The sequence below is a fragment of the Microtus pennsylvanicus genome, assembly GCF_037038515.1.
Source record: "Microtus pennsylvanicus isolate mMicPen1 chromosome Y unlocalized genomic scaffold, mMicPen1.hap1 SUPER_Y_unloc_5, whole genome shotgun sequence".
NCBI classification, from domain to species: Eukaryota; Metazoa; Chordata; class Mammalia; order Rodentia; family Cricetidae; genus Microtus; species Microtus pennsylvanicus.
The window spans coordinates 395,735-684,092 of record NW_027460883.1 but is presented as its reverse complement, the minus strand read 5'-3'; positions in this window follow the sequence as shown (position 1 = coordinate 684,092).

The window sequence follows — 288,358 nt, the reverse complement described above, 5'->3', positions numbered from 1 at the left end:
AAACAGTGGGCACCAAGTACAAGGATGTCCTGAAATATTAAGTCTTGTCCTTTCAAGGCCCCAAAGCCTCCAGCTAGGTTCAGGGTCACGACAATCTCCAAAACCCACCGAGCATGAAGTATTCAGAACCAGAAGCCTGTGTGTGCCATATCACATAAATTCATCGTGAGTACACCAATCTGTTTTTTTTAATTCTAAATTATTTTCTCCCATCAGAACGATCTATATTACCAATTAACCAAATTTGCTGCATCTTTGGTGTCCTAGAATTGCTTTAAATTGTTGCTGGGACAGTCTTACAAACCTTCCTGTGCTGTTACGAGACCTTAAGGAGACAGCACTTATTTCAGAAATCAAAGGCAGTTGGGTTCAATCCTATGGTTAGCTGTTAGCTAGACACTGGAAGGATGGATTTGACTAAGAAAGGGAGACAGCATACGTGGAGGCAGGTAACCTTTCCTTTGCAAAATGACCCATTTTGAGGCCTTACTTCAGGCTCTTCTCTTCTCCTAATCTTGGTTTCTTTATTAGTTTAGGAGAAGAATTAAAACTCCATTTACAGTATCTGTGAACCCGAATGAGTTAAGTATGTGTGACCAACTGGATGTCTGCCTGTCTGTCAACAGGGCCAGAGTTCAGGGGCATCTGATGCATAGCACAGGAATGTCAGCCATCAATCTCTGGTCCACCTAACTCTACAGCATTAGAGTTGTCATGGTTGCTCATCTGATCTTCCTCATATGATCTCCATCCACAGAGATGTCAGAAAAATCCTCCCCTGAGAGTGCAAGTTCTTTACAAATGAAAGATTATACAACAGAAGACACATGGGAGATTTATATGGGCAAGCTGTTGAAAGGATAAAGTGACAGAAGAAGTTTATTGATTAATTAAAGAAAGAATCCGCTTCAGCTGATAGGTTAGGACATAGGTATGTGTAGTAAACAAAATAGAATGCCGGGAGGAAGAGGTAGTGAGCACAGAGAAGCCATGCTCCCCTCTCCCCGGCAGATGCCATAGCTCTGCTCTCTGAGGCAGATGTCGATGCAGCCAGCCACCATGTCAGACATGCTGAATTTTTCCTGGTATCTGCAACTCGTTAACTACACTGATTATTAGAAATGGGTTAAAATGCTGAATCTAATGGGCCAGCAGTGTTTAAAAGAATAAAGTTTTTGTGTATTTATTTCAGGCATAACCTTCATGCGGCCGTGGTGCTGGAGACACAGCTTCGCTGCTCAAATAACTACAGAATGGCTTGCAGCCTTGTGGACAACTGAATCCACTGAAAGCCTGAGAAAGCTTGGGAGAGAGTAAAGCATGTTTCCTTGGTAGTAGCAATTTCTCGATCTGCTTTGCTTTCTAGAAGAAAGCAAGGGCTCTCATCTAAAAGAGGCTTGCTGACTCAGCTTCAGCTGCAAAACCCTGCAGCCCTTAAGAGTTCCTGCCACAAAACATTTAAATGGTGTTGATAAATGCCAACTGAATGCTTGTATGTTTTCAGCAGTAGCAGGAAAAAAAACTGTGTTGTTTTAAAATGCCGGCTTTCTGGGCCATCCTGCCTGGGCAAACTCTGACTGTTTGAGGAAGGAGGGCCAGCTACAGAAAGAGGGCTTGAGTGTTGTCTGTTGCAGCCTCTTTGATGGCAAGGACCTTGAAACACTGTAGACTTGTGGCACTGAATGCGGCTCTGTTCGGTACCTCAGCCACAAGGTTGGAATGGCAGAAAGCTAAGGAATGGGCTACATCTGGCCAGCAAAGCCACAGCTTTAGTCCTACTGAGATTGCTTGGTAAATGAAAGACTCATGTGGTCAGAGAAACAGAGAGAGAAATAGAGTAAAGAGAGATTCAAAGACAAAGAAAATTTTTAAAATTTACAGTGTGTTAAAAATATGTGCAGGCTAAAATTTGAAGTTCTTAAAGTTAAAAAAAGGAAGAGAGTTGTTGGGTGTGGTAGTACACACCTGTAAACCCAACACATGAGAGGCAGAGGGAGATTGACCTCTGAACCTTCACGGTGAGGTAGCACACGCCTTTAATCCCAGTGCCTTGAAGGCAGAGACAAACAGATCTTTGTGAGTTCAATGTGTAGTCCATACACCTTTAATACCAATGCCTGAAAGGCAGAGAGAGGCAGATCTCTGAGACTACAAGGACAGACAGGTATACAGAGTTATTCCAGGTCAAAGATACAGAGAACCTGTCTCAAAAGGCAAAAAAATAAAAAAGAAAAATAAACAAAATAGAGGTTAAATTGAAGTGCACAAAGACGGAAAATTCACAGCGAATTTTGATATTGTATGCTATTATGCTCTTTTTGAATCATTTGAATTTTGAGGCAGTAGCAATAGCTGCTAAAAGATGTTTCTTTATAAAAGCTGCTGAAATAATCCAACATAGATATTTTGAAAATGCCTTGACTTTGAAATTTGGATCTAAGGACATGATGCTTTGGAAAGGAGTTTCTATTTTGTTTTCACAAAGGGTGATAGTCTGTGGATGCCTCTATCCTAATATGGTAGGATGGACCACGCCCTACTTAAAGGTTGCTGGGAACACCTTTAAAAAATTGCTTCGCTCAACTGCCAACTGAGATAAATCAATAATGATGCCACCATTCAGCAGGAAGCATTTTGGAGAGAAAAAACTGCACCCACGTTCCCAAATATGGCTTATAAACATTCTTTTACATTTAAAGTGGGATGTGATATAGATATGAATATTTGCATTAGTATAGATTTTGCTTTACTGATAGAGAGTTTAGGTCAATTTTGTTATATGTATATGCATTTTTGATCTTAATTAAGGTATTGTGATTGTGTAGTCCATTTAAAAATATAATGTATATAGGTTATTAATGGATAATCATTAATAATAGTCAAGTTTGTAGTCATGTTAGTTAGATTTTCTAGCTACATAGATATATATATTTCTGTCAGATAGGCATTATTCATATCTCTCTAGACTACAAATCAGGCTATTTAATGTTTTAATACCTTAGGGTTTTTCATGACAGTGAGACACTCTACTCTTGGCAGCACATATCTACTTCAGGAAGAAGATGGGCATCAAAGAGGATCCTTCTGGAGTTTGATAGCCATTTGGGGAAGAAACTGCTCTTGCCTGGATTGTTGCATAAACTGTACACAGAAAACACTCACAGAGAGGACTACTGAACTTGCCTAAAGGCGAGATGATCTTTTCGTGTTCCTGATTCAGGAAAGGGTCAGCAAAACATTCTTCAAGACAAGCAGATAGTGACTGCCTTTGAAATTTCCTGCTTCATGGAAATGTCTGCTGGAAACTATGGGCCTGTAGGCTGAGGATGGAAACACCAACGGTACAGAGGAACTTTGGGTGACTGTCCAGGCAGCGAGATGTCTCTGTCATTTCTAGAGTTTGAAAATGGCTTACTTTTTGTTTGCTTAGGTAACACTGTATTATTCTGGAGTCTCTGATGGAGTTGATAGTTATAGTTTTCCAATGTTATGATAAAAGATAAAATAGATATAAATATTGTAACTGTAATTCTTGCTTGATAACTGTTTTGTTATATGTAATTTTGCTATGTTAAAGTTAAAGATTTCGTTCTTGTTTAAACAGAAATAGGAGTAATGATGGAGTATAGGTCATTGGTTAATTAAATAAAGAAACTGTTTGGCCTGAAAGGTTAGAGCATAGGTGGGTGGAATAAACATAAGAGAATGCTGGGAGGAATAGGAATTGAGCTTAGAGATGCCATGCACCTCTCCCATGGGCAGAAATGGTACCTTGAGGCAGATGGCGATACAGCCAGCCACCAGGTCAGACATGCTAAATCTTTCCTTCTAAGCGCACCTCGTGCTGCAACATACATTATTAGACATGGGTTAAGAGGCTGAAAATAATGGGGCAGGCAGTGTTGAAATGAATAGTTTTGTGTTGTTATTTCGGAGCATAACCTTACAAGGCGGCCCCATGGGGATGCAGCCCTGCTGCTCAAATTTCTACAATCAAGGGGGAAATGGAAGAAGGGAAGAAAGAAGAGATAGAGACAGGGATGAATGGATGAATTCAATCATTCATTGGAAAAATGAGTGAACCAATGAATGAGGAGACCTAGTAGGAAAAAATGTGCTGCATTCCCTCAGAGAGTCAGGTCAAATTAAGGATTGACAAGGTTTTCCACTAAGGAGGAGGCTTATTCCATTTTACCTTCTTTGTGCTCCAGCCCACCCACAAGAGTGATGATGAGGACAGGGAGAAGAAGAGGAGAGGGTGTACCAGAATTCCCTGGTACAATTTCTCACCCAAATTGTAGCCAAATCACCTGACCTGGGACAGCTGATCTACATGCTGGACCCTAACTCCCAGTTTGACAACTCTAACATTTTAACCAAGTTTGTGAAGATGAAGGAACCAAAAATAGCCCAGTTACAGGATGGCAGGTTCCTTACAGGATGGGAGTCAGACATCAGTACCATACTGGTATTTGGCGATTTGATGAGTGTGTGGGGTCTTTGCCAGACTCCACCTAGCATCATGGATTCCCTACTTTACTGATATTATGGAGTTCGGTGCATTCATCATATGTGTGCATGTCACACACTAGTGGGCATCATATGTACATGTTTATCCTGTGTGTGGGTGAGTGTGTTCATGAGTTTTATAGCCCAAGTACTACAGAACATGATCAATGAATGGGAACACTGTTTTCCAGATATGGCAGGGCAATTATTTAAATGAACTGACAAGGGTTGGATGGCATGGATAAGACCTATGAGAGTTCAAGGCATACCGAATCCAGGCATGACAAAGTAGGTGGCAGACAGAATTCTGTCAAAACTAAGTAGGTAGCTGGATGTCCAACTTACTGGAGAAGAGCAACTTAGCGGAGACACTTTTCACTAAGCAACATGCTCTAGTGGAGATCAAACATCCTTTGACTTACAGCCAGTACGAATTAAACCATTCATCAAATGAAACCTAATTTTCTCTGATTTTGAGTATACATTTGTGTCCCTTCCTGATTAATCTACTCTTTATCCTCTTAAGTCCATATACCTCACGCTGATAGCGGTCACATCTTTCCATTTGACATGGTTTTCCCTCAAGCTTCATACCGCCCCGAGATCATACAACTTTTTGTCCCCTCTCCACTGCTTCCTTGACAGCCATCTTGTCCTTTACCACACCACGCATCCCCAGTCCTTTACTCTCCAAGGGGAAAAGACCATAAATCCTGCTTTGTTTTAAGGCATGTATTTCTGTGATGCCCCATCCACCAAACACAAACCATCATTGACCAAATAACACAACATGTTAACAAATTTTTATTCTTTGAGAAAGAATAATCCATTGGAAAAGATACCAGGATTCATAGAAGACCTGAGGTATCTCTGAAAAAACACATTCCCAAGGAGAGAATTAAGTCTGCCCCTCAAAATTTGAGAATTTCACTTTAACAGATCTTTACCAAATCATAGACATAGATGTGGAAGTCATTATCAAACTTGATGAAATACACAGAAGGTTTGTTGGGAACTTGGCAAATAATTTTACCTATCTCTTGGGTTCCATCTTTTTTGTTGTACTGCACTGTTTTGCCCTCCAAGGAATCCCTGCCTAATTCCAAAGTCACCTCTACTGGAGGACATTCAGGCGTGATGTGGAGGTTGCCTTCAATGGAATCATCATGATGGTGGTAAAGGTACAGGACCGGATCATTCTCGTTGACAATGTAGAAACAGGTCGTTATGGCCTGCACCTCATCTGGGACCACGCCACTCCACTCTTCCTTAGAGCCTGGCATGATGTGGAGGTTGCCTTCCAGGTAGTCATCCAGGAGGTGGTAAATGTACAAGACCGGATCTTTCTTGTAGGTAATATAAAACCAGGTCTTCATGATTGGCACCTCTTCTAGGACCATCCCGTTCCAGTCATTCTTAGAGCCATTTGTGCCCATGAATGTATGTTTCACTGCTCTGCCAACTATGGTGTTTGAGAGATGAGTGTCTGTCACCTGAGGAAATGGCACATTATTAGGCAGGATCTTCAGGTTTAAAATCCTTTCATCACTATGAAGCTCCAAGCCATAGACACAATCAATCCCATCATATTTCAACAAATAGAGAGAGGGATATGTTGGCAGTTGATCTAGAATGATGGCTTTCCAATGGGTGACTGGTTCATTGGCTTCCTTCCAGCCATGAGAAATTCTGCGGCCAACAATATTCTCCAGGGCCTGAAAAGGCTCACTAAGTTTTTGCTTCTGGAGCGATGGCCGATTCTTCTTCTGGAGATGTGGCATGCCACTCCTACTAAAAGGCATCTTCATCATGGTGGGAGACTTTCTGAGATAGGCCACAGCACTCCTGTTCCACTGTCTCTTGGCTCTGTTTCTGTGCTTGGGCTTCATAGCTGCCAATCTCTGCATAGGAAGAACTCTTCAGTTTAAATCAGACACAAAGTGGTTTCCTCCACCATAAGTGCCTGCAAGGATAAGAAGGTGAGGATGTGAGGTCAAGGCTCTTTTTAGGAATAACTTTGGAGCAGGTGAAAAAGGCAGGGCTGAATAGATTTGGATACCTAAATGGAATATGTTCTTAAGAAATTAATAGGAAAAGTATCAAACTCTTGTCTACAGCACAGTATATGTGTATCAGAGACATATTCCTGCTGCAAAATGCAATTGACCTCTACTGAGAAACCTACTTCCTGACTTACTATATCAATGAGAGAGGAAGCTATGCCTATACCTAAAGTGAGAAAGAAATATCTGAACAGATGGCAAAGAATTCAAAGAACAGCCACTCCTCTCCTTACCACTCAAGCTACTGGTTAGTTGGCTTATCTATAACCACCGGCTCAGGTCATGGCACTCCAGTCCACTGGCTCTCTCTATTGTGTCTCCTGATCCAGATCCAGGTGGATTACATAAAGATATTCTGTATCTTCATTAGAGAAGTGAATACTGTGAGTCAAACTGCCAAAAGAAAGAAACATTAATCTGTGCAACAGCACCTATTATAAATAATTATCTTTAAAACACATATGGACAAAGAGGATCTTTGCCATTTAAGTGGACTGAGGAATTGGACATTTTTAGCAAAGATAGAGTGGGGAGAATACTGACATTAACCGTCCCCCGCTATCAAATATAGGAGCTGTTAACAACATAAATTTTGGACCCAGAGCAGATTTGAAAGAAACCTTTCTTTGACTACAGAGGTCCTAGTTGCTTCCTAAACATATTTACCAAAAGAAAATATCTTGGCTCTCTAGATTCCAACTTCTGGAAATTCGTTTGAACTGTTGTGGAGCCCAAGACCTGAAATGACCTCCTCAGCCACCGTGAAGATAGTAAGCCCACCTTCACAGAAGACTAATGCTTCATGTGGAACAGAGTTGCCACCCCCAACCAAAGCTTTGTGACATCATCAAGGCCCTACTTATGTCATAAAACTCCTCCTAGCCAGGTTTCTTCCCTACTAACCCCCAGAAATATCCAGCATACAGGTCCTAAAATGCTGCTCATACAGCCCCATGAAGACCCAAAATAAAATCCCCAATCTTCTTCCCAATTACTTGAGTCATATTTTCGAAGTACTCAACCTTTTTATGTGTTTTGTTTTTTCTGTAAAATAATTTTTGGTCTGAGTCAACAACTCACATGAATGTTTTTTTTTTCCTAACTCCAATGTTCTCATTGGTTATTTTCTATTGATTTTTCCATTACTTCATAATAATAATTATCAAACTTTCCACTTCTCTTCCTCCTCCCACATTCTTCTTGCTCCGCAAATAAACCTCTCCACTCAAACACCAGTCCAAATAGAGGGCAGGGTACTTTGAGCTGTGGGAAGTCCAAGCCCACCCTTCATCCATCCATATTTAGCAAGGTATGCATCCACAAATAATATGATCACAAAAAGCCAGTGTATGATATGCAGACAATTGCAAGTGCCATTATCTTTGGCTTCTCCATCTGCCCCAATTGTCAGCCACATTCAGAGCTTCCAGTTTGATCCCATGTTCTTTCATTCCCAGGTCACTGGATTAGTTGAAATCCCCTTAGTTCAGGCACAGTGTCTCATAGTGTGGACCAAGCCCTTATATTCCTGACATCCTTGCTCTTTTTCTCCATCCATCTGCTCTTCCACTGGAGCTTGGAAGCTCCATCTAGTTTTCTGATTTTGATCTCCATCATTTGCCAAACAAAAGTTCCATGGTGGTTTTCAAGATAGTCAGTCATCAGTCTGACTATGGGACAAGGCACACATAGTTCCTAGGGATATGTCACAGTGCGGTCAACTTCTCCTCCCGGCTTAAGTACCTAGAGAGGGTCACCCTATGGCCTTCTGAGAACCACTCGAGAGATATCGATCTTGACATCCCCAGAATGGCCCCATAAATTGAGATATCATCAGTGTATGTGCATTAACTTGTGTGTGCTTGTGTGTGTGTATTTAAATCACAATAACAAATGGATTGTAACATTGAAGTTTCTTCTCATCTTAGAAGAATATTTGCTACAGAAACACTCTCACAGTAATAGTGAGAGTGTAAACTATCTAAGAAAGGAGAAATAACTGGAGGAATCCCCCAGGAGTTAGGCTCAGTGTCCCAGGAATTACGCCCAAGGAAAGTCAATGAACTCAGTGATGGAAGATAAAACCCAGCCTAAATAAAACTCTAAATCATTTAGGTGGAACATGAGATACTCTTTCAACAGTTACAAGAGGTCTAAAATGCCTGGACTGGAACATAAGGGGAACACAATGACGTGGAGCTGAGAGTGCATGCCAAAACTGATTGGATCTGGCAAAAATTAGGTAAGCATACCAAGGAAACCACCAGTGGGACAAAACCCTAAGAAATCTGTATGACAACATATCATGTTGAACATAATGAGATTTATAGACAAAGGAAAGATCTTAATTATGTCACTGTCACACAGGTGATGATGAACCAGTTCCATCGGTGTTTAAGATAACCTGTCAATTCTGTCTAGCCAGTTACAAGGAAATTTGCATAATTGCACAGATTAACTATCAGCATCATTTACTGCACAATCAAAGGCAAAGCAAAGAAATCATAGACATGTTGTTGAATGCTGATGATGTTATTGGGAGTTTTGATGGGTTTTTTTCTCAAAGGGAAATCATCGGTGACTCTCATGCATGAAGCAGATCCTTTCTCTGTGATGTTTCCTGAATAGCCACTGAGATACCAGCCCATTGAGTTGTGGTCTCTCTCTCTTTTGAAAAGCAACTTCTACCTTCAGCTTGATCTCTTGCTTGAGCTTCCCTTCCGGCTACTAGGCTCCTTTTCTGATCCTGCAGAGGGCAGCTTCCCTTCCGGGTACTAGGCTCCTTTTCTGATCCTGCAGAGGGCTTTTGTCAGGGATTGTGATCTCTAAGTTTTTCCCCTTTCAAGAACTAATCATTCTATTAATCACAAATCTAAACTGCTGTGGGAGTTTGTTTGTGACTTATGCCTTCACATGTGATACAAGCGACCTGTGTGTATAGGGTCTTCTCTCTGTTCATGTGGGGAAGGCATGGCAGCAGGAGTAGATGGCTGCTCATTCTCTGTAAGGAAATCAGTAAACAGTGGGCACCAAGTACAAGGATGTCCTGAAATATTAAGTCTTGTCCTTTCAAGGCCCCAAAGCCTCCAGCTAGGTTCAGGGTCACGACAATCTCCAAAACCCACCGAGCATGAAGTATTCAGAACCAGAAGCCTGTGTGTGCCATATCACATAAATTCATCGTGAGTACACCAATCTGTTTTTTTTAATTCTAAATTATTTTCTCCCATCAGAACGATCTATATTACCAATTAACCAAATTTGCTGCATCTTTGGTGTCCTAGAATTGCTTTAAATTGTTGCTGGGACAGTCTTACAAACCTTCCTGTGCTGTTACGAGACCTTAAGGAGACAGCACTTATTTCAGAAATCAAAGGCAGTTGGGTTCAATCCTATGGTTAGCTGTTAGCTAGACACTGGAAGGATGGATTTGACTAAGAAAGGGAGACAGCATACGTGGAGGCAGGTAACCTTTCCTTTGCAAAATGACCCATTTTGAGGCCTTACTTCAGGCTCTTCTCTTCTCCTAATCTTGGTTTCTTTATTAGTTTAGGAGAAGAATTAAAACTCCATTTACAGTATCTGTGAACCCGAATGAGTTAAGTATGTGTGACCAACTTGATGTCTGCCTGTCTGTCAACAGGGCCAGAGTTCAGGGGCATCTGATGCATAGCACAGGAATGTCAGCCATCAATCTCTGGTCCACCTAACTCTACAGCATTAGAGTTGTCATGGTTGCTCATCTGATCTTCCTCATATGATCTCCATCCACAGAGATGTCAGAAAAATCCTCCCCTGAGAGTGCAAGTTCTTTACAAATGAAAGATTATACAACAGAAGACACATGGGAGATTTATATGGGCAAGCTGTTGAAAGGATAAAGTGACAGAAGAAGTTTATTGATTAATTAAAGAAAGAATCCACTTCAGCTGATAGGTTAGTACATAGGTATGTGTAGTAAACAAAATAGAATGCCGGGAGGAAGAGGTAGTGAGCACAGAGAAGCCATGCTCCCCTCTCCCCGGCAGATGCCATAGCTCTGCTCTCTGAGGCAGATGTCGATGCAGCCAGCCACCATGTCAGACATGCTGAATTTTTCCTGGTATCTGCAACTCGTTAACTACACTGATTATTAGAAATGGGTTAAAATGCTGAATCTAATGGGCCAGCAGTGTTTAAAAGAATAAAGTTTTTGTGTATTTATTTCAGGCATAACCTTCATGCGGCCGTGGTGCTGGAGACACAGCTTCGCTGCTCAAATAACTACAGAATGGCTTGCAGCCTTGTGGACAACTGAATCCACTGAAAGCCTGAGAAAGCTTGGGAGAGAGTAAAGCATGTTTCCTTGGTAGTAGCAATTTCTCGATCTGCTTTGCTTTCTAGAAGAAAGCAAGGGCTCTCATCTAAAAGAGGCTTGCTGACTCAGCTTCAGCTGCAAAACCCTGCAGCCCTTAAGAGTTCCTGCCACAAAACATTTAAATGGTGTTGATAAATGCCAACTGAATGCTTGTATGTTTTCAGCAGTAGCAGGAAAAAAAACTGTGTTGTTTTAAAATGCCGGCTTTCTGGGCCATCCTGCCTGGGCAAACTCTGACTGTTTGAGGAAGGAGGGCCAGCTACAGAAAGAGGGCTTGAGTGTTGTCTGTTGCAGCCTCTTTGATGGCAAGGACCTTGAAACACTGTAGACTTGTGGCACTGAATGCGGCTCTGTTCGGTACCTCAGCCACAAGGTTGGAATGGCAGAAAGCTAAGGAATGGGCTACATCTGGCCAGCAAAGCCACGGCTTTAGTCCTACTGAGATTGCTTGGTAAATGAAAGACTCATGTGGTCAGAGAAACAGAGAGAGAAATAGAGTAAAGAGAGATTCAAAGACAAAGAAAATTTTTAAATGATTTACAGTGTGTTAAAAATATGTGCAGGCTAAAATTTGAAGTTCTTAAAGTTAAAAAAAGGAAGAGAGTTGTTGGGTGTGGTAGTACACACCTGTAAACCCAACACATGAGAGGCAGAGGGAGATTGACCTCTGAACCTTCACGGTGAGGTAGCACACGCCTTTAATCCCAGTGCCTTGAAGGCAGAGACAAACAGATCTTTGTGAGTTCAATGTGTAGTCCATACACCTTTAATACCAATGCCTGAAAGGCAGAGAGAGGCAGATCTCTGAGACTACAAGGACAGACAGGTATACAGAGTTATTCCAGGTCAAAGATACAGAGAACCTGTCTCAAAAGGCAAAAAAATAAAAAAGAAAAATAAACAAAATAGAGGTTAAATTGAAGTGCACAAAGACGGAAAATTCACAGCGAATTTTGATATTGTATGCTATTATGCTCTTTTTGAATCATTTGAATTTTGAGGCAGTAGCAATAGCTGCTAAAAGATGTTTCTTTATAAAAGCTGCTGAAATAATCCAACATAGATATTTTGAAAATGCCTTGACTTTGAAATTTGGATCTAAGGACATGATGCTTTGGAAAGGAGTTTCTATTTTGTTTTCACAAAGGGTGATAGTCTGTGGATGCCTCTATCCTAATATGGTAGGATGGACCACGCCCTACTTAAAGGTTGCTGGGAACACCTTTAAAAAATTGCTTCGCTCAACTGCCAACTGAGATAAATCAATAATGATGCCACCATTCAGCAGGAAGCATTTTGGAGAGAAAAAACTGCACCCACGTTCCCAAATATGGCTTATAAACATTCTTTTACATTTAAAGTGGGATGTGATATAGATATGAATATTTGCATTAGTATAGATTTTGCTTTACTGATAGAGAGTTTAGGTCAATTTTGTTATATGTATATGCATTTTTGATCTTAATTAAGGTATTGTGATTGTGTAGTCCATTTAAAAATATAATGTATATAGGTTATTAATGGATAATCATTAATAATAGTCAAGTTTGTAGTCATGTTAGTTAGATTTTCTAGCTACATAGATATATATATTTCTGTCAGATAGGCATTATTCATATCTCTCTAGACTACAAATCAGGCTATTTAATGTTTTAATACCTTAGGGTTTTTCATGACAGTGAGACACTCTACTCTTGGCAGCACATATCTACTTCAGGAAGAAGATGGGCATCAAAGAGGATCCTTCTGGAGTTTGATAGCCATTTGGGGAAGAAACTGCTCTTGCCTGGATTGTTGCATAAACTGTACACAGAAAACACTCACAGAGAGGACTACTGAACTTGCCTAAAGGCGAGATGATCTTTTCGTGTTCCTGATTCAGGAAAGGGTCAGCAAAACATTCTTCAAGACAAGCAGATAGTGACTGCCTTTGAAATTTCCTGCTTCATGGAAATGTCTGCTGGAAACTATGGGCCTGTAGGCTGAGGATGGAAACACCAACGGTACAGAGGAACTTTGGGTGACTGTCCAGGCAGCGAGATGTCTCTGTCATTTCTAGAGTTTGAAAATGGCTTACTTTTTGTTTGCTTAGGTAACACTGTATTATTCTGGAGTCTCTGATGGAGTTGATAGTTATAGTTTTCCAATGTTATGATAAAAGATAAAATAGATATAAATATTGTAACTGTAATTCTTGCTTGATAACTGTTTTGTTATATGTAATTTTGCTATGTTAAAGTTAAAGATTTCGTTCTTGTTTAAACAGAAATAGGAGTAATGATGGAGTATAGGTCATTGGTTAATTAAATAAAGAAACTGTTTGGCCTGAAAGGTTAGAGCATAGGTGGGTGGAATAAACATAAGAGAATGCTGGGAGGAATAGGAATTGAGCTTAGAGATGCCATGCACCTCTCCCATGGGCAGAAATGGTACCTTGAGGCAGATGGCGATACAGCCAGCCACCAGGTCAGACATGCTAAATCTTTCCTTCTAAGCGCACCTCGTGCTGCAACATACATTATTAGACATGGGTTAAGAGGCTGAAAATAATGGGGCAGGCAGTGTTGAAATGAATAGTTTTGTGTTGTTATTTCGGAGCATAACCTTACAAGGCGGCCCCATGGGGATGCAGCCCTGCTGCTCAAATTTCTACAATCAAGGGGGAAATGGAAGAAGGGAAGAAAGAAGAGATAGAGACAGGGATGAATGGATGAATTCAATCATTCATTGGAAAAATGAGTGAACCAATGAATGAGGAGACCTAGTAGGAAAAAATGTGCTGCATTCCCTCAGAGAGTCAGGTCAAATTAAGGATTGACAAGGTTTTCCACTAAGGAGGAGGCTTATTCCATTTTACCTTCTTTGTGCTCCAGCCCACCCACAAGAGTGATGATGAGGACAGGGAGAAGAAGAGGAGAGGGTGTACCAGAATTCCCTGGTACAATTTCTCACCCAAATTGTAGCCAAATCACCTGACCTGGGACAGCTGATCTACATGCTGGACCCTAACTCCCAGTTTGACAACTCTAACATTTTAACCAAGTTTGTGAAGATGAAGGAACCAAAAATAGCCCAGTTACAGGATGGCAGGTTCCTTACAGGATGGGAGTCAGACATCAGTACCATACTGGTATTTGGCGATTTGATGAGTGTGTGGGGTCTTTGCCAGACTCCACCTAGCATCATGGATTCCCTACTTTACTGATATTATGGAGTTCGGTGCATTCATCATATGTGTGCATGTCACACACTAGTGGGCATCATATGTACATGTTTATCCTGTGTGTGGGTGAGTGTGTTCATGAGTTTTATAGCCCAAGTACTACAGAACATGATCAATGAATGGGAACACTGTTTTCCAGATATGGCAGGGCAATTATTTAAATGAACTGACAAGGGTTGGATGGCATGGATAAGACCTATGAGAGTTCAAGGCATACCGAATCCAGGCATGACAAAGTAGGTGGCAGACAGAATTCTGTCAAAACTAAGTAGGTAGCTTGATGTCCAACTTACTGGAGAAGAGCAACTTAGCGGAGACACTTTTCACTAAGCAACATGCTCTAGTGGAGATCAAACATCCTTTGACTTACAGCCAGTACGAATTAAACCATTCATCAAATGAAACCTAATTTTCTCTGATTTTGAGTATACATTTGTGTCCCCTCCTGATTAATCTACTCTTTATCCTCTTAAGTCCATATACCTCACGCTGATAGCGGTCACATCTTTCCATTTGACATGGTTTTCCCTCAAGCTTCATACCGCCCCGAGATCATACAACTTTTTGTCCCCTCTCCACTGCTTCCTTGACAGCCATCTTGTCCTTTACCACACCACGCATCCCCAGTCCTTTACTCTCCAAGGGGAAAAGACCATAAATCCTGCTTTGTTTTAAGGCATGTATTTCTGTGATGCCCCATCCACCAAACACAAACCATCATTGACCAAATAACACAACATGTTAACAAATTTTTATTCTTTGAGAAAGAATAATCCATTGGAAAAGATACCAGGATTCATAGAAGACCTGAGGTATCTCTGAAAAAACACATTCCCAAGGAGAGAATTAAGTCTGCCCCTCAAAATTTGAGAATTTCACTTTAACAGATCTTTACCAAATCATAGACATAGATGTGGAAGTCATTATCAAACTTGATGAAATACACAGAAGGTTTGTTGGGAACTTGGCAAATAATTTTACCTATCTCTTGGGTTCCATCTTTTTTGTTGTACTGCACTCTTTTGCCCTCCAAGGAATCCCTGCCTAATTCCAAAGTCACCTCTACTGGAGGACATTCAGGCGTGATGTGGAGGTTGCCTTCAATGGAATCATCATGATGGTGGTAAAGGTACAGGACCGGATCATTCTCGTTGACAATGTAGAAACAGGTCGTTATGTCCTGCACCTCATCTGGGACCACGCCACTCCACTCTTCCTTAGAGCCTGGCATGATGTGGAGGTTGCCTTCCAGGTAGTCATCCAGGAGGTTGTAAATGTACAAGACCGGATCTTTCTTGTAGGTAATATAAAACCAGGTCTTCATGATTGGCACCTCTTCTAGGACCATCCCGTTCCAGTCATTCTTAGAGCCATTTGTGCCCATGAATGTATGTTTCACTGCTCTGCCAACTATGGTGTTTGAGAGATGAGTGTCTGTCACCTGAGGAAATGGCACATTATTAGGCAGGATCTTCAGGTTTAAAATCCTTTCATCACTATGAAGCTCCAAGCCATAGACACAATCAATCCCATCATATTTCAACAAATAGAGAGAGGGATATGTTGGCAGTTGATCTAGAATGATGGCTTTCCAATGGGTGACTGGTTCATTGGCTTCCTTCCAGCCATGAGAAATTCTGCGGCCAACAATATTCTCCAGGGCCTGAAAAGGCTCACTAAGTTTTTGCTTCTGGAGCGATGGCCCATTCTTCTTCTGGAGATGTGGCATGCCACTCCTACTAAAAGGCATCTTCATCATGGTGGGAGACTTTCTGAGATAGGCCACAGCACTCCTGTTCCACTGTCTCTTGGCTCTGTTTCTGTGCTTGGGCTTCATAGCTGCCAATCTCTGCATAGGAAGAACTCTTCAGTTTAAATCAGACACAAAGTGGTTTCCTCCACCATAAGTGCCTGCAAGGATAAGAAGGTGAGGATGTGAGGTCAAGGCTCTTTTTAGGAATAACTTTGGAGCAGGTGAAAAAGGCAGGGCTGAATAGATTTGGATACCTAAATGGAATATGTTCTTAAGAAATTAATAGGAAAAGTATCAAACTCTTGTCTACAGCACAGTATATGTGTATCAGAGACATATTCCTGCTGCAAAATGCAATTGACCTCTACTGAGAAACCTACTTCCTGACTTACTATATCAATGAGAGAGGAAGCTATGCCTATACCTAAAGTGAGAAAGAAATATCTGAACAGATGGCAAAGAATTCAAAGAACAGCCACTCCTCTCCTTACCACTCAAGCTACTGGTTAGTTGGCTTATCTATAACCACCGGCTCAGGTCATGGCACTCCAGTCCACTGGCTCTCTCTATTGTGTCTCCTGATCCAGATCCAGGTGGATTACATAAAGATATTCTGTATCTTCATTAGAGAAGTGAATACTGTGAGTCAAACTGCCAAAAGAAAGAAACATTAATCTGTGCAACAGCACCTATTATAAATAATTATCTTTAAAACACATATGGACAAAGAGGATCTTTGCCATTTAAGTGGACTGAGGAATTGGACATTTTTAGCAAAGATAGAGTGGGGAGAATACTGACATTAACCGTCCCCCGCTATCAAATATAGGAGCTGTTAACAACATAAATTTTGGACCCAGAGCAGATTTGAAAGAAACCTTTCTTTGACTACAGAGGTCCTAGTTGCTACCTAAACATATTTACCAAAAGAAAATATCTTGGCTCTCTAGATTCCAACTTCTGGAAATTCGTTTGAACTGTTGTGGAGCCCAAGACCTGAAATGACCTCCTCAGCCACCGTGAAGATAGTAAGCCCACCTTCACAGAAGACTAATGCTTCATGTGGAACAGAGTTGCCACCCCCAACCAAAGCTTTGTGACATCATCAAGGCCCTACTTATGTCATAAAATTCCTCCTAGCCAGGTTTCTTCCCTACTAACCCCCAGAAATATCCAGCATACAGGTCCTAAAATGCTGCTCATACAGCCCCATGAAGACCCAAAATAAAATCCCCAATCTTCTTCCCAATTACTTGAGTCATATTTTCGAAGTACTCAACCTTTTTATGTGTTTTGTTTTTTCTGTAAAATAATTTTTGGTCTGAGTCAACAACTCACATGAATGTTTTTTTTTTCCTAACTCCAATGTTCTCATTGGTTATTTTCTATTGATTTTTCCATTACTTCATAATAATAATTATCAAACTTTCCACTTCTCTTCCTCCTCCCACATTCTTCTTGCTCCGCAAATAAACCTCTCCACTCAAACACCAGTCCAAATAGAGGGCAGGGTACTTTGAGCTGTGGGAAGTCCAAGCCCACCCTTCATCCATCCAGATTTAGCAAGGTATGCATCCACAAAAAATATGATCACAAAAAGCCAGTGTATGATATGCAGACAATTGCAAGTGCCATTATCTTTGGCTTCTCCGTCTGCCCCAATTGTCAGCCACATTCAGAGCTTCCAGTTTGATCCCATGTTCTTTCATTCCCAGGTCACTGGATTAGTTGAAATCCCCTTAGTTCAGGCACAGTGTCTCATAGTGTGGACCAAGCCCTTATATTCCTGACATCCTTGCTCTTTTTCTCCATCCATCTGCTCTTCCACTGGAGCTTGGAAGCTCCATCTAGTTTTCTGATTTTGATCTCCATCATTTGCCAAACAAAAGTTCCATGGTGGTTTTCAAGATAGTCAGTCATCAGTCTGACTATGGGACAAGGTACACATAGTTCCTAGGGATATGTCACAGTGCGGTCAACTTCTCCTCCCGGCTTAAGTACCTAGAGAGGGTCACCCTATGGCCTTCTGAGAACCACTCGAGAGATATCGATCTTGACATCCCCAGAATGGCCCCATAAATTGAGATATCATCAGTGTATGTGCATTAACTTGTGTGTGCTTGTGTGTGTGTATTTAAATCACAATAACAAATGGATTGTAACATTGAAGTTTCTTCTCATCTTAGAAGAATATTTGCTACAGAAACACTCTCACAGTAATAGTGAGAGTGTAAACTATCTAAGAAAGGAGAAATAACTGGAGGAATCCCCCAGGAGTTAGGCTCAGTGTCCCAGGAATTACGCCCAAGGAAAGTCAATGAACTCAGTGATGGAAGATAAAACCCAGCCTAAATAAAACTCTAAATCATTTAGGTGGAACATGAGATACTCTTACAACAGTTACAAGAGGTCTAAAATGCCTGGACTGGAACATAAGGGGAACACAATGACGTGGAGCTGAGAGTGCATGCCAAAACTGATTGGATCTGGCAAAAATTAGGTAAGCATACCAAGGAAACCACCAGTGGGACAAAACCCTAAGAAATCTGTATGACAACATATCATGTTGAACATAATGAGATTTATAGACAAAGGAAAGATCTTAATTATGTCACTGTCACACAGGTGATGATGAACCAGTTCCATCGGTGTTTAAGATAACCTGTCAATTCTGTCTAGCCAGTTACAAGGAAATTTGCATAATTGCACAGATTAACTATCAGCATCATTTACTGCACAATCAAAGGCAAAGCAAAGAAATCATAGACATGTTGTTGAATGCTGATGATGTTATTGGGAGTTTTGATGGGTTTTTTTCTCAAAGGGAAATCATCGGTGACTCTCATGCATGAAGCAGATCCTTTCTCTGTGATGTTTCCTGAATAGCCACTGAGATACCAGCCCATTGAGTTGTGGTCTCTCTCTCTTTTGAAAAGCAACTTCTACCTTCAGCTTGATCTCTTGCTTGAGCTTCCCTTCCGGCTACTAGGCTCCTTTTCTGATCCTGCAGAGGGCAGCTTCCCTTCCGGGTACTAGGCTCCTTTTCTGATCCTGCAGAGGGCTTTTGTCAGGGATTGTGATCTCTAAGTTTTTCCCCTTTCAAGAACTAATCATTCTATTAATCACAATTCTAAACTGCTGTGGGAGTTTGTTTGTGACTTATGCCTTCACATGTGATACAAGCGACCTGTGTGTATAGGGTCTTCTCTCTGTTCATGTGGGGAAGGCATGGCAGCAGGAGTAGATGGCTGCTCATTCTCTGTAAGGAAATCAGTAAACAGTGGGCACCAAGTACAAGGATGTCCTGAAATATTAAGTCTTGTCCTTTCAAGGCCCCAAAGCCTCCAGCTAGGTTCAGGGTCACGACAATCTCCAAAACCCACCGAGCATGAAGTATTCAGAACCAGAAGCCTGTGTGTGCCATATCACATAAATTCATCGTTAGTACACCAATCTGTTTTTTTTAATTCTAAATTATTTTGTCCCATCAGAATGATCTATATTACCAATTAACCAAATTTGCTGCATCTTTGGTGTCCTAGAATTGCTTTAAATTGTTGCTGGGACAGTCTTACAAACCTTCCTGTGCTGTTATGAGACCTTAAGGGGACAGCACTTATTTCAGAAATCAAAGGCAGTTGGGTTCAATCCTATGGTTAGCTGTTAGCTAGACACTGGAAGGATGGATTTGACTAAGAAAGGGAGACAGCATACATGGAGGCAGGTAACCTTTCCTTTGCAAAATGACCCATTTTGAGGCCTTACTTCAGGCTCTTCTCTTCTCCTAATCTTGGTTTTTTTATTAGTTTAGGATAAGAATTAAAACTCCATTTACAGTATCTGTGAACATGAATGAGTTAAGTATGTGTGACCAACTTGATGTCTGCCTGTCTGTCAACAGGGCCAGAGTTCAGGGGCATCTGATGCATAGCACAGGAATGTCAGCCATCAATCTCTGGTCCACCTAACTCTACAGCATTAGAGTTGTCATGGTTGCTCATCTGATCTTCCTCATATGATCTCCATCCACAGAGATGTCAGAAAAATCCTCCCCTGAGAGTGCAAGTTCTTTACAAATGAAAGATTATACAACAGAAGACACATGGGAGATTTATATGGGCAAGCTGTTAAAAGGATAAAGTGACAGAAGAAGTTTATTGATTAATTAAAGAAAGATTCCGCTTCAGATGATAGGTTAGAACATAGGTAGGTGGAGTAAACAAAATAGAATGCCGGGAGGAAGAGGTAGTGAGCTCAGAGAAACCATGCTCCCCTCTCCCCGGCAGATGCCATAGCTCTGCTCTCTGAGGAATATGTTGATGCAGCCAGCCACCATGTCAGACATGCTGAATTTTTCCTGGTAAGTGCACCTCGTTATACTACACTGATTATTAGAAATGGGTTAAATGCTGAATCTAATGGGCCAGCAGTGTTTAAAAGAATACAGTTTGTGTATTTATTTCAGGCATAACCTTCATGCGGCCATGGTGCTGGGGACACAGCCTCGCTGCTCAAATAACTACAGAATGGCTTGTAGCCTTGAGGACAACTGAATCCACTGAAAGCCTGAGAAAGCTTGGGAAAGAGTAAAGCATGTTTTCTTGGTAGCAGCGATTTCTCGGTCTGCTCTGCTTGCTAGAAGAAAGCAAGGGCTCTCATCTAAAAGAGGCTTGCTGACTCAGCTTCAGCTGCAAAACCTTGCAGCCTTTAAGAGGTCCTGCCACAAAACATTTAAATGGTGTTGATAAAAGCCAACTGAATGCTTGTATGTTTTCAGCAGTAGCAGGAAAAAAAACTGTGTTGTTTTAAAATGCCGGCTTTCTGGGCCATCCTGCCTGGGCAAACTCTGACTGTTTGAGGAAGGAGGGCCAGCTACAGAAAGAGGGCTTGAGTGTTGTCTGTTGCAGCCTCTTTGATGGCAAGGACCTTGAAACACTGTAGACTTGTGGCACTGAATGCGGCTCTGTTCGGTACCTCAGCCACAAGGTTGGAATGGCAGAAAGCTAAGGAATGGGCTACATCTGGCCAGAAAAGCCACGGCTTTAGTCCTACTGAGATTGCTTGGTAAATGAAAGACTCATGTGGTCAGAAAAACAGAGAGAGAAATAGAGTAAAGAGAGATTCAAAGACAAAGGAAATTTTTAAATGATTTACAGTGTGTTAAAAATATGTGCAGGCTAAAATTTGAAGTTCTTAAAGTTAAAAAAAGGAAGAGAGTTGTTGGGTGTGGTAGTACACACCTGTAAACCCAACACATGGGAGGCAGAGGGAGATTGACCTGTGTACCTTCACGGTGAGGTAGCACACACCTTTAATCCCAGTGCCTTGAAGGCAGAGACAAACAGATCTTTGTGAGTTCAATGTGTAGTAGCATACACCTTTAATCCCAATGCTTGAAAGGCAGAGAGAGGCAGATTTCTGAGACTTCAAGGACAGACAGGTATACAGAGTTATTCCAGGTCAAAGATACAGAGAAACTGTCTCAAAAGGCAAAAAATAAAAAGGAAAAATAAACAAATTAGAGGTTAAATTGAAGCGCACAAAGATGGAAAATTCACAGCGAATTTTGATATTGTATGCTATTATGCTCTTTTTGAATCATTTGAATTTTGAGGCAGTAGCAATAGCTGCTAAAAGATGTTTCTTTATAAAAGCTACTGAAATAATTTAACATAGATATTTTGAAAATGCCGTGACTTTGAAATTTGGATCTAAGGACATGATGCTTTGGAAAGGAGTTTCTATTTTGTTTTCACGGAGGGTGATAGTCTGTGGATGCCTCTATCCTAATATGGTAGGATGGACCACGCCATAATTAAAGGTTGCTGTGAACACCTTTAAAAAATTGCTTCGCTCAACTGCCAACTGAGATAAATCAATAATGATGCCACCATTCAGCAGGAAGCATTTTGGAGAGAAAAAACTGCACACACGTGCCGAAATATGGCTTATAAACGTTCTTTTACATTTAAAGACGGATGTGATATAGATATGAATATTTGCATTAGTATAGATTTTGCTTTACTGATAGAGATTTTAGGTCAATTTTGTTATATGTATATGCATTTTTGATCTAATTAAGGTACTGTGATTGTGTAGTTCATTTAAAAATATAATGTATATAGGTTATTAATGGATAATCATTAATAATAGTCAAGTTTGTAGTCATGTTAGTTAGATTTTCTAGCTACATAGATATATATATTTCAGTCAGATAGGCATTATTCATATCTCTCTAGACTACAAAAAAGGCTATTTAATGTTTTATTACCTTAGGGTTTTTCATGACAGTGAGACACTCTACTCTTGGCAGCACATATCTACTTCAGGAAGAAGATGGGCATCAAAGAGGATCCTTATGGAGTTTGATAGCCATTTGGGGAAGAAACTGCTCTTGCCTGGACTGATGCATAAACTGTACACAGAAAACACTCAGAGAGAGGACTACTGAACTTGCCTAAAGGTGAGATGATCTTTTCGTGTTCCTGATTCAGGAAAGGGTCAGCAAAACATTCTTCCAGACAAGCAGATAGTGACTGCCTTTGAAATTTCCTGCTTCATGGAAATGTCTGCTGGAAACTATGGGCCTGTAGGCTGAGGATGGAAACACCAACGGTACAGAGGAACTTTGGGTGACTGTCCAGGCAGCGAGATGTCTCTGTCATTTCTAGAGTTTGAAAATGGCTTACTTTTTGTTTGCTTAGGTAATACTGTATTATTCTGGAGTCTCTGATGGAGTTGAAGGATAGATAGATAGTTATAGTTTTCCATTGTTATGATAAAAGATAAAATAGATATAAATATTGTAACTGTAATTCTTGCTTGATAACTGTTTTGTTATATGTAATTTTGCTATGTTAAAGTTAAAGATTCCGTTCTTGTTTAAACAGAAATAGGAGTAATGATGGAGTATAGGTCATTGGTTAATTAAATAAAGAAACTGTTTGGCCTGAAAGGTTAGAACATAGGTGGGTGGAACAAACATAAGAGAATGCTGGGAGGAATAGGAATTGAGCTTAGGGATGCCATGCACCTCTCCCATGGGCAGAAATTGTAGCTCTGCACTCTGAGGCAGATGGCAATACAGCCAGCCACCAGGTCAGACATGCTAAATCTTTCCTTCTAAGCGCACCTCGTGCTGCAACATACATTATTAGACATGGGTTAAGAGGGTGAAAATAATGGGGCAGGCAGTGTTGAAATGAATAGTTTTGTGTTGTTATTTCGGAGCATAACCTTACAAGGCGGCCCCATGGGGATGCAGCCCTGCTTCTCAAATTTCTACAATCAAGGGGGACATGGAAGAAGGGAAGAAAGAAGAGAGAGAGACAGGGAAGAATGGATGAATTCAATCATTCATTGGAAAAATGAGTGAACCAATGAATGAGGAGACCTAGTAGGAAAAAATGTGCTGCATTCCCTCAGATAGTCAGGTCAAATTAAGGATTGACAAGGTTTTCCACTAAGGAGGAGGCTTATTCCATTTTACCTTCTTTGTGCTCCAGGCCCACCCACAAGAGTGATGATGAGGACAGGGAGAAGAAGAGGAGAGGGTGTACCAGAATTCCCTGGTACAATTTCTCACCCAAATTGTAGCCAAATCACCTGACCTGGGACAGCTGATCTACATGCTGGACCCTAACTCCCAGTCTGACAACTCTAACATTTTAACCAAGTTTGTGAAAATGAAGAAACCAAAAATAGCCCAGTTACAGGATGGCAGGTTCCTTACAGGATGGGAGTCAGACATCAGTACCATACTGGTATTTGGCGGTTTGATGGGTGTGTGGGGTCTTTTCCAGACTCCACCTAGCATCATGGATTCCCTACTTTACTGATATTATGGAGTTCGGTGCATTCATCATATGTGTGCATGTCACACACTAGTGGGCATCATATGTACATGTTTATCCTGTGTGTGGGTGAGTGTGTTCATGAGTTTTATAGCCCAAGTACTACAGAACATGATCAATGAAAGGGAACACTGTTTTCCAGATATGGCAGGGCAATTATTTAAATGAACTGACAAGGGTTGGATGGCATGGATAAGACCTATGAGAGTTCAAGGCATACCGAATCCAGGCATGACAAAGTAGGTGGCAGACAGAATTCTGGCAAAACTAAGTAGGTAGCTTGATGTAACTTGCTGGAGAAGAGCAACTGAGCTGAGACACTTTTCACTAAGCAACATGCTCTTGTGGAGATCAAACATCCTTTGACTTACAGCCAGTATGAATTAAACCATTCATCAAATGAAACCTAATTTTCTCTGATTTTGAGTATACATTTGTGTCCCCTCCTGGTTAATCTACTCTTTATCCTCTTAAGTCCCAATACCTCACGCTGATATCGGTGACATCTTTCCATTTGACATGGTTTTCCCTCAAGCTTCATACCGCCCCGAGATCATACAACTTTTTGTCCCCTCTCCACTGCTTCCTTGACAGCCATCTTGTCCTTTACCACACCACGCATCCCCAGTCCTTTACTCTCCAAGGGGAAAAGACCATAAATCCTGCTTTGTTTTGAGGCATGTATTTCTGTGATGCCCCATCCACCAAACACAATCCATCATTGACCAAATAACACAACATGTTAACAAATTTTTATTCTTTGAGAAAGAATAATCCATTGGAAAAGATACCAGGATTCATAGAAGACCTGAGGTATCTCTGAAAAAACATATTCCCACAGAGAGAATTAAGTCTGCCCCTCAAAATTTGAGAATTTCACTTTAACAGATCTTCACCAAATCATAGCCATAGATATGGAAGTCATTATCAAACTTGATGAAATACACAGAAGGTTTGTTGGGAACTTGGCAAATAATTTTACCTATCTCTTGGGTTCCATCTTTTTTGTTGTACTGCACTCTTTTGCCCTCCAAGGAATCCCTGTCTAATTCCACAGTCACCTCTACTGGAGGACATTCAGGCGTGATGTGGAGGTTGCCTTCAATGGAATCATCATGATGGTGGTAAAGGTACAGGACCGGATCATTCTCGTTGACAATGTAGAAACAGGTCGGTATGGTCTGCACCTCATCTGGGACCACGCCACTCCACTCTTCCTTAGAGCCTGGCATGATGTGGAGGTTGCCTTCCAGGTAGTCATCCAGGAGGTGGTAAATGTACAAGACGGGATCTTTCTTGTAGGTAATATAAAACCAGGTCTTCATGATTGGCACCTCTTCTAGGACCATCCCGTTCCAGTCATTCTTAGAGCCATTTGTGCCCATGAATGTATGTTTCACTGCTCTGCCAACTATGGTGTTTGAGAGATGAGTGTCTGTCACCTGAGGAAATGGCACATTATTAGGCAGGATCTTCAGGTTTAAAATCCTTTCATCACTATGAAGCTCCAAGCCATAGACACAATCAATCCCATCATATTTCAACAAATAGAGAGAGGGATATGTTGGCAGTTGATCTAGAATGATGGCTTTCCAATGGGTGACTGGTTCATTGGCTTTCTTCCAGCCATGAGAAATTCTGCGGCCAACAATATTCTCCAGGGCCTCAAAAGGCTTACTAAGTTTTTGCTTCTGGAGCGATGGCCCATTCTTCTTCTGGAGATGTGGCATGCAACTCATACTAAGAGGCATCTTCATCATGGCGGGAGACTTTCTGAGATAGGCCACAGCACTCCTGTTCCTCTGTCTCTTGGCTCTGTTTCTGTGCTTGGGCTTCATAGCTGCCAATCTCTGCATAGGAAGAACTCTTCAGTTTAAATCAGACACAAAGTGGTTTCCTCCACCATAAGTGCCTGCAAGGATAAGAAGGTGAGCATGTGAGGTCAAGGCTCTTTTTAGGAATAACTTTGGAGCAGGTGAAAAAGGCAGGGCTGAATAGATTTGGATACCTAAATGGAATATGTTCTTAAGAAATTAATAGGAAAATTATCAAACTCTTGTCTACAGCTCAGTATATGTGTATCAGAGACATATTCCTGCTACAAAATGCAATTGACCTCTACTGAGAAACCTACTTCCTGACTTACTATATCAATGAGAGAAGAAGCTATGCCTATACCTAAAGTGAGAAAGAAATATCTGAACAGATGGCAAAGAATTCAAAGAACAGCCACTCCTCTCCTTACCACTCAAGCTACTGGTTAGTTGGCTGATCTATAACCACCTGCCCAAAGTCATGGCACTCCAGTCCACTGGCTCTCTCTATTGTGTCTGCTGATCTAGATCCAGGTTGATTACATAATGATATTCTGTATCTTCATTAGAGAAGTGAATACTGTGAGTCAAACTGCCAAAAGAAAGAAACCTTAATCTGTGCAACAGCACCTATTAGAAATAATTATCTTTTAAAACACATATGGACAAAGAGGATCTTTGCCATTAAGTGGACTGAGGAATTGGACATTTTTAGCAAAGATAGAGTGGGGAGAATACCTGACATTAACCGTCCCCAGCTATCAAATATAGGAGCTGTTAACGACATAAATTTTGGACCCAGAGCAGATTTGAAAAAAACCTTTCTTTGACTACAGAGGTCCTAGTTGCTTCCTAAACATATTTATCAAAAGAAAATATCTTGGCTCTCTAGATTCCAACTTCTGGAAATTCGGTTGAACAGTTGTGGAGCCCAAGAGCTGAACTGACCTCCTCAGCCAGCGTGAAGATAGTAAGCCCACCTTCACAGAAGACTAGTGCTTCATGTGGAACAGAGTTGCCACCCCCAACCAAAGCTTGTGACATCATCAAGGCTCTACTTATGTCATAAAACTCCTCCTAGCCAGGTTTCTTCCCTACTAACCCCCAGATATGCAGCATACAGGTCCTAAAATGCTGCTCATACAGCCCCAGGAAGACCCAAAATAAAAACCCCAATCTTCTTCCCAATTACTTGAGTCATATTTTCCAAGTAACTCAACCCCTTTATGTGTTTTTTTTTCTGTAAAATAATTTTTGGTCTGAATCAACAACTCACATGATTTTTTTTCCTAGCTCCAATGTCCTCATTGGTTATTTTCTATTGATTTTTCCATTACTTCATAATAATAATTATCAAACTTTCCACTTCTCTTCCTCCTCCCACATTCTTCTTGCTCCGCAAATAAACCTCTCCACTCAAACACCAGTCCAAATAGAGGGCAGGGTACTTTGAGCTGTGGGAAGTCCAAGCCCACCCTTCATCCATCCAGATTTAGCAAGGTATGCATCCACAAAATATATGATCACAAAAGGCCAGTGTATGATATGCAGACAATTGCAAGTGCCATTATCTTTGGCTTCTCCGTCTGCCCCAATTGTCAGCCACATTCACAGCTTCCAGTTTGATCCCATGTTCTTTCATTCCCAGGTCACTGGATTAGTTGAAATCCCCTTAGTTCAGGCACAGTGTCTCATAGTGTGGACCAAGCCCTTATATTCCTGACATCCTTGCTCTTTTTCTCCATCCATCTGCTCTTCCACTGGAGCTTGGAAGCTCCATCTAGTTTTCTGATTTTGACCCTGACTTGATCTCCATCATTTGCCAAACAAAAGTTCCATGGTGGTTTTCAAGATAGTCAATCATCAGTCTGACTATGGGACAAGGCACACATAGTTCCTAGGGACATGTCACAGTGCGGTCAATCTCTCCTCCCTGCTTAAGTACCTAGAGAGGGTCACCCTATGGCCTTCTGAGAACCACTCGAGAGATATCGATCTTGACATCCCCAGAATGGCCCCATAAATTGAGATATCATCAGTGTATGTGCATTAACTTGTGTGTGTTTGTGTGTGTGTATTTAAATCACAATAACAAATGGATTGTAATATTGATGTTTCTTCTCATCTTGAGAAGAATATTTGCTACAGAAACACTCTCACAGTAATAGTGAGAGTGTAAACTATCTAAGAAAGGAGAAATAACTGGAGGAATCCCCCAGGAGTTAGGCTCAGTGTCCCAGGAATTACGCCCAAGGAAAGTCAATGAACTCAGTGATGGAAGATAAAACCCAGCCTAAATAAAACCCTAAATCATTTAGGTGGAACATGAGATACTCTTACAACAGTTACAAGAGGTCTAAAATGCCTGGACAGGAACATAAGGGGAACACAATGACGTGGAGCTGAGAGTGCATGCCAAAACTGATTGGATCTGGCAAAAATTATGTAAGCATACCAAGGAAACCACCAGTGGGACAAAACCCTAAGAAATCTGTATGACAACATATCATGTTGAACATAATGAGATTTATAGACAAAGGAAAGATCTTAATTATGTCACTGTCACACAGGGGATGATGAACCAGTTCCATCGTAGAGTGACTCCCTGCTGTGTTTAAGATAACCTGTCAATTCTGTCTAGTCAGTTACAAGGAAATTTGCATTAATTACACAGATTAACTATCAGCATCATTTACTGCACAATCAAAGGCAAGGCAAAGAAATCATAGACATATTGTTGAATGCTGATGATGTTATTGGGAGATTTGATGGGCTTTTTCTTAAAGGGAAATCATCGGTGACTATCATGCATGAAGCAGATCCTTTCTCTGTGATGTTTCCTGAATAGCCACTGAGATACCAGCCCATTGAGTTGTGGTCTCTCTCTCTTTTAAAAAGCAACTTCTACCTTCAGCTTGATCTCTTGCTTGAGCTTCCCTTCCGGCTACTAGGCTCCTTTTCTGATCCTGCAGAGGGCTTTTGTAAGGTGATGTGGGAGTGTCATATATCAATCTGTTGATTTCATTGGCTAAGCAATAAAGGAACTGCCTCGGCCCATTTCATTGGTTAGAAGATAGGTGGGAGGAGTAGACAGAACAGAATGCCAGGAGGAAGAGGAAGTGAGGTCAGACTCCGCAGCTCTGCTCTCCGGAGCAGACGCAGGAGAGACGCCATGCTACCTGCTCCAGGGAAGACGCACGCTATGAAGCTCCAACCCAGGATGGACTTAGGCTAGAATCTTCCCGGTATGCGCACCTAGGGGCGCTACACAGATGATTAGAAATGGGCCAGAGCAGTGTTTAAAAGAATACAGTGTCCGTGTAATTATTTGGGGCATAAGCTAGCCGAGCCAGGCGGCTGGGCATTTGGGGACGCAACCCTGCCGCCGTCCATATTACTACAAATGGCGCCCAACGTGGGGCTCGAACCCATGACCCTGGGATTAAGAGTCCCATGCTCTACGGACTGAGCTAGCCGGGCCAGGCGGCTGGGGATTTGGGGACGCAACCCTGCCGCCGTCCATATTACTACAAATGACGCCCAGACGTGTGGCTAACTGAGTCCACAGAAAGCCTGAGAAAGCTTAGAAAAGAATAGAGTAAAGCATGTTTCTTACGGCAATTTCTTGGGTCTGCTCTACTTGCTAGAGGCAAGCAAGCGCCTCATCTAAGAGAGGCTTCCTGACTCAGCTTCAGCTGCAAAGCCTGCAGCTCATTAAGAGGTCCTGCCACGAAACACTTAAACAGTGTTGACAAAAAGCTGAACGCATGTTTTTCGGTTTTCAACCGTAGCAGGAAAAAAGCTGCGCTGTTTAAAAATGCCGGCTTTCTGGGCCATCCTGCCAGGGCAAACTCTGACTGTTTGAGGCAGGAGGGCCAGCTACCGAGAGAGGATTTGAGTGTTGTCTGTTGTAGCTTGCTGGCTGGCAGGGAACTTGAACCGCCATAGAGGTGTGGCTATAAACATGGCTGCAGCCTGTATATCCGCCATGAGGCTGGAAAGCTAAGGAATGGACTGGATCTAGCTGGCAAAGCCATGCCTTTAGTCCTACTGAGATTGCTTGGCAAATTAAAGACTCACGTGGTCAGAAAAAGAGAGATATACAGTTAAAGAGAGATTCAAAGACAGAGAAAATTTCTGAATGGTTTAAAGTGTGTTAAAATATATGCAAGCTGAAAGTTGAAGTTCTTAAAGCAAAAAACAAAAAAAAAGGAAGAGAGTTGTTGTGTGTACACACCTTTAATCCCAACACTTGGGAGGCAGAGGGAGATAGACCTCTGTGACTTCAAGGTGTGGTAGCACACGCCTTTAATCCCAGTGCCTAGAAGGCAGAGACAAACAGATCTCTGTGAGTTCAAGGTGTAGTAGCAAACACCTTTAATCCCAATGCCTGGGAGGCAGAGACAGGCGGATCTCTGAGAGTTCAAAGACAGCCTGGTCTACAGATGTGCGCTCAAAAAGCAAAAAGTTAACGTAGGAATGTCACAGCTTAGATTCTTAAGCGCCTAGTGATTTAAAGGCGCAAATCAAAAGTGCTCCTGGATAGTAAAAAATTGCAGATTCACAATAGGACAGATTCAGACCACTAAACGAGTCACACTGTTGGATGAATGTACGTAGGCTTGGGAGAGAGAAGAAAAAGAATATAGAGAATAAAGTTAATGGTTTTAAAAAAAAAAAAGGTAAAGTCTTTAAAGAGACAGAATAAAGTAAAGTGATAGAGTAAAAATAAGCCGCGTAAAGATGAAGAATTCACAGAGAGTCTGGATTCTTTGTATTATTATGTTTTCTTTAAAATTTTTGACTGTGTAGGAGCTAAGTACAGAGAGACATTTCATTATATGGGCTGCCCAGTGGAACCAGAACGGATATCATGAGGGTATGATATCAGAATTTGGGTCTAAGGATATGATGCTTTGGAGAGAGTCTTCTTTTGTTTTCACAGAGGACCAGACCCTTTGGATTTCTTCTATCCCGATTTGGTATGATAGACCACGACCTCCTGAAATGTTCCTGTGAACGCCCTCAAAAAATTACGTCACTCAACTGCCAACTGAGATAAACCTGGCACACAGGTTACACCCTAAATGATCTGATTAACAGTGCCCCCATTCAGCAGGAAGCAGTTTGGAGAGAAAAAACTGCGCCCATGTTCCCAAATATAGTTTATAAATGTTCTTTTACATTTAAAGGGGGATATGATATAGACATGAATAATTTGCATTAGTATAGATTTTGCTTTATTGATAGAGATTTACGGTTAATTTTGTTATATGTATGAATGTTTCTGATGTAATTTTTACTTGATAACTGTTTTTTTATATGTAATTTTGCTATGTTAAGGTTAAAGCCTTCGTTTTTTTTGTTTAAACAGAAAAAGTGGAAGTGATGTGGGAGTGTCATATATCAATCTGTTGATTTCATTGGCTAAGCAATAAAGGAACTGCCTCGGCCCATTTCATTGGTTAGAAGATAGGTGGGAGGAGTAGACAGAACAGAATGCCAGGAGGAAGAGGAAGTGAGGTCAGACTCCGCAGCTCTGCTCTCCGGAGCAGACACAGGAGAGACGCCATGCTACCTGCTCCAGGGAAGACGCACGCTATGAAGCTCCAACCCAGGATGGACATAGGCTAGAATCTTCCCGGTAAGCGCACCTAGGGGCGCTATACAGATGATTAGAAATGGGACAGAGCAGTGTTTAAAAGAATACAGTGTCCGTGTAATTATTTGGGGCATAAGCTAGCCGAGCCAGGCGGCTGGGGATTTGGGGACGCAACCCTGCCACCGTCCATATTACTACAGTAAGGGATTGTGATCTCTAAGTTTTTCCCCTTTCAAGAACTAATCATTCTATTAATCACAATTCTAAACTGCTGTGGGAGTTTGTTTGTGACTTATGCCTTCACATGTGATACAAGCGACCTGTGTGTATAGGGTCTTCTCTCTGTTCATGTGGGGAAGGCATGGCAGCAGGAGTAGATGGCTGCTCATTCTCTGTAAGGAAATCAGTAAACAGTGGGGACCAAGTACAAGGATGTCCTGAAATATTAAGTCTTGTCCTTTCAAGGCCCCAAAGCCTCCAGCTAGGTTCAGGGTCACGACAATCTCCAAAACCCACCGAGCATGAAGTATTCAGAACCAGAAGCCTGTGTGTGCCATATCACATAAATTCATCGTGAGTACACCAATCTGTTTTTTTTTTTTAATACTAAATTATTTTGTCCCATCGGAACGATCTATATTACCAATTAACCAAATTTGCTGCATCTTTGGTGTCCTAGAATTGCTTTAAATTGTTGCTGGGACAGTCTTACAAACCTTCCTGTGCTGTTATGAGACCTTAAGGGGACAGCACTTATTTCAGAAATCAAAGGCTGTTGGGTTCAATTCTATGGTTAGCTGTTAGCTAGACACTGGAAGGATGGATTTGACTAAGAAAGGGAGACAGCATACATGGAGGCAGGTAACCTTTCCTTTGCAAAATGACCCATTTTGAGGCCTTACTTCAGGCTCTTCTCTTCTCTTAATCTTGGTTGTTTTATTAGTTTAGGATAAGAATTAAAACTCCATTCACAGTATCTGTGAACCCGAATGAGTTAAGTATGTGTGACCAACTTGATGTCTGCCTGTCTGTCAACAGGGCCAGAGTTCAGGGGCATCTGATGCATAGCACAGGAATGTCAGCCATCAATCTCTGGTCCACCTAACTCTACAGCATTAGAGTTGTCATGGTTGCTCATCTGATCTTCCTCATATGATCTCCATCCACAGAGATGTCAGAAAAATCCTCCCCTGAGAGTGCAAGTTCTTTACAAATGAAAGATTATACAACAGAAGACACATGGGAGATTTATATGGGCAAGCTGTTGAAAGGATAAAGTGACAGAAGAAGTTTATTGATTAATTAAAGAAAGAATCCGCTTTAGCTGATAGGTTAGAACATAGGTAGGTGGAGTAAACAAAATAGAATGCCGGGAGGAAGAGGTAGTGAGCTCAGAGAAGCCATGCTGCCCTCTCCCCGGCAGATGCCATAGCTCTGCTCTCTGAGGCAGATGTCGATGCAGCCAGCCACCATGTCAGACATGCTGAATTTTTCATGGTAAGCGCACCTCATAATACTACACTGATTATTAGAATTGGGTTAAAATGCTGAAACTAATAGGCCAGCAGTGTTTAAAAGAATACAGTTTTTGTGTATTTATTTCAGGCATAACCTTCATGCGGCCGTGGTGCTGGGGACACAGCCTCGCTGCTCAAATAACTACAGAGTGGCTTGCAGCCTTCTGGACAATTGAATCCACTGAAAGCCTGAGAAAGCTTGGGAAAGAGTAAAGCATGTTTTCTTGGTAGCAGCGATTTCTCGGTCTGCTCTGCTTGCTAGAAGAAAGCAAGGGCTCTCATCTAAAAGAGGCTTGCTGACTCAGCTTCAGCTGCAAAACCCTGCAGCCCTTAAGAGGTCCTGCCACAAAACATTTAAATGGTGTTGATAAAAGCCAACTGAATGCTTGTATGTTTTCAGCAGTAGCAGGGAAAAAAACTGTGTTGTTTTAAAATGCCAGATTTTTGGGCCATCCTGCCTGGGCAAACTCTGACTGTTTGATGAAGGAGGGCCAGCTACAGAAAGAGGGCTTGAGTGTTGTCTGTTGCAGCCTCTTTGATGGCAAGGAACCTGAAACACTGTAGACTTGTGGCAATGAATGCAGCTCTGTTCGGTACCTCAGCCACAAGGTTGGAATGGCAGAAAGCTAAGGAATGGGCTACATCTGGCCAGCAAAGCCACGGCTTTAGTCCTACTGAGATTGCTTGGTAAATGAAAGACTCATGTGGTCAGAAAAACAGAGAGAGAAATAGAGTAAAGAGAGATTCAAAGACAAAGAAAATTTTTAAATGATTTACAGTGTGTTAAAAATATGTGCAGGCTAAAATTTGAAGTTCTTAAAGTTAAAAAAAAGGAAGAGAGTTGTTGGGTGTGGTAGTACACACCTGTAAACCCAACACATGGGAGGCAGAGGGAGATTAACCTCTACCTTCCGGGTGAGGTAGCACATGCCTTTAATCCCAATGCCTTGAAGGCAGAGACAAACAGATCTTTGTGAGTTCAATGTGTAGTAGCATACACCTTTAATCCCAATGCCTGAAAGGCAGAGAGAGGCAGATCTCTGAGACTTCAAGGACAGACAGGTATACAGAGTTATTCCAGGTCAAAGATACAGAGAACCTGTCTCAAAAGGCAAAAAATAAAAAGGAAAAATAAACAAAATAGAGGTTAAATTGAAGCGCACAAACATGGAAAATTCACAGCGAATTTTGATATTGTATGCTATTATGCTCTTTTTGAATCATTTGAATTTTGAGGCAGTAGCAATAGCTGCTAAAAGATGTTTCTTTATAAAAGCTGCTGAAATAATCCAACATAGATATTTTGAAAATGCCTTGACTTTGAAATTTGGATCTAAGGACATGATGCTTGGGAAAGGAGTTTCTATTTTGTTTTCACAGAGGGTGATAGTCTGTGGATGCCTCTATCCTAATATGGTAGGATGGACCACGCCCTACTTAAAGGTTGCTGTGAACACCTTTAAAAAATTGCTTCGCTCAACTGCCAACTGAGATAAATCAATAATGATGCCACCATTCAGCAGGAAGCATTTTGGAGAGAAAAAACTGCACCCACGTTCCCAAATATGGCTTATAAACGTTCTTTTACATTTAAAGTGGGATGTGATATAGATATGAATATTTGCATTAGTATAGATTTTGCTTTTCTGATAGAGATTTTAGGTCAATTTTGTTACATGTATATGCATTTTTGATCTTCATTAAGGTATTGTGATTGTGTAGTTCATTTAAAAATATAATGTATATAGGTTATTAATGGATAATCATTAATAATAGTCAAGTTTGTAGTCATGTTAGTTAGATTTTCTAGCTACATAGATATATATATTTCTGTAAGATAGGCATTATTCATATCTCTCTAGACTACAAAATAGGCTATTTAATGTTTTAGTACCTTAGGGTTTTTCATGACAGTGAGACACTCTACTCTTGGCAGCACATATCTACTTCAGGAAGAAGATGGGCATCAAAGAGGATCCTTATGGAGTTTGATAGCCATTTGGGGAAGAAACTGCTCTTGCCTGGATTGTTGCATAAACTGTACACAGAAAACACTCAGAGAGAGGACTACTGAACTTGCCTAAAGGTGAGATGATCTTTTCGTGTTCCTGATTCAGGAAAGGGTCAGCAAAACATTCTTCAAGACAAGCAGATAGTGACTACCTTTGAAATTTCCTGCTTCATGGAAATGTCTGCTGGAAACTATGGGCCGGTGGCTGAGGGTGGAAACACCAACGGTACAGAGGAACTTTGGGTGACTGTCCAGGCAGCGAGATGTCTCTGTCATTTCTAGAGTTTGAAAATGGCTTACTTTTTGTTTACTTAGGTAATACTGTATTATTCTGGAGTCTCTGATGGAGTTGAAGAAGAGATAGATAGTTATAGTTTTCCATTGTTATGATAAAAGATAAAATAGATATAAATATTGTAACTATAATTCTTGCTTGATAACTGTTTTGTTATATGTAATTTGGCTATGTTAAATTAAGGATTCCATTCTTGTTTAAACAGAAATAGGAGTAATGATGGAGTATAGGTCATTGGTTAATTAAATAAAGAAACTGTTTGGCCTGAATGGTTAGAACATAGGTGGGTGGAATAAACATAAGAGAATGCAGGAAGGAATAGGAATTGACCTTAGAGATGCCATGCACCTCTGCCATGGGCAGAAATGGTAGCTCTGCACTCTGAGGCAGATGGCGATACAGCCAGCCACCAGGTCAGACATGCTAAATCTTTCCTTCTAAGTGCACCTCGTGCTGCAACATACATTATTAGACATGGGTTAAGAGGGTGAAAATAATGGGGCAGGCAGTGTTGAAATGAATAGTTTTGTGTTGTTATTTCGGAGCATAACCTTACAAGGCGGCCCCATGGGGATGCAGCCCTGCTGCTCAAATTTCTACAATCAAGGGGGAAATGGAAGAAGGGAAGAAAGAAGAGAGAGAGACAAGGAAGAATGGATGAATTCAATCATTCATTGGAAAAATGAGTGAACCAATGAATGAGGAGACCTAGTAGGAAAAAATGTGCTGCATTCCCTCAGAGAGTCAGGTCAAATTAAGGATTGACAAGGTTTCCACTAAGGAGGATGCTTATTCCATTTTACCTTCTTTGTGCTCCATGCCCACCCACAAGAGTGATGATGAGGACAGGGAGAAGAAGAGGAGAGGGTGTACCAGAATTCCCTGGTACAATTTCTCACCCAAATTGTAGCCAAATCACCTGACCTGGGACAGCTGATCTACATGCTGGACCCTAACTCCCAGTTTGACAACTCTAACATTTTAACCAAGTTTGTGAAGATGAAGGAACCAAATTAGCCCAGTTACAGGATGGCAGGTTCCTTACAGGATGGGAGTCATACATCAGTACCATACTGGTATTTGGCGGTTTGATGGGTGTGTGGGGTCTTTGCCAGACTCCACCTAGCATCATGGATTCCCTACTTTACTGATATTATGGAGTTTGGTGCATTCATCATATGTGTGCATGTCACACACTAGTGGGCATCATATGTACATGTTTATCCTGTGTGTGGTTGAGTGTGTTCATGAGTTTTATAGCCCAAGTGAAGGGGTTAAATCAGCTCCCTTTAGAGGGTGGGGTTTGCCTCAGGCGAATCCCTGCCAATAAAGGGTGCGCGGAGAGGCGGCTCGCCCCTTTTTTGTTCCTCGCTACCTGTGCTATGCTGGAACTTTGGTTCAGTAAGTTTAACAATAAACTGGTAAATATTCTTTGATATCTGCATTGCCTTTATTTTGTGCGGGAACATCTGGCGCCTGCCCCGTGGGGTTTGCCGAAAACCGGCCCCGAATCAGAGTCTCTTGCACCCCTGGTCGCTGTGGCAGTCTCTCTGGGCTCGCGCGGAAGAAGTTGAGATTCTGAGCAGTCTCTCTGGGCGCGCGCTGAAACAGCTGAGATTCTGAGCGACTCGATTTTCCCTGCTGCTTGTTAGAGTATCAAGCAGTGAGTTTGATATCGACAGAGCCTTTTTAACAGCGCCTAAGCCTCTGTTCCGAGCCGCCCCGGCCAGATTTCCCGTGCCCGCCCGCCGGCTCGCGCGCTGCCTGTGTCTGCTGCTCCCCCTCCCACCGCCGCCAGCGCTCAGGTCACGTGACAGCAGCCTGAGAGCCCCTGCAAAAAATACTTATCAGCCTGGTGTCTGTTTCAATTTTGTTTTTGAGTCGTTTTATTTCAGATTTAGGACACGTGGATTCAACTGGACTCTTTCGCCACCACTGGCAGGAACCACTTATTACAGGTAAGAGAACTTTTTCTTTTCTAAATAATGTCTGAGAACGTGACCTCAGCCTATTTCAATAGTTCTTTTGAGTGCACCATTTGGGAGATCTTACAAGAGCTGTCTACCACACCACATATATGGATATTCCTGGGATTCTTAATTTTCCTTAGCACTATTTGGTTTGATAATAGGAAAATGATCAAATCTCTTAAGGCAGAGGTTGAACGTTTGAAAACTATTGAGAGCGACAACAACCTTCTCAAGAATCATTTTGAAGTTCTCCAGGAAGAAAACAAATCTTTGTTTAACATGACTTGGTTAACTGAGCAAAATCTAGAAAAAGTACAGGTTGATGTTAAGGAGAAATTCATTACTATGGAAGAAGGAACAGCTGAATTAGATCGTAAGTTTCAGCAGTCCCTTTCTGATGTTAAGGAGAAATTCATTACTATGGAAGAAGGAACAGCTGAATTAGATCGTAAGTTTCAGCAGTCCCTTTCTGATGTTAAGGAGAAATTCATTACTATGGAAGAAGGAACAGCTGAATTAGATCATAAGTTTCAGCAGTCCCTTTCTGTAGGAACTGAAACGTTAACTGAGAGAATCAAAACTGCTGAATGTGACAATCGAATTTTGTCTAAAGCTTATGACAGATTGGCGGAAAGATTGTCAATACAAGAAGGCACGGTTTATGCCATAAAAATTATGTCCAAAGATGACAAGTTATCTCTACTGGACAAATTTCATACTCTAGAATCCTCAATGAAGGCTTTAGAACATAATTCTGGGCAGGAGATTCAGACATTACAAAAAGCAATGGTGAATAGAATTGAAAAGATTGAGGAATTTCTAAATTCTGATGAAGAAGAGCAAAGGGTAGAAAGGCAAATTTTAACTACATCTGTGGATAAATCCCTCCGGGAAAATTTTCACAAAGCTCTACCTACAGCTCTACATGCCTTTCCTGTAATAACAACAGAAAAGGTGGTTGGTTCCAGAAACCCTAGGGTCATCAAGGAAGATACATGGGAGCCTGTCCGTATGAATGATCTCAAAGAAATTAAACAGGCCATCATGTCTTTTGGGATGCACTCCCCTTTTGTTAAAGAGATGCTAAAATCTTGGGCCACAACAAGCAAAGCAACCCCCTTGGACTGGCTCCAGCTGAGCTCCGCGGTCCTTGAGAGTGGACCGCAATTAAAATGGAAATGCTTATTCAGGCAAGAGGCTAGACTTTTAGAACAGCAGGAAAAGGCGAAGGGAATTGACGTTTCCCTAGATAAAATTCTAGGTGAAGGGCTCTTTTCAGACCCTCAGGAACAAGCTAATTTGGATGAAAACATACTCTCCATGTGTACTACAGCAGCCTTAAGGGCTTGGGACAGAGTACAAGACCCAGGACAGAGAATGGAATCATTTGTCACAGTTAAACAGGGTCAGAGAGAACCCTTTAGTGACTTTTTACAAAGATTAACTAAGGCTGTACAAATGGGGATACCTGACCCAGAAGCAAGACGTATAATAATTGAGTCTTTGGCTTACGAAAATGCTAATGTGGAATGCAAAAGGATCTTGAGGCCTTTAATGTTCAGATCAGCGTCCTTGGAAGAATGGGTCTTGCATACACTAGATGTTGACACATTTGACTATGGCACTGAAGCATGGGTAGAAGAAGCAATTTCCAATGGTAAAAGGAGACACCAGAATACCAAATGTTTTAATTGTGGCAAAATGGGTCATATGAAAAGGAATTGTAAACAACGGGTTTTCAGAAATAATAATAATGTGTCTTTTAGAAATAACAGGAATAGAAGGAATCAGCCTTCAGGTTTATGTAGAAGATGTGGGAAGGGCAGACACTGGACGAATGAATGCAGGTCTACAAGAGATAGACAAGGCAACCTGATACAGATGGGAAACGTGAGAGGGGGGGCCTCTCAGGCCCCCATGGCAAACATGGTTCAGACATTCCCAGTTTCTGCAGAGAACATGCCTCGTCAGGACAATTAGAAAGACACATGCCTGCTGTTACAAGCAATAGTAATCAGAAAGATGAGTTACGTGTGTTTTGGCAAACTTCTATAAATGATCAAAGACCTAAGCTGAGAGTGTGTGTAAATGGCATTTTTATTACTGGCCTACTGGACACAGGTGCTGATGTAAGTATCATTACCCCAGAATCTTGGCATCCATATTGGCCTCTTCAGAATGTAAATGTTCAGCTCCTGGGAATTGGAACCCTATGTCGAGTAAGGCAGAGCACGAGATGGGTTGAATGTATAGGGCCTGAGGGACAAATAGGAAAATTAAGGCCTTATGTAGCCAATATTGCAATGAATTTATGGGGTCGTGACCTATTACAACAATGGAATACTCAAATTAACATTCCTGCTACTTCTAGAGCCCATATTTCTGAAAGGAATATTAAAAGTTATTACAAAAGGACAAAACCGGCCATTAGGGCTGTGCAGGAACAAGCAATTGATGTCCCTTCAGAAATACCAACAGCCTTGCCTCTAAAATGGTTGACTGAGAAACCAATATGGACAAAGCAATGGCCTTTAGCTGAGGAAAAGCTACAGGCTTTAGAACAGCTGGTACAAGAGCAACTAGATGCTGGACATATAGAAGAATCTACCAGCCCTTGGAATTCTCCTGTATTTGTGGTTAAGAAAAAATCAGGTAAATGGAGAATGGTGACAGATCTCAGGGCCATCAACAAGGTTATTCAACCTATGGGCCCTCTGCAATCTGGAATTCCGTTGCCCTCTTTATTACCAAAAGGATGGCCTCTCATAGTTATTGATTTAAAGGATTGTTTTTTCACTATACCTTTGCAAAAAGAAGATAGAGAAAAATTTGCCTTCACAGTGCCTACTTATAACAATTCTCAACCTTCGAGGAGGTACCACTGGACCGTCCTCCCCCAGGGTATGTTAAATAGCCCCTCCCTGTGCCAATATTTTGTGAACCAACCATTGCAAATAATACGCAAGAAATTTCCCAAATCTATTGTATACCATTACATGGACGACATATTGTTATCTGATTCAAACATAGATACCTTGAACAGACTGTTTGAAGAAATACAGATACTGTTACCTAAATGGGGATTGCAAATTTCTCCTGAAAAGATTCAGAAGGGAGATTCTGTTAATTATTTAGGTTATAGAATAGGTTTGCAAAAAATTAAGACACAGAAGGCACAAATTTGGAGAGATCGCTTACGGACTCTCAATGACTTTCAAAGACTGTTAGGAGACATTTCCTGTTTACGACCAACTATTGGGATAACACCTGATCTAATAATTCATTTGAACAAGACCTTGGATGGTGATAAAGATTTAAACAGTCCCAGAGAATTAACAGCTGAAGCAGAAAAGGAACTGACAAAATAAAGGCAATGCAGATATCAAAGAATATTTACCAGTTTATTGTTAAACTTACTGAACCAAAGTTCCAGCGTAGCACAGGTAGCGAGGAACAAAAAAGGGGCGAGCCGCCTCTCCGCGCACCCTTTATTGGCAGGGATTCGCCTGAGGCAAACCCCGCCCTCTAAAGGGAGCTGATTTAACCCCTTCATCTCCCCCTTTTGTCTAAATAAGACACAACTAAACCAAATATAACTATAACAATAATAACAAATGATAAATATAACAAACAATATTGAGAGCAAAAGTTTTGCTAAAGAGTAACTACAATTAAATAATCTTCAACTCCATCAAAGATCTGAGAAGGGAGTAAATATTACTTAACAAAAAAGAGATATCCAAAATGTGCAACAAATGACAGAGACAACTGACTGCCTGGGCAATCACCCAAAATCTCGTTTGCAATGTTGAGTCAACCAACTTTGGCTAAGGCCTAACATAACTGACATACCATTCTCAAATGCAAGGAACTTTCTTAGGATTATCCTACCCTGTCTTGGCAAGATAAGACAATCCTGTTTATATCTTATTCAGTAGTTGAGGTATGGGTTTTTCTTAACCCAAAGGCCAGTTCTGCCAGGAAGACAAGCTCCCAGTGGAGTGTCTTTGGTGCTCAACGTTCTCTCGGGAGTAGAGTGGTGTTGCCAGGAGTAAATTGTGTCTCGATGGCACAGAATTCTAGGTTAGATTAAAGGCCATTTTCTACAGCTCTTCAAAGAGGCTGAAGATTATACTATCTATACTGAAAATAATCTCTATGTATCTAAAAGACCTGATTAACCTAAAAATAATATGACAAACATGTAATTCTCAATACCTATCTAATTTGAAAACTAAGGGAATAAACAATTGTGCAATGTATGAAGACAATGATCTTCACCTGTAAACAATGTCATTACTTATCAAATGTAAACAATGTTATTACATAAATAGTACCAGAGGTAGAAATGTACATTGTGATATGATAGATGTATCCATACAATATAAGCATACTCTTATACCAAAATAGAGGTAGGAACACTCACATTTAATATTCAATATATCAATATACAAGAAACAGTACCAACATAATTTTCTAAAAACAGTAAGTCACAAATACCAATCATCCCATCAACCCAGTTAATCCCCTTTTTTTTTTATCCCTAATTACATACAATATCTCCCCATCCCCTCACTCCTAAACCAACCACTAAAAGATGTCCCTAACCCTGTGGGCAAACTCTGTTGGGAGAGGGGACGTCGTCCTCTTAGATTGCTTCTAGCTGACATGGGGGCGACGTTCTTCTTAGGGGCCCCTGTGAAAGCAAACGATGGTAAAATTCCCAAATTAACCTTTGACTTAAGAAAATTATAACTAGTCTCTGTGTGTTTTGAGAAGGTCCGGCCAGAGCGTTGTCAAAAATGTGCATCATATGAAATTGTCTCTTGCAGTTGGTACCAAAAAACAGGTCTAAAATTAGTGCTTAAAAAAAAAATTCATGACGTCATAAAAACCAGATTGAGTTGATGTTGTGGGGCCCCATCTTCATCCTGGAAACTTCAAAAATTACTGTAGGAAAATATGTTGCTTGTTATGGGAAATTTAAACATTAACAACAAGGACTTATACTGACATATAAAGAAAGACACAGATGTGAGGGAAGGCAAAGAAAGTTTATCAAGTATAAAATTATTCTTATTCTGTCCCATTTCATGGCTCCTGACCTGAGACAGAAACTTTGAAATACCTCTTATCAACAGGCTTGGAATTGAAGAAGGACTGAGCCATAGTCCAACTCCAAAACCAGCTCTCCACATTTATAAAGAAGTGTTCAATAAAACATATAAATATATATATATATATATATATATATATATATATATATATATATATATATATATATATATGAAATCAATACTTACGATATGTATAGAATTTTATTGTTGATGTTTAATGGGTCGTAACTATTTTCCATCCATCAGTAATTAAATATTCAGGGTCCCTCAAATTCTTTGGAGATGAATATTTTCCTGTGGAGATAAGAAAAGAACCCTGCCCCCATCCTATTAGTAATCCTTACCATCTGTACGTCGGTCATCCTTGTGAATGAATTGTTATTTATCTTTTCCAAGTGACTTCCCTTCCTCAAACCGAACCTTTATTAATTTTGACGGTATCCATAATTTTTCCTCACCTGTGGAGATAAGAGCAAAACCCCTTCCCCAACGCAGCACATCTCCTGGCTTCCATTGTGAGGTCAGTACATCCTTGAAATAAACTGGTTGATTTAGTTCAGCAGACTTTTCCATTATCCAATGTCTTTCTGCAGCCGTCGTTCCCTTCTCGTTAGCGTTGAGAAAATTCAAGGTTAACAAAGCATTATGTAACCTATTTCTAGGGGTGTTTTCCACTCCTTTCTGTTTGTTCAACATATCCTTTATAGTTCGATTTGATCTTTCTATGACTGCTTGACCTGTAGGATTGTATGGTATACCTGTAACATGCTTGATATTGTAATGATCAAAAAACCGTTTCATCTTCCTAGAGACATAAGCACGACCATTATCTGTCTTTATTTGTGTAGGTATACCCATGATAGCCATGACTTCTAATAAATGAGTGATTACTGAATCAGCTTTTTCTGAACTTAAAGCAGTTGCCCACTGAAAGCATGAAAAAGTGTCGATGGTGTGATGAACATACTTCAATTTGCCAAATTCTGCAAAGTGGAACACATCCATCTGCCAGATTTCATTTCTATGAGTGCCCTTTGGATTAACTCCTGCTGGCAGTGGCGTTTGGTTATAGAAAGAGCAGGTAGGGCATTTATTCACAATCTCCTTAGCTTGTTGCCATGTAATAGAAAACTCTTTCTTCAAAACTTTGCTATTAACATAATGTTTTTTATGAAATTCAGAGGCTTGAAGCACACTACCAATCAATAATTGATCAATTTCTGCATTACCTTGTGCTAGAGGACCTGGCAGACCCGTATGGGATCGGATGTGTGTTATGTACATAGGGCAAAGCCGGTTCCTTACAGGATGGGAGTCAGACATCAGTACCATACTGGTATTTGGCGGTTTGATGGGTGTGTGGTCTTTGCCAGACTCCACCTAGCATCATGGATTCCCTACTTTACTGATATTTTGGAGTTTGGTGCATTCATCATATGTGTGCATGTCACACACTTGTGGGTATCATATGTACATGTTTATCCTCTGTGCGGGTGAGTGTGTTCATGAGTTTTATAGCCCAAGTACTACAGAACATGATCAATGAAAGGGAACACTGTTTTCCAGATATGGCAGGGCAATTATTTAAATGAACTGACAAGGGTTGGAAGGCATGGATAAGACCCATGAGAGTTCAAGGAATACCGAATCCAGGCATGACAAAGTAGGTGGCAGACAGAATTCTGGCAAAACTAAGTAGGTAGCTTGATGTCCAACTTATTGGAGAAGAGCAACTGAGCGGAGACACTTTTCACTAAGCAACATGCTCTAGTGGAGATCAAACATCCTTTGACTTACAGCCAGTACGAATTAAACAATTCATCAAATGAAACCTAATTTTCCCTGATTTTGAGTATACATTTGTGTCCCTTCCAGATTAATCTACTCTTTATCCTCTTAAGTCCCAATACCTCACGCTGATATCGGTCACATCTTTCCATTTGACATGGTTTTCCCTCAAGCTTCGTACCGCCCCGAGATCATACAACTTTTTGTCCCCTCTCCACTGCTTCCTTGACAGCCATCTTGTCCTTTACCACACCACGCATCCCCAGTCCTGTACTCTCCAAGGGGAAAAGACCATAAATCCTGCTTTGTTTTGAGGCATGTATTTCTGTGATGCCCCATCCACCAAACACAATCCATCATTGACCAAATAACACAACATGTTAAAAAAATTTTATTCTTTGAGAAAGAATAATCCATTGGAAAAGATACCAGGATTCATAGAAGACCTGAGTTATCTCTGAAAAAACACATTCCCAAGGAGAGAATTAAGTCTTCCCCTCAAAATTTGAGAATTTCACTTTAACATATCTTCACCAATCATAGATATAGATATGTAAGTCATTATCAAACTTGATGAAATACACAGAAGGTTTGTTGGGAACTTGGCAAATAATTTTACATATCTCTTGGGTTCCATCTTTTTTGTTGTACTGCACTCTTTTGCCCTCCAAGGTATCCCTGCCTAATTCGAAAGTCACCTCTACTGGAGGACATTCAGGCGTGATGTGGAGGTTGCCTTCAATGGAATCATCATGATGGTGGTAAAGGTACAGGACCGGATCATTCTCGTTGACAATGTAGAAACAGGTCGTTATGGTCTGCACCTCACCTGGGACCACGCCACTCCACTCTTCCTTAGAGCCTGGCATGATGTGGAGGTTGCCTTCCAGGTAGTCATCCAGGAGGTGGTAAATGTACAAGACCGGATCTTTCTTGTAGGTAATATAAAACCAGGTCTTCATGATTGGCACCTCTTCTAGGACCATCCCGTTCCTGTCATTCTTAGAGCCATTTGTGCCCAAGAATGTATGTTTCACTGCTCTGCCAACTATGGTGTTTGAGAGATGAGTGTCTGTCACCTGAGGAAATGGCACATTATTAGGCAGGATCTTCAGGTTTAAAATCCTTTCATCACTATGAAGCTCCAAGCCATAGACACAATCAATCCCATCATATTTCAACAAATAGAGAGAGGGATATGTTGGCAGTTGATCTAGAATGATGGCTTTCCAATGGGTGACTGGTTCATTGGCTTCCTTCCAGCCATGAGAAATTCTGCGGCCAACAATATTCTCCAGGGCCTCAAAAGGCTTACTAAGTTTTTGCTTCTGGAGCGATGGCCCATTCTTCTTCTGGAGATGTGGCATGCAACTCATACTAAGAGGCATCTTCATCTTGCGGGAGACTTTCTGAGATAGGCCACAGCACTCCTGTTCCTCTGTCTCTTGGCTCTGTTTCTGTGCTTGGGCTTCATAGCTGCCAATCTCTGCATAGGAAGAACTCTTCAGTTTAAATCAGACACAAAGTGGTTTCCTCCACCATAAGTGCCTGCAAGGATAAGAAGGTGAGCATGTGAGGTCAAGGCTCTTTTTAGGAATAACTTTGGAGCAGGTGAAAAAGGCAGGGCTGAATAGATTTGGATACCTAAATGGAATATGTTCTTAAGAAATTAATAGGAAAATTATCAAACTCTTGTCTATAGCTCAGTATATGTGTATCAGAGACATATTCCTGCTGCAAAATGCAATTGACCTCTACTGAGAAACCTACTTCCTGACTTACTATATCAATGAGAGAGGAAGCTATGCCTATACCTAAAGTGAGAAAGAAATATCTGAACAGATGGCAAAGAATTCAAAGAACAGCCACTTCTCTCCTTACCACTCAAGCTACTGGTTAGTTGGCTTATCTATAACCTCCTGCCAAAGGTCATGGCACTCCAGTCCACTGGCTCTCTCTATTGTGTCTCCTGATCTAGATCCAGGTTGATTACATGATGATATTCTGTACCTTCATTAGAGAAGTGAGAACTGTGAGTCAAACTGCCAAAAGAAAGAAACATTAATCTGTGCATCACTACATATTAGAAATAATTATCTTTTAAAGCACATATGGACAAAGAGGATCTTTGCCATTTAAGTGGACTGAGGAATTGGACATTTTTAGCAAAGATAGAGTGGGGAGAATACCTGACATTAACCGTCCCCCAGCTATCAAATATAGGAGCTGTTAACGACATAAATTTTGGACCCAGAGCAGATTTGAAAGAAACCTTTCTTTGACTACAGAGGTCCTAGTTGCTTCCTAAACATATTTACCAAAAGAAAATATCTTGGCTCTCTAGATTCCAACTTCTGGAAATTCGGTTGAACAGTTGTGGAGCCCAAGAGCTGAACTGACCTCCTCAGCCACCGTGAAGATAGTAAGCCCACCTTCACAGAAGACCAGTGCTTCATGTGGAACAGAGTTGCCACCCCCAACCAAAGCTTTGTGACATCATCAAGGCTCTACTTATGTCATAAAACTCCTCCTAGCCAGGTTTCTTCCCTACTAACCCCCAGAAATATCCAGCATACAGGTCCTAAAATGCTGCTCATACAGCCCCATGAAAACCCAAAATAAAAACCTCAATCTTCTTCCCAATTTCTTGAGTCATATTTTCCAAGTAACTCAACCCATTTATGTGTTTTTTTTTTTCTGTAAAATAGTTTTTGGTCTGAATCAACAACTCACATGAATGTTTTTTTTTCCCTAGCTCCAATGTCCTCATTGGTTATTTTCTATTGATTTTTCCATTACTTCATAATAATAATTATCAAACTTTCCACTTCTCTTCCTCCTCCCACATTCTTCTTGATCCACAAATAAACCTCTCCACTCAAACACCAGTCCAAATAGAGGGCAGGGTACTTTGAGCTGTGGGAAGTCCAAGCCCACCCTTCATCCATCCAGATTTAGCAAGGTATGCATCCACAAAAAATATGATCACAAAAAGCCAGTGTATGATATGCAGACAATTGCAAGTGCCATTTCTTTGGCTTCTCCGTCTGCCCCAATTGTCAGCCACATTCAGAGCTTCCAGTTTGATCCCATGTTCTTTCATTCCCAGGTCACTGGATTAGTTGAAATCCCCTTAGTTCAGGCACAGTGTCTCATAGTGTGGACCAAGCCCTTATATTCCTGACATCCTTGCTCTTTTTCTCCATCTATCTGCTCTTCCACTGGAGCTTGGAAGCTCCATCTAGTTTTCTGATTTTGACCCTGACTTGATTTCCATCATTTGCCAAACAAAAGTTCCATGGTGGTTTTCAAGATAGTCAGTCATCAGTCTGACTATGGGACAAGGCACACATAGTTCCTAGGGACATGTCATAGTGCGGTCAACTTCTCCTCCCTGCTTAAATACCTACAGAGGGTCACCCTATAGCCTTCTAAGAACCACTCGAGAGATATCGATCTTGACATCCCCAGAATGGCCCCATAAATTGAGATATCATCAGTGTATGTGCATTAACTTGTGTGTGTTTGTGTATGTGTATTTAAAACACAATAACAAATGGATTGTAATATTGAAGTTACTTCTCATCTTGAGAAGAATATTTGCTACAGAAACACTCTCACAGTAATAGTGAGAGTGTAAACTATCTAAGAAAGGAGAAATAACTGGAGGGATCCCCCAGGAGTTAGGCTCAGTGTCCCAGGAATTACGCCCAAGGAAAGTCAATGAACTCAGTGATGGAAGATAAAACCCAGCCTAAATAAAACCCTAAATCATTTAGGTGGAACATGAGATACTCTTACAACAGTTACAAGATGTCTAAAATGCCTGGACTGGAAAATAAGGGGAACACAATGACGTGGAGCTGAGAGTGCATGGCAAAACTGATTGGATCTGGCAAAAATTATGTAAGCATACCAAGGAAACCACCAGTGGGACAAAACCCTAAGAAATCTGTATGACAACATATCATGTTGAACATAATGAGATTTATAGACAAAGGAAAGATCTCAATTATGTCACTGTCACACAGGTGATGATGAACCAGTTCCATCGTAGAGTGACTCCCTGCTGTGTTTAAGATAACCTGTCAATTCTGTCTAGTCAGTTACAAGGAAATTTGCATTAATTGCACAGATTAACTATCAGCATCATTTACTGCACAATCAAAGGCAAGGCAAAGAAATCATAGACATGTTGTTGAATGCTGATGATGTTATTGGGAGTTTTGATGGGTTTTTTTCTTAAAGGGAAATCATCGGTGACTCTCATGCATGAAGCAGATCCTTTCTCTGTGATGTTTCCTGAATAGCCACTGAGATACCAGCCCATTGAGTTGTGGTCTCTCTCTCTTTTACAAAGCAACTTCTACCTTCAGCTTGATCTCTTGCTTGAGCTTCCCTTCCGGCTACTAGGCTCCTTTTCTGATCCTGCGGATGGCTTTTGTCAGGGATTGTGATCTCTAAGTTTTTCCCCTTTCAAGAACTAATCATTCTATTAATCACAATTCTAAACTTCTGTGGGAGTTTGTTTGTGACTTATGCCTTCACATGTGATACAAGCGACCTGTGTGTATAGGGTCTTCTCTCTGTTCATGTGGGGAAGGCATGGCAGCAGGAGTAGATGGCTGCTCATTCTCTGTAAGGAAATCAGTAAACAGTGGGGACCAAGTACAAGGATGTCCTGAAATATTAAGTCTTGTCCTTTCAAGGCCCCAAAGCCTCCAGCTAGGTTCAGGGTCACGACAATCTCCAAAACCCACCGAGCATGAAGTATTCAGAACCAGAAGCCTGTGTGTGCCATATCACATAAATTCATCGTGAGTACACCAATCTGTTTTTTTTTTAATTCTAAATTATTTTGTCCCATCAGAACGATCTATATTACCAATTAACCAAATTTGCTGCATCTTTGGTGTCCTAGAATTGCTTTAAATTGTTGCTGGGACAGTCTTACAAACCTTCCTGTGCTGTTATGAGACCTTAAGGGGACAGCATTTATTTCAGAAATCAAAGGCAGTTGGGTTCAATCCTATGGTTAGCTGTGAGCTAGACACTGGAAGGATGGATTTGACTAAGAAAGGGAGACAGCATACATGGAGGCAGGTAACCTTTCCTTTGCAAAATGACCCATTTTGAGGCCTTACTTCAGGCTCTTCTCTTCTCCTAATCTTGGTTTCTTTATTAATTTAGGAGAAGAATTAAAACTCCATTTACAGTATCTGTGAACCCGTATGAGTTAAGTATGTATGACCAATTTGATGTATGCCTGTCTGTCAACAGGGCCAGAGTTCAGGGGCATCTGATGCATAGCACAGGAATGTCAGCCATCAATCTCTGGTCCACCTAACTCTACAGCATTAGAGTTGTCATGGTTGCTCATCTGATCTTCCTCATATGATCTCCATCCACAGAGATGTCAGAAAAATCCTCCCCTGAGAGTGCAAGTTCTTTACAAATGAAAGATTATACAACAGAAGACACATGGGAGATTTATATTGGCAAGCTGTTGAAAGGATAAAGTGACAGAAGAAGTTTTTTGATTAATTAAAGAAAGAATCCGCTTCAGCTGATAGGTTAGAACATAGGTAGGTGGAGTAAACAAAATAGAATGCCGGGAGGAAGAGGTAGTGAGCTCAGAGAAGCCATGCTCCCCTCTCCCCGGCAGATGCCATAGCTCTGCTCTCTGAGGCAGATGTCGATGCAGCCAGCCACCATGTCAGACATGCTGAATTTTTCCTGGTAAGTGCACCTCGTTATACTACACTGATTATTAGAAATGGGTTAAAATGCTGAATCTAATGGGCCAGCAGTGTTTAAAAGAATACAGTTTTTGTGTATTTATTTCAGGCATAACTTTCATGCGGCCGTGGTGCTGGGGACACAGCCTCGCTGCTCAAATAACTACAGAATGGCTTGCAGCCTTGTGGACAACTGAATCCACTGAAAGCCTGAGAAAGCTTGGGAAAGAGTAAAGCATGTTTTCTTGGTAGCAGCGATTTCTCGGTCTGCTCTGCTTGCTAGAAGAAAGCAAGGGCTCTCATCTAAAAGAGGCTTGCTGACTCAGCTTCAGCTGCAAAACCCTGCAGCCCTTAAGAGGTCCTGCCACAAAACATTTAAATGGTGTTGATAAAAGCCAACTGAATGCTTGTATGTTTTCAGCAGTAGCAGGAAAAAAAACTGTGTTGTTTTAAAATGCCGGCTTTCTGGGCCATCCTGCCTGGGCAAACTCTGACTGTTTGAGGAAGGAGGGCCAGCTACAGAAAGAGGGCTTGAGTGTTGTCTGTTGCAGCCTCTTTGATGGCAAGGACCTTGAAACACTGTAGACTTGTGGCACTGAATGCGGCTCTGTTCGGTACCTCAGCCACAAGGTTGGAATGGCAGAAAGCTAAGGAATGGGCTACATCTGGCCAGCAAAGCCACGGCTTTAGTCCTACTGAGATTGCTTGGTAAATGAAAGACTCATGTGGTCAGAAAAACAGAGAGAGAAATAGAGTAAAGAGAGATTCAAAGACAAAGAAAATTTTTAAATGATTTACAGTGTGTTAAAAATATGTGCAGGCTAAAATTTGAAGTTCTTAAAGTTAAAAAAAGGAAGAGAGTTGTTGGGTGTGGTCGTACACACCTGTAAACCCAACACATGGGAGGCAGAGGGAGATTGACCTCTGTACCTTCAAGGTGAGGTAGCACACGCCTTTAATCCCAGTGCCTTGAAGGCAGAGACAAACAGATCTTTGTGAGTTCAAAGTGTAGTAGCATACACCTTTAATCCCAAGGCCTGAAAGGCAGAGAGAGGCAGATCTCTGAGACTACAAGGACAGACAGGTATACAGAGTTATTCCAGGTCAAAGATACAGAGAACCTGTCTCAAAAGGCAAAAAATAAAAAGGAAAAATAAACAAAATAGAGGTTAAATTGAAGCGCACAAAGATGGAAAATTCACAGCGAATTTTGATATTGTATGCTATTATGCTCTTTTTGAATCATTTGAATTTTGAGGCAGTAGCAATAGCTGCTAAAAGGTGTTTCTTTATAAAAGCTGCTGAAATAATCCAACATAGATATTTTGAAAATGCCTTGACTTTGAAATTTGGATCTAAGGACATGTTGCTTTGGAAAGGAGTTTCTATTTTGTTTTCACAGAGGGTGATAGTCTGTGGATGCCTCTATCCTAATATGGTAGGATGGACCACGCCCTACTTAAAGGTTGCTGTGAACACCTTTAAAAAATTGCTTCACTCAACTGCCAACTGAGATAAATCAATAATGATGCCACCATTCAGCAGGAAGCATTTTAGAGAGAAAAAACTGCACCCACGTTCCCAAATATGGCTTATGAACGTTCTTTTACATTTAAAGTGGGATGTGATATAGATATGAATATTTGCATTAGTATAGATTTTGCTTTACTGATAGAGATTTTAGGTCAATTGTGTTATATGTATATGCATTTTTGATCTTAATTAAGGTATTGTGATTGTGTAGTTCATTTAAAAATATAATGTATATAGGTTATTAATGGATAATCATTAATAATAGTCAAGTTTGTAGTCATGTTAGTTAGATTTTCTAGCTACATATATATATATATACATATATATATGTATATATATATATATTTCAGTTAGATAGCCATTATTCATATCTCTCTAGACTACAAAATATGCTATTTAATGTTTTAGTACCTTAGGGTTTTTCATGACAGTGAGACACTCTACTCTTGGCAGCACATATCTACTTCAGGAAGAAGATGGGCATCAAAGAGGATCCTTATGGAGTTTGATAGCCATTTAGGGAAGAAACTGCTCTTGCCTGGATTGTTGCATAAACTGTACACAGAAAACTCTCAGAGAGAGGACTACTGAACTTGCCTAAAGATTAGATGATCTTTTCGTGTTCCTGAATCAGGAAAAGGTCAGCAAAACATTCTTCCAGACAAGCAGATAGTGACTGCCTTTGAAATTTCCTGCTTCATGGAAATGTCTGCTGGAAACTATAGGCCTGTAGGCTGAGGATGGAAACACCAACGGTACAGAGGAACTTTGGGTGACTGTCCAGGCAGCGAGATGTCTCTGTCATTTCTAGAGTTTGAAAATGGCTTACTTTTTGTTTGCTTAGGTAATACTGTATTATTCTGGAGTCTCTGATGGAGTTGAAGAATAGAGAGATAGTTATAGTTTTCCATTGTTATGATAAAAGATAAAATAGATATAAATATTGTAACTGTAATTCTTGCTTGATAACTGTTTTGTTATATGTAATTTTGCTATGTGAAAGTTAAAGATTCCGTTCTTTTTAAACAGAAATAGGAGTAATGATGGAGTATAGGTCATTGGTTAATTAAATAAAGAAACTGTTTGGCCTGAAAGGTTAGAACATAGGTGGGTGGAATAAACATAAGAGAATGCTGGGAGGAATAGGAATTGAGCTTAGAGATGCCATGCACCTCTGCCATGGGCAGAAATGGTAGCTCTGCACTCTGAGGCAGATGGCGATACAGCCAGCCACCAGGTCAGACATGCGAAATCTTTCCTTCTAAGCGCAAGTCGTGCTGCAACATACATTATTAGACATGGGTTAAGAGGCTGAAAATAATGGGGCAGGCAGTGTTGAAATGAATAGTTTTGTGTTGTTATTTTGGAGCATAACCTTACAAGGCGGCCCCATGGGGATGCAGCCCTGCTGCTCAAATTTCTACAATCAAGGGGGAAATGGAAGAGGGGAAGAAAGAAGAGAGAGAGACAAGGAAGAATGGATGAATTCAATCATTCATTGGAAAAATGAGTGAACCAATGAATGAGGAGACCTAGTAGGAAAAAATGTGCTGCATTCCCTCAGAGAGTCAGGTCAAATTAAGGATTGACAAGGTTTTCCACTAAGGAGGAGGCTTATTCCATTTTACCTTCTTTGTGCTCCAGGCCCACCCACAAGAGTGATGATGAGGACAGGGAGAAGAAGAGGAGAGGGTGTACCAGAATTCCCTGGTACAATTTCTCACCCAAATTGTAGCCAAATCACCTGACCTGGGACAGCTGATCTACATGCTGGACCCTAACTCCCAGTTTGACAACTCTAACATTTTAACCAAGTTTGTGAAGATGAAGGAACCAAAAACAGCCCAGTTACAGGATGGCAGGTTCCTTACAGGATGGGAGTCAGACATCAGTACCATACTGGTATTTGGCGGTTTGATGGGTGTGTGGGGTCTTTGCCAGACTCCACCTAGCATCATGGATATCCTACTTTACTGATATTATGGAGTTCGGTGCATTCATCATATGTGTGCATGTCACACACTAGTGGGCATCATATGTACATGTTTATCCTGTGTGTGGGTGAGTGTGTTCATGAGTTTTATAGCCCAAGTACTACAGAACATGATCAATGAAAGGGAACACTGTTTTCCAGATATGGCAGGGCAATTATTTAAATGAACTGACAAGGGTTGGATGGCATGGATAAGACCTATGAGAGTTCAAGGCATACCGAATCCAGGCATGACAAAGTAGGTGGCAGAAAGAATTCTGGCAAAACTAAGTAGGTAGCTTGATGTCCAACTTACTGGAGAAGAGCAACTGAGCGGAGACACTTTTCACTAAGCAACATGCTCTAGTGGAGATCAAACATCCTTTGACTTACAGCCAGTACGAATTAAACCATTCATCAAATGAAACCTATTTTCTCTGATTTTGAGTATACATTTGTGTCCCTTCCTGATTAATCTACTCTTTATCCTCTTAAGTCCCAATACCTCACGCTGATAGCGGTCACATCTTTCCATTTGACATGGTTTTCCCTCAAGCTTCATACCGCCCCGAGATCATACAACTTTTTGTCCCCTCTCCACTGCTTCCTTGACAGCCATCTTGTCTTTTACCACACCACGCATCCCCAGTCCTTTACTCTCCAAGGGGAAAAGACCATAAATCCTGCTTTGTTTTGAGGCATGTATTTCTGTAATGCCCCATCCACCAAACACAATCCATCATTGACCAAATAACACAACATGTTAACAAATTTTTATTCTTTGAGAAAGAATAATCCATTGGAAAAGATACCAGGATTCATAGATGACCTGAGGTATCTCTGAAAACACACATTCCCAAAGAGAGAATTAAGTCTGCCCCTCAAAATTTGAGAATTTCACTTTAACAGATCTTCACCAAATCATAGACATAGATATGGAAGTCATTATCAAACTTGATGAAATACACAGAAGGTTTGTTGGGAACTTGGCAAATAATTTTACCTATCTCTTGGTTTCCATCTTTTTTGTTGTACTGCACTCTTTTGCCCTCCAAGGAATCCCTGCCTAATTCCAAAGTCACCTCTCCTGGAGGACATTCAGGCGTGATGTGGAGGTTGCCTTCAATGGAATCATCATGATGGTGGTAAAGGTACAGGACCGGATCATTCTCGTTGACAATGTAGAAACAGGTCGTTATGGTCTGCACCTCATCTGGGACCACGCCACTCCACTCTTCCTTAGAGCCTGGCATGATGTGGAGGTTGCCTTCCAGGTAGTCATCCAGGAGGTGGTAAATGTACAAGACCGGATCTTTCTTGTAGGTAATATAAAACCAGGTCTTCATGATTGGCAGCTCTTCTAGGACCATCCCGTTCCAGTCATTCTTAGAGCCATTTGTGCCCATGAATGTATGTTTCACTGCTCTGCCAACTATGGTGTTTGAGAGATGAGTGTCTGTCACCTGAGGAAATGGCACATTATTAGGCAGGATCTTCAGGTTTAAAATCCTTTCATCACTATGAAGCTCCAAGCCATAGACACAATCAATCCCATCATATTTCAACAAATAGAGAGAGGGATATGTTGGCAGTTGATCTAGAATGATGGCTTTCCAATGGGTGACTGGTTCATTGGCTTCCTTCCAGCCATGAGAAATTCTGCGGCCAACAATATTCTCCAGGGCCTCAAAAGGCTTACTAAGTTTTTGCTTCTGGAGCGACGGCCCATTCTTCTTCTGGAGAGGTGGCATGCAACTCATACTAAGAGGCATCTTCATCATGGCGGGAGACTTTCTGAGATAGGCCACAGCACTCCTGTTCCTCTGTCTCTTGGCTCTGTTTCTGTGCTTGGGCTTCATAGCTGCCAATCTCTGCATAGGAAGAACTCTTCAGTTTAAATCAGACACAAAGTGGTTTCCTCCACCATAAGTGCCTGCAAGGATAAGAAGGTGAGGATGTGAGGTCAAGGCTCTTTTTAGGAATAACTTTGGAGCAGGTGAAAAAGGCAGGGCTGAATAGATTTGGATACCTAAATGGAATATGTTCTTAAGAAATTAATAGGAAAATTATCAAACTCTTGTCTACAGCTCAGTATATGTGTATCAGAGACATATTCCTGCTGCAAAATGCAATTGACCTCTACTGAGAAACCTACTTCCTGACTTACTATATCAATGAGAGAGGAAGCTATGCCTATACCTAAAGTGAGAAAGAAATATCTGAACAGATGGCAAAGAATTCAAAGAACAGCCACTCCTCTCCTTACCACTCAAGCTACTGGTTAGTTGGCTGATCTATAACCACCTGCCCAAGGTCATGGCACTCCAGTCCACTGGCTCTCTCTATTGTGTCTCCTGATCCAGATCCAGGTTGATTACATAAAGATATTCTGTATCTTCATTAGAGAAGTGAGTACTGTGAGTCAAACTGCCAAAAGAAAGAAACACTAATCTGTGCAACAGCACCTATTAGAAATAATTATCTTTTAAAACACATATGGACAAAGAGGATCTTTGCCATTTAAGTGGACTGAGGAATTGGACATTTTTAGAAAAGATAGAGTGGGGAGAATACCCGACATTAACCGTCCCCCAGCTATCAAATATAGGAGCTGTTAACGACATAAATTTTGGACCCAGAGCAGATTTGAAAGAAACCTTTCTTTCACTACAGTGGTCCTAGTTGCTTCCTAAACATATTTACCAAAAGAAAATATCTTGGCTCTCTAGATTCCAACTTCTGGAAATTCGGTTGAACAGTTGTGGAGCCCAAGAGCTGAACTGACCTCCTCAGCCACCGTGAAGATAGTAAGCCCACCTTCACAGAACTCTAGTGCTTCATGTGGAACAGAGTTGCCACCCCCAACCAAAGCTTTGTGACATCATCAAGGCTCTACTTATGTCATAAAACTCCTCCTAGCCAGGTTTCTTCCCTACTAACCCCCAGAAATATCCAGCATACAGGTCCTAAAATGCTGCTCATACAGCCCCATGAAGACCCAAAATAAAAACCCCAATCTTCTTCCCAATTACTTGAGTCATATTTTCCAAGTAACTCAACGCCTTTATGTTTTTTTTTTTTCTGTAAAATAATTTTTGGTCTGAGTCAACAACTCACATGAATGTTTTTTTTTCCTAGCTCCAATGTCCTCATTGGTTATTTTCTATTGATTTTTCCATTACTTCATAATAATAATTATCAAACTTTCCACATCTCTTCCTCCTCCCACATTCTTCTTGCTCTGCAAATAAACCTCTCCACTCAAACACCAGTCCAAATAGAGGGCAGGGTACTTTGAGCTGTGGGAAGTCCAAGCCCCCCTTTATCCATCTAGATTTAGCAAGGTATGCATCCACAAATAATATGATCACAAAAAGCCAGTGTATGATATGCAGACAATTGCAAGTGCCATTATCTTTGGCTTCTCCGTCTGCCCCAATTGTCAGCCACATTCAGAGCTTCCAGTTTGATCCCATGTTCTTTCATTCCCAGGTCACTGGATTAGTTGAAATCCCCTTAGTTCAGGCACAGTGTCTCATAGTGTGGACCAAGCCCATATATTCCTGACATCCTTGCTCTTTTTCTCCATCCATCTGCTCTTCCACTGGAGCTTGGAAGCTCCATCTAGGTTTCTGATTTTGACCCTGACTTGATCTCCATCATTTGCCAAACAAAAGTTCCATGGTGGTTTTCAAGATAGTCAGTCATCAGTCTGACTATGGGACAAGGCACACATAGTTCCTAGGGACATGTCACAGAGCGGTCAACTTCTCCTCCCTGCTTAAGTACCTAGAGAGGGTCACCCTATGGCCTTCTGAGAACCACTCGAGAGATATCGATCTTGACATCCCCAGAATGGCCCCATTAATTGAGATAACATTAGTGTATGTGCATTAACTTGTGTGTGTTTGTGTGTGTGTATTTAAATCACAATAACAAATGGATTGTAATATTGAAATTTCTTCTCATCTTGAGAAGAATATTTGCTACAGAAACACTCTCACAGTAATAGTGAGAGTGTAAACTATCTAAGAAAGGAGAAATAACTGGAGGAATCCCCCAGGATTTAGGCTCAGTGTCCCAGGAGTTACGCCCAAGGAAAGTCAATGAACTCAGTGATGGATGATAAAACCCAGCCTAAATAAAACCCTAAATCATTTAGGTGGAACATGAGATACTCTTACATCAGTTACAGGAGGTCTAAAATGCCTGGACTGGAACATAAGGGGAACACAATGACGTGGAGCTGAGAGTGCATGGCAAAACTGATTGGATCTGGCAAAAATTATGTAAGCATACCAAGGAAACCACCAGTGGGACAAAACCCTAAGAAATCTGTATGACAACATATCATGTTGAACATAATGAGATTTATAGACAAAGGAAAGATCTTAATTATGTCACTGTCACACAGGTGATGATGAACCAGTTCCATCGTAGAGTGACTCCCTGCTGTGTTTAAGATAACCTGTCAATTCTGTCTAGTCAGTTACAAGGAAATTTGCATTAATTGCACAGATTAACTATCAGCATCATTTACTGCACAATCAAAGGCAAGGCAAAGAAATCATAGACATGTTGTTGAATGCTGATGATGTTATTGGGAGTTTTGATGGTTTTTTTCTTAAAGGGAAATCATCGGTGACTCTCATGCATGAAGCAGATCCTTTCTCTGTGATGTTTCCTGAATAGCCACTGAGATACCAGCCCATTGAGTTGTGGTCTCTCTCTCTTTTAAAAAGCAACTTCTACCTTCAGCTTGATCTCTTGCTTGAGCTTCCCTTCCGGCTACTAGGCTCCTTTTCTGATCCTGCAGAGGGCTTTTGTAAGGGATTGTGATCTCTAAGTTTTTCCCCTTTCAAGAACTAATCATTCTATTAATCACAATTCTAAACTGCTGTGGGAGTTTGTTTGTGACTTATGCCTTCACATGTGATACAAGCGACCTGTGTGTATAGGGTCTTCTCTCTGTTCATGTGGGGAAGGCATGGCAGCAGGAGTAGATGGCTGCTCATTCTCTGTAAGGAAATCAGTAAACAGTGGGAACCAAGTACAAGGATGTCCTGAAATATTAAGTCTTGTCCTTTCAAGGCCCCAAAGCCTCCAGCTAGTTTCAGGGTCACGACAATCTCCAAATCCCACCGAGCATGAAGTATTCAGAACCAGAAGCCTGTGTGTGCCATATCACATATTCATTGTGAGTACACCAATCTGTTTTTTTTTTAATGCTACATCATTTTTTCCCATCAGAATGATCTATATTACCAATAAACCAAATTTGCTGCATCTTTGGTGTCCTAGAATTGCTTTAAATTGTTGCTGGGACAGTCTTACAAACCTTCCTGTGCTGTTATGAGACCTTAAGGAGACAACACTTATTTCAGAAATCAAAGGCAGTTGGGTTCAATCCTATGGTTAGCTGTTAGCTAGACACTGGAAGGATGGATTTGACTAAGAAAGGGAGACAGCATACATGGAGGCAGGTAACCTTTCCTTTGCAAAATGACCCATTTTGAGGCCTTACTTCAGGCTCTTCTCTTCTCCTAATCTTGGTTTCTTTATTAGTTTAGGAGAAGAATTAAAACTCCATTTACAGTATCTGTGAACCTGAATGAGTTAAGTATGTGTGACCAACTTGATGTCTGCCTGTCTGTCAACAGGGCCAGAGTTCAGGGGCATCTGATGCATAGCACAGGGATGTCAGCCATCAATCTCTGGTCCACCTAACTCTACAGCATTAGAGTTGTCATGGTTGCTCATCTGATCTTCCTCATATGATCTCCATCCACAGAGATGTCAGAAAAATCCTCCCCTGAGAGTGCAAGTTCTTTACAAATGAAAGATTATACAACAGAAGACACATGGGAGATTTATATGGGCAAGCTGTTGAAAGGATAAAGTGACAGAAGAAGTTTATTGATTAATTAAAGAAAGAATCCTATTCAGCTGATAGGTTAGAACATAGGTAGGTGGAGTAAACAAAATAGAATGCCGGGAGGAAGAGGTAGTGAGCTCAGAGAAGCCATGCTCCCCTCTCCCCGGCAGATGCCATAGCTCTGCTCTCTGAGGCAGATGTCGATGCAGCCAGCCACCATGTCAGACATGCTGAATTTTTCCTGGTAAGTGCACCTCGTTATACTACACTGATTATTAGAAATGGGTTAAAATGCTGAATCTAATGGGCCAGCAGTGTATAAAAGAATACAGTTTTTTCGTATTTATTTCAGGCATAACTTTCATGCGGCCGTGGTGCTGGGGACACAGCCTCGCTGCTCAAATAACTACAGAATGGCTTGCAGCCTTGTGGACAACTGAATCCACTGAAAGCCTGAGAAAGCCTGGGAAAGAGTAAAGCATGTTTTCTTGGTAGCAGCGATTTCTCGATCTGCTCTGCTTGCTAGAAGAAAGCAAGGGCTCTCATCTAAAAGAGGCTTGCTGACTCAGCTTCAGCTGCAAAACCCTGCAGCCCTTAAGAGGTCCTGCCACAAAACATTTAAATGGTGTTGATAAAAGCCAACTGAATGCTTGTATGTTTTCAGCAGTAGCAGGAAAAAAAACTGTGTTGTTTTAAAATGCCGGCTTTCTGGGCCATCCTGCCTGGGCAAACTCTGACTGTTTGAGGAAGGAGGGCCAGCTACAGAAAGAGGGCTTGAGTGTTGTCTGTTGCAGCCTCTTTGATGGCAAGGACCTTGAAACACTGTAGACTTGTGGCACTGAATGCGGCTCTGTTCAGTACCTCAGCCACAAGGTTGGAATGGCAGAAAGCTAAGGAATGGGCTACATCTGGCCAGCAAAGCCACGGCTTTAGTCCTACTGAGATTGCTTGGTAAATGAAAGACTCATGTGGTCAGAAAAACAGAGAGAGAAATAGAGTAAAGAGAGATTCAAAGACAAAGAAAATTTTTAAATGATTTACAGTGTGTTAAAAATATGTGCAGGCTAAAATTTGAAGTTCTTAAAGTTAAAAAAAGGAAGAGAGTTGTTGGGTGTGGTCGTACACACCTGTAAACCCAACACATGGGAGGCAGAGGGAGATTGACCTCTGTACCTTCAAGGTGAGGTAGCACACGCCTTTAATCCCAGTGCCTTGAAGGCAGAGACAAACAGATCTTTGTGAGTTCAAAGTGTAGTAGCATACACCTTTAATCCCAATGCCTGAAAGGCAGAGAGAGGCAGATCTCTGAGACTACAAGGACAGACAGGTATACAGAGTTATTCCAGGTCAAAGATACAGAGAACCTGTCTCAAAAGGCAAAAAATAAAAAGGAAAAATAAACAAAGTAGAGGTTAAATTGAAGCGCACAAAGATGGAAAATTCACAGCGAATTTTGATATTATATGCTATTATGCGCTTTTTGAATCATTTGAATTTTGAGGCAGTAGCAATAGCTGCTAAAAGATGTTTCTTTATAAAAGCTGCTGAAATAATCCAACATAGATATTTTGAAAATGCCTTGACTTTGAAATTTGGATCTAAGGACATGATGCTTTGGAAAGGTGTTTCTATTTTGTTTTCACAGAGGGTGATAGTCTGTGGATGCCTCTATCCTAATATGGTAGGATGGACCACGCCCTACTTAAAGGTTGCTGTGAACACCTTTAAAAAGTTGCTTCACTCAACTGCCAACTGAGATAAATCAATAATGATGCCACCATTCAGCAGGAATCATTTTGGAGAGAAAAAACTGCACCCACGTTCCCAAATATGGCTTATGAACGTTCTTTTACATTTAAAGTGGGATGTGATATAGATATGAATATTTGCATTAGTATAGATTTTGCTTTACTGATAGAAATTTTAGGTCAATTTTGTTACATGTATATGCATTTTTGATCTTAATTAAGGTATTGTGATTGTGTAGTTCATTTAAAAATATAATGTATATAGGTTATTAATGGATAATCATTAAAAATAGTCAAGTTTGTAGTCATGTTAGTTAGATTTTCTAGCTACATAGATATATATATATTTCAGTCAGATAGGCATTATTCATAACTCTCTAGACTACAAAATAAGCTATTTAATGTTTTATTACCTTAGGGTTTTTCATGACAGTGAGACACTCTACTCTTGGCAGCACATATCTACTTCAGGAAGAAGATGGGCATCACAGAGGATCCTTATGGAGTTTGATAGCCATTTGGGGAAGAAACTGCTCTTGCCTGGATTGATGCATAAACTGTACACAGAAAACACTCAGAGAGAGGACTACTGAACTTGCCTAAACGTGAGATGATCTTTTCGTGTTCCTGATTCAGGAAAGGGTCAGCAAAACATTCTTCAAGACAAGCAGATAGTGACTGCCTTTGAAATTTCCTGCTTCATGGAAATGTCTGCTGGAAACTATGGGCCTGTAGGCTGAGGATGGAAACACCAACGGTACAGAGGAACTTTGGGTGACTGTCCAGGCAGCGAGATGTCCCTCTCATTTCTAGAGTTTGAAAATGGCTTACTTTTTGTTTGCTTAGGTAATACTGTATTATTCTGGAGTCTCTGATGGAATTGAAGAAGAGATAGATAGTTATAGTTTTCCATTGTTATGATAAAAAATAAAATAGATATAAATATTGTAACTGTAATTCTTGCTTGATAACTGTTTTGTTATATGTAATTTTGCTATGTTAAAGTTAAAGATTCCGTTCTTGTTTAAACAGAAAAAGGAGTAATGTTGGAGTATCGGTCATTGGTTAATTAAATAAAGAAACTGTTTGGCCTGAAAGGTTAGAACATAGGTGGGTGGAATAAACATAAGAGAATGCTGGGAGGAATAGGAATTGAGCTTAGAGATGCCATGCACCTCTCCCATGGGCAGAAATGGTAGCTCTGCACTCTGAGGCAGATGGCGATACAGCCAGCCACCAGGTCAGACATGCTAAATCTTTCCTTCTAAGCGCACCTCGTGCTGCAACATACATTATTAGACATGGGTTAAGAGGCTGAAAAGAATGGGGCAGGCAGTGTTTAAATGAATAGTTTTGTGTTGTTATTTCGGAGCATAACCTTACAAGGCGGCCCCATGGGGATGCAGCCCTGCTGCTCAAATTTCTACAATCAAGGGGGAAATGGAAGAAGGGAAGAAAGAAGAGAGAGAGACAAGGAAGAATGGATGAATTTAATCATTCCTTGGAAAAATGAGTGAACCAATGAATGAGGAGACCTAGTAGGAGAAAATGTGCTGCATTCCCTCAGAGAGTCAGGTCAAATTAAGGATTGACAAGGTTTTCCACTAAGGAGGAGGCTTATTCCATTTTACCTTCTTTGTGCTCCAGGCCCACCCACAAGAGTGATGATGAGGACAGGGAGAAGAAGAGGAGTGGGTGTACCAGAATTCCCTGGTACAATTTCTCACCCAAATTGTAGCCAAATCACCTGACCTGGGACAGCTGATCTACATGATGGACCCTAACTCCCAGTTTGACAACTCTAACATTTTAACCAAGTTTGTGAAGATGAAGGAACCAAAAATAGCCCAGTTACAGGATAGCAGGTTCCTTACAGGATGGGAGTCAGACATCAGTACCGTACTGGTGTTTGTCGGTTTGATGGGTGTGTGGGGTCTTTGCCAGACTCCACCTAGCATCATGGATTCCCTACTTTACTGATATTATGGAGTTCGGTGCATTCATCATATGTGTGCATGTCACACACTAGTGGGCATCATATGTACATGTTTATCCTGTGTGTGGGTGAGTGTGTTCATAAGTTTTATAGCCCAAGTGAAGGGGTTAAATCAGCTCCCTTTAGAGGGCGGGGTTTGCCTCAGGCGAATCCCTGCCCATAAAAGGTGCGCGGAGAGGCGGCTCGCCCCTTTTTTGTTCCTCGCTACCTGTGCTACGCTGGAACTTTGGTTCAGTAAGTTTAACAATAAACTGGTAAATATTCTTTGATATCTGCATTGCCTTTATTTTGTGCGGGAACATCTGGCGCCTGCCCCGTGGGGTTTGCCGAGAACCGGCCCCGAATCGGAGTCTCTTGCACCCCTGGTCGCTGTGGCGGTCTCTCTGGGCGCGCGCGGAAGAAGTTGAGATTCTGAGCAGTCTCTCTGGGCGCGCGCTGAAACAGCTGAGATTCTGAGCGACTCGATTTTCCCTGCTGCTTGTTAGAGTATCAAGCAGTGAGTTTGATATCGACAGAGCCTTTTTAACAGCGCCTAAGCCTCTGTTCCGAGCCGCCCCGGCCAGATTTCCCGTGCCCGCCCGCCGGCGCGCGCGCTGCCTGTGTCTGCTGCTCCCCCTCCCACCGCCGCCAGCGCTCAGGTCACGTGACAGCAGCCTGAGAGCCCCTGCAAAAAATACTTATCAGCCTGGTGTCTGTTTCAATTTTGTTTTTGAGTCGTTTTATTTCAGATTTAGGACACGTGGATTCAACTGGACTCTTTCGCCACCACTGGCAGGAACCACTTATAACAGGTAAGAGAACTTTTTCTTTTCTAAATAATGTCTGAGAACGTGACCGCAGCCTATTTCAATAGTTCTTTTGAGTGCACCATTTGGGAGATCTTACAAGAGGTGTCTACCACACCACATATATGGATATTCCTGGGATTCTTAATTTTCCTTAGCACTATTTGGTTTGATAATAGGAAAATGATCAAATCTCTTAAGGCAGAGGTTGAACGTTTGAAAACTATTGAGAGCGACAACAATCTTCTCAAGAATCATTTTGAAGTTCTCCAGGAAGAAAACAAATCTTTGTTTAACATGACTTGGTTAACTGAGCAAAATCTAGAAAAAGTACAGGTTGATGTTAAGGAGAAATTCATTACCATGGAAGAAGGAACAGCTGAATTAGATCATAAGTTTCAGCAGTCCCTTTCTGATGTTAAGGAGAAATTCATTACTATGGAAGAAGGAACAGCTGAATTAGATCGTAAGTTTCAGCAGTCCCTTTCTGATGTTAAGGAGAAATTCATTACTATGGAAGAAGGAACAGCTGAATTAGATCGTAAGTTTCAGCAGTCCCTTTCTGTAGGAACTGAAACGTTAACTGAGAGAATCAAAACTGCTGAATGTGACAATCGAATTTTGTCTAAAGCTTATGACAGATTGGCGGAAAGATTGTCAATACAAGAAGGCACGGTTTATGCCATAAAAATTATGTCCAAAGATGACAAGTTATCTCTACTGGACAAATTTCATACTCTAGAATCCTCAATGAAGGCTTTAGAACATAATTCTGGGCAGGAGATTCAGACATTACAAAAAGCAATGGTGAATAGAATTGAAAAGATTGAGGAATTTCTAAATTCTGATGAAGAAGAGCAAAGGGTAGAAAGGCAAATTTTAACTACATCTGTGGATAAATCCCTCCGGGAAAATTTTCACAAAGCTCTACCTACAGCTCTACATGCCTTTCCTGTAATAACAACAGAAAAGGTGGTTGGTTCCAGAAACCCTAGGGTCATCAAGGAAGATACATGGGAGCCTGTCCGTATGAATGATCTCAAAGAAATTAAACAGGCCATCATGTCTTTTGGGATGCACTCCCCTTTTGTTAAAGAGATGCTAAAATCTTGGGCCACAACAAGCAAAGCAACCCCCTTGGACTGGCTCCAGCTGAGCTCCGCGGTCCTTGAGAGTGGACCGCAATTAAAATGGAAATGCTTATTCAGGCAAGAGGCTAGACTTTTAGAACAGCAGGAAAAGGCGAAGGGAATTGACGTTTCCCTAGATAAAATTCTAGGTGAAGGGCTCTTTTCAGACCCTCAGGAACAAGCTAATTTGGATGAAAACATACTCTCCATGTGTACTACAGCAGCCTTAAGGGCTTGGGACAGAGTACAAGACCCAGGACAGAGAATGGAATCATTTGTCACAGTTAAACAGGATCAGAGAGAACCCTTTAGTGACTTTTTACAAGGATTAACGAAGGCTGTACAAATGGGGATACCTGACCCAGAAGCAAGACGTATAATAATTGAGTCTTTGGCTTACGAAAATGCTAATGTGGAATGCAAAAGGATCTTGAGGCCTTTAATGTTCAGATCAGCGTCCTTGGAAGAATGGGTCTTGCATACACTAGATGTTGACACATTTGACTATGGCACTGAAGCATGGGTAGAAGAAGCAATTTCCAATGGTAAAAGGAGACACCAGAATACCAAATGTTTTAATTGTGGCAAAATGGTCATATGAAAAGGAATTGTAAACAACGGGTTTTCAGAAATAATATTAATGCGTCTTCTAGAAATAACAGGAATAGAAGGAATCAGCCTTCAGGTTTATGTAGAAGATGTGGGAAGGGCAGACACTGGACGAATGAATGCAGGTCTACAAGAGATAGACAAGGCAACCTGATACAGATGGGAAATGTGAGAGGGGGGGCCTCTCAGGCCTCCATGGCAAACATGGTTCAGACATTCCCAGTTTCTGCAGAGAACATGCCTCGTCAGGACAATTAGAAAGCCACATGCCTACTGTTACAAGCAATAGTAATCAGGAAGATGAGTTACGTGTGTTTTGGCAAACTTCTATAAATGATCAAAGACCTAAGCTGAGAGTGTGTGTAAATGGCATTTTTATTACTGGCCTACTGGACACAGGTGCTGATGTAAGTATCATTACCCCAGAATCTTGGCATCCATATTGGCCTCTTCAGAATGTAAATGTTCAGCTCCTGGGAATTGGAACCCTATGTCGAGTAAGGCAGAGCACGAGATGGGTTGAATGTATAGGGCCTGAGGGACAAATAGGAAAATTAAGGCCTTATGTAGCCAATATTGCAATGAATTTATGGGGTCGTGACCTATTACAACAATGGAATACTCAAATTAACATTCCTGCTACTTCTAGAGCCCATATTTCTGAAAGGAATATTAAAAGTTATTACAAAAGGACAAAACCGGCCATTAGGGCTGTGCAGGAACAAGCAATTGATGTCCCTTCAGAAATACCAACAGCCTTGCCTCTAAAATGGTTGACTGAGAAACCAATATGGACAAAGCAATGGCCTTTAGCTGAGGAAAAGCTACAGGCTTTAGAACAGCTGGTACAAGAGCAACTAGATGCTGGACATATAGAAGAATCTACCAGCCCTTGGAATTCTCCTGTATTTGTGGTTAAGAAAAAATCAGGTAAATGGAGAATGGTGACAGATCTCAGGGCCATCAACAAGGTTATTCAACCTATGGGCCCTCTGCAATCTGGAATTCCGTTGCCCTCTTTATTACCAAAAGGATGGCCTCTCATAGTTATTGATTTAAAGGATTGTTTTTTCACTATACCTTTGCAAAAAGAAGATAGAGAAAAATTTGCCTTCACAGTGCCTACTTATAACAATTCTCAACCTTCGAGGAGGTACCACTGGACCGTCCTCCCCCAGGGTATGTTAAATAGCCCCTCCCTGTGCCAATATTTTGTGAACCAACCATTGCAAATAATACGCAAGAAATTTCCCAAATCTATTGTATACCATTACATGGACGACATATTGTTATCTGATTCAAACATAGATACCTTGAACAGACTGTTTGAAGAAATACAGATACTGTTACCTAAATGGGGATTGCAAATTTCTCCTGAAAAGATTCAGAAGGGAGATTCTGTTAATTATTTAGGTTATAGAATAGGTTTGCAAAAAATTAAGACACAGAAGGCACAAATTTGGAGAGATCGCTTACGGACTCTTAATGACTTTCAAAGACTGTTAGGAGACATTTCCAGTTTACGACCAACTATTGGGATAACACCTGATCTAATAATTCATTTGAACAAGACCTTGGATGGTGATAAAGATTTAAACAGTCCCAGAGAATTAACAGCTGAAGCAGAAAAGGAACTGACAAAATAAAGGCAATGCAGATATCAAAGAATATTTACCAGTTTATTGTTAAACTTACTGAACCAAAGTTCCAGCGTAGCACAGGTAGCGAGGAACAAAAAAGGGGCGAGCCGCCTCTCCGCGCACCCTTTATTGGCAGGGATTCGCCTGAGGCAAACCCCGCCCTCTAAAGGGAGCTGATTTAACCCCTTCATCTCCCCCTTTTGTCTAAATAAGACACAACTAAACCAAATATAACTATAACAATAATAACAAATGATAAATATAACAAACAATATTGAGAGCAAAAGTTTTGCTAAAGAGTAACTACAATTAAATAATCTTCAACTCCATCAAAGATCTGAGAAGGGAGTAAATATTACTTAACAAAAAAGAGATATCCAAAATGTGCAACAAATGACAGAGACAACTGACTGCCTGGGCAATCACCCAAAATCTCGTTTGCAATGTTGAGTCAACCAACTTTGGCTAAGGCCTAACATAACTGACATACCATTCTCAAATGCAAGGAACTTTCTTAGGATTATCCTACCCTGTCTTGGCAAGATAAGACAATCCTGTTTATATCTTAGTCAGTAGTTGAGGTATGGGTTTTTCTTAACCCAAAGGCCAGTTCTGCCAGGAAGACAAGCTCCCAGTGGAGTGTCTTTGGTGCTCAACGTTCTCTCGGGAGTAGAGTGGTGTTGCCAGGAGTAAATTGTGTCTCGATGGCACAGAATTCTAGGTTAGATTAAAGGCCATTTTCCACAGCTCTTCAAAGAGGCTGAAGATTATACTATCTATACTGAAAATAATCTCTATGTATCTAAAAGACCTGATTAACCTAAAAAATAATATGACAAACATGTAATTCTCAATACCTATCTAATTTGAAAACTAAGGGAATAAACAATTGTGCAATGTATGAAGACAATGATCTTCACCTGTAAACAATGTCATTACTTATCAAATGTAAACAATGTTATTACATAAATAGTACCAGAGGTAGAAATGTACATTGTGATATGATAGATGTATCCATACAATATAAGCATACTCTTATACCAAAATAGAGGTAGGAACACTCACATTCAATATTCAATATATCAATATACAAGAAACAGTACCAACATAATTTTCTAAAAACAGTAAGTCACAAATACCAATCATCCCATCAACCCAGTTAATCCCCCCCCTTTTTTTTATCCCTAATTACATACAATATCTCCCCATCCCCTCACTCCTAAACCAACCACTAAAAGATGTCCCTAACCCTGTGGGCAATCTCTGTTGGGAGAGGGGACGTCGTCCTCTTAGATTGCTTCTAGTTGTCATGGGGGCGACGTTCTTCTTAGGGGCCCCTGTGAAAGCAAACGATGGTAAAATTCCCAAATTAACCTTTGACTTAAGAAAATTATAACTAGTCTCTGTGTGTTTCGAGAAGGTCCGGCCAGAGCGTTGTCAAAAATGTGCATCATATGAAATTGTCTCTTGCAGTTGGTACCAAAAAACAGGTCTAAAATTAGTGCTTAAAAAAAAAAATTCATGACGTCATAAAAACCAGATTGAGTTGATGTTGTGGGGCCCCATCTTCATCCTGGAAACTTCAAAAATTACTGTAGGAAAATATGTTGCTTGTTATGGGAAATTTAAACATTAACAACAAGGACTTATACTGACATATAAAGAAAGACACAGATGTGAGGGAAGGCAAAGAAAGTTTATCAAGTATAAAATTATTCTTATTCTGTCCCATTTCATGGCTCCTGACCTGAGACAGAAACTTTGAAATACCTCTTATCAACAGGCTTGGAATTGAAGAAGGACTGAGCCATAGTCCAACTCCAAAACCAGCTCTACACATTTATAAAGAAGTGTTCAATAAAACATATAAATATATATATATATATATGAAATCAATACTTACGATATGTATAGAATTTTATTGTTGATGTTTAATGGGTCGTAACTATTTTCCATCCATCAGTAATTAAATATTCAGGGTCCCTCAAATTCTTTGGAGATGAATATTTTCCTGTGGAGATAAGAAAAGAACCCTGCCCCCATCCTATTAGTAATCCTTACCACCTGTACGTCGGTCATCCTTGTGAATGAATTGTTATTTATCTTTTCCAAGTGACTTCCCTTCCTCAAACCGAACCTTTATTAATTTTGACGCTATCCATAATTTTTCCTCACCTGTGGAGATAAGAGCAAAACCCCTTCCCCAACGCAGCACATCTCCTGGCTTCCATTGTGAGGTCAGTACATCCTTGAAATAAACTGGTTGATTTAGTTCAGCAGACTTTTCCATTATCCAATGTCTTTCTGCAGCCGTCGTTCCCTTCTCGTTAGCGTTGAGAAAATTCAAGGTTAACAAAGCATTATGTAACCTATTTCTAGGGGTGTTTTCCACTCCTTTCTGTTTGTTCAACATATCCTTTATAGTTCGATTTGATCTTTCTATGACTGCTTGACCTGTAGGATTGTATGGTATACCTGTAACATGCTTGATATTGTAATGATCAAAAAACCGTTTCATCTTCCTAGAGACATAAGCACGACCATTATCTGTCTTTATTTGTGTAGGTATACCCATGATAGCCATGACTTCTAATAAATGAGTGATTACTGAATCAGCTTTTTCTGAACTTAAAGCAGTTGCCCACTGAAAGCATGAAAAAGTGTCGATGGTGTGATGAACATACTTCAATTTGCCAAATTCTGCAAAGTGGAACACATCCATCTGCCAGATTTCATTTCTATGAGTGCCCTTTGGATTAACTCCTGCTGGCAGTGGCGTTTGGTTATAGAAAGAGCAGGTAGGGCATTTATTCACAATCTCCTTAGCTTGTTGCCATGTAATAGAAAACTCTTTCTTCAAAACTTTGCTATTAACATGATGTTTTTTATGAAATTCAGAGGCTTGAAGCACACTACCAATCAATAATTGATCAATTTCTGCATTACCTTGTGCTAGAGGACCTGGCAGACCCGTATGGGATCGGATGTGTGTTATGTACATAGGGCAAAGCCGGTTCCTTACAGGATGGGAGTCAGACATCAGTACCATACTGGTATTTGGCGGTTTGATGGGTGTGTGGGGTCTTTGCCAGACTCCTCCTAGCATCATGGATTCCCTACTTTACTGATATTATGGAGTTGGGTGCATTCATCATATGTGTGCATGTCACACACTAGTGGGCATCATATGTACATGTTTATCCTGTGTGTGGGTGAGTGTGTTCATGAGTTTTATAGTCCAAGTACTACAGAACATGATCAATGAAAGGGAACACTGTTTTCCAGATATGGCAGGGCAATTATTTAAATGAACTGACAAGGGTTGGATGGCATGGATAAGACCTATGAGAGTTCAAGGCATACTGAATCCAGGCATGACAAAGTAGGTGGCAGACAGAATTCTGGCAAAACTAAGTAGGTAGCTTGATGTCAAACTTACTGGAGAAGAGCAACTGAGCGGAGACACTTTTCACTAAGCAACATGCTCTAGTGGAGATCAAACATCGTTTGACTTACAGCCAGTACAAATTAACCCTTTCATCAAATTAAACCTAATTTTCTCTGATTTTGAGTATACATTTGTGTCCCTTCCTGATTAATCTACTCTTTATCCTCTTAAGTCCATATACCTCACGCTGATATCGGTCACATCTTTCCATTTGACATGGTTTTCCCTCAAGCTTCATACCGCCCCGAGATCATACAACTTTTTGTCCCCTCTCCACTGCTTCCTTGACAGCCATCTTGTCCTTTACCACAACACGCATCCCCAGTCCTTTACTCTCCAAGGGGAAAAGACCATAAATCCTGCTTTGTTTTGAGGCATGTATTTCTGTGATGCCCCATCCACCAAACACAATCCATCATTGACCAAATAACACAACATGTTAACAAATTTTTATTCTTTGAGAAAGAATAATCCATTGGAAAAGATACCAGGATTCATAGAAGACCTGAGGTATCTCTGAAAAAACACATTCCCAAAGAGAGCATTAAGTCTGCCCCTCAAAATTTGAGAATTTCACTTTAACAGATCTTCACCAAATCATAGACATAGATATGGAAGTCATTATCAAACTTGATGAAATACACAGAAGGTTTGTTGGGAACTTGGCAAATAATTTTACCTATCTCTTGGGTTAAATCTTTTTTGTTGTACTGCACTCTTTTGCCCTCCAAGGAATCCCTGCCTAATTCCAAAGTCACCTCTACTGGAGGACATTCAGGCGTGATGTGGAGGTTGTCTTCAATGGAATCATCATGATGGTGGTAAAGGTACAGGACCGGATCATTCTCGTTGACAATGTAGAAACAGGTCGTTATGGTCTGCACCTCATCTGGGACCATGCCACTCCACTCTTCCTTAGAGCCTGGCATGATGTGGAGGTTGCCTTCCAGGTAGTCATCCAGGAGGTGGTAAATGTACAAGACCGGATCTTTCTTGTAGGTAATATAAAACCAGGTCTTCATGATTGGCACCTCTTCTAGGACCATCCCGTTCCAGTCATTCTTAGAGCCATTTGTGCCCATGAATGTATGTTTCACTGCTCTGCCAACTATGGTGTTTGAGAGATGAGTGTCTGTCACCTGAGGAAATGGCACATTGTTAGGCAGGATCTTCAGGTTTAAAATCCTTTCATCACTATGAAGCTCCAAGCCATAGACACAATCAATCCCATCATATTTCAACAAATAGAGAGAGGGATATGTTGGCAGTTGATCTAGAATGATGGCTTTCCAATGGGTGACTGGTTCATTGGCTTCCTTCCAGCCATGAGAAATTCTGCGGCCAACAATATTCTCCAGGGCCTCAAAAGGCTTACTAAGTTTTTGCTTCTGGAGCGATGGCCCATTCTTCTTCTGGAGATGTGGCATGCAACTCATACTAAGAGGCATCTTCATCATGGCGGGAGACTTTCTGAGATAGGCCACAGCACTCCTGTTCCACTGTCTCTTGGCTCTGTTTCTGTGCTTGGGCTTCATAGCTGCCAATCTCTGCATAGGAAGAACTCTTCAGTTTAAATCAGACACAAAGTGGTTTCCTCCACCATAAGTGCCTGCAAGGATAAGAAGGTGAGGATGTGAGGTCAAGGCTCTTTTTAGGAATAACTTTGGAGCAGGTGAAAAAGGCAGGGCTGAATAGATTTGGATACCTAAATGGAATATGTTCTTAAGAAATTAATAGGAAAATTATCAAACTCTTGTCTACAGCTCAGTATATGTGTATCAGAGACATATTCCTGCTGCAAAATGCAATTGACCTCTACTGAGAAACCTACTTCCTGACTTACTATATCAATGAGAGAGGAAGCTATGCCTATACCTAAAGTGAGAAAGAAATATCTGAACAGATGGCAAAGAATTCAAAGAACAGCCACTCCTCTCCTTACCACTCAAGCCACTGGTTAGTTGGCTAATCTATAACCACCTGCCCAAGGTCATGGCACTCCAGTCCACTGGCTCTCTCTATTGTGTCTCCTGATCCAGATCCAGGTTGATTACATAAAGATATTCTGTATCTTCATTAGAGAAGTGAGTACTGTGAGTCAAACTGCCAAAAGAATGAAACATTAATCTGTGCAACAGCACCTATTAGAAATAATTTATCTTTAAAAACACATATGGACAAAGAGGATCTTTGCCATTTAAGTGGACGGAGGAAATGGACATATTTAGCAAAGATAGAGTGGAGAGAATACCTGACATTAACCGTCCCCCAGCTATCAAATATAGGAGCTGTTAACGACATAAATTTTGGACCCAGAGCAGATTTGAAAGAAACCTTTCTTTGACTACAGAGGTCCTAGTTGCTTCATAAACATATTTACCAAAAGAAAATATCTTGGCTCTCTAGATTCCAACTTCTGGAAATTTGGTTGAACAGTTGTGGAGCCCAAGAGCTGAACTGACCTCCTCAGTAAGATAGTAAGCCCACCTTCACAGAAGACTAGTGCTTCATGTGGAACAGAGTTGCCACCCCCAACCAAAGCTTTGTGACATCATCAAGGCTCTACTTATGTCATAAAACTCCTCCTAGCCAGGTTTCTTCCCTACTAACCCCCAGAAATATCCAGCATACAGGTCCTAAAATGCTGCTCATACAGCCCCATGAAGACCCAAAATAAAAACCCCAATCTTCTTCCCAATTACTTGAGTCATATTTTCCAAGTAACTCAACCGCTTTATGTGTTTTTTTTTTTTCTGTAAAATAATTTTTGGTCTGAATCAACAACTCACATGAATGCTTTTTTTTTCCTAGCTCCAATGTCCTCATTGGTTATTTTCTATTGATTTTTCCATTACTTCATAATAATAATTATCAAACTTTCCACTTCTCTTCCTCCTCCCACATTCTTCTTGCTCCGCAAATAAACCTCTCCACTCAAACACCAGTCCAAATAGAGGGCAGGGTACTTTGAGCTGTGGGAAGTCCAAGCCCACCCTTCATCCATCCAGATTTAGCAAGGTATGCATCCACAAAAAAATATGATCACAAAAAGCCAGTGTGTGATATGCAGACAATTGCAAGTGCCATTATCTTTGGCTTCTCCGTCTGCCCCAATTGTCAGCCACATTCAGAGCTTCCAGTTTGATCCCATGTTCTTTCATTCCCAGGTCACTGGATTAGTTGAAATCCCCTTAGTTCAGGCACAGTGTCTCATAGTGTGGACCAAGCCCTTATATTCCTGACATCCTTGCGCTTTTTCTCCATCGATCTGCTCTTCCACTGGAGCTTGGAAGCTCCATCTAGTTTTCTGATTTTGACCCTGACTTGATCTCCATCATTTGCCAAACAAAAGTTCCATGGTGGTTTTCAAGATAGTCAGTCATCAGTCTGACTATGGGACAAGGCACACATAGTTCCTAGGGACATGTCACAGTGCGGTCAATTTCTCCTCCCTGCTTAAGTACCTAGAGAGGGTCACCCTATGGCCTTCTGAGAACCACTCGAGAGATATCGATCTTGGCATCCCCAGAATGGCCTCATAAATTGAGATATCATCAGTGTATGTGCATTAACTTGTGTGTGTTTGTGTGTGTGTATTTAAATCACAATAACAAATGGATTGTAATATTGAAGTTTCTTCTCATCTTGAGAAGAATATTTGCTACAGAAACACTCTCAAAGTAATAGTGAGAGTGTAAACTATCTAAGAAAGGAGAAATAACTGGAGGAATCCCCCAGGAGTTAGGCTCAGTGTCCCAGGAATTACGCCCAAGGAAAGTCAATGAACTCAGTGATGGAAGATAAAACCCAGCCTAAATAAAACCCTAAATCATTTAGGTGGAACATGAGATACTCTTACAACAGTTACAAGAGGTCTAAAATGCCTGGACTGGAACATAAGGGGAACACAATGACGTGGAGCTGAGAGTGCATGGCAAAACTGATTGTATCTGGCAAAAATTATGTAAGCATACCAAGGAAACCACCAGTGGGACAAAACCCTAAGAAATCTGTATGACAACATATCATGTTGAACATAATGAGATTTATAGACAAAGGAAAGATCTTAATTATGTCACTGTCACACAGGTGATGATGAACCAGTCCCATCGTAGAGTGACTCCCTGCTGTGTTTAAGATAACCTGTCAATTCTGTCTAGTCAGTTACAAGGAAATTTGCATTAATTGCACAGATTAACTATCAACATCATTTACTGCACAATCAAAGGCAAGGCAAAGAAATCATTGACATGTTGTTGAATGCTGATGATGTTATTGGGAGTTTTGATGGGTTTTTTTCTTAAAGGGAAATCATCGGTGACTCTCATGCATGAAGCAGATCCTTTCTCTGTGATGTTTCCTGAATAGCCACTGAGATATCAGCCCATTGAGTTGTGGTCTCTCTCTCTTTTAAAAAGCATCTTATAACTTCAGCTTGATCTCTTGCTTGAGCTTCCCTTCTGGCTACTAGGCTCCTTTTCTGATCCTGCAGAGGGCAGCTTCCCTTCCGGCTACTAGGCTCCTTTTCAGATCCTGCAGAGGGCTTTTGTCAGGGATTGTGATCTCTAAGTTTTTCCCCTTTCAAGAACTAATCATTCTATTAATCACAATTCTAAACTGCTGTGGGAGTTTGTTTGTGACTTATGCCTTCACATGTGATACAAGCGACCTGTGTGTATAGGGTCTTCTCTCTGTTCATGTGGGGAAGGCATGGCAGCAGGAGTAGATGGCTGCTCATTCTCTTAAGGAAATCAGTAAACAGTGGGCACCAAGTACAAGGATGTCCGGAAATATTAAGTCTTGTCCTTTCAAGGCCCCAAAGCCTCCAGCTTGTTTCAGGGTCACGACAATCTCCAAAACCCACCGAGCATGAAGTATTCAGAACCAGAAGCCTGTGTGTGCCATATCACATAAATTCATCGTGAGTACACCAATCTGTTTTTTTTTAATTCTAAATTATTTTGTCCCATCAGAACGATCTATATTACCAATTAACCAAATTTGCTGCATCTTTGGTGTCCTAGAATTGCTTTAAATTGTTGCTGGGACAGTCTTACAAACCTTCCTGTGCTGTTATGAGACCTTAAGGGGACAGCACTTATTTCAGAAATCAAAGGCAGTTGGGTTCAATCCTATGGTTAGCTGTTAGCTAGACACTGGAAGGATGGATTTGACTAAGAAAGGGAGACAGCATACATGGAGGCAGGTAACCTTTCCTTTGCAAAATGACCCATTTTGAGGCCTTACTTCAGGCTCTTCTCTTCTCCTAATCTTGGTTTTTTTATTAGTTTAGGAGAAGAATTAAAACTCCATTTACAGTATCTGTGAACCTGAATGAGTTAAGTATGTGTGACCAACTTGATGTCTGCCTGTCTGTCAACAGGGCCAGAGTTCAGGGGCATCTGATGCATAGCACAGGAATGTCAGCCATCAATCTCTGGTCCACCTAACTCTACAGCATTAGAGTTGTCATGGTTGCTCATCTGATCTTCCTCATATGATCTCCATCCACAGAGATGTCAGAAAAATCCTCCCCTGAGAGTGCAAGTTCTTTACAAATGAAAGATTATACAACAGAAGACACATGGGAGATTTATATGGGCAAGCTGTTGAAAGGATAAAGTGACAGAAGAAGTTTATTGATTAATTAAAGAAAGAATCCGCTTCAGCTGATAGGTTAGAACATAGGTAGGTGGAGTAAACAAAATAGAATGCCAGGAGGAAGAGGTAGTGAGCTCAGAGAAGCCATGCTCCCCTCTCCCCGGCAGATGCCATAGCTCTGCTCTCTGAGGCAGATGTCGATGCAGCCAGCCACCATGTCAGACATGCTGAATTTTTCCTGGTAAGTGCAACTCATTATACTACACTGATTATTAGAAATGGGTTAAAATGCTGAATCTAATGGGCCAGCAGTGTTTAAAAGAATAAAGTTTTGGTGTATTTATTTCAGGCATAACCTTCATGCGGTCGTGGTGCTGGGGACACAGCCTCGCTGCTCAAATAACTACAGAATGGCTTGCAGCCTTGTGGACAACTGAATCCACTGAAAGCCTGAGATATCTTGGGAAAGAGTAAAGCATGTTTTCTTGGTAGCAGCGATTTCTCAGTCTGCTCTGCTTGATAGAAGTAAGCAAGGGCTCTCATCTAAAAGAGGCTTGCTGACTCAGCTTCAGCTGCCAAACCCTGCAGCCCTTTAGAGGTCCTGCCACAAAACATTTAAATGGTGTTGATAAAAGCCAACTGAATGCTTGTATGTTTTCAGCAGTAGCAGGAAAAAAAACTGTGTTGTTTTAAAATGCCGGCTTTCTGGGCCATCCTGCCTGGGCAAACTCTGACTGTTTGAGGAAGGAGGGCCAGCTACAGAAAGAGGGCTTGAGTGTGGTCTGTTGCAGCCTCTTTGATGGCAAGGACCTTGAAACACTGTAGACTTGTGGCACTGAATTCGGCTCTGTTCGGTACCTCAGCCACAAGGTTGGAATGGCAGAAAGCTAAGGAATGGGCTACATCTGGCCAGCAAAGCCACGGCTTTAGTCCTACTGAGATTGCTTGGTAAATGAAAGACTCATGTGGTCAGAAAAACAGAGAGAGAAATAGAGTAAAGAGAGATTCAAAAACCAAGAAAAATTTTAAATGATTTACAGTGTGTTAAAAATATGTGCAGGCTAAAATTTGAAGTTCTTAAAGTTAAAAAAAGGAAGAGAGTTGTTGGGTGTGGTAGTACACACCTGTAAACCCAACACATGGGAGGCAGAGGGAGGTTGACCTCTGTACCTTCAAGGTGAGGTAGCACACGCCTTTAATCCCAGTGCCTTGAAGGCAGAGACAAACAGATCTTTGTGAATTCAATGTGTAGTAGCATACACCTTTAATCCCAATGCCTGAAAGGCAGAGAGAGGCAGATCTCTGAGACTTCAAGGACAGACAGGTATACAGAGTTATTCCAGGTCAAAGATACAGAGAACCTGTCTCAAAAGGCAAAAAATAAAAAGGAAAAATAAACAAAATAGAGGTTAAATTGAAGCGCACAAAGATGGAAAATTCACAGCGAATTTTGATATTGTATGCTATTATGCTCTTTTTGAATCATTTGAATTTTGAGGCAGTAGCAATTGCTGCTAAAAGATGTTTCCTTATAAAAGCTGCTGAAATAATGCAACATAGATATTTTGAAAATGCCTTGTCATTGAAATTTGGATCTAAGGACATGATGCTTTGGAAAGGAGTTTCTATTTTTTTTTCACAGAGGGTGATAGTCTGTGGATGCCTCTATCCTAATATGGTAGGATGGACTACGCCCTACTTAAAGGTTGCTGTGAACACCTTTAAAAAATTGCTTCACTCAACTGCCAACTGAGATAAATCAATAATGATGCCACCATTCAAGAGGAAGCATTTTGGGGAGAAAAAACTGCACCCACGTTCCCAAATATGGCTTATAAACGTTCTTTTACATATAAAGTGGGATGTGATATAGATATGAATATTTGCATTAGTATAGATTTTGCTTTACTGATATTCATAACTCTCTAGACTACAAAATAGGCTATTTAATGTTTTAGTACCTTAGGGTTTTTCATGACAGTGAGACACTCTACTCTTGGCAGCACATGTCTACTTCAGGAAGAAGATGGGCATCAAAGAGGATCCTTATGGAGTTTGATAGCCATTTGGGGAAGAAACTGCTCTTGCCTGGATTGTTGCATAAACTATACACAGAAAACACTCAGAGAGAGGACTACTGAACTTGCCTAAAGGCGAGATGATCTTTTCGTGTTCCTGATTCAGGAAAGGGTCAGCAAAACATTCTTCAAGACAAGCAGATAGTGACTGCCTTTGAAATTTCCTGCTTCATGGAAATGTCTGCTGGAAACTATGGGCCTGTAGCCTGAGGATGGAAACACCAACGGTACAGAGGAACTTTGGGTGACTGTCCAGGCAGCGAGATGTCTCTGTCATTTCTAGAGTTTGAAAATGGCTTACTTTTTGTTTGCTTAGGTAATACTGTATTATTCTGGAGTCTCTGATGGAGTTGAAGCAGAGAGAGATAGTTATAGTTTTCCATTGTTATGATAAAAGATAAAATAGATATAAATATTGTAACTGTAATTCTTGCTTGATAACTGTTTTGTTATTTGTAATTTTGCTATGTTAAAGTTAAAGATTCCGTTCTTGTTTAAACAGAAATAGGAGTAATGATGGAGTATAGGTCATTGGTTAATTAAATAAAGAAACTGTTTGGCCTGAAAGGTTAGAACATAGGTGGGTGGAATAAACATAAGAGAATGCTGGGAGGAATAGGAATTGAGCTTAGAGATGCCATGCACCTCTCCCATGGGCAGAAATGGTAGCTCTGCACTCTGAGGCAGATGGCGATACAGCCAGCCACCAGGTCAGACATGCTAAATCTTTCCTTCTAAGCGCACCTCGTGCAACATTCATTATTAGACATGGGTTAAGAGGCTGAAAATAAAGGGGCAGGCAGTGTTGAAATGAATAGTTTTGTGTTGTTATTTCGGAGCATAACCTTACAAGGCGACCCCATGGGGATGCAGCCCTGCTGCTCAAATTTCTACAATCAAGGGGGAAATGGAAGAAGGGAAGAAAGAAGAGAGAGAGACAAGGAAGAATGGATGAATTCAATCATTCCTTGGAAAAATGAGTGAACCAATGAATGAGGAGACCTAGTAGGAAAAAATGTGCTGCATTCCCTCAGAGAGTCAGGTCAAATTAAGGATTGACAAGGTTTTCCACTAAGGAGGAGGCTTATTCCATTTTACCTTCTTTGTGCTCCAGGCCCACCCACAAGAGTGATGATGAGGACAGGGAGAAGAAGAGGAGAGGGTGTACCAGAATTCCCTGGTACAATTTCTCACCCAAATTGTAGCCAAATCACCTGACCTGGGACAGCTGATCTACATGCTGGACCCTAACTCCCAGTTTGACAACTCTAACATTTTAACCAAGTTTGTGAAGATGAAGGAACCAAAAATAGCCCAGTTACAGGATGGCAGGTTCCTTACAGGATGGGAGTCAGACATCAGTACCATACTGGTATTTGGCGGTTTGATGGGTGTGTGGGGTCTTTGCCAGACTCCACCTAGCATCATGGATTCCCTACTTTACTGATATTATGGAGTTCGGTGCATTCATCATACGTGTGCATGTCACACACTAGTGGGAATCATATGTACATGTTTATCCTGTGTGTGGGTGAGTGTGTTCATGAGTTTTATAGCCCAAGTACTACAGAACATGATCAATGAAAGGGAACACTGTTTTCCAGATATGGCAGGGCAATTATTTAAATGAACTGACAAGGGTTGGAAGGCATGGATAAGACCTATGAGAGTTCAAGGCATACCGAATCCAAGCATGACAAAGTAGGTGGCAGACAGAATTCTGGCAAAACTAAGTAGGTAGCTTGATGTCCAACTTATTGGAGAAGAGCAACTGAGCGGAGACACTTTTCACTAAGCAACATGCTCTAGTGGAGATCAAACATCCTTTGACTTACAGCCAGTACGAATTAAACCATTCATCAAATAAAAGCTAATTTTCTCTGATTTTGAGTATACATTTGTGTCCCTTCCTGATTAATCTACTCTTTATCCTCTTAAGTCCCAATACCTCACGCTGATATCGGTCACATCTTTCCATTTGACATGGTTTTCCCTCAAGCTTCGTACCACCCCGAGATCATACAACTTTTTGTCCCCTCTCCACTGCTTCCTTGACAGCCATCTTGTCCTTTACCACACCACGCATCCCCAGTCGTTTACTCTCCAAGGGGAAAAGACCATAAATCCTGCTTTGTTTTGAGGCATGTATTTCTGTGATGCCCCATCCACCAAAAACAATCCATCATTGACCAAATAACACAACATGTTAACAAATTTTTATTCTTTGAGAAAGAATAATCCATTGGAAAAGATACCAGGATTCATAGAAGACCTGAGGTATCTCTGAAAAAACACATTCCCAAAGAGAGAATTAAGTAGGCCCCTCAAAATTTGAGAATTTCACTTTAACAGATCTTCACCAAATCATAGATATAGATATGGAAGTCATTATCAAACTTGATGAAATACACAGAAGGTTTGTTGGGAACTTGGCAAATAATTTTACCTATCTCTTGGGTTCCATCTTTTTTGTTGTACTGCACTCTTTTGCCCTCCAAGGAATCCCTGCCTAATTCCAAAGTCACCTCTACTGGAGGACATTCAGGCGTGATGTGGAGGTTGCCTTCAATGGAATCATCATGATGGTGGTAAAAGTACAGGACCGGATCATTCTCGTTGACAATGTAGAAACAGGTCGTTATGGTCTGCACCTCATCTGGGACCACGCCACTCCACTCTACCTTAGAGCCTGGCATGATGTGGAGGTTGCCTTCCAGGTAGTCATCCAGGAGGTGGTAAATGTACAAGACCGGATCTTTCTTGTAGGTAATATAAAACCAGGTCTTCATGATTGGCACCTCTTCTAGGACCATCCCGTTCCAGTCATTCTTAGAGCCATTTGTGCCCATGAATGTATGTTTCACTGCTCTGCCAACTATGGTGTTTGAGAGATGAGTGTCTGTCACCTGAGGAAATGGCACATTATTAGGCAGGATCTTCAGGTTTAAAATCCTTTCATCACTATGAAGCTCCAAGCCATAGACACAATCAATCCCATCATATTTCAACAAATAGAGAGAGGGATATGTTGGCAGTTGATCTAGAATGATGGCTTTCCAATGGGTGACTGGTTCATTGGCTTCCTTCCAGCCATGAGAAATTCTGCGGCCAACAATATTCTCCAGGGCCTCAAAAGGCTTACTAAGTTTTTGCTTCTGGAGCGATGGCCCATTCTTCTTCTGGAGAGGTGGCATGCAACTCATACTAAGAGGCATATTCATCATGGCGGGAGACTTTCTGAGATAGGCCACAGCACTCCTGTTCCACTGTCTCTTGGCTCTGTTTCTGTGCTTGGGCTTCATAGCTGCCAATCTCTGCATAGGAAGAACTCTTCAGTTTAAATCAGACACAAAGTGGTTTCCTCCACCATAAGTGCCTGCAAGGATAAGAAGGTGAGCATGTGAGGTCAAGGCTCTTTTTAGGAATAACTTTGGAGCAGGTGAAAAAGGCAGGGCTGAATAGATTTGGGTACCTAAATGTAATATGTTCTTAAGAAATTAATAGGAAAATTATCAAACTCATGTCTACTGCTCAGTATATGTGTATCAGAGACATATTCCTGCTGCAAAATGCAATTGACCTCTACTGAGAAACCTACTTCCTGACTTACTATATCAATGAGAGAGGAAGCTATGCCTATACCTAAAGTGAGAAAGAAATGATGTGGGAGTGTCATAACAATCTGTTGATTTCATTGGCTAAGCAATAAAGAAACTGCTAGGCCCATTGGATAGGCCCATCTTAGGTGGGTGGAGTAAACAGAACAGAACACTGGGAGGAAGAGGAAGTGAGGTCAGACTCCGCAGCTCTCCTCTCCAGAGCAGACGCAAGAGAGACGCCATGCTACCTGCTCCAGGGAAGACACACGCTATGAAGCTCCGACCCAGGATGTACCAAGGCTAGAATCCTCCCGGTAAGCGCACCTAGGGGCGCTATACAGATGATTAGAAATGGGCTAAATTAATATGTGAGAATTAGCCAGTAAGGGCTAGAGCTAAGGGCCAAAGCAATGTTTAAATGAATACAGTGTCTGTGTAATTATTTCGGGGCATAAGCTAGCCGAGCCAGGCGGCTGGGGTGTTGGGGATGCAGCCCCGCCGCTGCTCCTTATTACTACAAATGACGCCCAGTCGTGTGGCTAACTGAACCCACTGAAAGCCTGAGAAAGCTTGGGAAAGTGTGAAGCATGTTTTCTTGATTATGGCAATTTCTCGGGTCTACTCTGCTTGCCAGAGGCAAGCAAGCGCCTCATCTAAGAGAGGCTTCCTGACTCAGCTTTAGCTGCAAAGCCTGCAGCTCATTAAGAGGTCCTGCCACGAAACACTTAAACGGTGTTGACGAAAAGCTGAACACATGCTTTTCGGTTTTCAGCCGTAGCAGGAAAAAAGCTGTGCCGTTTAAAAATGCCGGCTTTCTGGTCCATCCTGCCAGGGCAAACTCTGACTGTTTGAGGCAGGAGGGCCAGCTACCGAGAGAGGACTTGAGTGTTATCTGTTGTAGCTCGCTGGCTGGCAGGGACCTTGAAATGCTTATAAACATGGCAACAGCCAGTACCTCAGCCATGAGGCTGGAAAGCTAAGGAATGGGCTACATCTAGCCGGCAAACCCACGCCTTTAGTCCTACCGAGATTGCTTGGTAAATTAAGGACTCATGTGATCAGAAAAAGAGAGATATACAGTAAAGAGAGATTCAAAGACAAAGAAAAATTTTAAATGATTTACAGTGTTAAAATATATGCAGACTAAAAGTTAAAATTCTTAAAGTAAACCTCTGTGACTTCAAGGTGTGATAGCACACTCCTTTAATCCCAGTGCCTAAAAGGCAGAGACAAACAGATCTCTGTGAGTTCAAGGTGTAGTAGTGTACGCCTTTAATCCCAATGCCTGGGAGGCAGAGACAGGCGGATCTCCGAGAGTTCAAAGACAGCCTGGTCTACAGATATACGCTCAAAAAGCAAAGAGTTAACTTAAGACTGTCACAGCTTAGCTTCTTAAGCGCCTAGAGATTTAAAGGCGCAAATCAAAAGTGCTCCTGGATGGTAAAAAATTGCAGATTCACAATAGGACAGATTCAGACCACTAAATGAGTCACACTGTTGGATGAATGTACGTAGGCTTGGGAAAGAGAAGAAAAAGAATATAGAGAATAAAGTTAATGGTTTTAAAAAAAAGGTAAAGTCTTTAGAGTACAGATAGTTAAGAGATTAAAAGAAATAAAGAAATATAAGCCGCGTAAAGATGAAAAATTCACAGAGAGTCTGGATTCTTTGTATTATTGTGTTTTCTTTAAAATTTTTGAATGTGAAGGAGCTAAGTACAGAGAGACATTTCATTATATGGGCTGCCAATTGGAACCAGTACGGATATCATGAGGGTATGATTTCAGAATTTGGATCTAAGGATATGATACTTTGGAAAAGAGATTCTTCTTTTGTTTTCACAGAGGATGAGACTCTATGGATTTATTCTATTCCGATTTGGTATGATGGACCACGTCCTCCTGAAGGGTTGCTGTGAACATCTTCAGAAAATTGCTTTGCTCAACTGCCAACTGAGATGAAACTAGCACACAGGTTATACCATGAAAGACCTAATTAACGACGCCCCCATTCAGCAGGAAGCAGTTTGGAGAGAAAAAATTGCGCCCATGTTCCCAAATATGGTTTATAAATGTTCTTTTACATTTAAAGGGGGATATGATATAGACATGAATAATTTGCATTAGTATAGATTTTGCTTTATTGATAGAGATTTACGGTCAATTTTGTTATATGTATAAATGTTTCTGATGTAACTTTTACTTGATAACTGTTTTGTTATATGTAATTTTGCTATGTTAAAGTTAAAGCCTTACTTTTTTTGTTTAAACAGAAAAAGGGGAAGTGATGTGGGAGTGTCATAACAATCTGTTGATTTCATTGGCTAAGCAATAAAGAAACTGCTAGGCCCATTGGATAGGCCCACCCTTAGGTGGGTGGAGTAAACAGAACAGAACACTGGGAGGAAGAGGAAGTGAGGTCAGACTCCGCAGCTCTCCTCTCCAGACAGACGCAAGAGAGACGCAATGCTACCTGCTCCAGGGAAGACGCACGCTATGAAGCTCGGACCCAGGATGGACTTAGGCTAGAATCTTCCCGGTAAGCGCACCTAGGGGCGCTACACAGATGATAAGAAATGGGCTAAATTAATATGTGAGAATTAGCCAGTAAGGGCTAGAGCTAAGGGCCAAAGCAATGTTTAAATGAATACAGTGTCTGTGTAATTATTTCGGGGCATAAGCTAGCCGAGCCAGGCGGCTGGGGTGTTGGGGATGCAGCCCCGCCGCTGCTCCTTATTACTACAAAGAAATATCTGAACAGATGGCAAAGAATTCAAAGAACAGCCACTCCTTTCCTTACCACTCAAGCTACTGGTTAGTTGGCTGATCTATAACCACCTGCCCAAGGTCATGGCACTCCAGACCACTGGCTCTCTCTATTGTGTCTCCTGATCTAGATCCAGGTTGATTACATAATGATATTCTGTATCTTCATTAGAGAAGTGAGAACTGTGAGTCAAACTGCCAAAAGAAAGAAACATTAATCTGTGCATCAGTATATATTAGAAATAATTATTTTTTAAAGCACATATGGACAAAGAGGATCTTTGCCATTTAAGTGGACTGAGGAATTGGACATTTTTAGCAAAGATAGAGTGGGGAGATTACCTGACATTAACCGTCCCCCAGCTATCAAATATAGGAGCTGTTAACGACATAAATTTTGGACCCAGAGCAGATTTGAAAGAAACCTTTCTTTGACTACAGAGGTCCTAGTTGCTTCCTAAACATATTTACCAAAAGAAAATATCTTGGCTCTCTAGATTCCAACTTCTGGAAATTCGGTTGAACAGTTGTGAGCCCAAGAGCTGAACTGACCTCCTCAGCCACCGTGAAGATAGTAAGCCCACCTTCACAGAAGACTAGTGCTTCATGTGGAACAGAGTTGCCACCCCCAACCAAAGCTTTGTGACATCATCAAGGCTCTACTTATGTCATAAAACTCCTCCTAGCCAGGTTTCTTCCCTACTAACCCCCAGAAATATCCAGCATACAGGTCCTAAAATGCTGCTCATACAGCCCCATGAAGACCCAAAATAAAAACCCCAATCTTCTTCCCAATTACTTGAGTCATATTTTCCAAGTAACTCAACCCCTTTATGTGTTTTTTTTTTTTTCTGTAAAATAATTTTTGGTCTGAGTCAACAACTCACATGAATGTTTTTTTTCCCTAGCTCCAATGTCCTCATTGTTTATTTTCTATTGATTTTTCTATTACTTCATAATAATAATTATCAAACTTTCCACTTCTCTTCCTCCTCCCACATTCTTCTTGCACCTCAAATAACCTCTCCACTCAAACACCAGTCCAAATAGAGGGCAGGGTACTTTGAGCTGTGGGAAGTCCAAGCCCACCCTTCATCCATCCAGATTTAGCAACGTATGCATCCACAAAAAATATGATCACAAAAAGCCAGTGTATGATATGCAGACAATTGCAAGTGCCATTATCTTTGGCTTCTCCGTCTGCCCCAATTGTCAGCCACATTCAGAGCTTCCAGTTTGATCCCATGTTCTTTCATTCCCTGGTCACTGGATTAGTTGAAATCCCCTTAGTTCAGGCACAGTGTCTCATAGTGTGGACCAAGCCCTTATATTCCTGACATCCTTGCTCTTTTTCTCCATCCATCTGCTCTTCCACTGGAGCTTGGAAGCTCCATCTAGGTTTCTGATTTTGACCCTGACTTGATCTCCATCATTTGCCAAACAAAAGTTCCATGGTGGTTTTCAAGATAGTCAGTCATCAGTCTGACTATGGGACAAGGCACACATAGTTCCTAGGGACATGTCACAGTGCGGTCAACTTCTCCTCCCTGCTTAAGTATTTAGAGAGGGTCACCCTATGGCCTTCTGAGAACCACTCGAGAGATATCGATCTTGACATCCCCAGAATGGCCCCATAAATTGAGATATCATCAGTGTATGTGCATTAACTTGTGTGTGTTTGTGTGTGTGTATTTAAAGCACAATAACAAATGGATTGTAACATTGAAGTTTCTTCTCATCTTGAGAAGAATATTTGCTACAGAAACACTCTCACAGTAATAGTGAGAGTGTAAACTGACTCAGCAAGAAGAAAAAACTGGAGGAATCCCCCAGGAGTTAGGCTCAGTGTCCCAGGAATTACGCCCAAGGAAAGTCAATGAACTCAGTGATGGAAGATAAAACCCAGCCTAAATAAAACCCTAAATCATTTAGGTGGAACATGAGATCCTCTTACAACAGTTACAAGAGGTCTAAAATGCCTGGACTGGAACATAAGGGGAACACAGTGACGTGGAACTGAGAGTGCATGGCAAAACTGATTGGATCTGGCAAAAATTATGTAAGCATACCAAGGAAACCACCAGTGGGACAAAACCCTAAGAAATCTGTATGACAACATATCATGTTGAACATAATGAGATTTATAGACAAAGGAAAGATCTTAATTATGTCCTTGTCACACAGGTGATGATGAACCAGTTCCATCGTAGAGTGACTCCCTGCTGTGTTTAAGATAACCTGTCTATTCTGTCTAGTCGGTTACAAGGAAATTTGCATTAATTGCACAGATTAACTATCAGCATCATTTACTGCACAATCAAAGGCAAGGCAAAGAAATCATAGACATGTTGTTGAATGCTGATGACGTGATTGGGAGTTTTGATGGGTTTTTTTCTTAAAGGGAAATCATCGGTGACTCTCATGCATGAAGCAGATCCTTTCTCTGTGATGTTTCCTGAATAGCCACTGAGATACCAGCCCATTGAGTTGTGGTCTCTCTCTCTTTTACAAAGCAACTTTTACCTTCAGCTTGATCTCTTGCTTGAGCTTCCCTTCCGGCTACTAGGCTCCTTTTCTGATCCTGCAGAGGGCTTTTGTAAGGGATTGTGATATCTAAGTTTTTCCCCTTTCAAGAACTAATCATTCTATTAATCACAATTCTAAACTGCTGTGGGAGTTTGTTTGTGACTTATGCCTTCACATGTGATACAAGCGACCTGTGTGTATAGGGTCTTCTCTCTGTTCATGTGGGGAAGGCATGGCAGCAGGAGTAGATGGCTGCTCATTCTCTGTAAGGAAATCAGTAAACAGTGGGGACCAAGTACAAGGATGTCCTGAAATATTAAGTCTTGTCCTTTCAAGGCCCCAAAGCCTCCAGCTAGGTTCAGGGTCACGACAATCTCCAAAACCCACCGAGCATGAAGTATTCAGAACCAGAAGCCTGTGTGTGCCATATCACATATTCATCGTGAGTACACCAATCTGTTTTTTTTTAATGCTACATCATTTTTTCCCATCAGAACGATCTATATTACCAATAAACCAAATTTGCTGCATCTTTGGTGTCCTAGAATTGCTTTAAATTGTTGCTGGGACAGTCTTACAAACCTTCCTGTGCTGTTATGAGACCTTAAGGGGACAGCACTTATTTCAGAAATCAAAGGCAGTTGGGTTCAATCCTATGGTTAGCTGTTAGCTAGACACTGGAAGGATGGATTTGACTAAGAAAGGGAGACAGCATACATGGAGGCAGGTAACCTTTCCTTTGCAAAATGACCCATTTTGAGGCCTTACTTCAGGCTCTTCTCTTCTCCTAATCTTGGTTTTTTTATTAGTTAGGAGAAGAATTAAAACTCCATTTACAGTATCTGTGAACCTGAATGAGTTAAGTATGTGTGACCAACTTAATGTCTGCCTGTCTGTCAACAGGGCCAGAGTTAAGGGGCATCTGATGCATAGCACAGGAATGTCAGCCATCAATCTCTGGTCCACCTAACTCTACAGCATTAGAGTTGTCATGGTTGCTCATCTGACCTTCCTCATATGATCTCCATCCACAGAGATGTCAGAAAAATCCTCCCCTGAGAGTGCAAGTTCTCTACAAATGAAAGATTATACAACAGAAGACACATGGGAGATTTATATGGGCAAGCTGTTGAAAGGATAAAGTGACAGAAGAAGTATATTGATTAATTAAAGAAAGAATCCGCTTCAGCTGATAGGTTAGAACATAGGTAGGTGGAGTAAACAAAATAGAATGCCGGGAGGAAGAGGTAGTGAGCTCAGAGAAGCCATGCTCCCCTCTCCCCGGCAGATGCCATAGCTCTGCACCCTGAGGCAGATGTCAATGCAGCCAGCCACCAGGTCAGACATGCTGAATTTTTCCTGGTAAGTGCACCTCATAATACTACACTGATTATTAGAAATGGGTTAAAATGCTGAATCTAATGGGCCAGCAGTGTTTAAAAGAATACAGTTTTTGTGTATTTATTTCAGGCATAACCTTCATGCGGCCGTGGTGCTGGGGACACAGCCTCGCTGCTCAAATAACTACAGAATGGCTTGCAGCCTTGTGGACAACTGAATCCACTGAAAGCCTGAGAAAGCTTGGGAAAGAGTACAGCATGTTTTCTTGGTAGCAGCGATTTCTCGGTCTGCCTGGCTTGCTAGAAGAAAGCAAGGGCTCTCATCTAAAAGAGGCTTGCTGACTCAGCTTCAGCTGCAAAACCCTGCAGCACTTAAGAGGTCCTGCCACAAAACATTTAAATGGTGTTGATAAAAGCCAACTGAATGCTTGTATGCTTTCAGCAGTAGCAGGAAAAAAAAACTGTGTTGTTTTAAAATGCCGGGTTTCTGGGCCATCCTTCCTGGGCAAACTCTGACTGTTTGAGGAAGGAGGGCCAGCTACAGAAAGAGGGCTTGAGTGTTGTCTGTTGCAGCCTCTTTGATGGCAAGGACTTTGAAACACTGTAGACTTGTGGCACTGAATGCGGCTCTGTTCGGTACCTCAGCCACAAGGTTGGAATGGCAGAAAGCTAAGGAATGGGCTACATCTGGCCAGCAAAGCCACGGCTTTAGTCCTACTGAGATTGCTTGGTAAATGAAAGACTCATGTGGTCAGAAAAACAGAGAGAGAAATAGAGTAAAGTGAGATTCAAAGACAAGGAAAATTTTTAAATGATTTACAGTGTGTTAAAAATATGTGCAGGCTAAAATTTGAAGTTCTTAAAGTTAAAAAAAGGAAGAGAGTTGTTGGGTGTGGTAGTACACACCTGTAAACCCAACACATGGGAGGCAGAGGGAGATTGACCTCTGTACTTTCAAGGTGAGGTAGCACACGCCTTTAATCCCAGTGCCTTGAAGGCAGAGACAAACAGATCTTTGTGAGTTCATTGTGTAGTCGCATACACCTTTAATCCCAATGCCTGAAAGGCAGAGAGAGGCAGATCTCTGAGACTTCAAGGACAGACAGGTATACAGAGTTATTCCAGGTCAAAGATACAGAGAACCTGTCTCAAAAGGCAAAAAATAAAAAGGAAAAATAAACAAAATAGAGGTTAAATTGAAGCGCACAAAGATGGAAAATTCACAGCGAATTTTGATATTGTATGCTATTATGCTCTTTTTGAATCATTTGAATTTTGAGGCAGTAGCAATAGCTGCTAAAAGATGTTTCTTTATAAAAGCTGCTGAAATAATCCAACATAGATATTTTGAAAATGCCTTGACTTTGAAATTTGGATCTAAGGACATGATGCTTTGGAAAGGAGTTTCTATTTTGTTTTCACAGAGGGTGATAGTCTGTGGATGCCTCTATCCTAATATGGTAGGATGGACCACGCCCTACTTAAAGGTTGCTGTGAACACCTTTAAAAAATTGCTTCGCTCAACTGCCAACTGAGATAAATCAATAATGATGCCACCATTCAGCAGGAAGCATTTTGGAGAGAAAAAACTGCACCCACGTTCCCAAATATGGCTTATAAACGTTCTTTTACATTTAAAGTGGGATGTGATATAGATATGAATATTTGCATTAGTATAGATTTTGCTTTACTGATAGAGATTTTAGGTCAATTGTGTTATATGTATATGCATTTTTGATCTTAATTAAGGTATTGTGATTGTGTAGTTCATTTAAAAATATAATGTATATAGGTTATTAATGGATAATCATTAATAATAGTCAAGTTTGTAGTCATGTTAGTTAGATTTTCTAGCTACATAGATATATATATTTCAGTTAGATAGGCATTATTCATAACTCTCTAGACTACAAAATAGGCTATTTAATGTTTTAGTACCTTAGGGTTTTTCATGACAGTGAGACACTCTACTCTTGGCAGCACATATCTACTTCAGGAAGAAGATGGACATCAAAGAGGATCCTTATGGAGTTTGATAGCCATTTGGGGAAGAAACTGCTCTTGCCTGGATTGTTGCATAAACTGTACACAGAAAACACTCAGAGAGAGGACTACTGAACTTGCCTAAAGGTGAGATGATCTTTTCGTGTTCCTGATTCAGGAAAGGGTCAGCAAAACATTCTTCAAGACAAGCAGATAGTGACTGCCTTTGAAATTTCCTGCTCCATGGAAATGTCTGCTGGAAACTATGGGCCTTTTGACATGGTTTTCCATCAAGATTCATACCGCCCAGAGATCATACAACTTTTTGTCCCCTCTCCACTGCTTCCTTGACAGCCATCTTGTCCTTTACCACACCACGCATCCCCAGTCCTTTACTCTCCAAGGGGAAAAGACCATAAATCCTGCTTTGTTTTGAGGCATGTATTTCTGTGATGCCCCATCCACCAAACACAATCCATCATTGACCAAATAACACAACATGTTAACAAATTTTTATTCTTTGAGAAAGAATAATCCATTGGAAAAGATACCAGGATTCATAGAAGACCTGAGGTATCTCTGAAAAAACACATTCCCAAGGAGAGAATTAAGTCTGCCCCTCAAAATTTGAGAATTTCACTTTAACAGATCTTCACCAAATCATAGACATAGATATGGAAGTCATTATCAAACTTGATGAAATACACAGAAGGTTTGTTGGGAACTTGGCAAATAATTTTACCTATCTCTTGGGTTCAATCTTTTTTGTTGTACTGCACTCTTTTGCCCTCCAAGGAATCCCTGCCTAATTCCAAAGTCACCTCTCCTGGAGGACATTCAGGCGTGATGTGGAGGTTGCCTTCAATGGAATCATCATGATGGTGGTAAAGGTACAGGACCGGATCATTCTCGTTGACAATGTAGAAACAGGTCGTTATGGTCTGCACCTCATCTGGGACCACGCCACTCCACTCTTCCTTAGAGCCTGGCATGATGTGGAGGTTGCCTTCCAGGTAGTCATCCAGGAGGTGGTAAATGTACAAGACCGGATCTTTCTTGTAGGTAATATAAAACCAGGTCTTTGTGATTGGCACCTCTTCTAGGACCATCCCTTTCCAATCATTCTTAGAGCCATTTGTGCCCATTAATGTATGTTTCACTGCTCATTATGTATTATTAATTTATGTATTATTAATATTAATACATAAAATATTAATGTATTTTTCCTGGTAAGTGCACCTCGTTATACTACACTGATTATTAGAAATGGGTTAAAATGTTGAATCTAATGGGCCAGCACTTGCCTAAAGTTTAGATGATCTTTTCGTGTTCCTGATTCAGGAAAGTGTCAGCAAAACATTCTTCAAGGCAAGCAGATAGTGACTGCCTTTGAAATTTCCTGTTTCATGGAAATGTCTGCTGGAAACTATGGGCCTGTAAGTTGAGGATGGTAACACCAACGGTACAGAGGAACTTTGGGTGACTGTCCAGGCAGCGAGATGTCTCTGTCATTTCTAGAGTTTGAAAAAGGCTTACTTTTTGTTTGCTTAGGTAATACTGTATTATTCTGGAGTCTCTGATGGAGTTGAAGAAGAGATAGATAGCTATAGTTTTCCATTGTTGAAGATAAAATAGATATAAATGTTGTAACTGTAATTCTTGCTTGATAACTGTTTTGTTATATGTAATTTTGATATGTTAAAGTTAAAGATTCCGTTCTTGTTTAAACAGAAATAGGAGTAATGATGGAGTATAGGTCATTGGTTAATTAAATAAAGAAACTGTTTGGCCTGAAAGGTTAGAACATAGGTGGGTGGAATAAACATAAGAGAATGCTGGGAGGAATAGGAATTGAGCTTAGAGATGCCATGCACCTCTCCCATGGGCAGAAATGGTAGCTCTGCACTCTGAGGCAGATGGCGATACAGCCAGCCACCAGGGCAGACATGCTAAATCTTTCCTTCTAAGCGCACCTCGTGCTGCAACATACATTATTAGACATGGGTTAAGAGGCTGAAAATAATGAGGCAGGCAGTGTTGAAATGAATAGTTTTGTGTTGTTATTTCGGAGCATAACCTTACAAGGCGGCCCCATGGGGATGCAGCCCTGCTGCTCAAATTTCTACAATCAAGGGGGAAATGGAAGAAGGGAAGAAAGAAGAGAGAGAGACAAGGAAGAATGGATGAATTCAATCATTCATTGGAAAAATGAGTGAACCAATGAATGAGGAGACCTAGTAGGAAAAAATGTGCTGCATTCCCTCAGAGAGTCAGGTCAAATTAAGGATTGACAAGGTTTTCCACTAAGGAGGAGGCTTATTCCATTTTACCTTCTTTGTGCTCCAGGCCCACCCACAAGAGTGATGATGAGGACAGGGAGAAGAAGAGGAGAGGGTGTACCAGAATTCCCTGGTACAATTTCTCACCCAAATTGTAGCCAAATCCCCTGACCTGGGACAGCTGACCTACATGCTGGACCCTAACTCCCAGTTTGACAACTCTAACATTTTAACCAAGTTTGTGAAGATGAAGGAACCAAAAGTAGCCCAGTTACAGGATGGCAGGTTCCTTACAGGATGGGAGTCAGACATCAGTACCATACTGGTATTTGGCGGTTTGATGGGTGTGTGGGGTCTTTGCCAGACTCCACCTAGCATCATGGATTCCCTACTTTACTGATATTATGGAGTTCGGTGCATTCATCATATGTGTGCATGTCACACACTAGTGGGCATCATATGTACATGTTTATCCTGTGTGTGGGTGAGTGAGTTCATGAGTTTTATAGCCCAAGTCCTACAGAACATGATCAATGAAAGGGAACACTGTTTTCCAGATATGGCAGGGCAATTATTTAAATGAACTGACAAGGGTTGGATGGCATGGATAAGACCTATGAGAGTTCAAGGCATACCGAATCCAGGCATGACAAAGTAGGTGGCAGACAGAATTCTGGCAAAACTAAGTAGGTAGCTTGATGTCCAACTTACTGGAGAAGAGCAACTGAGCGGAGACACTTTTCACTAAGCAACATGCTCTAGTGGAGATCAAACATCCTTTGACTTACAGCCAGTATGAATTAAACCATTCATCAAATGAAACCTAATTTTCTCTGATTTTGAGTATACATTTGTGTCCCTTCCTGATTAATCTACTCTTTATCCTTTTAAGTCCCAATACCTCACGCTGATATCGGTCACATCTTTCCATTTGACATGGTTTTCCCTCAAGCTTCATACCGCCCCGAGATCATACAACTTTTTGTCCCCTCTCCACTGCTTCCTTGACAGCCATCTTGTCCTTTACCACACCACGCATCCCCAGTCCTTTACTCTCCAAGGGGAAAAGACCATAAATCCTGCTTTGTTTTGAGGCATGTATTTCTGTGATGCCTCATCCACCAAACACAATCCATCATTGACCAAATAACACAACATGTTAACAAATTTTTATTCTTTGAGAAAGAATAATCCATTGGAAAAGATACCAGGATTCATAGAAGACCTGAGGTATCTCTGAAAAAACACATTCCCAAATAGAGCATTAAGTCTGCCCCTCAAAATTTGAGAATTTCACTTTAACAGATCTTCACCAAATCATAGACATAGATATGGAAGTCATTATCAAACTTGATGAAATACACAGAAGGTTTGTTGGGAACTTGGCAAATAATTTTACCTATCTCTTGGGTTCAATCTTTTTTGTTGTACTGCACTCTTTTGCCCTCCAAGGAATCCCTGCCTAATTCCAAAGTCACCTCTACTGGAGGACATTCAGGCGTGATGTGGAGGTTGCCTTCAATGGAATCATCATGATGGTGGTAAAGGTACAGGACCGGATCATTCTCGTTGACAATGTAGAAACAGGTCGTTATGGTCTGCACCTCATCTGGGACCACGCCACTCCACTCTTCCTTAGAGCCTGGCATGATGTGGAGGTTGCCTTCCAGGTAGTCATCCAGGAGGTGGTAAATGTACAAGACCGGATCTTTCTTGTAGGTAATATAAAACCAGGTCTTCATGATTGGCACCTCTTCTAGGACCATCCCGTTCCAGTCATTCTTAGAGCCATTTGTGCCCATGAATGTATGTTTCACTGCTCTGCCAACTATGGTGTTTGAGAGATGAGTGTCTGTCACCTGAGGAAATGGCACATTATTAGGCAGGATCTTCAGGTTTAAAATCCTTTCATCACTATGAAGCTCCAAGCCATAGACACAATCAATCCCATCATATTTCAACAAATAGAGAGAGGGATATGTTGGCAGTTGATCTAGAATGATGGCTTTCCAATGGGTGACTGGTTCATTGGCTTCCTTCCAGCCATGAGAAATTCTGCGGCCAACAATATTCTCCAGGGCCTCAAAAGGCTTACTAAGTTTTTGCTTCTGGAGCGATGGCCCATTCTTCTTCTGGAGATGTGGCATGCCACTCATACTAAGAGGCATCTTCATCATGGCGGGAGACTTTCTGAGATAGGCCACAGCACTCCTGTTCCACTGTCTCTTGGCTCTGTTTCTGTGCTTGGGCTTCATAGCTGCCAATCTCTGCATAGGAAGAACTCTTCAGTTTAAATCAGACACAAAGTGGTATCCTCCACCATAAGTGCCTGCAAGGATAAGAAGGTGAGGATGTGAGGTCAAGGCTCTTTTTAGGAATAACTTTGGAGCAGGTGAAAAAGGCAGGGCTGAAGAGATTTGCATACCTAAATGGAATATGTTCTTAAGAAATTAATAGGAAAATTATCAAACTCTTGTCTACAGCTCAGTATATGTGTATCAGAGACATATTCCTGCTGCAAAATGCAATTGACCTCTACTGAGAAACCTACTTCCTGACTTACTATATCAATGAGAGAGGAAGCTATGCCTATACCTAAAGTGAGAAAGAAATATCTGAACAGGTGGCAAAGAATTCAAAGAACAGCCACTCCTCTCCTTACCACTCAAGCTACTGGTTAGTTGGCTGATCTATAACCACCTGCCCAAGGTCATGACACTCCAGTCCACTGACTCTCTCTATTGTGTCTCCTGATCCAGATCCAGGTTGATTACATAAAGATATTCTGTATCTTCATTAGAGAAGTGAGTACTGTGAGTCAAACTGCCAAAAGAAAGAAACATTAATCTGTGCAACAGCACCTATTAGAAATAATTATCTTTTAAAACACATATGGACAAAGAGGATCTTTGCCATTTAAGTGGACTGAGGAATTGGACATTTTTAGCAAAGATAGAGTGGGGAAAATACCTGACATTAACCGTCCCCCAGCTATCAAATATAGGAGCTGTTAACGACATAAATTTGGACCCGGAGCAGATTTGAAAGAAACCTTTCTTTGACTACAGAGGTCCTAGTTGCTTCCTAAACATATTTACCAAAAGAAAATATCTTGGCTCTCTAGATTCCAACTTCTGGAAATTCGGTTGAACAGTTGTGGAGCCCAAGAGCTGAACTGACCTCCTCAGCCACCGTGAAGATAGTAAGCCCACCTTCACAGAAGACTAGTGCTTCATGTGGAACAGAGTTGCCACCCCCAACCAAAGCTTTGTGACATCATCAAGGCTCTACTTATGTCATAAAACTCCTCCTAGCCAGGTTTCTTCCCTACTAACCCCCAGAAATATCCAGCATACAGGTCCTAAAATGCTGCTCATACAGCCCCATGAAGACCCAAAATAAAAACCCCAATCTTCTTCCCAATTACTTGAGTCATATTTTCCAAGTAACTCAACCCCTTTATGTGTTTTTTTTTATGTAAAATAATTTTTGGTCTGAGTCAACAACTCACATGAATGTTTTTTTTTTTAAGTTCCAATGTCCTCATTGGTTATTTTCTGTTGATTTTTCCATTACTTCAAAATAATAATTATCAAACTTTCCACTTCTCTTCCTCCTCCCACATTCTTCTTGCTCCGCAAATAAACCTCTCCACTCAAACACCAGTCCAAATAGAGGGCAGGGTACTTTGAGCTGTGGGAAGTCCAAGCCCACCCTTCATCCATAAAGATTTAGCAAGGTATGCATCCACAAAAAATATGATCACAAAAAGCCAGTGTATGATATGCAGACAATTGCAAGTGCCATTATCTTTGGCTTCTCTGTCTACCCCAATTGTCAGCCACATTAAGAGCTTCCGGTTTGATCCCATGTTCTTTCATTCCCAGGTCACTGGATTAGTTGAAATCCCCTTAGTTCAGGCACAGTGTCTCATAGTGTGGACCAAGCCCTTATATTCCTGACATCCTTGCTCTTTTTCTCCATCCATCTGCTCTTCCACTGGAGCTTGGAAGCTCCATCTAGTTTTCTGATTTTGACCCTGACTTGATCTCCATCATTTGCCAAACAAAAGTTCCATGGTGGTTTTCAAGATTGTCAGTCATCAGTCTGACTTGGGACAAGGCACACATAGTTCCTAGGGACATGTCACAGTGCGGTCAACTTCTCCTCCCTGCTTAAGTACCTAGAGAGGGTCACCCTATGGCCTTCTGAGAACCACTCGAGAGATATCGATCTTGACATCCCCAGAATGGCCCCATAAATTGAGATATCATCAGTGCATGTGCATTAACTTGTGTGTGTTTGTGTGTGTATTTAAATCACAATAACAAATGGATTGTAACATTGAAGTTTCTTCTCATCTTGAGAAGAATATTTGCTACAGAAACACTCTCACAGTAATAGTGAGAGTGTAAACTATCTAAGAAAGGAGAAATAACTGGAGGAATCCCCCAGGAGTTAGGCTCAGTGTCCCAGTCATTATGCCCAAGGAAAGTCAATGAACTCAGTGATGGAAGATAAAACCCAGCCTAAAGAAAACCCTAAATCATTTAGGTGGAACATGAGATACTCTTACAACAGTTACAAGAGGTCTAAAATGCCTGGACTGGAACATAAGGGGAACACAATGACGTGGAGCTGAGAGTGCATGGCAAAACTGATTGGATCTGGCAAAAATTATGTAAGCATACCAAGGAAACCACCAGTGGGACAAAACCCTAACAAACCTGTATGACAACATATCATGTTGAACATAATGAGATTTATAGACAAAGGAAAGATCTTAATTATGTCACTGTCACACAGGTGATGATGAACCAGTTCCATCGGTGTTTAAGATAAGCTGTCAATTCTGTCCAGCCAGTTACAAGGAAATTTGCATAATTGCACAGATTAACTATCAGCATCATTTACTGTACAATCAAAGGCAAGGCAAAGAAATCATAGACATATTGTTGAATGCTGATTATGTTATTGGTAGTTTTGATGGTTTTTTTTCTTAAAGGGAAATCATCGGTGACTCTCATGCATGAAGCAGATCCTTTCTCTGTGATGTTTCCTGAATAGCCACTAAGATACCAGCCCATTGAGTTGTGGTCTCTCTCTCTTTTAAAAAGCAACTTCTACCTTCAGCTTGATCTCTTGCTTGAGCTTCACTTCCGGCTACTAGGCTCCTTTTCTGATCCTGCAGAGGGCTTTTGTAAGGGATTGTGATCTCTAAGTTTTTCCCCTTTCAAGAACTAATCATTCTATTAATCACAATTCTAAACTGCTGTGGGAGTTTGTTTGTGACTTATGCCTTCACATGTGATACAAGCGACCTGTGTGTATAGGGTCTTCTCTCTGTTCATGTGGGGAAGGCATGGCAGCAGGAGTAGATGGCTGCTCATTCTCTGTAAGGAAATCAGTAAACAGTGAGCACCAAGTACAAGGATGTCCTGAAATATTAAGTCTTGTCCTTTCAAGGCCCCAAAGCCTCCAGCTAGGTTCAGGGTCACGACAATCTCCAAAACCCACCGAGCATGAAGTATTCAGAACCAGAAGCCTGTGTGTGCCATATCACATAAATTCATCGTGAGTACACCAATCTGTTTTTTTTTTAATTCTAAATTATTTTGTCCCATCAGAACGATCTATATTACCAATTAACCAAATTTGCTGCATCTTTGGTGTCCTAGAATTGCTTTAAATTGTTGCTGGGACAGTCTTACAAACCTTCCTGTGCTTTTATGAGACCTTAAGGGGACAGCACTTATTTCAGAAATCAAAGGCAGTTGGGTTCAATCCTATGGTTAGCTGTTAGCTAGACACTGGAAGGATGGATTTGACTAAGAAAGGGAGACAGCATACATGGAGGCAGGTAACCTTTCCTTTGCAAAATGACCCATTTTGAGGCCTTACTTCAGGCTCTTCCCTTCTCCTAATCTTGGTTTTTTTATTAGTTTAGGAGAAGAATTAAAACTCCATTTACAGTATCTGTGAACCTGAATGAGTTAAGTATGTGTGACCAACTTGATGTCTGCCTGTCTGTCAACAGGGCCAGAGTTCAGAGGCATCTGATGCATAGCACAGGAATGTCAGCCATCAATCTCTGGTCCACCTAACTCTACAGCATTAGAGTTGTCATGGTTGCTCATCTGATCTTCCTCATATGATCTCCATCCACAGAGATGTCAGAAAAATCCTCCCCTGAGAGTGCAAGTTTTTAAAAATGAAAGATTATACAACAGAAGACACATGGGAGATTTATATGGGCAAGCTGTTGAAAGGATAAAGTGACAGAAGAAGTATATTGATTAATTAAAGAAAGAATCCGCTTCAGCTGATAGGTTAGAACATAGGTAGGTGGAGTAAACAAAATAGAATGCCGGGAGGAAGAGGTAGTGAGCTCAGAGAAGCCATGCTCACCTCTCCCCGGCAGATGCCATAGCTCTGCTCTCTGAGGCAGATGTCGATGCAGCCAGCCACCATGTCAGACATGCTGAATTTTTCCTGGTAAGTGCACCTCATTATACTACACTGATTATTAGAAATGGGTTAAAATGCTGAATCTAATGGTTGAGCAGTGTTTAAAAGAGTACAGTTTTTGTGTATTTATTTCAGGCATAACCTTCATGCGGCCATGGTGCTAGGGACACAGTCTCGGTGCTCAAATAACTACAGAATGGCTTGCAGCCTTGTGGACAACTGAATCCACTGAAAGCCTGAGAAAGCTTGGGAAAGAGTAAAGCATGTTTTCTTGGCAGCAGCGATTTCTCGGTCTGCTCTGCTTGCTAGAAGAAAGCAAGGTCTCTCATCTAAAAGAGGCTTGCTGACTCAGCTTCAGCTGCAAAACCCTGCAGCCCTTAAGAGGTCCTGCCACAAAACATTTAAATGGTGTTGATAAAAGCCAACTGAATGCTTGTATGTTTTCAGCAGTAGCAGGAAAAAAAACTGTGTTGTTTTAAAATGCCGGCTTTCTGGGCCATCCTGCCTGGGCAAACTCTGACTGTTTGAGGAAGGAGGGCCAGCTACAGAAAGAGGGCTTGAGTGTTGTCTGTTGCAGCCTCTTTGATGGCAAGGACCTTGAAACACTGTGGACTTGTGGCACTGAATGCGGCTCTGTTCGGTACCTCAGCCACAAGGTTGGAATGGCAGAAAGCTAAGGAATGGGCTACATCTGGCCAGCAAAGCCACGGCTTTAGTCCTACTGAGATTGCTTGGTAACTGAAAGACTCATGTGGTCAGAAAAACAGAGAGAGAAATAGAGTAAAGAGAGATTCAGAGACAAAGAAAATTTTTAAATGATTTACAGTGTGTTAAAAATATGTGCAGGCTAAAATTTGAAGTTCTTAAAGTTAAAAAAAGGAAGAGAGTTGTTGGGTGTGGTAGTACACACCTGTAAACCCAACACATGGGAGGCAGAGGGAGATTGACCTCTGTACCTTCAAGGTGAGGTAGCACACACCTTTAATCCCAGTGCCTTGAAGGCAGAGACAAACAGATCTTTGTGAGTTCAATGTGTAGTAGCATACACCTTTAATCCCAATGCCTGAAAGGCAGAGAGAGGCAGATCTCTGAGACTTCAAGGACAGACAGGTATACAGAGTTATTCCAGGTCAAAGATAAAGAGAACCTGTCTCAAAAGGCAAAAAATAAAAAGGAAAAATAAACAAAATAGAGGTTAAATTGAAGCGCACAAAGATGGAAAATTCACAGCGAATTTTGATATTGTATGCTATTATGCTCTTTTGGAATCATTTGAATTTTGAGGCAGTAGCAATAGCTGCTAAAAGATGTTTCTTTATAAAAGCTGCTGAAATAATCCAACATAGATATTTTGAAAATGCCTTGACTTTGAAATTTGGATCTAAGGACATGATGCTTTGGAAAGGAGTTTCTATTTTGTTTTCACAGAGGGTGATAGTCTGTGGATGCCTCTATCCTAATATGGTAGGATGGACCACGCCCTACTTAAAGGTTGCTGTGAACACCTTTAAAAAATTGCTTCACTCAACTGCCAACTGAGATAAATCAATAATGATGCCACCATTCAGCAGGAAGCATTTTGGAGAGAAAAAACTGCACCCACGTTCCCAAATATGGCTTATAAACGTTCTTTTACATTTAAAGTGGGATGTGATATAGATATGAATATTTGCATTAGTATAGATTTTGCTTTACTGATAGAGATTTTAGGTCAATTGTGTTATATGTATATGCATTTTTGATCTTAATTAAGGTATTGTGATTGTGTAGTTCATTTAAAAATATAATGTATATAGGTTATTAATGGATAATCATTAATAATAGTCAAGTTTGTAGTCATGTTAGTTAGAATTTCTAGCTCCATAGATATATATATATATATATATATATATATATATTTCAGTTAGATAGGCATTATTCATATCTCTCTAGACTACAAAATAGGGTATTTAATGTTTTAGTACCTTAGGGTTTTTCATGACAGTGAGACACTCTACACTTGGCAGCACATATCTACTTCAGGAAGAAGATGGGCATCAAAGAGGATCCTTATGGAGTTTGATAGCCATTTGGGGAAGAAACTGCTCTTGCCTGGATAGTTGCATAAACTGTACACAGAAAACACTCAGAGAGAGGAATACTGAACTTGCCTAAAGGTGAGATGATGTTTTCGTGTTCCTGATTCAGGAAAGGGTCAGCAAAACATTCTTCAAGACAAGCAGATAGTGACTGCCTTTGAAATTTCCTGCTTCATGGAAATGTCTGCTGGAAACTATGGGCCTGTAGGCTAAGGATGGAAACCCCAACGGTACAGAGGAACTTTGGGTGACTGTCCAGGCAGCGAGATGTCTCTGTCATTTCTAGAGTTTGAAAATGGCTTACTTTTTGTTTGCTTAGGTAATACTGTATTATTCTGGAGTCTCTGATGGAGTTGAAGAAGAGATAGATAGTTATAGTTTTCCATTGTTATCATAAAAGATAAAATAGATATAAATATTGTAACTGTAATTCTTGCCTGATAACTGTTTTGTTATATGTAATTTTGCTATGTTAAAGTTAAAGATTCCGTTCTTGTTTAAACAGAAATAGGAGTATTGATGGAGTATAGGTCATTGGTTAATTAAATAAAGAAACTGTTTGGCCTGAAAGGTTAGAACATAGGTGGGTGGAATAAACATAAGAGAATGCTGGGAGGAATAGGAATTGAGCTTAGAGATGCCATGCACCTCTGCCATGGGCAGAAATGGTAGCTCTGCACTGTGAGGCAGATGGCGATACAGCCAGCCACCAGGTCAGACATGCTAAATCTTTCCTTCTAAGCGCAACTCGTGCTGCAACATACATTATTAGACATGGGTTAAGAGGCTGAAAATAATGGGGCAGGCAGTGTTTAAATGAATAGTTTTGTGTTGTTATTTCGGAGCATAACCTTACAAGGCGGCCCCATGGGGATGCAGCCCTGCTGCTCAAATTTCTACAATCAACGGGGAAATGGAAGAAGGGAAGAAAGAAGAGAGAGAGACAAGGAAGAATAGATGAATTCAATCATTCATTGGAAAAATGAGTGAACCAATGTATGAGGAGACCTAGTAGGAAAAAATGTGCTGCATTCCCTCAGAGAGTCAGGTCAAATTAAGGATTGACAAGGTTTTCCACTAAGGAGGAGGCTTATTCCATTTTACCTTCTTTGTGCTCCAGGCCCACCCACAAGAGTGATGATGAGGACAGGGAGAAGAAGAGGAGAGGGTGTACCAGAATTCCCTGGTACAATTTCTCACCCAAATTGTAGCCAAATCACCTGACCTGGGACAGCTGATCTACATGCTGGACCCTAACTCCCAGTTTGACAACTCTAACATTTTAACCAAGTTTGTGAAGATGAAGGAACCAAAAGTAGCCCAGTTACAGGATGGCAGGTTCCTTACAGGATGGGAGTCAGACATCAGTACCATACTGGTATTTGGCGGTTTGATGGGTGTGTGGGGTCTTTGCCAGACTCCACCTAGCATCATGGATTCCCTACTTTACTGATATTATGGAGTTCGGTGCATTCATCATATGTGTGCATGTCACACACTAGTGGGCATCATATGTACATGTTTATCCTGTGTGTGGGTGAGTGAGTTCATGAGTTTTATAACCCAAGTCCTACAGAACATGATCAATGAAAGGGAACACTGTTTTCCAGATATGGCAGGGCAATTATTTAAATGAACTGACAAGGGTTGGATGGCATGGATAAGACCTATGAGAGTTCAAGGCATACCGAATCCAGGCATGAAAAAGTAGGTGGCAGACAGAATTCTGGCAAAACTAAGTAGGTAGCTTGATGTCCAACTTACTGGAGAAGAGCAACTAAGCGGAGACACTTTTCACTAAGCAACATGCTCTAGTGGAGATCAAACATCCTTTGACTTAAAGCCAGTACGAATTAAACCATTCATCAAATGAAACCTAATTTTCTCTGATTTTGAGTATACATTTGTGTCCCTTCCTGATTAATCTACTCTTTATCCTCTTAAGTCCCAATACCTCACGCTGATATCGGTCACATCTTTCCATTTGACATGGTTTTCCCTCAAGCTTCATACCGCCCCGAGATCATACAACTTTTTGTCCCCTCTCCACTGCTTCCTTGACAGCCATCTTGTCCTTTACCACACCACGCATCCCCAGTCCTTTACTCTCCAAGGGGAAAAGACCATAAATCCTGCTTTGTTTTGAGGCATGTATTTCTGTGATGCCTCATCCACCAAACACAATCCATCATTGACCAAATAACACAACATGTTAACAAATTTTTATTCTTTGAGAAAGAATAATTCATTGGAAAAGATACCAGGATTCATAGAAGACCTGAGGTATCTCTGAAAAAACACATTCCCAAAGAGAGAATTAAGTCTGCCCCTCAAAATTTGAGAATTTCACTTTAACAAATCTTCACCAAATCATAGACATAGATATGGAAGTCATTATCAAACTTGATGAAACACACATAAGGTTTGTTGGCAACTTGGCAAATAATTTTACCTATCTCTTGGGTTAAATCTTTTTTGTTGTACTGCACTCTTTTGCCCTCCAAGGAATCCCTGCCTAATTCCAAAGTCACCTCTCCTGGAGGACATTCAGGCGTGATGTGGAGGTTGCCTTCAATGGAATCATCATGATGGTGGTAAAGGTACAGGACCGGATCATTCTCGTTGACAATGTAGAAACAGGTCGTTATGGTCTGCACCTCATCTGGGACCACGCCACTCCACTCTTCCTTAGAGCCTGGCATGATGTGGAGGTTGCCTTCCAGGTAGTCATCCAGGAGGTGGTAAATGTACAAGACCGGATCTTTCTTGTAGGTAATATAAAACCAGGTCTTCATGATTGGCACCTCTTCTAGGACCATCCCGTTCCAGTCATTCTTAGAGCCATTTGTGCCCATGAATGTATGTTTCACTGCTCTGCCAACTATGGTGTTTGAGAGATGAGTGTCTGTCACCTGAGGAAATGGCACATTATTAGGCAGGATCTTCAGGTTTAAAATCCTTTCATCACTATGAAGCTCCAAGCCATAGACACAATCAATCCCATCATATTTCAACAAATAGAGAGAGGGATATGTTGGCAGTTGATCTAGAATGATGGCTTTCCAATGGGTGACTGGTTCATTGGCTTCCTTCCAGCCATGAGAAATTCTGCGGCCAACAATATTCTCCAGGGCCTCAAAAGGCTTACTAAGTTTTTGCTTCTGGAGCGATGGCCCATTCTTCTTCTGGAGATGTGGCATGCCACTCATACTAAGAGGCATCTTCATCATGGCGGGAGACTTTCTGAGATAGGCCACAGCACTCCTGTTCCACTGTCTCTTGGCTCTGTTTCTGTGCTTGGGCTTCATAGCTGCCAATCTCTGCATAGGAAGAACTCTTCAGTTTAAATCAGACACAAAGTGGTTTCCTCCACCATAAGTGCCTGCAAGGATAAGAAGGTGAGCATGTGAGGTCAAGGCTCTTTTTAGGAATAACTTTGGAGCAGGTGAAAAAGGCAGGGCTGAAGAGATTTGCATACCTAAATGGAATATGTTCTTAAGAAATTAATAGGAAAATTATCAAACTCTTGTCTACAGCTCAGTATATGTGTATCAGAGACATATTCCTGCTGCAAAATGCAATTGACCTCTACTGAGAAACCTACTTCCTGACTTACTATATCAATGAGAGAGGAAGCTATGCCTATACCTAAAGTGAGAAAGAAATATCTGAACAGATGGCAAAGAATTCAAAGAACAGCCACTCCTCTCCTTACCACTCAAGCTACTGGTTAGTTGGCTGATCTATAACCACCTGCCCAAGGTCATGACACTCCAGTCCACTGACTCTCTCTATTGTGTCTCCTGATCCAGATCCAGGTTGATTACATAAAGATATTCTGTATCTTCATTAAAGAAGTGAGTACTGTGAGTCAAACTGCCAAAAGAAAGAAACATTAATCTGTGCAACAGCACCAATTAGAAATAATTATCTTTTAAAACACATATGGACAAAGAGGATCTTTGCCATTTAAGTGGACTGAGGAATTGGACATTTTTAGCAAAGATAGAGTGGGGAGAATACCTGACATTAACCGTCCCCCAGCTATCAAATATAGGAGCTGTTAACGACATAAATTTTGGACCCGGAGCAGATTTGAAAGAAACCTTTCTTTGACTACAGAGGTCCTAGTTGCTTCCTAAACATATTTACCAAAAGAAAATATCTTGGCTCTCTAGATTCCAACTTCTGGAAATTCGGTTGAACAGTTGTGGAGCCCAAGAGCTGAACTGACCTCCTCAGCCACCGTGAAGATAGTAAGCCCACCTTCACAGAAGACTAGTGCTTCATGTGGAACAGAGTTGCCACCCCCAACCAAAGCTTTGTGACATCATCAAGGCTCTACTTATGTCATAAAACTCCTCCTAGCCAGGTTTCTTCCCTACTAACCCCCAGAAATATCCAGCATACAGGTCCTAAAATGCTGCTCATACAGCCCCATGAAGACCCAAAATAAAAACCCCAATCTTCTTCCCAATTACTTGAGTCATATTTTCCAAGTAACTCAACCCCTTTATGTGTTTTTTTTTATGTAAAATAATTTTTGGTCTGAGTCAACAACTCACATGAATGTTTTTTTTTTAGTTCCAATGTCCTCATTGGTTATTTTCTGTTGATTTTTCCATTACTTCAAAATAATAATTATCAAACTTTCCACTTCTCTTCCTCCTCCCACATTCTTCTTGCTCCGCAAATAAACCTCTCCACTCAAACACCAGTCCAAATAGAGGGCAGGGTACTTTGAGCTGTGGGAAGTCCAAGCCCACCCTTCATCCATAAAGATTTAGCAAGGTATGCATCCACAAAAAATATGATCACAAAAAGCCAGTGTATGATATGCAGACAATTGCAAGTGCCATTATCTTTGGCTTCTCTGTCTACCCCAATTGTCAGCCACATTCAGAGCTTCCGGTTTGATCCCATGTTCTTTCATTCCCAGGTCACTGGATTAGTTGAAATCCCCTTAGTTCAGGCACAGTGTCTCATAGTGTGGACCAAGCCCTTATATTCCTGACATCCTTGCTCTTTTTCTCCATCCATCTGCTCTTCCACTGGAGCTTGGAAGCTCCATCTAGTTTTCTGATTTTGACCCTGACTTGATCTCCATCATTTGCCAAACAAAAGTTCCATGGTGGTTTTCAAGATTGTCAGTCATCAGTCTGACTTGGGACAAGGCACACATAGTTCCTAGGGACATGTCACAGTGCGGTCAACTTCTCCTCCCTGCTTAAGTACCTAGAGAGGGTCACCCTATGGCCTTCTGAGAACCACTCGAGAGATATCGATCTTGACATCCCCAGAATGGCCCCATAAATTGAGATATCATCAGTGCATGTGCATTAACTTGTGTGTGTTTGTGTGTGTGTATTTAAATCACAATAACAAATGGATTGTAACATTGAAGTTTCTTCTCATCTTGAGAAGAATATTTGCTACAGAAACACTCTCACAGTAATAGTGAGAGTGTAAACTATCTAAGAAAGGAGAAATAACTGGAGGAATCCCCCAGGAGTTAGGCTCAGTGTCCCAGGAATTACGCCCAAGGAAAGTCAATGAACTCAGTGATGGAAGATAAAACCCAGCCTAAATAAAACCCTAAATCATTTAGGTGGAACATGAGATACTCTTACAACAGTTACAAGAGTTCTAAAATGCCTGGACTGGAACATAAGGGGAACACAATGACGTGGAGCTGAGAGTGCATGGCAAAACTGATTGGATCTGGCAAAAATTATGTAAGTATACCAAGGAAACCACCAGTGGGACAAAACCCTAACAAACCTGTATGACAACATATCATGTTGAACATAATGAGATTTATAGACAAAGGAAAGATCTTAATTATGTCACTGTCACACAGGTGATGATGAACCAGTTCCATCGGTGTTTAAGATAACCTGTCAATTCTGTCTAGCCAGTTACAAGGAAATTTGCATAATTGCACAGATTAACTATCAGCATCATTTACTGTACAATCAAAGGCAAGGCAAAGAAATCATAGACATGTTTTTGAATGCTGATTATGTTATTGGGAGTTTTGATGGTTTTTTTTCTTAAAGGGAAATCATCGGTGACTCTCATGCATGAAGCAGATCCTTTCTCTGTGATGTTTCCTGAATAGCCACTAAGATACCAGCCCATTGAGTTGTGGTCTCTCTCTCTTTTAAAAAGCAACTTCTACCTTCAGCTTGATCTCTTGCTTGAGCTTCCCTTCCGGCTACTAGGCTCCTTTTCTGATCCTGCAGAGGGCTTTTGTCAGGGATTGTGATCTCTAAGATTTTCTCCTTTCAAGAACTAATCATTCTATTAATCACAATTCTAAACTGCTGTGGGAGTTTGTTTGTGACTTATGCCTTCACATGTGATACAAGCGACCTGTGTGTATAGGGTCTTCTCTCTGTTCATGTGGGGAAGGCATGGCAGCAGGAGTAGATGGCTGCTCATTCTCTGTAAGGAAATCAGTAAACAGTGAGCACCAAGTACAAGGATGTCCTGAAATATTAAGTCTTGTCCTTTCAAGGCCCCAAAGCCTCCAGCTAGGTTCAGGGTCACGACAATCTCCAAAACCCACCGAGCATGAAGTATTCAGAACCAGAAACCTGTGTGTGCCATATCACATAAATTCATCGTGAGTACACCAATTTTTTTTTTTAATTCTAAATTATTTTGTCCCATCAGAACGATCTATATTACCAATTAACCAAATTTGCTGCATCTTTGGTGTCCTAGAATTGCTTTAAATTGTTGCTGGGACAGTCTTACAAACCTTCCTGTGCTTTTATGAGACCTTAAGGGGACAGCACTTATTTCAGAAATCAAAGGCAGTTGGGTTCAATCCTATGGTTAGCTGTTAGCTAGACACTGGAAGGATGGATTTGACTAAGAAAGGGAGACAGCATACATGGAGGCAGGTAACCTTTCCTTTGCAAAATGACCCATTTTGAGGCCTTACTTCAGGCTCTTCTCTTCTCCTAATCTTGGTTTTTTTATTAGTTTAGGAGAAGAATTAAAACTCCATTTACAGTATCTGTGAACCTGAATGAGTTAAGTATGTGTGACCAACTTGATGTCTGCCTGTCTGTCAACAGGGCCAGAGTTCAGAGGCATCTGATGCATAGCACAGGAATGTCAGCCATCAATCTCTGGTCCACCTAACTCTACAGCATTAGAGTTGTCATGGTTGCTCATCTGATCTTCCTCATATGATCTCCATCCACAGAGATGTCAGAAAAATCCTCCCCTGAGAGTGCAAGTTTTTAAAAATGAAAGATTATACAACAGAAGACACATGGGAGATTTATATGGGCAAGCTGTTGAAAGGATAAAGTGACAGAAGAAGTATATTGATTAATTAAAGAAAGAATCCGCTTCAGCTGATAGGTTAGAACATAGGTAGGTGGAGTAAACAAAATAGAATGCCGGGAGGAAGAGGTAGTGAGCTCAGAGAAGCCATGCTCACCTCTCCCCGGCAGATGCCATAGCTCTGCTCTCTGAGGCAGATGTCGATGCAGCCAGCCACCATGTCAGACATGCTGAATTTTTCCTGGTAAGTGCACCTCATTATACTACACTGATTATTAGAAATGGGTTAAAATGCTGAATCTAATGGTTGAGCAGTGTTTAAAAGAGTACAGTTTTTGTGTATTTATTTCAGGCATAACCTTCATGCGGCCATGGTGCTAGGTACACAGTCTCGCTGCTCAAATAACTACAGAATGGCTTGCAGCCTTGTGGACAACTGAATCCACTGAAAGCCTGAGAAAGCATAGGAAAGAGTAAAGCATGTTTTCTTGGTAGCAGCGATTTCTCGGTCTGTTCTGCTTGCTAGAAGAAAGCAAGGGCTCTCATCTAAAAGAGGCTTGCTGACTCAGCTTCAGCTGCAAAACCCTGCAGCCCTTAAGAGGTCCTGCCACAAAACATTTAAATGGTGTTGATAAAAGCCACCTGAATGCTTGTATGTTTTCAGCAGTAGCAGGAAAAAAAACTGTGTTGTTTTAAAATGCCGGCTTTCTGGGCCATCCTGCCTGGGCAAACTCTGACTGTTTGAGGAAGGAGGGCCAGCTACAGAAAGAGGGCTTGAGTGTTGTCTGTTGCAGCCTCTTTGATGGCAAGGAGCTTGAAACACTGTAGACTTGTGGCACTGAATGCGGCTCTGTTCGGTACCTCAGCCACAAGGTTGGAATGGCAGAAAGCTAAGGAATGGGCTACATCTGGCCAGCAAAGCCACGGCTTTAGTCCTACTGAGATTGCTTGGTAACTGAAAGACTCATGTGGTCAGAAAAACAGAGAGAGAAATAGAGTAAAGAGAGATTCAAAGACAAAGAAAATTTTTAAATGATTTACAGTGTGTTAAAAATATGTGCAGGCTAAAATTTGAAGTTCTTAAAGTTAAAAAAAGGAAGAGAGTTGTTGGGTGTGGTAGTACACACCTGTAAACCCAACACATGGGAGGCAGAGGGAGATTGACCTCTGTACCTTCAAGGTGAGGTAGCACACACCTTTAATCCCAGTGCCTTGAAGGCAGAGACAAACAGATCTTTGTGAGTTCAATGTGTAGTAGCATACACCTTTAATCCCAATGCCTGAAAGGCAGAGAGAGGCAGATCTCTGAGACTTCAAGGACAGACAGGTATACAGAGTTATTCCAGGTCAAAGATAAAGAGAACCTGTCTCAAAAGGCAAAAAATAAAAAGGAAAAATAAACAAAATAGAGGTTAAATTGAAGCACACAAAGATGGAAAATTCACAGCGAATTTTGATATTGTATGCTATTATGCTCTTTTTGAATCATTTGAATTTTGAGGCAGTAGCAATAGCTGCTAAAAGATGTTTCTTTATAAAAGCTGCTGAAATAATCCAACATAGATATTTTGAAAATGCCTTGACTTTGAAATTTGGATCTAAGGACATGATGCTTTGGAAAGGAGTTTCTATTTTGTTTTCACAGAGGGTGATAGTCTGTGGATGCCTCTATCCTAATATGGTAGGATGGACCACGCCCTATTTAAAGGTTGCTGGGAACACCTTTAAAAAATTGCTTCGCTCAACTGCCAACTGAGATAAATCAATAATGATGCCACCATTCAGCAGGAAGCATTTTGGAGAAAAAAAACTGCACCCACGTTCCCAAATTTGGCTTATAAACGTTCTTTTACATTTAAAGTGGGATGTGATATAGATATGAATATTTGCATTAGTATAGATTTGGCTTTACTGATAGAGATTTTAGGTCAATTGTGTTATATGTATATGCATTTTTGATCTTCATTAAGGTATTGTGATTGTGTAGTTCATTTAAAAATATAATGTATATAGGTTATTAATGGATAATCATTAATAATAGTCAAGTTTGTAGTCATGTTAGTTAGATTTTCTAGCTACATAGATATATATATATATTTCAGTTAGATAGGCATTATTCATATCTCTCTAGACTACAAAACAGGCTATTTAATATTTTAGTACCTTAGGGTTTTTCGTGACAGTGAGACACTCTACTCTTGGCAGCACATATCTACTTCAGGAAGAAGATGGGCATCACAGAGGATCCTTATGGAGTTTGATAGCCATTTGGGGAAGAAACTGCTCTTGCCTGGATTGTTGCATAAACTGTACACTGAAAACACTCAGAGAGAGGACTACTGAACTTGCCTAAAGGTGAGATGATCTTTCCGTGTTCCTGATTCAGGAAAGGGTCAGCAAAACATTCTTCAAGACAAGCAGATAGTGACTGCCTTTGAAATTTCCTGCTTCATGGAAATGTCTGCTGGAAACTATGGGCCTGTAGGCTGAGGATGGAAACACCAACGGTACAGAGGAACTTTGGGTGACTGTCCAGGCAGCGAGATGTCTCTGTCATTTCTAGAGTTTGAAAATGGCTTACTTTTTGTTTGCTTAGGTAATACTGTATTATTCTGGAGTCTCTGATGGAGTTGAAGCAGAGATAGATTGTTATAGTTTTCCATTGTTATGATAAAAGATAAAATAGATATAAATATTGTAACTGTAATTCTTGCTTGATAACTGTTTTGTTCTTTGTCATTTTGCTATGTTAAAGTTAAAGGTTCCGTTCTTGTTTAAACAGAAATAGGAGTAATGATGGAGTATAGGTCATTGGTTAATTAAATAAAGAAACTGTTTGGCCTGCAAGGTTAGAACATAGGTGGGTGGAATAAACATAAGAGAATGCTGGGAGGAATAGGAATTGAGCTTAGAGATGCCATGCACCTCTCCCATGGGCAGAAATGGTAGATCTGCACTCTGAGGCAGATGGCGATACAGCCAGCCACCAGGTCAGACATGCTAAATCTTTCCTTCTAAGCGCACCTCGTGTTGCAACATACATTATTAGACATGGGTTAAGAGGCTGAAAATAATGGGGCAGGCAGTGTTGAAATGAATAGTTTTGTGTTGTTATTTCGGAGCATAACCTTACAAGGCGGCCCCATGGGGATGCAGCCCTGCTGCTCAAATTTCTACAATCAAGGGGGAAATGGAAGAAGGGAAGAAAGAAGAGAGAGAGACAAGGAAGAATGGATGAATTCAATCATTCCTTGGAAAAATGAGAGAACCAATGAATGAGGAGACCTAGTAGGAAAAAATGTGCTGCATTCCCTCAGAGAGTCAGGTCAAAATAAGGATTGACAAGGTTTTCCACTAAGGAGGATCCTTATTCCATTTTACCTTCTTTGTGCTCCAGGCCCACCCACAAGAGTGATGATGAGGACAGGGAGAAGAAGAGGAGAGGGTGTACCAGAATTCCCTGGTACAATTTCTCACCCAAATTGTAGCCAAATCACCTGACCTGGGACAGCTGATCTACATGCTGGACCCTAACTCCCAGTTTGACAACTCTAACATTTTAACCAAGTTTGTGAAGATGAAGGAACCAAAAATAGCCCAGTTACAGGATGGCAGGTTCCTTACAGGATGGGAGTCAGACATCAGTACCATACTGGTATTTGGCAGTTTGATGGGTGTGTGGGGTCTTTGCCAGACTCCACCGGGCATCATGGATTCCCTACTTTACTGATATTATGGAGTTCGGTGCATTCATCATATGTGTGCATGTCACACACTAGTGGGCATCATATGTACATGTGTATCCTGTGTGTGGGTGAGTGTGTTCATGAGTTTTATAGCCCAAGTGAAGGGGTTAAATCAGCTCCCTTTAGAGGGTGGGGTTTGCCTCAGGCGAATCCCTGCCCATAAAAGGTGCGCGGAGAGGCGGCTCGCCCCTTTTTTGTTCCTCGCTACCTGTGCTATGCTGTAACTTTGGTTCAGTAAGTTTAACAATAAACTGGTAAATATTCTTTGATATCTGCATTGCCTTTATTTTGTGCGGGAACATCTGGCGCCTGCCCCGTGGGGTTTGCCGAGAACCGGCCCCGAATCGGAGTCTCTTGCACCCCTGGTCGCTGTGGCGGTCTCTCTGGGCGCGCGCGGAAGAAGTTGAGATTCTGAGCAGTCTCTCTGGGCGCGCGCTGAAACAGCTGAGATTCTGAGCGCCTCGATTTTCCCTGCTGCTTGTTAGAGTATCAAGCAGTGAGTTTGATATCGACAGAGCCTTTTTAACAGCGCCTAAGCCTCTGTTCCGAGCCGCCCCGGCCAGATTTCCCGTGCCCGCCCGCCGGCGCGCGCGCTGCCTGTGTCTGCTGCTCCCCCTCCCACCGCCGCCAGCGCTCAGGTCACGTGACAGCAGCCTGAGAGCCCCTGCAAAAAATACTTATCAGCCTGGTGTCTGTTTCAATTTTGTTTTTGAGTCGTTTTATTTCAGATTTAGGACACGTGGATTCAACTGGACTCTTTCGCCACCACTGGCAGGAACCACTTATAACAGGTAAGAGAACTTTTTCTTTTCTAAATAATGTCTGAGAACGTGACCGCAGCCTATTTCAATAGTTCTTTTGAGTGCACCATTTGGGAGATCTTACAAGAGGTGTCTACCACACCACATATATGGATATTCCTGGGATTCTTAATTTTCCTTAGCACTATTTGGTTTGATAATAGGAAAATGATCAAATCTCTTAAGGCAGAGGTTGAACGTTTGAAAACTATTGAGAGCGACAACAATCTTCTCAAGAATCATTTTGAAGTTCTCCAGGAAGAAAACAAATCTTTGTTTAACATGACTTGGTTAACTGAGCAAAATCTAGAAAAAGTACAGGTTGATGTTAAGGAGAAATTCATTACCATGGAAGAAGGAACAGCTGAATTAGATCGTAAGTTTCAGCAGTCCCTTTCTGATGTTAAGGAGAAATTCATTACTATGGAAGAAGGAACAGCTGAATTAGATCGTAAGTTTCAGCAGTCCCTTTCTGATGTTAAGGAGAAATTCATTACTATGGAAGAAGGAACAGCTGAATTAGATCGTAAGTTTCAGCAGTCCCTTTCTGTAGGAACTGAAACGTTAACTGAGAGAATCAAAACTGCTGAATGTGACAATCGAATTTTGTCTAAAGCTTATGACAGATTGGCGGAAAGATTGTCAATACAAGAAGGCACGGTTTATGCCATAAAAATTATGTCCAAAGATGACAAGTTATCTCTACTGGACAAATTTCATACTCTAGAATCCTCAATGAAGGCTTTAGAACATAATTCTGGGCAGGAGATTCAGACATTACAAAAAGCAATGGTGAATAGAATTGAAAAGATTGAGGAATTTCTAAATTCTGATGAAGAAGAGCAAAGGGTAGAAAGGCAAATTTTAACTACATCTGTGGATAAATCCCTCCGGGAAAATTTTCACAAAGCTCTACCTACAGCTCTACATGCCTTTCCTGTAATAACAACAGAAAAGGTGGTTGGTTCCAGAAACCCTAGGGTCATCAAGGAAGATACATGGGAGCCTGTCCGTATGAATGATCTCAAAGAAATTAAACAGGCCATCATGTCTTTTGGGATGCACTCCCCTTTTGTTAAAGAGATGCTAAAATCTTGGGCCACAACAAGCAAAGCAACCCCCTTGGACTGGCTCCAGCTGAGCTCCGCGGTCCTTGAGAGTGGACCGCAATTAAAATGGAAATGCTTATTCAGGCAAGAGGCTAGACTTTTAGAACAGCAGGAAAAGGCAAAGGGAATTGACGTTTCCCTAGATAAAATTCTAGGTGAAGGGCTCTTTTCAGACCCTCAGGAACAAGCTAATTTGGATGAAAACATACTCTCCATGTGTACTACAGCAGCCTTAAGGGCTTGGGACAGAGTACAAGACCCAGGACAGAGAATGGAATCATTTGTCACAGTTAAACAGGATCAGAGAGAACCCTTTAGTGACTTTTTACAAGGATTAACGAAGGCTGTACAAATGGGGATACCTGACCCAGAAGCAAGACGTATAATAATTGAGTCTTTGGCTTACGAAAATGCTAATGTGGAATGCAAAAGGATCTTGAGGCCTTTAATGTTCAGATCAGCGTCCTTGGAAGAATGGGTCTTGCATACACTAGATGTTGACACATTTGACTATGGCACTGAAGCATGGGTAGAAGAAGCAATTTCCAATGGTAAAAGGAGACACCAGAATACCAAATGTTTTAATTGTGGCAAAATGGTCATATGAAAAGGAATTGTAAACAACGGGTTTTCAGAAATAATAATAATGCGTCTTCTAGAAATAACAGGAATAGAAGGAATCAGCCTTCAGGTTTATGTAGAAGATGTGGGAAGGGCAGACACTGGACGAATGAATGCAGGTCTACAAGAGATAGACAAGGCAACCTGATACAGATGGGAAATGTGAGAGGGGGGGCCTCTCAGGCCTCCATGGCAAACATGGTTCAGACATTCCCAGTTTCTGCAGAGAACATGCTTCGTCAGGACAATTAGAAAGCCACATGCCTACTGTTACAAGCAATAGTAATCAGAAAGATGAGTTACGTGTGTTTTGGCAAACTTCTATAAATGATCAAAGACCTAAGCTGAGAGTGTGTGTAAATGGCATTTTTATTACTGGCCTACTGGACACAGGTGCTGATGTAAGTATCATTACCCCAGAATCTTGGCATCCATATTGGCCTCTTCAGAATGTAAATGTTCAGCTCCTGGGAATTGGAACCCTATGTCGAGTAAGGCAGAGCACGAGATGGGTTGAATGTATAGGGCCTGAGGGACAAATAGGAAAATTAAGGCCTTATGTAGCCAATATTGCAATGAATTTATGGGGTCGTGACCTATTACAACAATGGAATACTCAAATTAACATTCCTGCTACTTCTAGAGCCCATATTTCTGAAAGGAATATTAAAAGTTATTACAAAAGGACAAAACCGGCCATTAGGGCTGTGCAGGAACAAGCAATTGATGTCCCTTCAGAAATACCAACAGCCTTGCCTCTAAAATGGTTGACTGAGAAACCAATATGGACAAAGCAATGGCCTTTAGCTGAGGAAAAGCTACAGGCTTTAGAACAGCTGGTACAAGAGCAACTAGATGCTGGACATATAGAAGAATCTACCAGCCCTTGGAATTCTCCTGTATTTGTGGTTAAGAAAAAATCAGGTAAATGGAGAATGGTGACAGATCTCAGGGCCATCAACAAGGTTATTCAACCTATGGGCCCTCTGCAATCTGGAATTCCGTTGCCCTCTTTATTACCAAAAGGATGGCCTCTCATAGTTATTGATTTAAAGGATTGTTTTTTCACTATACCTTTGCAAAAAGAAGATAGAGAAAAATTTGCCTTCACAGTGCCTACTTATAACAATTCTCAACCTTCGAGGAGGTACCACTGGACCGTCCTCCCCCAGGGTATGTTAAATAGCCCCTCCCTGTGCCAATATTTTGTGAACCAACCATTGCAAATAATACGCAAGAAATTTCCCAAATCTATTGTATACCATTACATGGACGACATATTGTTATCTGATTCAAACATAGATACCTTGAACAGACTGTTTGAAGAAATACAGATACTGTTACCTAAATGGGGATTGCAAATTGCTCCTGAAAAGATTCAGAAGGGAGATTCTGTTAATTATTTAGGTTATAGAATAGGTTTGCAAAAAATTAAGACACAGAAGGCACAAATTTGGAGAGATCGCTTACGGACTCTCAATGACTTTCAAAGACTGTTAGGAGACATTTCCAGTTTACGACCAACTATTGGGATAACACCTGATCTAATAATTCATTTGAACAAGACCTTGGATGGTGATAAAGATTTAAACAGTCCCAGAGAATTAACAGCTGAAGCAGAAAAGGAACTGACAAAATAAAGGCAATGCAGATATCAAAGAATATTTACCAGTTTATTGTTAAACTTACTGAACCAAAGTTCCAGCGTAGCACAGGTAGCGAGGAACAAAAAAGGGGCGAGCCGCCTCTCCGCGCACCCTTTATTGGCAGGGATTCGCCTGAGGCAAACCCCGCCCTCTAAAGGGAGCTGATTTAACCCCTTCATCTCCCCCTTTTGTCTAAATAAGACACAACTAAACCAAATATAACTATAACAATAATAACAAATGATAAATATAACAAACAATATTGAGAGCAAAAGTTTTGCTAAAGAGTAACTACAATTAAATAATCTTCAACTCCATCAAAGATCTGAGAAGGGAGTAAATATTACTTAACAAAAAAGAGATATCCAAAATGTGCAACAAATGACAGAGACAACTGAATGCCTGGGCAATCACCCAAAATCTCGTTTGCAATGTTGAGTCAACCAACTTTGGCTAAGGCCTAACATAACTGACATACCATTCTCAAATGCAAGGAACTTTCTTAGGATTATCCTACCCTGTCTTGGCAAGATAAGACAATCCTGTTTATATCTTAGTCAGTAGTTGAGGTATGGGTTTTTCTTAACCCAAAGGCCAGTTCTGCCAGGAAGACAAGCTCCCAGTGGAGTGTCTTTGGTGCTCAACGTTCTCTCGGGAGTAGAGTGGTGTTGCCAGGAGTAAATTGTGTCTCGATGGCACAGAATTCTAGGTTAGATTAAAGGCCATTTTCCACAGCTCTTCAAAGAGGCTGAAGATTATACTATCTATACTGAAAATAATCTCTATGTATCTAAAAGACCTGATTAACCTAAAAATAATATGACAAACATGTAATCCTCAATACCTATCTAATTTGAAAACTAAGGGAATAAACAATTGTGCAATGTATGAAGACAATGATCTTCACCTGTAAACAATGTCATTACTTATCAAATGTAAACAATGTTATTACATAAATAGTACCAGAGGTAGAAATGTACATTGTGATATGATAGATGTATCCATACAATATAAGCATACTCTTATACCAAAATAGAGGTAGGAACACTCACATTCAATATTCAATATATCAATATACAAGAAACAGTACCAACATAATTTTCTAAAAACAGTAAGTCACAAATACCAATCATCCCATCAACCCAGTTAATCCCCCTTTTTTTATCCCTAATTACATACAATATCTCCCCATCCCCTCACTCCTAAACCAACCACTAAAAGATGTCCCTAACCCTGTGGGCAAACTCTGTTGGGAGAGGGGACGTCGTCCTCTTAGATTGCTTCTAGCTGACATGGGGGCGACGTTCTTCTTAGGGGCCCCTGTGAAAGCAAACGATGGTAAAATTCCCAAATTAACCTTTGACTTAAGAAAATTATAACTAGTCTCTGTGTGTTTCGAGAAGGTCCAGCCAGAGCGTTGTCAAAAATGTGCATCATATGAAATTGTCTCTTGCAGTTGGTACCAAAAAACAGGTCTAAAATTAGTGCTTAAAAAAAAAAAATTCATGACGTCATAAAAACCAGATTGAGTTGATGTTGTGGGGCCCCATCTTCATCCTGGAAACTTCAAAAATTACTGTAGGAAAATATGTTGCTTGTTATGGGAAATTTAAACATTAACAACAAGGACTTATACTGACATATAAAGAAAGACACAGATGTGAGGGAAGGCAAAGAAAGTTTATCAAGTATAAAATTATTCTTATTCTGTCCCATTTCATGGCTCCTGACCTGAGACAGAAACTTTGAAATACCTCTTATCAACAGGCTTGGAATTGAAGAAGGACTGAGCCATAGTCCAACTCCAAAACCAGCTCTACACATTTATAAAGAAGTGTTCAATAAAACATATAAATATATATATGAAATCAATACTTACGATATGTATAGAATTTTATTGTTGATGTTTAATGGGTCGTAACTATTTTCCATCCATCAGTAATTAAATATTCAGGGTCCCTCAAATTCTTTGGAGATGAATATTTTCCTGTGGAGATAAGAAAAGAACCCTGCCCCCATCCTATTAGTAATCCTTACCACCTGTACGTCGGTCATCCTTGTTAATGAATTGTTATTTATCTTTTCCAAGTGACTTCCCTTCCTCAAACCGAACCTTTATTAATTTTGACGGTATCCATAATTTTTCCTCACCTGTGGAGATAAGAGCAAAACCCCTTCCCCAACGCAGCACATATCCTGGCTTCCATTGTGAGGTCAGTACATCCTTGAAATAAACTGGTGGATTTAGTTCAGCAGACTTTTCCATTATCCAATGTCTTTCTGCAGCCGTCGTTCCCTTCTCGTTAGCGTTGAGAAAATTCAAGGTTAACAAAGCATTATGTAACCTATTTCTAGGGGTGTTTTCCACTCCTTTCTGTTTGTTCAACATATCCTTTATAGTTCGATTTGATCTTTCTATGACTGCTTGACCTGTAGGATTGTATGGTATACCTGTAACATGCTTGATATTGTAATGATCAAAAAACCGTTTCATCTTCCTAGAGACATAAGCAGGACCATTATCTGTCTTTATTTGTGTAGGTATACCCATGATAGCCATGACTTCTAATAAATGAGTGATTACTGAATCAGCTTTTTCTGAACTTAAAGCAGTTGCCCACTGAAAGCCTGAAAAAGTGTCGATGGTGTGATGAACATACTTCAATTTGCCAAATTCTGCAAAGTGGAACACATCCATCTGCCAGATTTCATTTCTATGAGTGCCCTTTGGATTAACTCCTGCTGGCAGTGGCGTTTGGTTATAGAAAGAGCAGGTAGGGCATTTCTTCACAATCTCCTTAGCTTGTTGCCATGTAATAGAAAACTCTTTCTTCAAAACTTTGCTATTAACATGATGTTTTTTATGAAATTCAGAGGCTTGAAGCACACTACCAATCAATAATTGATCAATTTCTGCATTACCTTGTGCTAGAGGACCTGGCAGACCCGTATGGGATCGGATGTGTGTTATGTACATAGGGCAAAGCCGGTTCCTTACAGGATGGGAGTCAGACATCAGTACCATACTGGTATTTGGCGGTTTGATGGGTGTGTGGGGTCTTTGCCAGACTCCACCTAGCATCATGGATTCCCTACTTTACTGATATTATGGAGTTCGGTGCATTCATCATATGTGTGCATGTCACACACTAGTGGGCATCATATGTACATGTTTATCCTGTGTGTGGGTGAGTGTGTTCATGAGTTTTATAGTCCAAGTACTACAGAACATGATCAATGAAAGGGAACACTGTTTTCCAGATATGGCAGGGCAATTATTTAAATGAACTGACAAGGGTTGGATGGCATGGATAAGACCTATGAGAGTTCAAGGCATACCGAATCCAGGCATGACAAAGTAGGTGGCAGACAGAATTCTGGCAAAACTAAGTAGGTAGCTTGATGTCCAACTTACTGGAGAAGAGCAACTGAGCGGAGACACTTTTCACTAAGCAACATGCTCTAGTGGAGATCAAACATCGTTTGACTTACAGCCAGTACAAATTAACCCTTTCATCAAATGGAACCTAATTTTCTCTGATTTTGAGTATACATTTGTGTCCCTTCCTGATTAATCTACTCTTTATCCTCTTAAGTCCCAATACCTCACGCTGATATCGGTCACATCTTTCCATTTGACATGGTTTTCCCTCAAGCTTCATACCGCCCCGAGATCATACAACTTTTTGTCCCCTCTCCACTGCTTCCTTGACAGCCATCTTGTCCTTTACCACACCACGCATCCCCAGTCCTTTACTCTCCAAGGGGAAAAGACCATAAATCCTGCTTTGTTTTGAGGCATGTATTTCTGTGATGCCCCATCCACCAAACACAATCCATCATTGACCAAATAACACAACATGTTAACAAATTTTTATTCTTTGAGAAAGAATAATCCATTGGAAAAGATACCAGGATTCATAGAAGACCTGAGGTATCTCTGAAAAAACACATTCCCAAAGAGAGCATTAAGTCTGCCCCTCAAAATTTGAGAATTTCACTTTAACAGATCTTCACCAAATCATAGACATAGATATGGAAGTCATTATCAAACTTGATGAAATACACAGAAGGTTTGTTGGGAACTTGGCAAATAATTTTACCTATCTCTTGGGTTCAATCTGTTTTGTAGTACTGCACTCTTTTGCCCTCCAAGGAATCCCTGCCTAATTCCAAAGTCACCTCTACTGGAGGACATTCAGGCGTGATGTGGAGGTTGCCTTCAATGGAATCATCATGATGGTGGTAAAAGTACAGGACTGGATCATTCTCGTTGACAATGTAGAAACAGGTCGTTATGGTCTGCACCTCATCTGGGACCATGCCACTCCACTCTTCCTTAGAGCCTGGCATGATGTGGAGGTTGCCTTCCAGGTAGTCATCCAGGAGGTGGTAAATGTACAAGACCGGATCTTTCTTGTAGGTAATATAAAACCAGGTCTTCATGATTGGCACCTCTTCTAGGACCATCCCGTTCCAGTCATTCTTAGAGCCATTTGTGCCCATGAATGTATGTTTCACTGCTCTGCCAACTATGGTGTTTGAGAGATGAGTGTCTGTCACCTGAGGAAATGGCACATTGTTAGGCAGGATCTTCAGGTTTAAAATCCTTTCATCACTATGAAGTTCCAAGCCATAGACACAATCAATCCCATCATATTTCAACAAATAGAGAGAGGGATATGTTGGCAGTTGATCTAGAATGATGGCTTTCCAATGGGTGACTGGTTCATTGGCTTCCTTCCAGCCATGAGAAATTCTGCGGCCAACAATATTCTCCAAAGTCTTACTAAGTTTTTGCTTCTGAAGCGATGGCCCATTCATCTTCTGGAGATGTGGCATGCAACTCATACTAAGAGGCATCTTCATCATGGCGGGAGACTTTCTGAGATAGGCCACAGCACTCCTGTTCCACTGTCTCTTGGCTCTGTTTCTGTGCTTGGGCTTCATAGCTGCCAATCTCTGCATAGGAAGAACTCTTCAGTTTAAATCAGACACAAAGTGGTTTCCTCCACCATAAGTGCCTGCAAGGATAAGAAGGTGAGGATGTGAGGTCAAGGCTCTTTTTAGGAATAACTTTGGAGCAGGTGAAAAAGGCAGGGCTGAAGAGATTTGCATACCTAAATGGAATATGTTCTTAAGAAATTAATAGGAAAATTATCAAAGTCTTGTCTACAGCTCAGTATATGTGTATCAGAGACATATTCCTGCTGCAAAATGCAATTGACCTCTACTGAGAAACCTACTTCCTGACTTACTATATCAATGAGAGAGGAAGCTATGCCTATACCTAAAGTGAGAAAGAAATATCTGAACAGATGGCAAAGAATTCAAAGAACAGCCACTCCTCTCCTTACCACTCAAGCTACTGGTTAGTTGGCTGATCTATAACCACCTGCCCAAGGTCATGGCACTCCAGTCCCCTGGCTCTCTCTATTGTGTCTCCTGGTCCAGATCCAGGTTGATTACATAAAGATATTCTGTATCTTCATTAGAGAAGTGAGTACTGTGTGTCAAACTGCCAAAAGAAAGAAACATTAATCTGTGCAACAGCACCTATTGGAAATAATTATCTTTTAAAACACATATGGACAAAGAGGATCTTTGCCATTTAAGTGGACTGAGGAATTGGACATTTTTAGCAAAGATAGAGTGGGGAGAATACCCGACATTAACCGTCCCCCAGCTATCAAATACAGGAGCTGTTAACGACATAAATTTTGGACCCAGAGCAGATTTGAAAGAAATCTTTCTTTGACTACAGAGGTCCTAGTTGCTTCCTAAACATATTTACCAAAAGAAAATATCTTGGCTCTCTAGATTCCAACTTCTGGAAATTCGGTTGAACAGTTGTGGAGCCCAAGAGCTGAACTGACCTCCTCAGCCACCGTGAAGATAGTAAGCCCACCTTCACAGAAGACTAGTGCTTCATGTGGAACAGAGTTGCCACCCCCAACCAAAGCTTTGTGACATCATCAAGGCCCTACTTATGTCATAAAACTCCTCCTAGCCAGGTTTCTTCCCTACTAACCCCCAGAAATATCCAGCATACAGGTCCTAAAATGCTGCTCATACAGCCCCATGAAGACCCAAAATAAAAACCCCAATCTTCTTCCCAATTACTTGAGTCATATTTTCCAAGTAACTTAACCTTTTTATGTGTTTTTTTTCTGTAAAATAATTTTTGGTCTGAATCAACAACTCACATGAATGTTTTTTTTCCTAACTCCAATGTCCTCATTGGTTATTTTCTATTGATTTTTCCATTACTTCATAATAATAATTATCAAACTTTCCACTTCTCTTCCTCCTCCCACATTCTTCTTGCTCCGCAAATAAACCTCTCCACTCAAACACCAGTCCAAATAGAGGGCAGGGTACTTAGAGCTGTGGGAAGTCCAAGCCCACCCTTCATCCATCCAGATTTAGCAAGGTATGCATCCACAAAAAATATGATCACAAAAAGCCAGTGTATGATATGCAGACAATTGCAAGTGCCATTATCTTTGGCTTCTCCGTCTGCCCCAATTGTCAGCCACATTCAGAGCTTCCAGTTTGATCCCATGTTCTTTCATTCCCAGGTCACTGGATTAGTTGAAATCCCCTTAGTTCAGGCACAGTGTCTCATAGTGTGGACCAAGCCCTTATATTCCTGACATCCTTGCTCTTTTTCTCCATCCATCTGCTCTTCCACTGGAGCTTGGAAGCTCCATCTAGTTTTCTGATTTTGACCCTGACTTGATCTCCATCATTTGCCAAACAAAAGTTCCATGGTGGTTTTCAAGATAGTCAGTCATCAGTCTGACTATGGGACAAGGCACACATAGTTCCTAGGGACATGTCACAGAGCGGTCAACTTCTCCTCCCTGCTTAAGTACCTAGAGAGGGTCACCCTATGGCCTTCTGAGAACCACTCGAGAGATATCGATCTTGACATCCCCAGAATGGCCCCATAAATTGAGATATCATCAGTGTATGTGCACTAACTTGTGTGTGTTTGTGTGTGTGTATTTAAATCACAATAACAAATGGATTGTAATATTGAAGTTTCTTCTCATCTTGAGAAGAATATTAGCTACAGAAACACTCTCACAGTAATAGTGAGAGTGTAAACTATCTAAGAAAGGAGAAATAACTGGAGGAATCCCCCAGGAGTTAGGCTCAGTGTCCCAGGAATTACGCCCAAGGAAAGTCAATGAACTCAGTGATGCAAGATAAAACCCCGCCTAAATAAAACCCTAAATCATTTAGGTGGAACATGAGATACTCTTACAACAGTTACAAGAGGTCTAAAATGCCTGGACTGGAACATAAGGGGAACACAATGACGTGGAGCTGAGAGTGCATGGCAAAACTGATTGGATCTGGCAAAAATTATGTAAGCATACCAAGGAAACCACCAGTGGGACAAAACCCTAAGAAATCTGTATGACAACATATCATGTTGAACATAATGAGATTTATAGACAAAGGAAAGATCTTAATTATGTCACTGTCACACAGGTGATGATGAACCAGTTCCATCGTAGAGTGACTCCCTGCTGTGTTTAAGATAAACTGTCAATTCCGTCTAGTCAGTTACAAGGAAATTTGCATTAATTGCATAGATTAACTATCAGCATCATTTACTGCACAATCAAAGGCAAGGCAAAGAAATCATAGACATGTTGTTGAATGCTGATGATGTTATTGGGAGTTTTGATGGGTTTTTTTCTTAAAGAGAAATCATCGGTGACTCTCATGCATGAAGAAGATCTTTCGCTGTGATGTTTCATGAATAGCCACTGAGATACCAGCACATTGAGTTGTGGTCTCTCTCTCTTTTAAAAAGCAACTTGTACCTTCAACTTGATCTCTTGCTTGAGCTTCCCTTCCGGCTGCTAGGCTCCTTTTCTGATCCTGCAGAGGGCTTTTGTAAGGGATTGTGATCTCTAAGTTTTTGCCCTTTCAAGAACTAATCATTCTATTAATCACAATTCTAAACTGCTGTGGGAGTTTGTTTGTGACTTATGCCTTCACATGTGATACAAGCGACCTGTGTGTATAGGGTCTTCTCTCTGTTCATGTGGGGAAGGCATGGCAGCAGGAGTAGATGGCTGCTCATTCTCTGTAAGGAAATCAGTAAACAGTGGGGACCAAGTACATGGATGTCCTGAAATATTAAGTCTTGTCCTTTCAAGGCCCCAAAGCCTCCAGCTAGGTTCAGGGTCACGACAATCTCCAAAACCCACCGAGCATGAAGTATTCAGAACCAGAAGCCTGTGTGTGCCATATCACATAAATTCATCGTGAGTACACCCATCTGTTTTTTTTTTAATTCTAAATTATTTTGTCACATCAGAACGATCTCTATTACCAATTAACCAAATTTGCTGCATCTTTGGTGTCCTAGAATTGCTTTAAATTGTTGCTGGGACAGTCTTACAAACCTTCCTGTGCTGTTATGAGACCTTAAGGGGACAGCACTTATTTCAGAAATCAAAGGCAGTTGGGTTCAATCCTATGGTTAGCTGTTAGCTAGACACTGGAAGGATGGATTTGACTAAGAAAGGGAGACAGCATACATGGAGGCAGGTAACCTTTCCTTTGCAAAATGACCCATTTTGAGGCCTTACTTCAGGCTCTTCTCTTCTCCTAATCTTGGTTTTTTTATTATGTAGGAGAAGAATTAAAACTCCATTTACAGTATCTGTGAACCTGAATGAGTTAAGTATGTGTGACCAACATGATGCCTGCCTGTCTGTCAACAAGGCCAGAGTTCAGGGGCATCTGATGCATAGCACAGGAATGTCAGCCATCAATCTCTGGTCCACCTAACTCCACAGCATTAGAGTTGTCATGGTTGCTCATCTGACCTTCCTCATATGATCTCCATCCACAGAGATGTCAGAAAAATCCTCCCCTGAGAGTGCAAGTTCTTTACAAATGAAAGTTTATACATCAGAAGACACATGGGAGATTTATATGGGCAAGCTGTTGAAAGGATAAAGTGACAGAAGAAGTTTATTGATTAATTAAAGAAAGAATCCGCTTCAGCTGATAGGTTAGAACATAGGTAGGTGGAGTAAACAAAATAGAATGCCGGGAGGAAGAGGTAGTGAGCTCAGAGAAGCCATGCTCCCCTCTCCCTGGCAGATGGCATAGCTCTGCTCTCTGAGGCAGATGTCGATGCAGCCAGCCACCATGTCAGACATGCTGAATTTTTCCTGGTAAGTGCACCTCGTTATACTACACTGATTATTAGAAATGGGTTAAAATGCAGAATCTAATGGGCCAGCAGTGTTTAAAAGAATACAGTTTTTGTGTATTTATTTCAGGCATAACCTTCATGCGGCTTTGGTGCTGGGGACACAGCCTCGCTGCTCAAATAACTACAGAATGGCTTGCAGCCTTGTGGACAACTGAATCCACTGAAAGCCTGAGAAAGCTTGGGAAAGAGTAAAGCATGTTTTCTTGGTAGCAGCGATTACTCGGTCTGCTCTGCTTGCTAGAAGAAAGCAAGGGCTCTCATCTAAAAGAGGCTTGCTGACTCAGCTTCAGCTGCAAAACCCTGAAGCCCTTAAGAGGTCCTGCCACAAAACAGTTAAATGGTGTTGATAAAAGCCAACTGAATGCTTGTATGTTTTCAGCATTAGCAGGAAAAAAAACTGTGTTGTTTTAAAATGCCGGCTTTCTGGGCCATCCTGCCTGGGCAAACTCTGACTGTTTGAGGAAGGAGGGCCAGCTACAGAAAGAGGGCTTGAGTGTTGTCTGTTGCAGCCTCTTTGATGGCAAGGACCTTGAAACACTGTCGACTTGTGGCACTGAATGTGGCTCTGTTCGGTACCTCAGCCACAAGGTTTGAATGGCAGAAAGCTAAGGAATGGGCTACATCTGGCCAGCAAAGCCACGGCTTTAGTCCTACTGAGATTGCTTGGTAAATGAAAGACTCATGTGGTCAGAAAAACAGAGAGAGAAATAGAGTAAAGAGAGATTCAAAGACAAAGAAAATTTTTAAATGATTTACAGTGTGTTAAAAATATGTGCAGGCTAAAATTTGAAGTTCTTAAAGTTTAAAAAAGGAAGAGAGTTGTTGGGTGTGGTCGTACACACCTGTAAACCCAACACATGGGAGGCAGAGGGAGATTGACCTCTGTACCTTCAAGGTGAAGTAGCACACGCCTTTTATCCCAGTGCCTTGAAGGCAGAGACAAACAGATCTTTGTGAGTTCAATGTGTAGTAGCATACACCTTTAATCCCAATGCCTGAAAGGCAGAGAGAGGCAGATCTCTGAGACTTCAAGGACAGACAGGTATACAGAGTTATTCCAGGTCAAAGATACAGAGAACCTGTCTCAAAAGGCAAAAAATAAAAAGGAAAAATAAACAAAATAGAGGTTAAATTGAAGCGCACAAAGATGGAAAATTCACAGCGAATTTTGATATTGTATGCTATTATGCTCTTTTTGAATCATTTGAATTTGGAGGCAGTAGCAATAGCTGCTAAAAGATGTTTCTCTATAAAAGCTGCTGAAATAATCCAACATAGATATTTTGAAAATGCCTTGACTTTGAAATTTGGATCTAAGGACATGATGCTTTGGAAAGGAGTTTCTATTTTGTTTTCACAGAGGGTGATAGTCTGTGGATGCCTCTATCCTAATATGGTAGGATGGACCACTCCCTCCTTAAAGGTTGCTGTGAACACCTTTAAAAAATTGCTTCGCTCAACTGCCAACTGAGATAAATCAATAATGATGCCACCATTCAGCAGGAAGCATTTTGGAGAGAAATAACTGCCACCACGTTCCCAAATATGGCTTATAAACGTTCTTTTACATTTAAAGTGGGATGTGATATAGATATGAATATTTGCATTAGTATAGATTTGGCTTTACTGATAGAGATTTTAGGTCAATTGTGTTATATGTATATGCATTTTTGATCTTCATTAAGGTATTGTGATTGTGTAGTTCATTTAAAAATATAATGTATATAGGTTATTAATGGATAATCATTAATAATAGTCAAGTTTGTAGTCATGTTAGTTAGATTTTCTAGCTACATAGATATATATATTTCAGTTAGATATTCATTATTCATATCTCTCTAGGCTACAAAATAGGCTATTTAATGTTTTAGTACCTTAGGGTTTTTCATGACAGTGAGACACTCTACTCTTGGCAGCACATATCTACTTCAGGAAGAAGATGGGCATCAAAGAGGATCCTTATGGAGTTTGATAGCCATTTGGGGAAGAAACTGCTGTTGCCTGGATTGTTGCATAAACTGTACACAGAAAACACTCAGAGAGAGGACTACTGAACTTGCCTAAAGGTGAGATGATCTTTCCGTGTTCCTGATTCTTCAAGACAAGCAGATAGTGACTGCCTTTGAAATTTCCTGCTTCATGGAAATGTCTGCTGGAAACTATGGGCCTGTAGGCTGAGGATGGAAACACCAACGCTACAGAGGAACTTTGGGTGACTGTCCAGGCAGCGAGATGTCTCTGTCATTTCTAGAGTTTGAAAATGGCTTACTTTTGTTTGCTTAGGTAATACTGTATTATTCTGGAGTCTCTGATAGAGTTGAAGAAGAGATAGATACTTATAGTTTTCCATTGTTATGATAAAAGATAAAATAGATATAAATATTGTAACTGTAATTCTTGCTTGATAACTGTTTTGTTATATGTAATTTTGCTATGTTAAAATTAAAGATTCCATTCTTGTTTAAACAGAAATAGGAGTAATGATGGAGTATAGGTCATTGGTTAATTAAATAAAGAAACTGTTTGGCCTGAAAGGTTAGAACATAGGTGGGTGGAATAAACATAAGAGAATGCTGGGAGGAATAGGAATTGAGCTTAGAGATGCCATGCACCTCTCCCATGGGCAGAAATGGTAGCTCTGCACTCTGAGGCAGATGGCGATACAGCCAGCCACCAGGTCAGACATGCTAAATCTTTCCTTCTAAGCGCACCTCGTGCTGCAACATACATTATTAGACATGGGTTAAGAGGCTGAAAATAATGGGGCAGGCAGTGTTGAAATGAATAGTTTTGTGTTGTTATTTCGGAGCATAACCTTACAAGGCGGCCCCATGGGGATGCAGCCCTGCTGCTCAAATTTCTACAATCAAGGGGGAAATGGAAGAAGGGAAGAATGAAGAGAGAGAGACAAGGAAGAATGGATGAATTCAATCATTCATTGGAAAAATGAGTGAACCAATGAATGAGGAGACCTAGTAGGAAATAATGTTCTGCATTCCCTCAGAGAGTCAGGTCAAATTAAGGATTGACAAGGTTTTCCACTAAGGAGGAGGCTTATTCCATTTTACCTTCTTTGTGCTCCAGGCCCACCCACAAGAGTGATGATGAGGACAGGGAGAAGAAGAGGAGAGGGTGTACCAGAATTCCCTGGTACAATTTCTCACCCAAATTGTAGCCAAATCACCTGACCTGGGACAGCTGATCTACATGCTGGACCCTAACTCCCAGTTTGACAACTCTAACATTTTAACCAAGTTTGTGAAGATGAAGGAACCAAAAATAGCCCAGTTACAGGATGGCAGGTTCCTTACAGTATGGGAGTCAGACATCAGTACCATACTGGTATTTGGCGGTTTGATGGGTGTGTGGGTTCTTTGCCAGACTCCACCTAGCATCTTGGATTCCCTACTTTACTGATATTATGGAGTTCGGTGCATTCATCATATGTGTGCATGTCACACACTAGTGGGCATCATATGTACATGTTTATCCTGTGTGTGGGTGAGTGTGTTCATGAGTTTTATAGCCCAAGTACTACAGAACATGATCAATGAAAGGGAACACTGTTTTCCAGATATGGCAGGGCAATTATTTAATGAACTGACAAGGGTTGGATGGCATGGATAAGACCTTTGAGAGTTCAAGGCATACCGAATCCAGGCATGACAAAGTAGGTGGCAGACAGAATTCTGGCAAAACTAAGTAGGTAGCTTGATGTCCAACTTACTGGAGAAGAGCAACTGAGCGGAGACACTTTTCACTAAGCAACATGCTCTAGTGGAGATCAAACATCCTTTGACTTACAGCCAGTACGAATTAAACCATTCATCAAATGAAACCTATTTTTCTCTGATTTTGAGTATACATTTGTGTCCCTTCCTGATTAATCTACTCTTTATCCTCTTAAGTCCCAAAACCTCACGGTGATATCAGTCACATCTTTCCTTTTGACATGGTTTTCCCTCAAGCTTCGTACCGCCCCGAGATCATACAACTTTTTGTCCCCTCTTCACTGCTTCCTTGACAGCCATCTTGTCCATTACCACACCACGCATCCCCAGTCCTTTACTCTCCAAGGGGAAAAGACCATAAATCCTGCTTTGTTTGAGGCATGTATTTCTGTGATGCCCCATCCACCAAACACAATCCATCATTGACCAAATAACACAACATGTTAACAAATTTTTATTCTTTGAGAAAGAATAATCCATTGGAAAAGATACCAGGATTCATAGAAGACCTGAGGTATCTCTGAAAAAACACATTCCCAAGGAGAGAATTAAGTCTGCCCCTCAAAATTTGAGAATTTAACAGATCTTCACCAAATCATAGACATAGATATGGAAGTCATTATCAAACTTGATGAAATACACAGAAGGTTTGTTGGGAACTTGGCAAATAATTTTACCTATCTCTTGGGTTCCATCTTTTTTGTTGTACTGCACTCTTTTGCCCTCCAAGGAATCCCTGCCTAATTCCAAAGTCACCTCTACTGGAGGACATTCAGGCGTGATGTGGAGGTTGCCTTCAATGGAATCATCATGATGGTGGTAAAGGTACAGGACCGGATCATTCTCGTTGACAATGTAGAAACAGGTCGTTATTGTCTGCACCTCACCTGGGACCACGCCACTCCATTCTTCCTTAGAGCCTGGCATGATGTGGAGGTTGCCTTCCAGGTAGTCATCCAGGAGGTGGTAAATGTACAAGACCGGATCTTTCTTGTAGGTAATATAAAACCAGGTCTTCATGATTGGCACCTCTTCTAGGACCATCCCGTTCCAGTCATTCTTAGAGCCATTTGTGCCCATGAATGTATGTTTCACTGCTCTGCCAACTATGGTGTTTGAGAGATGAGTGTCTGTCACCTGAGGAAATGGCACATTATTAGGCAGGATCTTCAGGTTTAAAATCCTTTCATCACTATGAAGCTCCAAGCCATAGACACAATCAATCCCATCATATTTCAACAAATAGAGAGAGGGATATGTTGGCAGTTGATCTAGAATGATGGCTTTCCAATGGGTGACTGGTTCATTGGCTTCCTTCCAGCCATGAGAAATTCTGCGGCCAACAATATTCTCCAGGGCCTCAAAAGGCTTACTAAGTTTTTGCTTCTGGAGCGATGGCCCATTCTTCTACTGGAGAGGTGGCATGCAACTCATACTAAGAGGCATCTTCATCATGGCGGGAGACTTTCTGAGATAGGCCACAGCACTCCTGTTCCACTGTCTCTTGGCTCTGTTTCTGTGCTTGGGCTTCATAGCTGCCAATCTCTGCATAGGAAGAACTCTTCAGTTTAAATCAGACACAAAGTGGTTTCCTCCACCATAAGTGCCTGCAAGGATAAGAAGGTGAGCATGTGAGGTCAAGGCTCTTTTTAGGAATAACTTTGGAGCAGGTGAAAAAGGCTGGGCTGAATAGATTTGGATACCTAAATGGAATATGTTCTTAAGAAATTAATAGGAAAATTATCAAACTCTTGTTTACAGCTCAGTATATGTGTATCAGAGACATATTCCTGCTGCAAAATGCAATTGACCTCTACTGAGAAACCTACTTCCTGACTACTATATCAATGAGAGAGGAAGCTATGCCTATACCTAAAGTGAGAAGGAAATATCTGAAAGGATGGCAAAGAATTCAAAGAACAGCCACTCCTCTCCTTACCACTCAATCTACTGGTTAGTTGGCTGATCTATAACCACCTGCCCAAGGTCATGGCACTCCAGTCCACTGGCTCTCTCTATTGTGTCTCCTGATCCAGATCCAGGTTGATTACATAAAGATATTCTGTATCTTCATTAGAGAAGTGAGTACTGTGAGTCAAACTGCCAAAAGAAAGAAACATTAATCTGTGCAACAGCACCTATTAGAAATAATTATCTTTTAAAACACATATGGACAAAGAGGATCTTTGCCATTTAAGTGGACTAAGGAATTGGACATTTTTAGCAAAGATAGAGTGGGGAGAATACCCGACATTAACCGTCCCCCAGCTATCAAATATAGGAGCTGTTAACGACATAAATTTTGGACCCAGAGCAGATTTGAAAGAAACCTTTCTTTGACTACAGAGGTCCTAGTTGCTTCCTAAACATATTTACCCAAAAGAAATTATCTTGGCTCTCTAGATTCCAACTTCTGGAAATTCGGTTGAACAGTTGTGGAGCCCAAGAGCTGAACTGACCTCCTCAGCCACCGTGAAGATAGTAAGCCCACCTTCACAGAAGACCAGTGCTTCATGTGGAACAGAGTTGCCACCCCCAACCAAAGCTTTGTGACATCATCAAGGCTCTACTTATGTCATAAAACTCCTCCTAGCCAGGTTTCTTCCCTACTAACCCCCAGAAATATCCAGCATACAGGTCCTAAAATGCTGCTCATACAGCCCCATGAAGACCCAAAATAAAAACCCCAATCTTCTTCCCAATTACTTGAGTCATATTTTCCAAGTAACTCAACCCCTTTATATGTTCTTTTTTCAGTAAAATAATTTTTGGTCTGAGTCAACAACTCACATGAATTTTTTTTCCCCTAGATCCAAACTCCTCATTGGTTATTTTCTATTGATTTTTCCATTACTTCATAATAATAATTATCAAACTTTCCACTTCTCTTCCTCCTTTCACATTCTTCTTGCTCCGCAATAAACCTCTCCACTCAAACACCAGTTCAAATAGAGGGCAGGGTACTTTGAGCTGTGGGAATTCCAAGCCCACTCATCATCCATCCAGATTTAGCAAGGTATGCATCCACAAAAAATATGATCACAAAAAGCCAGTGTATGATATGCAGACAATTGCAAGTGCCATTATCTTTGGCTTCTCCGTCTGCCCCAATTGTCAGCCACATTCAGAGCTTCCAGTTTGATCCCATGTTCTTTCATTCCCAGGTCACTGGATTAGTTGAAATCCCCTTAGTTCAGGCACAGTGTCTCATAGTGTGGACCAAGCCCTTATATTCCTGACATCCTTGCTCTTTTTCTCCATCCATCTGCTCTTCCACTGGAGCTTGGAAGCTCCATCTAGGTTTCTGATTTTGACCCTGACTTGATCTCCATCATTTGCCAAACAAAAGTTCCATGGTGGTTTTCAAGATAGTCAGTCATCAGTCTGACTATGGGACAAGGCACACATAGTTCCTAGGGACATGTCACAGTGCGGTCAACTCCTCCTCCCTGCTTAAGTACCTAGAGAGGGTCACCCTATGGCCTTCTGAGAACCACTCGAGAGATATCGATCTTGACATCCCCAGAATGGCGCCATAAATTGAGATATCATCAGTGTATGTGCATTAACTTGTGTGTGTTTGTGTGTGTGTATTTAAAGCACAATAACAAATGGATTGTAATATTGAAGTTTCTTCTCATCTTGAGAAGAATATTTGCTACAGAAACACTCTCACAGTAATAGTGAGAGTGTAAACTATCTAAGAAAGGAGAAATAACTGGAGGAATCCCCCAGGAGTTAGGCTCAGTGTCTGAGGAATTACACCCAGGAAAGTCAATGAACTCAGTGATGGAAGATAAAACCCAGCCTAAATAAAACGCTAAATCATTTAGGTGGAACATGAGATACTCTTACAACAGCTACAAGAGGTCTAAAATGCCTGGACTGGAACATAAGGGGAACACAATGACGTGGAGGTGAGAGTGCATGGCAAAACTGATTGGATCTGGCAAAAATTATGTAAGCATACCAAGGAAACCACCAGTGGGACAAAACCTTAAGAAATCTGTATGACAACATATCATGTTGAACATAATGAGATTTATAGACAAAGGAAAGATCTCAATTATGTCACTGTCACACAGGTGATGATGAACCAGTTCCATCGTAGAGTGACTCCCTGCTGTGTTTAAGATAACCTGTCAATTCTGTCTAGTCAGTTACAAGGAAATTTGCATTAATTGCACAGATTAACTATCAGCATCATTTACTGCACAATCAAAGGCAAGGCAAAGAAATCATAGACATGTTGTTGAATGCTGATGATGTTATTGGGAGTTTTGATGGGTTTTTTTCTTAAAGGGAAATCATCAGTGACTCTGAAGCATGAAGCAGATCTTTTCTCTGTGATGTTTCCTGAATAGCCACTGAGATACCAGCCCATTGAGTTGTGGTCTCTCTGTCTTTTAAAAATCAACTTCTACCTTCAGCTTGATCTCTTGCTTGAGCTTCCCTTCCGGCTACTAGGCTCCTTTTCTGATCCTGCAGAGGGCTTTTGTCAGGGATTGTGATCTCTAAGTTTTTCCCCTTTCAAGAACTAATCATTCTATTAATCACAATTCTAAACTGCTGTGGGAGTTTGTTTGTGACTTATGCCTTCACATGTGATACAAGCGATCTGTGTGTATAGGGTCTTCTCTCTGTTCATGTGGGGAAGGCATGGCAGCAGGAGTAGATGGCTGCTCATTCTCTGTAAGGAAATCAGTAAACAGTGGGGACCAAGTACAAGGATGTCCTGAAATATTAAGTCTTGTCCTTTCAAGGCCCCAAAGCCTCCAGCTAGGTTCAGGGTCACGACAATCTCCAAAACCCACCGAGCATGAAGTATTCAGAACCAGAAGCCTGTGTGTGCCATATCACATAAATTCATCGTGAGTACACCAATCTGTTTTTTTTTTCAATTCTAAATTATTTTGTCCCATCAGAACGATCTATATTACCAATAAACCAAATTTGCTGCATCTTTGGTGTCCTAGAATTGCTTTAAATTGTTGCTGGGACAGTCTTACAAACCTTCCTGTGCTGTTATGAGACCTTAAGGGGACAGCACTTATTTCAGAAATCAAAGGCAGTTGGGTTCAAACCTATGGTTAGCTGTTAGCTAGACACTGGAAGGATGGATTTGACTAAGAAAGGGAGACAGCATACATGGAGGCAGGTAACCTTTCCTTTGCAAAATGACCCATTTTGAGGCCTTACTTCAGGCTCTTCTCTTCTCCTAATCTTGGTTTTTTTATTAGTTTAGGAGAAGAATTAAAACTCCTTTTACAGTATCTGTGAACCCGAATGAGTTAAGTATATGAGACCAACTTGATGTCTGCCTGTCTGTCAACAGGGCCAGAGTTCAGGGGCATCTGATGCATAGCACAGGAATGTCAGCCATCAATCTCTGGTCCACCTAACTCTACAGCATTAGAGTTGTCATGGTTGCTCATCTGATCTTCCTCATATGATCTCCATCCACAGAGATGTCAGAAAAATCCTCCCCTGAGAGTGCAAGTTCTTTACAAATGAAAGGTTATACAACAGAAGACACATGGGAGATTTATATGGGCAAGCTGTTGAAAGGATAAAGTGACAGAAGAAGTTTATTGATTAATTAAAGAAAGAATCCGCTTCAGCTTATAGGTTAGAACATAGGTAGGTGGAGTAAACAAAATAGAATGCCGGGAGGAAGAGGTAGTGAGCTCAGAGAAGCCATGCTCCCCTCTCCCTGGCAGATGCCATAGCTCTGCTCTCTGAGGCAGATGTCGATGCAGCCAGCCACCATGTCAGACATGCTGAATTTTTCCTGGTAAGTGCACCTCGTTATACTACACTGATTATTAGAAATGGGTTAAAATGCAGAATCTAATGGGCCAGCAGTGTTTAAAAGAATACAGTTTTTGTGTATTTATTTCAGGGATAACCTTCACGCGGCCGTGGTGCTGGGGACACAGCCTCGCTGCTCAAATAACTACAGAATGGCTTGCAGCCTTGTGGACAACTGAATCCACTGAAAGCCTGAGAATGCTTGGGAAAGTGTAAAGCATGTTTTCTTGGTAGCAGCAATTTCTCGGTCTGCTCTGCTTGCTAGAAGAAAGCAAGGGCTCGCATCTAAAAGAGGCTTGCTGACTCAGCTTCAGCTGCAAAACCCTGCAGCCCTTAAGAGGTCCTGCCACAAAACAGTTAAATGTTGTTGATAAAAGCCAACTGAATGCTTGTATGTTTTCAGCAGTAGCAGGAAAAAAAACTGTGTTGTTTTAAAATGCTGGCTTCCTGGGCCATCCTGCCTGGGCAAACTCTGACTGTATGAGGAAGGACGGCCAGCTACAGAAATAGGCCTTGAGTGTTGTCTGTTGCAGCCTCTTTGATGGCAAGGACCTTGAAACACTGTAGACTTGTGGCACTGAATGCGGCTCTGTTCGGTACCTCAGCCACAAGGTTGGAATGGCAGAAAGCTAAGGAATGGGCTACATCTGGCCAGCAAAGCCACGGCTTTAGTCCTACTGAGATTGCTTGGTAAATGAAAGACTCATGTGGTCAGAAAAACAGAGAGAGAAATAGAGTAAAGAGAGATTCAAAGACAAAGAAAATTTTTAAATGATTTACAGTGTGTTAAAAATATGTGCAGGCTAAAATTTGAAGTTCTTAAAGTTAAAAAAAGGAAGAGAGTTGTTGGGTGTGGTAGTACACACCTGTAAACCCAACACATGGGAGGCAGAGGGAGATTGACCTCTGTACCTTCAAAGTGAGGTAGCACACGCCTTTAATCCCAGTGCCTTGAAGGCAGAGACAAACAGATCTTTGTGAGTTCAATGTGTAGTAGCATACACCTTTAATCCCAATGCCTGAAAGGCAGAGAGAGGCAGATCTCTGAGACTTTAAGGACAGACAGGTATACAGAGTTATTCCAGGTCAAAGATACAGAGAAACTGTCTCAACAGGCAAGAAATAAAAAGGAAAAATAAACAAAATAGAGGTTAAATTGAAGCGCACAAAGATGGAAAATTCACAGCGAATTTTGATATTGTATGCTATTATGCTCTTTTTGAATCATTTGAATTTTGAGGCAGTAGCAATAGCTGCTAAAAGATGTTTCTTTATAAAAGCTGCTGAAATAATCCAACATAGATATTTTGAAAATGCCTTGACTTTGAAATTTGGATCTAAGGACATGATGCTTTGGAAAGGAGTTTCTATTTTGTTTTCACGGAGGGTGATAGTCTGTGGATGCCTGTATCCTAATATGGTAGGATGGACCACTCCCTACTTAAAGGTTGCTGTGAACACCTTTAAAAAATTGCTTCGCTCAACTGCCAACTGAGATAAATCAATAATGATGCCACCATTCAGCAGGAAGCATTTTGGAGAGAAGAAACTGCACCCACGTTCCCAAATATGGCTTATAAACGTTCTTTTACATTTAAAGTGGGATGTGATATAGATATGAATATTTGCATTAGTATAGATTTTGCTTTACTGATAGAGAGTTTAGGTCAATTTGGTTATATGTATTTGCATTTTTGATCTTAATTAAGGTATTGTGATTGTGTAGTTCATTTAAAAATATAATGTATATAGGTTATTAATGGATAATCATTAATAATAGTCAAGTTTGTAGTCATCTTAGTTAGATTTTCTAGCTACATAGATATATATATATTTCAGTTAGATAGGCATTATTCATATCTCTCTAGACTACAAAATAGGCTATTTAATGTTTTAGTACCTTAGGGTTTTTCATGACAGTGAGACACTCTACTCTTGGCAGCACATATCTACTTCAGGAAGAAGATGGGCATCACAGAGGATCCTTATGGAGTTTGATAGCCATTTGGGGAAGAAACTGCTCTTGCCTGGATTGTTGCATAAACTGTACACAGAAAACACTCAGAGAGAGGACTACTGAACTTGCCTAAAGGTGAGATGATCTTTTCGTGTTCCTGATTCAGGAAAGGGTCAGCAAAACATTCTTCAAGACAAGCAGATAGTGACTGCCTTTGAAATTTCCTGCTTCATGGAAATGTCTGCTGGAAACTATGGGCCTGTAGGCTGAGGATGGAAACACCAACGGTACAGAGGAACTTTGGGTGACTGTCCAGGCAGCGAGATGTCTCTGTCATTTCTAGAGTTTGAAAATGGCTTACTTTTTGTTTGCTTAGGCAATACTGTATTATTCTGGAGTCTCTGATGGAGTTGAAGGATAGATAGATAGTTATAGTTTTCCATTGTTATGATAAAAGATAAAATAGATATAAATATTGTAACTGTAATTCTTGCTTGATAACTGTTATGTTATATGTAATTTTGCTTTGTTAAAGTTAAAGATTCCGTTCTTGTTTAAACAGAAATAGGAATAATGATGGAGTATAGGTCATTGGTTAATTAAATAAGAAACTGTTTGGCCTGTAAGGTTAGAACATAGGTGGGTGGAATAAACATAAGAGTATGCTGGGAGGAATAGGAATTGAGTTTAGAGATGCCATGCACCTCTCCCATGGGCAGAAATGGTAGCTCTGCACTCTGAGGCAGATGGCGATACAGCCAGCCACCAGGTCAGACATGCTAAATCTTTCCTTCTAAGTGCACCTCGTGCTGCAACATACATTATTAGACATGGGTTAAGAGGCTGAAAATAATGGGGCAGGCAGTGTTGAAATGAATAGTTTTGTGTTGTTATTTCGGAGCATAACCTTACAAGGCGGCCCCATGGGGATGCAGCCCTGCTGCTCAAATTTCTACAATCAAGGGGGAAATGGAAGAAGGGAAGAAAGAGGAGAGAGAGACAAGGAAGAATGGATGGATTCAATCATTCATTGGAAAAATGAGTGAACCAATGAATGAGGAGACCTAGTAGGAAAAAATGTGCTGCATTCCCTCAGAGAGTCAGGTCAAATTAAGGATTGACAAGGTTTTCCACTAAGGAGGAGGCTTATTCCATTTTACCTTCTTTGTGCTCCAGGCCCACCCACAAGAGTGATGATGAGGACAGGGAGAAGAAGAGGAGAGGGTGTACCAGAATTCCCTGGTACAATTTCTCACCCAAATTGTAGCCAAATCACCTGACCTGGGACAGCTGATCTACATGCTGGACCCTAACTCCCAGTTTGACAACTCTAACATTTTAACCAAGTTTGTGAAGATGAAGGAACCAAAAATAGCCCAGTTACAGGATGGCAGGTTCCTTACAGGATGGGAGTCAGACATCAGTACCATACTGGTATTTGGCGGTTTGATGGGTGTGTGGGGTCTTTGCCAGACTCCACCTAGCATCATGGATTCCCTACTTTACTGATATTATGGAGTTCGGTGAATTCATCATATGTGTGCATGTCACACACTAGTGGGCATCATATGTACATGTTTATCCTGTGTGTGGGTGAGTGTGTTCATGAGTTTTATAGCCCAAGTGAAGGGGTTAAATCAGCTCCCTTTAGAGGGCGGGGTTTGCCTCAGGCGAATCCCTGCCAATAAAGGGTGCGCGGAGAGGCGGCTCGCCCTTTTTTTGTTCCTCGCTACCTGTGCTACGCTGGAACTTTGGTTCAGTAAGTTTAACAATAATCTGGTAAATATTCTTTGATATTTGCATTGCCTTTATTTTGTGCGGGAACATCTGGCGCCTGCCTCGTGGGGCTTTGCCTAGAACCGGCCCCGAATCGGAGTCTCTTGCACCCCCGGTCGCTGCGGCGGTCTTTCTGGGCGCGCGCGGAAGTAGTTGAGATTCTGAGCAGTCTCTCTGGGCGCGCGCTGAAACAGCTGAGATTCTGAGCGACTCGATTTTCCCTGCTGCTTGTTAGAGTATCAAGCAGTGAGTTTGATATCGACAGAGCCTTTTTAACAGCGCCTAAGCCTCTGTTCCGAGCCGCCCCGGCCAGATTTCCCGTGCCCGCCCGCCGGCGCGCGCGCTGCCTGTGTCTGCTGCTCCCCCTCCCACCGCCGCCAGCGCTCAGGTCACGTGACAGCGGCCTGAGAGCCCCGGCAAAAAATACTTATCAGCCTGGTGTCTGTTTCAATTTTGTTTTTGAGTCGTTTTATTTCAGATTTAGGACATGTGGATTCAACTGGACTCTTTCGCCACCACTGGCAGGAACCAGTTATTACAGGTAAGAGAACTTTTTCTTTTCTAAATAATGTCTGAGAACGTGACCGCAGCCTATTTCAATAGTTCTTTTGAGTGCACCATTTGGGAGATCTTACAAGAGGTGTCTACCACACCACATATATGGATATTCCTGGGATTCTTAATTTTCCTTAGCACTATTTGGTTTGATAATAGGAAAATGATCAAATCTCTTAAGGCAGAGGTTGAACGTTTGAAAACTATTGAGAGCGACAACAATCTTCTCAAGAATCAGTTTGAAGTTCTCCAGGACGAAAACAAATCTTTGTTAACATGACTTGGTTAACTGAGCAAAATCTAGAAAAAGTACAGGTTGATGTTAAGGAGAAATTCATTACTATGGAAGAAGGAACAGCTGAATTAGATCGTAAGTTTCAGCAGTCCCTTTCTGATGTTAAGGAGAAATTCATTACTATGGAAGAAGGAACAGCTGAATTAGATCGTAAGTTTCAGCAGTCCCTTTCTGATGTTAAGGAGAAATTCATTACTATGGAAGAAGGAACAGCTGAATTAGATCATAAGTTTCAGCAGTCCCTTTCTGTAGGAACTGAAACGTTAACTGAGAGAATCAAAACTGCTGAATGTGACAATCGAATTTTGTCTAAAGCTTATGACAGATTGGCGGAAAGATTGTCAATACAAGAAGGCACGGTTTATGCCATAAAAATTATGTCCAAAGATGACAAGTTATCTCTACTGGACAAATTTCATACTCTAGAATCCTCAATGAAGGCTTTAGAACATAATTCTGGGCAGGAGATTCAGACATTACAAAAAGCAATGGTGAATAGAATTGAAAAGATTGAGGAATTTCTAAATTCTGATGAAGAAGAGCAAAGGGTAGAAAGGCAAATTTTAACTACATCTGTGGATAAATCCCTCCGGGAAAATTTTCACAAAGCTCTACCTACAGCTCTACATGCCTTTCCTGTAATAACAACAGAAAAGGTGGTTGGTTCCAGAAACCCTAGGGTCATCAAGGAAGATACATGGGAGCCTGTCCGTATGAATGATCTCAAAGAAATTAAACAGGCCATCATGTCTTTTGGGATGCACTCCCCTTTTGTTAAAGAGATGCTAAAATCTTGGGCCACAACAAGCAAAGCAACCCCCTTGGACTGGCTCCAGCTGAGCTCCGCGGTCCTTGAGAGTGGACCGCAATTAAAATGGAAATGCTTATTCAGGCAAGAGGCTAGACTTTTAGAACAGCAGGAAAAGGCGAAGGGAATTGACGTTTCCCTAGATAAAATTCTAGGTGAAGGGCTCTTTTCAGACCCTCAGGAACAAGCTAATTTGGATAAAAACATACTCTCCATGTGTACTACAGCAGCCTTAAGGGCTTGGGACAGAGTACAAGACCCAGGACAGAGAATGGAATCATTTGTCACAGTTAAACAGGGTCAGAGAGAACCCTTTAGTGACTTTTTACAAGGATTAACTAAGGCTGTACAAATGGGGATACCTGACCCAGAAGCAAGACGTATAATAATTGAGTCTTTGGCTTACGAAAATGCTAATGTGGAATGCAAAAGGATCTTGAGGCCTTTAATGTTCAGATCAGCGTCCTTGGAAGAATGGGTCTTGCATACACTAGATGTTGACACATTTGACTATGGCACTGAAGCATGGGTAGAAGAAGCAATTTCCAATGGTAAAAGGAGACACCAGAATACCAAATGTTTTAATTGTGACAAAATGGGTCATATGAAAAGGAATTGTAAACAACGGGTTTTCAGAAATAATAATAATGCGTCTTCTAGAAATAACAGGAATAGAAGGAATCAGCCTTCAGGTTTATGTAGAAGATGTGGGAAGGGCAGACACTGGACGAATGAATGCAGGTCTACAAGAGATAGACAAGGCAACCTGATACAGATGGGAAACGTGAGAGGGGGGGCCTCTCAGGCCCCCATGGCAAACATGGTTCAGACATTCCCAGTTTCTGCAGAGAACATGCCTCGTCAGGACAATTAGAAAGCCACATGCCTACTGTTACAAGCAATAGTAATCAGAAAGATGAGTTACGTGTGTTTTGGCAAACTTCTATAAATGATCAAAGACCTAAGCTGAGAGTGTGTGTAAATGGCATTTTTATTACTGGCCTACTGGACACAGGTGCTGATGTAAGTATCATTACCCCAGAATCTTGGCATCCATATTGGCCTCTTCAGAATGTAAATGTTCAGCTCCTGGGAATTGGAACCCTATGTCGAGTAAGGCAGAGCACGAGATGGGTTGAATGTATAGGGCCTGAGGGACAAATAGGAAAATTAAGGCCTTATGTAGCCAATATTGCAATGAATTTATGGGGTCGTGACCTATTACAACAATGGAATACTCAAATTAACATTCCTGCTACTTCTAGAGCCCATATTTCTGAAAGGAATATTAAAAGTTATTACAAAAGGACAAAACCGGCCATTAGGGCTGTGCAGGAACAAGCAATTGATGTCCCTTCAGAAATACCAACAGCCTTGCCTCTAAAATGGTTGACTGAGAAACCAATATGGACAAAGCAATGGCCTTTAGCTGAGGAAAAGCTACAGGCTTTAGAACAGCTGGTACAAGAGCAACTAGATGCTGGACATATAGAAGAATCTACCAGCCCTTGGAATTCTCCTGTATTTGTGGTTAAGAAAAAATCAGGTAAATGGAGAATGGTGACAGATCTCAGGGCCATCAACAAGGTTATTCAACCTATGGGCCCTCTGCAATCTGGAATTCCGTTGCCCTCTTTATTACCAAAAGGATGGCCTCTCATAGTTATTGATTTAAAGGATTGTTTTTTCACTATACCTTTGCAAAAAGAAGATAGAGAAAAATTTGCCTTCACAGTGCCTACTTATAACAATTCTCAACCTTCGAGGAGGTACCACTGGACCGTCCTCCCCCAGGGTATGTTAAATAGCCCCTCCCTGTGCCAATATTTTGTGAACCAACCATTGCAAATAATACGCAAGAAATTTCCCAAATCTATTGTATACCATTACATGGACGACATAGTGTTATCTGATTCAAACATAGATACCTTGAACAGACTGTTTGAAGAAATACAGATACTGTTACCAAATTGGGATTACAAATTGCTCCTGAAAAGATTAAGAAGGGAGATTTTGTTAATTATTTAGGTTATAGAATAGGTTTGCAAAAAATTAAGACACAGAAGGCACAAATTTGGAGAGATCGCTTACGGACTCTTAATGACTTTCAAAGACTGTTAGGAGACATTTCCAGTTTACGACCAACTATTGGGATAACACTTGATCTAATAATTCATTTGAACAAGACCTTGGATGGTGATAAAGATTTAAACAGTCCCAGAGAATTAACAGCTGAAGCAGAAAAGGAACTGACAAAATAAAGGCAATGCAGATATCAAAGAATATTTACCAGTTTATTGTTAAACTTACTGAACCAAAGTTCCAGCGTAGCACAGGTAGCGAGGAACAAAAAAGGGGCGAGCCGCCTCTCCGCGCACCCTTTATTGGCAGGGATTCGCCTGAGGCAAACCCCGCCCTCTAAAGGGAGCTGATTTAACCCCTTCATCTCCCCCTTTTGTCTAAATAAGACACAACTAAACCAAATATAACTATAACAATAATAACAAATGATAAATATAACAAACAATATTGAGAGCAAAAGTTTTGCTAAAGAGTAACTACAATTAAATAGTCTTCAACTCCATCAAAGATCTGAGAAGGGAGTAAATATTACTTAACAAAAAAGAGATATCCAAAATGTGCAACAAATGACAGAGACAACTGACTGCCTGGGCAATCACCCAAAATCTCGTTTGCAATGTTGAGTCAACCAACTTTGGCTAAGGCCTAACATAACTGACATACCATTCTCAAATGCAAGGAACTTTCTTAGGATTATCCTACCCTGTCTTGGCAAGATAAGACAATCCTGTTTATATCTTATTCAGTAGTTGAGGTATGGGTTTTTCTTAACCCAAAGGCCAGTTCTGCCAGGAAGACAAGCTCCCAGTGGAGTGTCTTTGGTGCTCAACGTTCTCTCGGGAGTAGAGTGGTGTTGCCAGGAGTAAATTGTGTCTCGATGGCACAGAATTCTAGGTTAGATTAAAGGCCATTTTCCACAGCTCTTCAAAGAGGCTGAAGATTATACTATCTATACTGAAAATAATCTCTATGTATCTAAAAGACCTGATTAACCTAAAAATAATATGACAAACATGTAATCCTCAATACCTATCTAATTTGAAAACTAAGGGAATAAACAATTGTGCAATGTATGAAGACAATGATCTTCACCTGTAAACAATGTCATTACTTATCAAATGTAAACAATGTTATTACATAAATAGTACCAGAGGTAGAAATGTACATTGTGATATGATAGATGTATCCATACAATATAAGCATACTCTTATACCAAAATAGAGGTAGGAACACTCACATTCAATATTCAATATATCAATATACAAGAAACAGTACCAACATAATTTTCTAAAAACAGTAAGTCACAAATACCAATCATCCCATCAACCCAGTTAATCCCCCCTTTTTTTTATTCCTAATTACATACAATATCTCCCCATCCCCTCACTCCTAAACCAACCACTAAAAGATGTCCCTAACCCTGTGGGCAAACTCTGTTGGGAGAGGGGACGTCGTCCTCTTAGATTGCTTCTAGCTGACATGGGGGCGACGTTCTTCTTAGGGGCCCCTGTGAAAGCAAACGATGGTAAAATTCCCAAATTAACCTTTGACTTAAGAAAATTATAACTAGTCTCTGTGTGTTTCGAGAACGTCCGGCCAGAGCGTTGTCAAAAATGTGCATCATATGAAATTGTCTCTTGCTGTTGGTACCAAAAAACAGGTCTAAAATTAGTGCTTAAAAAAAAAATTCATGACGTCATAAAAACCAGATTGAGTTGATGTTGTGGGGCCCCATCTTCATCCTGGAAACTTCAAAAATTACTGTAGGAAAATATGTTGCTTGTTATGGGAAATTTAAACATTAACAACAAGGACTTATACTGACATATAAAGAAAGACACAGATGTGAGGGAAGGCAAAGAAAGTTTATCAAGTATAAAATTATTCTTATTCTGTCCCATTTCATGGCTCCTGACCTGAGACAGAAACTTTGAAATACCTCTTATCAACAGGCTTGGAATTGAAGAAGGACTGAGCCATAGTCCAACTCCAAAACCAGCTCTACACATTTATAAAGAAGTGTTCAATAAAACATATAAATATATATATATATATGAAATCAATACTTATGATATGTACAGAATTTTATTGTTGATGTTTAATGGGTCGTAACTATTTTCCATCCATCAGTAATTAAATATTCAGGGTCCCTCAAATTCTTTGGAGATGAATATTTTCCTGTGGAGATAAGAAAAGAACCCTGCCCCCATCCTATTAGTAATCCTTACCATCTGTACGTCGGTCATCCTTGTGAATGAATTGTTATTTATCTTTTCCAAGTGACTTCCCTTCCTCAAACCGAACCTTTATTAATTTTGACGGTATCCATAATTTTTCCTCACCTGTGGAGATAAGAGCAAAACCCCTTCCCCAACGCAGCACATCTCCTGGCTTCCATTGTGAGGTCAGTACATCCTTGAAATAAACTGGTTGATTTAGTTCAGCAGACTTTTCCATTATCCAATGTCTTTCTGCAGCCGTCGTTCCCTTCTCGTTAGCGTTGAGAAAATTCAAGGTTAACAAAGCATTATGTAACCTATTTCTAGGGGTGTTTTCCACTCCTTTCTGTTTGTTCAACATATCCTTTATAGTTCGATTTGATCTTTCTATGACTGCTTGACCTGTAGGATTGTATGGTATACCTGTAACATGCTTGATATTGTAATGATCAAAAAACCGTTTCATCTTCCTAGAGACATAAGCAGGACCATTATCTGTCTTTATTTGTGTAGGTATACCCATGATAGCCATGACTTCTAATAAATGAGTGATTACTGAATCAGCTTTTTCTGAACTTAAAGCAGTTGCCCACTGAAAGCCTGAAAAAGTGTCGATGGTGTGATGAACATACTTCAATTTGCCAAATTCTGCAAAGTGGAACACATCCATCTGCCAGATTTCATTTCTATGAGTGCCCTTTGGATTAACTCCTGCTGGCAGTGGCGTTTGGTTATAGAAAGAGCAGGTAGGGCATTTCTTCACAATCTCCTTAGCTTGTTGCCATGTAATAGAAAACTCTTTCTTCAAAACTTTGCTATTAACATGATGTTTTTTATGAAATTCAGAGGCTTGAAGCACACTACCAATCAATAATTGATCAATTTCTGCATTACCTTGTGCTAGAGGACCTGGCAGACCCGTATGGGATCGGATGTGTGTTATGTACATAGGGCAAAGCCGGTTCCTTACAGGATGGGAGTCAGACATCAGTACCATACTGGTATTTGGCGGTTTGATGGGTGTGTGGGGTCTTTGCCAGACTCCACCTAGCATCATGGATTCCCTACTTTACTGATATTATGGAGTTGGGTGCATTCATCATATGTGTGCACGTCATACACTAGTGGGCATCATATGTACATGTTTATCCTGTGTGTGGGTGAGTGTGTTCATGAGTTTTATAGTCCAATACTACAGAACATGATCAATGAAAGGGAACACTGTTTTCCAGATATGGCAGGGCAATTATTTAAATGAACTGACAAGGGTTGGATGGCATGGATAAGACCTATGAGAGTTCAAGGCATACCGAATCCAGGCATGACAAAGTAGGTGGCAGACAGAATTCTGGCAAAACTAAGTAGGTAGCTTGATGTCCAACTTACTGGAGAAGAGCAACTGAGCGGAGACACTTTTCACTAAGCAACATGCTCTAGTGGAGATCAAACATCTTTTGACTTACAGCCAGTACAAATTAACACTTTCATCAAATGAAACCTAATTTTCTCTGATTTTGAGTATACATTTGTGTCCCTTCCTGATTAATCTACTCTTTATCCTCTTAAGTCCCAATACCTCACGCTGATATCGGTCACATCTTTCCATTTGACATGGTTTTCCCTCAAGCTTCATACCGCCCCGAGAACATACAACTTTTTGTCCCCTCTCCACTGCTTCCTTGACAGCCATCTTGTCCTTTACCACACCACGCATCCCCAGTCCTTTACTCTACAAGGGGAAAAGACCATAAATCCTGCTTTGTTTTGAGGCATGTATTTCTGTGATGCCCCATCCACCAAACACAATCCATCATTGACCAAATAACACAACATGTTAACAAATTTTTATTCTTTGAGAAAGAATAATCCATTGGAAAAGATACCAGGATTCATAGAAGACCTGAGGTATCTCTGAAAAAACGCATTCCCAAAGAGAGCATTAAGTCTGCCCCTCAAAATTTGAGAATTTCACTTTAACAGATCTTCACCAAATCATAGACATAGATATGGAAGTCATTACCAAACTTGATGAAATACACAGAAGGTTTGTTGGGAACTTGGCAAATAATTTTACCTATCTCTTGGGTTCAGTCTTTTTTGTTGTACTGCACTCTATTGCCCTCCAAGGAATCCCTGCCTAATTCCAAAGTCACCTCTACTGGAGGACATTCAGGCGTGATGTGGAGGTTGCCTTCAATGGAATCATCATGATGGTGGTAAAGGTACAGGACCGGATCATTCTCGTTGACAATGTAGAAACAGGTCGTTATGGTCTGCACCTCATCTGGGACCAAGCCACTCCACTCTTCCTTAGAGCCTGGCATGATGTGGAGGTTGCCTTCCAGGTAGTCATCCAGGAGGTGGTAAATGTACAAGACCGGATCTTTCTTGTAGGTAATATAAAACCAGGTCTTCATGATTGGCACCTCTTCTAGGACCATCCCGTTCCAGTCATTCTTAGAGCCATTTGTGCCCATGAATGTATGTTTCACTGCTCTGCCAACTATGGTGTTTGAGAGATGAGTGTCTGTCACCTGAGGAAATGGCACATTGTTAGGCAGGATCTTCAGGTTTAAAATCCTTTCATCACTATGAAGCTCCAAGCCATAGACACAATCAATCCCATCATATTTCAACAAATAGAGAGAGGGATATGTTGGCAGTTGAGCTAGAATGATGGCTTTCCAATGGGTGACTGGTTCATTGGCTTCCTTCCAGCCATGAGAAATTCTGCGGCCAACAATATTCTCCAGGGCCTCAAAAGGCTTACTAAGTTTTTGCTTCTGGAGCGATGGCCCATTCTTCTTCTGGAGATGTGGCATGCCACTCATATTGAGAGGCATCTTCATCATGGCGGGAGACTTTCTGAGATAGGCCACAGCACTCCTGTTCCACTGTCTCTTGGCTCTGTTTCTGTGCTTGGGCTTCATAGCTGCCAATCTCTGCATAGGAAGAACTCTTCAGTTTAAATCAGACACAAAGTGGTTTCCTCCACCATAAGTGCCTGTAAGGATAAGAACGTGAGGATGTGAGGTCAAGGCTCGTTTTAGGAATAACTTTGGAGCAGGTGAAAAAGGCAGGGCTGAATAGATTTGGATACCTAAATGGAATATGTTCTTAAGAAATTAATAGGAAAATTATCAAACTCTTGTCTACAGCTCAGTATATGTGTATCAGAGACATATTCCTGCTGCAAAATGCAATTGACCTCTACTGAGAAACCTACTTCCTGACTTATTATATCAACGAGAGAGGAAGCTATGCCTATACCTAAAGTGAGAAAGAAATATCTGAACAGATGGCAAAGAATTCAAAGAACAGCCACTCCTCTCCTTACCACTCAAGCTACTGGTTAGTTGGCTGATCTATAACCACCTGCCCAAGGTCATGGCACTCCAGTACACTGGCTCTCTCTATTGTGTCTCCTGATCCAGATCCAGGTTGATTACATAAAGATATTCTGTATCTTCATTAGAGAAGTGAGAACTGTGAGTCAAACTGCCAAAAGAAAGAAACATTAATCTGTGCAACAGCACCTATTAGAAATAATTATCTTTTAAAACACATATGGACGAAGAGGATCTTTGCCATTTAAGTGGACTGAGGAATTGGACATTTTTAGCAAAGATAGAGTGGGGAGAATACCTGACATTAACCGTCCCCCAGCTATCAAATATAGGAGCTGTTAAGGACATAAATTTTGGACCCAGAGCAGATATGAAAGAAACCTTTCTTTGACTACAGAGGTCCTAGTTGCTTCCTAAACATATTTAACAAAAGAAATTATCTTGGCTCTCTAGATTCCAACTTCTGGAAATTCTGTTGAACAGTTGTGGAGCCCAAGAGCTGAACTGACCTCCTCAGCCACCGTGAAGATAGTAAGCCCACCTTCACAGAAGACTAGTGCTTCATGAGGAACAGAGATGCCACCCCCAACCAAAGCTTTGTGACATCATCAAGGCTCTACTTATGTCATAAAACTCCTCCTAGCCAGGTTTCTTCCCTACTAACCCCCAGAAATATCCAGCATACAGGTCCTAAAATGCTGCTCATACAGCCCCATGAAGACCCAAAATAAAAACCTCAATCTTCTTCCCAATTACTTGAGTCATATTTTCCAAGTAACTCAACCCCTTTATGTGTGTTTTTTTTTTATGTAAAATAGTTTTTGGTCTGATTCAACAACTCACATGAATGTTTTTTTTTTCCTAGCTCCAATGTCCTCATTGGTTATTTTCTATTGATTTTTCCATTACTTCATAATAATAATTATCAAACTTTCCACTTCTCTTCCTCCTCCCACAGTCTTCTTGCTCCGCAAATAAACCTCTCCACTCAAACACCAGTCCAAATAGAGGGCAGGGTACTTTAAGCTGTGGGAAGTCCAAGCCCACCCTTCATCCATCCAGATTTAGCAAGGTATGCATCCACAATAAATATGATCACAAAAAGCCAGTTTGTGATATGCAGACAATTGCAAGTGCCATTATCTTTGGCTTCTCCGTCTGCCCCAATTGTCAGCCACATTCAGAGCTTCCAGTTTGATCCCATGTTCTTTCATTCCCAGGTCACTGGATTAGTTGAAATCCCCTTAGTTCAGGCACAGTGTCTCATAGTGTGGACCAAGCCCTTATATTCCTGACATCCTTGCTCTTTTTCTCCATCCATCTGCTCTTCCACTGGAGCTTGGAAGCTCCATCTAGTTTTCTGATTTTGACCCTGACTTGATCTCCATCATTTGCCAAACAAAAGTTCCATGGTGGTTCTCAAGATAGTCAATCATCAGTCTGACTATGGGACAAGGCACACATAGTTCCTAGGGACATGTCACAGTGCGGTCAACTTCTCCTCCCTGCTTAAGTACCTAGAGAGGGTCACCCTATGGCCTTCTGAGAACCACTCGAGAGATATCGATCTTGACATCCCCAGAATGGCGCCATAAATTGAGATATCATCAGTGTATGTGCATTAACTTGTGTGTGTTTGTGTGTGTGTATTTAAATCACAATAACAAATGGATTGTAATATTGAAGTTTCTTCTCATCTTGAGAAGAATATTTGCTACAGAAACACTCTCACAGTAATAGTGAGAGTGTAAACTATCTAAGAAAGGAGAAATAACTGGAGGAATCCCCCAGGAGTTAGGCTCAGTGTCCCAGGAATTACGCCCAAGGAAAGTCAATGAACTCAGTGATGGAAGATAAAACCCAGCCTAAATAAAACCCTAAATCATTTAGGTGGAACATGAGATACTCTTACAACAGTTACAAGAGGTCTAAAATGCCTGGACTGGAACATAAGGGGAACACAAGGACGTGGAGCTGAGAGTGCATGGCAAAACTGATTGGATCTGGCAAAAATTATGTAAGCATACCAAGGAAACCACCAGTGGGACAAAACCCTAAGAAATCTGTATACAACATATCATGTTGAACATAATGAGATTTATAGACAAAGGAAAGATCTTAATTATGTCACTGTCACACAGGTGATGATGAACCAGTTCCATCGTAGAGTGACTCCCTGCTGTGTTTAAGATAACCTGTCAATTCTGTCTAGTTAGTTACAAGGAAATTTGCATTAATTGCACTGATTAACTATCAGCATCATTTACTGCACAATCAAAGGCAAGGCAAAGAAATCATAGACATGTTGTTGAATGCTGATGATGTTATTGAGAGTTTTGATGGGTTTTTTTCTTAAAGGGAAATCATCGATGACTCTCATGCATGAAGCAGATCCTTTCTCAGTGATGTTTCCTGAATAGCCACTGAGATACCAGCCCATTGAGTTGTGGTCTCTCTCTCTTTTAAAAAGCAACTTGTACCTTCAGCTTGATCTCTTGCTTGAGCTTCCCTTCCGGCTACTAGGCTCCTTTTCTGATCCTGCAGAGGGATTTTGTAAAGGATTGTGATCTCTAAGTTTTTCCCCTTTCAAGAACTAATCATTCTATTAATCACAATTCTAAACTGCTGTGGGAGTTTGTTTGTGACTTATGCCTTCACATGTGATACAAGCGACCTGTATGTATAGGGTCTTCTCTCTGTTCATGTGTGGAAGGGATGGCAGCAGGAGTAGATGGCTGCTCATTCTCTGTAAGGAAATCAGTAAACAGTGAGCACCAAGTACAAGGATGTCCTGAAATATTAAGTCTTGTCCTTTCAAGGCCCCAAAGCCTCCAGCTAGGTTCAGGGTCAAGACAATCTCCAAAACCCACCGAGCATGAGTATTCAGAACCAGAAGCCTGTGTGTGCCATATCACATAAATTCATCGTGAGTACACCAATCTGTTTTTTTTAATTCTAAATTATTTTGTCCCATCAGAACGATCTATATTACCAATTAACCAAATTTGCTGCATCTTTGGTGTCCTAGAATTGCTTTAAATTGTTGCTGGGACAGTCTTACAAACCTTCCTGTGCTGTTATGAGACCTTAAGGGGACAGCACTTATTTCAGAAATCAAAGGCAATTGGGTTCAATCCTATGGTTAGCTGTTAGCTAGACACTGGAAGGATGGATTTGACTAAGAAAGGGAGACAGCATACATGGAGGCAGGTAACCTTTCCTTTGCAAAATGACCCATTTTGAGGCCTTACTTCAGGCTCTTCTCTTCTCCTAATCTTGGTTTTTTTATTAGTTTAGGAGAAGAATTAAAACTGCATTTACAGTATCTGTGAACCTGAATGAGTTAAGTATGTGTGACCAACTTGATGTCTGCCTGTCTGTCAACAGGGCCAGAGTTCAGGGGCATCTGGCGCATAGCACAGGAATGTCAGCCATCAATCTCTGGTCCACCTAACTCTACAGCATTAGAGTTGTCATGGTTGCTCATCTGATCTTCCTCATATGATCTCCATCCACAGGGATGTCAGAAAAATCCTCCCCTGAGAGTGCAAGTTTTTAAAAATGAAAGATTATACAACAGAAGACACATGGGAGATTTATATGGGCAAGCTGTTGAAAGGATAAAGTGACAGAAGAAGTTTATTGATTAATTAAAGAAAGAATCCGCTTCAGCTGATAGGTTAGAACATAGGTAGGTGGAGTAAACAAAATAGAATGCCGGGAGGAAGAGGTAGTGAGCTCAGAGAAGCCATGCTCCCCTCTCCCCGGCAGATGCCATAGCTCTGCTCTCTGAGGCAGATGTCGATGCAGCCAGCCACCATGTCAGACATGCTGAATTTTTCCTGGTAAGTGCACCTCGTTATACTACACTGATTATTAGAAATGGGTTAAAATGCTGAATCTAATGGGCCAGCAGTGTTTAAAAGAATACAGTTTTTGTGTATTTATTTCAGGCATAACCTTCATGCGGCCGTGGTGCTGGGGACACAGCCTCGCTGCTTAAATAACTACAGAATGGCTTGCAGCCTTGTGGACAACTGAATCCACTGAAGGCCTGAGAAAACTTGGGAAAGAGTAAAGCATGTTTTCTTGGTAGCAGCGATTTCTCGGTCTGCTCTGCTTGCTAGAAGAAAGCAAGGGCTCTCATCTAAAAGAGGCTTGCTGACTCAGCTTCAGCTGCAAAACCCTGCAGCCCTTAAGAGGTCCTGCCACAAAACATTTAAATGGTGTTGATAAAAGCCAACTGAATGCTTGTATGTTTTCAGCAGTAGCAGGAAAAAAAAAACTGTGTTGTTTCAAAATGCCGGCTTTCTGGGCCATCCTGCCTGGGCAAACTCTGACTGTTTGAGGAAGGACGGCCAGCTAGAGAAAGAGGGCTTGAGTGTTGTCTGTTGCAGCCTCTTTGATGGCAAGGACCTTGAAACACTGTAAACTTGTGGCACTGAATGCGGCTTTGTTCGGTACCTCAGCCACAAGGTTGGAATGGCAGAAAGCTAAGGAATGGGCTACATCTGGACAGCAAAGCCACGGCTTTAGTCCTACTGAGATTGCTTGGTAAATGAAAGACTCATGTGGTCAGAAAAACAGAGAGAGAAATAGAGTAAAGAGAGATTCAAAGACAAAGAAAATTTTTAAATGATTTACAGTGTGTTAAAAATATGTGCAGGCTAAAATTTGAAGTTCTTAAAGTTAAAAAAAGGAAGAGAGTTTTTGGGTGTGGTAGTACAAACCTGTAAACCCAACAGATGGGAGGCAGAGGAAGATTGAACTCTGTACCTTCAAGGTGAGGTAGCACACGCCTTTAATCCCAGTGCCTTGAAGGCAGAGACAAACAGATCTTTGTGAGTTCAATGTGTAGTAGCATACACCTTTAATCCCAATGCCTGAAAGGCAGAAAGAGGCAGTTCTCTGAGACTTCAAGGACAGACAAGTATACAGAGTTACTCCAGGTCAAAGATACAGAGAACCTGTCTCAAAAGGCAAAAAATAAAAAGGAAAAATAAATAAAATAGAGGTTAAATTGAAGCGCACAAAGATGGAAAATTCACAGCGAATTTTGATATTGTATGCTATTATGCTCTTTTTGAATCATTTGAATTTTGAGGCAGTAGCAATAGCTGCTAAAAGATGTTTCTTTATAAAAGCTGCTGAAATAATCCAACATAGATATTTTGAAAATGCCTTGACTTTGAAATTAGGATCTAAGGACATGATGCTTTGGAAAGGAGTTTCTATTTTGTTTTCACAGAGGGTGATAGTCTGTGGATGCCTCTATCCTAATATGGTAGGATGGACCACGCCCTACGTAAAGGTTGCTGTGAACACCTTTAAAAAATTGCTTCGCTCAACTGCCCACTGAGATAAAACAATAATGATGCCACCATTCAGCCGGAAGCATTTTGGAGAGAAAAAACTGCACCCACATTCCCAAATATGGCTTATAAACATTCCTTTACATTTAAAGTGGGATGTGATATAGATATGAATATTTGCATTAGTATAGATTTTGCTTTACTGATAGAGATTTTAGGTCAATTTTGTTACATGTATATGCATTTTTGATCTTAATTAAGGTATTGTGATTGTGTAGTTCATTTAAAAATATAATATATATAGGTTATTAATGGATAATCATTAATAATAGTCAAGTTTGTAGTCATGTTAGTTAGATTTTCTAGCTACATATATATATATATATATATATATATATATATATATATATTTCAGTTAGATAGGCATTATTCATATCTCTCTAGACTACAAAATAGGCTATTTAATGTTTTAGTACCTTAGGGTTTTTCATGACAGTGAGACACTCTACTCTTGGCAGCACATATCTACTTCAGGAAGAAGATGGGCATCAAAGAGGATCCTTATGGAGTTTGATAGCCATTTGGGGAAGAAACTGCTCTTGCCTGGATTGTTGCATAAACTGTACACAGAAAACACTCAGAGAGAGGACTACTGAACTTGCCTAAAGGTGAGATGATCTTTTCATGTTCCTGATTCAGGAAAGGGTCAGCAAAACATTCTTCAAGACAAGCAGATAGTGACTGCCTTTGAAATTTCCTGCTTCATGGAAATGTCTGCTGGAAACTATGGGCCTGTAGGCTGAGGATGGAAACACCAACGGTACAGAGGAACTTTGGGTGACTGTCCAGGCAGCGAGATGTCTCTGTCATTTCTAGAGTTTGAAAATGGCTTACTTTTTGTTTGCTTAGGTAATACTGTATTATTCTGGAGTCTCTGATGGAGTTGAAGAATAGATAGATAGTTATAGTTTTCCATTGTTATGATAAAAGATAAAGTAGATATAAATATTGTAACTGTAATTCTTGCTTGATAACTGTTTTGTTATATGTAATTTTGCTATGTTAAAGTTAAAGATTCCGTTCTTGTTTAAACAGAAATAGGAGTAATGATGGAGTATAGGTCATTGGTTAATTAAATAAAGAAACTGTTTCGCCTGAAAGGTTAGAACATACGTGGGTGGAATAAACATAAGAGAATGCTGGGAGGAATAGGAATTGAGCTTAGAGATGCCATGCACCTCTGCCATGGGCAGAAATGGTAGCTCTGCACTCTGAGGCAGATGGCGATACAGCCAGCCACCAGGTCAGACATGCTAAATCTTTCCTTCTAAGCGCACCTCGTGCTGCAACATACATTATTAGACATGGGTTAAGAGGCTGAAAATAATGGGGCAGGCAGTGTTGAAATGAATAGTTTTGTGTTTTTATTTCGGAGCATAACCTTACAAGGCGGCCCCATGGGGATGCAGCCCTGCTGCTCAAATTTCTACAATCAAGGGGGAAATGGAAGAAGGGAAGAAAGAAGAGAGAGAGACAAGGAAGAATGGATGAATTCAATCATTCATTGGAAAAATGAGTGAACCAATGTATGAGGAGACCTAGTAGGAAAAAATGTTCTGCATTCCCTCAGAGAGTCAGGTCAAATTAAGGATTGACAAGGTTTTCCACTAAGGAGGAGGCTTATTCCATTTTACCTTCTTTGTGCTCCAGGCCCACCCACAAGAGTGATGATGAGGACAGGGAGAAGAAGAGGAGAGGGTGTACCAGAATTCCCTGGTACAATTTCTCACCCAAATTGTAGCCAAATCACCTGACCTGGGACAGCTGATCTACATGCTGGACCCTAACTCCCAGTTTGACAACTCTAACATTTTAACCAAGTTTGTGAAGATGAAGGAACCAAAAATAGCCCTGTTACAGGATGGCAGGTTTCTTACAGGATGGGAGTCAGACATCAGTACCATACTGGTATTTGGCAGTTTGATGGGTGTGTGGGGTCTTTGCCAGACTCCACCTAGCATCATGGATTCCCTACTTTACTGATATTATGGAGTTCGGTGCATTCATCATATGTGTGCATGTCACACACTAGTGGGCATCATATGTACATGTTTATCCTGTGTGTGGGTGAGTGTGTTCATGAGTTTTATAGCCCAAGTACTACAGAACATGATCAATGAAAGGGAACACAATTTTCCAGATATGGCAGGACAATTATTTAAATGAACTGACAAGGGTTGAATGGCATGGATAAGACCTATGAGAGTTCAAGGCATACCGAATCCAGGCATGACAAAGTAGGTGGCAGACAGAATTCTGGCAAAACTAAGTAGGTAGCTTGATGTCCAACTTACTGGAGAAGAGCAACTGAGCGGAGACACTTTTCACTAAGCAACATGCTCTAGTGGAGTTCAAACATCCTTTGACTTACAGCCTGTACGAATTAAACCATTCATCAAATGAAACCTAATTTTCTCTGATTTTGAGTATACATTTGTGTCCCTTCCTGATTAATCTACTCTTTATCCTCTTAAGTCCCAATACCTCACGCTGATATTGGTCACATCTTTCCATTTGACATGGTTTTCCCTCAAGCTTCATACCGCCCCGAGATAATACAACTTTTTGTCCCCTCTCCACTGCTTCCTTGACAGCCATCTTGTCCTTTACCACAACACGCATCCCCAGTCCTTTACTCTCCAAGGGGAAAAGACCATAAATCCTGCTTTGTTTTGAGGCATGTATTTCTGTGATGCCCCATCCACCAAACACAATCCATCATTGACCAAATAACACAACATGTTAACAAATTTTTATTCTTTGAGAAAGAATAATCCATTGGAAAAGATACCAGGATTCATAGAAGACCTGAGGTATCTCTGAAAAAACACATTCCCAAGGAGAGAATTAAGTCTGCCCCTCAAAATTTGAGAATTTCACTTTAACAGATCTTCACCAAATCATAGACATAGATATGGAAGTCATTATCAAACTTGATGAAATACACAGAAGGTTTGTTGGGAACTTGGCAAATAATTTTACCTATCTCTTGGGTTCCATCTTTTTTGTTGTACTGCACTCTTTTGCCCTCCAAGGAATCCCTGCCTAATTCCAAAGTCACCTCTACTGGAGGACATTCAGGCGTGATGTGGAGGTAGCCTTCAATGGAATCATCATGATGGTGGTAAAGGTACAGGACCGGATCATTCTCGTTGACAATGTAGAAACAGGTCGTTATGGTCTGCACCTCATCTGGGACCACGCCACTCCATTCTTCGTTAGAGCCTGGCATGATGTGGAGGTTGCCTTCCAGGTAGTCATCCAGGAGGTGGTAAATGTACAAGACCGGATCTTTCTTGTAGGTAATATAAAACCAGGTCTTCATGATTGGCACCTCTTCTAGGACCATCCCGTTCCAGTCATTCTTAGAGCCATTTGTGCCCATGAATGTATGTTTCACTGCTCTGCCAAATATGGTGTTTGAGAGATGAGTGTCTGTCACCTGAGGAAATGGCACATTATTAATCAGGATCTTCAGGTTTAAAATCCTTTCATCACTATGAAGCTCCAAGCCATAGACACAATCAATCCCATCATATTTCAACAAATAGAGAGAGGGATATGTTGGCAGTTGATCTAGAATGATGGCTTTCCAATGGATGACTGGTTCATTGGCTTCCTTCCAGCCATGAGAAATTCTGCGGCCAACAATATTCTCCAGGGCTTCAAAAGGCTTACTAAGTTTTTGCTTCTGGAGCGATGGCCCATTCTTCTTCTGGAGATGTGGCATGCAACTCATACTAAGAGGCATCTTCATCATGGCGGGAGACTTTCTGAGATAGGCCACAGCACTCCTGTTCCACTGTCTCTTGGCTCTGTTTCTGTGCTTGGGCTTCATAGCTGCCAATCTCTGCATAGGAAGAACTCTTCAGTTTAAATCAGACAAAAAGTGGTTTCCTCCATCATAAGTGCCTGCAAGGATAAGAAGGTGAGCATGTGAGGTCAAGGCTCGTTTTAGGAATAACTTTGGAGCAGGTGAAAAAGGCAGGGCTGAATAGATTTGCATACCTAAATGTAATATGTTCTTAAGAAATTAATAGGAAAATTATCAAACTCTTGTCTACAGCTCAGTATATGTGTATCAGAGACATATTCCTGCTGCAAAATGCAATTGACCTCTAGTGAGAAACCTACTTCCTGACTTATTATATCAACGAGAGAGGAAGCTATGCCTATACCTAAAGTGAGAAAGAAATATCTGAACAGATGGCAAAGAATTCAAAGAACAGCCACTCCTCTCCTTACCACTCAAGCTACTGGTTAGTTGGCTGATCTATAACCGCCTGCCCAAGGTCATGGCACTCCAGTCCACTGGCTCTCTCTATTGTGTCTCCTGATCCAGATCCAGGTTGATTACATAAAGATATTCTGTATCTTCATTAGAGAAGTGAGTACTGCGATTCAAACTGCCAAAAGAATGAAACATTAATCTGTGCAACAACACCTATTAGAAATAATTATCTTTTAAAACACATATGGACAAAGAGGATCTTTGCCATTTAAGTGGACTGAGGAATTGGACATTTTTAGCAAAGATAGAGTGGGGAGAATACCTGACATTAACTGTCCCCCAGCTATCAAATATAGGAGCTGTTAACGACATAAATTTTGGACCCAGAGCAGATTTGAAAGAAACCTTTCTTTGACTACAGAGGTCCTAGTTGCTTCCTAAACATATTTACCAAAAGAAATTATCTTGGCTCTCTAGATTCCAACTTCTGGAAATTCGGTTGAACAGTTGTGGAGCCCAAGAGCTGAACTGACCTCCTCAGCCACCGTGAAGATAGTAAGCCCACCTTCACAGAAGACTAGTGCTTCATGTGGAACAGAGTTGCCACCCCCAACCAAAGCTTTGTGACATCATCAAGGCTCTACTTATGTCATAAAACTCCTCCTAGCCAGGTTTCTTCCCTACTAACCCCCAGAAATATCCAGCATACAGGTCCTAAAATGCTGCTCATACAGCCCCATGAAGACCCAAAATAAAAACCCCAATCTTCTTCCCAATTACTTGAGTCATATTTTCCAAGTAACTCAACCCCTTTATATGTTTTTTTTTCTGTAAAATAATTTTTGGTCTGAGTCAACAACTCACATGAATGTTTTTTTTCCTAGCTCCAATGTCCTCATTGGTTATTTTCTATTGATTTTTCCATTACTTCATAATAATAATTATCAAACTTTCCACTTCTCTTCCTCCTCCCACATTCTTCTTCCTCCGCAAATAAACCTCTCCAGTCAAACACCAGTCCAAATAGAGGGCAGGGTACGTTGAGCTGTGGGAAGTCCAAGCCCACCCTTCATCCATCCAGATTTAGCAAGGTATGCATCCACAAAAAATATGATCACAAAAAGCCAGTGTATGATATGCAGACAATTGCAAGTGCCATTATCTTTGGCTTCTCCGTCTGCCCCAATTGTCAGCCACATTCAGAGCTTCCAGTTTGATCCCATGTTCTTTCATTCCCAGGTAACTGGATTAGTTGAAATCCCCTTAGTTCAGGCACAGTGTCTCATAGTGTGGACCAAGCCCTTATATTCCTGACATCCTTGCTCTTTTTCTCCATCTATCTGCTCTTCCACTGGAGCTTGGAAGCTCCATCTAGTTTTCTGATTTTGACCCTGACTTGATCTCCATCATTTGCCAAACAAAAGTTCCATGGTGGTTCTCAAGATAGTCAATCATCAGTCTGACTATGGGACAAGGCACACATAGTTCCTAGGGACATGTCACAGTGCGGTCAACTTCTCCTCCCTGCTTAAGTACCTAGAGAGGATCACCCTATGGCCTTCTGAGAACCACTCGAGAGATATCGATCTTGACATCCCCAGAATGGCCCCATAAATTGAGATATCATCAGTGTATGTGCATTAACTTGTGTGTGTTTGTGTGTGTGTATTTAAATCACAATAACAAATGGATTGTAATATTGAAGTTTCTTCTCATCTTGAGAAGAATATTTGCTACAGAAACACTCTCACAGTAATAGTGAGAGTGTAAACTATCTAAGAAAGGAGAAATAACTGGAGGAATCCCCCAGGAGTTAGGCTCAGTGTCCCAGGAATTACGCCCAAGGAAAGTCAATGAACTCAGTGATGGAAGATAAAACCCAGCCTAAATAAAACCCTAAATCATTTAGGTGGAACATGAGATACTCTTACAACAGTTACAAGAGGTCTAAAATGCCTGGACTGGAACATAAGGGGAACACAAGGACGTGGAGCTGAGAGTGCATGGCAAAACTGATTGGATCTGGCAAAAATTATGTAAGCATACCAAGGAAACCACCAGTGGGACAAAACCCTAAGAAATCTGTATACAACATATCATGTTGAACATAATGAGATTTATAGACAAAGGAAAGATCTTAATTATGTCACTGTCACACAGGTGATGATGAACCAGTTCCATCGTAGAGTGACTCCCTGCTGTGTTTAAGATAACCTGTCAATTCTGTCTAGTTAGTTACAAGGAAATTTGCATTAATTGCACAGATTAACTATCAGCATCATTTACTGCACAATCAAAGGCAAGGCAAAGAAATCATAGACATGTTGTTGAATGCTGATGATGTTATTGAGAGTTTTGATGGGTTTTTTTCTTAAAGGGAAATCATCGATGACTCTCATGCATGAAGCAGATCCTTTCTCAGTGATGTTTCCTGAATAGCCACTGAGATACCAGCCCATTGAGTTGTGGTCTCTCTCTCTTTTAAAAAGCAACTTGTACCTTCAGCTTGATCTCTTGCTTGAGCTTCCCTTCCGGCTACTAGGCTCCTTTTCTGATCCTGCAGAGGGATTTTGTAAAGGATTGTGATCTCTAAGTTTTTCCCCTTTCAAGAACTAATCATTCTATTAATCACAATTCTAAACTGCTGTGGGAGTTTGTTTGTGACTTATGCCTTCACATGTGATACAAGCGACCTGTATGTATAGGGTCTTCTCTCTGTTCATGTGTGGAAGGGATGGCAGCAGGAGTAGATGGCTGCTCATTCTCTGTAAGGAAATCAGTAAACAGTGAGCACCAAGTACAAGGATGTCCTGAAATATTAAGTCTTGTCCTTTCAAGGCCCCAAAGCCTCCAGCTAGGTTCAGGGTCAAGACAATCTCCAAAACCCACCGAGCATGAGTATTCAGAACCAGAAGCCTGTGTGTGCCATATCACATAAATTCATCGTGAGTACACCAATCTGTTTTTTTTAATTCTAAATTATTTTGTCCCATCAGAACGATCTATATTACCAATTAACCAAATTTGCTGCATCTTTGGTGTCCTAGAATTGCTTTAAATTGTTGCTGGGACAGTCTTACAAACCTTCCTGTGCTGTTATGAGACCTTAAGGGGACAGCACTTATTTCAGAAATCAAAGGCAATTGGGTTCAATCCTATGGTTAGCTGTTAGCTAGACACTGGAAGGATGGATTTGACTAAGAAAGGGAGACAGCATACATGGAGGCAGGTAACCTTTCCTTTGCAAAATGACCCATTTTGAGGCCTTACTTCAGGCTCTTCTCTTCTCCTAATCTTGGTTTTTTTATTAGTTTAGGAGAAGAATTAAAACTGCATTTACAGTATCTGTGAACCTGAATGAGTCAAGTATGTGTGACCAACTTGATGTCTGCCTGTCTGTCAACAGGGCCAGAGTTCAGGGGCATCTGGCGCATAGCACAGGAATGTCAGCCATCAATCTCTGGTCCACCTAACTCTACAGCATTAGAGTTGTCATGGTTGCTCATCTGATCTTCCTCATATGATCTCCATCCACAGGGATGTCAGAAAAATCCTCCCCTGAGAGTGCAAGTTTTTAAAAATGAAAGATTATACAACAGAAGACACATGGGAGATTTATATGGGCAAGCTGTTGAAAGGATAAAGTGACAGAAGAAGTTTATTGATTAATTAAAGAAAGAATCCGCTTCAGCTGATAGGTTAGAACATAGGTAGGTGGAGTAAACAAAATAGAATGCCGGGAGGAAGAGGTAGTGAGCTCAGAGAAGCCATGCTCCCCTCTCCCCGGCAGATGCCATAGCTCTGCTCTCTGAGGCAGATGTCGATGCAGCCAGCCACCATGTCAGACATGCTGAATTTTACCTGGTAAGTGCACCTCGTTATACTACACTGATTATTAGAAATGGGTTAAAATGCTGAATCTAATGGGCCAGCAGTGTTTAAAAGAATACAGTTTTTGTGTATTTATTTCAGGCATAACCTTCATGCGGCCGTGGTGCTGGGGACACAGCCTCGCTGCTTAAATAACTACAGAATGGCTTGCAGCCTTGTGGACAACTGAATCCACTGAAGGCCTGAGAAAACTTGGGAAAGAGTAAAGCATGTTTTCTTGGTAGCAGCGATTTCTCGGTCTGCTCTGCTTGCTAGAAGAAAGCAAGGGCTCTCATCTAAAAGAGGCTTGCTGACTCAGCTTCAGCTGCAAAACCCTGCAGCCCTTAAGAGGTCCTGCCACAAAACATTTAAATGGTGTTGATAAAAGCCAACTGAATGCTTGTATGTTTTCAGCAGTAGCAGGAAAAAAAAAACTGTGTTGTTTCAAAATGCCGGCTTTCTGGGCCATCCTGCCTGGGCAAACTCTGACTGTTTGAGGAAGGACAGCCAGCTAGAGAAAGAGGGCTTGAGTGTTGTCTGTTGCAGCCTCTTTGATGGCAAGGACCTTGAAACACTGTAAACTTGTGGCACTGAATGCGGCTTTGTTCGGTACCTCAGCCACAAGGTTGGAATGGCAGAAAGCTAAGGAATGGGCTACATCTGGACAGCAAAGCCACGGCTTTAGTCCTACTGAGATTGCTTGGTAAATGAAAGACTCATGTGGTCAGAAAAACAGAGAGAGAAATAGAGTAAAGAGAGATTCAAAGACAAAGAAAATTTTTAAATGATTTACAGTGTGTTAAAAATATGTGCAGGCTAAAATTTGAAGTTCTTAAAGTTAAAAAAAGGAAGAGAGTTTTTGGGTGTGGTAGTACAAACCTGTAAACCCAACAGATGGGAGGCAGAGGAAGATTGAACTCTGTACCTTCAAGGTGAGGTAGCACACGCCTTTAATCCCAGTGCCTTGAAGGCAGAGACAAACAGATCTTTGTGAGTTCAATGTGTAGTAGCATACACCTTTAATCCCAATGCCTGAAAGGCAGAAAGAGGCAGTTCTCTGAGACTTCAAGGACAGACAAGTATACAGAGTTACTCCAGGTCAAAGATACAGAGAACCTGTCTCAAAAGGCAAAAAATAAAAAGGAAAAATAAATAAAATAGAGGTTAAATTGAAGCGCACAAAGATGGAAAATTCACAGCGAATTTTGATATTGTATGCTATTATGCTCTTTTTGAATCATTTGAATTTTGAGGCAGTAGCAATAGCTGCTAAAAGATGTTTCTTTATAAAAGCTGCTGAAATAATCCAACATAGATATTTTGAAAATGCCTTGACTTTGAAATTTGGATCTAAGGACATGATGCTTTGGAAAGGAGTTTCTATTTTGTTTTCACGGAGGGTGATAGTCTGTGGATGCCTCTATCCTAATATGGTAGGATGGACCACTCCCTACTTAAAGGTTGCTGTGAACACCTTTAAAAAATTGCTTCGCTCAACTGACAACTGATATAAATCAATAATGATGCCACCATTCAGCAGGAAGCATTTTGGAGAGAAAAAACTGCACCCACATTCCCAAATATGGCTTATAAACATTCCTTTACATTTAAAGTGGGATGTGATATAGATATGAATATTTGCATTAGTATAGATTTTGCTTTACTGATAGAGATTTTAGGTCAATTTTGTTACATGTATATGCATTTTTGATCTTAATTAAGGTATTGTGATTGTGTAGTTCATTTAAAAATATAATATATATAGGTTATTAATGGATAATCATTAATAATAGTCAAGTTTGTAGTCATGTTAGTTAGATTTTCTAGCTACATATATATATATATATATATATATATATATATATATATATATATATATATATATATATATTTCAGTTAGATAGGCATTATTCATATCTCTCTAGACTACAAAATAGGCTATTTAATGTTTTAGTACCTTAGGGTTTTTCATGACAGTGAGACACTCTACTCTTGGCAGCACATATCTACTTCAGGAAGAAGATGGGCATCAAAGAGGATCCTTATGGAGTTTGATAGCCATTTGGGGAAGAAACTGCTCTTGCCTGGATTGTTGCATAAACTGTACACAGAAAACACTCAGAGAGAGGACTACTGAACTTGCCTAAAGGTGAGATGATCTTTTCATGTTCCTGATTCAGGAAAGGGTCAGCAAAACATACTTCAAGACAAGCAGATAGTGACTGCCTTTGAAATTTCCTGCTTCATGGAAATGTCTGCTGGAAACTATGGGCCTGTAGGCTGAGGATGGAAACACCAACGGTACAGAGGAACTTTGGGTGACTGTCCAGGCAGCGAGATGTCTCTGTCATTTCTAGAGTTTGAAAATGGCTTACTTTTTGTTTGCTTAGGTAATACTGTATTATTCTGGAGTCTCTGATGGAGTTGAAGAATAGATAGATAGTTATAGTTTTCCATTGTTATGATAAAAGATAAAATAGATATAAATATTGTAACTGTAATTCTTGCTTGATAACTGTTTTGTTATATGTAATTTTGCTATGTTAAAGTTAAAGATTCCGTTCCTGTTTAAACAGAAATAGGAGTAATGATGGAGTATAGGTCATTGGTTAATTAAATAAAGAAACTGTTTCGCCTGAAAGGTTAGAACATATGTGGGTGGAATAAACATAAGAGAATGCTGGGAGGAATAGGAATTGAGCTTAGAGATGCCATGCACCTCTGCCATGGGCAGAAATGGTAGCTCTGCACTCTGAGGCAGATGGCGATACAGCCAGCCACCAGGTCAGACATGCTAAATCTTTCCTTCTAAGCGCACCTCGTGCTGCAACATACATTATTAGACATGGGTTAAGAGGCTGAAAATAATGGGGCAGGCAGTGTTGAAATGAATAGTTTTGTGTTTTTATTTCGGAGCATAACCTTACAAGGCGGCCCCATGGGGATGCAGCCCTGCTGCTCAAATTTCTACAATCAAGGGGGAAATGGAAGAAGGGAAGAAAGAAGAGAGAGAGACAAGGAAGAATGGATGAATTCAATCATTCATTGGAAAAATGAGTGAACCAATTTATGAGGAGACCTAGTAGGAAAAAATGTTCTGCATTCCCTCAGAGAGTCAGGTCAAATTAAGGATTGACAAGGTTTTCCACTAAGGAGGAGGCTTATTCCATTTTACCTTCTTTGTGCTCCAGGCCCACCCACAAGAGTGATGATGAGGACAGGGAGAAGAAGAGGAGAGGGTGTACCAGAATTCCCTGGTACAATTTCTCACCCAAATTGTAGCCAAATCACCTGACCTGGGACAGCTGATCTACATGCTGGACCCTAACTCCCAGTTTGACAACTCTAACATTTTAACCAAGTTTGTGAAGATGAAGGAACCAAAAATAGCCCTGTTACAGGATGGCAGGTTTCTTACAGGATGGGAGTCAGACATCAGTACCATACTGGTATTTGGCAGTTTGATGGGTGTGTGGGGTCTTTGCCAGACTCCACCTAGCATCATGGATTCCCTACTTTACTGATATTATGGAGTTCGGTGCATTCATCATATGTGTGCATGTCACACACTAGTGGGCATCATATGTACATGTTTATCCTGTGTGTGGGTGAGTGTGTTCATGAGTTTTATAGCCCAAGTACTACAGAACATGATCAATGAAAGGGAACACAATTTTCCAGATATGGCAGGACAATTATATAAATGAACTGACAAGGGTTGAATGGCATGGATAAGACCTATGAGAGTTCAAGGCATACCGAATCCAGGCATGACAAAGTAGGTGGCAGACAGAATTCTGGCAAAACTAAGTAGGTAGCTTGATGTCCAACTTACTGGAGAAGAGCAACTGAGCGGAGACACTTTTCACTAAGCAACATGCTCTAGTGGAGTTCAAACATCCTTTGACTTACAGCCTGTACGAATTAAACCATTCATCAAATGAAACCTAATTTTCTCTGATTTTGAGTATACATTTGTGTCCCTTCCTGATTAATCTACTCTTTATCCTCTTAAGTCCCAATACCTCACGCTGATATTGGTCACATCTTTCCATTTGACATGGTTTTCCCTCAAGCTTCATACCGCCCCGAGATCATACAACTTTTTGTCCCCTCTCCACTGCTTCCTTGACAGCCATCTTGTCCTTTACCACAACACGCATCCCCAGTCCTTTACTCTCCAAGGGGAAAAGACCATAAATCCTGCTTTGTTTTGAGGCATGTATTTCTGTGATGCCCCATCCACCAAACACAATCCATCATTGACCAAATAACACAACATGTTAACAAATTTTTATTCTTTGAGAAAGAATAATCCATTGGAAAAGATACCAGGATTCATAGAAGACCTGAGGTATCTCTGAAAAAACACATTCCCAAGGAGAGAATTAAGTCTGCCCCTCAAAATTTGAGAATTTCACTTTAACAGATCTTCACCAAATCATAGACATAGATATGGAAGTCATTATCAAACTTGATGAAATACACAGAAGGTTTGTTGGGAACTTGGCAAATAATTTTACCTATCTCTTGGGTTCCATCTTTTTTGTTGTACTGCACTCTTTTGCCCTCCAAGGAATCCCTGCCTAATTCCAAAGTCACCTCTACTGGAGGACATTCAGGCGTGATGTGGAGGTAGCCTTCAATGGAATCATCATGATGGTGGTAAAGGTACAGGACCGGATCATTCTCGTTGACAATGTAGAAACAGGTCGTTATGGTCTGCACCTCATCTGGGACCACGCCACTCCTTTCTTCGTTAGAGCCTGGCATGATGTGGAGGTTGCCTTCCAGGTAGTCATCCAGGAGGTGGTAAATGTACAAGACCGGATCTTTCTTGTAGGTAATATAAAACCAGGTCTTCATGATTGGCACCTCTTCTAGGACCATCCCGTTCCAGTCATTCTTAGAGCCATTTGTGCCCATGAATGTATGTTTCACTGCTCTGGCAAATATGGTGTTTGAGAGACGAGTGTCTGTCACCTGAGGAAATGGCACATTATTAATCAGGATCTTCAGGTTTAAAATCCTTTCATCACTATGAAGCTCCAAGCCATAGACACAATCAATCCCATCATATTTCAACAAATAGAGAGAGGGATATGTTGGCAGTTGATCTAGAATGATGGCTTTCCAATGGATGACTGGTTCATTGGCTTCCTTCCAGCCATGAGAAATTCTGCGGCCAACAATATTCTCCAGGGCTTCAAAAGGCTTACTAAGTTTTTGCTTCTGGAGCGATGGCCCATTCTTCTTCTGGAGATGTGGCATGCAACTCATACTAAGAGGCATCTTCATCATGGCGGGAGACTTTCTGAGATAGGCCACAGCACTCCTGTTCCACTGTCTCTTGGCTCTGTTTCTGTGCTTGGGCTTCATAGCTGCCAATCTCTGCATAGGAAGAACTCTTCAGTTTAAATCAGACAAAAAGTGGTTTCCTCCATCATAAGTGCCTGCAAGGATAAGAAGGTGAGCATGTGAGGTCAAGGCTCGTTTTAGGAATAACTTTGGAGCAGGTGAAAAAGGCAGGGCTGAATAGATTTGCATACCTAAATGTAATATGTTCTTAAGAAATTAATAGGAAAATTATCAAACTCTTGTCTACAGCTCAGTATATGTGTATCAGAGACATATTCCTGCTGCAAAATGCAATTGACCTCTAGTGAGAAACCTACTTCCTGACTTATTATATCAACGAGAGAGGAAGCTATGCCTATACCTAAAGTGAGAAAGAAATATCTGAACAGATGGCAAAGAATTCAAAGAACAGCCACTCCTCTCCTTACCACTCAAGCTACTGGTTAGTTGGCTGATCTATAACCGCCTGCCCAAGGTCATGGCACTCCAGTCCACTGGCTCTCTCTATTGTGTCTCCTGATCCAGATCCAGGTTGATTACATAAAGATATTCTGTATCTTCATTAGAGAAGTGAGTACTGCGATTCAAACTGCCAAAAGAATGAAACATTAATCTGTGCAACAACACCTATTAGAAATAATTATCTTTTAAAACACATATGGACAAAGAGGATCTTTGCCATTTAAGTGGACTGAGGAATTGGACATTTTTAGCAAAGATAGAGTGGGGAGAATACCTGACATTAACTGTCCCCCAGCTATCAAATATAGGAGCTGTTAACGACATAAATTTTGGACCCAGAGCAGATTTGAAAGAAACCTTTCTTTGACTACAGAGGTCCTAGTTGCTTCCTAAACATATTTACCAAAAGAAATTATCTTGGCTCTCTAGATTCCAACTTCTGGAAATTCGGTTGAACAGTTGTGGAGCCCAAGATCTGAACTGACCTCCTCAGCCACCGTGAAGATAGTAAGCCCACCTTCACAGAAGACTAGTGCTTCATGTGGAACAGAGTTGCCACCCCCAACCAAAGCTTTGTGACATCATCAAGGCTCTACTTATGTCATAAAACTCCTCCTAGCCAGGTTTCTTCCCTACTAACCCCCAGAAATATCCAGCATACAGGTCCTAAAATGCTGCTCATACAGCCCCATGAAGACCCAAAATAAAAACCCCAATCTTCTTCCCAATTACTTGAGTCATATTTTCCAAGTAACTCAACCCCTTTATATGTTTTTTTTTCTGTAAAATAATTTTTGGTCTGAGTCAACAACTCACATGAATGTTTTTTTTCCTAGCTCCAATGTCCTCATTGGTTATTTTCTATTGATTTTTCCATTACTTCATAATAATAATTATCAAACTTTCCACTTCTCTTCCTCCTCCCACATTCTTCTTCCTCCGCAAATAAACCTCTCCAGTCAAACACCAGTCCAAATAGAGGGCAGGGTACGTTGAGCTGTGGGAAGTCCAAGCCCACCCTTCATCCATCCAGATTTAGCAAGGTATGCATCCACAAAAAATATGATCACAAAAAGCCAGTGTATGATATGCAGACAATTGCAAGTGCCATTATCTTTGGCTTCTCCGTCTGCCCCAATTGTCAGCCACATTCAGAGCTTCCAGTTTGATCCCATGTTCTTTCATTCCCAGGTAACTGGATTAGTTGAAATCCCCTTAGTTCAGGCACAGTGTCTCATAGTGTGGACCAAACCCTTATATTCCTGACATCCTTGCTCTTTTTCTCCATCCATCTGCTCTTCCACTGGAGCTTGGAAGCTCCATCTAGTTTTCTGATTTTGACCCTGACTTGATCTCCATCATTTGCCAAACAAAAGTTCCATGGTGGTTCTCAAGATAGTCAGTTATCCGTCTGACTATGGGACAAGGCACACATAATTCCTAGGGACATGTCACAGTGTGGTCAACTTCTCCTCCCTGCTTAAGTACCTAGAGAGGGTCACCCTATGGCCTTCTGAGAACCACTCGAGAGATATCGATCTTGACATCCCCAGAATGGCCACATAAATTGAGATATCATCAGTGTATGTGCATTAACTTGTGTGTGTTTGTGTGTGTGTATTTAAATCACAATAACAAATGGATTGTAATATTGAAGTTTCTTCTCATCTTGAGAAGAATATTTGCTACAGAAACACTCTCACAGTAATAGTGAGAGTGTAAACTATCTAAGAAAGGAGAAATAACTGGAGGAATCCCCCAGGAGTTAGGCTCAGTGTCCCAGGAATTACGCCCAAGGAAAGTCAATGAACTCAGTGATGGAAGATAAAACCCAGCCTAAATAAAACCCTAAATCATTTAGGTGGAACATGAGATACTCTTACAACAGTTACAAGAGGTCTAAAATGCCTGGACTGGAACATAAGGGGAACACAATGACGTGGAGCTGAGAGTGCATGGCAAAACTGATTGGATCTGGCAAAAATTATGTAAGCATACCAAGGAAACCACCAGTGGGACAAAACCCTAAGAAATCTGTATGACAACATATCATGTTGAACATAATGAGATTTATAGACAAAGGAAAGATCTTAATTATGTCACTGTCACACAGGTGATGATGAACCAGTTCCATCGTAGAGTGACTCCCGGCTTTGTTTAAGATAACCTGTCGACCAGTCCTTGGGGCGCCCGGGCGGGCTCCACTGCCTTTGTTTCTATGGCCTGCCTGCACCAAGGAGAGTAGACGCTTTGTTTGCGAGCTGCCCAACCAGCACGGAGGCCTGATCTCTCGGCCCCAGGAGAACCAGCGTTGGGCTTCTGTCCAGAGCCCTCCCCACTTGGGCCCCCCACCCTCTTTTGGCGCGAGGCATTGGGAGCTGGGTCCCAGTCCTCCCGGCGCCAGGGCAGGCTCCACTGCCTTTGTTTCTGTGGCCTGACTGCACCAAGGAGTGTAGGCGCTTTGTTTGCGAGCTGCCCAACCAGCACGGAGGCCTGATCTCTCCTCCCCAGGAGAACCAGCATTGGGGTGAGTTTCTGGCCCGCAGCGCCAGCCAGGTACGGGGATCTCGGGGGTCCCTTGGCCTCCTGTCTTTCTTGGGCTCTCTGCAGGACCTCTATTCCCTGGTTACTGCCTCTTTCTTCCTGGCCCACCCAGCTTCCGTCCAGAGCCCTCCCCACTTGCCCCCCCCCCGCCCTCTTTTGGCGTGAGGCATTGGGAGCTGGGTCCCAGTCCTCCCGGCGCCCGGGCGGGCTCCACTGCCTTTGTTTCTGTGGCCTGCCTGCACCAAGGAGGGTAGGCACTTTGTTTGCGAACTGCCCAACCAGCACGGAGGCCTGATCTCTCGGCCCCAGGAGAACCAGCATTGGGCTTCTGTCCAGAGCCCTCCCCACTTGGGCCCCCCGCCCTCTTTTGGCGCGAGGCATTTGGAGCTGGGTCCCAGTCCTCCCGGCGCCAGGGCGGGCTCCACTGCCTTTGTTTCTGTGGCCTGCCTGCACCAAGGAGGGTAGGCGCTTTGTTTGCGAACTGCCCAACCAGCACGGAGGCCTCATCTCTCGGCCCCAGGAGAACCAGCATTGGGGTGAGTTTCTGGCCCGCGGCGCCTGCCAGGGACGGGGATCTCAGGGGTCCCTTGGCCTCCTGTTTTTCTTGGGCTCTCTGCAGGACCTCTATTCCCTGGTTACTGCCTCTTTCTTCCTGGCCCACCCAGCTTCCGTCCAGAGCCCTCCCCACTTGAGGCCCCCCTGCCCTCTTTTGGCGCGTGGCATTGGGAGCTGGATCCCAGTCCTCGGGATGCCTGGGCGGGCTCCACTGCCTTTGTTCCTATGGCCTGCCTGCACCAAGGAGAGTAGGCGCTTTGTTTGCGAGCTGCCCAACCAGCACGGAGGCCTGATCTCTCGGCCCCAGGAGAACCAGCATTGGGGTGAGTTTCTGGCCCGCGGCGCCAGCCAGGGACGGGGATCTCGGGGGTCCCTTGGCCTCCTGTCTTTCTTGGGCTCTCTGCAGGACCTCTATTCCCTGGTTACTGCCTCTTTCTTCCTGGCCCACCCAGCTTCCGTCCAGAGCCCTCCCCACTTGGGCCCCCCTGCCCTCTTTTGGCGCGAGGCATTGGGAGCTGGGTCCCAGTCCTCCCGGCGCCCGGGCGGGCTCCACTGCCTTTGTTTCTGTGGCCTGCCTGCACCAAGGAGGGTAGGCGCTTTCTTTGCGAGCTGCCCAACCAGCACGGAGGCCTCATCTCTCGGCCCCAGGAGAACCAGCATTGGGGTGAGTTTCTGACCCGCGGCGCCAGCCAGGGACGGGGATCTCGGGGGTCCCTTGGCCTCCTGTCTTTCTTGGGCTCTCTGCAGGACCTCTATTCCCTGGTTACTGCCTCTTTCTTCCTGGCCCACCCAGCTTCCGTCCAGAGCCCTCCCCACTTGGGCCCCCCCTGCCCTCTTTTGGTGCGTGGCATTGGGAGCTGGATCCCAGTCCTCGGGACGCCTGGGCGGGCTCCACTGCCTTTGTTCCTATGGCCTGCCTGTACCAAGGAGAGTAGGCGCTTTGTTTGCGAGCTGCCCAACCAGCACGGAGGCCTGATCTCTCGGCCCCAGGAGAACCAGCGTTGAGGAGAACCAGCATTGGGGAGAACCAGCATTGGGACGAGCCAGGGTTGGGCACGGAGACCTGATCCCTTGGTGCCAGGAGAGCCAACATTGGGGAGGCCGCGTTGGGTAGGCAAGGAGACCTGATCTGGTAAAAGAAGACCCATAAGGGAGTATTTGGAAGAAGAGATGGGCAGACGTCAAGGCAAGAATTCGCCCAACAAATTGAAAAGCAACATGAAGCCACCAGAATCCAGCGACCTCACAACGGAAGGACATGAACACCTTAATCAAGAAGGAGAAAAGTTTGACTTCATGAAAGTGATTGACGCCCTTAAACAGCATGTAAAAAACGCCCTTATAGAAATGGATGAGAAATATAACAGAAAGTTTGAAGAATTGAATAAATCAGTGAATGATACCCTAGAAAACCAAGGAAAAACAATCAAACAGATAATGGAAACAGTTCAAGGCTTGAAAACTGAAATAGAGGCAAAGAAGAAAACACAAATAGAGGGCCGGCTGGACATGGAAAATCTAGGTAAACGAATAGAGACTACAGAAACAAGCATAACCAGCAGAATACAAGAGATAGAAGAAAGACTCTCAGATTCTGAAGATACCATAGAGAAAATAAACACTATGATCAAAGAAAACAGCAAGTCCAACAAACTCTCATCACAAAACATTCAGGAAATATGGGACACAATAAAAAGACCAAACCTAAGAATAATAGGAGTAGAAGAAGGAGAAGTGCAGCTCAATGGTCCAGAAAATATATTTAATAAAATTATAGAAGAAAACTTTCCCAACCTAAAGAAAGATATACCTATGAAGGTGCAAGAAGCATACAGAACACCGAATAGGCTGGATCAAAAAAAAACATCCCCTCGCCATATAATTATCAAAACACAAAGCATTCAGAATAAGGAAAAAATATTAAGAGCGGCAAAGGAAAAAGGCCAAATTACTTACAAAGGTAAACCTATCAGACTTACACCTGACTTTTCCATGGAAACCATGAAAGCCAGAAGGTCCTGGATAGATGTACTGCAGAAACTGAGAGACCATGGATGCAAGCCCAGATTACTATACCCAGCCAAGCTTTCGTTCACTATAAATGGAGAAAATAAAATTTTCCAGGATAAAAACAAATTCAAACAATATGCAGCCACAAATCCAGCCTTACAGAAAGTAATAGAAGGAAAATCACTAACCAAGGAATCCAATAATGACTACAATAACTCAGACATCTAGAGACCCTTCATCAACACAAACCAAAGAAGGGATACACACAAACTCTACGACTAAAAAATAATGACCGGAGTTAACAACCACTGGTCATTAATATCACTTAATGTCAATGGTCTCAACTCACCTATAAAAAGGCACAGGCTAAGAGATTGGATAAGAAAACAGGATCCAACATTCTGCTGTTTACAAGAAACACACCTCAACCACAAAGACAGGCACCTACTCAGAGTAAAGGGATGGGAAAAGGCCTATCAAGCAAATGGACCTAAGAAGCAAGCAGGTGTGGCCATACTAATCTCTAACAAAGTTGACTTCAAACTTAAATCAATCAGAAGAGATGGAGAGGGGCATTTTATATTCATAACAGGAACAGTTCATCAGGAAGAAGTCTCAATCCTGAACATCTATGCCCCTAACATAAAAGCACCCACGGACACCGGGCGGCGGAGCGCGGCCGGAACACCGGGCGGCGGAGCGCGGCCGGAACACCGGGCGGCGGAGCGCGGCCGGAACACCGGGCGGCGGAGCGCGGCCGGAACACCGGGCGGCGGAGCGCGGCCGGAACACCGGGCGGCGGAGCGCGGCCGGAACACCGGGCGGCGGAGCGCGGCCGGAACACCGGGCGGCGGAGCGCGGCCGGAACACCGGGCGGCGGAGCGCGGCCGGAACACCGGGCGGCGGAGCGCGGCCGGAACACCGGGCGGCGGAGCGCGGCCGGAACACCGGGCGGCGGAGCGCGGCCGGAGGACGCCCAGCGCAGCCGGCGGGGACCCACTGGGACCAGAGCGGCAGCAGAGGACACAGGCTGCTGGCGGCGGGAACCATCCCAGCAGCAGAAGCAGGCTGCAGGGACCGTGCGCAACACCAAGAACAGATCGCCCCACTACAATTAAACCAAAGAGGTAGGCCTTCGGTTGGGGAGGTCCCTGGCAAAGGAGGAGCCAGGTCCTATTCCTGAAGACCTTTCTGAGGGGTGAGAGGGATCTTGGCCCCCGGCAGGAACCAGGAAACAGAGCAAGGGCATTTTGTAAGAGGAGCCCCTGGCCAGCAGGGGAACCTGAACCAGTTTTAAAGACCCCTTAGATAGCATTGATAGGAGGAGATGGGCAGGCGCCAAGGAAAGAATTCACCCAATAATTTGAAAAACAACATGAAAACACCAGAACCCAACGATCTTACAACAGAAGGTCTCCACCATCATAACACAGAAGAAGTGGAAAAAATTGACTTTATGAAAGCTGTAGAGTCCCTTAAACAACATGTGAAAAATGCCCTTATAGAAATGGATGAGAAGTATAACCAAAAATTTGAAGAAATGAGTAAATACGTACATAATACCCTGGGAAACCAAGAAAGAACGATCAAACAGGTAATGGAAACAGTTCAAGAATTGAAAACTGAAATGGAAGCAAGGAAGAAAACACAAACTGAGGACCAGCTGGATATGGAAAATCTAGGTCAACGAGCAGAGCCTACAGAAACAAGCATAATCAATAGAATACAAGAAATAGAAGAAAGAATCTCAGATTCTGAGGACAACATAGAGAAAATAAACGCTCTGATCAAAGAAAACTGCAAAGCCAACAAATTCTCATCACAAAACATTCAGGAAATATGGGACACAATAAAAAGACCAAATCTAAGAATAATAGGAATAGAAGAAGGAGAAGAGTCACAGCTCAAAGGCCCAGAAAATATTTTGAACAAAATTATGGAAGAAAACTTTCCCAACATAAAGAAAGATATTCCTTTGAATATTCAAGAAGCATATAGAACACCAAACAGACTGGATCAAAGGAAAACATCCCCTCGCCATATAATAATCAAAACACAAAATATACAGGTTAAAGAAAGAATACTAAGAGCTGCAAAGGAAAAAGGCCAAGTAACTTATAAAGGTAAACCGATCAGACTTACACCTGATTTCTCTATGGAAACAATGAAAGCCAGAAGGTCCTGGATAGAAGTACTGCAGAAGCTAAGAGACCATGGATGCAAGCCCAGACTACTATACCCAGCCAAGCTTTCGTTCACTATAAATGGAGAAATCAAGACATTCCAGGATAAAAACAAATTTAAACAATACATAGCCACGAATCCAGCCCTACAGAAAGTAATAGAAGGAAAATCGCAACCCAAGGAATCCAACATTGACAACACTGCTTACAATAACTCAGGCATCTAGCGACCCTTCACTAGCACAACTCAAAGAAGGGAGACACACAAATTCTACTTCCAAAAACAATAAGAATATCTGGCATAAACAACCACTGGTCATTAATATCACTAAATATTAATGGTCTCAATTCACCTATAAAAAGGCACAGGCTAAGAGATTGGATACGAAAACAGGATCCAACATTCTGCTGTTTGCAAGAAACACATCTCAACCACAAAGACAGGCATCTACTCAGAGTAAAGGGCTGGGAAAAGATCTTTCAAGCAAATGGTCCTAAGAAAAAAGCAGGTGTGGCCATATTAATTTCTAACAAAACTGACTTCAAACTAAAATCAATCCGAAGAGATCGAGATGGACACTTTATACTCATAACAGGAACAATTTGTCAGGATGAAGTCTCAATCCTGAATATTTACGCCCCTAATATAAAAGCACCCACGTATGTAAAAGAAATATTACTAAAACTCAAAGCAGACATCAAACCACACACACTAGTAGTAGGAGACTTCAATACACCTCTCTCAGCAATGGACAGGTCAATCAGACAGAAACCTAATAGAGAAGTAAGAGAACTACTGGAGGTAATGAAGCAAATGGACTTAACAGACATCTATAGAACATTCCACCCAAATAGGAAAGAATACACCTTCTTCTCTGCAGCCCATGGAACCTTCTCGAAAATTGACCACATACTCGGAAACAAAGTAAACCTCCACAGATACAAAAAAATATCAGTGTCCACCTGTGTCTTATCAGATCACCACGGATTAAAGTTAGAATTCAACAACAATCCTACCTCCAGAAAGCCGACAAACTCATGGAAACTGAACAGTCAACTACTGAACCACACCTGGGTCAAGGAAGAATCAAGAAAGAAATTAAAGTCTTCCTTGAATTTAATGAAAATAAAGGGACAACATACTCAAACCTATGGGACACTATGAAAGCAGTGCTAAGAGGAAAGTTCATAGCACTAAGTGCCCACTTAAAGAAAACAGAAAAAGCATACATCGGAAACTTAACAGCACACCTGAAAGCTTTAGAAAAAAAAGAAGCAGATGTGCCCAGGAGGAGTAGAAGACTGGAAATAATCAAACTGAGGGCAGAAATCAACAAAATAGAAACGCAGAAAACAGTCCAAAGAATCAATGAAACAAAAAGTTGGTTCTTGGAGAAAATCAACAAGATCGGCAAACCCCTATCCAAACGAATTAAACGACAGAGAGAGAACACGCAAATAAATAAGATCAGAAATGAAAAGGGGGACATAACCACAGACACAGAGGAAATTCAGAGACTCATTAGATCTTACTACAAAAGCCTGTATGCCACAAAACTAGAAAATGCAAAAGAAATGGACATTTTTTTAGATAAGTACCACATACCAAAGCTAAACCAAGACCAGGTGAATGATCTAAATAGACCTGTTAGTCGCGAAGAGCTAGAAACCGTTATCAAAAATCTACCTTCCAAAAAAAGCCCAGGACCAGATGGTTTCAATGCAGAATTCTACCAGAACTTCCAAAAAGAGCTAATACCTATACTCCTTAATGTATTTCACAATATAGAAACAGAAGAGTCATTGCCAAATTCCTTTTATGAAGCTACAGTTACCCTGATACCAAAACCACACAAAGACCCAACCAAGAAAGAAAATTACAGGCCAATCTCACTCATGAATATCGATGCAAAAATTCTCAATAAAATACTGGCAAACCGAATCCAAGAACACATTAGAAAAATTATCCATTATGATCAAGTAGGCTTCATCCCAGAGATGCAGGGCTGGTTCAACATACGCAAATCTATCAATGTAATCCACCATATAAATAAACTGAAAGAAAAAAACCATATGATCATTTCATTAGATGCTGAAAAAGCATTTGACAAAATTCAACACCCCTTTATGATAAAAGTCTTGGAGAGATTAGGGATACAAGGGTCATACCTAAATATAATAAAAGCTATTTACAGCAAGCCGTCAGCTAACATTAAATTAAATGGAGAAAAACTCAAAGCCATCCCACTAAAATCAGGAACACGACAAGGCTGTCCACTCTCTCCATACCTCTTCAATATAGTGCTTGAAGTTCTAGCAATAGCAATAAGACAACATAAAGGGATCAAGGGGATTCGTATCGGAAAAGAAGAAGTTAAGCTCTCGTTATTTGCAGATGATATGATAGTATACATAAGCGACCCCAAAAACTCTACCAAAGAACTCCTACAGCTGATAAACACCTTTAGTAATGTGGCAGGATACAAGATCAACTCCAAAAAATCAGTGGCCTTCCTATACACTAAGGATAAGGAAACAGAGAGGGAAATTAGAGAAGCATCACCTTTCACGATAGCCACAAATAGCATAAAATATCTTGGGGTAACTCTGACCAAGGATGTGAAAGATCTATTTGACAAGAACTTTAAGTCTTTGAAGAAAGAAATTGAAGAGGACACCAGAAAATGGAAAGATCTTCCTTGCTACTGGATTGGGAGGATCAAAATAGTAAAAATGGCAATTCTACCAAAAGCAATCTGTAGATTCAATGCAATCCCCATCAAAATCCCATCAAAATTTTTCACAGATCTGGAGAAGACAATAATCAACTTTATATGGAAAAACAAAAAACCCAGGATAGCCAAAACAATCTTATACAACAAAGGATCATCTGGAGGCATTACCATCCCTGACTTCAAACTCTACTACAGAGCTACAGTATTGAAAACAGCTTGGTATTGGCATAAAAACAGAGAAGTCGACCAATGGAATCGAATAGAAGACCCTGACATTAACCCACAAACCTATGAACACCTGATTTTCGATAAAGGAGCTAAAAGTATACAATGGAAAAAAGAGAGCATCTTCAACAAATTGTGCTGGCAAAACTGGATGTCAACCTGTAGAAGAATGAAAATAGATCCATATCTATCACCATGCACAAAACTCAAGTCCAAATGGATTAAAGACTTCAATATCAGTTTGAACACAGTGAACCTGATAGAAGAGAAATTGGGAAGTACTCTACAACACATGGGCACAGGAGACCACTTCTTACGTATAACCCCAGCAGCACAGACATTAAGGACCTCATTGAATAAATGGGACCTCCTGAGACTGAGAAGCTTCTGTAAAGCAAAGGACACTGTCACTAAGACACAAAGGCAACCCACCAACTGGGAGAAGATCTTCACCAACCCCGCAACTGACAAAGGTCTGATCTCCAAAATATATAAAGAACTCAAGAAACTAGACCGTAAAAGGCTAATCAACCCAATTATAAAATGGGGCATTGAGCTGAACAGAGAATTCTCAACAGAAGAACTTCAAATGGCCAAAAGACACTTAAGGTCATGCTCAACTTCCTTAGCGATCAGGGAAATGCAAATCAAGACAACTTTAAGATACCATCTTACACCTGTCAGAATGGCTAAAATCAAAAATACCAATGATAGCCTTTGCTGGAGAGGTTGTGGAGAAAGGGGTACACTCATCCATTGCTGGTGGGAATGCAAACTTGTGCAACCACTTTGGAAGGCAGTATGGCGGTTTCTCAGGAAATTCGGGATCAACTTACCCCTGGACCCAGCAATACCACTCTTGGGAATATACCCAAGAGAGGCCTTATCATACAACAAAAGTATATGCTCTGCAATGTTCATAGCAGCATTGTTTGTGATAGCCAGAACCTGGAAACAACCTAGATGCCCTTCAATGGAAGAATGGATGAAGAAAGTATGGAATTTATACATATTAGAGTACTACTCAGCAATAAAAAACAAGGACTTCATGAATTTTGCATACAAATGGATGAAAATAGAAAACACTATCCTGAGTGAGGTAAGCCAGACCCAAAAAGAGGAACATGGGATGTACTCATTCATATTTGGTTTCTAGCCATAAACCAAGGACATTGAGCTTATAATTAGTGATCCTAGAGAAGCTAAATAAGGAGAACCCAAAGAAAAACATATAGGCATCCTCCTGAATATTAACCTTCAGCAAGCGATGAAAGGAGACAGAGACAGAGACCCAAATTGGAGCACAGGACTGAAATCTCAAGGTCCAAATCAGGAGCAGAAGGAGAGAGAGCACGAGCATAGAACTCAGGACCGCGAGGGGTGCACCCACACACTGAGACAATGGGGATGTTCTATCGGGAACTCACCAAGGCCAGCTGGCCTGGGTCTGGAAAAGCCTGGGATAAAACCAGACTCTCTGAACATAGCGGACAATGAGGACTACTGAGAACTCAAGAACAATGGCAATGGGTTTCTGATCCTACTGCACGCACTGGCTTTGTGGGAGCCTAGGCAGTTTGGATGCTCAACTTACTAGACCTGGATGGAGGTGGGGGTTCCTTGGACTTCCCACAGGACAGGGAACCCTGATTGCTTTTCGGGCTGGGGGGAGACTTAATTGGGGGAGGGGGAGGGAAATGGGAGGCGGTGGCGGGGAAGAGACAGAAATCTTTAATAAATAAATAAATTTAAAAAAAAACAAAATAAAAATAAATAAATAAATAAAAAAAGCACCCACGTACATAAAAGAAACATTGCTAAAATTCAAGGCAGCCATCAAACTGCACACACTAATAGTAGGAGATTTCAACACCCCTCTCTCACCAATGGACAGGTCAATCAGACAGAAACCTAACAGAGAAATAAGACAACTAATGGAGGTAATGAAGCAAATGGACTTAACAGACATCTATAGAACATTCCACCCAAATAGGAAAGAATACACCTTCTTCTCTGCAGCTCATGGAACCTTCTCGAAAATCGACCACATAGTCGGTAACAAAGCAAACATCCACAGTTACAAAAAAGTATTACTAACCACCTGTGTCTTATCAGATCACCATGGATTAAAGTTAGAATTCAACAACAAGGCTACCCCCGGAAAGCCCACAAAGTCATGGAAACTGAACAGCCAACTACTGAACCACACCTGGATTAAGGAAGAAATAAAGAAAGAAATCAAAGTCTTCCTGGAATTCAATGAAAATAAAAAAACAACATACTCAAACTTATGGGACACTCTGAAAGCAGTCCTAAGAGGAAAGTTCATAGCATTAAGTGCCCACTTAAAGAAAACAGAGAAAGCTCACATTGGAGACTTAACAGCCCACCTGAAAGCTCTAGAAAAAAAAGAAGCAGTCTCACCTAGGAGGAGTAGGAGACTGGAAATAATCAAACTGAGGGCTGAAATCAATAAAATAGAAACACAGAGAACAATCCAAAGAATCAATGAAACAAAAAGCTGGTTCCTGGAGAAAATCAACAAGATTGACAAACCCCTATCCAAACTAATCAAACGGCAGAGAGAGAATTTGCAAATTAATAAGATCAGAAATGAAAAGGGGGACATAACCACAGACACAGAGGAAATTCAGAGAATCATTAGATCCTACTACAAAAGCCTATATGCCACAAAACTGGAAAATGTAAAGGAAATGGATACTTTCTTAGATAAATATCATTTACCAAAGTTAAATCAGGACCAGGTGAACAATCTAAATAGACCTGTTAGTCGCGAAGAATTAGAAGAGGTTATCAAAAACCTCCCTACCAAAAAAAGCCCAGGACCAGATGGTTTCAATGCGGAATTCTACCAGAACTTCCAAGAAGACCTAATACCTATACTCCTTAATGTATTTCACAATATAAAAACAGAAGGGTCATTACCAAATTCCTTTTATGAAGCTACAGTTACTCTGATACCAAAACCACACAAAGACTCAACCAGGAAAGAGAATTACAGGCCGATCTCACTCATGAATATCGACGCAAAAATCCTCAACAAAATACTGGCAAACCGAATCCAAGAACACACCTGAAAAATTATCCATTATGATCAAGTAGGCTTCATTCCTGAGATGCAGGGCTGGTTCAACATACGAAAATCTATCAATGTAATCCATCATATAAATAAACTGAAAGAAAAAAACCATATGATAATTTCATTAGTTGCTGAAAAAGCATTCGACAAAATTCAACATCTATTTATGTTAAAAGTCTTGGAGAGATTAGGGATACAAGGGTCATACCTAAATATAATAAAAGCTATATACAGCAAGCCGACAGCTAACATCAAATTAAACGGAGAGAAACTCAAAGCCATCCCGCTTAACTCAGGAACACGACAAGGCTGTCCACTTTCGCCATACCTCTTCAATATAGTGCTGGAAGTTCTAGCAATAGCAATAAGACAGCATAATGGGATCAAGGGGATTCGAATTGGAAAGGAAGAAGTTAAACTTTTGTTATTCGCAGATGATATGATAGTGTACATAAGCGATCCCCAAAACTCCACCAAAGAACTTTTACAGCTGATAAACAGCTTTAGTAATGTGGCAGGATACAAGATCAACTCCAAAAAATCAGTCGCCCTCTTATACACAAAGGATATGGAAGCAGAGAGGGAAATCAGAGAAGCTTCTCCATTCACGATAGCCACAAACAGCATAAAATATCTTGGGGTAAATCTAACCAAGGAAGTGAAAGATCTATTTGACAAGAACTTTAAGGCATTGAAGAAAGAAATTGATGAGGATACCAAAAAATGTATGGACATCCCTTGCTCTTGGATTGGGAGGATCAACATAGTAAAAATGGCAATTCTACCTAAGGCAATTTATAGATTCAATGCAATCCCCATCAAAATCCCATCAAAATTCTTCACAGATCTGGAGAGGACAATAATCAACTTTATATGGAAAAACAAAAAACCCAGGATAGCCAAAACAATCCTATACAATAAAGGATCTTCTGGAGGCATTACCATCCCTGACTTCAAACTCTATTACAGAGCTACAGTAATGAAAGCAGGGTGGTACTGGCATAAAAACAGAGAAGTCGACCAATGGAATCGTATAGAAGACCCGGATTTTACCCCACAAACCTATGAACACCTCATTTTCGATAAAGGAGCTAAAAGTATACAATGGAAGAAAGAAAGCATCTTCAACAAATGGTGCTGGCACAACTGGATGTCAACCTGTAGAAGAATGAAAATAGACCCATATCTATCACCGTGCACAAAACTCAAGTCCAAATGGATTAAAGACCTCATTATCAGCCCGAAAACACTGAACCTGATAGAAGAGAAAGTGGGAAATACCCTACAACAGATGGGCACAGGTGATCGCTTCTTAGGTATAACCCCAGAAGCACAGGCATTAAGGGCAACATTGAATAAATGGGACCTACTAAAACTGAGAAGCTTCTGTAAAGCAAAGGACACTGTCACTAAGACACAAAGGCAACCTACTGACTGGGAGAAGATCTTCACCAACCCCGCAACAGACAAAGGTCTGATCTCCAAAATATATAGAGAACTCAAGAAACTAGACTTTAAAATGCTAATTAACCCAATTAAAAAATGGGGCACTGAACTGAACAGAGAATTCTCAACAGAAGAACTTCAAATGTCCAAAAGATACTTAAGGTCATGCTCAACTTCCTTAGCAATCAGGGAAATGCAAATCAAAACAACTTTGAGATACCATCTTACACCTGTCAGAATGGCTAAAGTCAAAAACACCAAGGATAGCCTTTGCTGGAGAGGCTGTGGAGGAAGGGGTACCCTCATCCATTGCTGGTGGGAATGCAATCTTGTGCAACCACTGTGGAAGTCAGTGTTTCGGTTTCTCAGGAAATTCGGGATCAACCTACCCTTGGACCCAGCAATACCACTCTTGGGAATTTACCCAAGAGATGCTCTATCACATGTCAAAAGCATTTGTTCAACTATGTTCATAGCAGTATTATTTGTAATAGCCAGAACCTGGAAACAACCTAGATGCCCTTCAATGGAAGAATGGATGAAGAAAGTATGGAATATATACACACTAGAGTACTACGCTGCGGTAAAAAACAATGACTTCTCGAATTTTGCATGCAAATGGATGGAAATAGAAAGCACTATCCTGAGTGAGGTATCCCAGACCCAAAAAGAAGAACATGGGATGTACTCACTCATAATTGGTTTCTAGCCATAAATAGGGGTCACAGAATATACAATTGGCGAACCTAAAGAAGCTAAGTAAGAAGGTGAACACAAGGAAAAACATATCGTTATCCTCTTGGATAAGGGAATTAGACAAAATTGCCGGGGAGAAAAGTGGGATCTTGGGGGTGGGGTGGGAAGGGGGTTAGGGGAGATGGGGAGAGAAAAGGTAGAAGGGAAGGAGGGGGGACTTGGGGAAATAGGAGGATCGGGATAAAGGAAGGTTGGATAGGGGAGCACGTAACCACAATTCTTAGTTAAGGGACCCACTTTAGGGTGGGCAGGAGAATTGACCCTAGAGGGGCTCCCAGGTGCGCAAGCTGAGGTCCCCAGTTAGTTCCTTGGGCAGCTGAGGATAGGGAACCTGAAATGACCCCATCCTAGCGCAATACTGATGAATATCTTGCATATCATCTTAGAACTTTCATCTGGTGATGGATGGAGATAGAGACAGAGACCCACTCTGGAGCACTGGACTGAGCTCCCAAGGTCCCAACGAGGAGCAGAAGGAGGGAGAACATAAGCAAAGAAGTCGGGACCACGAGGGGTGCTCCCACCCACTGAGACAGTGGAGCTGATCTACTGGGAGCTCAGCAAGGCCAGCTGGACTATTACCAAAAAAAGCATGGGATAAAACTGAACTCTCTGATCATGACGAACAATGACGGCTGATGATACGCCAAGGACAATGGCACGCAGTTTTGATCCTACGCAATCTGCTGGCTTGGTGGGAGCCTAGCCAGTTTGGATGTTCACCTTCCTAGATATGGACGGAGGGGGGAGGACCTTGGACTTACCACAGGGCAGGGAACCCTGACTGCTCTTTGGACTGGAGAGGGAGGAGGAGAGGAGTGGGGGGAAGGGGAGAGGGGTGGGAGGAGGGGGAGAAGAGTGGGAGGAGGAGGAGAAGAGTGGGAGGAGGGGGAGGGAAAGGGGAGGCTGGGAGGAGGTGGAAAATTGTTTTTTTTTTATTTATTCTTTTATCAATAAAAAAAATAATCAAAAAAAAAAGATAACCTGTCAATTCTGTCTAGTCAGTTACAAGGAAATTTGCATTAATTGCACAGATTAACTATCAGCATCATTTAATGCACAATCAAAGGCAAGGCAAAGAAATCATAGACATGTTGTTGAATGCTGATGATGTTATTGGGAGTTTTGATGGGTTTTTTTCTTAAAGGGAAATCATCGGTGACTCTCATGCATGAAGCAGATCCTTTCTCTGTGATGTTTCCTGAATAGCCACTGAGATATCAGCCCATTGAGTTGTGGTCTCTCTCTCTTTTAAAAAGCAACTTCTACCTTCAGCTTGATCACTTGCTTGAGCTTCCCTTCCGGCTACTAGGCTCCTTTTCTGATCCTGCAGAGGGCTTTTGTAAGGGATTGTGATCTCTAAGTTTTTCCCCTTTCAAGAACTAATCATTCTATTAATCACAATTCTAAACTGCTGTGGGAGTTTGTTTGTGACTTATGCCTTCACATGTGATACAAGCGACCTGTGTGTATAGGGTCTTCTCTCTGTTCATGTGGGGAAGGCATGGCAGCAGGAGTAGATGGCTGCTCATTCTCTGTAAGGAAATCAGTAAACAGTGGGGACCAAGTACAAGGATGTCCTGAAATATTAAGTCTTGTCCTTTCAAGGCCCCAAAGCCTCCAGCTAGATTCAGGGTCAGGACAATCTCCAAAACCCACGGAGCATGAAGTATTCAGAACCAGAAGCCTGTGTGTGCCATATCACGTAAATTCATCGTGAGTACACCCATCTTTTTTTTTTTTTAATTCTAAATTATTTTGTCACATCGGAACAATCTATATTACCAATTAACCAAATTTGCTGCATCTTTGGTGTCCTAGAATTGCTTTAAATTGTTGCTGGGACAGTCTTACAAACCTTCCTGTGCTGTTATGAGACCTTAAGGGGACAGCACTTATTTCAGAAATCAAAGGCAGTTGGGTTCAATCCTATGGTTAGCTGTTAGCTAGACACTGGAAGGATGGATTTGACTAAGAAAGGGAGACAGCATACATGGAGGCAGGTAACCTTTCCTTTGCAAAATGACCCATTTTGAGGCCTTACTTCAGGCTCTTCTCTTCTCCTAATCTTGGTTTTTTTATTAGTTTAGGAGAAGAATTAAAACTCCATTTACAGTATCTGTGAACCCGAATGAGTTAAGTATGTGTGACCAACTTGATATCTGCCGGTCTGTCAACAGGGCCAGCGTTCAGGGGCATCTGATGCATAGCACAGGAATGTCAGCCATGAATCTCTGGTCCACCTAACTCTACAGCATTAGAGTTATCATGGTTGCTCATCTGATCTTCCTCATATGATCTCCATCCACAGAGATGTCAGAAAAATCCTCCCCTGAGAGTGCAAGTTCTTTACAAATGAAAGATTATACAACAGAAGACACATGGAAGATTTATATGGGCAAGCTGTTGAAAGGATAAAGTGACAGAAGAAGTTTATTGATTAATTAAAGAAAGAATCCGCTTCAGCTGATAGGTTAGAACATAGGTAGCTGGAGTAAACAAAATAGAAAGCCGGGAGGAAGAGGTAGTGAGCTCAGAGAAGCCATGCTCCCCTCTCCCCGCCAGATGCCATAGCTCTGCTCTCTGAGGCAGATGTCGATGCAGCCAGCCACCATGTCAGACATGCTGAATTTTTCCTGGTAAGTGCACCTCGTTATACTACACTGATTATTAGAAATGGGTTAAAATGCTGAATCTAATGGGCCAGCAGTGTTTAAAAGAATACAGTTTTTGTGTATTTATTTCAGGCATAACCTTCATGCGGCCGTGGTGCTGGGGACACAGCCTCGCTGCTCAAATAACTACAGAATGGCTTGCAGCCTTGTGGACAACTGAATCCACTGAAAGCCTGAGAAAGCTTGGGAAAGAGTAAAGCATGTTTTCTTGGTAGCAGCGATTTCTCGGTCTGCTCTGCTTGCTAGAAGAAAGCAAGGGCTCTCATCTAAAAGAGGCTTGCTGACTCAGCTTCAGCTGCAAAACCCTGCAGCCCTTAAGATGTCCTGCCACAAAACATTTAAATGGTGTTGATAAAAGCCAACGGAATGCTTGTATGTTTTCAGCAGTAGCAGGAAAAAAAAAACTGTGTTGTTTTAAAATGCCGGCTTTCTGGGCCATCCTGCCTGGGCAAACTCTGACTGTTTGAGGAAGGAGGGCCAGCTACAGAAAGAGGGCTTGAGTGTTGTCTGTTGCAGCCTCTTTGATGGCAAGGACCTTGAAACACTGTAGACTTCTGGCACTGAATGCGGCTCTGTTCGGTACCTCAGCCACAAGGTTGGAATGGCAGAAAGCTAAGGAATGGGCTACATCTGGCCAGCAAAGCCACGGCTTTAGTCCTACTGAGATTCCTTGGTAAATGAAAGACTCACGTGGTCAGAAAAACAGAGAGAGAAATAGAGTAAAGAGAGATTCAAAGACAAAGAAAATTTTTAAATGATTTACAGTGTGTTAAAAGTATGTGCAGGCTAAAATTTGAAGTTCTTAAAGTTAAAAAAGGAAGAGAGTCGTTGGGTGTGGTAGTACACAGCTGTAAACCCAACACATGGGAGGCAGAGGGAGATTGACCTTTGTACCTTCAAGGTGAGGTAGCACACGCCTTTTATCCCAGTGCCTTGAAGGCAGAGACAAACAGATCTTTGTGAGTTCAATGTGTAGTAGCATACACCTTTAATCCCAATGCCTGAAAGGCAGAGAGAGGCAGATCTCTGAGACTTCAAGGACAGACAGGTATACAGAGTTATTCCAGGTTAAAGATACAGAGAACCTGTCTCAAAAGGCAAAAAATAAAAAGGAAAAATAAACAAAATAGAGGTTAAATTGAAGCGCACAAAGATGGAAAATTCACAGCGAATTTTGATATTGTATGCTATTATGCTCTTTTTGAATCATTTGAATTTTGAGGCAGTAGCAATAGCTGCTAAAAGATGTTTCTTTATAAAAGCTGCTGAAATAATCCAACATAGATATTTTGAAAATGCCTTGACTTTGAAATTAGGATCTAAGGACATGATGCTTTGGAAAGGAGTTTCTATTTTGTTTTCACAGAGGGTGATAGTCTGTGGATGCCTGTATCCTAATATGGTAGGATGGACCACGCCCTACTTAAAGGTTGCTGTGAACACCTTTAAAAAATTGCTTCGCTCAACTGCCAACTGAGATAAATCAATAATGATGCCACCATTCAGCAGGAAGCATTTTGGAGAGAAAAAACTGCACCCACGTTCCAAAATATGGCTTATAAACGTTCTTTTACATTTAAAGTGGGATGTGATATAGATATGAATATTTGCATTAGTATAGATTTTGCTTTACTGATAGAGATTTTAGGTCAATTTTGTTACATGTATATGCATTTTTGATCTTAATTAAGGTATTGTGATTGTGTAGTTCATTTAAAAATATAATGTATATAGGTTATTAATGGATAATCATTAATAATAGTCAAGTTTGTAGTCATGTTAGTTAGATTTTCTAGCTACATATATATATATATATATATATATATATATATATATATATATATATATATTTCAGTTAGATAGGCATTATTCATATCTCTCTAGACTACAAAATAGGCTATTTAATGTTTTAGTACCTTAGGGTTTTTCATGACAGTGAGACACTCTACTCTTGGCAGCACATATCTACTTCAGGAAGAAGATGGGCATCACAGAGGATCCTTATGGAGTTTGATAGCCATTTGGGGAAGAAACTGCTCTTGCCTGGATTGTTGCATAAACTGTACACAGAACACACTCAGAGAGAGGACTACTGAACTTGCCTAAAGGTGAGATGATATTTCCGTGTTCCTGATTCAGGAAAGGGTCAGCAAAACATTCTTCAAGACAAGCAGATAGTGACTGCCTTTGAAATTTCCTGCTTCATGGAAATGTCTGCTGGAAACTATGGGCCTGTAGGCTGAGGATGGAAACACCAACGGTACAGAGGAACTTTGGGTGACTGTCCAGGCAGCGAGATGTCTCTGTCATTTCTAGAGTTTGAAAATGGCTTACTTTTTGTTTGCTTAGGTAATACTGTATTATTCTGGAGTCTCTGATGGAGTTGAAGAATAGATAGATAGCTATAGTTTTCCATTGTTATGATAAAAGATAAAATAGATATAAATATTGTAACTGTAATTCTTGCTTGATAACTGTTTTGTTATATGTAATTTTGCTATGTTAAAGTTAAAGATTCCATTCTTGTTTAAACAGAAATAGGAGTAATGATGGAGTATAGGTCATTGGTTAATTAAATAAAGAAACTGTTTTGCCTGAAAAGTTAGAACATAGGTGGGTGGAATAAACATAAGAGAATGCTGGGAGGAATAGGAATTGAGCTTAGAGATGCCATGCACCTCTCCCATGGGCAGAAATGGTAGCTCTGCACTCTGAGGCAGATGGCGATACAGCCAGCCACCAGGTCAGACATGCTAAATCTTTCCTTCTAAGCGCACCTCGTGCTGCAACATACATTATTAGACATGGGTTAAGAGGCTGAAAATAATGGGGCAGGCACTGTTGAAATGAATAGTTTTGTGTTGTTATTTCGGATCATAACCTTACAAGGCGGCCCCATGGGGATGCAGCCCTGCTGCTCAAATTTCTACAATCAAGGGGGAAATGGAAGAAGGGAAGAAAGAAGAGAGAGAGACAAGGAAGAATGGATGAATTCAATCATTCATTGGAAAAATGAGTGAACCAATGTATGAGGAGACCTAGTAGGAAAAAATATGCTGCATTCCCTCAGAGAGTCAGGTCAAATTAAGGATTGACAAGGTTTTCCACTAAGGAGGAGGCTTATTCCAATTTACCTTCTTTGTGCTCCAGGCCCACCCACAAGAGTGATGATGAGGACAGGGAGAAGAAGAGGAGAGGGTGTACCAGAATTCCCTGGTACAATTTCTCACCCAAATTGTAGACAAATCACCTGACCTGGGACAGCTGATCTACATGCTGGACCCTAACTCCCAGTTTGACAACTCTAACATTTTAACCAAGTTTGTGAAGATGAAGGAACCAAAAATAGCCCAGTTACAGGATGGCAGGTTCCTTACAGGATGGGAGTCAGACATCAGTACCATACTGGTATTTGGCGGTTTGATGGGTGTGTGGGGTCTTTGCCAGACTCCACCTAGCATCATGGATTCCCTACTTTACTGATATTATGGAGTTCGGTGCATTCATCCTATGTGTGCATGTCACACACTAGTGGGCATCATATGTACATGTTTATCCTGTGTGTGGGTGAGTGTGTTCATGAGTTTTATAGCCCAAGTACTACAGAACATGATCAATGAAAGGGAACACTGTTTTCCAGATATGGCAGGGCAATTATTTAAATGAACTGACAAGGGTTGGATGGCATGGATAAGACCTATGAGAGTTCAAGGCATACCGAATCCAGGCATGACAAAGTAGGTGGCAGACAGAATTAAGTAGGTAGCTTGATGTCCAAGTTACTGGAGAAGAGCAACTGAGCGGAGACACTTTTCACTAAGCAACATGCTCTAGTGGAGATCAAACATTCTTTGACTTACAGCCAGTACGAATTAAACCATTCATCAAATGAAACCTAATTTTCTCTGATTTTGAGTATACATTTGTGTCCCTTCCTGATTAATCTACTCTTTATCCTCTTAAGTCCCAATACCTCACGCTGATATTGGTCACATCTTTCCATTTGACATGGTTTTCCCTCAAGCTTCATACCGCCCCGAGATCATACAACTTTTTGTCCCCTCTCCACTGCTTCCTTGACAGCCATCTTGTCCTTTACCACACCACGCATCCCCAGTCCTTTACTCTCCAAGGGGAAAAGACCATAAATCCTGCTTTGTTTTGAGGCATGTATTTCTGTGATGCCCCATCCACCAAACACAATCCATCATTGACCAAATAACACAACATGTTAAAAAATTTTTATTCTTTCAGAAAGAATAATCCATTGGAAAAGATACCAGGATTCATAGAAGACCTGAGGTATCTCTGAAAACACACATTCCCAAAGAGAGAATTAAGTCTGCCTCTCAAAATTTGAGAATTTCACTTTAACAGATCTTCACCAAATCATAGACATAGATATGGAAGTCATTATCAAAATTGATGAAATGCACAGAAGGTTTGTTGGGAACTTGGCAAATAATTTTACCTATCTCTTGGGTTCCATCTTTTTTGTTGTACTGCACTCTTTTGCCCTCCAAAGGATCCCTGCCTAATTCCAAAGTCACCTCTACTGGAGGATATTCAGGCGTGAGGTGGAGGTTGCCTTCAATGGAATCATCATGATGGTGGTAAAGGTACAGGACCGGATCATTCTCGTTGACAATGTAGAAACAGGTCGTTATGGTCTGCACCTCATCTGGGACCACGCCACTCCACTCTTCCTTAGAGCCTGGCATGATGTGGAGGTTGCCTTCCAGGTAGTCATCCAGGAGGTGGTAAATGTACAAGACCAGATCTTTCTTCTAGGTAATATAAAACCAGGTCTTCATGATTGGCACCTCTTCCAGGACCATCCCGTTCCAGTCATTCTTAGAGCCATTTGTGCCCATGAATGTATGTTTCACTGCTCTGCCAACTATGGTGTTTGAGAGATGAGTGTCTGTCACCTGAGGAAATGGCACATTATTAGGCAGGATCTTCAGGTTTAAAATCCTTTCATCACTATGAAGCTCCAAGCCATAGACACAATCAATCCCATCATATTTCAACAAATAGAGAGAGGGATATGTTGGCAGTTGATCTAGAATGATGGCTTTCCAATGGGTGACTGGTTCATTGGCTTTCTTCCAGCCATGATAAATTCTGCGGCCAACAATATTCTCCAGGGCCTCAAAAGGCTTACTAAGTTTTTGCTTCTGGAGCGATGGCCCATTCTTCTTCTGGAGATGTGGCATGCAACTCATACTAAGAGGCATCTTCGTCATGGCGGGAGACATTCTGAGATAGGCCACAGCACTCCCGTTCCACTGTCTCTTGGCTCTGTTTCTGTGCTTGGGCTTCATAGCTGCCAATCTCTGCATAGGAAGAACTCTTCAGTTTAAATCAGACACAAAGTGGTTTCCTCCACCATAAGTGCCTGCAAGGATAAGAAGGTGAGGATGTGAGGTCAAGGCTCTTTTTAGGAATAACTTTGGAGCAGGTGAAAACGGCAGGGCTGAATAGATTTGGATACCTAAATGGAATATGTTCTTAAGAAATTAATAGGAAAATTATCAAACTCTTGTCTACAGCTCAGTATATGTGTATCAGAGACATATTCCTGCTGCAAAATGCAATTGACCTCTACTGAGAAACCTACTTCCTGACTTACTACATCAATGAGAGAGGAAGCTATGCCTATACCTAAAGTGAGAAAAAAATATCTGAACAGATGGCAAAGAATTCAAAGAAGAGCCACTCCTCTCCTTACCACTCAAGCTACTGGTTAATTGGCTGATCTATAACCACCTGCCCAAGGTCATGACACTCCGGTCCACTGGCTCTCTCTATTGTGTCTCCTGATCCAGATCCAGGTTGATTACATAAAGATATTCTGTATCTTCATTAGAGAAGTAAGTACTGTGAGTCAAACTGCCAAAAGAAAGAAACATTAATCTGTGCAACAGCACCTATTAGAAATAATTATCTTTTAAAACACATATGGACAAAGAGGATATTTGCCATTTAAGTGGACTGAGGAATTGGACATTTTTAGCAAAGATAGAGTGGTGAGAATACCCGACATTAACCGTCCCCCAGCTATCAAATATAGGAGCTGTTAACGACATAAATTTTGGACCCAGAGCAGATTTGAAAGAAACCTTTCTTTGACTACAGAGGTCCTAGTTGCTTCCTAAACATATTTACCCAAAAGAAAATATCTTGGCTCTCTAGATTCCAACTTCTGGAAAATCGGTTGAACAGTTGTGGAGCCCAAGAGCTGAACTGACCTCCTCAGCCACTGTGAAGATAGTAAGCCCACATTCACAGAAGACTAGTGCTTCATGAGGAACAGAGTTGCCACCACCAACCAAAGCTTTGTGACATCATCAAGGCTCTACTTATGTCATAAAACTCCTCCTAGCCAGGTTTCTTCCCTACTAACCCCCAGAAATATCCAGCATACAGGTCCTAAAATGCTGCTCATTCAGCCCCATGAAGACCCAAAATAAAAACCCCAATCTTCTTCCCAATTACTTGAGTCATATTTTCCAAGTAACTCAACCCCTTTATGTGTTTTCTTTTCTTCTGTAAAATAATTTTTGGTCTGAGTCAACAACTCACATGAATGTTTTTTTTCCTAGCTCCAATGCCCTAATTGGTTATTTTCTATTGATTTTTCCTTTACTTCATAATAATAATTATCAAACTTTCCACTTCTCTTCCTCCTCCCACATTCTTCTTGCTCCGCAAATAAACCTCTCCACTCAAACACCAACCCAAATAGACTGCTGGGTACTTTGAGCTGTGGGAAGTCCAAGCCCACCCTTCATCCATCCAGATTTAGCAAGGTATGCATCCACAAAAAATACGATCACAAAAAGCCAGTGTATGATATGCAGACAATTGCAAGTGCCATTAATTTTGGCTTCTCCGTCTGCCCCAATTGTCAGCCACATTCAGAGCTTCCAGTTTGATCCCATGTTCTTTCATTCCCAGGTCACTGGATTAGTTGAAATCCCCTTAGTTCAGGCACAGTGTCTCATAGTGTGGATCAAGCCCTTATATTCCTGACATCCTTGCTCTTTTTCTCCATCCATCTGCTCTTCCACTGGAGCTTGGAAGCTCCATCTAGTTTTCTGATTTTGACCCTGACTTGATCTCCATCATTTGCCAAACAAAAGTTCCATGGTGGTTTTCAAGATAGTCAGTCATCAGTCTGACTACGGGACAAGGCACAAATAGTTCCCAGGGACATGTCACAGTGCGGTCAACTTCTCCTCCCTGCTTAAGTACCTAGAGAGGGTCACCCTATGGCCTTCTGAGAACCACTCGAGAGATATCGATCTTGATATCCCCAGAATGGCCCCATAAATTGAGATATCATCAGTGTATGTGCATTAACTTGTGTGTGTTTGTGTGTGTGTATTTAAATCACAATAACAAATGGATTGTAACATTGAAGTTTCTTCTCATCTTGAGAAGAATATTTGCTACAGAAACACTCTCACAGTAATAGTGAGAGTGTAAACTATCTAAGAAAGGAGAAATAACTGGAGGAATCCCCCAGGAGTTAGGCTCAGTGTCCCAGGAATTACGCCCAAGGAAAGTCAATGAACTCAGTGATGGAAGATAAAACCCAGCCTAAATAAAACCCTAAATCATTTAGGTGGAGCATGAGATACTCTTACAACAGTTACAAGAGGTCTAAAATGCCTGGACTGGAACATAAGGGGAACACAATGACGTGGAGCTGAGAGTGCATGGCAAAACTGATTGTATCTGGCAAAAATTATGTAAGCATACCAAGGAAACCACCAGTGCGACAAAACCCAAGAAATCTGTATGACAACATATCATGTTGAACATAATGAGATTTATAGACAAAGGAAAGATCTTAATTATGTCACTGTCACACAGGTGATGATGAACCAGTCCCATCGTAGAGTGACTCCCTGCTGTGTTTAAGATAACCTGTCAATTCTGTCTAGTCAGTTACAAGGAAATTTGCATTAATTGCACAGATTAACTATCAGCATCATTTACTGCACAATCAAAGGCAAGGCAAAGAAATCATAGACATGTTGTTGAATGCTGATGATGTTATTGGGAGTTTTGATGGGTTTTTTTCTTCAAGGGAAATCATCGGTGACTCTCATGCATGAAGCAGATCCTTTCTCTGTGATGTTTCCTGAATAGCCACTGAGATACCAGTCCATTGAGTTGTGGTCTCTCTCTCTTTTAAAAAGCAACTTCTACCTTCAGCTTGATCTCTTGCTTGAGCTTCCCTTCCGGCTACTAGGCTCCTTTTCTGATCCTGCAGAGGGCTTTTGTAAGGGATTGTGATCTCTAATTTTTCCCCTTTCAAGAACTAATCATTCTATTAATCACAATTCTAAACTGCTGTAGGAGTTTGTTTGTGACTTATGCCTTCACATGTGATACAAGCGACCTGTGTGTATAGGGCCTTCTCTCTGTTCATGTGGGGAAGGAATGGCAGCAGGAGTAGATGGCTGCTCATTCTCTGTAAGGAAATCAGTAAACAGTGGGCACCAAGTACAAGGAGGTCCTGAAATATTAAGTCCTGTCCTTTCAAGGCCCCAGAGCCTCCAGCTAGGTTCAGGGTCATGACAATCTCCCAAACCCACCGAGCATGAAGTATTCAGAACCAGAAGCCTGTGTGTGCCATATCACATATTCATCGTGAGTATACCAATCTGTTTTTTTTTTTTTAATTCTAAATTATTTTGTCCCATCAGAACGATCTATATTACCAATTAACCAAATTTGCTGCATCTTTGGTGTCCTAGAATTGCTTTAAATTGTTGTTGGGACAGTCTTACAAACCTTCCTGTGCTGTTATGAGACCTTAAGGGGACAGCACTTATTTCAGAAATCAAAGGCAGTTGGGTTCAATCCTATGGTTAGCTGTTAGCTAGACACTGGAAGGATGGATTTGACTAAGAAAGGGAGACAGCATACATGGAGGCAGGTAACCTTTCCTTTGCAAAATGACCCATTTTGAGGCCTTACTTCAGGCTCTTCTCTTCTCCTAATCTTGGTTTTTTTATTAGTTTAGGAGAAGAATTAAAACTCCATTTACAGTATCTGTGAACCTGAATGAGTTAAGTATGTGTGACCAACTTGATGTCTGCCTGTCTGTCAACAGGGCCAGAGTTCAGGGGCATCTGATGCATAGCAAAGGAATGTCAGCCATCAATCTCTGGTCCACCTAACTCTACAGCATTAGAGTTGTCATGGTTGCTCATCTGATCTTCATCATATGATCTCCATCCACAGGGATGTCAGAAAAATCCTCCCCTGAGAGTGCAAGTTCTTTACAAATGAAAGATATACAACAGAAGACACATGGGAGATTTATATGGGCAAGCTGTTGAAAGGATAAAGTGACAGAAGAAGTTTATTGATTAATTAAAGAAAGAATCCGCTTCAGCTGATAGGTTAGAACATAGGTAGGTGTAGTAAACAAAATAGAATGCCGGGAGGAAGAGGTAGTGAGCTCAGAGAAGCCCTGCTCCCCTCTCCCCGCCAGATGCCATAGCTCTGCTCTCTGAGGCAGATGTCGATGCAGCCAGCCACCATGTCAGACATGCTGAATTTTTCCTGGTAAGTGCACCTCGTTATACTACACTGATTATTAGAAATGGGTTAAAATGCTGAATCTAATGGGCCAGCAGTGTTTAAAAGAATACAGTTTTTGTGTGTTTATTTCAGGCATAACCTTCTTGCGGCCGTGGTGCTGGGGACACAGCCTCGCTGCTCAAATAACTACAGAATGGCTTGCAGCCTTGTGGACAACTGAATCCACTGAAAGCCTGAGAAAGCTTGGGAAAGAGTAAAGCATGTTTTCTTGGTAGCAACGATTTCTCGGTCTGCTCTGCTTGCTAGAAGAAAGCAAGGGCTCTCATCTAAAAGAGGCTTGCTGACTCAGCTTCAGCTGCAAAACCCTGCAGCCCTTAAGAGGTCCTGCCACAAAACATTTAAATGGTGTTGATAAAAGCCAACTGAATGCTTGTATGTTTTCAGCAGTAGCAGGAAAAAAAACTGTGTTGGTATAAAATGCCGGCTTTCTAGGCCATCCTGCCTGGGCAAACTCTGACTGTTTGAGGAAGGAGGGCCAGCTACAGAAAGAGGGCTTGAGTGTTGTCTGTTGCAGCCTCTTTGATGGCAAGGACCTTGAAACACTGTAGACTTGTGGCACTGAATGCGGCTGTGTTCTGTACCTCAGCCACAAGGTTGGAATGGCAGAAAGCTAAGGAATGGGCTACATCTGGCCAGCAAAGCCACGGCTTTAGTCCTACTGAGATTGCTTGGTAAATGAAAGACTCATGTGGTCAGAAAAACAGAGAGAGAAATAGAGTAAAGAGAGATTCAAAGACAAAGAAAATTTTTAAATGATTTAGAGTGTGTTAAAAGTATGTGCAGGCTAAAATTTGAAGTTCTTAAAGTTAAAAAAGGAAGAGAGTTGTTGGGTTTGGTAGTACACACCTGTAAACCCAACACATGGGAGGCAGAGGGAGATTGACCTCTGTACCTTCAAGGTGAGGTAGCACACGCCTTTAATCCCAGTGCCTTGAAGGCAGAGACAAACAGATCTTTGTGAGTTCAATGTGTAGTAGCATACACCTTTAATCCCAATGCCTGAAAGGCAGAGAGAGGCAGATCTCTGAGACTTTAAGGACAGACAGGTATACAGAGTTTTTCCAGGTCAAAGATACAGAGAATCTGTCTCAAAAGGAAAAACTAAAAAGGAAAAGTAAACAAAATAGAGGTTAAATTGAAGCGCACAAAGATGGAAAATTCACAGCGAATTTTGATATTGTATGCTATTATGCTCTTTTTGAATCATTTGAATTTTGAGGCAGTAGCAATATCTGCTAAAAGATGTTTCTTTATAAAAGCTGCTGAAATAATCCAACATAGATATTTTGAAAATGCCTTGACTTTGAAATTAGGATCTAAGGACATGATGCTTTGGAAAGGAGTTTCTATTTTGTTTTCACAGAGGGTGATAGTCTGTGGATGCCTCTATCCTAATATGGTAGGATGGACCACGCCCTACGTAAAGGTTGCTGTGAACACCTTTAAAAAATTGCTTCGCTCAACTGCCCACTGAGATAAAACAATAATGATGCCACCATTCAGCCGGAAGCATTTTGGAGAGAAAAAACTGCACCCACGTTCCAAAATATGGCTTATAAACGTTCTTTTACATTTAAAGTGGGATGTGATATAGACATGAATATTTGCATTAGTATAGATTTTGCTTTACTGATAGAGATTTTAGGTCAATTTTGTTATATGTATATGCATTTTTGATCTTAATTAAGGTATTGTGATTGTGTAGTTCATTTAAAAATATAATGTATATAGGTTATTAATGGATAATCATTAGTAATAGTCAAGTTTGTAGTCATGTTAGTTAGATTTTCTAGCTACATAGATATATATATTTCAGTCAGATAGGCATTATTCATATCTCTCTCGACTACAAAATAGGCTATTTAATGTTTTAGTACCTTAGGGTTTTTCATGACAGTGAGACACTCTACTCTTGGCAGCACATATCTACTTCAGGAAGAAGATGGGCATCAAAGAGGATCCTTATGGAGTTTGATAGCCATTTGGGGAAGAAACTGCTGTTGCCTGGATTGTTGCATAAACTGTACACAGAAAACACTCAGAGAGAGGACTACTGAACTTGCCTAAAGGCGAGATGATCTTTTCATGTTCCTGATTCAGGAAAGAGTCAGCAAAACATTCTTCAAGACAAGAAGATAGTGACTGCCTTTGACATTTCCTGCTTCATGGAAATGTCTGCTGGAAACTATGGGCCTGTAGGCTGAGGATGGAAACACCAACGGTACAGAGGAACTTTGGGTGACTGTCCAGGCAGCGAGATGTCTCTGTCATTTCTAGAGTTTGAAAATGGCTTACTTTTTGTTTGCTTAGGCAATACTGTATTATTCTGGAGTCTCTGATGGAGTTGAAGCATAGATAGATAGTTATAGTTTTCCATTGTTATGATAAAAGATAAAATAGATATAAATATTGTAACTGTAATTCTTGCTTGATAACTGTTTTGTTATATGTAATTTTGCTATGTTAAAGTTAAAGATTCCGTTCTTGTTTAAACAGAAATAGGAGTAATGATGGAGTATAGGTCATTGGTTAATTAAATAAAGAAACTGTTTCGCCTGAAAGGTTAGAACATACGTGGGTGGAATAAACATAAGAGAATGCTGGGAGGAATAGGAATTGAGCTTAGAGATGCCATGCACCTCTGCCATGGGCAGAAATGGTAGCTCTGCACTCTGAGGCAGATGGCGATACAGCCAGCCACCAGGTCAGACATGCTAAATCTTTCCTTCTAAGCGCACCTCGTGCTGCAACATACATTATTAGACATGGGTTAAGAGGCTGAAAATAATGGGGCAGGCAGTGTTGAAATGAATAATTTTATGTTGTTGTTTCGGAGCATAACCTTACAAGGCGGCCCCATGTGGATGCAGCCCTGCTGCTCAAATTTCTACAATCAAGGGGGAAATGGAAGAAGGGAAGAAAGAAGAGAGAGAGACAAGGAAGAATGGATGAATTCAATCATTCATTGGAAAAATGAGTGAACCAATGAATGAGGAGACCTAGTAGGAAAAAAATGTGCTGCATTCCCTCAGAGAGTCAGGTCAAATTAAGGATTGACAAGGTTTTCCACTAAGGAGGAGGCTTATTCCATTTTACCTTCTTTGTGCTCCAGGCCCACCCACAAGAGTGATGATGAGGACAGGGAAAAGAAGAGGAGAGTGTGTACCAGAATTCCCTGGTACAATTTCTCACCCAAATTGTAGCCAAATCACCTGACCTGGGACAGCTGATCTACATGCTGGACCCTAACTCCCAGTTTGACAACTCTAACATTTGAACCAAGTTTGTGAAGATGAAGGAACCAAAAATAGCCCAGTTACAGGATGGCAGGTTCCTTACAGGATGGGAGTCAGACATCAGTACCATATTGGTATTTGGCGGTTTGATGGGTGTGTGGGGTCTTTACCAGACTCCACCTAGCATAATGGATTCCCTACTTTACTGGTATTATGGAGTTCGGTGCATTCATCATATGTGTGCATGTCACACAGTAGTGGGCATCATATGTACATGTTTATCCTGTGTGTGGGTGAGTGTGTTCATGAGTTTTATAGCCCAAGTACTACAGAACATGATCAATGAAAGGGAACACTGTTTTCCAGATATGGCAGGGCAATTATTTAAATGAACTGACAAGGGTTGGATGGCATGGATAAGACCTATGAGAGTTCAAGGCATACCGAATCCAGGCATGACAAAGTAGGTGGCAGACAGAATTCTGGCAAAACTAAGTAGGTAGCTTGATGTCCAACTTACTGGAGAAGAGCAACTGAGCGGAGACACTTTTCACTAAGCAACATGCTCTAGTGGAGATCAAACATCCTTTGACTTACAGCCAGTATGAATTAAACCATTCATCAAATGAAACCTAATTTTCTCTGATTTTGAGTATACATTTGTGTCCCTTCCTGATTAATCTACTCTTTATCCTCTTAAGTCCCAATACCTCACGCTGATATCGGTCACATCTTTCCATTTGACATGTTTTCCCTCAAGCTTCATACCGCCCCGAGATCATACAAATTTTGTCCCCTCTCCACTGCTTCCTTGACAGCCATCTTGTCCTTTACCACACCACGTATCCCCAGTCCTTTACTCTCCAAGGGGAAAAGACCATCAATCCTGCTTTGTTTTGAGGCATGTATTTCTGTGATGCCCCATCCACCAAACACAATCCATCATTGACCAAATAACACAACATGTTAATAAATTTTTATTCTTTGAGAAAGAATAATCCATTGGAAAAGATACCAGGATTAATAGAAGACCTGAGGTATCTCTGTAAAAAACACATTCCCAAAGAGAGAATTAAGTCTGCCCCTCAAAATTTGAGAATTTCACTTTAACAGTTCTTCACCAAATCATAGACATAGATATGGAAGTCATTATCAAACTTGATGAAATACACAGAAGGTTTGTTGGGAACTTGGCAAATAATTTTACCTATCTCTTGGGTTCCATCTTTTTTGTTGTACTGCACTCTTTTGCCCTCCAAGGAATCCCTGCCTAATTCCAAAGTCACCTCTACTGGAGGACATTCAGGCGTGATGTGGAGGTTGCCTTCAATGGAATCATCATGATGGTGGTAAAGGTACAGGACCGGATCATTCTCGTTGACAATGTAGAAACAGGTCATTATGGTCTGCACCTCACCTGGGACCACGCCACTCCACTCTTCCTTAGAGCCTGGCATGATGTGGGTTGCCTTCCAGGTAGTCATCCAGGAGGTGGTAAATGTACAAGACCGGATCTTTCTTGTAGGTAATATAAAACCAGGTCTTCATGATTGGCACCTCTTCTAGGACCATCCTGTTCCAGTCATTCTTAGAGCCATTTGTGCCCATGAATGTATGTTTCACTGCTCTGCCAACTATGGTGTTTGAGAGATGAGTGTCTGTCACCTGAGGAAATGGCACATTATTAGCCAGGATCTTCAGGTTAAAAATCCTTTCATCACTATGAAGCTCCAAGTCATAGACACAATCAATCCCATCATATTTCAACAAATAGAGAGAGGGATATGTTGGCAGTTGATCTAGAATGATGGCTTTCCAATGGGTGACTGGTTCATTGGCTTCCTTCCAGCCATGAGAAATTCTGCGGCCAACAATATTCTCCAGGGCTTCAAAAGGCTTACTAAGTTTTTGCTTCTGGAGCGATAGCCCATTCTTCTTCTGGAGATGTGGCATGCAACTCATATTAAGAGGCATCTTAATCATGGTGGGAGACTTTCTGAGATAGGCCACAGCACTCCTGTTCCACTGTCTCTTGGCTCTGTTTCTGTGCTTGGGCTTCATAGCTGCCAATCTCTGCATAGGAAGAACTCTTCAGTTTAAATCAGACACAAAGTGGTTTCCTCCACCATAAGTGCCTGCAAGGATAAGAAAGTGAGGATGGGAGGTCAAGGCTCTTTTTAGGAATAACTTTGGAGCAGGTGAAAAAGGCAGGGCTGAATAGATTTGGATACCTAAATATAATATGTTCTTAATAAATTAATAGGAAAATTATCAAACTCTTGTCTACAGCTCAGTATATGTGTATCAGAGACATATTCCTGCTGCAAAATGCAATTGACCTCTACTGAGAAACCTACTTCCTGACTTACTACATCAATGAGAGAGGAAGCTATGCCTATACCTAAAGTGAGAAAGAAATATCTGAACAGATGGCAAAGAATTCAAAGAACAGCCACTCCTCTCCTTACCACTCAAGCTACTGGTTAGTTGGCTGATCTATAACCACCTGCCCAAGGTCATGGCACTCTAGTACACTGGCTCTCTCTATTGTGTCTCCTGATCCAGATCCAGGTTGATTACATAAAGATATTCTGTATCTTCATTAGAGAAGTGAGTACTGTGAGTCAAACTGCCAAAAGAAAGAAACATTAATCTGTGCAACAGCACCTATTAGAAATAATTATCTTTTAAAACACATATGGACAAAGAGGATCTTTGCCATTTAAGTGGACTGAGGAATTGGACATTTTTAGCAAAGATAGAGTGGGGAGAATACCTGACATTAACCGTCCCCCAGCTATCAAATATAGGAGCTGTTAACGACATAAATTTTGGACCCAGAGCAGATTTGAAAGAAACCTTTCTTTGACTACAGAGGTCCTAGTTGCTTCCTAAACATATTTACCAAAAGAAAATATCTTGGCTCTCTAGATTCCAACTTCTGGAAATTCGGTTGAACAGTTGTGGAGCCCAAGATCTGAACTGACCTCCTCAGCCACCGTGAAGATAGTAAGCCCACCTTCACAGAAGACTAGTGCTTCATGTGGAACAGAGTTGCCACCCCCAACCAAAACTTTGTGACATCATCAAGGCTCTACTTATGTCTTAAAACTCCTCCTAGCCAGGTTTCTTCCCCACTAACCCCCAGAAATATCCAGCATACAGGTCCTAAAATGCTGCTCATACAGCCCTATGAAGAACCAAAATAAAAACCCCAATCTTCTTCCCAATTACTTGAGTCATATTTTCCAAGTAACTCAACCCCTTTATGTGTTTTTTTTTTTTCTGTAAAATAATTTTTGGTCTGAGTCAACAACTCACATGAATGTTTTTTTTTTCCTAGCTCCAATGTCCTCATTGGTTATTTTCTATTGATTTTTCCTTTACTTCATAATAATAATTATCAAACTTTCCACTTCTCTTCCTCCTCCCACATTCTTCTTGCTCCGCAAGTAAACCTCTCCACTCAAACACCAGTCCAAATAGAGGGCAGAGTACTTTGAGCTGTGGGATGTCCAAGCCTACCCTTCATCCATCCAGATTTAGCAAGGTATGCATCCACAAAAAATATGATCACAAAAAGCCAGTGTATGATATGCAGACAATTGCAAGTGCCATTATCTTTGGCTTCTCCGTCTGCCCCAATTGTCAGCCACATTCAGAGCTTCCAGTTTGATCCCATGTTCTTTCATTCCCAGTTCACTGGATTAGTTGAAATCCCCTTAGTTCAGGCACAGTGTCTCATAGTGTGGACCAAACCCTTATATTCCTGACATCCTTGCTCTTTTTCTCCATCCATCTGCTCTTCCACTGGAGCTTGGAAGCTCCATCTAGTTTTCTGATTTTGACCCTGACTTGATCTCCATCATTTGCCAAACAAAAGTTCCATGGTGGTTTTCAAGATAGTCATCAGTCTGACTATGGGACAAGGCACACATAGTTCCTAGGGACATGTCACAGTGCGGTCAACTTCTCCTCCCTGCTTAAGTACCTACAGAGGGTCACCCTATGGCCTTCTGAGAACCACTCGAGAGATATCGATCTTGACATCCCCAGAATGGCCCCATAAATTGAGATATCATCAGTGTATGTGCATTAACTTGTGTGTGTTTGTGTGTGTGTATTTAAATCACAGTAAAAAATGGATTGTAACATTGAAGTTTCTTCTCATCTTGAGAAGAATATTTGCTACAGAAACACTCTCACAGTAATAGTGAGAGTGTAAACTATCTAAGAAAGGAGAAATAACTGGAGGAATCCCCCAGGAGTTAGGCTCAGTGTCCCAGGAATTACGCCCAAGGAAAGTCAATGAACTCAGTGATGGAAGATAAAACCCAGCCTAAATAAAACCCTAAATCATTTAGGTGGAACATGAGATACTCTTACAACAGTTACAAGAGGTCTAAAATGCCTGGACTGGAACATAAGGGGAACACAGTGACGTGGAGCTGAGAGTGCATGGCAAAACTGATTGGATCTGGCAAAAATTATGTAAGCATACCAAGGAAACCAACAGTGGGACAAAACCCTAAGAAATCTGTATGACAACATATCATGTTGAACATAATGAGATTTATAGACAAAGGAAAGATCTTAATTATGTCACTGTCACACAGGTGATGATGAACCAGTCCCATCGTAGAGTGACTCCCTGCTGTGTTTAAGATAACCTGTCAATTCTGTCTAGTCAGTTACAAGGAAATTTGCATTAATTGCACAGATTAACTATCAGCATCATTTACTGCACAATCAAAGGCAAGGCAAAGAAATCATAGACATGTTGTTGAATGCTGATGATGTTATTGTGAGTTTTGATGGGTTTTTTTCTTAAAGGGAAATCATCGGTGACTCTCATGCATGAAGCAGATCCTTTCTCTGTGATGTTTCCTGAATAGCCACTGAGATACCAGCCCATTGAGTTGTGGTCTCTCTCTCTTTTAAAAAGCAACTTCTACCTTCAGCTTGATCTCTTGCTTGAGATCCCCTTCCGGCTACTAGGCTCCTTTTCTGATCCTGCAGAGGGCTTTTGTAAGGGATTGTGATCTCTAAGTTTTTCCCCTTTCATGAACTAATCATTCCATTAATCACAATTCTAAACTGCTGTGGGAGTTTGTTTGTGACTTATGCCTTCACATGTGATACAAGCGACCTGTGTGTATAGGGCCTTCTCTCTGTTCATGTGGGGAAGGAATGGCAGCAGGAGTAGATGGCTGCTCATTCTCTGTAAGGAAATCAGTAAACAGTGGGCACCAAGTACAAGGAGGTCCTGAAATATTAAGTCTTGTCCTTTCAAGGCCCCAAAGCCTCCAGCTAGGTTCAGGGTCATGACAATCTCCAAAACCCACCGAGCATGAAGTATTCAGAAACAGAAGCCTGTGTGTTCCATATCACATAAATTCATTGTGAGTACACCAATCTGTTTTTTTTTTTAATTCTAAATTATTTTGTCCCATCAGAACGATCTATATTACCAATTAACCAAATTTGCTGCATCTTTGGTGTCCTAGAATTGCTTTAAATTGTTGCTGGGACAGTCTTACAAACCTTCCTGTGCTGTTATGAGACCTTAAGGGGACAGCACTTATTTCAGAAATCAAAGGCAGTTGGGTTCAATCCTATGGTTAGCTGTTAGCTAGACACTGGAAGGATGGATTTGACTAAGAAAGGGAGACAGCATACATGGAGGCAGGTAACCTTTCCTTTGCAAAATGACCCATTTTGAGGCCTTACTTCAGGCTCTTCTCTTCTCCTAATCTTGGTTTTTTTATTAGTTTAGGAGAAGAATTAAAACTCCATTTACAGTATCTGTGAACCCGAATGAGTTAAGTATGTGTGACCAACTTGATGTCTGCCTGTCTGTCAACAGGGCCAGAGTTCAGGGGCATCTGATGCATAGCACAGGAATGTCAGCCATCAATCTATGGTCCACCTAACTCTACAGCATTAGAGTTGTCATGGTTGCTCATCTGATCTTCCTCATATGATCTCCATCCAAAGAGATGTCAGAAAAATCCTCCCCTGAGAGTGCAAGTTCTTTACAAATGAAAGATTATACAACAGAAGACACATGGGAGGTTTATATGGGCAAGCTGTTGAAAGGATAAAGTGACAGAAGAAGTTTATTGATTAATTAATGAAAGAATCCGCTTCAGCTGATAGGTTAGAACGTAGGTAGCTGGAGTAAACAAAATAGAATGCCGGGAGGAAGAGGTAGTGAGCTCAGAGAAGCCATGCTCCCCTCTCCCCGGCAGATGCCATAGCTCTGCTCTCTGAGGCAGATGTCGAAGCAGCCAGCCACCATGTCAGACATGCTGAATTTTTCCTGGTAAGTGCACCTCGTTATACTACACTGATTACTAGAAATGGGTTAAAATGCTGAATCTAATGGGCCAGCAGTGTTTAAAAGAATACAGTTTTTGTGTATTTATTTCAGGCATAACCTTCATGCGGCCGTGGTGCTGGGGACACAGCCTCACTGCTCAAATAACTACAGAATGGCTTGCAGCCTTGTGGACAACTGAATCCACTGAAAGCCTGAGAAAGCTTGGGAAAGAGTAAAGCATGATTTCTTGGCAGCAGCGATTTCTCAGTCTGCTCTGCTTGCTAGAAGAAAGCAAGGGCTCTCATCTAAAAGAGGCTTGCTGACTCAGCTTCAGCTGCAAAACCCTGCAGCCCTTAAGAGGTCCTGCCACAAAACATTTAAATGGTGTTGATAAAACCCAACTGAATGCTTGTATGTTTTCAGCAGTAGCAGGAAAAAAAACTGTGTTGTTTTAAAATGCCGGCTTTCTGGGCCATCCTGCCTGGGCAAACTCTGACTGTTTGAGGAAGGAGGGCCAGCTACAGAAAGAGGGCTTGAGTGTTGTCTGTTGCAGCCTCTTTGATGGCAAGGACCATGAAACACTATAGACTTGTGGCACTGAATGCGGCTCTGTTCGGTACCAGAGCCACAAGGTTGGAATGGCAGAAAGCTAAGGAATGGGCTACATCTGGCCAGCAAAGCCACGGCTTTAGTCCTACTGAGATTGCTTGGTAAATGAAAGACTCATGTGGTCAGAAAAACAGAGAGAGAAATAGAGTAAAGAGAGATTCAAAGACAAAGAAAATTTTTAAATGATTTACACTGTGTTAAAAGTATGTGCAGGCTAAAATTTGAAGTTCTTAAAGTTAAAAAAGGAAGAGAGTTGTTGGGTGTGGTAGTACACACCTGTAAACCCAACACATGGGAGGCAGAGGGAGATTGACCTCTGTACCTTCAAGGTGAGGTAGCACACGCCTTCAATCCCAGTGCCTTGAAGGCAGAGACAAACAGATCTTTGTGAGTTCAATGTGTAGTAGCATACACCTTTAATCCCAATGCCTGAAAGGCAGAGAGAGGCAGATCTCTGAGACTTCAAGGACAGACAGGTATACAGAGTTATTCCAGGTCAAAGATACAGAGAACCTGTCTCAAAAGGAAAAACTAAAAAGGAAAAGTAAACAAAATAGAGGTTAAATTGAAGCGCACAAAGATGGAAAATTCACAGCGAATTTTGATATTTTATGCTATTATGCTCTTTTTGAATCATTTGAATTTTGAGGCAGTAGCAATAGCTGCTAAAAGATGTTTCTTTATAAAAGCTGCTGAAATAATCCAACATAGATATTTTGAAAATGCCTTGACTTTGAAATTAGGATCTAAGGACATGATGCTTTGGAAAGGAGTTTCTATTTTGTTTTCACAGAGGGTGATAGTCTGTGGATGCCTCTATCCTAATATGGTAGGATGGACCACGCCCTACTTAAAGGTTGCTGTGAACACCTTTAAAAAATTGCTTCGCTCAACTTCCAACTGAGATAAATCAATAATGATGCCACCATTCAGCAGGAAGCATTTTGGAGAGAAAAAACTGCACCCACGTTCCCAAATATGGCTTATAAACGTTCTTTTACATTTAAAGTGGGATGTGATATAGACATGAATATTTGCATTAGTATAGATTTTGCTTTACTGATAGAGATTTTAGGTCAATTTTGTTATATGTATATGCATTTTTGATCTTAATTAAGGTATTGTGATTGTGTAGTTCATTTAAAAATATAATGTATATAGGTTATTAATGGATAATCATTAGTAATAGTCAAGTCTGTAGTCATGTTAGTTAGATTTTCTAGCTACATAGATATATATATTTCAGTCAGATAGGTATTATTCATATCTCTCTAGACTACAAAATAGGCTATTTAATGTTTTAGTACCTTAGGGTTTTTCATGACAGTGAGACACTCTACTCTTGGTAGCACATATCTACTTCAGGAAGAAGATGGGCATCAAAGAGGATCCTTATGGAGTTTGATAGCCATTTGGGGAAGAAACTGCTGTTGCCTGGATTGTTGCATAAACTGTACACAGAAAACACTCAGAGAGAGGACTACTGAACTTGCCTAAAGGTGAGATGATCTTTTCATGTTCCTGATTCAGGAAAAGGTCAGCAAAACATTCTTCAAGACAAGCAGATTGTGACTGCCTTTGACATTTCCTGCTTCATGGAAATGTCTGCTGGAAACTATGGGCCTGTAGGCTGAGGATGGAAACACCAACGGTACAGAGGAACTTTGGGTGACTGTCCAGGCAGCGAGATGTCTCTGTCATTTCTAGAGTTTGAAAATGGCTTACTTTTTGTTTGCTTAGGCAATACTGTATTATTCTGGAGTCTCTGATGGAGTTGAAGGATAGATAGATAGTTATAGTTTTCTATTGTTATGATAAAAGATAAAATAGATATAAATATTGTAACTGTAATTCTTGCTTGATAACTGTTTTGTTATATGTAATTTTGCTATGTTAAAGTTAAAGATTCCGTTCTTGTTTAAACAGAAATAGGAGTAATGATGGAGTATAGGTCATTGGTTAACTAAATAAAGAAACTGTTTGGCCTGCAAGGTTAGAACATAGGTGGGTGGAATAAACATAAGAGAATGCTGGGAGGAATAGGAATTGAGCTTAGAGATGCCATGCACCTCTCCCATGGGCAGAAATGGTAGCTCTGCACTCTGAGGCAGATGGCGATACAGCCAGCCACCAGGTCAGACATGCTAAATCTTTCCTTCTAAGCGCACCTCGTGCTGCAACATACATTATTAGACATGGCTTAAGAGGCTGAAAATAATGGGGCAGGCAGTGTTGAAATGAATAGTTTTGTGTTGTTGTTTCGGAGCATAACCTTACAAGGCGGCCCCATGGGGATGCAGCACTGCTGCTCAAATTTCTACAATCAAGGGGGAAATGGAAGAAGGGAAGAAAGAAGAGAGAGACAAGGAAGAATGGATGAATTCAATCATTCATTGGAAAAATGAGTGAACCAATGAATGAGGAGACCTAGTAGGAAAAAATGTGCTGCATTCCCTCAGAGAGTCAGGTCAAATTAAGGATTGACAAGGTTTTCCACTAAGGAGGAGGCTTATTCCATTTTACCTTCTTTGTGCTCCAGGCCCACCCACAAGAGTGATGATGAGGACAGGGAGAAGAAGAGGAGAGTGTGTACCAGAATTCCCTGGTACAATTTCTCACCCAAATTGTAGCCAAATCACCTGACCTGGGACAGCTGATCTACATGCTGGACCCTAACTCCCAGTTTGACAACTCTAACATTTGAACCAAGTTTGTGAAGATGAAGGAACCAAAAATAGCCCAGTTACAGGATGGCAGGTTCCTTACAGGATGGGAGTCAGACATCAGTACCATACTGGTATTTGGCGGTTTGATGGGTGTGTGGGGTCTTTACCAGACTCCACCTAGCATAATGGATTCCCTACTTTACTGATATTATGGAGTTCGGTGCATTCATCATATGTGTGCATGTCACACAGTAGTGGGCATCATATGTACATGTTTATCCTGTGTGTGGGTGAGTGTGTTCATGAGTTTTATAGCCCAAGTACTACAGAACATGATCAATGAAAGGGAACACTGTTTTCCAGATATGGCAGGGCAATTATTTAAATGAACTGACAAGGGTTGGATGGCATGGATAAGACCTTTGAGAGTTCAAGGCATACCGAATCCAGGCATGACAAAGTAGGTGGCAGACAGAATTCTGGCAAAACTAAGTAGGTAGCTTGATGTCCAACTTACTGGAGAAGAGCAACTGAGCGGAGACACTTTTCACTAAGCAACATGCTCTAGTGGAGATCAAACATCCTTTGACTTACAGCCAGTATGAATTAAACCATTCATCAAATGAAACCTAATTTTCTCTGATTTTGAGTATACATTTGTGTCCCTTCCTGATTAATCTACTCTTTATCCTCTTAAGTCCCAATACCTCACGCTGATATCGGTCACATCTTTCCATTTGACATGTTTTCCCTCAAGCTTCATACCGCCCCGAGATCATACAACATTTTGTCCCCTCTCCACTGCTTCCTTGACAGCCATCTTGTCCTTTACCACACCACGTATCCCCAGTCCTTTACTCTCCAAGGGGAAAAGACCATAAATCCTGCTTTGTTTTGAGGCATGTATTTCTGTGATGCCCCATCCACCAAACACAATCCATCATTGACCAAATAACACAACATGTTAATAAATTTTTATTCTTTGAGCAAGAATAATCCATTGGAAAAGATACCAGGATTAATAGAAGACCTGAGGTATCTCTGTAAAAAACACATTCCCAAAGAGAGAATTAAGTCTGCCCCTCAAAATTTGAGAATTTCACTTTAACAGATCTTCACCAAATCATAGACATAGATATGGAAGTCATTATCAAACTTGATGAAATACACAGAAGGTTTGTTGGGAACTTGGCAAATAATTTTACCTATCTCTTGGGTTCCATCTTTTTTGTTGTACTGCACTCTTTTGCCCTCCAAGGAATCCCTGCCTAATTCCAAAGTCACCTCTACTGGAGGACATTCAGGCGTGATGTGGAGGTTGCCTTCAATGGAATCATCATGATGGTGGTAAAGGTACAGGACCGGATCATTCTCGTTGACAATGTAGAAACAGGTCATTATGGTCTGCACCTCACCTGGGACCACGCCACTCCACTCTTCCTTAGAGCCTGGCATGATGTGGGTTGCCTTCCAGGTAGTCATCCAGGAGATGGTAAATGTACAAGACCGGATCTTTCTTGTAGGTAATATAAAACCAGGTCTTCATGATTGGCACCTCTTCTAGGACCATCCCGTTCCAGTCATTCTTAGAGCCATTTGTGCCCATGAATGTATGTTTCACTGCTCTGCCAACTATGGTGTTTGAGAGATGAGTGTCTGTCACCTGAGGAAATGGCACATTATTAGGCAGGATCTTCAGGTTAAAAATCCTTTCATCACTATGAAGCTCCAAGTCATAGACACAATCAATCCCATCATATTTCAACAAATAGAGAGAGGGATATGTTGGCAGTTGATCTAGAATGATAGCTTTCCAATGGGTGACTGGTTCATTGGCTTCCTTCCAGCCATGAGAAATTCTGCGGCCAACAATATTCTCCAGGGCCTCAAAAGGCTTACTAAGTTTTTGCTTCTGGAGCGATGGCCCATTCTTCTTCTGGAGATGTGGCATGCAACTCATATTAAGAGGCATCTTCATCATGGTGGGAGACTTTCTGAGATAGGCCACAGCACTCCTGTTCCACTGTCTCTTGGCTCTGTTTCTGTGCTTGGGCTTCATAGCTGCCAATCTCTGCATAGGAAGAACTCTTCAGTTTAAATCAGACACAAAGTGGTTTCCTCCACCATAAGTGCCTGCAAGGATAAGAAAGTGAGGATGGGAGGTCAAGGCTCTTTTTAGGAATAACTTTGGAGCAGGTGAAAAAGGCAGGGCTGAATAGATTTGGATACCTAAATATAATATGTTCTTAATAAATTAATAGGAAAATTATCAAACTCTTGTCTACAGCTCAGTATATGTGTATCAGAGACATATTCCTGCTGCAAAATGCAATTGACCTCTACTGAGAAACCTACTTCCTGACTTACTACATCAATGAGAGAGGAAGCTATGCCTATACCTAAAGTGAGAAAGAAATATCTGAACAGATGGCAAAGAATTCAAAGAACAGCCACTCCTCTCCTTACCACTCAAGCTACTGGTTAGTTGGCTGATCTATAACCACCTGCCCAAGGTCATGGCACTCTAGTACACTGGCTCTCTCTATTGTGTCTCCTGATCCAGATCCAGGTTGATTACATAAAGATATTCTGTATCTTCATTAGAGAAGTGAGTACTGTGAGTCAAACTGCCAAAAGAAAGAAACATTAATCTGTGCAACAGCACCTATTAGAAATAATTATCTTTTAAAACACATATGGACAAAGAGGATCTTTGCCATTTAAGTGGACTGAGGAATTGGACATTTTTAGCAAAGATAGAGTGGGGAGAATACCCGACATTAACCGTCCCCCAGCTATCAAATATAGGAGCTGTTAACGACATAAATTTTGGACCCAGAGCAGATTTGAAAGAAACCTTTCTTTGACTACAGAGGTCCTAGTTGCTTCCTAAACATATTTACCAAAAGAAAATATCTTGGCTCTCTAGATTCCAACTTCTGGAAATTCGGTTGAACAGTTGTGGAGCCCAAGATCTGAACTGACCTCCTCAGCCACCGTGAAGATAGTAAGCCCACCTTCACAGAAGACTAGTGCTTCATGTGGAACAGAGTTGCCACCCCCAACCAAAACTTTGTGACATCATCAAGGCTCTACTTATGTCTTAAAACTCCTCCTAGCCAGGTTTCTTCCCCACTAACCCCCAGAAATATCCAGCATACAGGTCCTAAAATGCTGCTCATACAGCCCTATGAAGAACCAAAATAAAAACCCCAATCTTCTTCCCAATTACTTGAGTCATATTTTCCAAGTAACTCAACCCCTTTATGTGTTTTTTTTTTTTCTGTAAAATAATTTTTGGTCTGAGTCAACAACTCACATGAATGTTTTTTTTTCCTAGCTCCAATGTCCTCATTGGTTATTTTCTATTGATTTTTCCATTACTTCATAATAATAATTATCAAACTTTCCACTTCTCTTCCTCCTCCCACATTCTTCTTGCTCCGCAAGTAAACCTCTCCACTCAAACACCAGTCCAAATAGAGGGCAGAGTACTTTGAGCTGTGGGATGTCCAAGCCTACCCTTCATCCATCCAGATTTAGCAAGGTATGCATCCACAAAAAATATGATCACAAAAAGCCAGTGTATGATATGCAGACAATTGCAAGTGCCATTATCTTTGGCTTCTCCGTCTGCCCCAATTGTCAGCCACATTCAGAGCTTCCAGTTTGATCCCATGTTCTTTCATTCCCAGGTCACTGGATTAGTTGAAATCCCCTTAGTTCAGGCACAGTGTCTCATAGTGTGGACCAAACCCTTATATTCCTGACATCCTTGCTCTTTTTCTCCATCCATCTGCTCTTCCACTGGAGCTTGGAAGCTCCATCTAGTTTTCTGATTTTGACCCTGACTTGATCTCCATCATTTGCCAAACAAAAGTTCCATGGTGGTTTTCAAGATAGTCATCAGTCTGACTATGGGACAAGGCACACATAGTTCCTAGGGACATGTCACAGTGCGGTCAACTTCTCCTCCCTGCTTAAGTACCTACAGAGGGTCACCCTATGGCCTTCTGAGAACCACTCGAGAGATATCGATCTTGACATCCCCAGAATGGCCCCATAAATTGAGATATCATCAGTGTATGTGCATTAACTTGTGTGTGTTTGTGTGTGTGTATTTAAATCACAGTAAAAAATGGATTGTAACATTGAAGTTTCTTCTCATCTTGAGAAGAATATTTGCTACAGAAACACTCTCACAGTAATAGTGAGAGTGTAAACTATCTAAGAAAGGAGAAATAACTGGAGGAATCCCCCAGGAGTTAGGCTCAGTGTCCCAGGAATTACGCCCAAGGAAAGTCAATGAACTCAGTGATGGAAGATAAAACCCAGCCTAAATAAAACCCTAAATCATTTAGGTGGAACATGAGATACTCTTACAACAGTTACAAGAGGTCTAAAATGCCTGGACTGGAACATAAGGGGAACACAATGACGTGGAGCTGAGAGTGCATGGCAAAACTGATTGGATCTGGCAAAAATTATGTAAGCATACCAAGGAAACCAACAGTGGGACAAAACCCTAAGAAATCTGTATGACAACATATCATGTTGAACATAATGAGATTTATAGACAAAGGAAAGATCTTAATTATGTCACTGTCACACAGGTGATGATGAACCAGTCCCATCGTAGAGTGACTCCCTGCTGTGTTTAAGATAACCTGTCAATTCTGTCTAGTCAGTTACAAGGAAATTTGCATTAATTGCACAGATTAACTATCAGCATCATTTACTGCACAATCAAAGGCAAGGCAAAGAAATCATAGACATGTTGTTGAATGCTGATGATGTTATTGGGAGTTTTGATGGGTTTTTTTCTTAAAGGGAAATCATCGGTGACTCTCATGCATGAAGCAGATCCTTTCTCTGAGATGTTTCCTGAATAGCCACTGAGATACCAGCCCATTGAGTTGTGGTCTCTCTCTCTTTTAAAAAGCAACTTCTACCTTCAGCTTGATCTCTTGCTTGAGCTTCACTTCCAGCTACTAGGCTCCTTTTCTGATCCTGCAGAGGGCTTTTGTAAGGGATTGTGATCTCTAAGTTTTTCCCCTTTCATGAACTAATCATTCCATTAATCACAATTCTAAACTGCTGTGGGAGTTTGTTTGTGACTTATGCCTTCACATGTGATACAAGCGACCTGTGTGTATAGGGCCTTCTCTCTGTTCATGTGGGGAAGGAATGGCAGCAGGAGTAGATGGCTGCTCATTCTCTGTAAGGAAATCAGTAAACAGTGGGCACCAAGTACAAGGAGGTCCTGAAATATTAAGTCTTGTCCTTTCAAGGCCCCAAAGCCTCCAGCTAGGTTCAGGGTCATGACAATCTCCAAAACCCACCGAGCATGAAGTATTCAGAACCAGAAGCCTGTGTGTTCCATATCACATAAATTCATTGTGAGTACACCAATCTGTTTTTTTTTAATTCTAAATTATTTTGTCCCATCAGAACGATCTATATTACCAATTAACCAAATTTGCTGCATCTTTGGTGTCCTAGAATTGCTTTAAATTGTTGCTGGGACAGTCTTACAAACCTTCCTGTGCTGTTATGAGACCTTAAGGGGACAGCACTTATTTCAGAAATCAAAGGCAGTTGGGTTCAATCCTATGGTTAGCTGTTAGCTAGACACTGGAAGGATGGATTTGACTAAGAAAGGGAGACAGCATACATGGAGGCAGGTAACCTTTCCTTTGCAAAATGACCCATTTTGAGGCCTTACTTCAGGCTCTTCTCTTCTCCTAATCTTGGTTTTTTTATTAGTTTAGGAGAAGAATTAAAACTCCATTTACAGTATCTGTGAACCCGAATGAGTTAAGTATGTGTGACCAACTTGATGTCTGCCTGTCTGTCAACAGGGCCAGAGTTCAGGGGCATCTGATGCATAGCACAGGAATGTCAGCCATCAATCTATGGTCCACCTAACTCTACAGCATTAGAGTTGTCATGGTTGCTCATCTGATCTTCCTCATATGATCTCCATCCAAAGAGATGTCAGAAAAATCCTCCCCTGAGAGTGCAAGTTCTTTACAAATGAAAGATTATACAACAGAAGACACATGGGAGGTTTATATGGGCAAGCTGTTGAAAGGATAAAGTGACAGAAGAAGTTTATTGATTAATTAAAGAAAGAATCCGCTTCAGCTGATAGGTTAGAACGTAGGTAGCTGGAGTAAACAAAATAGAATGCCGGGAGGAAGAGGTAGTGAGCTCAGAGAAGCCATGCTCCCCTCTCCCCGGCAGATGCCATAGCTCTGCTCTCTGAGGCAGATGTCGATGCAGCCAGCCACCATGTCAGACATGCTGAATTTTTCCTGGTAAGTGCACCTCGTTATACTACACTGATTACTAGAAATGGGTTAAAATGCTGAATCTAATGGGCCAGCAGTGTTTAAAAGAATACAGTTTTTGTGTATTTATTTCAGGCATAACCTTCATGCGGCCATGGTGCTGGGGACACAGCCTCACTGCTCAAATAACTACAGAATGGCTTGCAGCCTTGTGGACAACTGAATCCACTGAAAGCCTGAGAAAGCTTGGGAAAGAGTAAAGCATGTTTTCTTGGCAGCAGCGATTTCTCGGTCTGCTCTGCTTGCTAGAAGAAAGCAAGGGCTCTCATCTAAAAGAGGCTTGCTGACTCAGCTTCAGCTGCAAAACCCTGCAGCCCTTAAGAGGTCCTGCCACAAAACATTTAAATGGTGTTGATAAAACCCAACTGAATGCTTGTATGTTTTCAGCAGTAGCAGGAAAAAAAACTGTGTTGTTTTAAAATGCCGGCTTTCTGGGCCATCCTGCCTGGGCAAACTCTGACTGTTTGAGGAAGGAGGGCCAGCTACAGAAAGAGGGCTTGAGTGTTGTCTGTTGCAGCCTCTTTGATGGCAAGGACCTTGAAACACTGTAGACTTGTGGCACTGAATGCGGCTCTGTTCGGTACCTCAGCCACAAGGTTGGAATGGCAGAAAGCTAAGGAATGGGCTACATCTGGCCAGCAAAGCCACGGCTTTAGTCCTACTGAGATTGCTTGGTAAATGAAAGACTCATGTGGTCAGAAAAACAGAGAGAGAAATAGAGTAAAGAGAGATTCAAAGACAAAGAAAATTTTTAAATGATTTACAGTGTGTTACAAGTATGTGCAGGCTAAAATTTGAAGTTCTTAAAGTTAAAAAAGGAAGAGAGTTGTTGGGTGTGGTAGTACACACCTGTAAACCCAACACATGGGAGGCAGAGGGAGATTGACCTCTGTACCTTCAAGGTGAGGTAGCACACGCCTTTAATCCCAGTGCCTTGAAGGCAGAGACAAACAGATCTTTGTGAGTTCAATGTGTAGTAGCATACACCTTTAATCCCAATGCCTGAAAGGCAGAGAGAGGCAGATCTCTGAGACTTCAAGGACAGACAGGTATACAGAGTTATTCCAGCTCAAAGATACAGAGAACCTGTCTCAAAAGGAAAAACTAAAAAGGAAAAGTAAACAAAATAGAGGTTAAATTGAAGCGCACAAAGATGGAAAATTCACAGCGAATTTTGATATTTTATGCTATTATGTTCTTCTTGAATCATTTGAATTTTGAGGCAGTAGCAATAGCTGCTAAAAGATGTTTCTTTATAAAAGCTGCTGAAATAATCCAACATAGATATTTTGAAAATGCCTTGACTTTGAAATTAGGATCTAAGGACATGATGCTTTGGAAAGGAGTTTCTATTTTGTTTTCACAGAGGGTGATAGTCTGTGGATGCCTCTATCCTTATATGGTAGGATGGACCACGCCCTACTTAAAGGTTGCTGTGAACACCTTTAAAAAATTGCTTCGCTCAACTTCCAACTGAGATAAATCAATAATGATGCCACCATTCAGCAGGAAGCATTTTGGAGAGAAAAAACTGCACCCACGTTCCCAAATATGGCTTATAAACGTTCTTTTACATTTAAAGTGGGATGTGATATAGACATGAATATTTGCATTAGTATAGATTTTGCTTTACTGATAGAGATTTTAGGTCAATTTTGTTATATGTATATGCATTTTTGATCTTAATTAAGGTATTGTGATTGTGTAGTTCATTTAAAAATATAATGTATATAGGTTATTAATGGATAATCATTAGTAATAGTCAAGTCTGTAGTCATGTTAGTTAGATTTTCTAGCTACGTAGATATATATATTTCAGTCAGATAGGTATTATTCATATCTATCTAGACTACAAAATAGGCTATTTAATGTTTTAGTACCTTAGGGTTTTTCATGACAGTGAGACACTCTACTCTTGGTAGCACATATCTACTTCAGGAAGAAGATGGGCATCAAAGAGGATCCTTATGGAGTTTGATAGCCATTTGGGGAAGAAACTGCTGTTGCCTGGATTGTTGCATAAACTGTACACAGAAAACACTCAGAGAGAGGACTACTGAACTTGCCTAAAGGTGAGATGATCTTTTCATGTTCCTGATTCAGGAAAGGGTCAGCAAAACATTCTTCAAGACAAGCAGATTGTGACTGCCTTTGACATTTCCTGCTTCATGGAAATGTCTGCTGGAAACTATGGGCCTGTAGGCTGAGGATGGAAACACCAACGGTACAGAGGAACTTTGGGTGACTGTCCAGGCAGCGAGATGTCTCTGTCATTTCTAGAGTTTGAAAATGGCTTACTTTTTGTTTGCTTAGGTAATACTGTATTATTCTGGAGTCTCTGATGGAGTTGAAGAATAGATATATAGTTAGAGTTTTCCATTGTTATGATAAAAGATAAAATAGATATAAATATTGTAACTGTAATTCTTGCTTGATAACTGTTTTGTTATATGTAATTTTGCTATGTGAAAGTTAAAGATTCCGTTCTTGTTTAAACAGAAATAGGAGTAATGATGGAGTATAGGTCATTGGTTAACTAAATAAAGAAACTGTTTGGCCTGAAAGGTTAGAACATAGGTGGGTGGAATAAACATAAGAGAATGCTGGGAGGAATAGGAATTGAGCTTAGAGATGCCATGCACCTCTCCCATGGGCAGAAATGGTAGCTCTGCACTCTGAGGCAGATGGCGATACAGCCAGCCACCAGGTCAGACATGCTAAATCTTTCCTTCTAAGCGCACCTCGTGCTGCAACATACATTATTAGACATGGCTTAAGAGGCTGAAAATAATGGGGCAGGCACTGTTGAAATGAATAGTTTTGTGTTGTTGTTTCAGAGAATAACCTTACAAGGCGGCCCCATGGGGATGCAGCCCTGCTGCTCAAATTTCTACAATCAAGGGGGAAATGGAAGAAGGGAAGAAAGAAGAGAGAGAGACAAGGAAGAATGGATGAATTCAATCATTCATTGGAAAAATGAGTGAACCAATGAATGAGGAGACCTAGTAGGAAAAAATGTGCTGCATTCCCTCAGAGAGTCAGGTCAAATTAAGGATTGACAAGGTTTTCCACTAAGGAGGAGGCTTATTCCATTTTACCTTCTTTGTGCTCCAGGCCCACCCACAAGAGTGTTGATGAGGACAGGAGGAAGAAGAGGAGAGGGTGTACCAGAATTCCGTGGTACAATTTCTCACGGAAATTGTAGCCAAATCACCTGACCTGGGACAGCTGATCTACATGCTGGACCCTAACTCCCAGTTTGACAACTCTAACATTTGAACCAAGTTTGTGAAGATGAAGGAACCAAAAATAGCCCAGTTACAGGATGGCAGGTTCCTTACAGGATGGGAGTCAGACATCAGTACCATACTGGTATTTGGCGGTTTGATGGGTGTGTGGGGTCTTTGCCAGACTCCACCTAGCATCATGGATTCCCTACTTTACTGATATTATGGAGTTCGGTGCATTCATCATATGTGTGCATGTCACACACTAGTGGGCATCATATGTACATGTTTATCCTGTGTGTGGGTGAGTGTGTTCATGAGTTTTATAGCCCAAGTACTACAGAACATGATCAATGAAAGGGAACACTGTTTTCCAGATATGGCAGGGCAATTATTTAAATGAACTGACAAGGGTTGGATGGCATGGATAAGACCTATGAGAGTTCAAGGCATACCGAATCCAGGCATGACAAAGTAGGTGGCAGACAGAATTCTGGCAAAACTAAGTAGGTAGCTTGATGTCCAACTTACTGGAGAAGAGCAACTGAGCGGAGACACTTTTCACTAAGCAACATGCTCTAGTGGAGATCAAACATCCTTTGACTTACAGCCAGTACGAATTAAACCATTCATCAAATGAAACCTAATTTTCTCTGATTTTGAGTATACATTTGTGTCTCTTCCTGATTAATCTACTCTTTATCCTCTTAAGTCCCAATACCTCACGCTGATATCGGTCACATCTTTCCATTTGACATGTTTTCCCTCAAGCTTCATACCGCCCCGAGATCATACAACATTTTGTCCCCTCTCCTCTGCTTCCTTGACAGCCATCTTGTCCTTTACCACACCACGCATCCCCAGTACTTTTCTCTCCAAGGGGAAAAGACCATAAATCCTGCTTTGTTTTGAGGCATGTATTTCTGTGATGCCCCATCCACCAAACACAATCCATCATTGACCAAATAACACAACATGTTAATAAATTTTTATTCTTTGAGAAATAATAATCCATTGGAAAAGATACCAGGATTCATAGAAGACCTGAGGTATCTCTGAAAAAACATTCCCAAAGAGAGAATTAAGTCTGCCCCTCAAAATTTGAGAATTTCACTTTAACAGATCTTCACCAAATCATAGACATAGATATGGAAGTCATTATCAAACTTGATGAAATACACAGAAGGTTTGTTGGGAACTTGGCAAATAATTTTACCTATCTCTTGGGTTCCATCTTTTTTGTTGTACTGCACTCTTTTGCCCTCCAAGGAATCCCTGCCTAATTCCAAAGTCACCTCTACTGGAGGACATTCAGGCGTGATGTGGAGGTTGCCTTCAATGGAATCATCATGATGGTGGTAAAGGTACAGGACCGGATCATTCTCGTTGACAATGTAGAAACATGTCGATATGGTCTGCACCTCACCTGGGACCACGCCACTCCACTCTTCCTTAGAGCCTGGCATGATGTGGAGGTTGCCTTCCAGGTAGTCATCCAGGAGGTGGTAAATGTACAAGACTGGATCTTTCTTGTAGGTAATATAAAACCAGGTCTTCATGATTGGCACCTCTTCTAGGACCATCCCGTTCCAGTCATTCTTAGAGCCATTTGTGCCCATGAATGTATGTTTCACTGCTCTGCCAACTATGGTGTTTGAGAGATGAGTGTCTGTCACCTGAGGAAATGGCACATTATTAGGCAGGATCTTCAGGTTTAAAATCCTTTCATCACTATGAAGCTCCAAGCCATAGACACAATCAATCCCATCATATTTCAACAAATAGAGAGAGGGATATGTTGGCAGTTGATCTAGAATGATGGCTTTCCAATGGGTGACTGGTTCATTGGCTTCCTTCCAGCCATGAGAAATTCTGCGGCCAACAATATTCTCCAGGGCCTCAAAAGGCTTACTAAGTTTTTGCTTCTGGAGCGATGGCCCATTCTTCTTCTGGAGAGGTGGCATGCCACTCATATTAAGAGGCATCTTCATCATGGCGGGAGACTTTCTGAGATAGGCCACAGCACTCCTGTTCCACTGTCTCTTGGCTCTGTTTCTGCGCTTGGGCTTCATAGCTGCCAATCTCTGCATAGGAAGAACTCTTCAGTTTAAATCAGACACAAAGTGGTTTCCTCCATCATAAGTGCCTGCAAGGATAAGAAAGTGAGGATGGGAGGTCAAGGCTCTTTTTAGGAATAACTTTGGAGCAGGTGAAAAAGGCAGGGCTGAATAGATTTGGATACCTAAATGGAATATGTTCTTAAGAAATTAATAGGAAAATTATCAAACTCTTGTCTACAGCTCAGTATATGTGTATCAGAGACATATTCCTGCTGCAAAATGCAATTGACCTCTACTGAGAAACCTACTTCCTGACTTACTACATCAATGAGAGAGGAAGCTATGCCTATACCTAAAGTGAGAAAGAAATATCTGAACAGATGGCAAAGAATTCAAAGAACAGCCACTCCTCTCCTTACCACTCAAGCTACTGGTTAGTTGGCTGATCTATAACCACCTGCCCAAGGTCATGACACTCCAGTCCACTGGCTCTCTCTATTGTGTCTCCTGATCCAGATCCAGGTTGATTACATAAAGATATTCTGTATCTTCATTAGAGAAGTGAGTACTGTGTGTCAAACTGCCAAAAGAAAGAAACATTAATCTGTGCAACAGCACCTATTAGAAATAATTATCTTTTAAAACACATATGGACAAAGAGGATCTTTGCCATTTAAGTGGAATGAGGAATTGGACATTTTTAGCAAAGATAGAGTGGGGAGAATACCTGAAATTAACCGTCCCCCAGCTATCAAATATAGGAGCTGTTAACGACATAAATTTTGGACCCAGAGCAGATTTGAAAGAAACCTTTCTTTGACTACAGAGGTCCTAGTTGCTTCCTAAATATATTTACCAAAAGAAAATATCTTGGCTCTCTAGATTCCAACTTCTGGAAAATCGGTTGAACAGTTGTGGAGCCCAAGATCTGAACTGACCTCCTCAGCCACCGTGAAGATAGTAAGCCCACCTTCACAGAAGACTAGTGCTTCATGTGGAACAGAGTTGCCACCCCCAACCAAAGCTTTGTGACATCATCAAGGCTCAACTTATGTCATAAAACTCCTCCTAGCCAGGTTTCTTCCCCACTAACCCCCAGAAATATCCAGCATACAGGTCCTAAAATGCTGCTCATACAGCCCCATGAAGACCCAAAATAAAATCCCCAATCTTCTTCCCAATTACTTGAGTCATATTTTCCAAGTAACTCAACACCTTTATGTGTTTTTTTTTTTTCTGTAAAATAATTTTTGGTCTGAGTCAACAACTCACATGAGTGTTTTTTTTTCCTAGCTCCAATGTCCTCATTGGTTATTTTCTATTTGTTTTTCCATTACTTCAAAATAATAATTATCAAAATTTCCACTTCTCTTCCTCCTCCCACATTCTTCTTGCTCCGCAAATAAACCTCTCCACTCAAACACCAGTCCAAATAGAGGGCAGGGTACTTTGAGCTGTGGGATGTCCAAGCCTACCCTTCATCCATCCAGATTTAGCAAGGTATGCATCCACAAAAAATATGATCACAAAAAGCCAGTGTATGATATGAAGACAATTGCAAGTGCCATTATCTTTGGCTTCTCCGTCTGCCCCAATTGTCAGCCACATTCAGAGCTTCCAGTTTGATCCCATGTTCTTTCATTCCCAGGTCACTGGATTAGTTGAAATCCCCTTAGTTCAGGCACAGTGTCTCATAGTGTGGACCAAACCCTTATATTCCTGACATCCTTGCTCTTTTTCTCCATCCATCGGCTCTTCCACTGGAGCTTGGAAGCTCCATCTAGTTTTCTGATTTTGACCCTGACTTGATCTCCATCATTTGCCAAACAAAAGTTCCATGGTGGTTTTCAAGATAGTCATCAGTCTGACTATGGGACAAGGCACACATAATTCCTAGGGACATGTCACAGTACGGTCAACTTCTCCTCCCTGCTTAAGTACCTACAGAGGGTCACCCTATGGCCTTCTGAGAACCACTCGAGAGATATCGATCTTGACATCCCCAGAATGGCCCCATAAATTGAGATATCATCAGTGTATGTGCATTAACTTGTGTGTGTTTGTGTGTGTGTATTTAAATCACAGTAAAAAATGGATTGTAACATTGAAGTTTCTTCTCATCTTGAGAAGAATATTTGCTACAGAAACACTCTCACAGTAATAGTGAGAGTGTAAACTATCTAAGAAAGGAGAAATAACTGGAGGAATCCCCCAGGAGTTAGGCTCAGTGTCCCAGGAATTACGCCCAAGGAAAGTCCATGAACTCAGTGATGGAAGATAAAACCCAGCCTAAATAAAACCCTAAATCATTTAGGTGGAACATGAGATACTCTTACAACAGTTACAAGAGGTCTAAAATGCCTGGACTGGAACATAAGGGGAACACAATGACGTGGAGCTGAGAGTGCATGGCAAAACTGATTGGATCTGGCAAAAATTATGTAAGCATACCAAGGAAACCACCAGTGGGACAAAACCCTAAGAAATCTGTATGACAACATATCATGTTGAACATAATGAGATTTATAGACAAAGGAAAGATCTTAATTATGTCACTGTCACACAGGTGATGATGAACCAGTTCCATCGTAGAGTGACTCCCTGCTGTGTTTAAGATAACCTGTCAATTCTGTCTAGTCAGTTACAAGGAAATTTGCATTAATTGCACAGATTAACTATCAGCATCATTTACTGCACAATCAAAGGCAAGGCAAAGAAATCATAGACATGTTGTTGAATGCTGATGATGTTATTGGGAGTTTTGATGGGTTTTTTTCTTAAAGGGAAATCATCGGTGACTCTCATGCATGAAGCAGATCCTTTCTCTGTGATGTTTCCTGAATAGCCACTGAGATACCAGCCCATTGAGTTGTGGTCTCTCTCTCTTTTACAAAGCAACTTCTACCTTCAGCTTGATCTCTTGCTTGAGCTTCCCTTCCGGCTACTAGGCTCCTTTTCTGATCCTGCAGAGGGCTTTTGTAAGGGATTGTGATCTCTAAGTTTTTCCCCTTTCATGAACTAATCATTCTATTAATCACAATTCTAAACTGCTGTGGGAGTTTGTTTGTGACTTATGCCTTCACATGTGATACAAGCGACCTGTGTGTATAGGGCCTTCTCTCTGTTCATGTGGGGAAGGCATGGCAGCAGGAGTAGATGGCTGCTCATTCTCTGTAAGGAAATCAGTAAACAGTGGGCACCAAGTACAAGGATGTCCTGAAATATTAAGTCTTGTCCTTTCAAGGCCCCAAAGCCTCCAGCTAGGTTCAGGGTCAGGACAATCTCCAAAACCCACCGAGCATGAAGTATTCAGAACCAGAAGCCTGTGTGTTCCATATCACATAAATTCATTGTGAGTACACCAATCTGTTTTTTTTTAATTCTAAATTATTTTGTCCCATCAGAACGATCTATATTACCAATTAACCAAATTTGCTGCATCTTTGGTGTCCTAGAATTGCTTTAAATTGTTGCTGGGACAGTCTTACAAACTTTCCTGTGCTGTTATGAGACCTTAAGGGGACAGCACTTATTTCAGAAATCAAAGGCAGTTGGGTTCAATCCTATGGTTAGCTGTTAGCTAGACACTGGAAGGATGGATTTGACTAAGAAAGGGAGACAGCATACATGGAGGCAGGTAACCTTTCCTTTGCAAAATGACCCATTTTGAGGCCTTACTTCAGGCTCTTCTCTTCTCCTAATCTTGGTTTTTTTATTAGTTTAGGAGAAGAATTAAAACTCCATTTACAGTATCTGTGAACCCGAATGAGTTAAGTATGTGTGACCAACTTGATGTCTGCCTGTCTGTCAACAGGGCCAGAGTTCAGGGGCATCTGATGCATAGTACAGGAATGTCAGCCATCAATCTATGGTCCACCTAACTCTACAGCATTAGAGTTGTCATGGTTGCTCATCTGATCTTCCTCATATGATCTCCATCCACAGAGATGTCAGAAAAATCCTCCCCTGAGAGTGCAAGTTCTTTACAAATGAAAGATTATACAACAGAAGACACATGGGAGGTTTATATGGGCAAACTGTTGAAAGGATAAAGTGACAGAAGAAGTTTATTGATTAATTAAAGCAAGAATCCGCTTCAGCTGATAGGTTAGAACGTAGGTAGCTGGAGTAAACAAAATAGAATGCCGGGAGGAAGAGGTAGTGAGCTCAGAGAAGCCATGCTCCCCTCTCCCCGGCAGATGCCATAGCTCTGCTCTCTGAGGCAGATGTCGATGCAGCCAGCCACCATGTCAGACATGCTGAATTTTTCCTGGTAAGTGCACCTCGTTATACTACACTGATTATTAGAAATGGGTTAAAATGCTGAATCTAATGGGCCAGCAGTGTTTAAAAGAATACAGTTTTTGTGTATTTATTTCAGGCATAACCGTCATGCGGTCGTGGTGCTGTATACACAGCCTCGCTGCTTAAATAACTACAGAATGGCTTGCAGCCTTGTGGACAACTGAATCCACTGAAAGCCTGAGAAAGCTTGGAAACAGTAAAGCATGTTTTCTTGGTAGCAGCGATTTCTAAGTCTGTTCTGCTTGCTAGAAGAAAGCAAGGGCTCTCATCTAAAAGAGGCTTCCAGACTCAGCTTCAGCTGCAAAACCCTGCAGCCCTTAAGAGGTCCTGCCACAAAACATTTAAATGGTGTTGATAAAAGCCAACTGAATGCTTGTATGTTTTCAGCAGTAGCAGGAAAAAAAACTGTGTTGTTTTAAAATGCCAGGTTTCTGGGCCATCCTGCGTGGGCAAACTCTGACTGTTTGAGGAAGGAGGGCCAGCTACAGAAAGAGGGCTTGAGTGTTGTCTGTTGCAGCCTCTTTGATGGCAAGGACCTTGAAACACTGTAGACTTGTGGCTCTGAATGCGGCTCTGTTCGGTACCTCAGCCACAAGGTTGGAATGGCAGAAAGCTAAGGAATGGGCTACATCTGGCCAGCAAAGCCACGGCTTTAGTCCTACTGAGATTGCTTGGTAAATGAAAGACTCATGTGGTCAGAAAAACAGAGAGAGAAATAGAGTAAAGAGAGATTCAAAGACAAAGAAAATTTTTAAATGATTTACAGTGTGTTAAAAGTATGTGCAGGCTAAAATTTGAAGTTCTTAAAGTTAAAAAAAGGAAGAGAGTTGTTGGGTGTGGTAGTACACACCTGTAAACCCAACACATGGGAGGCAGAGGGAGATTGACCTCGGTCCCTTCAAGGTGAGGTAGCACGCGCCTTTAATCCCAGTGCCTTGAAGGCAGAGACAAACAGATCTTTGTGAGTTCAAAGTGTAGTAGCATACATCTTTAATCCCAATGCCTGAAAGGCAGAGAGAGGCAGATCTCTGAGACTTCAAGGACAGACAGGTGTACAGAGTTATTCCAGCTCAAAGATACAGAGAACCTGTCTCAAAAGGCAAAAAATAAAAAGGAAAAATAAACAAAATAGAGGTTAAATTGAAGCGCACAAAGATGGAAAATTCACAGCGAATTTTGATATTGTATGCTATTATGCTCTTTTTGAATCATTTGAATTTTGAGGCAGTAGCAATAGCTGCTAAAAGATGTTTCTTTATAAAAGCTGCTGAAATAATCCAACATAGATATTTTGAAAATGCCTTGACTTTGAAATTTGGATCTAAGGACATGATGCTTTGGAAAGGAGTTTCTATTTTGTTTTCACAGAGGGTGATAGTCTGTGGATGCCTCTAGCCTAATATGGTAGGATGGACCACGCCCTACTTAAAGGTTGCTGTGAACACCTTTAAAAAATTGCTTCGCTCAACTGCCAACTGAGATAAATCAATAATGATGCCACCATTCAGCAGGAAGCATTTTGGGGAGAAAAAACTGCACCCACGTTCGCAAATATGGCTTATAAACGTTCTTTTACATTTAAAGTGGGATGTGATATAGATATGAATATTTGCATTAGTATAGATTTTGCTTTACTAATAGAGATTTTAGGTCAATTTTGTTATATGTATATGCATTTTTGATCTTAATTAAGGTATTGTGATTGTGTAGTTCATTTAAAAATATAATGTATATAGGTTATTAATGGATAATCATTAATAATAGTCAAGTTTGTAGTCATGTTAGTTAGATTTTCTAGCTACATAGATATATATATTTCAGTTAGATATTCATTATTCATATCTCTCTAGGCTACAAAATAGGCTATTTAATGTTTTAGTACCTTAGGGTTTTTCATGACAGTGAGACACTCTACTCTTGGCAGCACATATCTACTTCAGGAAGAAGATGGGCATCAAAGAGGATCCTTATGGAGTTTGATAGCCATTTGGGGAAGAAACTGCTCTTGCCTGGATTGTTGCATAAACTGTACACAGAAAACACTCAGAGAGAGGACTACTGAACTTGCCTAAAGGTGATATGATCTTTTCTTGTTCCTGATTCAGGAAAGGGTCAGCAAAACATTCTTCAAGACAAGCAGATAGTGACTGCCTTTGAAATTTCCTGCTTCATGGAAATGTCTGCTGGAAACTATGGGCCTGTAGGCTGAGGATGGAAACACCAATGGTACAGAGCAACTTTGCGTGACTGTCCAGGCAGCGAGATGTCTCTGTCATTTCTAGAGTTTGAAAATGGCTTACTTTTTGTTTGCTTAGGTAATACTGTATTATTCTGGAGTCTCTGATGGAGTTGAAGAAGAGAGAGATAGTTATAGTTTTCCATTGTTATGATAAAAGATAAAATAGATATAAATATTGTAACTGTAATTCTTGCTTGATAACTGTTTTGTTATATGTAATTTTGCTATGTTAAAGTTAAAGATTCCGTTCTTGTTTAAACAGAAATAGGAGTAATGATGGAGTATAGGTCATTGGTTAATTAAATGAAGAAACTGTTTGGCCTGAAAGGTTAGAACATACGTGGGTGGAATAAACATAAGAGAATGCTGGGAGGAATAGGAATTGAGCTTAGAGATGCCATGCACCTCTCCCATGGGCAGAAATGGTAGCTCTGCACTCTGAGGCAGATGGCGATACAGCCAGCCACCAGGTCAGACATGGTAAATCTTTCCTTCTAAGCGTACCTCGTGCTGCAACATACATTATTAGACATGGCTTAAGAGGCTGAAAATAATGGGGCAGGCAGTGTTGAAATGAATAGTTTTGTGTTGTTATTTCGGAGCATAACCTTACAAGGCGGCCCCATGGGGATGCAGCCCTGCTGCTCAAATTTCTACAATCAAGGGGGAAATGGAAGAAGGGAAGAAAGAAGAGAGAGAGACAAGGAAGAATAGATGAATTCAATCATTCATTGGAAAAATGAGTGAACCAATGAATGAGGAGTCCTAGTAGGAAAAAATGTGCTGCCTTCCCTCAGAGAGTCAGGTCAAATTAAGGATTGACAAGGTTTTCCACTAAGGAGGAGGCTTATTCCATTTTTCCTTCTTTGTGCTCCAGGCCCACCCACAAGAGTGATGATGAGGACAGGGAGAAGAAGAGGAGATGGTGTACCAGAATTCCCTGGTACAATTTCTCACCCAAATTGTAGCCAAATCACCTGACCTGGGACAGCTGATCTACATGCTGGACCCTAACTCCCAGTTTGACAACTCTAACATTTTAACCAAGTTTGTGAAGATGAAGGAACCAAAAATAGCTCAGTTACAGGATGGCAGGTTTCTTACAGGATGGGAGTCAGACATCAGTACCATACTGGTATTTGGCGGTTTGATGGGTGTGTGGGGTCTTTGCCAGACTCCACCTAGCATCATGGATTCCCTACTTTACTGATATTATGGAGTTCGGTGCCATCATCATATGTGTGCATGTCACACACTAGTGGGCATCATATGTACATGTTTATCCTGTGTGTGGGTGAGTGTGTTCATGAGTTTTATAGCTCAAGTCCTACAGAACATGATCAATGAAAGGGAACACTGTTTTCCAGATATGGCAGGGCAATTATTTAAATGAACTGACATGGGTTGGATGGCATGGATAAGACCTATGAGAGTTCAAGGCATACCGAATCCAGGCATGACAAAGTAGGTGGCAGACAGAATTCTGGCAAAACTAAGTAGGTAGCTTGATGTCCAACTTACTGGAGAAGAGCAACTGAGCGGAGACACTTTTCACTAAGCAACATGCTCTAGTGGAGATCAAACATCCTTTGACTTACAGCCAGTACGAATTAAACAATTCATCAAATGAAACCTAATTTTCTCTGATTTTGAGTAGACATTTGTGTCCCTTCCTGATTAATCTACTCTTTATCCTCTTAAGTCCCAATACCTCACGCTGATATCGGTCACATATTTCCATTTGACATGGTTTTCACTCAAGCTTCATACCGCCCCGAGATCATACAAATTTTTGTCCCCTCTTCACTGCTTCCTTGACAGCCATCTTGTCCTTTACCACACCACGCATCCCCAGTCCTTTACTCTCCAAGGGGAAAAGACCATAAATCCTGCTTTGTTTTGAGGCATGTATTTCTGCGATTCCCCATCAACCAAACACAATCCATCATTGACCAAATAACACAACATGTTAACAAATTTTTATTCTTTGAGAAAGAATAATCCATTGGAAAAGATACCAGGATTCATAGAAGACCTGAGGTATCTCTGAAAAAGCACATTCCCAAAGAGAGAATTAAGTCTGCCCCTCAAAATCTGAGAATTTCACTTTAACAGATCTTCACCAAATCATAGACATAGATATGGAAGTCATTATCAAACTTGATGAAATACAGAAGGTTTGTTGGGAACTTGGCAAATAGTTTTTCATATCTCTTGGGTTCCATCTTTTTTGTTGTACTGCACTCTTTTGCCCTCCAAGGAATCCCTGCCTAATTCCAAAGTCACATCTACTGGAAGACATTCAGGCGTGATGTGGAGGTTGCCTTCAATGGAATCATCATGATGGTGGTAAAAGTACAGGACAGGATCATTCTCGTTGACAATGTAGAAACAGGTCGTTATGGTCTGCACCTCACCTGGGACCACGCCACTCCACTCTACCTTAGAGCCTGGCATGATGTGGAGGTTGCCTTCCAGGTAGTCATCCAGGAGGTGGTAAATGTACAAGACCGGATCTTTCTTGTAGGTAATATAAAACCAGGTCTACATGATTGGCACCTCTTCCAGGACCATCCCGTTCCAGTCATTCTTAGAGCCATTTGTGCCCATGAATGTGTGTTTCACTGCTCTGCCAACTATGGTGTTTGAGAGATGAGTGTCTGTCACCTGAGGAAATGGCACATTATTAGGCAGGATCTTCAGGTTTAAAATCCTTTCATCACTATGAAGCTCCAAGCCATAGACACAATCAATCCCATCATATTTCAACAAATAGAGAGAGGGATATGTTGGCAGTTGATCTAGAATGATGGCTTTCCAATGGGTGACTGGTTCATTGGCTTCCTTCCAGCCATGAGAAATTCTGCGGCCAACAATATTCTCCAGGGCCTCAAAAGGCTTACTAAGTTTTTGCTTCTGGAGCGATGGCCCATTCTTCTTCTGGAGATGTGGCATGCAACTCATACTAAGAGGCATCTTCATCATGGCGGGAGACTTTCTTAGATATGGCACAGCACTCCTGTTCCACTGTCTCTTGGCTCTGTTTCTGTGCTTGGGCTTCATAGCTGCCTATCTCTGCATAGGAAGAACTCTTCAGTTTAAATCAGACACAAAGTGGTTTCCTCCACCATAAGTGCCTGCAAGGATAAGAAGGTGAGGATGTGAGGTCAAGGCTCTTTTTAGGAATAACTTTGGAGCAGGTGAAAAAGGCAGGGCTGAATAGATTTGGATACCTAAATGGAATATGTTCTTAAGAAATTAATAGGAAAATTATCAAACTCTTGTCTACAGCTCAGTATATGTGTATCAGAGACATATTCCTGCTGCAAAATGCAATTGACCTCTACTGAGAAACCTACTTCCTGACTTACTACATCAATGAGAGAGGAAGCTATGCCTATACCTAAAGTGAGAAAGAAATATCTGAACAGATGGCAAAGAATTCAAAGAACAGCCACTCCTCTCCTTACCACTCAAGCTACTGGTTAGTTGGCTGATCTATAACCACCTGCCCAAGGTCATGGCACTCCAGTCCACTGGCTCTCTCTATTGTGTCTCCTGATCCAGATCCAGGTTGATTACATAAAGATGTGCTGTATCTTCATTAGAGAAGGGAGTACTGTGAGTCAAACTGCCAAAAGAAAGAAACATTAATCTGTGCAACAGCACCTATTAGAAATAATTATCTTTTAAAACACATATGGACAAAGAGGATCTTTGCCATTTAAGTGGACTGAGGAATTGGACATGTTTAGCAAAGATAGAGTGGGGAGAATACCTGACATTAACCGTCCCCCAGCTCTCAAATATAGGAGCTGTTAATGACATAAATTTTGGACCCAGAGCAGATTTGAAAGAAACCTTTCTTTGACTACAGAGGTCCTAGTTGCTTCCTAAACATATTTACCAAAAGAAAATATCTTGGCTCTCTAGATTCCAACTTCTGGAAATTCGGTTGAACAGTTGTGGAGCCCAAGAGCTGAACTGACCTCCTCAGCCACCATGAAGATAGTAAGCCCACCTTCACAGAAGACTAGTGCTTCATGTGGAACAGAGTTGCCACCCCCAACCAAAGCTTTGTGACATCATCAAGGCCCTACTTATGTCATAAAACTCCTCCTAGCCAGGTTTCTTCCCTACTAACCCCCAGAAATATCCAGCATACAGGTCCTAAAATGCTGCTCATACAGCCCCATGAAGACCCAAAATAAAAACCCCAATCTTCTTCCCAATTACTTGAGTCATATTTTCCAAGTAACTCAACCCCTTTATGTTTTTTTTTTCTGTAAAATAATTTTTGGTCTGAGTCAACAACTCACATGAATGTTCTTTTTCCTAGCTCCAATGTCCTCATTGGTTATTTTCTATTGATTTTTCCATTACTTCATAATAATAATTATCAAACTTTCCACTTCTCTTCCTCCTCCCACATTCTTGCTCCGCAAATAAACCTCTCCACTCAAACACTAGTCCAAATAGAGGGCAGGGTACTTTGAGCTGTGGGAAGTCCAAGCCCACCCTTCATCCATCCAGATTTAGAAAGGTATGCATCCACAAAAAATATGATCACAAAAAGCCAGTGTATGATATGCAGACAATTGCAAGTGCCATTATCTTTGGCTTCTCCGTCTGACCCAATTGTCAGCCACATTCAGAACTTCCAGTTCGATCCCATGTTCTTTGATTCCCAGGTCACTGGATTAGTTGAATCCCCTTAGTTCAGGCACAGTGTCTCATAGTGTGGACCAAGCCCTTATATTCCTGACATCCTTGCTCTTTTTCTCCATCCATCTGCTCTTCCACTGGAGCTTGGAAGCTCCATCTAGTTTTCTGAGTTTGACCCTGACTTGATCTCCATCATTTGCCAAACAAAGTTCCATGGCGGTTTTCAAGATAGTCAGTCATCAGTCTGACTATGGGACAAGGCACACATAGTTCCTAGGGACATGTCACAGTGCGGTCAACTTCTCCTACCTGCTTAAGTACCTAGAGAGGGTCACCCTATGGCCTTCTGAGAACCACTCGAGAGATATCGATCTTGACATCCCCAGAATGGCCCCATAAATTGAGATATCATCAGTGTAAGTGCATTAACTTGTGTGTGTTTGTGTGTGTGTATTTAAATCACAATAACAAATGGATTGTAATATTGAAGTTTCTTCTCATCATGAGAAGAATATTTGCTACAGAAACACTCTCACAGTAATAGTGAGAGTGTAAACTATCTAAGAAAGGAGAAATAACTGGAGGAATCCCCCAGGAGTTAGGCTCAGTGTCCCAGGAATGACACCCAAGGAAAGTCAATGAACTCAGTGATGGAAGATAAAACCCAGCCTAAATAAAACCCTAAATCATTTAGGTGGAACATGAGATACTCTTACAACAGTTACAAGAGGTCTAAAATGCCTGGACTGGAACATAAGGGGAACACAATGACGTGGACCTGAGAGTGCATGGCAAACTGATTGGATCTAGCAAAAATTATGTAAGCATACCAAGGAAACCACCAGTGGGACAAAACCCTAAGAAATCTGTATGACAACATATCATGTTGAACATAATGAGATTTATAGACAAAGGAAAGATCTTAATTATGTCACTGTCACACAGGTGATGATGAACCAGTTCCATCGTAGAGTGACTCTCTGCTGTGTTTAAGAAAACCTGTCAATTCTGTCTAGTCAGTTACAAGGAAATTTGCATTAATTGCACAGATTAACTATCAGCATCATTTACTGCACAATCAAAGGCAAGGCAAAGAAATCATAGACATGTTGTTGAATGCTGATGATGTTATTGGGAGTTTTGATGGTTTTTTTTCTTAAAGGGAAATCATCGGTGACTCTCATGCATGAAGCAGATCCTTTCTCTGTGATGTTTCCTGAATAGCCACTGAGATACCAGCCCATTGAGTTGTGGTCTCTCTCTCTTTTAAAAAGCAACTTCTACCTTCAGCTTGATCTCTTGCTTGAGCTTCCCTTCCGGCTAATAGGCTCCTTTTCTGATCCTGCAGAGGGCTTTTGTAAAAGATTGTGATCTCTAAGTTTTTCCCCTTTCAAGAACTAATCATTCTATTAATCACAATTCTAAACTGCTGTGGGAGTTTGTTTGTGACTTATGCCTTCACATGTGATACAAGCGACCTCTGTGTATAGGGTTTTCTCTCTGTTCATGTGTGGAAGGCATGGCAGCAGGAGTAGATGACTGCTCATTCTCTGTAAGGAAATCAGTAAACAGTGGGGACCAAGTACAAGGATGTCCTGAAATATTAAGTCTTGTCCTTTCAAGGCCCCAAAGCCTCCAGCTAGGTTCAGGGTCACGACAATCTCCCAAACCCACCGAGCATGAAGTATTCAGAACCAGAAGCCTGTGTGTGCCATATCACATAAATTAATTGTGAGACACCAATCTGGTTTTTTTTTAATTCTAAATTATTTTGTCCGATCAGAACGATCTCTATTACCAATTAACCAAATTTGCTGCATCTTTGGTGTCCTAGAATTGCTTTAAATTGTTGCTGGGACAGTCTTACAAACCTTCCTGTGCTGTTATGAGACCTTAATGGGACAGCGCATATTTGAGAAATCAAAGGCAGTTGGGTTCAATCCTATGGTTAGCTGTTAGCTAGACACTGGAAGGATGGATATGACTAAGAAAGGGAGACAGCATACATGGAGGCAGGTAACCTTTCCTTTGCAAAATGACCCATTTTGAGGCCTTACTTCAGGCTCTTCTCTTCTCCTAATCTTGGTTTATTTATTAGTTTAGGAGAAGAATTAAAACTCCATTTACAGTATCTGTGAACCTGAATGAGTTAAGTATGTGTGACCAACTTGATGTCTGCCTGTCTGTCAACAGGGCCAGAGTTCAGGGGCATCTGATGCATAGCACAGGAATGTCAGCCATCAATCTCTGGTCCACCTAACTCTACAGCATTAGAGTTGTCATGGTTGCTCATCAGATCTTCCTCATATGATCTCCATCCACAGAGATGTCAGAAAAATCCTCCCCTGAGAGTGCCAGTTCTTTACAAATGAAAGATTATACAACAGAAGACACATGGGAGATTTATATGGGCAAGCTGTTGAAAGGATAAAGTGACAGAAGAAGTTTATTGATTAATTAAAGAAAGAATCCGCTTCAGCTGATAGGTTAGAACATAGGTAGGTGTAGTAAACAAAATAGAATGCCGGGAGGAAGAGGTAGTGAGCTCAGAGAAGCCATGCTCCCCTCTCCCCGGCAGATGCCATAGCTCTGCTCTCTGAGGCAGATGTCCATGCAGCCAGCCACCATGTCAGACATGCTGAATTTTTCCTGGTAAGTGCACCTCGTTATACTACACTGATTATTAGAAATGGGTTAAAATGCTGAATCTAATGGGCCAGCAGTGTTTAAAAGAATACAGTTTTTGTGTATTTATTTCAGGCATAACCTTCATGCGGCCATGGTGCTGGGGACACAGCCTCGCTGCTCAAATAACTACAGAATGATCTTGCAGCCTTATGGACAACTGAATCCACTGAAAGCCTGAGAAAGCTTGGGAAAGAGTAAAGCATGTTTTCTTGTTAGCAGCGATTTCTTGGTCTGCTCTGCTTGCTAGAAGAAAGCAAGGGCTCTCATCTAAAAGAGGCTTGCTGACTCAGCTTCAGCTGCAAAACCCTGCAGCCATTAAGAGGTCCTGCCACAAAACATTTAAATGGTGTTGATAAAAGCCAACTGAATGCTTGTATGTTTTCAGCAGTAGCAGGAAAAAAAACTGTGTTGTTTTAAAATGCCGGCTTTCTGGGCCATCCTGCCTGGGCAAACTCTGACTGTTTGAGGAAGGAGGGCCAGCTACAGAAAGAGGGCTTGAGTGTTGTCTGTTGCAGCCTCTTTGAAGCAAGGACCTTGAAACACTGTAGACTTGTGGCACTGAATGCGGCTCTGTTTGGTACCTCAGCCACAAGGTTGGAATGGCAGAAAGCTAAGGAATGGGCTACATCTGGCCAGCAAAGCCACGGCTTTAGTCCTACTGAGATTGCTTGGTAAATGAAAGACTCATGTGGTCAGAAAAACAGAGAGAGAAATAGAGTAAAGAAAGATTCAAAGACAAAGAAAATTTTTAAATGATTTACAGTGTGTTAAAAATATGTGCAGGCTAAAATTTGAAGTTCTTAAAGTTAAAAAAAGAAAGAGAGTTGTTGGGTGTGGTAGTACACACCTGTAAACCCAACACATGGGAGGCAGAGGGAGATTGACCTCTGTACCTTCAAGGTGAGGTAGCACACGCCTTTAATCCCAGTGCCTTGAAGGCAGAGACAAACAGATCTTTGTGAGTTCAATGTGTAGTAGCATACACCTTTAATCCCAATGCCTGAAAGGCAGAGAGAGGCAGATCTCTGAGTCTTCAAGGACAGACAGGTATACAGAGTTATTCCTGGTCAAAGATACAGAGAACCTGTCTCAAAAGGCAAAAAATAAAAAGGAAAAATAAACAAAATAGAGGTTAAATTGAAGCGCACAAAGATGGAAAATTCACAGCGAATTTTGATATTGTATGCTATTATGCTCTTTTTGAATCATTTGAATTTTGAGGCAGTAGCAATAGCTGCTAAAAGATGTTTCTTTATAAAAGCTGCTGAAATAATCCAACATAGATATTTTGAAAATGCCTTGACTTTGAAATTTGTATCTAAGGACATGATGCTTGGGAGAGGAGTTTCTATTTTGTTTTCACGGAGGGTGATAGTCTGTGGATGCCTTTATCCTTATATGGTAGGATGGACCACGCCCTTTAAACACCTTTAAAAAGTTGCTTCGCTCAACTGCCAACTGAGATAAATCAATAATGATGCCACCATTCAGCAGGAAGCATTTTGGAGAGAAAAAACTGCACCCACGTTCCCAAATATGGCTTATAAACGTTCTTTTACATTTAAAGTGGGATGTGAAATAGATATGAATATTTGCATTAGTATAGATTTTGCTTTACTGGTAGAGATTTTAGGTCAATTTTGTTATATGTATATGCATTTTTGATCTTAATTAAGGTATTGTGATTGTGTAGTTCATTTAAAAATAAAATGTATATAGGTTATTAATGGATAATCATTAATAATAGTCAAGTTTGTAGTCATGTTAGTTAGATTTTCTAGCTACATAGATATATATATTTCAGTCAGAGAGGCATTATTCATATCTCTCTAGACTACAAAATAGGCTATTTAATGTTTTAGTACCTTAGGGTTTTTCATGACAGTGAGACACTCTACTCTTGGCAGCACATATCTACTTCAGGAAGAAGATGGGCATCAAAGAGGATCCTTATGGAGTTTGATAGCCATTTGGGGAAGAAACTGCTCTTGCCTGGGTTGTTGCATAAACTGTACACAGAAAACACTCAGAGAGAGGACTACTGAACTTGCCTAAAGGTGAGATGATCTTTTCGTGTTCCTGATTCAGGAAAGGGTCAGCAAAACATTCTTCAAGACAAGCAGATAGTGACTGCCTTTGAAATTTCCTGCTTCATGGAAATGTCTGCTGGAAACTATGGGCCTGTAGGCTGAGGATGGAAACACCAACGGTACAGAGCAACTTTGCGTGACTGTCCAGGCAGCGAGATGTCTCTGTCATTTCTAGAGTTGGAAAATGGCTTACTCTTTGTTTTCTTAGGTAATACTGTATTATTCTGGAGTCTCTGATGGAGTTGAAGAAGAGATAGATAGTTATAGTTTTCCATTGTTATGATAAAAGATAAAATAGATATAAATATTGTAACTGTAATTCTTGCTTTATCACTGTTTTGTTATATGTAATTTTGCTATGTTAAAGTTAAAGATTCCGTTCTTGTTTAAACAGAAATAGGAGTAATGATGGAGTATAGGTCATTGGTTAATTAAATAAAGAAACTGTTTCGCCTGAAAGGTTAGAGCATAGGTGGGTGGAATAAACATAAGAGAATGCTGGGAGGAATAGGAATTGAGCTTAGAGATGCCATGCACCTCTGCCATGGGCAGAAATGGTAGCTCTGCACTCTGAGGCAGATGGCGATACAGCCAGCCACCAGGTCAGACATGCTAAATCTTTCCTTCTAAGCCCACCTCGTGCTGCAACATACATTATTAGACATAGGTTAAGAGGCTGAAAATAATGAGGCAGGCAGTGTTTAAATGAATAGTTTTGTGTTGTTATTTCGGAGCATAACTTTACAAGGCGGCCCCATGGGGATGCAGCCCTGCTGCTCAAATTTCTACAATCAAGGGGGAAATGGAAGAAGGGGAGAATGAAGAGAGAGAGACAAGGAAGAATGGATGAATTCAATCATTCATTGGAAAAATGAGTGAACCAATGAATGAGGAGACCTAGTAGGAAATAATGTGCTGCATTCCCTCAGAGAGTTAGGTCAAATTAAGGATTGACAAGGTTTTCCACTAAGGAGGAGGCTTATTCCATTTTACCTTCTTTGTGCTCCAGGCCCACCCACAAGAGTGATGATGAGGACACGGAGAAGAAGAGGAGAGGGTGTACCAGAATTCCGTGGTACAATTTCTCACCCAAATTGTAGCCAAATCACCTGACCTGGGACAGCTGATCTGCATGCTGTACCCTAACTCCCAGTTTGACAACTCTAACATTTTAACCAAGTTTGTGAAGATGAAGGAACCAAAAATAGCCCAGTTACAGGATGGCAGGTTCCTTACAGGATGGGAGTCAGACATCAGTACCATACTGGTATTTGGCGGTTTGATGGGTGTGTGGGTTCTTTGCCAGACTCCACCGGGCATCATGGATTCCCTACTTTACTGATATTATGGAGTTCGGTGCTTCATTATATGTGTGCATGTCACACACTAGTGGGCATCATATGTACATGTTTATCCTGTGTGTGGGTGAGTGAGTTCATGAGTTTTATAGCCCAAGTACTACAGAACATGATCAATGAAAGGGAACACTGTTTTCCAGATATGGCAGGGCAATTATTTAAATGAACTGACAAGGGTTGGATGGCATGGATAAGACCTATGAGAGTTCAAGGCATACCGAATCCAGGCATGACAAAGTAGGTGGCAGACAGAATTCTGGCAAAACTAAGTAGGTAGCTTGATGTCCAACTTACTGGAGAAGAGCAACTGAGCGGAGACACTTTTCACTAAGCAACATGCTCTAGTGGAGATCAAACATCCTTTGACTTACAGCCAGTACGAATTAAACCATTCATCAAATGAAACCTAATTTTCTCTGATTTTGAGTATACATTTGTGTCCCTTCCTGATTAATCCTCTCTTTATCCTCTTAAGTCCCAATACCTCACGCTGATATCGGTCACATCTTTCCATTTGACATGGTTTTCCCTCAAGCTTCGTACCGCCCCGAGATCATACAACATTTTGTCCCCTCTCCACTGCTTCCTTGACAGCCATCTTGTCCTTTACCACACCACGCATCCCCAGTCCTTTACTCTCCAAGGGGAAAAGACCATAAATCCTGCTTTGTTTTGAGGCATGTATTTCTGTGATGCCCCATCCACCAAACACAATCCATCATTGACCAAATAACACAACATGTTAACAAATTTTTATTCTTTGAGAAAGAATAATCCATTAGAAAATATACCAGGATTCATAGAAGACCTGAGGTATCTCTGAAAAAACACATTCCCAAAGAGAGAATTAAGTCTGCCCCTCAAAATTTGAGAATTTCTCTTTAACTGATCTTCACCAAATCATAGACATAGATATGGAAGTCATTATCAAACTAGATGAAATACACAGAAGGTTTGTTGGGAACTTGGCAAATAATTTTACCTATCTCTTGGGTTCCATATTTTTTGTTGTACTGCACTCTTTTGCCCTCCAAAAAATCCCTGCCTAATTCCAAAGTCACCTCTACTGTAGGACATTCAGGCGTGATGTGGAGGTTGCCTTCAATGGAATCATCATGATGGTGGTAAAGGTACAGGACCGGATCATTCTCGTAGACAATGTAGAAACAGGTCCTTATGGTCTGCACCTCACCTGGGACCACGCCACTCCACTCTTCCTTAGAGCCTGGCATGATGTGGAGGTTGCCTTCCAGGTAGTCATCCAGGAGTTGGTAAATGTACAAGACCGGATCTTTCTTGTAGGTAATATAAAACCAGGTCTTCATGATTGGCACCTCTTCTAGGACCATCCCGTTCCAGTCATTCTTAGAGCCATTTGTGCCCATGAATGTATGTTTCACTGCTCTGCCAACTATGGTGTTTGAGAGATGAGTTCTGTCACCTGAGGAAATGGCACATTATTAGGCAGGATCTTCAGGTTTAAAATCCTTTCATCACTATGAAGCTCCAAGCCATAGACACAATCAATCCCATCATATTTCAACAAATAGAGAGAGGGATATGTTGGCAGTTGATCTAGAATGATGGCTTTCCAATGGGTGACTGGTTCATTGGCTTCCTTCCAGCCATGAGAAATTCTGCGGCCAACAATATTCTCCAGGGCCTCAAAAGGCTTACTAAGTTTTTGCTTCTGGAGCGATGGCCCATTCTTCTTCTGGAGAGGTGGCATGCCACTCATACTAAGAGGCATCTTCATCATGGCGGGAGACTTTCTGAGATAGGCCACAGCACTCCTGTTCCACTGTCTCTTGGCTCTGTTTCTGTGCTTGGGCTTCATAGCTGCCAATCTCTGCATAGGAAGAACTCTTCAGTTTAAATCAGACACAAAGTGGTTTCCTCCACCATAAGTTCCTGCAAGGATAAGAAGGTGAGGATGTGAGGTCAAGGCTCTTTTTAGGAATAACTTTGGAGCAGGTGAAAAAGGCAGGGCTGAATAGATTTGGATACCTAAACGGAATATGTTCTCAAGAAATTAATAGGAAAATTATCAAACTCTTGTCTACAGCTCAGTATATGTGTATCAGAGACATATTCCTGCTGCAAAATGCAATTGACCTCTACTGAGAAACCTACTTCCTGACTTACTATATCAATGAGAGAGGAAGCTATGCCTATACCTAAAGTGAGAAAGAAATATCTGAACAGATGGCAAAGAATTCAAAGAACAGCCACTCCTCTCCTTACCACTCAAGCTACTGGTTAGTTGGCTGATCTATAACCACCTGCCCAAGGTCATGGCACTCCAGTCCACTGGCTCTCTCTATTGTGTCTCCTGATCCAGATCCAGGTTGATTACATAAAGATATTCTGTATCTTCATTAGAGAAGTGAGTACTGTGAGTCAAACTGCCAAAAGAAAGAAACATTAATCTGTGCAACAGCACCTATTAGAAATAATTATCTTTTAAAACACATATGGACAAAGAGGATCTTTGCCATTAAAGTGGACTGAGGAATTGGACATGTTTAGCAAAGATAGAGTGGGGAGACTACATGACATTAACCGTCCCCCAGCTCTCAAATATAGGAGCTGTTAACGACATAAATTTTGGACCCAGAGCAGATTTGAAAGAAACCTTTCTTTGACTACAGAGGTCCTAGTTGCTTCCTAAACATATTTACCAAAAGAAAATATCTTGGCTCTCTAGATTCCAACTTCTGGAAATTCGGTTGAACAGTTGTGGAGCCCAAGATCTGAACTGACTTCCTCAGCCACCATGAAGATAGTAAGCCCACCTTCACAGAAGACCAGTGCTTCATGTGGAACAGAGTTGCCACCCCCAACCAAAGCTTTGTGACATCATCAAGGCCCTACTTATGTCATAAAACTCCTCCTAGCCAGGTTTCTTCCCTACTAACCCCCAGAAATATCCAGCATACAGGTCCTAAAATGCTGCTCATACAGCCCCATGAAGACCCAAAATAAAAACCCCAATCTTCTTCCCAATTACTTGAGTCATATTTTCCAAGTAACTCAACCTTTTTATGTGTTTTTTTTTTTCTGTAAAATAAATTTTGGTCTGAGTCAACAACTCACATGAATGTTTTTTTTTTCCTAACTCCAATGTCCTCATTGGTTATTTTCTATTGATTTTTCCATTACTTCATAATAATAATTATCAAACTTTCCACTTCTCTTCCTCCTCCCACATTCTTGCTCCGCAAATAAACCTCTCCACTCAAACACTAGTCCAAATAGAGGGCAGGGTACTTTGAGCTGTGGGAAGTCCAAGCCCACCCTTCATCCATCCAGATTTAGAAAGGTATGCATCCACAAAAAATATGATCACAAAAAGCCAGTGTATGATATGCAGACAATTGCAAGTGCCATTATCTTTGGCTTCTCCGTCTGCCCCAATTGTCAGCCACATTCACAGCTTCCAGTTTGATCCCATGTTCTTTCATTCCCAGGTCACTGGATTAGTTGAAATCCCCTTAGTTCAGGCACAGTGTCTCATAGTGTGGACCAAGCCCTTATATTCCTGACATCCTTGCTCTTTTTCTCCATCCATCTGCTCTTCCACTGGAGCTTGGAAGCTCCATCTAGTTTTCTGATTTTGACCCTGATCTCCATCATTTGCCAAACAAAGTTCCATGGCAGTTTTCAAGATAGTCAGTCATCAGTCTGACTATGGGACAAGGCACACATTGTTCCTAGGGACATGTCACAGTGCGGTCAACTTCTCCTCCCTGCTTAAGTACCTAGAGAGGGTCACCCTATGGCCTTCTGAGAACCACTCGAGAGATATCGATCTTGACATCCCCAGAATGGCCCCATAAATTGAGATATCATCAGTGTACGTGCACTAACTTGTGTGTGTTTGTGTGTGTGTATTTAAATCACAATAACAAATGGATTGTAATATTGAAGTTTCTTCTCATCTTGAGAAGAATATTTGCTACAGAAACACTCTCACAGTAATAGTGAGAGTGTAAACTATCTAAGAAAGGAGAAATAACTGGAGGAATCCCTCAGGAGTTAGGCTCAGTGTCCCAGGAATTATGCCCAAGGAAAGTCAATGAACTCAGTGATGGAAGATAAAACCCAGCCTAAATAAAACCCTAAATCATTTAGGTGGAACATGAGATACTCTTTCAACAGTTACAAGATGTCTAAAATGCCTGGACTGGAACATAAGGGGAACACAATGACGTGGAGCTGAGAGTGCATGGCAAAACTGATTGGATCTGGCAAAAATTATGTAAGCATACCAAGGAAACCACCAGTGGGACAAAACCCTAAGAAATCTGTATGACAACATATCATGTTGAACATAATGAGATTTATAGACAAAGGAAAGATCTTAATTATGTCACTGTCACACAGGTGATGATGAACCAGTTCTATCGTAGAATAACTCCCTGCTGTGTTTAAGATAACCTGTCAATTCTGTCTAGTCAGTTACAAGGAAATTTGCATTAATTGCACAGATTAACTATCAGCATCATTTACTGCACAATCAAAGGCAAGGCAAAGAAATCATAGACATGTTGTTGAATGCTGATGATGTTATTGCGAGTTTTGATGGTTTTTTTTCTTAAAGGGAAATCATCGGTGACTCTCATGCATGAAGCAGATCCTTTCTCTGTGATGTTTCCTGAATAGCCACTGAGATACCAGCCCATTGAGTTGTGGTCTCTCTCTCTCTTTTAAAAAGCAACTTCTACCTTCAGCTTGATCTCTTGCTTGAGCTTCCCTTCCGGCTACTAGGCTCCTTTTCTGATCCTGCAGAGGGCTTTTGTAAGGGATTGTGATCTCTAAGTTTTTCCCCTTTCAAGAACTAATCATTCTATTAATCACAATTCTAAACTGCTGTGGGAGTTTGTTTGTGACTTATGCCTTCACATGTGATACAAGCGACCTGTGTGTATAGGGTCTTCTCTCTGTTCATGTGGGGAAGGCATGGCAGCAGGAGTAGATGGCTGCTCATTCTCTGTAAGGAAATCAGTAAACAGTGGGCACCAAGTACAAGGATGTCCTGAAATATTAAGTCTTGTCCTTTCAAGGCCCCAAAGCCTCCAGCTAGGTTCAGGGTCACGACAATCTCCCAAACCCACCGAGCATGAAGTATTCAGAACCAGAAGCCTGTGTGTGCCATATCACATTAATTCATCGTGAGTACACCAATCTGTTTTTTTTTTTTAATTCTAAATTATTTTGTTCCATCAGAACGATCTATATTACCAATTAACCAAATTTGCTGCATCTTTGGTGTCCTAGAATTGCTTTAAATTGTTGCTGGGACAGTCTTACAAACCTTCCTGTGCTGTTATAAGACCTTAAGGGGACAGCACTTATTTCAGAATCAAAGGCAGTTGGGTTCAATCCTATGGTTAGCTGTTAGCTAGACACTGGAAGGATGGATTTGACTAAGAAAGGGAGACAGCATACATGGAGGCAGGTAACCTTTCCTTTGCAAAATGACCCATTTTGAGGCCTTACTTCAGGCTCTTCTCTTCTCCTAATCTTGGTTTTTTTATTAGTTTAGGAGAAGAATTAAAACTCCATTTACAGTATCTGTGAACCTGAATGAGTTAAGTATGTGTGACCAACTTGATGTCTGCCTGTCTGTCAACAGGGCCAGAGTTCAGGGGCATCTGATGCATAGCACAGGAATGTCAGCCATCAATCTCTGGTCCACCTAACTCTACAGCATTAGAGTTGTCATGGTTGCTCATCTGACCTTCCTCATATGATCTCCATCCACAGAGATGTCAGAAAAATCCTCCCCTGAGAGTGCAAGTTCTTTACAAATGAAAGATTATACAACAGAAGACACATGGGAGATTTATATGGGCAAGCTGTTGAAAGGATAAAGTGACAGAAGAAGTTTATTGATTAATTAAAGAAAGAATCCACTTCAGCTGATAGGTTAGAACATAGGTAGGTGGAGTAAACAAAACAGAATGCCGGGAGGAAGAGGTAGTGAGCTCAGAGAAGCCATACTCCCCTCTCCCCAGCAGATGCCATAGCTCTGCTCTCTGAGGCAGATGTCGATGCAGCCAGCCACCATGTCAGACATGCTGAATTTTTCCTGGTAAGTGCACCTCGTTATACTACACTGATTATTAGAAATGGGTTAAAATGCTGAATCTAATGGGCGAGCAGTGTTTAAAAGAATACAGTTTTGGTGTATTTATTTCAGGCATGACCTTCATGAGGCCGTGGTGCTGGGGACACAGCCTCGCTGCTCAAATAACTACAGAATGGCTTGCAGCCTTGTGGACAACTGAATCCACTGAAAGCCTGAGAAAGCTTGGGAAAGAGTAAAGCATATTTTCTTGGTAGCAGCGATTTTCGGTCTGCTCTGCTTGCTAGAAGAAAGCAAGGGCTCTCATCTAAAAGAGGCTTGCTGACTCAGCTTCAGCTGCAAAACCCTGAAGCCCTTAAGAGGTCCTGCCACACAACATTTAAATGGTGTTGATAAAAGCCAACTGAATGCTTGTGTGTTTTCAACAGTAGCAGGAAAAAAAAACTGTGTTGTTTTAAAATGCCGGCTTTCTGGGCCATCCTGCCTGGGCAAACTCTGACTGTTTGAGGAAGGAGGGCCAGCTACAGAGAGAGGGCTTGAGTGTTGTCTGTTGCAGCCTCTTTGATGGCAAGGACCTTGAAACACTGTAGACTTGTGGCTCTGAATGCGGCTCTGTTCGGTACCTCAGCCACAAGGTTGGAATGGCAGAAAGCTAAGGAATGGGCTACATCTGGCCAGCAAAGCCATGGCTTTAGTCCTACTGAGATTGCTTGGTAAATGAAAGACTCATGTGGTCAGAAAAACAGAGAGAGAAATAGAGTAAAGAAAGATTCAAAGACAAAGAAAATTTTTAAATGATTTACAGTGTGTTAAAAATATGTGCAGGCTAAAATTTGAAGTTCTTAAAGTTAAAAAAAGGAAGAGAGTTGTTGGGTGTGGTAGTACACACCTGTAAACCCAACACATGGGAGGCAGAGGGAGATTGACCTCTGTACCTTCAAGGTGAGGTAGCACACGCCTTTAATCCCAGTGCCTTGAAGGCAGAGACAAACAGATCTTTGTGAGTTCAATGTGTAGTAGCATACACCTTTAATCCCAATGCCTGAAAGGCAGAGAGAGGCAGATCTCTGAGACTTCAAGGACAGACAGGTATACAGAGTTATTCCAGGTCAAAGATACAGAGAACCTGTCTCAAAAGGCAAAAAATAAAAAGGAAAAATAAACAAAATAGAGGTTAAATTGAAGCGCACAAAGATGGAAAATTCACAGCGAATTTTGATATTGTATGCTATTATGCTCTTCTTGAATCATTTGAATTTTGAGGCAGTAGCAATAGCTGCTAAAAGATGTTTCTTTATAAAAGCTGCTGAAATAATCCAACATAGATATTTTGAAAATGCCTTGACTTTGAAATTTGGATCTAAGGACATGGTGCTTTGGAAAGGAGTTTCTATTTTGTTTTCACAGAGGGTGACAGTGTGGATGCCTCTATCCTAATATGGCAGGATGGACCACACCCTACTTAAAGGTTGCTGTGAACACCTTTAAAAAATTGCTTCGCTCAACTGCCAACTGAGATAAATCAATAATGATGCCACCATTCAGCAGGAAGCATTTTGGAGAGAAAAAACTGCACCCACGTTCCCAAATATGGCTTATAAACATTCTTTTACATTTAAAGTGGGATGTGATATAGATATGAATATTAGCCTTAGTATAGATTTTGCTTTACTGATAGAGATTTTAGGTCAATTTTGTTATATGTATATGCATTTTTGATCTTAATTAAGGTATTGTGATTGTGTAGTTCATTTAAAAATATAATGCATATAGGTTATTAATGGATAATCATTAATAATAGTCAAGTTTGTAGTCATGTTAGTTAGATTTTCTAGCTCCATATATATATATATATATATTTCAGTTAGATAGGCATTATTCATATCTCTCTAGACTACAAAATAGGGTATTTAATGTTTTAGTACCTTAGGGTTTTTCATGACAGTGAGACACTCTACTCTTGGCAGCACATATCTACTTCAGGAAGAAGATGGGCATCAAAGAGGATCCTTATGGAGTTTGATAGCCATTTGGGGAAGAAACTGCTCTTGCCTGGATTGTTGCATAAACTGTACACAGAAAACACTCAGAGAGAGGACTACTGAACTTGCCTAAAGGCGAGATGATCTTTTCGTGTTCCTGATTCAGGAAAGGGTCAGCAAAACATTCTTCAAGACAAGCAGATAGTGACTGCCTTTGAAATTTCCTGCTTCATGGAAATGTCTGCTGGAAACTATGGGCCTGTAGGCTGAGGATGGAAACACCAACGGTACAGAGGAACTTTGGGTGACTGTCCAGGCAGCGAGATGTCTCTGTCATTTCTAGAGTTTGAAAATGGCTTACTTTTTGTTTTCTTAGGTAATACTGTATTATTCTGGAGTCTCTGATGGAGTTGAAGAATAGATAGATAGTTATAGTTTTCCATTGTTATGATAAAAGATAAAATAGATATAAATATTGTAACTGTAATTCTTGCTTGATAACTGTTTTGTTATATGTAATTTTGCTATGTTAAAGTTAAAGATTCCGTTCTTGTTTAAACAGAAATAGGAGAAATGATGGAGTATATGTCATTGGTTAATTAAATAAAGAAACTGTTTGGCCTGAAAGGTTAGAACATAGGTGGGTGGAATAAACATAAGAGAATGCTGGGAGGAATAGGAATTGAGCTTAGAGATGCCATGCACCTCTCCCATGGGCAAAAATGGTAGCTCTGCACTCTGAGGCAGATGGCGATACTGCCAACCACCAGGTCAGACATGCTAAATCTTTCCTTCTAAGCGCAACTCGTGCTGCAACATACATTATTAGACATAGGTTAAGAGGCTGAAAATAATGGGGTAGGCAGTGTTTAAATGATTAGTTTTGTGTTGTTGTTTCGGAGCATAACCTTACAAGGCGGCCCCATGGGGATGCAGCCCTGCTGCTCAAATTTCTACAATCAAGGGGGAAATGGAAGAAGGGAAGAAAGAAAAGAGAGAGACAAAGAAGAATGGATGGATTCAATCATTCATTGGAAAAATGAGGGAACCAATGAATGAGGAGACCTAGTAGGAAAAAATGTTCTGCATTCCCTCAGAGAGTCAGGTCAAATTAAGGATTGACAAGGTTTTCCACTAAGGAGGAGCCTTATTCCATTTTACCTTCTTTGTGCTCCAGGCCCACCCACAAGAGTGATGATGAGGACAGGGAAAAGAAGAGGAGAGGGTGTACCAGAATTCCCTGGTACAATTTCTCACCCAAATTGTAGCCAAATCACCTGACCTGGGTCAGCTGCTCTACATGCTGGACCCTAACTCCCAGTTTGACAACTCTAACATTTTAACCAAGTTTGTGAAGATGAAGGAACCAAAAATAGCCCAGTTACAGGATGGCAGGTTCCTTACAGGATGGGAGTCAGACATCAGTACCATACTGGTATTTGGCGGTTTGATGGGTGTGTGGGGTCTTTACCAGACTCCATCTAGCATCATGGATTCCCTACTTTACTGATATTATGGAGTTCGGTGCATTCATCATATGTGTGCATGTCACACACTAGTGGGCATCATATGTACATGTTTATCCTGTGTGTGGGTGAGTGTGTTCATGAGTTTTATAGCCCAAGTACTACAGAACATGATCAATGAAAGGGAACACTGTTTTCCAGATATGGCAGGGCAATTATTTAAATGAACTGACAAGGGTTGGATGGCATGGATAAGACCTATGAGAGTTCAAGGCATACCGAATCCAGGCATGACAAAGTAGGTGGCAGACAGAATTCTGGCAAAACTAAGTAGGTAGCTTGATGTCCAACTTACTGGAGAAGAACAACTGAGCAGAGACACTTTTCACTAAGCAACATGCTCTAGTGGAGATCAAACATCCTTTGACTTACAGCCAGTACGAATTAAACAATTCATCAAATGAAACCTAATTTTCTCTGATTTTGAATATACATTTGTGTCCCTTCCTGATTAATCTACTCTCTATCCTCTTAAGTCCCAATACCTCACGCTGATATCGGTCACATCTTTCCATTTGACATGGTTTTCCCTCAAGCTTCATACCGCCCCGAGATCATACAACTTTTTGTCCCCTCTCCACTGCTTCCTTGACAGCCATCTTGTCCTTTACCACAGCACGCATCCCCAGTCCTTTACTCTCCAAGGGGAATAGACCATAAATCCTGCTTTTTTTTGAGGCATGTATTTCTGTGATGCCCCATCCACCAAACACAACCCATCATTGACCAAATAACACAACATGTTAACAAATTTTTATTCTTTGAGAAAGAATAATCCATTGGAAAAGATACCAGGATTCATAGAAGACCTGAGGTATCTCTGAAAAAACATATTCCCACAGAGAGAATTAAGTCTGCCCCTCAAAATTTGAGAATTTCACTTTAACAGATCTTCACCAAATCATAGACATAGATATGGAAGTCATTATCAAACTTGATGAAATACACAGAAGGTTTGTTGGGAACTTGGCAAATAATTTTACCTATCTCTTGGGTTCCATCTTTTTTGTTGTACTGCACTCTTTTGCCCTCCAAGGAATCCCTGTCTAATTCCACAGTCACCTCTACTGGAGGACATTCAGGCGTGATGTGGAGGTTGCCTTCAATGGAATCATCATGATGGTGGTAAAGGTACAGGACCGGATCATTCTCGTTGACAATGTAGAAACAGGTCCTTATGGTCTGCACCTCATCTGGGACCATGCCACTCCACTCTTCCTTAGAGCCTGGCATGATGTGGAGGTTGCATTCCAGGTAGTCATCCAGGAGGTGGTAAATGTACAAGACCAGATCTTTCTCGTAGGTAATATAAAACCAGTTCTTCATGATTGGCACCTCTTCTAGGACCGTCCCGTTCCAGTCATTCTTAGAGCCATTTGTGCCCATGAATGTATGTTTCACTGCTCTGCCAACTATGGTGTTTGAGAGATGAGTGTCTGTCACCTGAGGTAATGGCACATTATTAGGCAGGATCTTCAGGTTTAAAATCCTTTCATCACTATGAAGCTCCAAGCCATAGACACAATCAATCCCATCATATTTCAACAAATAGAGAGAGGGATATGTTGGCAGTTGATCTAGAATGATGGCTTTCCAATGGGTGACAGGTTCATTGGCTTCCTTCCAGCCATGAGAAATTCTGCGGCCAACAATATTCTCCAGGGCCTCAAAAGGCTTACTAAGTTTTTGCTTCTGGAGCGATGGCCCATTCTTCTTCTGGAGATGTGGCATGCAACTCATACTAAGAGGCATCTTCATCATGGCGGGAGACTTACTGAGGTAGGCCACAGCACTCCTGTTCCACTGTCTCTTGGCTCTTTTTCTGTGCTTGGGCTTCATAGCTGTCAATCTCTGCATAGGAAGAACTCTTCAGATTAAATCAGACACAAAGTGGTTTCCTCCACCATAAGTGCCTGCAAGGATAAGAAGGTGAGCATGTGAGGTCAAGGCTCTTTTTAGGAATAACTTTGGAGCAGGTGAAAAAGGCAGGGCTGAATAGATTTGGATACCTAAATGTAATATGTTCTTAAGAAATTAATAGGAAAATTATCAAACTCTTGTCTACAGCTCAGTATATGTGTATCAGAGACATATTCCTGCTGCAAAATGCAATTGACCTCTACTGAGAAAACTACTTCCTGACTTACTATATCAATGAGAGAGGAAGCTATGCCTATACCTAAAGTGAGAAAGAAATATCTGAACAGATGGCAAAGAATTCAAAGAACAGCCACTCCTCTCCTTACCACTCAAGCCACTGGTTAGTTGGCTGATCTATAACCACCTGCCCAAGGTCATCGCACTCCAGTCCACTGGCTCTCTCTATTGTGTCTCCTGATCCAGATCCAGGTTGTTTACATAAAGATATTCTGTATCTTCATTAGAGAAGTGAGTACTGTGAGTCAAACTGCCAAAAGAAAGAAACATTAATCTGTGCAACAGCACCTATTAGAAATAATTATCTTTAAAAACACATATGGACAAAGAGGATCTTTGCCATTTAAGTGGACGGAGGAATTGGACATATTTAGCAAAGATAGAGTGGGGAGAATACCTTACATTAACCGTCCCCCAGCTATCAAATATAGGAGCTTTTAACGACATAAATTTTGGACCCAGAGCAGATTTGAAAGAAACCTTTCTTTGACTACAGAGGTCCTAGTTGCTTCCTAAACATATTTACCCAAAAGAAAATATCTTGGCTCTCTAGATTCCAACTTCTGGAAATTCGGTTGAACAGTTGTGGAGCCCAAGAGCTGAACTGACCTCCTCAGCCACCGTGAAGATAGCAAGCCCACCTTCACAGAAGACCAGTGCTTCATGTGGAACAGAGTTGCCACCCCCAACCAAAGCTTTGTGACATCATCAAGGCTCTACTTATGTCATAAAACTCCTCCTAGCCAGGTTTCTTCCCTACTAACCCCCAGAAATATCCAGCATACAGGTCCTAAAATGCTGCTCATACAGCCCCATGAAGACCCAAAATAAAAACCCCAATCTTCTTCCCAATTACTTGAGTCATATTTTCCAAGTAACTCAACCCCTTTATGTGTTTTTTTTTTTTATGTAAAATAATTTTTGGTCTTAATCAACAACTCACATAAATGTTTTTTTTTCCTAGCTCCAATGTCCTCATTGGTTATTTTCTATTGATTTTTCCATTACTTCATAATAATAATTATCAAACTTTCCACTTCTCTTCCTCCTCCCACATTCTTCTTGCCCCGCAAATAAACCTCTCCACTCAAACACCAGTCCAAATAGAGGGCAGGGTACTTTGAGCTGTGGGAAGTCCAAGCCCACCCTTCATCCATCCAGATTTAGCAAGGTATGCATCCACAAAAAATACGATCACAAAAAGCCAGTGTATGATATGCAGACAATTGCAAGTGCCATTATCTTTGGCTTCTCCGTCTGCCCCAATTGTCAGCCACATTCAGAGCTTCCAGTTTGATTCCATGTTCTTTCATTCCCAGGTCACTGGATTAGTTGAAATCCCCTTAGTTCAGGCACAGTGTCTCATAGTGTGGACCAAGCCCTTATATTCCTGACATCCTTGCTCTTTTTCTCCATCCATCTGCTCTTCCACTGGAGCTTGGAAGCTCCATCTAGTTTTCTGATTTTGACCCTGACTTGATCTCCATCATTTGCCAAACAAAAGTTCCATGGTGGTTTTCAAGATAGTCAGTCATCCGTCTGACTATGGGACAAGGCACACATAGTTCCAAGGGACATGTCACAGTGCGGTCAACTTCTCCTCCCTGCTTAAGTACCTAGAGAGGGTCACCCTATGGCCTTCTGAGAACCACTCGAGAGATATCGATCTTGACATCCCCAGAATGGCCCCATAAATTGAGATATCATCAGTGTATGTGCATTAACTTGTGTGTGTTTGTGTATGTGTATTTAAATCACAATAACAAATGGATTGTAATATTGAAGTTTCTTCTCATCTTGAGAAGAATATTTGCTACAGAAACACTCTCAAAGTAATAGTGAGAGTGTACACTATCTAAGAAAGGAGAAATAACTGGAGGAATCCCCCAGGAGTTAGGCTCAGTGTCCCAGGAATTACGCCCAAGGAAAGTCAATGAACTCAGTGATGGAAGATAAAACCCAGCCTAAATAAAACCCTAAATCATTTAGGTGGAACATGAGATACTCTTACAACAGTTACAAGAGGTCTAAAATGCCTGGACTGGAACATAAGGGGAACACAATGATGTGGAGCTGAGAGTGCATGGCAAAACTGATTGGATCTGGCAAAAATTATGTAAGCATACCAAGGAAACCACCAGTGGGACAAAACCCTAAGAAATCTGTATGACAACATATCATGTTGAACATAATGAGATTTATAGACAAAGGAAAGATCTTAATTATGTCACTGGCACACAGGTGATGATGAACCAGTTCCATCGTTGTTTAAGATAACCTGTCAATTCTGTCTAGTCAGTTACAAGGAAATTTGCATTAATTGCACAGATTAACTATCAGCATCATTTAATGCACAATCAAAGGCAAGGCAAAGAAATCATAGACATGTTGTTGAATGCTGATGATGTTATTGGGAGTTTTGATGGTTTTTTTTCTTAAAGGGAAATCATCGGTGACTCTCATGCATGAAGCAGATCCTGTCTCTGTGATGTTTCCTAAATAGCCACTGAGATACCAGCCCATTGAGTTGTGGTCTCTCTCTCTTTTAAAAAGCAACTTCTACCTTCAGCTTGATCTCTTGCTTGAGCTTCCCTTCCGGCTACTAGGCTCCTTTTCTGATCCTGCAGAGGGCTTTTGTAAGGGATTGTGATCTCTAAGTTTTTCCCCTTTCAAGAACTAATCATTCTATTAATCACAATTCTAAACTGCTGAGGGAGTTTGTTTGTGACTTATGCCTTCACATGTGATACAAGCGACCTGTGTATATAGGGTCTTCTCTCTGTTCATGTGGGGAAGGCATGGCAGCAGGAGTAGATTGCTGCTCATTCTCTGTAAGGAAATCAGTAAACAGTGGGCACCAAGTACAAGGATGTCCTGAAATATTAAGTCTTGTCCTTTCAAGGCCCCAAAGCCTCCAGCTAGGTTCAGGGTCACGACAATCTCCAAAACCCACCGAGCATGAAGTATTCAGAACCAGAAGCCTGTGTGTGCCATATCACATAAATTCATCGTGAGTACACCAATCTGTTTAATTCTAAATTATTTTGTCCCATCAGAACGATCTCTATTACCAATTAACCAAATTTGCTTCATCTTTGGTGTCCTAGAATTGCTTTAAATTGTTGCTGGGACAGTCTTACAAACCTTCCTGTGCTGTTATGAGACCTTAAGGGGACAGCACTTATTTCAGAAATCAAAGGCAGTTGGATTCAATCCTATGGTTAGCTGTTAGCTAGACACTGGAAGGATGGATTTGACTAAGAAAGGGAGACAGCATACATGGAGGCAGGTAACCTTTCCTTTGCAAAATGACCCATTTTGAGGCCTTACTTCAGGCTCTTCTCTTCTCCTAATCTTGGTTTTTTTATTAGTTTAGGAGAAGAATTAAAACTCCATTTACAGTATCTGTGAACCTGAATGAGTTAAGTATGTGTGACCAACTTGATGTCTGCCTGTCTGTCAACAGGGCCAGAGTTCAGGGGCATCTGATGCATAGCACAGGAATGTCAGCCATCAATCTCTGGTCCACCTAACTCTACAGCATTAGAGTTGTCATGGTTGCTCATCTGATCTTCCTCATATGATCTCCATCCACAGAGATGTCAGAAAAATCCTCCCCTGAGAGTGCAAGTTCTTTACAAATGAAAGATTATACAACAGAAGACACATGGGAGATTTATATGGGCAAGCTGTTGAAAGGATAAAGTGGCAGAAGAAGTTTATTGATTAATTAAAGAAAGAATCCGCTTCAGCTGATAGGTTAGAACATAGGTAGGTGGAGTAAACAAAATAGAATGCCGGGAGGAAGAGGTAGTGAGCTCAGAGAAGCCATGCTCCCCTCTCCCCGGCAGAGGCCATAGCTCTGCTCTCTGAGGCAGATGTCGATGCAGCCAGCCACCATGTCAGACATGCTGAATTTTTCCTGGTAAGTGCACCTCGTTATACTACACTGATTATTAGAAATGGGTTAAAATGCTGAATCTAATGGGCCAGAAGTGTTTAAAAGAATACAGTTTTTGTGTATTTATTTCAGGCATAACCTTCATGCGGCCGTGGTGCTAGGGACACAGTCTCGCTGCTCAAATAACTACAGAATGGCTTGCAGCCTTGTGGACAACTGAATCCACTGAAAGCCTGAGAAAGCATGGGAAAGAGAAAAGCATGTTTTCTTGGTAGCAGCGATTTCTCGGTCTGTTCTGCTTGCTAGAAGAAAGCAAGGGCTCTCATCTAAAAGAGTCTTGCTGACTCAGCTTCAGCTGCAAAACCCTGCAGCCCTTAAGAGGTCCTACCACAAAACATTTAAATGGTGTTGATAAAAGCCAACTGAATGCTTGTATGTTTTCAGCAGTAGCAGGAAAAAAAACTGTGTTGTTTTAAAATGCCGGTTTTCTGGGCCATCCTGCCTGGGCAAACTCTGACTGTTTGAGGAAGGAGGGCCAGCTACAGAAAGAGGGCTTGAGTGTGGTCTGTTGCAGCCTCTTTGATGGCAAGGACCTTGAAACACTGTAGACTTGTGGCACTGAATGCGGCTCTGTTCGGTACCTCAGCCACAAGGTTGGAATGGCAGAAAGCTAAGGAATGGGCTACATCTGGCCAGCAAAGCCACGGCTTTAGTCCTACTGAGATTGCTTGGTAAATGAAAGACTCATGTGGTCAGAAAAACAGAGAGAGAAATAGAGTAAAGAAAGATTCAAAGACAAAGAAAATTTTTAAATGATTTACAGTGTGTTAAAAATATGTGCAGGCTAAAATTTGAAGTTCTTAAAGTTAAAAAAAGAAAGAGAGTTGTTGGGTGTGGTAGTACACACCTGTAAACCCAACACATGGGAGGCAGAGGGAGATTGACCTCTGTACCTTCAAGGTGAGGTAGCACACACCTTTAATCCCAGTGCCTTGAAGGCAGAGACAAACAGATCTTTGTGAGTTCAATGTGTAGTAGCATACACTTTTAATCCCAATGCCTGAAAGGCAGAGAGAGGCAGATCTCTGAGACTTCAAGGACAGACAGGTATACAGAGTTAGTTATTCCAGGTCAAAGATACAGAGAACCTGTCTCAAAAGGCAAAAAATAAAAAGGAAAAATAAACAAAATAGAGGTTAAATTGAAGCGCACAAAGATGGAAAATTCACAGCGAATTTTGATATTGTATGCTATTATGCTCTTTTTGAATCATTTGAATTTTGAGGCAGTAGCAATAGCTGCTAAAAGATGTTTCTCTATAAAAGCTGCTGAAATAATCCAACATAGATATTTTGAAAATGCCTTAACTTTGAAATTTGGATCTAAGGACATGATGCTTTGGAAAGGAGTTTCTATTTTGTTTTCACAGAGGGTGATAGTCTGTGGATGCCTCTATCCTAATATGGTAGGATGGACCACTCCCTACTTAAAGGTTGCTGTGAACACCTTTAAAAAATTGCTTCGCTCAACTGCCAACTGAGATAAATCAATAATGATGCCGCCATTCAGCAGGAAGCATTTTGGAGAGAAAAAACTGCACCCACGTGCCCAAATATGGCTTATAAACGTTCTTTTACATTTAAAGTGGGATGTGATATAGATATGAATATTTGCATTAGTATAGATTTTGCTTTACTGATAGAGATTTTAGGTCAATTGTGTTATATGTATATGCATTTTTGATCTTAATTAAGGTATTGTGATTGTGTAGTTCATTTAAAAATATAATGCATATAGGTTATTAATGGATAATCATTAATAATAGTCAAGTTTGTAGTCATGTTAGTTAGATTTTCTACCTCCATATATATATATATATATAAATATATATATATATATATATATATATATATATATATATATATATATTTCAGTTAGATAGGCATTATTCATATCTCTCTAGACTACAAAATAGGCTATTTAATGTTTTAGTACCTTAGGGTTTTTCATAACAGTGAGACACTCTACTCTTGGCAGCACATATCTACTTCAGGAAGAAGATGGGCATCAAAGAGGATCCTTATGGAGTTTGATAGCCATTTGGGGAAGAAACTGCTCTTGCCTGGATTGTAGCATAAACTATACACAGAAAACACTCAGAGAGAGGACTACTGAACTTGCCTAAAGGTGAGATGATCTTTTCGTGTTCCTGATTCAGGAAAGGGTCAGCAAAACATTCTTCAAGACAAGCAGATAGTGACTGCCTTGCAATTTCCTGCTTCATGGAAATGTCTGCTGGAAACTATGGGCCTGTAGGCTGAGGATGGAAACACCAACGGTACAGAGGAACTTTGGGTGACTGTCCAGGCAGCAAGATGTCTCTGTCATTTCTAGAGTTTGAAAATGGCTTACTTTTTGTTTGCTTAGGTAATACTGTATTATTCTGGAGTCTCTGATGGAGTTGAAGAAGAGAGAGATAGTTATAGTTTTCCATTGTTAGATAAAAGATAAAATAGATATAAATATTGTAACTGTAATTCTTGCTTGATAACTGTTTTGTTATATGTAATTTTGCTATGTTAAAATTAAAGATTCCATTCTTGTTTAAACAGAAATAGGAGTAATGATGGAGTATAGGTCATTGGTTAATTAAATAAAGAAACTGTTTGGCCTGAAAGGTTAGAACATAGGTGGGTGGAATAAACATAAAAGAATGCTGGGAGGAATAGGAATTGAGCTTAGAGATGCCATGCACCTCTCCCATGGGCAGAAATGGTAGCTCTGCACTCTGAGGCAGATGGCGATACAGCCAGCCACCAGGTCAGACATGCTAAATCTTTCCTTCTAAGCGCACCTCGTGCTGCAACATACATTATTAGACATGGGTTAAGAGGCTGAAAATAATGGGGCAGGCAGTGTTGAAATGAATAGTTTTGTGTTGTTATTTCGGAGCATAACCTAACAAGGCGGCCCCATGGGGATGCAGCCCTGCTGCTCAAATTTCTACAATCAAGGGGGAAATGGAAGAAATGAAGAATGAAGAGAGACAGACAAGGAAGAATGGATGAATTCAATCATTCATTGGAAAAATGAGTGAACCAATGTATGAGGAGACCTAGTAGGAAATAATGTTCTGCATTCCCTCAGAGAGTCAGGTCAAATTAAGGATTGACAAGGTTTTCCACTAAGGAGGAGGCTTATTCCATTTTACCTTCTTTGTGCTCCAAGGCCCACCCACAGGAGTGATGATGAGGACAGGGAGAAGAAGAGGAGAGGGTGTACCAGAATTCCCTGGTACAATTTCTCACCCAAATTGTAGCCAAATCACCTGACCTGGGACAGCTGATCTACATGCTGGACCCTAACTCCCAGTTTGACAACTCTAACATTTTAACCAAGTTTGTGAAGATGAAGGAACCAAAATTAGCCCAGTTACAGGATGGCAGGTTCCTTACAGGATGGGAGACAGACATCAGTACCATACTGGTATTTGGCGGTTTGATGGGTGTGTGGGGTCTTTGCCAGACTCCACCTAGCATCATGGATTCCCTACTTTACTGATATTAGGGAGTTCGGTGCATTCATCATATGTGTGCATGTCACACACTAGTGGGCATCATATGTACATGTTTATCCTGTGTGTGTGTGAGTGTGTTCATGAGTTTAATAGCCCAAGTACTACAGAACATGATCAATGAAAGTGAACACTGTTTTCCAGATATGGCAGGGCAATTATTTAAATGAACTGACAAGGGTTGGATGGCATGGATAAGACCTATGAGAGTTCAAGGCATACCGAATCCAGGCATGACAAAGTAGGTGGCAGACAGAATTCTGGCAAAACTAAGTAGGTAGCTTGATGTCCAACTTACTGGAGAAGAGCAACTGAGCAGAGACACTTTTCACTAAGCAACATGCTCTAGTGGAGATCAAACATCCTTTGACTTACAGCCAGTACGAATTAAACCATTCATCAAATGAAACCTATTTTTCTCTGATTTTGAGTATACATTTGTGTCCCTTCCTGATTAATCTACTCTTTATCCTCTTAAGTCCCAATACCTCACGCTGATATCAGTCACATCTTTCCTTTTGACATGGTTTTCCCTCAAGCTTCGTACCGCCCCGAGATCATACAACTTTTTGTCCCCTCTTCACTGCTTCCTTGACAGCCATCTTGTCCTTTACCACACCACGCATCCCCAGTCCTTTACTCTCCAAGGGGAAAAGACCATAAATCCTGCTTTGTTTTGAGGCATGTATTTCTGTGATGCCCCATCCACCAAACACAATCCATCATTGACCAAATAACACAACATGTTAACAAATTTTTATTCTTTGAGAAAGAATAATCCATTGGAAAAGATACCAGGATTCATAGAAGACCTGAGGTATCTCTGAAAAAACACATTCCCAAAGAGAGCATTAGGTCTGCCCCTCAAAATTTCAGAATTTAACAGATCTTCACCAAATCATAGACATAGATATGGAAGTCATTATCAAACTTGATGAAATACACAGAAGGTTTGTTGGGAACTTGGCAAATAATTTTACCTATCTCTTGGGTTCCATCATTTTGTTGTACTGCACTCTTTTGCCCTCCAAGGAATCCCTGTCTAATTCCACAGTCACCTCTACTGGAGGACATTCAGGCGTGATGTGGAGGTTGCCTTCAATGGAATCATCATGATGGTGGTAAAGGTACAGGACCGGATCATTCTCGTTGACAATGTAGAAACAGGTCCTTATGGTCTGCACCTCATCTGGGACCATGCCACTCCACTCTTCCTTAGAGCCTGGCATGATGTGGAGGTTGCATTCCAGGTAGTCATCCAGGAGGTGGTAAATGTACAAGACCAGATCTTTCTCGTAGGTAATATAAAACCAGTTCTTCATGATTGGCACCTCTTCTAGGACCGTCCCGTTCCAGTCATTCTTAGAGCCATTTGTGCCCATGAATGTATGTTTCACTGCTCTGCCAACTATGGTGTTTGAGAGATGAGTGTCTGTCACCTGAGGTAATGGCACATTATTAGGCAGGATCTTCAGGTTTAAAATCCTTTCATCACTATGAAGCTCCAAGCCATAGACACAATCAATCCCATCATATTTCAACAAATAGAGAGAGGGATATGTTGGCAGTTGATCTAGAATGATGGCTTTCCAATGGGTGACAGGTTCATTGGCTTCCTTCCAGCCATGAGAAATTCTGCGGCCAACAATATTCTCCAGGGCCTCAAAAGGCTTACTAAGTTTTTGCTTCTGGAGCGATGGCCCATTCTTCTTCTGGAGATGTGGCATGCAACTCATACTAAGAGGCATCTTCATCATGGCGGGAGACTTACTGAGGTAGGCCACAGCACTCCTGTTCCACTGTCTCTTGGCTCTTTTTCTGTGCTTGGGCTTCATAGCTGCCAATCTCTGCATAGGAAGAACTCTTCAGATTAAATCAGACACAAAGTGGTTTCCTCCACCATAAGTGCCTGCAAGGATAAGAAGGTGAGCATGTGAGGTCAAGGCTGTTTTTTGGAATAACTTTGGAGCAGGTGAAAAAGGCAGGGCTGAATAGATTTGGATACCTAAATGGAATATGTTCTTAAGAAATTAATAGGAAAATTATCAAACTCTTGTCTACAGCTCAGTATATGTGTATCAGAGACATATTCCTGCTGCAAAATGCAATTGACCTCTACTGAGAAAACTACTTCCTGACTTACTATATCAATGAGAGAGGAAGCTATGCCTATACCTAAAGTGAGAAAGAAATATCTGAACAGATGGCAAAGAATTCAAAGAACAGCCACTCCTCTCCTTACCACTCAAGCCACTGGTTAGTTGGCTGATCTATAACCACCTGCCCAAGGTCATCGCACTCCAGTCCACTGGCTCTCTCTATTGTGTCTCCTGATCCAGATCCAGGTTGTTTACATAAAGATATTCTGTATCTTCATTAGAGAAGTGAGTACTGTGAGTCAAACTGCCAAAAGAAAGAAACATTAATCTGTGCAACAGCACCTATTAGAAATAATTATCTTTAAAAACACATATGGACAAAGAGGATCTTTGCCATTTAAGTGGACGGAGGAATTGGACATATTTAGCAAAGATAGAGTGGGGAGAATACCTGACATTAACCGTCCCCCAGCTATCAAATATAGGAGCTTTTAACGACATAAATTTTGGACCCAGAGCAGATTTGAAAGAAACCTTTCTTTGACTACAGAGGTCCTAGTTGCTTCCTAAACATATTTACCCAAAAGAAAATATCTTGGCTCTGTAGATTCCAACTTCTGGAAATTCGGTTGAACAGTTGTGGAGCCCAAGAGCTGAACTGACCTCCTCAGCCACCGTGAAGATAGTAAGCCCACCTTCACAGAAGACCAGTGCTTCATGTGGAACAAAGTTGCCACCCCCAACCAAAGCTTTGTGACATCATCAAGGCTCTACTTATGTCATAAAACTCCTCCTAGCCAGGTTTCTTCCCTACTAACCCCCAGAAATATCCAGCATACAGGTCCTAAAATGCTGCTCATACAGCCCCATGAAGACCCAAAATAAAAACCCCAATCTTCTTCCCAATTACTTGAGTCATATTTTCCAAGTAACTCAACCCCTTTATGTGTTTTTTTTTTTTTATGTAAAATAATTTTTGGTCTTAATCAACAACTCACATAAATGTTTTTTTTTCCTAGCTCCAATGTCCTCATTGGTTATTTTCTATTGATTTTTCCATTACTTCATAATAATAATTATCAAACTTTCCACTTCTCTTCCTCCTCCCACATTCTTCTTGCCCCGCAAATAAACCTCTCCACTCAAACACCAGTCCAAATAGAGGGCAGGGTACTTTGAGCTGTGGGAAGTCCAAGCCCACCCTTCATCCATCCAGATTTAGCAAGGTATGCATCCACAAAAAATACGATCACAAAAAGCCAGTGTATGATATGCAGACAATTGCAAGTGCCATTATCTTTGGCTTCTCCGTCTGCCCCAATTGTCAGCCACATTCAGAGCTTCCAGTTTGATTCCATGTTCTTTCATTCCCAGGTCACTGGATTAGTTGAAATCCCCTTAGTTCAGGCACAGTGTCTCATAGTGTGGACCAAGCCCTTATATTCCTGACATCCTTGCTCTTTTTCTCCATCCATCTGCTCTTCCACTGGAGCTTGGAAGCTCCATCTAGTTTTCTGATTTTGACCCTGACTTGATCTCCATCATTTGCCAAACAAAAGTTCCATGGTGGTTTTCAAGATAGTCAGTCATCCGTCTGACTATGGGACAAGGCACACATAGTTCCAAGGGACATGTCACAGTGCGGTCAACTTCTCCTCCCTGCTTAAGTACCTAGAGAGGGTCACCCTATGGCCTTCTGAGAACCACTCGAGAGATATCGATCTTGACATCCCCAGAATGGCCCCATAAATTGAGATATCATCAGTGTATGTGCATTAACTTGTGTGTGTTTGTGTATGTGTATTTAAATCACAATAACAAATGGATTGTAATATTGAAGTTTCTTCTCATCTTGAGAAGAATATTTGCTACAGAAACACTCTCAAAGTAATAGTGAGAGTGTACACTATCTAAGAAAGGAGAAATAACTGGAGGAATCTCCCAGGAGTTAGGCTCAGTGTCCCAGGAATTACGCCCAAGGAAAGTCAATGAACTCAGTGATGGAAGATAAAACCCAGCCTAAATAAAACCCTAAATCATTTAGGTGGAACATGAGATACTCTTACAACAGTTACAAGAGGTCTAAAATGCCTGGACTGGAACATAAGGGGAACACAATGATGTGGAGCTGAGAGTGCATGGCAAAACTGATTGGATCTGGCAAAAATTATGTAAGCATACCAAGGAAACCACCAGTGGGACAAAACCCTAAGAAATCTGTATGACAACATATCATGTTGAACATAATGAGATTTATAGACAAAGGAAAGATCTTAATTATGTCACTGGCACACAGGTGATGATGAACCAGTTCCATCGTTGTTTAAGATAACCTGTCAATTCTGTCTAGTCAGTTACAAGGAAATTTGCATTAATTGCACAGATTAACTATCAGCATCATTTACTGCACAATCAAAGGCAAGGCAAAGAAATCATAAACATGTTGTTGAATGCTGATGATGTTATTGGGAGTTTTGATGGTTTTTTTTCTTAAAGGGAAATCATCGGTGACTCTCATGCATGAAGCAGATCCTTTCTCTGTGATGTTTCCTGAATAGCCACTGAGATACCAGCCCATTGAGTTGTGGTCTCTCTCTCTTTTAAAAAGCAACTTCTACCTTCAGCTTGATCTCTTGCTTGAGCTTCCCTTCCGGCTACTAGGCTCCTTTTCTGATCCTGCAGAGGGCTTTTGTAAGGGATTGTGATCTCTAAGTTTTTCCCCTTTCAAGAACTAATCATTCTATTAATCACAATTCTAAACTGCTGTGGGAGTTTGTTTGTGACTTATGCCTTCACATGTGATACAAGCGACCTGTGTGTATAGGGTCTTCTCTCTGTTCATGTGGGGAAGGCATGGCAGCAGGAGTAGATGGCTGCTCATTCTCTGTAAGGAAATCAGTAAACAGTGGGCACCAAGTACAAGGATGTCCTGAAATATTAAGTCTTGTCCTTTCAAGGCCCCAAAGCCTCCAGCTAGGTTCAGGGTCACGACAATCTCCAAAACCCACCGAGCATGAAGTATTCAGAACCAGAAGCCTGTGTGTGCCATATCACATAAATTCATCGTGAGTACACCAATCTGTTTAATTCTAAATTATTTTGTCCCATCAGAACGATCTCTATTACCAATTAACCAAATTTGCTTCATCTTTGGTGTCCTAGAATTGCTTTAAATTGTTGCTGGGACAGTCTTACAAACCTTCCTGTGCTGTTATGAGACCTTAAGGGGACAGCACTTATTTCAGAAATCAAAGGCAGTTGGATTCAATCCTATGGTTAGCTGTTAGCTAGACACTGGAAGGATGGATTTGACTAAGAAAGGGAGACAGCATACATGGAGGCAGGTAACCTTTCCTTTGCAAAATGACCCATTTTGAGGCCTTACTTCAGGCTCTTCTCTTCTCCTAATCTTGGTTTTTTTATTAGTTTAGGAGAAGAATTAAAACTCCATTTACAGTATCTGTGAACCTGAATGAGTTAAGTATGTGTGACCAACTTGATGTCTGCCTGTCTGTCAACAGGGCCAGAGTTCAGGGGCATCTGATGCATAGCACAGGAATGTCAGCCATCAATCTCTGGTCCACCTAACTCTACAGCATTAGAGTTGTCATGGTTGCTCATCTGATCTTCCTCATATGATCTCCATCCACAGAGATGTCAGAAAAATCCTCCCCTGAGAGTGCAAGTTCTTTACAAATGAAAGATTATACAACAGAAGACACATGGGAGATTTATATGGGCAAGCTGTTGAAAGGATAAAGTGGCAGAAGAAGTTTATTGATTAATTAAAGAAAGAATCCGCTTCAGCTGATAGGTTAGAACATAGGTAGGTGGAGTAAACAAAATAGAATGCCGGGAGGAAGAGGTAGTGAGCTCAGAGAAGCCATGCTCCCCTCTCCCCGGCAGAGGCCATAGCTCTGCTCTCTGAGGCAGATGTCGATGCAGCCAGCCACCATGTCAGACATGCTGAATTTTTCCTGGTAAGTGCACCTCGTTATACTACACTGATTATTAGAAATGGGTTAAAATGCTGAATCTAATGGGCCAGAAGTGTTTAAAAGAATACAGTTTTTGTGTATTTATTTCAGGCATAACCTTCATGCGGCCGTGGTGCTAGGGACACAGTCTCGCTGCTCAAATAACTACAGAATGGCTTGCAGCCTTGTGGACAACTGAATCCACTGAAAGCCTGAGAAAGCATGGGAAAGAGAAAAGCATGTTTTCTTGGTAGCAGCGATTTCTCGGTCTGTTCTGCTTGCTAGAAGAAAGCAAGGGCTCTCATCTAAAAGAGTCTTGCTGACTCAGCTTCAGCTGCAAAACCCTGCAGCCCTTAAGAGGTCCTACCACAAAACATTTAAATGGTGTTGATAAAAGCCAACTGAATGCTTGTATGTTTTCAGCAGTAGCAGGAAAAAAAACTGTGTTGTTTTAAAATGCCGGTTTTCTGGGCCATCCTGCCTGGGCAAACTCTGACTGTTTGAGGAAGGAGGGCCAGCTACAGAAAGAGGGCTTGAGTGTGGTCTGTTGCAGCCTCTTTGATGGCAAGGACCTTGAAACACTGTAGACTTGTGGCACTGAATGCGGCTCTGTTCGGTACCTCAGCCACAAGGTTGGAATGGCAGAAAGCTAAGGAATGGGCTACATCTGGCCAGCAAAGCCACGGCTTTAGTCCTACTGAGATTGCTTGGTAAATGAAAGACTCATGTGGTCAGAAAAACAGAGAGAGAAATAGAGTAAAGAAAGATTCAAAGACAAAGAAAATTTTTAAATGATTTACAGTGTGTTAAAAATATGTGCAGGCTAAAATTTGAAGTTCTTAAAGTTAAAAAAAGAAAGAGAGTTGTTGGGTGTGGTAGTACACACCTGTAAACCCAACACATGGGAGGCAGAGGGAGATTGACCTCTGTACCTTCAAGGTGAGGTAGCACACACCTTTAATCCCAGTGCCTTGAAGGCAGAGACAAACAGATCTTTGTGAGTTCAATGTGTAGTAGCATACACTTTTAATCCCAATGCCTGAAAGGCAGAGAGAGGCAGATCTCTGAGACTTCAAGGACAGACAGGTATACAGAGTTAGTTATTCCAGGTCAAAGATACAGAGAACCTGTCTCAAAAGGCAAAAAATAAAAAGGAAAAATAAACAAAATAGAGGTTAAATTGAAGCGCACAAAGATGGAAAATTCACAGCAAATTTTGATATTGTATGCTATTATGCTCTTTTTGAATCATTTGAATTTTGAGGCAGTAGCAATAGCTGCTAAAAGATGTTTCTCTATAAAAGCTGCTGAAATAATCCAACATAGATATTTTGAAAATGCCTTAACTTTGAAATTTGGATCTAAGGACATGATGCTTTGGAAAGGAGTTTCTATTTTGTTTTCACAGAGGGTGATAGTCTGTGGATGCCTCTATCCTAATATGGTAGGATGGACCACTCCCTACTTAAAGGTTGCTGTGAACACCTTTAAAAAATTGCTTCGCTCAACTGCCAACTGAGATAAATCAATAATGATGCCGCCATTCAGCAGGAAGCATTTTGGAGAGAAAAAACTGCACCCACGTGCCCAAATATGGCTTATAAACGTTCTTTTACATTTAAAGTGGGATGTGATATAGATATGAATATTTGCATTAGTATAGATTTTGCTTTACTGATAGAGATTTTAGGTCAATTGTGTTATATGTATATGCATTTTTGATCTTAATTAAGGTATTGTGATTGTGTAGTTCATTTAAAAATATAATGCATATAGGTTATTAATGGATAATCATTAATAATAGTCAAGTTTGTAGTCATGTTAGTTAGATTTTCTAGCTCCATATATATATATATATATATATATATATATATATATATTTCAGTTAGATAGGCATTATTCATATCTCTCTAGACTACAAAATAGGCTATTTAATGTTTTAGTACCTTAGGGTTTTTCATAACAGTGAGACACTCTACTCTTGGCAGCACATATCTACTTCAGGAAGAAGATGGGCATCAAAGAGGATCCTTATGGAGTTTGATAGCCATTTGGGGAAGAAACTGCTCTTGCCTGGATTGTAGCATAAACTATACACAGAAAACACTCAGAGAGAGGACTACTGAACTTGCCTAAAGGTGAGATGATCTTTTCGTGTTCCTGATTCAGGAAAGGGTCAGCAAAACATTCTTCAAGACAAGCAGATAGTGACTGCCTTGCAATTTCCTGCTTCATGGAAATGTCTGCTGGAAACTATGGGCCTGTAGGCTGAGGATGGAAACACCAACGGTACAGAGGAACTTTGGGTGACTGTCCAGGCAGCGAGATGTCTCTGTCATTTCTAGAGTTTGAAAATGGCTTACTTTTTGTTTGCTTAGGTAATACTGTATTATTCTGGAGTCTCTGATGGAGTTGAAGAAGAGAGAGATAGTTATAGTTTTCCATTGTTATGATAAAAGATAAAATAGATATAAATATTGTAACTGTAATTCTTGCTTGATAACTGTTTTGTTATATGTAATTTTGCTATGTTAAAATTAAAGATTCCATTCTTGTTTAAACAGAAATAGGAGTAATGATGGAGTATAGGTCATTGGTTAATTAAATAAAGAAACTGTTTGGCCTGAAAGGTTAGAACATAGGTGGGTGGAATAAACATAAGAGAATGCTGGGAGGAATAGGAATTGAGCTTAGAGATGCCATGCACCTCTCCCATGGGCAGAAATGGTAGCTCTGCACTCTGAGGCAGATGGCGATACAGCCAGCCACCAGGTCAGACATGCTAAATCTTTCCTTCTAAGCGCACCTCGTGCTGCAACATACATTATTAGACATGGGTTAAGAGGCTGAAAATAATGGGGCAGGCAGTGTTGAAATGAATAGTTTTGTGTTGTTATTTCGGAGCATAACCTAACAAGGCGGCCCCATGGGGATGCAGCCCTGCTGCTCAAATTTCTACAATCAAGGGGGAAATGGAAGAAATGAAGAATGAAGAGAGACAGACAAGGAAGAATGGATGAATTCAATCATTCATTGGAAAAATGAGTGAACCAATGTATGAGGAGACCTAGTAGGAAATAATGTTCTGCATTCCCTCAGAGAGTCAGGTCAAATTAAGGATTGACAAGGTTTTCCACTAAGGAGGAGGCTTATTCCATTTTACCTTCTTTGTGCTCCAAGGCCCACCCACAAGAGTGATGATGAGGACAGGGAGAAGAAGAGGAGAGGGTGTACCAGAATTCCCTGGTACAATTTCTCACCCAAATTGTAGCCAAATCACCTGACCTGGGACAGCTGATCTACATGCTGGACCCTAACTCCCAGTTTGACAACTCTAACATTTTAACCAAGTTTGTGAAGATGAAGGAACCAAAATTAGCCCAGTTACAGGATGGCAGGTTCCTTACAGGATGGGAGACAGACATCAGTACCATACTGGTATTTGGCGGTTTGATGGGTGTGTGGGGTCTTTGCCAGACTCCACCTAGCATCATGGATTCCCTACTTTACTGATATTAGGGAGTTCGGTGCATTCATCATATGTGTGCATGTCACACACTAGTGGGCATCATATGTACATGTTTATCCTGTGTGTGTGTGAGTGTGTTCATGAGTTTAATAGCCCAAGTACTACAGAACATGATCAATGAAAGTGAACACTGTTTTCCAGATATGGCAGGGCAATTATTTAAATGAACTGACAAGGGTTGGATGGCATGGATAAGACCTATGAGAGTTCAAGGCATACCGAATCCAGGCATGACAAAGTAGGTGGCAGACAGAATTCTGGCAAAACTAAGTAGGTAGCTTGATGTCCAACTTACTGGAGAAGAGCAACTGAGCAGAGACACTTTTCACTAAGCAACATGCTCTAGTGGAGATCAAACATCCTTTGACTTACAGCCAGTACGAATTAAACCATTCATCAAATGAAACCTATTTTTCTCTGATTTTGAGTATACATTTGTGTCCCTTCCTGATTAATCTACTCTTTATCCTCTTAAGTCCCAATACCTCACGCTGATATCAGTCACATCTTTCCTTTTGACATGGTTTTCCCTCAAGCTTCGTACCGCCCCGAGATCATACAACTTTTTGTCCCCTCTTCACTGCTTCCTTGACAGCCATCTTGTCCTTTACCACACCACGCATCCCCAGTCCTTTACTCTCCAAGGGGAAAAGACCATAAATCCTGCTTTGTTTTGAGGCATGTATTTCTGTGATGCCCCATCCACCAAACACAATCCATCATTGACCAAATAACACAACATGTTAACAAATTTTTATTCTTTGAGAAAGAATAATCCATTGATAAAGATACCAGGATTCATAGAAGACCTGAGGTATCTCTGAAAAAACACATTCCCAAAGAGAGCATTAGGTCTGCCCCTCAAAATTTCAGAATTTAACAGATCTTCACCAAATCATAGACATAGATATGGAAGTCATTATCAAACTTGATGAAATACACAGAAGGTTTGTTGGGAACTTGGCAAATAATTTTACCTATCTCTTGGGTTCCATTTTTTTTGGTGTACTGCACTCTTTTGCCCTCCAAGGAATCCCTGCCTAATTCCAAAGTCACCTCTACTGGAGGACATTCAGGCGTGATGTGGAGGTTGCCTTCAATGGAATCATCATGATGGTGGTAAAGGTACAGGACCGGATCATTCTCGTTGACAATGTAGAAACAGGTCGTTATGGTCTGCACCTCATCTGGGACCACGCCACTCCACTCTTCCTTAGAGCCTGGCATGATGTGGAGGTTGCCTTCCAGGTAGTCATCCAGGAGGTGGTAAATGTACAAGACCGGATCTTTCTTGTAGGTAATATAAAACCAGGTCTTCATGATTGGCACCTCTTCTAGGACCATCCCGTTCCAGTCATTCTTAGAGCCATTTGTGCCCATGAATGTATGTTTCACTGCTCTGCCAACTATGGTGTTTGAGAGATGAGTGTCTGTCACCTGAGGAAATGGCACATTATTAGGCAGGAACTTCAGGTTTAAAATCCTTTCATCACTATGAAGCTCCAAGCCATAGACACAATCAATCCCATCATATTTCAACAAATAGAGAGAGGGATATGTTGGCAGTTGATCTAGAATGATGGCTTTCCAATGGGTGACTGGTTCATTGGCTTCCTTCCAGCCATGAGAAATTCTGCGGCCAACAATACTCTCCAGGGCCTCAAAAGGCTTACTAAGTTTTTGCTTCTGGAGCGATGGCCCATTCTTCTTCTGGAGATGTGGCATGCAACTCATACTAAGAGGCATCTTCATCATGGCGGGAGACTTTCTGAGATAGGCCACAGCACTCCTGTTCCACTGTCTCTTGGCTCTGTTTCTGTGCTTGGGCTTCATAGCTGCCAATCTCTGCATAGGAAGAACTCTTCAGATTAAATCAGACACAAAGTGGTTTCCTCCACCATAAGTGCCTGCAAGGATAAGAAGGTGAGGATGTGAGGTCAAGGCTCTTTTTAGGAATAACTTTGGAGCAGTTGAAAAAGGCAGGGCTGAATAGATTTGGATACCTAAATGTGATATATTCTTAAGAAATTAATAGGAAAAGTATCAAACTCTTGTCTACAGCTCAGTATATGTGTATCAGAGACATATTCCTGCTGCAAAATGCAATTGACCTCTACTGAGAAACCTACTTCCTGACTTACTATATCAATGAGAGAGGAAGCTATGCCTATACCTAAAGTGAGAAAGAAATATCTGAACAGATGGCAAAGAATTCAAAGAACAGCCACTCCTCTCCTTACCACTCAAGCTACTGGTTAGTTGGCTGATCTATAACCACCTGCCCAGGTCATGGCACTCCAGTCCACTGGCTCTCTCTATTGTGTCTCCAGATCCAGACCAGGTTGATTACATAATGATATTCTGTATCTTCATTAGAGAAGTGAGTACTGTGAGTCAAACTGCCAAAAGAAAGAAACATTAATCTGTGCAACAGCACCTATTAGAAATAATTATCTTTAAAAACACATATGGACAAAGAGGATCTTTGCCATTTAAGTGGACTGAGGAATTGGACATTCTTAGCAAAGATAGAGTGGGGAGAATACCTGACATTAACCATCCCCCAGCTATCAAATATAGGAGCTGTTAACGACATAAATTTTGGACCCAGAGCAGATTTGAAAGAAACCTTTCTTTGACTACAGAGGTCCTAGTTGCTTCCTAAACATATTTACCAAAAGAAAATATCTTGGCTCTCTAGATTCCAACTTCTGGAAATTCGGTTGAACAGTTGTGGAGCCCAAGAGCTGAACTGACCTCCTCAGCCACTGTGAAGATAGTAAGCCCACCTTCACAGAAGACTAGTGCTTCATGTGGAACAGAGTTGCCACCCCCAACCAAAGCTTTGTGACATCATCAAGGCCCTACTTATGTCATAAAACTCCTCCTAGCCAGGTTTCTTCCCTACTAACCCCCAGAAATATCCAGCATACAGGTCCTAAAATGCTGCTCATACAGCCCCATGAAGACCCAAAATAAAAACCCCAATCTTCTTCCCAATTACTTGAGTCATATTTTCCAAGTAACTCAACCTTTTATGTGTTTTTTTTGTAAAATAATTTTTGGTCTGAGTCAACAACTCACATGAATTTTTTTTTCCTAGCTCCAATGTCCTCATTGGTTATTTTCTATTGATTTTTCCATTACTTCATAATAATAATTATCAAACTTTCCACTTCTCTTCCTCCTCCCACATTCTTCTTGCTCCGCAAATAAACCTCTCCACTCAAACACCAGTCCAAATAGAGGGCAGGGTACTTTGAGCTGTGGGAAGTCCAAGCCCACCCTTCATCCATCCAGATTTAGCAAGATATGCATCCACAAAAAATATGATCACAAAAAGCCAGTGTATGATATGCAGACAATTGCAAGTGCCATTAACTTTGGCTTCTCCGTCTGCCCCAATTGTCAGCCACATTCAGAGCTTCCAGTTTGATCCCATGTTCTTTCATTCCCAGGTCACTGGATTAGTTGAAATCCCCTTAGTTCAGGCACAGTGTCTCATAGTGTGGACCAAGCCCTTATATTCCTGACATCCTTGCTCTTTTTCTCCATCCATCTGCTCTTCCACTGGAGCTTGGAAGCTCCATCTAGTTTTCTGATTTTGACCCTGACTTGATCTCCATCATTTGCCAAACAAAAGTTCCATGGTGGTTTTCAAGATAGTCAGTCATCCGTCTGACTATGGGACAAGGCACACATAGTTCCTAGGGACATGTCACAGTGCGGTCAACTTCTCCTCCCTGCTTAAGTACCTAGAGAGGGTCACCCTATGGCCTTCTGAGAACCACTCGAGAGATATCGATCTTGACATCCCCAGAATGGCCACATAAATTGAGATATCATCAGTGTATGTGCACTAACTTGTGTGTGTTTGTGTGTGTGTATTTAAATCACAATAACAAATGGATTGTAATATTGAAGTTTCTTCTCATCTTGAGAAGAATATTTGCTACAGAAACACTCTCAAAGTAATAGTGAGAGTGTAAACTATCTAAGAAAGGAGAAATAACTGGAGGAATCCCCCAGGAGTTAGGCTCAGTGTCCCAGGAATTACGCCCAAGGAAAGTCAATGAACTCAGTGATGGAAGATAAAACCCAGCCTAGTTAAAACTCTAAATCATTTAGGTGGAACATGAGATACTCTTACAACAGTTACAAGAGGTCTAAAATGCCTGGACTGGAACATAAGGGGAACACAATGACGTGGAGCTGAGAGTGCATGGCAAAACTGATTGGATCTGGCAAAAATTATGTAAGCATACCAAGGAAACCACCAGTGGGACAAAACCCTAACAAACCTGTATGACAACATATCATGTTGAACATAATGAGATTTATAAACAAAGGAAAGATCTTAATTATGTCACTGTCACACAGGTGATGATGAACCAGTTCCATCGTAGAGTGACTCCCTGCTGTGTTTAAGATAACTTGTCAATTCTGTCTAGTCAGTTACAAGGAAATTTGCATTAATTGCACAGATTAACTATCAGCATTATTTAATGCACAATCAAAGGCAAGGCAAAGAAATCATAGACATGTTGTTGAATGCTGATGATGTTATTGGGAGTTTTGATGGTTTTTTTTTCTTAAAGGGAAATCATCGGTGACTCTCATGCATGAAGCAGATCCTTTCTCTGTGATGTTTCCTGAATAGCCACTGAGATACCAGCCCATTGAGTTGTGGTCTCTCTCTCTTTTAAAAAGCAACTTCTACCTTCAGCTTGATCTCTTGCTTGAGCTTCCCTTCCGGCTACTAGGCTCCTTTCCTGATCCTGCAGAGGGCTTTTGTAAGGGATTGTGATCTCTAAGTTTTCCCCCTTTCAAGAACTAATCATTCTATTAATCACAATTCTAAACTGCTGTGGGAGTTTGTTTGTGACTTATGCCTTCACATGTGATACAAGCGACCTGTGTGTATAGGGTCTTCTCTCTGTTCATGAGGGGAAGGCATGGCAGCAGGAGTAGATGGCTGCTCATTCTCTGTAAGGAAATCAGTAAACAGTGGGCACCAAGTACAAGGATGTCCTGAAATATTAAGTCTTGTCCTTTCAAGGCCCCAAAGCCTCCAGCTAGGTTCACGGTCACGACAATCTCCAAAACCCACCAAGCATGAAGTATTCAGAACCAGAAGCCTGTGTGTGCCATATCACATAAATTCATCGTGAGTACACCAATCTGTTTTTTTTTTTTTTTAATTCTAAATTATTTTGTCCCATCAGAACGATTTATATTACCAATTAACCAAATTTGCTGCATCTTTGGTGTCCTAGAATTGCTTTAAATTGTTGCTGGGACAGTCTTACAAACCTTCCTGTGCTGTTATGAGACCTTAAGGGGACAGCACTTATTTCAGAAATCAAAGGCAGTTGGGTTCAATCCTATGGTTAACTGTTAGCTAGACACTGGAAGGATGGATTTGACTAAGAAAGGGAGACAGCATACATGGAGGCAGGTAACCTTTCCTTTGCAAAATGACCCATTTTGAGGCCTTACTTCAGGCTCTTCTCTTCTCCTAATCTTGGTTTTTTTATTAGTTTAGGAGAAGAATTAAAACTCCATTTACAGTATCTGTGAACCCGAATGAGTTAAGTATGTGTGACCAACTTGATGTCTGCCTGTCTGTCAACAGGGCCAGAGTTCAGGGGCATCTGATGCATAGCACAGGAATGTCAGCCATCAATCTCTGGTCCACCTAACTCTACAGCATTAGAGTTGTCATGGTTGCTCATCTGATCTTCCTCATATGATCTCCATCCACAGAGATGTCAGAAAAATCCTCCCCTGAGAGTGCAAGTTCTTTACAAATGAAAGATTATACAACAGAAGACACATGGGAGATTTATATGGGCAAGCTGTTGAAAGAACAAAGTGACAGAAGAAGTTTATTGATTAATTAAAGAAAGAATCCGCTTCAGCTGATAGATTAGAACATAGGTAGGTGGGGTAAACAAAATAGAATGCCGGGAGGAAGAGGTAGTGAGCTCAGAGAAGCCATGCTCCCCTTTCCCCGGCAGATGCCATAGCTCTGCTCTCTGAGGCAGATGTCGATGCAGCCAGCCACCATATCAGACATGCTGAATTTTTCCTGGTAAGTGCACCTCGTTATACTACACTGATTATTAGAAATGGGTTAAAATGCTGAATCTAATGGGCCAGCAGTGTTTAAAAGAATACAGTTTTGGTGTATTTATTTCAGGCATAACCTTCATGCGGCCGTGATGCTGGGGACACAGCCTCGCTGCTCAAATAACTACAGAATGGCTTGCAGCCTTGTGGACAACTGAATCCACTGAAAGCCTGAGAAAGCTTGGGAAAGAGTAAAGCATGTTTTCTTGGTAGCAGCAATTTCTCGGTCTGCTCTGCTTGCTACAAGAAAGCAAGGGCTCTCATCTAAAAGAGGCTTGCTGACTCAGCTTCAGCTGCAAAACCCTGCAGCCCTTAAGAGGTCCTGCCACAAAACATTTAAATGGTGTTGATAAAAGCCAACTGAATGCTCGTATGTTTTCAGCAGTAGCAGGGAAAAAAACTGTGTTGTTTAAAATGCCGGCTTTCTGGGCCATCCTGCCTGGGCAAACTCTGACTGTTTGAGGAAGGAGGGCCAGCTACAGAGAGAGGACTTGAGTGTTGTCTGTTGCAGCCTCTTTGATGGCAAGGACCATGAAGCACTGTAGACTTGTGGCACTGAATGCGGCTTTGTTCGGTACCTCAGCCACAAGGTTGGAATGGCAGAAAGCTAAGGAATAGGCTACATCTGGCCAGCAAAGCCACGGCTTTAGTACTACTGAGATTTCTTGGTAAATGAAAGACTCATGTGGTCAGAAAAACAGAGAGAGAAATAGAGTAAAGAAAGATTCAAAGACAAAGAAAAATTTTAAATGATTTACAGTGTGTTAAAAATATGTGCAGGCTAAAATTTGAAGTTCTTAAAGTTAAAAAAAGGAAGAGAGTTGTTGGGTGTGGTAGGACACACCTGTAAACCCAACACATGGGAGGCAGAGGGAGATTGACCTCTGTACCTTCAAGGTGAGGTAGCACACGCCTTTTATCCCAGTGCCTTGAAGGCAGAGACAAACAGATCTTTGTGAGTTCAATGTGTAGTAGCATACACCTTTAATCCCAATGCCTGAAAGGCAGAGAGAGGCAGATCTCTGAGACTTCAAGGACAGACAGGTATACAGAGTTATTCCAGGTCAAAGATACAGAGAACCTGTCTCAAAAGGCAAATAATGAAAAGGAAAAATAAACAAAATAGAGGTTAAATTGAAGCGCACAAAGATGGAAAATTCACAGCGAATTTTGATATTGTATGCTATTATGTTCTTCTTGAATCATTTGAATTTTGAGGCAGTAGCAATAGCTGCTAAAAGATGTTTCTTTATAAAAGCTGCTGAAATAATCCAACATAGATATTTTGAAAATGCCTTGTCATTGAAATTTGGATCTAAGGACATGATGCTTTGGAAAGGAGTTTCTATTTTGTTTTCACAGAGGGTGACAGTGTGGATGCCTCTATCCTAATATGGTAGGATGGACCACTCCCTACTTAAAGGTTGCTGTGAACACCTTTAAAAAATTGCTTCGCTCAACTGCCAACTGAGATAAATCAATAATGATGCCACCATTCAGCAGGAAGCATTTTGGAGAGAAGAAACTGCACCCACGTTCCCAAATATGGCTTATAAACATTCTTTTACATTTAAAGTGGGATGTGATATAGATATGAATATTAGCCTTAGTATAGATTTTGCTTTACTGATAGAGATTTTAGGTCAATTTTGTTATATGTATATGGATTTTTGATCTTCATTAAGGTATTGTGATTGTGTAGTTCATTTAAAAATATAATGTATATAGGTTATTAATGGATAATCATTAATAATAGTCAAGTTTGTAGTCATGTTAGTTAGATTTTCTAGCTACATAGATATATATATTTCAGTTAGATAGGCATTATTCATATCTCTCTAGACTACAAAATAGGGTATTTAATGTTTTAGTACCTTAGGGTTTTTCATGACAGTGAGACACTCTACTCTTGGCAGCACATATCTACTTCAGGAAGAAGATGGGCATCAAAGAGGATCCTTATGGAGTTTGATAGCCATTTGGGGAAGAAACTGATCTTGCCTGGATTGTTGCATAAACTATACACAGAAAACACTCAGAGAGAGGACTACTGAACTTGCCTAAAGGCGAGATGATCTTTTCGTGTTCCTGATTCAGGAAAGGGTCAGCAAAACATTCTTCAAGACAAGCAGATAGTGACTGCCTTTGAAATTTCCTGCTTCATGGAAATGTCTGCTGGAAACTATGGGCCTGTAGGCTGAGGATGGAAACACCAACGGTACAGAGGAACTTTGGGTGACTGTCCAGGCAGCGAGATGTCTCTGTCATTTCTAGAGTTTGAAAATGGCTTACTTTTTGTTTGCTTAGGTAATACTGTATTATTCTGGAGTCTCTGATGGAGTTGAAGAATAGATAGATATTTATAGTTTTCCATTGTTATGATAAAAGATAAAATAGATATAAATATTGTAACTGTAATTCTTGCTTGATAACTGTTTTGTTATATGTAATTTTGCTATGTTAAAGTTAAAGATTCCGTTCTTGTTTAAACAGAAATAGGAGTAATGATGGAGTATATGTCATTGGTTAATTAAATAAAGAAACTGTTTGGCCTGAAAGGTTAGAACATAGGTGGGTGGAATAAACATAAGAGAATGCTGGGAGGAATAGGAATTGAGCTTAGAGATGCCATGCACCTCTCCCATGGGCAAAAATGGTAGCTCTGCACTCTGAGGCAGATGGCGATACTGCCAACCACCAGGTCAGACATGCTAAATCTTTCCTTCTAAGCGCACCTCGTGCTGCAACATACATTATTAGACATGGGTTAAGAGGCTGAAAATAATGGGGTAGGCAGTGTTTAAATGATTAGTTTTGTGTTGTTATTTCGGAGCATAACCTTACAAGGCGGCCCCATGGGGATGCAGCCCTGCTGCTCAAATTTCTACAATCAAGGGGGAAATGGAAGAAGGGAAGAAAGAAGAGAGAGAGACAATGAAGAATGGATGGATTCAATCATTCATTGGAAAAATGAGGGAACCAATGAATGAGGAGACCTAGTAGGAAAAAATGTGCTGCATTCCCTCAGAGAGTCAGGTCAAATTAAGGATTGACAAGGTTTTCCACTAAGGAGGAGCCTTATTCCATTTTACCTTCTTTGTGCTCCAGGCCCACCCACAAGAGTGATGATGAGGACAGGGAGAAGAAGAGGAGAGGGTGTACCAGAATTCCCTGGTACAATTTCTCACCCAAATTGTAGCCAAATCACCTGACCTGGGTCAGCTGCTCTACATGCTGGACCCTAACTCCCAGTTTGACAACTCTAACATTTTAACCAAGTTTGTGAAGATGAAGGAACCAAAAATAGCCCAGTTACAGGATGGCAGGTTCCTTACAGGATGGGAGTCAGACATCAGTACCATACTGGTATTTGGCGGTTTGATGGGTGTGTGGGGTCTTTACCAGACTCCATCTAGCATCATGGATTCCCTACTTTACTGATATTATGGAGTTCGGTGCATTCATCATATGTGTGCATGTCACACACTAGTGGGCATCATATGTACATGTTTATCCTGTGTGTGGGTGAGTGTGTTCATGAGTTTTATAGCCCAAGTACTACAGAACATGATCAATGAAAGGGAACACTGTTTTCCAGATATGGCAGGGCAATTATTTAAATGAACTGACAAGGGTTGGATGGCATGGATAAGACCTATGAGAGTTCAACGCATACCGAATCCAGGCATGACAAAGTAGGTGGCAGACAGAATTCTGGCAAAACTAAGTAGGTAGCTTGATGTCCAACTTACTGGAGAAGAACAACTGAGCAGAGACACTTTTCACTAAGCAACATGCTCTAGTGGAGATCAAACATCCTTTGACTTACAGCCAGTACGAATTAAACAATTCATCAAATGAAACCTAATTTTCTCTGATTTTGAATATACATTTGTGTCCCTTCCTGATTAATCTACTCTCTATCCTCTTAAGTCCCAATACCTCACGCTGATATCGGTCACATCTTTCCATTTGACATGGTTTTCCCTCAAGCTTCATACCGCCCCGAGATCATACAACTTTTTGTCCCCTCTCCACTGCTTCCTTGACAGCCATCTTGTCCTTTACCACAGCACGCATCCCCAGTCCTTTACTCTCCAAGGGGAATAGACCATAAATCCTGCTTTGTTTTGAGGCATGTATTTCTGTGATGCCCCATCCACCAAACACAACCCATCATTGACCAAATAACACAACATGTTAACAAATTTTTATTCTTTGAGAAAGAATAATCCATTGGAAAAGATACCAGGATTCATAGAAGACCTGATGTATCTCTGAAAAAACATATTCCCACAGAGAGAATTAAGTCTGCCCCTCAAAATTTGAGAATTTCACTTTAACAGATCTTCACCAAATCATAGACATAGATATGGAAGTCATTATCAAACTTGATGAAATACACAGAAGGTTTGTTGGGAACTTGGCAAATAATTTTACCTATCTCTTGGGTTCCATCTTTTTTGTTGTACTGCACTCTTTTGCCCTCCAAGGAATCCCTGTCTAATTCCACAGTCACCTCTACTGGAGGACATTCAGGCGTGATGTGGAGGTTGCCTTCAATGGAATCATCATGATGGTGGTAAAGGTACAGGACCGGATCATTCTCGTTGACAATGTAGAAACAGATGGATATGGTCTGCACCTCATCTGGGACCACGCCACTCCACTCTTCCTTAGAGCCTGGCATGATGTGGAGGTTGCATTCCAGGTAGTCATCCAGGAGGTGGTAAATGTACAAGACCAGATCTTTCTCGTAGGTAATATAAAACCAGTTCTTCATGATTGGCACCTCTTCTAGGACCATCACGTTCCAGTCATTCTTAGAGCCATTTGTGCCCATGAATGTATGTTTCACTGCTCTGCCAACTATGGTGTTTGAGAGATGAGTGTCTGTCACCTGAGGAAATGGCACATTATTAGGCAGGATCTTCAGGTTTAAAATCCTTTCATCACTATGAAGCTCCAAGCCATAGACACAATCAATCCCATCATATTTCAACAAATAGAGAGAGGGATATGTTGGCAGTTGATCTAGAATGATGGCTTTCCAATGGGTGACAGGTTCATTGGCTTCCTTCCAGCCATGAGAAATTCTGCGGCCAACAATATTCTCCAGGGCCTCAAAAGGCTTACTAAGTTTTTGCTTCTGGAGCGATGGCCCATTCTTCTTCTGGAGATGTGGCATGCAACTCATACTAAGAGGCATCTTCATCATGGCGGGAGACTTACTGAGGTAGGCCACAGCACTCCTGTTCCACTGTCTCTTGGCTCTTTTTCTGTGCTTGGGCTTCATAGCTGCCAATCTCTGCATAGGAAGAACTCTTCAGATGAAATCAGACACAAAGTGGTTTCCTCCACCATAAGTGCCTGCAAGGATAAGAAGGTGAGCATGTGAGGTCAAGGCTCTTTTTAGGAATAACTTTGGAGCAGGTGAAAAAGGCAGGGCTGAATATATTTGGATACCTAAATGGAATATGTTCTTAAGAAATTAATAGGAAAATTATCAAACTCTTGTCTACAGCTCAGTATATGTGTATCAGAGACATATTCCTGCTGCAAAAGGCAATTGACCTCTACTGAGAAAACTACTTCCTGACTTACTATATCAATGAGAGAGGAAACTATGCCTATACCTAAAGTGAGAAAGAAATATCTGAACAGATGGCAAAGAATTCAAAGAACAGCCACTCCTCTCCTTACCACTCAAGCCACTGGTTAGTTGGCTGATCTATAACCACCTGCCCAAGGTCATCGCACTCCAGTCCACTGGCTCTCTCTATTGTGTCTCCTGATCCAGATCCAGGTTGATTACATAAAGATATTCTGTATCTTCATTAGAGAAGTGAGTACTGTGAGTCAAACTGCCAAAAGAAAGAAACATTAATCTGTGCAACAGCACCTATTAGAAATAATTATCTTTAAAAACACATATGGACAAAGAGGATCTTTGCCATTTAAGTGGACGGAGGAATTGGACATATTTAGCAAAGATAGAGTGGGGAGAATACCTGACATTAACCGTCCCCCAGCTATCAAATATAGGAGCTTTTAACGACATAAATTTTGGACCCAGAGCAGATTTGAAAGAAACCTTTCTTTGACTACAGAGGTCCTAGTTGCTTCCTAAACATATTTACCCAAAAGCAAATATCTTGGCTCTCTAGATTCCAACTTCTGGAAATTCGGTTGAACAGTTGTGGAGCCCAAGAGCTGAACTGACCTCCTCAGCCACCGTGAAGATAGTAAGCCCACCTTCACAGAAGACCAGTGCTTCATGTGGAACAGAGTTGCCACCCCCAACCAAAGCTTTGTGACATCATCAAGGCTCTACTTATGTCATAAAACTCCTCCTAGCCAGGTTTCTTCCCTACTAACCCCCAGAAATATCCAGCATACAGGTCCTAAAATGCTGCTCATACAGCCCCATGAAGACCCAAAATAAAAACCCCAATCTTCTTCCCAATTAATTGAGTCATATTTTCCAAGTAACTCAACCCCTTTATGTGTTTTTTTTTTATGTAAAATAATTTTTGGTCTTAATCAACAACTCACATAAATGTTTTTTTTTTCCTAGCTCCAATGTCCTCATTGGTTATTTTCTATTGATTTTTCCATTACTTCATAATAATAATTATCAAACTTTCCACTTCTCTTCCTCCTCCCACATTCTTCTTGCTCCGCAAATAAACCTCTCCACTCAAACACCAGTCCAAATAGAGGGCAGGGTACTTTGAGCTGTGGGAAGTCCAAGCCCACCCTTCATCCATCCAGATTTAGCAAGGTATGCATCCACAAAAAATATGATCACAAAAAGCCAGTGTATGATATGCAGACAATTGCAAGTGCCATTATCTTTGGCTTCTCCGTCTGCCCCAATTGTCAGCCACATTCAGAGCTTCCGGTTTGATCCCATGTTCTTTCATTCCCAGGTCACTGGATTAGTTGAAATCCCCTTAGTTCAGGCACAGTGTCTCATAGTGTGGACCAAGCCCTTATATTCCTGACATCCTTGCTCTTTTTCTCCATCCATCTGCTCTTCCACTGGAGCTTGGAAGCTCCATCTAGTTTTCTGATTTTGACCCTGACTTGATCTCCATCATTTGCCAAACAAAAGTTCCATGGTGGTTTTCAAGATAGTCAGTCATCCGTCTGACTATGGGACAAGGCACACATAGTTCCTAGGGACATGTCACAGTGCGGTCAACTTCTCCTCCCTGCTTAAGTACCTAGAGAGGGTCACCCTATGGCCTTCTGAGAACCACTCGAGAGATATCGATCTTGACATCCCCAGAATGGCCCCATAAATTGAGATATCATCAGTGTATGTGCATTAACTTGTGTGTGTTTGTGTCTGTGTATTTAAATCACAATAACAAATGGATTGTAATATTGAAGTTTCTTCTCATCTTGAGAAGAATATTTGCTACAGAAACACTCTCAAAGTAATAGTGAGAGTGTACACTATCTAAGAAAGGAGAAATAACTGGAGGAATCCCCCAGGAGTTAGGCTCAGTGTCCCAGGAATTACGCCCAAGGAAAGTCAATGAACTCAGTGATGGAAGATAAAACCCAGCCTAAATAAAACCGTAAATCATTTAGGTGGAACATGAGATACTCTTACAACAGTTACAAGAGGTCTAAAATGCCTGGACTGGAACATAAGGGGAACACAATGATGTGGAGCTGAGAGTGCATGGCAAAACTGATTGGATCTGGCAAAAATTATGTAAGCATACCAAGGAAACCACCAGTGGGACAAAACCCTAAGAAATCTGTATGACAACATATCATGTTGAACATAATGAGATTTATAGACAAAGGAAAGATCTTAATTATGTCACTGGCACACAGGTGATGATGAACCAGTTCCATCGTTGTTTAAGATAACCTGTCAATTCTGTCTAGTCAGTTACAAGGAAATTTGCATTAATTGCACAGATTAACTATCAGCATCATTTACTGCACAATCAAAGGCAAGGGAAAGAAATCATAGACATGTTGTTGAATGCTGATGATGTTATTGGGAGTTTTGATGGGTTTTTTTCTTTAAGGGAAATCATCGGTGACTCTCATGCATGAAGCAGATCCTTTCTCTGTGATGTTTCCTGAATAGCCACTAAGATACCAGCCCATTGAGTTGTGGTCTCTCTCTCTTTTAAAAAGCAACTTCTACCTTCAGCTTGATCTCTTGCTTGAGGTTCCCTTCCAGCTACTAGGCTCCTTTTCTGATCCTTCAGAGGGCTTTTGTAAGGGATTGTGATCTCTAAGTTTTTCCCCTTTCAAGAACTAATCATTCTATTAATCACAATTCTAAACTGCTGTGGGAGTTTGTTTGTGACTTATGCCTTCACATGTGATACAAGCGACCTGTGTATATAGGGTCTTCTCTCTGTTCATGTGGGGAAGGCATGGCAGCAGGAGTAGATGGCTGCTCATTCTCTGTAAGGAAATCAGTAAACAGTGGGGACCAAGTACAAGGATGTCCTGAAATATTAAGTCTTGTCCTTTCAAGGCCCCAAAGCCTCCAGCTAGGTTCAGGGTCACAACAATCTCCAAAACCCACCAAGCATGAAGTATTCAGAACCAGAAGCCTGTGTGTGCCATATCACATTAATTCATCGTGAGTACACCAATCTGTTTTTTTTTTTATTTCTAAATTATTTTGTCCCATCAGAACGATCTATATTACCAATAAACCAAATTTGCTGCATCTTTGGTGTCCTAGAATTGCTTTAAATTGTTGCTGGGACAGTCTTACAAACCTTCCTGTGCTGTTATGAGACCTTAAGGGGACAGCACTTATTTCAGAAATCAAAGGCAGTTGGGTTCAATCCTATGGTTAGCTGTGAGCTAGACACTGGAAGGATGGATTTGACTAAGAAAGGGAGACAGCATACATGGAGGCAGGTAACCTTTCCTTTGCAAAATGACCCATTTTGAGGCCTTACTTCAGGCTCTTCTCTTCTCCTAATCTTGGTTTTTTTATTAGTTTAGGAGAAGAATTAAAACTCCATTTACAGTATCTGTGAACCCGAATGAGTTAAGTATGTGTGACCAACTTGATGTCTGCCTGTCTGTCAACAGGGCCAGAGTTCAGGGGCATCTGATGCATAGCACAGGAATGTCAGCCATCAATCTCTGGTCCACCTAACTCTACAGCATTAGAGTTGTCATGGTTGCTCATCTGATCTTCCTCATATGATCTCCATCCACAGAGATGTCAGAAAAATCCTCCCCTGAGAGTGCAAGTTCTTTACAAATGAAAGATTATACAACAGAAGACACATGGGAGATTTATATGGGCAAGCTGTTGAAAGGACAAAGTGAAAGAAGAAGTTTATTGATTAATTAAAGATAGAATCCGCTTCAGCTGATAGGTTAGAACATAGGTAGATGGAGTAAACAAAATAGAATGCGGGGAGGAAGAGGTAGTGAGCTCAGAGAAGCCATGCTCCCCTCTCCCCGGCAGATGCCATAGCCCTGCTCTCTGAGGCAGATTTCGATGCATCCAGCCACCATGTCAGACATGCTGAATTTTTCCTGGTAAGTGCACCTCGTTATACTACACTGATTATTAGAAATGGGTTAAAATGCTGAATCTAATGGGACAGCAGTGTTTAAAAGAATAAAGTTTTGGTTTATTTATTTCAGGCATAACCTTCATGCGTATGGTGCTGGGGACACAGCCTCGCTGCTCAAATAACTACAGAATGGCTTGCAGCCTTGTGGACAACTGAATCCACTGAAAGCCTGAGAAAGCTTGGGAAAGAGTAAAGCATGTTTTCTTGGTAGCAGCGATTTCTCGGTCTGCTCTGCTTGCTAGAAGAAAGCAAGGGCTCTCATCTAAAAGAGGCTTGCTGACTCAGCTTCAGCTGCAAAACCCTGCAGCCCTTAAGAGGTCCTGCCACAAAACATTTAAATGGTGTTGATAAAAGCCAACTGAATGCTTGTATGTTTTCAGCAGTAGCAGGAAAAAAAACTGTGTTGTTTTAAAATGCCGGCTTTCTGGGCCATCCTGCCTGGGCAAACTCTGACTGTTTGAGGAAGGAGGGCCAGCTACAGAAAGAGGGCTTGAGTGTTGTCTGTTGCAGCCATTTTCATGGCAAGGACCTTGAAGAACTGTAGACTTGTGGCACTGAATGCGGCTTTGTTCGGTACCTCAGCCACAAGGTTGGAATGGCAGAAAGCTAAGGAATGGGCTATATCTGGCCAGCAAAGCCACGGCTTTAGTCCTACTGAGATTGCTTGGTAAATGAAAGACTCATGTGGTCAGAAAAACAGAGAGAGAAATAGAGTAAAGAGAGATTCAAAGACAAAGAAAATGTTTAAATGATTTACAGTGTGTTAAAAATATGTGCAGGATAAAATTTGAAGTTCTTAAAGTTAAAAAAAGGAAGAGAGTTGTTGGGTGTGGTAGTACACACCTGTAAACCCAACACATGGGAGGCAGAGGGAGATTGACCTCTGTACTTTCAAGGTGAGGTAGCACACGCCTTTAATCCCAGTGCCTTGAAGGCAGAGACAAACAGATCTTTGTGAGTTCAATGTGTAGTAGCATACACCTTTAATCCCAATGCCTGAAAGGCAGAGAGAGGCAGATCTCTGAGACTTCAAGGACAGACAGGTATACAGAGTTATTCCAGGTCAAAGATACAGAGAACCTGTCTCAAAAGGCAAAAAAGAAAAAGGAAAAGTAAACAAAATAGAGGTTAAATTGAAGCGCACAAAGATGGAAAATTCACAGCGAATTTTGATATTGTATGCTATTATGCTCTTTTTGAATCATTTGAATATTGAGGCAGTAGCAATAGCTGCTAAAAGATGTTTCTTTATAAAAGCTGCTGAAATAATCCAACATAGATATTTTGAAAATGCCTTGACTTTGAAATTTGGATCTAAGGACATGATGCTTTGGAAAGGAGTTTCTATTTTGTTTTCACAGAGGGTGATAGTCTGTGGATGCCTCTATCCTAATATGGTAGGATGGACCACACCCTACTTAAAGGTTGCTGTGAACACCTTTAAAAAATTGCTTCGCTCAACTGCCAACTGAGATAAATCAATAATGATGCCACCATTCAGCAGGAAGCATTTTGGAGAGAAAAAACTGCACCCACGTTCCCAATATGGCTTATAAACTTTCTTTTACATTTAAAGTGGGATGTGATATAGATATGAATATTTGCATTAGTATAGATTTTGCTTTACTGATAGAGATTTTAGGTCAATTTTGTTATATGTATATGCATTTTTGATCTTAATTAAGGTTATGTGATTATGTAGTTCATTTAAAAATATAATGTATATAGGTTATTAATGGATAATCATTAATAATAGTCAAGTTTGTAGTCATGTTAGTTAGATTTTCTAGCTACATAGATATATATATTTCAGTCAGATAGGCATTAATCGTAACTCTCTAGACTACAAAATAGGCTATTTAATGTTTTAGTACCTTAGGGTTTTTCATGACAGTGAGACACTCTACTCTTGGCAGCACATATCTACTTCAGGAAGAAGATGGGCATCAAAGAGGATTCTTATGGAGTTTGATAGCCATTTGGGGAAGAAACTGCTCTTGCCTGGATTGTTGCATAAACTGTACACAGAAAACACTCAGAGAGAGGTCTACTGAACTTGCCTAAAGGTGAGATGATCTTTTCGTGTTCCTGATTCAGGAAAGGGTCAGCAAAACATTCTTCAAGACAAGCAGATAGTGACTGCCTTTGAAATTTCCTGCTTCATGGAAATGTCTGCTGGAAACTATGGGCCTGTAGGCTGAGGATGGAAACACCAACGGTACAGAGGAACTTTGGGTGACTGTCCAGGCAGCGAGATGTCTCTGTCATTTCTAGAGTTTGAAAATGGCTTACTTTTTGTTTGCTTAGGTAATACTGTATTATTCTGGAGTCTCTGATGGAGTTGAAGAAGAGAGAGATAGTTATAGTTTTTCATTGTTATGATAAAAGATAAAATAGATATAAATATTGTAACTGTAATTCTTGCTTGATAACTGTTTTGTTATATGTAATTTTGCTATGTTAAAGTTAAAGATTCCGTTCTTGTTTAAACAGAAATAGGAGTAATGATGGAGTATAGGTCATTGGTTAATTAAATGAAGAAACTGTTTGGCCTGAAAGGTTAGAACATACGTGGGTGGAATAAACATAAGAGAATGCTGGGAGGAATAGGAATTGAGCTTAGAGATGCCATGCACCTCTCCCATGGGCAGAAATGGTAGCTCTGCACTCTGAGACAGATAGCGATACAGCCAGCCACCAGGTCAGACATGCTAAATCTTTCCTTCTAAGCGCACCTCGTGCTGCAACATACATTATTAGACATGGGTTAAGAGGCTGAAAATAATGGGGCAGGCAGTGTTGAAATGAATAGTTTTGTGTTGTTATTTCGGAGCATAACCTAACAAGGCGGCCCCATGGGGATGCAGCCCTGCTGCTCAAATTTCTACAATCAAGGGGGAAATGGAAGAAATGAAGAATGAAGAGAGACAGACAAGGAAGAATGGATGAATTCAATCATTCATTGGAAAAATGAGTGAACCAATGAATTAGGAGACCTAGTAGGAAAAAATGTGCTGCATTCCCTCAGAGAGTCAGGTCAAATTAAGGATTGACAAGGTTTTCCACTAAGGAGGAGCCTTATTCCATTTTACCTTCTTTGTGCTCCAGGCCCACCCACAAGAGTGATGATGAGGACAGGGAAAAGAAGAGGAGAGGGTGTACCAGAATTCCCTGGTACAATTTCACCCAAATTGTAGCCAAATCACCTGACCTGGGACAGCTGATCTACATGCTGGACCCTAACTCCCAGTTTGACAACTCTAACATTTGAACCAAGTTTGTGAAGATGAAGGAACCAAAAATAGCCCAGTTACAGGATGGCAGGTTCCTTACAGGATGGGAGTCAGACATCAGTACCATACTGGTATTTGGCGGTTTGATGGGTGTTTGGGGTCTTTGCCAGACTCCACCTAGCATCATGGATTCCCTACTTTACTGATATTATGGAGTTCGGTGCATTCATCATATGTGTGCATGTCACACACTAGTGGGCATCATATGTACATGTTTATCCTGTGTGTGGGTGAGTGTGTTCATGAGTTTTATAGCCCAAGTACTACAGAACATGATCAATGAAAGGGAACACTGTTTTCCAGATATGGCAGGGCAATTATTTAAATGAACTGACAAGGGTTGGATGGCATGGATAAGACCTATGAGAGTTCAAGGCATACCGAATCCAGGCATGACAAAGTAGGTGGCAGACAGAATTCTGGCAAAACTAAGTAGGTAGCTTGATGTCCAACTTGCTGGAGAAGAGCAACTGAGCAGAGAAACTTTTCACTAAGCAACATGCTCTAGTGGAGATCAAACATCCTTTGACTTACAGCCAGTACGAATTAAACAATTCATCAAATGAAACCTAATTTTCTCTGATTTTGAGTATACATTTGTGTCCCTTCCTGATTATCTACTCTCTATCCTCTTAAGTCCCAATACCTCACGCTGATATCGGTCACATCTTTCCATTTGACATGGTTTTCCCTCAAGCTTCATACCGCCCCGAGATCATACAACTTTTTGTCCCCTCTCCACTCCTTCCTTGACAGCCATCTTGTCCTTTACCACACCACGCATCCCCAGTCCTTTACTCTCCAAGGGGAATAGACCATAAATCCTGCTTTGTTTTGAGGCATGTATTTCTGTGATGCCCCATCCACCAAACACAATCCATCATTGACCAAATAACTCACATGTTAACAAATTTTTATTCTTTGAGAAAGAATAATCCATTGGAAAGGATACCAGGATTCATAGAAGACCTGAGGTATTTCTGAAAAAACATATTCCCACAGAGAGAATTAAGTCTGCCCTCAAAATTTGAGAATTTCACTTTAACAGATCTTCACCAAATCATAGACATAGATATGGAAGTCATTATCAAACTTGATGAAATACACAGAAGGTTTGTTGGGAACTTGGCAAATAATTTTACCTATCTCTTGGGTTCCATCTTTTTTGTTGTACTGCACGCTTTTGCCCTCCAAAGGATCCCTGTCTAATTCCACAGTCACCTCTACTGGAGGACATTCAGGCGTGATGTGGAGGTTGCCTTCAATGGAATCATCATGATGGTGGTAAAGGTACAGGACCGGATCATTCTCGTTGACAATGTAGAAACAGGTCGTTATGGTCTGCACCTCATCTGGGACCACGCCACTCCACTCTTCCTTAGAGCCTGGCATGATGTGGAGGTTGCATTCCAGGTAGTCATCCAGGAGGTGGTAAATTTACAAGACCGGATCTTTCTCGTATGTAATATAAAAACCAGGTCTTCATGATTGGCACCTCTTCTAGGACCATCCCGTTCCAGTCATTCTTAGAGCCATTTGTGCCCATGAATGTATGTTTCACTGCTCTGCCAACTATGGTGTTTGAGAGATGAGTGTCTGTCACCTGAGGAAATGGCACATTATTAGGCAGGATCTTCAGGTTTAAAATCCTTTCATCACTATGAAGCTCCAAGCCATAGACACAATCAATCCCATCATATTTCAACAAATAGAGAGAGGGATATGTTGGCAGTTGATCTAGAATGATGGCTTTCCAATGGGTGACTGGTTCATTGGCTTCCTTCCAGCCATGAGAAATTCTGCGGCCAACAATATTCTCCAGGGCCTCAAAAGGCTTACTAAGTTTTTGCTTCTGGAGCGATGGCCCATTCTTCTTCTGGAGATGTGGCATGCAACTCATACTAAGAGGCATCTTCATCATGGCGGGAGACTTACTGAGGTAGGCCACAGCACTCCTGTTCCACTGTCCCTTGGCTCTTTTTCTGTGCTTGGGCTTCATAGCTGCCAATCTTTGCATAGGAAGAACTCTTCAGATTAAATCAGACACAAAGTGGTTTCCTCCACCATAAGTGCCTGCAAGGATAAGAAGGTGAGCATGTGAGGTCAAGGCTGTTTTTAGGAATAACTTTGGAGCAGGTGAAAAAGGCAGGGCTGAATAGATTTGGATACCTAAATGGAATATGTTCTTAAGAAATTAATAGGAAAATTATCAAACTCTTGTCTACAGCTCAGTATATGTGTATCAGAGACATATTCCTGCTGCAAAATGCAATTGACCTCTACTGAGAAAACTACTTCCTGACTTACTATATCAATGAGAGAGGAAGCTATGCCTATACCTAAAGTGAGAAAGAAATATCTGAACAGATGGCAAAGAATTCAAAGAACAGCCACTCCTCTCCTTACCACTCAAGCCACTGGTTAGTTGGCTGATCTATAACCACCTGCCCAAGGTCATGGCACTCCAGTCCACTGGCTCTCTCTATTGTGTCTCCTGATCCAGATCCAGGTTGATTACATAAAGATATTCTGTATCTTCATTAGAGAAGTGAGTACTGTGAGTCAAACTGCCAAAAGAAAGAAACATTAATCTGTGCAACAGCACCTATTAGAAATAGTTATCTTTAAAAACACATATGGACAAAGAGGATCTTTGCCATTTAAGTGGACGGAGGAATTGGACATATTTAGCAAAGATAGAGTGGGGAGAATACCTGACATTAACCGTCCCCCAGCTATCAAATATAGGAGCTTTTGACGACATAAATTTTGGACCCAGAGCAGATTTGAAAGAAACCTTTCTTTGACTACAGAGGTCCTAGTTGCTTCCTAAACATATTTACCCAAAAGAAAATATCTTGGCTCTCTAGATTCCAACTTCTGGAAATTCGGTTGAACAGTTGTAGAGCCCAAGATCTGAACTGACCTCCTCAGCCACCGTGAAGATAGTAAGCCCACCTTCAAAGAAGACCAGTGCTTCATGTGGAACAGAGTTGCCACCCACAACCAAAGCTTTGTGACATCATCAAGGCTCTACTTATGTCATAAAACTCCTCCTAGCCAGGTTTCTTCCCTACTAACCCCCAGAAATATCCAGCATACAGGTCCTAAAATGCTGCTCATACAGCCCAATGAAGACCCAAAATAAAAACCCCAATCTTCTTCCCAATTACTTGAGTCATATTTTCCATGTAACTCAACCCATTTTTGTGTTTTTTTATGTAAAATAATTTTTGGTCTTAATCAACAACTCACATAAATGTTTTTTTTTCCTAGCTCCAATGTCCTCATTGGTTATTTTCTATTGATTTTTCCATTACTTCATAATAATAATTATCAAACTTTCCACTTCTCTTCCTCCTCCCACATTCTTCTTGCTCCGCAAATAAACCTCTCCACTCAAACACCAGTCCAAATAGAGGGCAGGA